At 38.5% G+C, this 288,358-nt stretch overlaps 1 protein-coding gene and 3 pseudogenes across 6 annotated transcripts; 3 read left to right on the forward strand and 1 right to left on the reverse strand.

Moving 5' to 3' along the window:
• Nucleotides 1-86,763: 86,763 nt before the first annotated feature.
• Nucleotides 86,764-216,350, reverse strand: HACE1 (HECT domain and ankyrin repeat containing E3 ubiquitin protein ligase 1). Of its 6 annotated transcripts, none has more exons than XM_053591532.1 (24): nt 216,013-216,350; nt 207,739-207,793; nt 206,640-206,729; nt 205,752-205,856; nt 184,016-184,091; nt 176,180-176,311; nt 162,887-162,969; nt 157,316-157,412; nt 157,039-157,140; nt 156,304-156,410; nt 150,174-150,324; nt 142,370-142,704; nt 141,802-141,870; nt 141,475-141,562; nt 133,901-134,012; nt 133,708-133,805; nt 133,293-133,380; nt 129,235-129,384; nt 128,131-128,327; nt 103,413-103,544; nt 91,981-92,079; nt 91,627-91,697; nt 87,786-87,899; nt 86,764-87,255 (listed from the first exon to the last, which is right to left on the reverse strand). In XM_053591532.1, the coding sequence occupies exons 1-24, from the start codon at nt 216,086-216,088 to the stop codon at nt 87,153-87,155; spliced, it is 2,730 nt and encodes a 909-aa protein (XP_053447507.1). In that variant the 5' UTR covers nt 216,089-216,350; the 3' UTR covers nt 86,764-87,152. The 6 variants fall into 6 exon arrangements, 5 of the variants coding, with proteins under 5 accessions (XP_053447507.1, XP_053447506.1, XP_053447505.1 ...); XM_053591531.1 differs by having other exon boundaries at nt 150,165-150,324; XM_053591530.1 differs by having other exon boundaries at nt 150,078-150,324.
• Nucleotides 136,989-138,930, forward strand: LOC128586024 (V-type proton ATPase subunit C 2-like; annotated as a pseudogene).
• Nucleotides 216,351-240,065: 23,715 nt separating the features above from the next.
• On the forward strand, nt 240,066-241,090 carry LOC128586474 (CDK2-associated and cullin domain-containing protein 1-like; annotated as a pseudogene).
• Nucleotides 241,091-271,235: 30,145 nt separating this feature from the next.
• Nucleotides 271,236-279,939, forward strand: LOC128586232 (selenoprotein K-like; annotated as a pseudogene).
• Nucleotides 279,940-288,358: the final 8,419 nt, after the last annotated feature.

Genomic DNA, 288,358 nt, shown 5'->3' on the forward strand with positions numbered 1-288,358 from the left:
CTTGCTTCTTATCAGTGACAGAACACGTGTAAAGTAGAATTAGATGAGCATAAGTGATATTTTATCATAACAATATAGTTTTTATAAACATTTGTTATTCCCATATTTGTAGAGTTGCTAGCACTTCTCTCCTGCCTTAATATTTCCCGCTTATTTTTCACTTAAACCTTAGAGTAAATAACACCCATTATGGGAAGACTTTCTGAAAACTTCCCACTCTCCTGCCTCCCTGCAACTTACCATCTCAGATGAGATTGAGCCTCTATTACATTCTCTCAATATACACTAGATTTGTATGCTATACCACTGTCACAACAGTAGCTAAATTACTACTAGCATAATACTCTGTTTAATGTCTCTCTATCTGAATAAGCTATAACTTCCTTGGGACAAACATATACCTGTCTATTTCATCTTTGCTCCCCATGGTACAAAGATGGAATCTGGCCTAGAAAAGATAACTCCATGAATAATATTAAATAAATTAATGAATGAAGCCTTTAGTTGCTGCAAGTAGAAATATCAGGAGTTAAGTTTTCAGCTGTAGTTAAAATAACCTGAAACTCAAGGGACCAGTTAGAATCAAATTGTAGTTACTATGTAATTCAGTAAACATGCATGCAATATATGTCAAGGAACCACTTTACAACTTTCAGAAAATATCCACACCAAAGTAAGCAAAGTTTGGCTGCCATTTCATGGAAGGTATGTGTGTTATCAAAGAATATTTAGACTACAAAGTTCACGGCAGACGGTGCTTTCTAAATCTAGATATGCATAGGCTACTGCCTTGGCGAGTGTTCTTTTTTTTTTCTTATACAATTCACTGTGAGAATTGATGGATTGTCTAATTTCAAACAGGGACTATTTCTGATAGTTATCAGAAAGATCAGATGGAATACAAAGCATGAACAAAATTGAAATCAGAAGAATATAAGTATGTTTGGAAAGAATATAAAATAGAAATTTCTCTAGTGAATCAAAGTTAGATCTCCACAGTTACCTTAAACCCCATAACAATACACAAGCCAAAAAAAAAAAAAAAACAATACACAAGCCAGATATCAACAAGATCAGTTTTATGGAGCACAGTGAGTTCTGGGAGCTAATGGAATGTTCATTGTGGCATAGCCCCTAGGTTTATACGTTGCTTTACTATGAGGATAATTCAGATCACTCGGCTCACCTTCTGAAGTCATGATAAACAGCTTCATTCTCAGACAGGAAGTAGGCACGGAGTCAAGTGGGCAGCTTAAGCTCCTGCTGTGCGCTAAACGTTAATAATAAGAAGAGGGAAGTGGGAAGAAAAGCTTTAATCCTCATTATGGCAGGCACTAAACAATTAACAAAAAGCAAAGCCAAAGGTTTTGAGGTGATAAGATAGGCTTTTTCCTGACTTAGTCCAACAAATAATTATAAACTTTCATGCACTAGGCACTGAGCACAGCTCCAGTGAATAAGACAGGTATGGTGCACACCTTTGCTGAATTTGCGAAATGTCTCCTGAGATACTAGTCTACCTCATGGTCACCACTGACTCCCAGTGATAAGTTAGCAACTCAAAGGGTAAAGGCAGAGGAGTCCAAAAAGGATGACACTCAGGTTGGCGGGGTAGCAAGGTTCACATTTCAGAGGTCAGACCCAAAGATGTGTGGGTGACACTAGAGAAGAGGGGAGAGGACCTTGCAGATGTGAGGAAAGACAGGAGGGCAGATGGCGTCCAAGGAAAGGTCACAAGTGAGTTTGACTAAAGCAGAGGGGCCAGTAATGAAGCAAAGAAAGATGGCGTTAGAAAGATAGGCAGATGCCAAATAATCTCCTTCTGTAACACCATAAAGGTTACTTCAGAAGTGAAGGTTGAGGAAATACTTGCATTCAAGACTAATTTTAGAAATGGCTCCTAAAATATGGTTCAAAAAATGAAGCCAGCTGGCTTAATCAGAGTCACCTGCAGCACTGTGAGTACTACAGATCTCAGGTCCCTAATTCCTAGAAATTTTGATTCCTATGTCTAAACAAATAGTCACACGTATATTAATCACTCTACGCACATATATTTATGTGCTTTTTAAACTAGTACCGTGAGTGACTTCCTGCATGATTCTAAAGCACGGGCAAGTTTGGAAGACGCTGATATGGCAGAGGTAATGAAGCCTCTGGCTGAACTGGTTTAGGGGAAGGGAGGAGGGCCAGGCCCAGGGAGTTTGGATTGGCCTGACCTGAAAGGCAGGCAGGCTGCTGAGGTCAAAACTGTAAGATTCAACTGACATCTGAAAATCTTTGTAGAAACTTGTAACCCCTAGAAGTGCATTATTCTTACATTGCTGTGCTCAATGTTTAGGGAAAAGGTTTATTGTGCCAGGGCCCTGAATAAATCCAGCACTACACATCTTGGTTCCATCTGTTTTCCGCTGCACCCATCCCATGAGGAACAGTCAAGTTCCTCAAAGGCAGAGAACGTGCTCCGTGCTATATCCCAGCCTATAATGGTGTCAGCAGAGACTAGGCAAGTAGTCTTCTTGTTTTTTATTTTTTTGTTAATGAATGAATAAAAACCAGTCTTTTTGATCACTGGGAAAAGCAGCTGGCATTTATAGATCTAAATTCCCATTACCCAGGTGATAACCAGCAGAATTCAGTTATGTCCACCAGAGATTCTGATTGCTTTTGTAGCCTCTGGAGGGTTCCGAAATAGAGAGGCTATCTGGGAGAAACTTTAAAGAAAACAATGAGGTAAAACACAAAGGCAACAAGAATAGCAAATCTTTGCGGTGGCCTGATTCAACCAGATTGCGGAGCGCCTGCCAGCTGTCAACATCATGCCCTTCCAGGGGCTTTTTACCCCCAAAGTCTGCAAGAGAATTTTTGGGTCATAATAGAATTCCTTCTCTTCTCATTGAAGACTTCTAGAAATGTTAAAGACTATCTTCAAATGCCCAGAGTCCAATATTTGAGTGTTATTTTTCTCAAATGCATTTATTTTTCTTAAAATAGACAAGGCTATATATAAGTGCTATATAATTAATTATTATTTCTTTAATCTGGATTTTTTTTTTTTTTTTGAGACAGAATCTCAGTATGTTACCCTCCGTAGAGTGCTGTGGAGTCACGGCTCACAGCAACCTCAAACTCCTGGGCTTAACCGATTATCTTGCCACAGCCTCCCAAGTAGCTGGGACTACAGGCACCGGCCACAACGCCCGACTACTTTTTTGTTGTTGTAGTTGTAGTTGTCATTGTTGTTTAACAGGCCTGGACCGGGTTCGAACCTGCCAGCCCTGGTGTATGTGGCCAGCCCCTAAAAATCCTCTTAATTTGGCATAATCAGTTGAATTGACCATATTGTTAAGGAATCTGGGTAGTTCCTTATTAATGTTTAATCAGACTGACTTGAAAAGCAGGAGACTGAGACCCAGAGGTCTAATGCCAGGCCGCAAGCCACACAGTCAGTTTCGGACCCACCACTATAACTGACATCTTTGCATTCAAGAGTAAATCATACTATATGATGCTGCCTCTTTCAAAACAAAGAAAAGCTTAGGATTTAATATGTTTTAAGCTTTTTATCACAGTGCTTTTTATCACACAGATATTTTTTCCTCCAATCCTACGCTTAGTTTCTCCAACGCGGGTTTCTGTGAGATAGCCATTGGAGAGGGGGCCAGCTGCCCCCGCGACAGGAGTATTTTTATTACTGGCGTTGTTTGGAATCTCTGGAGCATGACAATGATAAAAAGCAGACCAACCTGGTTTTAGTATTGTTTTTAAGTTCTCTGCAGACAACGCACCCCTAACTGGCTGTACCTGAGGCCAATGGCGCCCAGCACCACCCGTGGTGGACCAGCTCAGAGAGCTAGGATATGAGCAGTTCTTAGAAATAATGCAATGACACAAATCACAGGCACAGATAATGTCACGGGGAAAGTGGAGAAGCACAGGAAAACATACGGGATCTTAGTAAAGGGTAGGTACAGACACGGGTAACAGTGAACTAAAAGCAGTTCAAAGTACATCTGGGTGACATGGTTGGGTGAGGAGGCCCTGAGTACATGGCACACGAGAGTTCCACAGCCTGAAGGGAAGATTGCCCTGGGGGCCTCACCCTCCTCAGAACAAAGGAACTGGCCTTCCGTCTCTCTGTGAGGATCAAGCCCCGCTTCCTCATCATCATCCATTCATTGATACGATAATCATTAATTCATAGGTGAATATGAAAAAAAAAGATAGTGAACATAAATACTACAGAATAAATTCCAAGAAACTGAACAAACATCTCAAACTGTAACACGGAGGAAGCGTCCCCTTGCCGTCACCCACCTCTGTGTGTGCTGTTCAGAGCACCCGTCTATCTCACCCACCCTACTATACACAAGGAAAACCCAGTGATTCCAAATGAAGGGGCTCCCTGACCCAGTGCAGCAGGCAAGTATCCCTCTTCTCACTGACAGTTCAAATTCTAACCCACACCTGAGGGAGACAATAACGTTCACAAATAGAGAAACTGATTTTGGACAATACATCCTTCATCCTATTGTCAAGGATTCCACTGCCCAGGGTTTTATGTTCAAAACATTAAGGGCAATTCCAAGTACAATACCTTCTTCAGATAGTCAAGATGCTTCTTAGTCATATCAGAGGCTGTATGTTAAAAAAAAGTTTACCTCTACTTACCAGGTGATTTTATAATATCAGTTTTTCCTATTAGTAGCAATATACTGGGGGGCCAGCATTCTGCATTCAGATCCAAGTGGGGTCAGGGAATCCACTTTCCTCTTAACCATATCATCGAAATAGACCAGCCCGATGTAACAGCAAGTTCATAAGATTTGGTTGTGTGATTAAAGAAATGACTTGAATAAAGACCAGTTTAAATGAGGCCAAACTTGAAGGTAGAAACTTTTGTCTTATGGCTGGTATGCGTGTATATGCTAAATTTAATAACAGAGGGCAAGGTTATAATATTTGCTTGGTTAGATGTACTGCACATTCACATAGATACACAAAGCCTTTGAATATTCAATCATTTCTCATCTTCCCCTCCCCCCCAAGAATTCTCTTCTTCTGGTTATAAAAGTATCAAAAGTTTAAAAAGTTAAGTTTTATTTTAATCCTCAGTTTAAGTCAGCGAGAGCTATCTATTGTATTTGGATTTAGAGTATCTCCACTTTTTTTAAAAAAATCATTTAATGGTAAGCTTTAAAGTTTTGGAAACGTATGGGCATCAATTTAATTAGTGTGCCATTTAACATATTTCTAACCACCTGTTGTTCTAACACTACATTTAGTCAAAGTTAGTCAATAGTCCAAGGCCAATTAAGTTTTTTCACCGGAGAAGGGTGTGGGAGGTGATAGATGATTGTTGCCATGTAAGGAGAAAGTTGTACACTCATTACTATCAATTCACACCTGGCACTTCTAATTTTCTTTTTTTTCTTTTTTTTTTTTTAATATTCATTTCTTTACCCTTTAAAACAACCTCCTTTAGAGGACATTCTCCCCTTGGGGGCTATTAGCTCCAAGACACCCTGAGTCAGATGTCATTAACTGATATGACATTCACCTTCTTTCAAGTCTAGAAAAATCACCAAATAATGATTAGAGACAGAGGGTTTTTAGATATCCTAACCATATATCTCAATTCAATATTGATTTAGGTGATTAATTTTTCTATGATGGTACAGCATCCTAGCCAATCAAATATAATTTTACAGAGTGCATTAATCATGGTTTACAGTTTTCTTACCGATATAATGGATAGTGAACATTTTATGAATCAATAAACTGGCAAAAAAAAAGAACATTTAGGACTAGAAATATGGGAGTAGATACACAACCAGCTCCATTTCCATATGTTCTTAAAATTCCAGAAGTCTTTTTTAATTATAAACTCTATTTTAGTTTATGTTTAAGGATTTCTTTTATCTTGGTTTTCACTCCTATGAAACAGTAGAAAATAAGTTCAAAACTTGGGGCTTTTCTGTACTTTAATGTGGTGTCAGCCTGCAAGTGTGACTTATCTAGAGAAAACAATATTTTAAGTAGAACTGTACAAATGATCTCTATATGTTTTATTTCCCTGGAGAACAGCCAAGATTTAAAGATGAAACCTAAAGTACAGTAGAAAGAAATAGATCAAGATTCTGCTAAGCAGACCAGAGGTTCTGTGACAATAAGGGTTTCCTCTCACAATTCCAAATTGTCCTGTTTCTTTTTGTTGTTTTCTGGTCTTCAGCCTAATTCATGCATTCATACCATTATCTTAAGGATAACTGATTGATCTGATGTCATTTTGCTTTTTGCCTTTTCCTACACTTCATTTCCATTTTATTTATCCTTCCTATTGGATCCCAGGAATTATTTAACATGTACGATCAATTGCAGAAGATCTTCCAGAGTCTCAGCTTACCCCTGTTTTTCACATGAGAAAATTACCTACGTTGTTCCAATGGCTGCTCCTTCCCTGGAGCAAATTTTCCAAAGGCAGAATTTCCAGCAGCAGTCCCTAGAACGTGCTGGAATGGAGCTTCTAAATGTGCGCTGTCTGGAGAGAGGATCTCAAGGTAAGTACAGGATCACATTGTCTGTGTTCCTGCACCCTGTGGACAGCACGGCTGCAAAGAAGCATAATAATATGAGAATGAACACAAAGACAAAGGGTGATGTATGACCAGTGTCATCGTCAGGACATACGCGCAGCTCCTGAGCTCCACGCAGCCCATGCTGATCTGCCCACTGGAGCCAGGAGGGAAACAGCATTCACTGCGCATCCACACTCAGCACCGTCCTCAACGTGCTATCTAGTATCCAAAAACCAATCCCTAGACAGAGTGCTTCATCTTAGGAAATAGACTCTCAGAAATTTATCTGAATTCTAAATATTACTTTTCTGAGCTGTGCATTTAATTAGCTTCCTTTCCAAATGTTACACAGGAGATGCTTCAGCTTACTCAGAAGACAACACAGTGCCCGAGAAAGAAGAATCAGAAAACTCTTTGAGGCTCCCAGTGACATTCTAAATGCAGAGTTCATTTATAAAAGCATCTTTCGGGATACAGGATTAATATCAGAGAAGGCAAATCAGAAACACTATTTAATGGCACCACCTTCTCGTTTCTTCATTTAACAGACACAACTCTAAGGCTTTTCATGGAATTTGCTTCCCACTGAGCACTGAGAAAAGTATAAGGCACAGTTCCTGCTATCGAGGAGCCTCAAGGCCAGGGGGGAGGAGTAGATAAAAAAACAAATACTTAGGAATATACGTCATAAATTCTGTGACCCCAGAAATAACTATAAACTGTAAATGTTTATGGTCCAAGCAACTATTAGCCTGAAGAAGTCAGCAAAGGCCCTGCAGAGGAAGGGAATTGAGACAGGGTGCTAAAGAATTTTAAGTTTTTCCAGAGAAGAGGAAATATATTCTAAAAAGAAGGAAGAGGACAGAACTTGGACAGAACCTGCAAGAACCTGGATATCTTCGGACAGTTTGTTTAAAGGCCCTGAAAACAGTCACGTGGAATGTTTGAAGATGAACATGCTGGCAGGGAATGAAAGTGAAGGGCAGGAAGGAGAAGTGAAGCCTCTTACCTAAACGTATGCCATCCACCCATCCTGAATTATTTTTCTTTTAATTTCAAGTTAATGTGCAGGTACAAAGAATTAAGTTACAATGTGTGCATTTGTTAGGTAGAGTCCCTGTTGTTGTGTCCCAACCCCCAGCATGGAGCTGAAACACATTCTTCTTAGTAAGTATCACAAGAATGGTAATGCAAGTACCCAGTGTGCTCAACACTAACATGAAGCCCTTAATTCTTTAGAGGAAGCACTTCCCAGCTTCTCCTACTTGGGGAGGCTGTTCGCACCCTGATTGCAGGTCTAGCTGTGGACAAGTGAGACAGGCTTGGCCAATCTGAGAGCTCCACACACCTGGATCATGTGATGGGATTAAGGACTGATGCTTGACTCAACTGGGACAATGAGAATCCCTGTCCAGGTTGTCAGCAAGTCCTGCTTTGTGCGTGTGACCTGCAAAGTTCCTGTGCTGAGAAGGGTCCTGCACGTGGTTTAGGCTGTGCTGTTGCCATTTTGAAATCCTTTCTAATTTCAGCTTTGGTCTTGTGTTCCGCACGTCAAGTCCGATGAAACGATAAGGTACACAGTGAGCGGAGGAAATAGCTACTCACCTGGGACATAGCATTTGTGATGCCCCATGCACACAGATTCCAGGACACCCACTCTGCATGACAGTTTTGTAAAATTTACAGCGAGTACAAGTAAGTGTTTTGCTCTCAAAATTGAATGATTAGGGCACTGGCAGCCCCCAAAGGCCCTGCCTTCCGTTTAAACCGGAACTTGATCCAGTACCGAAAGCAAGCAATGGCATTTGAAGAAACAAGACCAAGTAACTTAGTCATATTCTTTCCTACTTGTGTTTCATCCCTTTATTAGATAAATTCACTGAAAATGATGACAAAGGGAAAAAGGCAGGGCAACCCCTCCCTTTTGTTCCTTCCATACTCATCAATACGTACACGGAAGAGTGTGGACAGAATGGAAGTGCTTCGAGAAGTGAAATGTAAACAGCTGCTGCTTTAGCACAGACTTCCACTGTTCCCGTAAGAACAAAATACGTATGCACACGAGAAATAGAAATTGTGTCATGTCAGTGATACGAATTAAAGGCCCTTATATTTGCATTGACGACTGGCACTGCACAATATAAACAGTAAGATTTGTGTTCATAATTTAAAATTTTAATTTTCTTTACTTAGACATTCAAAAGGAAATGTTTTACTTTTTTCCCAATATTCTCAACATAATATTTAATGTGTGAGTTTTTTTTTTTTTTCCAGGGTGGGTGATGGGGTTGGATTGTAGCTCTCAGTAGGATCTGCAGAAGACAGGGGTTCACTCTGGATGACACAGCCTTTTTCCTCAGTTATCCTATAGCCCAGGATCAGGTACCGGGTTATGGTGTCAGCAAATTTTTGTCTCCAAAAGGATTTTTTGATGTGATCTGCCTTGGATCCCAACGACTCCATTAAGTATGTCTTTTCTTGGTTCTCCTGATCAGGGGCAGTGGCTCTCGGTATAACCTTAGTGTCTCCTGGCCAGTGTTTATCCCATGATGAGACAGACGTAGATAAGCCTCTCCCTGCATTGGAAGGCACCAAATTTGTTCCTGCAGCTTTCTAGTTCTGAAGAAATGAAGATCAGGGTCTTCTGCCACATACAATCTATTTCCTCAGCTTCACAGAGGTCTGTCAGAAATGGCAAGGTCACAGTCACCATGCTGTATAGAATGTCTTCAGTTGCCACATGTCCACCACAGGACATCATAGTGACTGATGACAGCAGGACAAGGAGCAGGCCCTGAGCTGGGAGGACCCGCGACCCGCCTTCAGACAGGAAGCCCCTGCTCCTCAGTATGGGTGAACCGGGGCTGGAAGCAGGCGGGGAGAGGGACACAGAAGCCAGCGGGTGTGGAGGATGTGAGCAGGCAAATCGGGGCAGGCGCACAGAGGACACAGGGGCGGCCCTAACCCTCAGGCAAAACAGCAGCGCCCACCAGGGACTGGGAGCGTGGGCCAGGTTTCCTAATAGGCCCCTATCATGTGACTTCAACCTGGCCAATCAGCAGAGCGCATCTTCCCTGGCCACAGTGATTGGCTCAGGTCTGAGCATGTGACTCATCAGGGCCCAACGCCTGGGTTGGAACCTTAGGTGAAAACAGGATCTATTTCTGTTAGGAGGCTGGGGCTGTCCGTGCCATCTTGTCACCTTCAAGGAAAGCCCGCTTGGCAATGTTTCCTACACGGAGAGAAGATATCAGACCCAGAATCTGGGTGAGTGGCTCCTGGTGACACCTGGTGCAGCCGAAGTGAGCAACACGGCAGTAAAGATCATCCCTGAATGTCTCTGAGCAACTCCAACCATGTTCCTTAGTATTCGTAGTTAGCACAGTTGGCGTTGTTAGTATTCCTGGTTAGGGCAACCAGGACATCACCATGCCAAGGGGTCTGCAGCCACGTCTGCTGATGAGGAGTAATAAGGACAAGCTCCTTAGGGCCGTCAGGCAGAGCAGCTTCACCCAGGTGAACTTGGTCCAGCATATCCTCACTGCGGCCTAGGTTGGCAGAGCTCGTCCACTCGTAGCCGTAACCTGAAAGCTGAAGTGATAAAGGACATGAGTCTCCCCAGCGTCCCTAAGCGCTTTCAAGTGATGGACACCATCTAAGGACTTGCTGTCCTTAGTCCTGGAGCATGCCAGCTGCAGAGAGCTATTTTACTGTGTCCCTGAACGTGGGTCCACCAAGGAGTCTAAGACCTGAGGCATGTTCCAGCGAATACTATCTGCCCTACACCACTGTCACCAAGAAAAATTGCCACCAGGACCTGAGACCCTGGAATATCCCTCTAGAGACTAATTATAAAAATAGCTGATTTGTTCTTGAGCACCAGATTTACCGCAGGTCAGAACCTGGATAGCCCTTGGTGCCACTCTGACTCAACACTACCCCAGCAAATTCTAGTACCAAAAATATGAGGAAATGTTTTAAATACCATGACAAGTTGAAAGAGAATACAGAAGAAAAAGAAAAATGTTCCATGTTAGTACCTTTAGTACCTAATTATTTCTTTTTTTTTTTTCTGCTTTTTAAACAAGGGGCCCCACAACTTATGTTGCCAGCCTTGGCTATCAGGAAAGATGCTATCTTTTCTTCTAGGACATGTGACCTGGAATTGCAAATGACTATTTCACCGGCCGGATGAAGTCAACTGTAGTAAGAGAAACCAAAGCCAACATGCAAAGAGACACACAGCTGAGAGAGAAAAGGAGAGAAGTGATCGCCGGTGGGGTCTGAGCTCCTGAGTGTGGCCAGACTCAAAATTAAGGGCGCACCTGTCCCTCTGGGTTATGTAAGTCAACAACCTCTTTTTCTTTGGGGTGGGGGAGAGTTTGGATAAATAATTTCTATTTTTTGTTTTTTTTGCTTATTTCTGATTAATATGAGGGTATAATTAGGTCACAATGTTTGTGTTTATTAGGTGAGTTCCCTGTTGTAGTTGTGTCCTGTACCTAGGAGATGTGCCATATACCCTTACATTGTACACATTGGATGGGAGATGTGCCATATACCCTTACATTGTACACATTGTACACACCAATCCCCCTCCCTCTTCCCTCATTCTTCTCCCACCACTTGAATTTAATTGTGTTTTTCTCTTGTGGGGGCTTGTAATTGTTCATTTTGTGGCTTAATATTAGTATTAAGCATTGGACACTTGCTTTTCCATTCTTGTGATGCTTTGACTAAAGAGAATGTTCTCTAACTCTGTCCAGGTTGATACAAAAGATGTAAAGCCTCCGTCTTTTTATGGCTGAATAGTATTCCATCATATACATATACCACAGTTTATTAATCCATTCATGGGTTGATGGGCACTTGGGTTGTTTCCACATCTTAATGATCATAAATTGAGCTGCAATGAACAATCTAGCACATGGATAAATAATTTGAATTGGATTTCTGTCACCTGCAACCAGAGTACTGGTTAACATAGGTTCATATGCTATGCATTTATGAATTAATAATTGAGTTTTTAAATTTGTAATTCTAAAAGTTGGTAAGCACAGGCTTCAGAGAGCCAAGAAGAAAGGTAATCTGAATTATTTCTTAAACTATTTTTATAATTTCAAATTATAAAGTATTTTATTTTACTTTAAAATATTTATAAAAGCTACAAACATTCATAAAGATATAATGTCAAGAAAATGAACGTATGTACTTACTACCTAATTTAAAAATATCTTCCAGGGATGGCCCATAAGACATTCCGCACACCCCACCTCTGCACATTCCTACCCATATACCCAAAGGTAGCCACTATCCTGAATGCAATGATTAGCCTTCCCTGGATTTTCCATTTAATTCCAGTTTTTTTCCGGTGACTGCAGATGAGGATCTGGAGGCCAATGTGGAGGCCAGCACGCCAGCCAGGAAACAGCATATTCTGGGTCTGGCTGATCACCATTAATGAATACTTTGTGCAGCCATCAGGTCATGTTTCACCAAATAAAATTTAGGCAACACGTACATTTATAAAATGACTTTTTTTCATAAGTAAAAAAAAAAAATCTTAGCCTTTTTATTTTTAAATCACAGGCAAGAATCAAAAGCCTCCCCAACATGAGCTCTGGACTTGGGCTAGAAGATGCAAAGGACAATAGACGTGCTATCTGGCTCCCCAGTACAGCCAGAAGGGAAGGAGCAGAGTGGGAAGAGGGAAGAAAAGAAAAAGGCAAACAAGTCCGTATCTCACGCTACGCCCTCCTCTCGCCTGACACACAGCACGGTGCTTCTCCCTTTCTGCATGGCTGCGTCTCTCCTTCCATCAAGCTCATGGTGAATAAATCACTGCATATTAGATATTAACCTCTAATTCTAAAACTTTGTGCAATATGGCACTTAGTTGGAGGTGCGTAAGAGTTGAGTTTCCTGGTGTTTAAGTGGAACCATGCTTTCAGATCCTCACATTCTTTCTAAGAACTTCTGTACGTACAGAAAGATTGCACAGCCATCGTGAGTCTCTGGATCCTACTCTCTGGCTTCCAGCAGGAAGAGCAGTGGTTCTGTGTACTGTGCCGAGAGCCTGACATCCAATGTCCGATTGCTCTGTAGGGGGAATGGGTTCACACCTGCCATCCACTGGTTCGATTGCTCTGCAGGGGGATGGGTTCACACCTGCATCCACTGGTCTGATTGCTCTGTGGGGGGGGATGGGTTCACACCTGCCATCCGTGAGTGGGTTCTTACTTGGGTTCTCTGAGCTCAGTGGGTGTGGTTGGGCCCACTCCTTCAGGAAGATGGCTAAGGAAATATCACTCTGCACATCCAACCCTCCTCCTGTGGAGGTCCCACCAACTAATTTTGGTCCCACATCAAAGCCACAATCTACAGTTTCATTCATAATAAAATTGCTAGGTCTATGTCTGTATTCTATTCTCAGCATCTAATTCCTGTGTCTGTTTCTTGACTGGTTCAGAACTCAGGGTGGAAATGACATCCCGTCATCCAGCATCCCTCAAATTATTATAATTTAGTTAACTGAGACTGCCTTGTCAGTCATAGAATGATCTCCCTCCTTAGGAAGAAAATCAAGTGGTACAGTTTTATAACACAAGTCTAAAGAGAAGAAAAAAATAGATCTGTAAACTCTTACTATGAAAATCAATTTTGCCCCTAACTCATACACTCTTTGATAAAACAGCATGATTTTTGACCCTTCTGTTTTTCCATAAGCCATAGCCTTTTCAAATACACACTTCGGATTTGTAATGCTCTCCAGACTCCATGTAGCAATTTCCAAGTACTTAAATCAGCAAAACAAATTTACCCATGAGCAACCCTAGCACTGCCAGCATCAATTAAAAATAAGCAGTGTAAAACAAATTGAGGAAGGATAATTCTGATGCAACACCATTTCGGCTTATATAATGTCCTTCATCTCTAAAAATAAGCAGAACTGAATAACAAAAAAAAATTCTATAAGAAACAGACATTTGTTCCATTCAATAAAAACAAATTGCTTTTATGTTATCTGAAAGGGTTCTGTCAAATGCAAATATTGCTGTTGAACCACAACATTTGAATATTTTGGCAAAAATGCTTTTAAACCATTCCTTTACGTGATTTAATAAAAATGGTGCTAACGTTGAAAACATGAAACCGAAAACTTTGTAACATCCAACTGAGTGATAGTTAAGCTTCATTATACAATTAATGGTTTAACATGAGGTTTATTCCTTAATGGCCTTAGAGTTATATATTTGAAAGATTATTTTTAAAATATTCATAACATTGGGCGGTGCCTGTGAGTCAGTGAGTAGGGCTCCAGCCCCATATACCAAGGGTGGTGGGTTCGAACCCAGCCCTGGCCAAACTGTAACAAAAAATAGCCAGGTGTTGTGGCAGGCACCTGTAGACCCAGCTACTTGGGAGACTGAGGTAAGAGACTCGCCTAAGCCCACGAGCTGGAGGTTGCTGTGAGCTGTGACACTACAGCACTCTACTGAGGGTGACAAAGTGAGACTGTCTCAAAAAAAAGAAATTAATTACATAAAAAAATTAATAACATAACATGACTTCAAAAGCCACGAAATACAGTAGAACCTCTGTAATTTGACCACCCAAGGGACTGTAACAAACTGGTCAACACACAAGGTGCTCAACTTAAGGGACCAGAGCTACAGTACTGATACATACATGTGGTGCCTACCCAGTCTATGAAAATTAGGGCAACTTGCAAAGGTGGACAATGGAGGGAGGTGGTCAACTATGGAGGTTCTACTATATAATTTTCTATTTTAAAACTATCATCTCCAAATAAGAAAGAGCTGCTTCTAAATACGTCATCAGAAATCCTGACTTTCTCAATACTCCCCAAGGCCACTCCACCTGAGCTTGCTTTACTGATGTTAACAGACTCTCACTTCCCTCCTCTCTTTCCCAGCATCTCTCTCTCCACGCATCTTGTCTGCCTTCCCATTTCTGTGCCCTTCCTATTCCAGACTGCCCCAGAGAGTCCTTTCCTTTATTTCATCTTCCCCTCTGTCTGCTCCCTCCTGCTACAAAGGCGATCAGGACTTTCCCTTTCTCTGACAAACCACCTAACATATTTGGATCAAATAAAAGTCCCCAAAGCACTTGCCCACGGAAGCCAGGGAGGCCATCATGTGAATGAGAGGAGTGAGCTGGGTGGAAAGGGTGACTACTGGGCACAGCACCTGTGTGCCGAATGGAGCAAGAATACATCATTCCCCGGGGGGACAAACAATTGTTGCCAAGAGAGAGCCTCATACTGGTGTTTGCCAGAACTCCCAGTTTTTCAAGAAAAGTCAAAATTTGTGTTTTATACAAGACGTCTCATTTCTTTTTTTTTTGTAGAGACAGAGTCTCACTGTACCGCCCTCGGGTAGAGTGCCGTGGCCTCACACGGCTCACAGCAACCTCTAACTCTTGGACTTACACGATTCTCTTGCCTCAGCCTCCGGAGCAGCTGGGACTACGGGCGCCCGCCACAACGCCCGGCTATTTTTTTTGTTGCAGTTTGGCCGGGGCTGGGTTTGAACCCGCCACCCTCGGCATATGGGGCCGGCACCCTACTCACTGAGCCACAGGTGCCGCCCAAAACGTCCCATCTTTTAAATGTTGAAAATAATTTTATTTTAAATCTTCAAACACAGCTGGGGCGATACTCATGCCTGTAATCCTAGCACTCTGGGTGGATAGCTTGAGCTCGGGAGTTCAAATCCAGCCTGAGCAAGAGTGAGATCCCATCTTTACTAAAAAGCTAGCAGAGCATTGTGGCAAGATACCTGCAGTCCCAGCCACTTGAGAGGCTGAGGCAAGAGAATCGCTTGAGCCCAAGAGTTTGAGGTTCCTGTGAGCTGTGATTCCATGACACTCTACCCAGGGTGACGAGGGAGGGAGACTCTGCCTCAAAAATAAAGCAATGTTTAAAATATATAAATATAAACCTTTGAACACTGTGTGGGACAACAAAGCGTAGGTCAATCAAAGGACACTTGTGAGGCAGGCGGGCAGCCAGTCTGCCTGTCCTTGCCACCACCACACTGACACTCAGTGAAAGGCTCTCAGGCTGCTTCTTGGTCGTCACCAGCCACGGCATTTGGTTTCAGTGACTGCCACGCCTGCAGGTCCCCTGGCTCGGAGCCTGTGGATGGTGTTTGCCTGTTTGTTTGGCTCTTCCTTCCCTGTTCCTGTCCCTCCTCTCCACCCCCCTGCTGAGGCTGCCATTCACACATGTGGGAGGCTGAGATGGTGACGAGGGCAGGACAGCAAACTCGACCAGGACAGCTTTCCAGAGGACAAGATTGTTTGAGGTAAGCACGGACTGCACTTGGAATGCACAGGGGAGGCTGGGGAGTGCGGCAGCTCCTCGGCTGCACATTGAAATCACCTGAGGGTGGGATTTAATTGGTCTGAGTTACAGCCTCACGCAGGCGTTCGCAAAGCCCCCCAGGTGATTCTAATGTGCAGCCACGTGGATACGGCTGGGCTAGATGGTGGCTGAGTAAGCGACTCCTCAAAATTGATGGGTTCCACCTAATGCAAATTGCTTCTTTCAGAGTCCGCCGGCCAGTGCAGCTCCGGTGTCTGAGCGTTGTGCAAAAGCCAGGACAGCTCGCTGAACAGCCGCTCTCACCTTGTTTCTGGTATAATCTGAATAAACTTCTCCGTGAAAGTAAAGAGTTTGTTTCCTTGTTGTGCAATTTGAAGAAGCTTCTATTACACCAAGGCTTTTCTTTTGGCGTCTCCGCGGAGCTTTGCAAATCTCCATCTCCCCAGCTCTGCATGCCCTTACAAACGTCACGTCTGCACTTCCGACTGCCCAGATCTCCCGGCCTCTCGATTTTCATTACTGTGTACTGTTTCCATTCTCTCACCCACTGAAGTGTGAACTCTGGACACAATTCCTGACTCCTCCTCCTGGCTTCTTGACAGGCTGTACTTAGTTGTCGCCCACTCCATTTCTGCCAATGCCACCACCCAACTTAAGACATTGCTATGTGCTGCTGGTCCCATGGCAGAGGTCCTCGGAGTCCCCCTGCTCCCAGCCTCTTTCTGGGTCAGTTTCTGTGCTCTATGACCCTGTGCTTCCTCCTTTTTAACTCTTCTTGCACCCTGCAGAAATAGACTTGGTCTGCTGAAGTACCCCACTCTATCACCCAGCCTCTTGAGTAAAGACTCAGGGTGTACTGGGCTTGTTTTTTTGATTTGTTTTGATTTTCTTGAGATAGGGTCCCCCTCTGCTACCCAGGCTACAATGCAGAGGCATCATCAAAGCTCACTGAAGCCTCCAACTCCTGGACTCAAGCAATCCCCCAGGCTCAGCCTTCCCAGTAGCTACCAAGCCCAGCTAGTTTTTCTACTTTTAGCAGAGACTAGGGTCTCGCTATTGCCCCAGGCTAGTCTCAAACCCCTGAGCTCAAGTGATCCTCCCAGCCCTGCCTCCAAAGTGCTAGGGTGACAAGATGAGCCGCAATGCCTGGCCCTGAGCTTACTTTGCAATAGTCTCTTGCACCTGATGAGCAGGTAGGTCAAAGCCAGAATCTTCTGTGCAATCAGGCTACTGGCCAGGAGGCTATAAAGTCCTTTGAGAATGCAAAGGTAACCTCTGCGTCCTGGCTGAGTCTTCACCCACAGAAGCAGATTCAGCAACAGTAGTACCCTCTTTAAGAACTTTAAGGGACCCATGTCTCAGGCTGCTGCTTTATGTGGTTACAGTCCGCCCTCTATATTCTGGGATCCAGAACCCACAATCCAGCCAACATCACATAAAATAATGATAATTTTTAAAAATTAAAATAATACAATTAAAAACATACACATTTAATTTTAAAATAGAATATAAAACCATTTGCATAGCATTTACATTGTGTTAGATATTAAGTAATCTTATGATTTAAAGTATACGAGAGAATGTGAGGATGTGAAGTAAGTTATGTACAAATACATATATACCATTTTGTACAGGGGACTTAAATATCTGCAGATTTTAGTATCTACAGGGTCTGGAACAAATCCCCCTCAGATATTGAGGGGTGACCGTACTTTCAAATGGGTACATTTATGGATCCTTTGTCAATGAAGAACTTTTTACCCTCTGGTCACATCTGCTGGCATCTTTCCATTCCACATCACCCTCCCAGAGTGACAGCTCCACAGGCCTCCAATACCCCCAACAGCTCAGATCCAGGCCCCTTCGGGCAGGCACTGCCCAGCCTGGCCTTGTCTCCCCTCACATCTGTACACCTACCCTGGGCCCACATCCCAGGGCTCTGCTCACAACATTTATTGAGGCCAGAAGAATCTGAATCACTGAGATGCCCCATCCAAACAAGTGGATGGCCTTTCATATTTTCCACTTACTGAATTATGAAAACACAACATTTACAAAGCTAAAAACTGCAACATGATTTGCAACATTGGCAGTTATAATGAAAATTACTCTTGTTAAGTTTAATAAGCTGCCCATTTCTCACTTCAACACTATGATTAGAATTTTACATAACACTTGACAGCACTTGACCAAAGTGCTTTGCTTGTTAGTACCTCTTTAATCCACATAACAGTTCTGTACACATTTGCAGATGAGGAAAATGATGCCCGAGGATATTATTTTTACTTTCTCAATGCCCGGTACTATATACAGTAAAAATTAAACCTCTTTCAACTCTTTTACACAGACACAGATGGTTCTAGCCCCAGATCTTCTGATTTTAAAATCCCATTAACACTTTACTATCCAGTCTTGCTTTATTTACTAATGTAAATATTTATATTGTTCCCCAAAACTCACAAACAAAATAAATAAACTACCTATCTTTGAGCATTTTAATGCAAAAGCCATGCCTCCTTGATATTATTATTCTCTTTTCGAGCTATAAAAAGGGGCAAATGCCTCTCTATAGATCAGTGTTATTACAAACCTCATATACTCAAGACGATTTGCAGATGGAGAAATGAAAACTTGTAAAAGGCACTGGCATTGAACAAAGATGACAGCAATGAAAGTACAGGAAGACAACCAGCATTTCAGCAATGACAGTGTTCTGCACAGAAAGCTGCCCATCATCAAATACTGGCCTAAGTTGTCATGCAAAAGTCTAATTGCACTATTTACCTTCCACAGTGTTGAAGGGAGACCAAAAAAGCCAAGAATCATTGCTTTATTATTGTCGCTTGCCATGATTCCAACACTACAAAGAAGGAAAAGAAATTATAAAGCCCTAAGAATCTTCTCTGTTCTAATATTGGTGAAGATAAAGTGTGCCCCCAAAAGCCCTTGGCATTTGGATGGAATGTGGGGCTGGGGAAGCTGGGGTGAATAAGGGGGACACAGGAGGCACCCTAGGGACCATCTCATGGCACATGGCTGGGAGGGCTCAAATGGCTCAATTTAAAAGTACTCAAATTTGAAAACTTTTCATGGCAAAAATCACTCTTTTAAAAAGGAATGCCTCCCAAAGCTTTGACTAAACACACATGCACACGCAGATACACACACATAGTAACTGTAGTTGAGACTGAGGAGGATGGCAGAGGGAATTAACCGTCAGCCAGGAAGAGCTGAAGGAGATTTAATTTGCATTATACCCCTTTGTACATTTGGGATTTTTGTCCAATGAACATGTATTACATGTTCAAGAAATTAACAAATAGAACATGAGTTCAGTTTTTCATCTTAACCCACATTTCAAATATACATGCTCCGTGACTGAGAAACTTCCCTTTTAAATATATTTACAAATAAATACCAAAAAGCCTGTACAAGGATATGTGGTGCAGTAATGTTTGTAATACAAAAGTTTAGGTGGAATCTAATTTCTCATCCATAAATTCTAGCACATCTATTCAATGTAAAACTCTACAACCATAAAAAAGAATAATATATCCACATACAAAATACTCTGCAAGATAAATTATTTACAAAAAAGGCAAAGTGAAAAACAACATGTTATAGGGGTGTCCAACTTTTGTTCTTTTCTGCCACATATTGGAAGAATAAGAGTTGTTGGACCAGCCTGAGTAAGAATAAGACCTCATTTCTAAAAACTAGCCAGGCATTGTGGTGGGTGCCTTTAGTCCCAGTTATTCAGGAAGCTGAGGCAAGAGGATCTCTTGAGCCCAAGAGTTTGAGGTTGCTGTGAGCTATGACAACACGGCACTCTACCCAGGGTGACAAAGTGAGACTCTGGCTCAAAAAAAAAAAAAAAGTCTCAAATAATCTGCATGAAGCCCATAGGCCACAAGTTGGACACACCAGAATTTTGCCATTTTTCGTAAAATGTGTATTTTTTTTTTTTTTTTGAGACAGAGTCTCACTCTGTCACTGTGGGTAGAGTGCTATGGCATCATCCTATCTCACAGCAACCTCAAATTCTTGGGCTCAAATGATCCTCCTGCCTCAGCCTCCCGAGTAGCTGGGACTACAGGCACCTACCATGATGCCTGTCTAGTTTTTACTATATTTAGTAAAGCTGAAGTCTCCGTCTTGCACAGGCTGGTCTTGAACACTTGAGCTCAACCAATCTACCTGCCTATGCCTCCCAGAGCACTAGAATTACAAGTGTGAGCCACCAGGCCTGGCCTAAAATGTGTATGTTTAGATAGATGAGTAGGTAGGTAGGTCACTAGGCAGACAGGAACATACATATTTCTGTAACTACTACAGATATTCTAGAAGAAAACAAAGGAAACTAATAGGAGTGGTTGACAGTTGATAGGGTTTCTAAGACATTGGTGACTTGGGGTTAGAAAAAAATTTACTGTTTATTATATATATTTTTTTGCTTTTAGATTTTTAGTTTGGGCATGCATTAATTTTTTAATTAAAAAAAATTTTTAAAAAATCAGTGCCTCATCACAATGACTGACACCTTCATGGTATCTGAGGAACATCAATAATCCAAAAGAGAGGGACCAAGATGAACAAAGAAAGTAATTTACAAACTATGAAAGAAAGTTCTTTATATTCCCAGAAATATTTGAGAGTACATAGATGATATTCCACCCTCCAAAAAAAGTAAAGAAACAGAAAGCAAAATGTTGTTGTAAACTAAAAATATGATCAGTAAATAAAAAGTGATCACACATCATAGAATCAAAAATATATAGAAAATATGAAAGAGAAGTTCATACATAGGGTATAAATCTTCAAGAACACACATTCATCTAATAAAAGCTCCAGAAAGAAAGAACAAAAAAATAAATAAAGATAAAATAGTAAAATAAAAAATTGAAAAAAAAATCTCCCAGAACTGGAAAAGAAACATGAGTCCACACACTGAGAATCCCACTGAGAACCACACTGAAGACATGGACCAATCCTCATAAAATTCAAAAACCCCTAAGACAAAAGGGAAGTTCCAAAAAGTTTTCCTGGAGATAAAACAAACCAACAAAAAGTAGGTTTCTCACCCAGGAATGAGAGCCACAAGGACATCAAATTTACCATCTGACACACTAAAGCACAGCATCTCTGGCGCTAGAAGGCAGCAAAACGATGGCCTCAAATTTGGAGGAAAGAATTTTAAACTTGGAATTTAATACTGAGGAACTCCATCACATGTGGGAATACAGATATTTTCAGATGAAAAAGCACTGAAAAGTGTATGCACTTTGTACTCTCGTATGTACCTAAATGATTAGTCTATAATAAAGAAATATTAGTATTAACCAGCTGGACAACCTTAAGATAGGACGCCTTTCTTCTACAAAAAGGAAAAACAGTTGGAAATACCAGGAGAAACAAACAAAAGCAGAGAAGTATGTGGTCCCCATGAACTGTGGCATAATTTTGAAAGATTGGTAGAGGTTTTAAAAAAAACTAAAATCCATTTCAGCTTTCTGCTTAAAATGTTCTTTTTTATAATTTTTATTTCAAAATATTAGGCGGTACAAGTGTTCTTGTTACACAGAAAAATGTATAATGGTGAAGTCAGGGCTTTGAGGGTGCCCACCACATACATTATACCAAACAGGTACGTTTTTATCCCTCATTCCCCTCCCAAGCCCCCCCTTCTCTGTTTCCAGTGTCCTTTACACCACTTTATGACCACATGTACCCATTGTCTAACTCCCACTTATTAATGAGAACATGTGGTGTTTGTGTTTCCCTTCCCGAGATACTTCACTTAGGATAACGGTCTCCAGTTCCATCCAAGTTGCTGCAAATGACATTAAAATATAATTACCAGACTGAATGTAAATATGGCATTTCTTGACACTATAAAAGTAATAACATAAAGATTATAGTTGGGACTTGGCTGTAGAGGAAGGGGAATTGGAAAGAAATGGTACTAATTTCCTCACATTACAGTAGGGAGCCAGGATTTTGCCTAATATTTGACAGATGAAGAAACTGATCACATACATAAGAAATTAGTTCATGTTTTATGCCTGTATCAGAACATCACATGTACCCTATAAAGTTATACAACTGTCTATATACTCTATAAAGGACATTGATCTAGCCAAGGACTTCTTGAGTAATACCCCCAAAGCATAGGCAATCAAAGCAAAATTGGACAAATTTGTGTACAACTGTCTGTATATCTTTACAGGGTACATGTGATGTTTTGATACAGGCATATAATGTGAACTAATCAAATTAGAGTAATGGGGGTTTCCATCAACTCAGGCATTTAACATTTCTTTGTGGGGGGAATATTCCAATTCTACCCTTTTAGGCACAACTTATTTTTGATTTTAGTCACTTCGTTGTACTATCTAATATTGTTCATTCTAACTCTCTAACATTTTTGCACGCATTAACTGTCCTCACTTTATTCCCCCTTCACAGTACCCTTCCCAGTCTCTCTGGTAATCGTTATTCTACTCTCCGTCTCTATGAGAACAATTGTATGTAATATTCAGCTCCCACTTATGAGTGGGAAAATACCAGGTTAATCTTTTTGGGCTCAGTTTATTTCACTTAATACAAGGTTCTCCTCTTCCATCCATGTTGTTTCCAATGGCAGGATTTCATTCTTTTGTGGCTATATAATATTCCCTAGTGTGTATGTAGCACAATTTATCCACTGATGGAAACTTAGGTTGATTCCATGTCTTGGCTACTGTGAACAGTGCTGCAATAAACATGGGAGTGCAGCTGTCTTTTCAATACACTGAATTCTTGCCCTTTGAATATATATCCAGAAGTGGGATGGCTGGTCACATGGTAGTTCTGTTTTCTGTTTTGTGAGGAACAACAATACTGCTCTCCATAGTGGTGGCAGTAATTTACATTCCCATCAACAATGGACAAGAATTCCCCTTTCTCCACATTCTTGCCAGCATTCATTATTGCCTGTCTTTGTGATAAAAACCTTTTGAACTGAGGTGAGATGATATCCCATTATTGTTTTGATTTGCTCTGATGACTAAGGATGCTGAGCATTTTTCCATATACTTTTGTGTATCTTCTTTCGAGAAATGTCTATTCAGGTCCTTTGCCCATTTTTTAATCAGATCTTTTAATTTTCCCTATTGGGTTGATAGAGCTCCTTCTTATTCTCGTTTTTAATCCCTTGTCAGACGGGTAGTTGCAAATATTTTCTTCCATTCTGTGGATTGTCTCTTCACTCTTTTGATCGTTTTCTTTGCTGTGCAAAAGCTTTTTGGCTTGATGTGATCCCATTTGTCCAATTTTGCTTTGATTGCCTATGCTTTGAGAGTATTACTCAAGAAGTCTTGGCCAGACCAATGTCCTTAAATGTTTCCCCAATGTTTTCTCTCAGTAGTTTCATAGTTTCAGATCTTAGATTTCAATCTTTAATTCACTTTGATTTGATTTTTGTTTGTGGTGAGATATAAACTCTAGTTTCATTTTTCTTTTTTCATATGGGCATCCAGTTTTCCCAACACTATTTATTAAAGAGACTGTCCTTTCCCCCACTGTATGCTCTTGGAAGCTTTGATAAAGATAAGTTCACTACAGATGGGCAGATTTATTTCTGGGTTCTCTATTCTGTTCCATTGTCTCTGTGTCTGTTTTTATGCCAGTACCATGCTGTTTTTGTTACTACAGCTCTGTAGTATAATTTGAAGTCAGGTAATTGTGATTCCTTCCGTTTTGTTCTTTTTCCTCATGATGGCTTTTGCTATTCTGGGTCTTTTGTGGTTCTACATAAATTTTATGAATTTTTTTTTCTAACTCTATGAAGAATGCCATTGGCATTTTGATGGGAATTGCATTGAATCTGTAGATGGCTTTGGGTAGAATAGACATTTTAATGATATTGATTTTTCTAATCCAGGAGCATGGAATATATTTCCTTTTTTGTGTCCTCTTCTTTCATCAATGTTTTATAGTTTTCATCGTAGAGATCTTTTACTGCTTTAGGTTTATTTCTAAGGTTTTGTTTGTTTGTTTAGGGCTATTTAAAATAGTATTACTTTCTTGTATGTATATAACTTAAAGTTATAAAAGTAATCAATAGAAAAATTAAATACAATAACCCAAATGGGTATGGATGGGATAGAAAGAAAATAGGTGAGTAGGCTACATCCACCAACTTTTATGGCATGTAATCAACTGACACTTTAAAGTTGACAAATCATCTTAAGAGGTTGGGAAATACTTTACACAAAAATTAATTTTAAAAGATTTTTCAGTGGTTTCCTCTGGGAAATGAGGTTAAAGTTGTGGGGTAACAAAGTCTTTTTATTTTATTCACTTTTATACTATAAATTTCCACTTTAATATTTTTATGCATGTTTTCAGAATTTAAAGGGAAATTGCTTTTTGTATAAGTAGACTGCTATACAAACTCTTATCAAGATATTTATATAATTAATGTTATTGTTAATGGCTAAATTTTACTGAAAGCTTTTTATGTACTAAAGTCTTAATGAGACCTCCTATTGAATTGTCAGAGCTACTATGATGGAGATACTATGAGCTCCTACATTTTTCTTTTTTTTTGAGACAGAGTCACACTCTGTTGCCCAGGCTAGCATGCCATGGCATCGGCCTTGCTCACAGCAACCTCAAATTCCTGGACTCATGAGATCTTCCTGCCTCAGCCTCCCTAGCTGGGACTACAGGCGCATGCTACCACACCTAGTTAACTTTTCTATTTTAGTAGAGACTGGGGTCTCCCTCTTGTCCAGGCTGGTCTCAAACTCCTAGCCTCAAGGGATCCTCCTACTTAGCCTCCCAAAGTGCTAGGATTACAGGCGTGAGCCACCTCACCTAAGTGAGCTCCTACATTTTATACATGAGGAAAAAACTTAGAGATCAGTAATTTCCCAAGGTAACAACACACATAGTAAGAAGAGGGGCACTAAGGGCGATGCCTGTGGCTCAGTGAGTAGGGCGCCGGCCCCATATACCATAGGTGGCGGGTTCAAACCCGGTCCCGGCCAAACTGCAACAACAAAAAATCAATAGCTGGGTGTTGTGGCCAGGGCACCTATAATCCCAGCTACTCACGAGGCTGAGGCAAGAGAATTGCCTAAGCCCAAGAGCTGGAGGTTGCTGTGAGCTATGATGCCACAGCACTCTACCAAGGGCAACAAAGTGAGACTCTGTCTCAAAAAAAAAAAAAAAAAAAAGAAGAGGGGCACTAATAAGGCCCGAACCCAGGTCTGTCTGCAAAGTTCTCCTATGCCTCCCTCACCATCATTATTTTGAATTTTCATAATTATTTTCTCATTGGAAAAACAAAACTTCAAGCCCTATACACACTCCTCCCCTTCAAAGACATTGCTGTCCCAAGCCCATCCTATATAAATATCCAGAAACCATCATTAGAGCTTAGACAGATGGGTAATTGACCAAAATTATATCTTTCATTACACATATATGAGTGGTGAGGTAAGGGGTTCTAAATGTTAGATTAGTTATGTTATTGTTATATTAAGTGGAGAACAAGAAACTGTGGGCCAAGCCATTCAACATATTACCAAAGTAAAGAATAAGAGGCATCGATCACATTTCTTGTCTTCAGTATACTTTGATAAGTAATTAACTGTATTTTTCTTTTTTTTTTGGTTTTTGGCCGGGGCTGGGTTTGAACCCATCGCCTCCGGCATATGGGACCGGCGCCCTACTCCTTGAGCCACAGGCGCCGCCCTACTTTCTTTTTTTTTTTTTTTTGGTTTTAGTAATTAACTGTATTTTTACATCTCAAACATATTTAAAATTCCCACATTTTTCATACAGGCATGAAATCTCTTGAAAATACATGCTTCTATTTACCAACTTCAAAAGTACCTCAGGAGAGTACATATTGTTAAAGACCAAACACATTATTTTTTCTGAATCCTTTTCATAAACTCCATGGCTAGATATTTTGCAGAAGGCTCTGCAGCTTCTTCCACAGATAGCTAAAGAAAGATTTGAGATGAGCAAGGTTAACTGGTCTTTTGTGGGTCACAGCACTGATGTGCTTCAGCCTCAGAGCACAGCTAAACTTTTAAAAATCATGGACTGAATCAGTTCACATTTCTTTCTTTCCTTAGATGTCTTTACACTGAGTTCATTTGAGCACATTATTAAGTCATGATGCATATATGGAAAATCCATTTGATAGTTCCTCCCAATCCCTTCACACTAAATATTTAACTCATGATGGGAAAAAGAAGCTACTCAGAGGAGAAGAGATACTGTTGCCGGCCCCATATCCAGCTCTCTCTTTCTCCTTGTAGTTTGGGTGTCCCCTCTCCTCTGTATATCCCAGTGCTCAGAACAGGGCCCACTTCCCATCTCCTGGTTTCCTGTTCCCATTGCCACAGACTCATTTGGACAGGGGTATATGATGTTAGTATCATTTTGATAACTGTGATGTATGGGAAATGTGAAGAAAACTCTTCTTTTTTTTTTTTTGTGACAGAGCCTCAAGCTGTCGCCCTGGGTAGAGTGCAGTGGCATCACAGCTCACAGCAACCTCTAACTGCTGGTCTTACGTGATTCTCTTGCCTCAGCCTCCCAGATAGCTGGGACTACAGGTGCTCACCACAATGCCCGGCTATTTTTTGGTTGTAGTTGTCATTGTTGTTTGGCAGGCCCAGGCTGGATTCAAACCCACCAGCTCTGGTGTATGTGGCTGGTGCATTAGCCGCTTGAGCTACAGGCACTGAACCGGGAAAACTCTTCTTACTGACAGGAAAAAAAGGATGATTGGGGATAAACATCCCCTATTGCTGGATGTCATTGTGCCATGTTGATTCCTGGAGCTGTGGCAGACATTTTGCAACCATGTGGGAGAACTAAGTTGACAGATCTAAAACGGCAATATGGAAAAGTGCAAAGAATTCAGGAATCTGCCATTGTTGAGCAACTGAATCAACCAATCTGGAAGCTGCTCCACATTCAGACTTCCTTTTGTGTCAGATAATAAATCTTCCTCATTGTTTAAGCCATTCCAAGTCAGAGTTTCCTGTCACTGAGCTAACCACTTCCACACTGGTCCATGTGGATTAGTTCTCTTCTACCCAGCCAACATCTTAAAAAACTCTTGACATGATTTAATTGATATTAATGCATTTTCATGGGTAGACTTTAGCTGTCTTCTGTGATACATTTAAGTTTATTGTTATTGTCTATATTTTACCTTGGCAATCAACTTTTAAAAAGTGATCTTAGCTATCAAAGCTATAGGGTTACTATACCTACTGGGCACCAATTATATTCTGAAGATCAAGGAAATAGCTGTACGAGACTACAATATGTTTTTGATAGCCAAAATACCTATTTTGACCAAAGATCTTTTCCCCTATTTAAGAAAAAAAAAAAAAAAGAAGAAGAAGAAAAATGTGAATTATATGTGGAAGCTTTCTAATTCTTACCTCAATTTTCTTTTCATAAACTTTCATTACAGCAATTCCTTGAAGCCTGACTATTTGGCTTTCACAGTTTAATTTCTTAGCTTTGAGTTAACATTATTCCCTTAATCTCACTAATCCTCTAAGGAAGACGAACATCATGGTAAACTTCATATGAAAATATTCTATTAAATTTAGAAATGATTAAATTGTATACATAAAAATAAAATATAAATCGCCATTGGATTTATATAACTTCCTGCCCAAATTCCTGAATTTTAAGCCATCTTTTCATCAGTCCCACTTCCAAATGTCTATGTGCCCTTTGAAGACAAGTGTCGGAATTCATAAAATCAACCAGAGTAACTGAAAAGCCCACGTTAATTATAAATCATAACACAAGTCAAGGTTAATTACAATTAGATTTTAAATGTTTTGCTTGAGGATGCTAAGCTTACTTAGTCTGAACATATTAAAGTAACAATGAAATGCTTATATATGAAAGATGTATACCACAGTTGCAGGGAAGAGGTACTGCCCAGCACTATTTAAACAGTACATATTCTTCTCAAAAGTAACAAAAAGGAGCAGTTTGAATGTAATTTATTTTAGCTCTTAAAGGGAAGAGTAAAGGCCATAATCTCTTAAGCACCCTGGGTGATAACAATTTTTAAAATTTCAAACTGGAAAGAAGCTAAGATGGCAACATTCATTTCTGGAGTTTGCAGCCAATTTTGCAATTCAGTGCTTTATTCATACTTTTTTCTCCCTGTTTCATGTTCTAAGAAGAGTTCTCCAGAACAAAACCTTAAGCTTAAATCAAAGGAAAATTTAGAACCCACCCTACCATATTTTTAATGTCTCTCCAACTCCTTATAAGGAAAAATATTGAAGATTAGAACTTTTAGGGTGGTGCCTGGAGCTCAGTGGGTAGGGTGCCGGCCACATACACCAAGGCTGCTGGGTCCAAACCCGACCCAGGCCAGCTAAACAACGACAACAGCAACATTTTGGCGGGCGTCTGTAGTCCCAGCTACTTGGGAGACTGAGGCAAGAGAATCATTTAAGCCCAAGACTTTGAGTTTGCTGTGAGCTGTGACACCACAGCACTCTACCAAGGGCGACAGCTTGAAACTCTGTCTTAAAAAAAAAAAAAGAAAAAAAAAGGATTAGAACTTTTAGAGATAACTACATGGATATGACAGACAACAGTCTTACCCAGGCTGGAAAGTGGGCACAAGACTTTTAAAGTCCAAGATTAGTGGACAGTCTAATATTAAAATGAATGAAGATATTCCTTAAGTTAAAAAGAAAACAGTTTTCCTTAAGGAAAATTTGATAATTATACTTCAGCTATGCAAAATGTAAACAACTAGGGGATCTGGATTGAGGGTACCTAGGATTTTTTTTTTAATTTTTCTAATATCTAAAATGATCACAAAATGAAAAGTGCTTTAAATATTTTAATGTTTAAAAATTATTACTATTTTGGCAGGATACATTAATTCAATTGCCTAAAGGTTTTTAATTTCTCAGTGGGGGATCAGAGTAGTTAAAAAGGAGCTGGGAAAAGCTTCAGTAAGTGGCCTGTGGCCCCAGTTCTCTTCTCAGTTCCCTGTGGTGTTCAAAGACAGCAATCTCCATAAATAGATAGATTTTTATTTTCATACAACTGAGTTCTATAAAGAAGAAATACAGGGTGGCGCCTGTGGCTCAAGGAGTAGGGCGCCAGTCCCATATGCCAGAGGTGGTGGGTTCAAACCCAGCCCCGGCCAAAAAAGAAATACAAAACCACTCCACAACATACACCTGAGCTTGGTTAGTAGTGGAAATCTGCCTTCAGTACATTGCTCTCTTATTTGACGGTGTATCACTCCCTGTCAAATTATTGCATAATATTTCTACCTTTGTAGTCCCTTAAACATATATCCAAAATTATAAAACTAAAATAGACTATTATCATAGACTTGGAGGCCCTCAGAACTCAAAATGATATCAAAGATCATCCCACACACCAGGAATATGAGGGACTTACCCAGAGCCATACAGTACAACCAAAACATCACATCGTACAACACAACACACCTGCCAGTTGCAACTCAGGGATTGTAAAAAAAGACATCCTTGTGACAATTAAGCAAACTTAACTATGAAATGTCTACTAAACTAGTTACTATTAATTTCTTAAATGTAATAAAGTATTTCCATTGTATTTACTCTTAGATGATACTTGTTGAAATATTTAAAACTTCACTACTCATTACTAATTCTCACAAGGTACAACACATGTGTATATGCATTCATATCAATATACTGAGAAATATTTAAAAATATGATAAGATGTTAACAATTACTTTATGTTGATAGAAGACACATGATTATTCAAATTTTCTACATGTTTGAGGATACGCCATAGCACTCTACTTCTCCAAAAGCCACAATACTTCTTATATTGTACTAAGAGTTTTGTTTAGAGCCTTACTGACTCTTTTTATGCATACAGTTCTAAAGGAAGTGTATCTGTTTTTCTAGAGTACAACAAATTAGAGTAGAGAATTAAGAGAGAAGTAGATATTAGAGACAGTCATGATTCCTTCCACATTTATAAAGAATCTACAAGACTTAGGAAACATCAACAGCCAAGTTACAATCCTTCACCGTCAAATGATGATCCTGGTCTTAAAGGAGCCCACGAACCAGCTAGTGACAGAGACACGCAGACAAATAAACATCATGATAACTGAAACACCCAACCCAGAGAAAAAAGAATAAGCAGTAGATACAACTGTATTAATATTACTGCAAGAAAGCTTACAAAGATGACCCTGAATCATGAGGAAAAGGTCAGATTTTATTGCTTAAGCTTTTAAAAAGTTAGGGAAATGAACATTATATTTTATAAATAAATTTTATAAATATATAGTTAAAATATTTAATATGTAAAGGTTTAAAGCTCACAGAGAAATCTTTTTACATATTAAAAAATTTACCTCTCCAGATAAGATGGCTAAACATTGTGAAAATTTTAGTTCTTCCCAATTTAATCTACAGATTCAGCAAGTTATTTTGTGTATTGACAAAGATATAAACTAATACAAAATATTATAAAAATAAAAACTCGTAATAGAAACACCATACTGAAGAAGGACAAAGTCAGAGGACTGACACTGCCAGACTGTGAAACTTACTCTAAAGCTACAATAACCAAAACAGTGTAGCATTGGTGCCACGACAAACAAATTGGTCAATGAAATGGAGCAGAGAGCCCCAAAATAGACCTACACCAATAGATTCTATTTGATAACTGAAAAAATAGCAAAAAGTAATTCAATGGAGAAAGGACTACAGGTAGACTTTACACCCTCACAAAGATTAACTCCCAATGGATCATAGACCTACAAGTAAAATGCAAAACCATAAAACTCCTAGAAGATAAAAGAAAATCTACACAACCTTTGGCATGATGATGACTTATTTATTTATTTATTGAGACAGTCTCACTGTATTGCCTTTGATAGAGTGCCATGACATCACAGCTCACAGCTCAAACTCTTGGGCTTCAGCAATTCTCTTGCCTCAGCCTCCCAAATAGCTGAGACTACAGGCACCCTGCCACAGTGCCTGGCTATTTTTCTGTTATCGTTGTCATTGTTGTTTAGCAGGTGCTGGCAGGGTTCGAATCCACCAGCCCTGATGCATGGCTGGCCCCCTAATCACTAAGCTATGGGCACAGAGCCAATGATGACTTTTTAGATAACAACAAAAGAACAATCAATAAAAGAAGAAAAAATTGCTAAGTTGGGCTTTATAAAAAATTAAATACTGTTCTGCAAAAGAAAACGTTAATAGAATTAAAAGACAAGCCACTGAGAAAAAATATTTGCAAAGCATATCTAATAAAAGACCTGTATCCAAAATATACAAAGAATTATTAATGCTCATTAAGAAAACAACCAAATTACAAAATGGACAAAAGATCTAAACAGACACCTCACTAAACCAGGTATAAAAATGGCAAATAAGCAAATGAGATGATGTTCAACATAAGTCATTAGAGAATTGCAAATAACACTATGTACCCATCAAAATGGTCCACGTCAAAAAACTAACAATATCAGATCCTGGCATGTATGTGGAACAAAGGAACTCTCATTCATTGCTGGTAGGAATGCAAAGTGGTACAGCCCACTTTGGAAGACCAGCAGTTTCTTATAAAGCTTAAACATTCTCTCACCATACAATTTAGCAAAGGAACTCCTAGGTATTTCAACATAAGTTGAAAAATTATGTCCAAGCAAAAACCTGCCATGAATGTTCTTAGCACCTTTTCATAATTGAAAAAACTGGAAACATAATTGAAAAAAAACTGGAAACAACCAATACGTCAAAAGGCAATGAAGGCTCAATGCCAGTAGCTCAGTGGTTAGGACACCAGGCACAAACACTGGGGCTGGCAGGTTCAAACCCAGCCCAAGCCTGCTAAACAACAATGACAACTATAAAAAAAAAAAAATAGCCAGGCATTGTGGTGGGCACCTGTAGTCCCCCCTACTTGGGAGGCTGAGGCAAGAGAATCACTTAAGCCCAAGAGCTGGAGGTTGCTGTGAGCTATGTCGCCAAGGGCGACATAGTGAGACTCTGTCTCAAAGAAAAAAAAAATAAAACAGAGGCGAATGAATAAACAAACCATGGAATATCCATATTATTCGGTAATAAAAAGAAATGGCCTATCAAACCAATAAGAGACACAAAGGAATCCTCACTGCATATCCCTTAGTGAAAAGAATCAATCCCAAAAGGCAACATTCTATCATGATTGCAACTATATGACACTCTGGAAAAGCCAAAACTACAGTGACAATAAAAAGATCAGTCATTGTCAAAGGTTTGGGCTAGTAAGGAAATGAAGAGTAAGAGGAGCACAGGGCGCGTACAGAGCAGTGAAACTCCTCTGTAGGACACCATGGATGCAGAAAACCCATAGAACATACAATTCAAAGAGTGAGACCGTCTATAAACCAGGGACTTCACCTGATAATAATGTGTCACTAATGGCTCAACTGTAACAAATGACCCACAGTAATGCAAGACGCTATTGGGAAGAAACCAAGAGGTGGGGAAGAGAAAATGTACGGGAACTCTCTGTATTATCTGTTCAATCCTCCATAAACCTAAAACTGCTCTAAAAAAATAAAGTAGTAATTTTTTTTTTTTTTTTTTTTTTATTGTTGGGGATTCATTGAGGGTACAATAAGCCAGTTACACTGATTGCAATTGTTAGGTAAAGTCCCTCTTACAATCATGTCTTGTAGTAATTTTTTTAAAAAATTCATTTTAAGTATAATGCTCATGTTTGCCAAACGCCAAATAATAAGGCTCTTTTGGAACAAGAGTCTGTTTTCACAGGTAGGTCTTTATCTACACTAAACTGGCTTTTTATGAATTGTCAGTCACCTTTAGATTTGCTCAAATAATGAGCACATAAATTATGCGTAGCCTCCGAGCAGAGTTTTGAAAAGTGTGGTCCTCAAACCACCTGCACCAAAATCATGCGGGTGCTTGTTAAAAATCATATCCCCACTAAATCAGAACCTTGAGGGCATGATCCATTTGCATTTTTAACAAGTTCCCAGGGGATGGTGATGCAGGACAAGTGTGAGCAGCCTGCACTAACAGCGTATAAGTGTACTTAAGGAATACTCCTTTTATTTTACTGCTTATAAAAAAGCAAACAATTAAAACATAACAGCTGCCCAGTAATTAGAAACAGGTTTTTCTTCATCTCTTTCCCACAAAAAGACAATCAGTGACTTATTTTGCAATTTCAACAATTTCAGCCATAAGGACTAAAGTCTCCAGAAGCACTTTTATTATCTAACACTGTGTTAAAGAAATGCTGGCGTTTCAAGAAAGAAATAACTAGAAGACTTATGATAAAGACTAGAATTATGCTTATGGCCCTTTTGTATTTCTTTTAATTGAAAAGCCTTATAAATCAAAGGTTTAATAAAAGATTAAAGAAGACCGTTTGGATGCATTATCATTTATTATTCCCCAAATTGAATAAACTACTTTTTTCTCAATAAAATGTTCACATGATATTGACAATTTCTTTTTTACCCTGAGAAAATTAATTTCTATGAAATAATTTTGATCTTGACCTTTTCAGGAAGATATGATTTTACAGCCAGAGAAGGTCACCGGGTCAGAACACAGGGCAAACTCGTGACCATGCCCTAGAACAATCATAGAGTGGGCCTGATCAATCCTACTTGTCACTTGGTCTTTTAGACTCTCTGCTCTGCCCTTTGTGATCATGACAATTCACCTTGACGCAGTGTATTGTTGCTATTACCTGAATTTATCCAATGATCAAACATACAAACTGTTCAGAACACAACAGAGGCATGTGTCTTTCCAGTCCCAGTCTTTACATTCCTGTTTCCTTTGCCTCCACCATCACAGCATTTATAGTCCTTCCTTAGTAGAAATGATCTGGTATTAGTCATTTATGCTATCATCCAAGACACAACTGCTCAAATTTGAGTGTCCATCGAAATCTGCCAGGAGGGTGTGTTAAAACCCAGATTGTTGGGCCCAGCCCTAGAGTTTCTGATTCAAGTGATCTGAAGAAGGGGCCTGAGAATTGGCATCTTTAATACACTGCCAGCTGATCATGCCACTTCTAACCCAGGAACCACACGTTAAGAACTGATACAGGTAATCTGCCACCTTTCCTCTGGTACCTGTTCCAGATAATGTTGTGACAGGTGCTAATTTATACGAATTGCTCCAAGACTCATCAGAATGAGAATCCTAATGAACAACCCCTAGATGGTGTATTAGAGATAATGCAAATTGACAACTCCTTTTGACATTGGGCAAGGCAGCCCTACAATTATTGTTCTATTTTCCCAGAGAAGGCTATGCAACAAAAATCTCAATTTAGCGTGTGAGAACACTGGACTTCTATCTATTAACCAAATCTTAACTAGTCAAGCCACGCGTCTGTCCCAGGCTTAAGCACTTCCGCTCTCTTTCTACTTGCCTGCCTCGTAGTCTTGGCTGATCTGTGGGCCCGAACCCATCGGTGAAGACTTGCCTCTTCCCATCAGGAGCCGGCACCCCCGCCGCACCTGCAGAAGCCCGCCTGCCTGTCTGCTGTCCAGCCCTGGGTCCTCTCCATCTTGGCTCCCTGACGAATTCCATCCCAGTCCCTCCCCTCCAGGGCTCCCAGGTGTGCAATAAATCTTGTTTTCTTGGCTGCTTCCCCTGGTGTGTTTTGGAGAAGAATGTTTACCCTCTTTCCAAGGGAATGAGGATGCCAGAGCTGAGGGAAGGCCAAGTTCACACTGGGGATTGAGTAAGTGCGGGGTGGGGGGGTGGGAGGCCTCAGTAGTAGAAAGGGACCTTTCACACATCGGGCTGTAGTGTGCCAGAAATGTCAGATCCTACTATCTTTGATTTTCTCGGACATTTTCTTTAAGCAAAGTGCCAACCAGAGTAGTTTGTTACCTTCCTAAGTGGGTGGCACGCTCTGCTGAAAGATGCTATACCAAGAAGATAGAGACAAAAGGCGGGAGGAAACCAGGCGACAGGAGGGGCAGGCGGCCGCCAGCAGAGGGCGCCAGACCGCAGCCGAGGGCGCTTCCCGGAAGGGGCGCACTGTCCTGGCGGCCAGGGCGCTAAAAAGTGCAGGACAAGAAAAAAGCATGGGCCTTGCAGTCTGAAAAGCCGGATTCCAACATTCCCTAGCTGTTTAACTCAGCCAGCAACTCAAAGCCTCCATTTTCTTATATGTGAAAGGGAGTAAAAAGAAAAATACCAATAGCAATCGCACGTGGCTCATCACCTTCACAAGTTTGCTGCAGAAGCTGATGAGTGAAAGGGGAAAAGCTATATGCACAAACCTTTGTTATTTCCCCCAAAAGAGAGCAGTTGATTAGTCCCAGAGGCCGCCTCAGCTCCTCCTGCAGCAGGGCAGGACGCCCAAGAATTCTTGAACCTTAACACGTACTACTGCAAGAAGAGATGTTGGGCTCCAGCCTGAAAGACATCAAGGGGGTTTCTGGAGCAGGCACCACATCCCACAGGGTAATTAATGCTACCGGCCACTCCACCCGCATCCAAGTACTTAAGTGAGGTTTACACCTTCCAATTTTACAAGCCAGGACCCACAGTGCGGAGACTCAAGGGGAAAAGATTTAACAGAAAAACCAATCTAGGGCTGTCTTTCCAAAACAATTACTGGAAAATTGCACAACCAGTCCGCCCCAGGAAATCTCAGGGAATATATTGCTTGATTGTGTGATTGCATCTTTCACAGAGCAGGCAAGAGCACTGGGGCACTGCTGGGCAAAAGCTAAGAGCCCTGGAGTTATAGTATGCTTTTCTGGGATTGCTATGCTCAGCTATGTTGAAAGAAGCACAAAATTAAAATGCCAGAGTTAAAAATCACAAATTCAAGACTAAACTGCAGGACAGAGTTCCAGATGATTTCATTCTATTTTTATGTGACAGGCTATTAATTGCAATCACTGCACAGAATTTTTATTTTAGGACAGCTAAGGTTTCTCCTGCCTTCAAGCCCTAACCAACATTGTCCTCTTTGCTGGAAAAATTTCTGTAACCAATCTTCTTGTCATTTGCCTCACGGGCTTGTTCAAACTGACACCTGCGAGTTAATTTACACCTTCCAATTTTACAAAAACAATCCAGAAGAAGGTACCAAGTGATCTATTTGAATTAAAAATCTAAATTCCAGTTTCCAGTCTGTCCTATGAATTATACAAGTGGGAGCACATGAAAGCAAAGCTCAGATGTAGTTGGATAATTTTTGTATCCTTTAAATTATTTTTTCAACATATTTATATCACTTATTTTTTAGTCTACCCCATCTCTTCTTTGAAATCCAGCTAACAAATCATTATAAACAGTGCCTTTTTTTAATTTTTATTTTTTATAATTAAATCATAGCTATGTACATTAATGCAATCATGGGGCACCATACACTGGTTTTATAGACCGTTTGACACATTTTCATCACACTGGTTAACATAGCCTTCCTGGCATTTTCTTAGTTATTGTGTTAAGACATTTATATTCTACATTTAGTAAGTTTCACATGTACCCTTGTAAGATGCACAGCAGGTGTAATCCCACCAATCACCCTCCCTCCACCCATCCTCCCTCTCCCTCCCCTCCCTCTCCCCCTTCCCCCTATTCTTAGGTTGTAACTGGGTTATAGCTTTCATGTGAAAGGCATAAATTCGTTTCATAGTAGGGCTAAGTACATTGGATACTTTTTCTTCCATTCTTGAGATACTTTACTAAGAAGAATATGTTCCCGCTCCATCCTATGTAAACATGAAATAGGTAAAGTCTCCATCTTTCTTTCTTTCATAATATTCCATGGTGTACATATACCACAATTTATTAATCCATTTGTGGATCGATGGACACTTGGGCTTTTTCCATGACTTAGCAATTATGAATTGGGCTGCAATAAACATTCTGGTACAAATATCTTTGTTATAATGTGTTTTTGGTCTTCTGGGTATATACCTAGTAGAGGAATTATAGGATTGAATGGCAGATCTATTTTTAGATCTCTAAGTGTTCTCCAAACATCTTTCCAAAAGGAATGTATTAACTTGCATTCCCACCAGCAGTGTAGAAGTGTTCTCTTTTCTCCACATCCACGCCAACACCTCTGGTCTGCTTCAATTACCCGGGGGGGTCCTCCTCATAAAATACTCGCCCAGACTGATTTCTTCAAGGGTTTTCCCAGCACTCTGATCTAGTATTTTTATAGTTTCATGTCTTAAGTTGAAATCTTTAATCCAGTGAGAGTCTATCTTAGTTAATGGTGAAAGGTGTGGGTCCGGTTTCAGTCTTCTGCAGACAGTGCCTTTTTAGGAAAAGAAAAGATATCACGTCTGAATTCTTCTACAAAGAAGTTGTTAATGCAGGTAACTAAGTTAGTACAATTATCTGGAACAGTCTTGTTTTTTCTGGACCTTAGAAACATCTCTAGGAAACTTTTTAAATTATAACCATTATATATTCAATTTTTTAAGCTAGCATATAGTATTTACTTTATTAATAAGATCAGCACAGCTTTCTTTTAAATGCATCTTGCTGTCCACTGACTTTGCATGTTTCCTGCCTTTTGAGCACATGTTGGTACCACACCCGCCCCTGTGAAGTGAAGTATGGCAAGGCCAGGCCAGCTGCTTTAGACAATGAAATGACAGAGGACGTGCATCTTTTCTGGTCAGAAGGCTTTAGGAGCCAATGCCAAGTTGGCCCTATTCCTTCCCCCCATCAAAAGGTCCTCAATGTATTATAACATATGATGGACACTCCAACAGCCCAGCCCTGAGTGGGGAAATCATGAATCGGAGTCACCTCTGGAGTGAACATGTGTTTCACACGACTATTTTAAGCCACTGAAATATGATGGCATAATCCAACTTTCCCAGACTGATGACATGTCAGAAAAGTGCACAGGCCTCTGCACCTTATGAAGGCCAGGGAAGGCACTGGGGCAGAGCTGTAAAGGATTAGAATTCTTGAACGATGCTGGGGAATTGTTGTCAAGAGAACCAGACTTTCAGAGTCAACACAGACCAGGTATCAAAACCTGGCTCTGGTACTACCCTTTTATTGTTTGGGTTTTTGCTTGTGTGTGTGTTTGTTTGTTGACACAGAGTTTCACTCTGTCACTCTGGATAGAGTGCTGTGGCATCAAGACTCACAGCAACCTCGAACTCTAGGGCTTGAACAATCCTCTTTCCTCAGCCTCTCATGTAGATGGGACTACAGGCATGCACCACAACACCCAGCTAGTTTTTCTATTTTTAGTAGAGACAGAGTCTTGCTCTTGCTCAGACTGGTCTTGAATTCCAGAGCTCAAGCGATTCACCTGCCTTGGCCTCCCAGAGCGCTAGGATTACAGGTGTGAGCCACTACTCCTGACCTGATACTACCCTTGATTACACAGGCAAGTCCCTTAAACTCTTCCAGTCTCAGTTTCTTCCATCATAAAATAAGGTTGATGATACCTTTCTTAAATGAGAATCTACACACAGAATATCTTTCACATAATAAATTCTCAAATTGTGGCTGCTGTTGTTATCACCTCTTCTTATAAAAGAGAATCTGACAATGGGCATTGCAAGAGCAGAATAAATATTTTCACTTGTTCATCTTTGAAAAATGTTATGCTACCCATTGCTACTTATAATTTTTAGTAAAACAAGCAGTGCTTTTTGTACACGAAAAACAAATTTTATTAACAGCAGTCCTGGCATCTTAGGGATACAGAAAGTAATGAATATATAGATGTTAAGTACGCAGAAATTAAGTGGTAGAGGATTTATTTACTTAATCTATGAAGTTGTGACCTTGAACCTCTTATGCAGAAAACCCATTAATCCCAATTTGTAAAGTACATGAAACTAGCAGCAGCAATGGTAATATAGATAAAGGACAACACAAGAAGAATTAGAATGGCTTTTAAAGCAACATTGGTCTGATCTCCTTCTTATTAAGCCTGTTTTAAAAGGTGAGGTATATGCCTGACCCTAAAAATTTAAATTCCTCACCCCGATCATTTTGGTTTTATACATTGAGATATATTGCCTTTCTCCACAAACTCTAAAAGATTTTATAAACCCTGGGGTAACACTAAAGATGAGTTTCTTAATAAAAATTCAATTTGTAGGGTTTAGATATTATTTTCCTCTTTGATTAGAGAGTAATTTGCAAGCCTTACCCAACATGGCTACATAACTCCTTCCTCTGGCAATAGTAGCAAAATCGATTGGATCTTTTCACAGAATAACATGAGTTGGTCCAAATATTTTTTTCCCTCTTAAGTTTCACACATCACCTTGCTATTTACTTTCTGTCAAAATAATCCTGACATGCCAGCTACCAGGCAAAACATAGATATTTATCTAAGATTTTTTTTTTATCCTTGTTTAAAAAATAACTCTGTGAGTGACAAATTCCTTCTTCTCACCAAATCCATATAAAAGAATTTTAAAGACGTAACTCAGACTTGTTTGTTTCACCTTTGCTAAAAATTTCTTGATAGAGTCTTGGTTTTCATTTGCACTAAAGACTGTTTATTTTATACTTCCAGAGCTATTCTTTATAGGAATTGCTGAGGATTTAATTAGACCCTCAGCGCCAAAAGAGATACACCAGCCACATCGTGTGACTACCTGCTAAACGGGCCAGTTGGGGACACTGGCTCTTGGATTCAGCCCTATTTCATGGAGCATTGGCAAGATAAGACAGTCCATATGGACACGGAACACAGGACTTTCAGATCCCACTGTGTTCTCTCTGACTTTTTCAGTTTGGGCCATAAGGACTTGGCAAGAGCTCCTCTTTCCGGTGAGGGAGTCACTCTGGGAGGGAGAAGCACAAACCCATGTGGGTCTGCAGTGGAATTCCCCAGTCAGTCGTGCCTCCTGAATGGCCACTCTGACCAACTGTTAATCATTCAGCCAAACTTTGTTTGGAGGAGAAAATCATGATAATAAAATTAAAACACTCAAATCTCACAGCACATTGTAGGGTAATTTCAAGCAGCACTCACAAGCCCTATAACATGGAGAGGATATTTCAAAGTTGAAAGCTGCCTCTAGTTCTGTCTGGGGACAGGACAAGAGGACACAGCAAAGGAGACATCTGATTGAAACTTCCCAGAAGCCCCTGTGCTGCAGGCTGGCAGCCACCAACCCCCGTGTGAAAACTGGCTAGTGGGCCGCATGCTGGGAATCTGGTTGTAATCACAGCTGTTATTGATCAGAACTAAACGTTGGTTGATGGCGGGTAAAGTGGTGTAATGATATGAGCTCTGGTGCCCAGGCACACAGTTCAATGACTTTGCTTCATGGTGCTCATCAAAATGGTTTAGGAGCTGCCCCCGGAAGGAACATCCATCTAAAACAGTCAGTTACAAGACAAGGCAGGGAGATCACAGCCAGAGAAAAGGATCCCCAAAGGACAGATGTTTGGCTGTTATAAGTTCAGAGAAAATGAGAACCAGAAGCATAGAGACGAGGTTAGAAGGGCCTCTCTCCCCAGACCCTGGCTCACAAAGCAGCCACTCAGAAAGCACAAATGGCCATAAAGGTGCCTTCTAAGGAGACAATCAACAAGAAGGCTTTACCCAAAGTATAAAAGACCAGAGCTGTGAGCATCTCGGGTCCCAGCCTGGGAGACCCAGCTTAGAAGCCTCTGGTAAGAAATAATAAAAGTTTTCCATCACATGCAATCCAAATAAAATCGTGCCACCTCCCACTTCAGGACAAGCTGCATCACAGAGCTGTTTTTAAACACAAAACCCTAACTCCGAATCATTCCAGAACATTGTCAGGACCCGGGAGCTGGCGGGGGAGCAGCCGAGGTATAAATTAACAGCACACAGTAAAACTTTCTAAAATCCTCCTTACTTATCCCTGCCCCCCTCCCCTAGAGTCCTCCTCCTCGGCACAGCTGCCCCCCCCCCTCTGTCTCTGAAAACATCCTGCCATCACTTGGCTCAGCCTCTCACTAATCCGTCTGCATCCTTCCTTTATGCCTCAGATAGTTTCTGGCTCTTTCTTACGTACAGTCCTCTGTGGCTTCTTCCGTTTTTAAATTCAACCATTTCTTCACCTGGAGATAGTAGCTCTCTAAGGCAGAATCCCAGCTCCTGACAAGACAGACAAGGAAAAACACTTCTTTAAATTGCTCTTTGAAAATTAGTTTTCCTTTGTACACACGTAGACACTCATACACCGTAGTCAAAGGCTATACGGAGAAGCCAAAGTCATTAAAATATTCAATAATGTGCCTGTTACTGGAATTTCTTTCTGCAGTAGGTCCTTGGTCTCAGAGATTCGAAGAATGAACCCATGGACCACAGATAAGTGGTAAGATAGGATTTTATTAGACAGAAAGGAATATAGAAGAGTAAAAAGCACCAGAACTTCTAGACAGGACTAAAAAGCACTACAGCTTCTGGACAAAAGGACTAAAAAGCACCAAAGCTTCTGGCAGAGAGAAAAGCCCAAGTGGGGAGACTCCACCTGGGTCCTTTGTCTAGGGCTATAAATTCTTAAGAATTACATTTTGCCAGGACTTGGGAGATGGAAACACTTTTTCAATGTTAATGAGCATTATCAACAAATGAATGAATGCAATCCCTCCAGCTTGGGGCAAAAGGTCAGGGCGTTCCCTTCATGAAATTGTACAGGCCTAGGAAAACTGAGGTCCCCTGTCCAGCCTTGAATGGGGGGACCCTGTATCACTCTGAATCTGGCTACCTCACATGTCTGTGACTTCTGTTTACTCCCTTGTTTTCATCAGAATTTTGGACAGTATTTAGCTATATAAGTTTCATATTGCTGCTGAGACAAATTACTATAAACAGTAGTTCAAAGCAACACAAATGCATTCTCTTCCAGTTCTGGAGGTCAGAAATCTGAAATGAGTCTAAGGGGCTTAAGATCAAGTTATTGGCAGAACTTGTTCTTTCTGGAAGTTCCTTGGAGGGAGAATCTGTTCACTGTCACTTCTAACTTCTACAGACAGAGGACTTTCCTTGGCTGGTGGCTGCACCTGTCCAATCTCTTGCTTCCAACATTATATTCACTTTGATCTTCTACCTCCTCTTATAAAGACCACTGTGATTACATCAGACCCCACTGAATAATCTAGGATGAGATCCTTAACTTAATCATAATTGAAAATTCCTTTTTGTAATATAAGGTGACATTCATAAGACCTAGGAATTAGGACAAGGACTGACTGGGTGTCCATTATTAAGTCTACCACACTGGCTCTCAGATGTCACAAACTGTCTTTAAAAAATTGGTAAGCAGTGCCCATAGCTCAGTGGGTAGGGTGCCAGCCACGCACACCGAGGCTGGCATGTTCAAATCCAGCCCGAACCAGCTAAAACAACAATGACAACTGCAACAACAATAACAACAGCAAAAATAGCCTGGCATTATGGCGGGCACCTCTACCACTCCCAGCTACTTGGGAGACTGAGGCAAGAGAATTGCTTAAGCTCAAGAGTTTGAGGTTGCTATGAGCTGTGATGCCACGACACTGTACCCAGGGTGACAGTTTGAGATTCTGTCTCAAAATAAATAATAAATAAATAAATATTAAAAATTGGTGGTGGAGGCAAGATAGCTGACTGAAGCCAGCTTTCCACACAGGCTCCCATCCAGAAGGAGAGTTAAAGGACAAAAGTTTAGCAAGTAACCTGGTGGATTAGAGCTGAGCCAAGAAAGAAGGTTGAAGAATGCACATTAACCCTGCTGAGGCAAGCTGCGACCCCAAGGATACAAACAAAAGGTACAAAATTCATCAACAAACGGATGGGAGTCCCCTCCCCCATGAGAAGGGCTCACAGTACTCCATACAAACAAGCAAGCAGAGTTCAAAAGTCCTCCCATTTTATCCCTCGGGAGAGTCCCTCTAAAAACTGGACCTACTTCCCCTACTAGGGTGCCATGGCATTCTCCTGCCAGGCATAAAACCATATAAAACTGTATATATTCTGTACCTGCAATTCTGAACCCCCAGCACTCCCCTCCGCTCTTACTCTGAGGTCTGGAGGCCTGTCCCCCAGAAGTCCAGATTCTTGGGTATTTTCTAGGGAGATGTGGACAGGGCATGGACTGCTGCTGGTCAGTGCTGACTTGGCAGCACAAGAGTGAGGAGAGGATAGTCAGCTGAGAGGGAACCCTACAGGAACGGCAGTGCCCCGAGGCACACAGCAGCAGCAGTTTTTGGCAACAATAGGGATCACCCCTGGATATTCCAGAGTCACACCCCTGTCTCTCTGGGCAACCAGAGGAGGCCAGGCATCTTCTCTGGTGGCAGCCACTGGCAGAACAGATCTGGGAGGGAAATGCAGGCCCCCTGAGTAAAGGGATTGCCTGAGGCAGTACCGGCCTGGGCAGAGCACAGGGACTAGAATACACACATGAGCAGAGACCGTAGACTCTCAGGGTGGGGCTGACCCAGGGGACTGCTTTACTGAGCCTAACACACCCGGCCATCAGGGGATCATAGCTGAAGCAAAGGAAGGCAGGTAGAGACTGGAACTGACAGCTAACTGTGCCATCCCAATACAAACTGCAGCCGAGACTGGGCAGAGGCACAGACTGGGCCTGAGTCGCACTTTCGGTGAACTCAAACAGCGTCTGAACTCCAGGGGAACATAGCCGGGACAGAAACAAATTTTGCAAAGTTGTTCTGTTCTGTCAGCAACATCAATCACGGTGGGACTAGAACTGAGTGAACCACCCCAGTCTCCATTAAGCACCCAAGGTTATCAGGCCTTACCTCTCGCTACCAGATAGTGGCAGAGAGCAGTGGCCTGGCTGAGGAGACATAGATCTCCCTGTGATTCAGGCAGGTGCAAACCCCTGGAGTATCTGCTCATTTGAGGGAACTGGATCACAGCCCTGTGGGGTTATCAGTGACTTGGTGTGACAGAGGTACAAGGTAAGGAAGGAGGCATCAACCTTCCCAAACTAATTATTTGCTGGGTGGGTCCTCCTGACCTCACAGAGCACTAGAGGGAGTCATACTTGAGTTGCTAGCAGACCCCTGCAATCTAGTTGCTGGAGACCCTTTCAACTCTCCCACCTGAGACAGGTGCTGACTGAGACAATTGATTTGGACCTTTCGAACTGGGCCAATCACCCGAGGACTATCCAAGTGGTACCCTGGTGTGTGGTTGTGGGAAGGTTTGATTTTCCTTTTCCAATTGTTGCCTGTGGGGAGTGGGGTACCTTAATTGCTGGTATTTCTCCACAGCTGAGACTTCAACCCAGAGTAACTCATTCACTAGGGTAGGACAGAGACCAGCTGAAAACAAGACAAAGCCACTTAGACCTACCACACGAAGCAGGTCCCCAGTTTCTCAGGCCATAGCACTGTACGGGTCCTTGGCAAAGCCCTAGAGGAAAAAGTGCAGACACCAGTCCCAGATTTTGGGCAAAGGGATGGTTAAGAACTATTCATGGAGTCCCCAACCTAACTTGTCTTGATCAGCTCATCTAGTCAAACGGTGTAAAATAATCATGGGGCAGAATGAGTGGAAAAACTCTGGTAACATGAATAACCAGAGTAGATCAACCCCCCACCCCAAGGAAGGATATAGCAGACACAACTGAAGATCCCATTCATAAACAGATAGCAGAGATGTCAGAAGTCAAATTCAGAATTTGGGTTGCAAACAAGATTAATAGAATAGAGGAAAAGTTAGAATTAGAAATTCCAGGAGCATTTCAAAATTTGTCTTAAGAATTCAAGGAATTTAAAGACAAAATCATCAAAGATTTTGACACATTGAGAAAAGAATTTGCAGCCCTTAAAGATCTGAAAAATATAGTGGAATCCCTCAGTAACAGAATGGAGCAAGCAGAAGAAAGGATTTCTCACATTGAAAACAAAGCTTACAATGCTTCCAAACTGTCAAGGAGGAAGAGAAAAGGAGAGCAAAAATGGATCATTCTCTCAGAGAGCTCTGGAATAATTCAAAGAAAACTAATATTTCCCTATAGGAATCCCTGAAAGTGACAAAGTGGCTTCACAAGGCACAGAGGCTCTTCTTCATGAAATTATGAAAGAAAATTTTCCAGACATGCCAAGATATTCTGAAATTCAGATAGCAGACAGTTTCAGAACCCCCAGCACGACTCAAACTGAATAGGACATTCCCCAGGTACATTATAATGAGCTTCACTAAAGTTAATATGAAGGAGAAAATTCTGAAAGCAGCCAGATATAAGAAAACCATAAACAACAAAGGGAAGAATGTTAGAATGACTGCAAATCTCTCTGCTGAAACCTTTCAAGCCACAGGGGGGTGGTCATTGACATTTAATCTCCTAAAACAAAATAACTTTCAAGCCAGGATCCTGTATCCAGCTAAACTGAGTTTTATTTATGATGGAGAAATTAAATACTTTAATGACATTCACATGTTGAAGAAATTTGCCAAACTAAACCAGCTCTCCAGGATCTTCTCAGACCAATCTCCATAGTGACCAAAACAATCCTCTACCACAAAAGTAAACTCACTCAGAAACCTTTGATCAAACTCCAACTTCCACAGTGGTGAAAGGATTAAAAATGTCCACTGGACTTTCAAAAAACTCGATGCCCAAAATTCTACCAGGCTTATCAATATTCTTCATTAATGTAAATGGCTCAAATTGTCTTCTAAAGAGGCACAGGTTGGCTGACTAGATACAAAAATTCAGGACAGTGTCTTCTAAAGAGGCACAGGTAGGGTGACTACCCTATTTCCCAGAAAATAAGACAGTGTCTTATATTAATTTTTGCTCCCAAAGATGCTCTAGGTCTTATTTTCAGGGGATGTCTTATTTTTCCATGAAGAAGAATATGGTACACATTTATTGTTCGCCGCAACCCATCCACTCTGATCCTCCTGTTCTTTTACACGCATCTGCAAAAGTCTCCTCCTCTCTCCTGCCCCGCGCTCACCGCTCACTCCGACCTCCGCTCTGCCTCCACACAGCAGTGACGTCAGGACTCTGCGTAATGTCACTGGTTGCTAGACTCCAGCTGGGGCGGCCCTAGCAACCAGTTTACAGTAAATTAATTTTCATTCCAAGACAGAGCCTTGGGGGGCCTTTATTCAGGGGGATGCCTTATATTTCACCCAGAAGGAAACCTGTAAGTAGGTCTTATTTTCAGAGGATGTTTTATTTTCAGGAAAACACAGTAGATACAAAAATTCAGGTCAGATATCTGCTCCATACAAGAATCTCATCTTACGTTAAAAGATAAATATAGACTCAGGGTTAGGAGTTGGTCATCTATATTTCAGGCAAATGGAAATCAGAAAAAAGCAGGTGTTGCAATTCTATTTGCACAATAGCCTTTAAACCAACAAAAGTAAAGAAGGGTAAGAATGGTCACTTCATATTTTTTAAGGGTAATACTCAATATGTTGAGATTTCAATTATTAATACTTATGTACCCAACCAGAATGTGCCTCAATTTATAAGAGAAACTCTAAAAGACATGAGCAACTTGATTTTCTCCACCTCCATAATAGTTTGAGATTTTAACACTCCTTTGGCAGTGGTGGATCGATCCTCCAATAAGAAGCTGAACAAAGAAATTATAGATTTAAACTTAATCATTCAACATGTGGATTTAACAGACATCTACAGAACATTTCATCCCAAAAAAACTGAATACACATACTTCTCATCAGCCCATGGAACATACTCCAAAATCAATCACATCTTAGGTCACAAGTCTAACCTCAGTAAATTTAAAGGAATAGAAATTATTCCTTGCATCTTCTTGGACCACCATTGAATAAAAGTTGAACTCAGTAACAACAGGAATCTGCATACTCATACAAAAACATGGAAGTTAACTCACCTTATGCTGAATGATAGCTGGGTCAGAAATGAGATTAAGAAGGAAATTGCCGGGTGGTGCCTGTGGCTCAAGGAGTAGGGCACGGGTCCCACATGCCAGAGGTGGCGGGTTCAAACCCAGCCCCAGCCAAAAACCATAAAAAAAAAAAAAAAAAAAAAGAAGGAAATTGCCAAAATTTTGAACAAAACGGCAATGAAGACATGAATTATCAGAACCTCTGGGATACCACAAAGGTAGTTCTAAGAGGAATATTTATAGCACTGCAAGCCTTCCTCAAGAGAACGGAAAGAGAGGAAGTTAACAACTTAATGGGACATCTCAAGCAACTGGAAAAGGAAGAACATTCCAACCCCAAACCCAGTAGAAGAAAAGAAATAATCAAAATTAGAGAAGAATTAAATGAAATTGGAAACAAAAGGTTATACAACAGATCAATAAATCAAAACGTTGGTTCTTTTGAAAAAGTCAATAAAATAGATAAACCTTTGGCTAACCAAACCAGGAAAAAAAGAGTAAAATCTCTAATTTCCTCATTCAGAAATGACAAAGACGAAATAACAACAGACTCCTCAGAAATTAAAAAAATCCTTAATGAATATTACAAGAAACTTTATTCTCAGAAATATGAAAATCTGAAGGAAATTGACCAATACTTAGAAGCATGCCACCTTCCAAGACTAAGCCAGAATCAAGTGGAAATGTTGAACAGGCCTATATCAAGTTCTGAAATAGCATCAACCATACAAAATCTCCCTAAAAAGAAAAGCCTGGGACCAGATGGCTTCACGTCAGAATTCTACCAAACCTTTAAAGTGGAACTAGTACCTATATTACTCAACCTGTTCCAAAATATAGAAAAAGAAAGAATACTACCCGACACATTCTATGAGCCAAACATCACCTTGATCCCCAAACCAAGAAAAGAAAATTCTAGACCAATATCACTAATGAATATTGATGAAGAAATATTCAACAAGATCCTAAGAAACAGAATCCAGCAACACATCAAACAAATTATACATCATGACCAAGTCGGTTTTATCCCAGGGTCTCAAGACTGATTCAATATACGCAAATCTATAATATAATTCAGCATATAAACAAATTAAAAAACAAAGACCATATGATTCTCTCAATTGATAAAAAAAAACTTTTGATAATATCCAGCATCCCTTCATGATCACAGCACTTAAGAAAATTGGTACAAAAGGGACATTTCTTAAACTAATAGAGGCCATCTACGGCAAACCCACAGCCAATATCGTATTGAATGGAGTTAAATTGAAATCATTTCCACTCAGATCAGGAACCAGTCAAAGCTGCCCATTGTCTCCACTGCTCTTTAACTTTGTAATGGAAGTTTTATCCATCGCAATTAGGGAAGAAAAAGCAATCAAGGGTATCCATATAGGGTCAGAAGAGATCAAACTTTCACTCTTCACAGATGATTTGATTGTATATCTCAAAAACACCAGGGATTCTATTACAAAACTCTTAGAAGTGATCAAGGAATACAGCAGCATCTCAGGTTACAAAATCAACATTCATAAATCGGTAGCCTTTAAACATACCAACAATTGTCAAGTTGAGAAAACAGTCAAGGACTCTATTCCTTTCACAGTAGTGCCAAAGAAGATGAAATATTTGGGAGTTTATCTAACAAAGGACGTGAAAGATCTCTATAAAGAGAACTATGAAACTCTAAGAAAAGACATAGCTGAAAATGTTAACAAATGAAAAAAGATACCATGCTCATGGCTGGGAAGAATCAACACTGTTAAAATGTCCATACTACCCAAAGCAATATACAATTTTAATGCAATCCCTATTAAAGCTCCACTGTCATACTTTAAAGACCTTGAAAAAATAATACTTCATTTTATATGGAATCAGAAAAAACCTCAAATAGCCAAGACCTTACTCAGAAATAAAAACATAGCAGGAGGCATCATGCTACCAGACCTTGGACTATACTATAAATTGATAGTGAACAAAATAGCATGGTACTGGTACAAAAACAGAGAGGTAGATGTATGGAACAGAATAGAGACCAAGAGATGAACCCAGCTACTTACTGTTATTTGATCTTTGACAAACCAATTAAAAACATTCAGTGGGGAAAGATTCCCTACTTAACACATGGTGCTGGGTGAACTGGCTGGCAACCTGTAGAAGACTGAAACTGGACCCACACCTTTCACCATTAACTAAGATAGACTCTGACTGGATTAAAGATTTAAACTTAAGACATGAAACTATAAAAATACTAGAAGAAAGTTTAGAGATAACTCTTGGAGAAATCAGCCTGGGTGAATATTTTATGAGGAGGATCTCCCGGACAATTGAAGCAGCTTCAAAAATAACACTACTGGGACTTGATTAAACTAAAAGTCTTCTGCACAGCCAAGAACACAGTAAGTAAAGCAAGCAGACATCCCTCAAAATGGGAGAAGATATTTGCAGGTTATGTCTCTGACAAAGGTTTAATAACCAGAATCGACAGAGAACTCAAACGTATTAGCAAGAAAAGAACAAGTGATCCCATCTCAGGGTGGGCAAGGGACTTGAAGAGAAAATTCTCTGAAGAAGACAGGCACACAGACTATAGACATATGAAAAAGTGCAAATCAAAACTACTTTGAGATATCATCTAACTCCAGTAAGATTAGCCCATATCACAACATTCTAAGATCAGAGATGTTGGCGTGGATGTGGAGAAAAGAGAACACTTCTCCACTGCTGGTGGGAATGCAAACTAATATGTCTTTTTTGGAAAGATGTTTGGAGAACACTTAGAGATCTAAAAATAGACCTACCATTTGATTCTACAATTCCTCTACCCAGAAGACCAAAAATCACATTATAACAAAGATATTTGTACCAGAATGTTTATTGCAGCCCAATTCATAATTGCTAAGTCATGGAAGAAGCCCAGATGCCCATCCATCCACAAATGGATTAATAAACTGTGGTATATGTACACCAGGGAATATTATGCAGCCTTAAAGAAAGATGGAGACTTTACTTCTTTCATGTTTACATGGATGGAGCTGGAACATATTCTTCTTAGCAAAGTATCTCAAGAATGGAAGAAAAAGTGTCCAATGTACTCAGCCCTACTATGAAACTAATTTAAAGCTTTCCTATGAAAGCTATAACCCAATAATACTCTAAGAATATAGGGAAAGGGGAAAAGGAGGGGAGGTGAGGAGGGAGGATAGGTGGAGGGAGGGTAATTGGTGGGACCACACCTATGGTGCATCTTACAAGGGTACATGTGAAAGTTACTAAATATAAATGTCTCAATACAATAACTAAGAAAATGCCAGGAAGGCTATGTTAACCAGTGTGATGAAAATATGTCAAATGGTATGTGAATCCAGTGTATGGTGCCCCATGATTGCATTAATGTACATAGCTATGATTAAAAAAAAAAATAGGTACAAATTCAAGGAAGGACAACTGCAAAGTGAAATTGCCAAATTCGCAAAAGATGAATGAATTCATAAAGTCACCAAAAGTTATGATTGAAAACTGCTGGAATTATAAGCAAAACCACTGACAAATAAAGATCTTGCAGAGACAGAATTCCTACAATGGAAACAAACAAAAAATTATCAGAGAAAAATAACCTCAAATGAAAACTGAAAAAAAAAAAAAAAAAAATCTGCAAATAGTACTGAGGGCCCTAATAAAATCATCCCTTTTTCCTTTAGGACCCTGAGGATACCCAACTCCACAGATGCTCCAGTTGCTGGTCTAAAATAGCATAATGTTTGCATATAACCTACACACATTCTCCTGTATACTGGAATCATCTCTAGATGACTTATGATAGCTAAAACAATGTAAATGCTATGTAAATAGATGCTATACTTTATTGTTTTTTATTTCTATTGTTCTTACTGTTATATTATTTTCTGAAATTTATTGTCCAAGTATTTTTTAGTTTGCAGTTAGTTGAATCCAAGCATGGAACCCACAGATGCAGAGGGCTGACTGTATAAGGAGGGGATAAGCTACATGAAGCAAGAATTTATGTAAAACAGAGAATGATAAGCAGAACATAGAAAAGTAAAAGAAAGGAGGCATCACAGCAAACTGGAGCATTGATACTCCTGTCATCAAAGCATGGCATGTCTCCAGACGATTGACATTAATGATCGTCAGACACAGACATGGGGCCCTCTGTGAAGAACCCCATACTTGGTTTAAAGCTTTACTCTTGCTGTCTTGAAATTGCTGGAAATGCTTGAAGAAGGGACTCACATTTTCCCTTTGCATTGGGTCCGCACAGTACGTAGTCAGTCCTACTTCAGAGCTGGTTTGTAAAAGACAGTGCAGCTTCCTCCTGGGTCTCTGGAACGAGCAGGCCAGAGCTCTAAGCCACCACGTGAGCACTCTGAATTACCTGGAGTCCACCGTGCCATGGGGAAATCGGACTATCCATTTAAAGAGGGCATGTGGAGGAGTACTGAGACTGCATGAAGGGCACCCAGCTGCTCCTGGCCCCTAGCTGCTCCTGGCCCCTGATGCATGGACTTCACAGGTTGGGGGTTTATTTTTATGACAGATGTTATGATAAAACTTCAGTGAATTTATTTTGTGCCTCAAAGGGGCTCGCATCAGAGAAGTGCTCCACTGAGACCATGGCAAGAGCAGAGGATGTGGTCGTGATCAGGCAAAAGCTCTCTGAACTTCTGTGAACATACGGGCTCACCTTGACCCTACTTGCATAAAATGTTTCTATGTGTCTGCAGACCTGACCATCATTTGATTCTCCTTCAATAAGTCAAGGCAGGCAGTTAGCTGTCCAGTCAGGGCTGAGCCCTGTCTCCATTTTGAGGGTGATGTGGATCAAAACACAACCTTAGCTTTTCATGGGTTTTGGCTTATATTCACAAGGGGTTTTGTTTTGTTTTGTTTTTACAACTTTCATAGCTAATTTTGCTGGCAATTCCTAAGGTTAGGGACATCACCCCTATCAGACACTTCTTTCCCAGCCCCTAGATGGGATCTCATACCATCCATTCCCAATCATGTTTTCTCGACGATTGTGTAAATTGCATTCATCACTCTAAAAAGACTTGAAATACCTTGACTGCTTTCTTTTATGTGGAACTTGAAATGCATTGATTTCTGTTGCTATAGCTCTAGCGATATGTTTATTATCTGTCAGTTCTGGTTTACTTAGAGGTTGCCTGTACAGAACCCAGCAGTCTAAAACTAGCTCACAAAAAAAAAGGGGGGGGATCAAAAGCCACAGCTCAGCCACATGCTGACACTTCCCATCCACCTTGCAGCCCTACTCTACGTTTCCCTCCTGGTGAGGCCCCAGGCACCTGAGGGCTCTATCTCCTTCAGTGGCTGGGAGAGAATACAATTGTCACTTCTTGTAATCAAATTCAGAACATCCTGTTACTGCTGCTACCGTCAGGAATGTATGTCACAGAGCAAAGTTATGTGAGCTGAATTCCTAGGAATCTCATAAAATCAGGAATGTGCTTATCCCTAAGTTAGGTCCTAGGGAACTAACTCAGAGACACAAAGTTTAGGGGGCAAAGAGCAGGCTTTCGAGCCTGATGGATGTGGTGTTGGAAAAGTCATTTCACTTCTCTTTACAGTACTTGGCTTCTCTGTAAGTAGTGATGATAATGTCTGAAAAAAGTTTGTCTTCACACTTAACAGGGAGAAGGTCCTCAGTAAACAGTAACTATTATTGTTATAAAAAAAATAAAACCGATATAGTAGTTTTCTTTAAAATACTTTATTTTTAACAGTTACACGAGCATGTATTTTAAATGGTCTAGTGAGGCTATCAGTCTTTACAAAAACACTACTCCTTCTTACTTTAGGCCTATTTTCCACCCCACAGGCAATTCGGAAAAACTATTTTCCAAATTGTTTGGCTCTATTTACATTCCCCTGGTCCTTGGTCTCTTGGGATTCTGATAACTCTTTTTTTTCCTAGACAGAATCCCATCCTGTTGCCCGGGCTAGAGTGCAGTGGCATCAGCCTGGCTCACAGCAACCTCAAATTCCTGGGCTCAAGGGATCCTTAGCCTCCTGAGGAGCTGGGACTACACTCGCCCACCACATCGCCCAGCGCCGAGCTCGTTTTTCTGTTAGTAGAGACAGAGTCTCAATCTTATTCAGGCTGGTCTCAAATACCTGAGCTCAGTCTACCCGCCTCGGCCTCCCAGAGTGCTAGGATTACAACATGAGCCACCACACCCAGCCTGAATTCTGAAAACTTAAAATCCAGGATATATTAAAAATTGGGGGGAGGCTGATTTCATTAACTTTGTCTTCCTTCCTGTGTGGAAACTAAATCTGAATATTGATTGTGTTCTCAGCTAACACTAAACCTGGATTCTCCCCAGACTGGCAAAAGATGCATAAATTCGTGTCCTTCTCACAAAAGGAAGAAGAGGGAGGGAGGAAGAGGAAAGGGAGGAGGAGGAGGAGGCCTAGCACCACTACCTGGGAATGAAATCGGAGTGAGTGGGTCAAGTCCATGGCTTCCCAGCTTAGAACTGCTTCTGACGGTGACAGCACAAGAGCTGTATTGCAGAAGGCAGCAATTATGCCCCGGGACCCCTGTTTCAAGGTTAGATATTAATGTTGCTCAACATTCTATTTTCCCGTAGCCTATTACACAGCAGCAGTTAATGGACTTACCTAACGCGTTTTTGAGTAATTCTCTGTATTCGGCAGGTATAAACTCTTGGAAAACGTAGGCTCCACAAGTTCAGGTTTGAGTTATGTCTTGTTTACTTTTCTAGACATCATGTCTTAAATATCAGAGAAAGCTCCTAGTGGTGTTAGATTTAATTCAACAAACTTTATCATTCACTTCCTACACACATAATACTGTATTAATAAAGAATGTTTAAAAATCCTAATATTTATGGTTTAAACTATAATAAAATACAAACAACTCTAAAATATATTTTCAGTGATTCAGAGGGCACTCAGGATCTTGCAACACCCCAGAATAATCACACTGAACATCAGTTCCTTTCTATACGAACATGCTTGCTAAGGAAAGGCCGGGTAAAGTCTGAGATGTGAGACATTAGCAGAAGACCGGCCTGCTCTCTTGTCTGTGTCCCCACCGCACTCTGTTCCCCGTGGAACTTGAAGGCTGATGTTGCAGTAACGGGCAGACAGAAGACTCTCCAGGTGCTTCCTGTCCACCTTTGCACCTCGGGATCTAAAATCAGGACAGGCAGGCAATGTAACCTAAATAAAGGTGGAGAGTTGAATGGCTGGATGGGTATCTATTTCAGGCTTTTCCTTTCCATGCATTGCCCTTGAAAATCTACAGTGGTAAATATCAATATCAAAGACACTGTATTTGCACATTAAACCTGAGCATCAGCACTGCACATAGTGACGCCACCATTGCCACAGCAGCATGTGTGAGGGTGAACAAAGGGTTAACATCAGGCCTCTGCTGAGGCAGGCCTGCTTGAGAATGACCTCAGTGCCCCATGGCCCTGTTTCCTTGGAAACAGTAGAGTTGAGATAAATGGGGAACAGCTGTCTCTCTCTCTCCTTATTGTGTGAAACAAAAACCTGGGGTGGGGGGATCTGGGAGCTGGCGTGCAGACCTCTGGGCTTGATGAAAACCATAAACTAGACTGGTGGGGAAAAGGGACTGGCCTTTCTGTAACAAGGTTACTCACACACCTGGGCTCTCACACCTCAGCCATGTATGGGTATGGGTGTAAAAAAAGCTGTCACTGGGGGAGCTGTTGGTTCTTCCCATGATTTGATGACCCTATATCTTTATGCTGTGTCGCCTGCCTTATTTCCTTCCAGAAAGCTAACTAAAAGCAGTATTAGATTTATTAAAGCCTGCTGGGTCTCCTGAGTCTGACTTGCCAACTTGAACTCAAAGCTGAGGCTCAGTTGTCACAGTGGGTAATATTCAGACTTGGTTCTCTTGCTCCCAAATGTCACTCTCAGCACAGAGACAAAGAAGTTAAAAAAGAAAAATGAATGAGATTAAAATCAGCACTGCCAGCATTCCCAAGGATGGCAAATGAAATGTTTGTAAATATTTGGGGATGCTTATGAGCCTCTGGCAAAACCAAATGGCTCCCAGGAGAGCAGTGCACTTGACAGTCACTCCCAACAAAGTCAGAACGGAGGGATTAAAAGTAATCCAACTAGGCACTGCACAATTTAAACTGCATCAACAAAGAAAGGCCATTTGGGAAAGGAAGTGCAAAAAAGAAAAAGCAGAATGAGGGTAATTGCATGACTAGGAAAAGGTCAAAGGGGCATATTCGCTGAGGGGTCCCCTGGATCGGTAAAGAAAAGCATATGCATGTTCATTGAAATTACAAACGCTTTATGTTGTCCTCTGCTAAATTCTGTGGCTTGAAATGATTTTAAACTTCTGAAGGTAACCCCTTCCCTTTTGAGTGCATATTTAGCCACGTTGCTATATTTTACCTGGGACTTTGGTGCGAGCCTTAAGCCAGGAAGAGTTTTAACAAGGCCTCTGTTCCCCGCAGGCTTATGTGCTTTCTCAAGCACCAAACAAGCAGAATGGACAAGTTAGCAAAGCCTAAGATGCCCACGGCTGACATCAGACAAAGCGTTACCCCAGAGGGCGTGGTTCAGAGTCCTCAGGTACTCAGATCCACTAGGCGGTCACCTTCACTATCGGCCCATCATAACCAGTCCTTTCCTTCATGTATCGAGAACCCACAGTAGCCAAATCAAATGGATCCTGCATACCCCTCACTTCAGTTATTCCATGTGTTTAGTTACGAACAGAAATTTTTTTTAAATGTAAACAACCTTTGGTGATCAATCCCAAGAAATAATGGTGGTCTCAGTTACAGCACCCTAAACGTAAGGTAGAGGTCCGTGAAATTATGCATCTTCCCCCAAGAAAATCCTCAATGTGTGATATTTAAAGTCATCTGTATATGCTCATAATATTTTAAGTAAAACTGCTTGGATTTCTGTAACCCTTTACTTATCTAAATATGTTGCATAATCATCTCATCGACGTTCTCAAAACCCTGTTAAATGGTAAAACGGATATTATTATTACTACGTGGTGCTCTTGGAAACAGAAAGTGGTTTAAAAATGATCAGAAGAACACAGAAAGTTGTTAAGTGACCCTGACCTACAACCCAGATATTTTCACTTCTGGCAAAATACTATAGTACTTAATAAACTTAATGCAAAAAATATTTTTCAGCTCATTTATACAAAATTTCAAAGTTAAGAAAAACAAGTGAAAATCATTACACATATCTCTTTTCCTCAATACTAAGGTAACTAAGTAATTCGTCTCTAAACTATTACTTCAAACATTCCAGCTTCAGAAAAACACATGGCCATTAATGTGAAGCCACCAGGTGAGGAACGTATTCTTTCTTTTTTATTTTCCAGGATGAATTATTAGACAAAAATCAAGTTTAAAAATTCACATAGTTCAAGAGCAAGTTCAAAAAAATTAATCTGACCAATATCAATAATTTTCCGGGAATCAGAATCAAAATTTGGACCCACTCCCTTTAGCATTTATTTCACTAATGTATTATTAGTGAATCTATTTCATATATTTTAGTTCTCTAAGCTCCACATCTTGTTTCCAAACACATTGTGGGCATTTTGACCTATTGAGGCAATCTTCGGATTTTCCTTAAGTTCTTCTGAAGATTCACACTTTCCTGGGGAAAGGAAATTAATGACTCTGTAAAGGGTAGAAAAAATATTTATAATGGGACTTAGGGGCAGAAGCTTTGCAATTAAAAATACTGTTTAAACATTTTACCTAAATCCAACGAAACCGGAGTGTCAGCGCAATTCTATTCGTTGATTTTGTCATGATTTACTGAATATAATCCCCTTAAGTCAGAAACTGACCTCCACAGCATTCATGCTTCCTGTGGGATCAAAAGGAATAATAAGAAACATGTTACTACTGTAAAGTAGGCAAGACTGCCGGCGTGTGCTGGGTTGTTCCTGCGCTGTGAAATAGACAAGCGTGCAGCCAACTCTCGGCAATAACAAAATAAATGTCCGGAGACCTTTTTGCAGGCGACAAGCAGACAACTCAGCAACTTCAAACAGATTTTTTTCTTTGGGGGCCAATACACTTGCACTGTAGGCTGATAAAGCAGTATTAATCTCCTGCTTTAAATCAAGTTTCTGTCACTGGGCTCCATTAATCTCCCCCCTGTTATCAAGTGTCTCTGTGGCAGGAAATTATATTTCTAAATTGAATTTTGTTCTGTTTCGATGTAGTAAGAAATATTTTCCAGACTACTAATAGAATGCATAAAGATTGTAACTCTGACAATACAGTTAGATAAATAATAGCTATAAATTAAAAACACCTTCATTCACTAGCTAGCATAATAGCAAAATAGAAAACATTGATTACCTAGAAAGAGTAATCAAATAAAAGATTTTAAATGAAAAGTGAGGTAGCAGATGGTTAACTTTTTAATTTACCTTTTTATAGCAATTGGCCATAAATGTAAAAAGAAAAAAAATCAATCCAATGAGTCTCTTGGTGCTAATAAAACACATATTGATTCTTAGTGCATATGCTTACTCTACAAAATGCTCAAACTCGGTTCTACCACAGGTAATGGAAGCAGATACTGTTTACGAGCACTTCAGTGGAGACAAATTTACAGTAAAGAAATGTCTCTGGGCTAGATTTATTAAGAAAGAACAAAAACTTAAAACCACAGGCAACAAAGGATTTCATTTTATGGGCAGAGATCCACTCACAGTGAGGCCAGGACAATTCAGCCAAATGGCAGCTCAGTCTCTAGAAAAAGCTTTCAAAATTTCTTTTCAAACAGTCTGTCTTTTTATTGGTGAACAATACAGTGATTTTGATAAAGCTTAGATTAGTGGGGTTTTTTTTTTTTCATAGATATGGTGGGGGTTTTTTTTGTCATAGATATAAATTGCTTTGTCCTCCCTCCCTTAACATAGGTTCTCTTTGGATTTTTGTTTGTTTTGTTTTGTTTTGTTTTTTAAGACAGGTCTCCCTCTGTTGCCTGGGCTAGAGTGGCATGCAACCTCAAACTCCTGGATTCAAGCAATCCTCCTTCCTCAGCCTCCCAAGTAGCTGGGACTACAGCTATAGCACCCAACTAATTTTTTTTTCTTTAGTAGAGACCGGGTCTTGATCTTGCTCAAGCTGGTCTCGAACTCCTGAGCTTAAATGATCTTCCTGCCTCAGCCTTTCAGAGCGCTAGGATTACAGGCATGACCACCACACTGGCCAATATAAGGTTCTCTTTGACAGCAGCAATTTGGGGAAAGTTTCCTCAAAATGTTATTGAAGATGTGGTCCCAAATGTCCATTTAAAAGTTTCCATGTTTGTCCTTGTTAGTATAGTGGTTAGTAAAAACAAAAAAAAAGTTTCCATGTTTAAAGAAACAGAGCATGAGAGAAGCTTTTCATTGTGCTTCAATATAAGAAGCCTGTAGAACACGTGATTAATGTTACCAACCTACCAAGATGTTCTAAGGATCAGCAGGATTTGACAAATGTATAAAGGAATTAGGGGAGAAGCTTTCCAGCCAGAAGAGGAGTGAATAAACACCTGTATCCCTTTCCCACTTTAACCTATAGATTTTGGCCCGAAGAGGTAAGATGTGTGGATCGAATCATGACATTCTACCTAACTTCACATTCGCAACATTTTAAATTTAGAATGACCACATGGACCTAAACTGTTACCCATACTGTTTTCATCAATTTAATTATTTTGAAGCCCCAGTAGATTAAACACTTAAAAGGTATTAATAATGGATGAATGAGTAATAATTTGAAGCCACATATATTAAAGTTACAGAAGCAAAAGCTAAGAATCTTATGGGTAATTATAAAGTAGACCTTCAAAATAATAAAAATATATTAACCAGAACACCAAAGCAAAATGAAATGGGATAAGTTACTTTCAGAAGAGGAAAAAATACAACATGTTCTTTGATGTAAATGAAAGCAAATGGTAAAGGGAAGTCGGCATTTGAAAAACATACTTCTTCCTCCTTGACCCCTTGAGCCACACTTAGTATGTGTGTAATAAGAACCAAACTGCAGTCCACCAAAGTGGAGGTGGAAGTCCCGTTTTAAAGAGCAACCAATTGACAAGTTTGGAAAACTGTGACGCTTATTTTTTATTATTATTGTTTAACATAATTCTGACAGGAGAGCCGACAATAATATGCTCCTGGGAGGAATGGTAGCAGAAGAGAATAACAATTATTATTTTTCTATAAGCTGCAGTTTGACAATGTATTTTGCATACACACCACCAACAGATGACTAGCCTCTGGATTCACTTTTTATTAGAAAAGCTATCTCATCAAGTTTTTTTACACCATGCTCTGTTTAATGCCTAAAGGTTTGGTGAGGTTCCACATAAAATTAATCTGTGATTCTGAAATGGGTACTATTCAGGACAGTCTCAACTTTAAGCTGAGTCCATCTGCTAAAATGTTGCTTCATCTGTGAAATGTACTTGCTGGCAGCTAATTTTTGAAAGCATCTCATAGTAATCTACTGGCATATAAAATGAATACAACCCAGTTGCTATTCATTAAGAAGAGGAAAATATCAACATTGCCTAAATGGTATAAAAACAGAAGTCACAAACAAGGGTGTGAAAGCGCTCCAGTCTTTCAGATCCATATGCTGCCCTGATTGGATTTCTTCTGAATCAGTCATTCCCCAGGCTGAACTTTCAAGATTTGCATTTTCACCATAACTTGGTTCTTGTTTAAACAGATCATTTTATTTGGCAAAACACATTTACACACCCAGATGTGCTGGTTCAAAGTCTTCTAGTTCCGAATGTCTACAAGGAAAAAGAAACGTTTTAGGAGCTAACTTTGCCTCACCTTTTCCTGAGATCAGAAAAAGGCTGCCCAACCACACCCAAGAACATCAGGATGTGGTTAGAGGCTTCATTCCTCCCCTGTAAGACAAAGGTTCCTCAGGAAGGAAATCTTAAGATAAATATCGGGACACTGAGGTCCATGCCAGTCATCTAAAGAGCTCAAAATATTAATATCTTAGAGAGAAAAATGTTCAAACAAGCTCTTTATTTGAATAGAGAAATCAAATCCTTAGATTAGCCAAGAAGAAAGAGAAAAATTGCAAAGGATATTCTATATCTCCAAAACAAAAAGCACTCATGCCCAAGTTTTAAAATGTGAGTTATCTTTAGTCACTTCCAAGCATGGCTTTAAATATACTGAGAACTTTGCTTCGAATAACGGTGCTGGATTCACCACCGGCAGGTACCCAAGGCCATTCTCCTTGAATATCTTGTGTCCAGGTTGCTTCTGAGAACCTCACTTCCAGAAGACAGCAATCCTTACAACTTGAGCCAAATAGAAGAGATGTTTGATTTTAATGTGTCTTCTCAATTTCTAGCTGAGTAGAAGGGACAACTTCCAGGGTTACCATAAAGTGTCTTTGAAGATCCAACTTTATACATCAGGCATAAAAGCTTAAGGACATTAGAAAGTTCACTGACATGGCTTCTTAATACCCATCTGGTTCCAAATAGTCTGCATTTATATTAAAAAAGCTGAAGATCAAGATTTAAAAAGCTCAAGATCTAGCAACACCTACAATCTCCAGAATTCCTTTGGTGAAATTCCTTGGCACTGTCTATCACCAATCCACACAGCATACTGAGGACAAATCAGGATATAAATGAACGAAAAGGCCATTAACCTTAACAGAGTTATAAGAGTTTTGAATTCATTGTTGTTATTTAAAGGTTTGGAGCTTACCCACAAATATGCAGATTTCTATTTGTTTTGTTTCTTTCATTTTTTTTTTTTTTTTTGAGACAGAGTCTCACTTTGTCACCCTCAGTAGAGTGCCCTGGTGTCATAGCTCATAGCAACCTCAAACTCCTGGGCTCAAGTGATTCTCTTTTCTCAGCCTCCCCAGTAGCTGGGACTCCAAGTGCCCGCCACAATGCCTGGCTATTTTTTTGAGGTCGCGCTGTGGTTCAGGCTGGTCTCCAACTCCAGAGCTCAGGCAATCCACCCTCCTTGTCCTCCCAGAGTGCTAGGATTATAGGCATGAGCCACCTCCCGGCCTGTTATTCTTAGTTTCTTATTGGAAGATCCAACCACACTGGGTCCTCATTCCCATCTGGCAATACCCGATTGACGCTGAGCGGCTGCTGCTTAATCCTGGGTCAGATAACCTCCAACGTCCTTCCGGGAACAATTTCTGAGTGTCTAAATATGACTGTAGCAAGTCTGTTGTTAAACTCTGAATTCAAAAATAGAATTAACAAAAAGAATTCCTGAGCGTGACCCTCAGAAGACTTCTCAAAAATAAAGTGAATTCCTGAATTGTGATTAAGTTAATAAAGCAGAGTCAGCAGTGTTACAAATGATGGGGCAAAGATACCAAAGGAACACACCCAGACACTGAAACTGCTTCTCTGGACCCCTTGCTTGGGTTTTAGAATGAGAGGGAGAAACTATTCACTGAAGGACACAGAGAAAAAATGGGCATAACTGAGGGAGGGATAAAAGGAAGGAGGGAACAATTCTTATACAAGTGGTGGAGAAGAAGGAATAAGTTACATCTTAGGAAGGCCAAGAAATAAGTGAAAGTGTTAATTAATTTGCTTGATATGAGCAGGGCAGAAGAAGGAGATAGTTGGGCTATTTCGGATTGTTTGGGGTCAATTAAGGGCTCTTCTTATGGGAATGAGGTTGATTAAGACCTTGCAGGTTGGGCAGTGCCTGTGGCTCAAAGGAGTAGGGAGCCAGCCCCATATGCTGGAGGTGGAAGGTTCAAACCCAGCCCCAGCCAGAAACTGCAAAAAAACCCAAAAAGACCTTGCAGGTAGGCTGAGAACAGAGTTAGTTAAGACTTCCCAGAAATAGCTGACACTCCTCAAAGTTATGTGTGAAACACAAAACTGTGCTTTCCACGGAGTCTGCAGTCACTAGAACAAGGCCTAGCTTGCTGTGCCAGTCCTTAATAAATTTCTTCTTCTTGCTAAAACTTTATTTGCTCTTTCCAATTATTTCAGCAACTATCTTGACTGGCCACACCACTCTGCCAAAAGCATTTTCAGGTAATTTTGTTTAATTCCTCTATTTAAGCAAGCTCTACACACAGAAGTCCTATAGATAAAATACTATTGTAACCTTTATGTAGACTGGCCAATTAAAAAAAGACTCAAAATCAGGAATAAAAAGGGGAACATCACCACCAATCTTACAGAAATAAAAAGAATTACAAAGGATCACTCCTGCAATCCTAGCACTCTGGGAATCCTGAACTCTGGTCGGGCCTTTGGAAAAACCTGGCAGTTGCTTAAGAAGTTAAACATAGAATGACCACATGACCAGCAATCACATTCTTAGGTATATACTCAAGAGAAATAAAAATGTGTATATGGCTGTTTGTTGCACCATTATTCATAATAGCTGAAGAGTGAAAACAACATAAATGTCCGTCTCTAAAAACAGCCAAGTGTTGTGGAGAGTGCCCGTAGTCCCAGCTACTTGGGAGGCTAAGGCAAGAGAACTGCTTAAACCCAAGAGTTTGAGGTTGCTGTGAGCTGTGATGCATCAGCACTTTATTGAGGTGACAAAGTGAGACTCTGTCTCAAAAATAAATAAACAAATAATAAAAATAAATGTCTATCAGCTAATGATAATAAAGTGTGCTATATCCATACATTGGATATAATAATTATTCAACAACAAAAAGGAAAAAAGTATTGCTAAATACTACAATGTAGACAAATCATGAACACGTTAAGCTAAGTAAAAGAAGTATCAAAAGATCACATATTAAATGATTTCACTCATACAAAATATATAAAATAAGCAAATATATAGAGGCAGAAAGGAGATTAGTGGTTGCCTAGGTACTTGGGGCATGGAGGGGAGTGGCTGCTAATGGGCAACTGGGTTTCTTTACATGATAAAAATATTCTCAGCTTAGATCATCATGATGGCTGTGTAACTCCATGAATATACCAATGGATGGACATGGTAACAATGCTCTTTGTCATGGGGGGACAGACACCAAATTCACTACAACGAAAACTCTGTGTAACCAATGCTTTCTGTAGCCTTGGCCCATGCACAGATTATGCATTCAGAGCATCATACTCCCCAGAGAGGAGAAGAGCCCATCAAGTCAGGCTTTTCCTCTTCTCCAATCTGAACATCCCAGTCAGCCTCCACATTCAAGGACATCAAGGAACCTAAATACAAAAGAAAGCAGTGATCGAAGTAAGGCTGTGTACAGAACCTTCCCCGGCTCACCCCAGTCTCAGGACTCTCTTTATATGCTGACCCACCATAGACAGACTGGATGTCAGTTTAATGTCATCTCAGCTTTCATTTCATCTACATCTCAGGCAGGTTAGGAATGTAATGTCAGGTATTAGATTTATTATATTTCACTTAAATCAGATGTTCTACTCAGTTGTTTAAACCAGGATGCAGATTTGAGCAGGCTGTTGTTTCATTCCTTTTGATGCTATTGTTTCTTCTACCAAAATCCTGGGTTTATTCAGCAATGGGTAAGAGATGCCTATATTCCAAAACACCTTTCATAGCTCAGCCCAGAAGACAAATCTTTTCTATGCCAATCCTGCAGGCGGTCAATGTTATATGAATGTGGAGCAGAGTGTTGGTTCAAACATCGTTACGGACTTAACAGTACACTGGGCACAGATCAAAGTGCTATTAAAAGCAGTGTAGTCCTGCCTCCCTCACACATGTCTGGGGTCACTTCTGTTTGGCATTTACGCTCCCTCGTGTTATTACAAAACCATACCCTGGAGTCTTGCTAACTCAGTTTTCTCTTTGCTGCTTTCGATGTAATTTTCACATCAAGGTGTTTCTATAGACTAGACAGAGTTAAGAGTTCAGTTTCTTCTAGCCAGAGTGTTTAAATTTGACTAGACAGCAGCAATTGCTTTTTAATCTAAGCAAACTGATCTGTCAAAGACAATCAATTCAGGGAAGTTATTCCAGGAGGATCCTAATACTCCTCATGAATCACACTGCCCTGTGTGAAACTTAGCCACTGAACTCTTGACATAGCATGTCACAAGTACTTAGAGGAATAAGTACATACAGCTGAACTCTGTGTTGACACACACACTCTAGCCTCTTGTGCGTAAGTTAATAATCACTGCATTTAGCCTGGTGGAGGACTCTGCTGTGTGTGGTGATGCCAGTTCATGTATGAGGATGTTATGGCGACAGGCTTCATGTTGTATAACTCACTATCCTCAAGAGCACTGATCAACAGTATGCTTCAGTCCTCTAGATATAAATGAAGGGTTGTTTCATGTTTATTTTTTTTAATTACTTTTTATTTTTTAGACAGAGTCTCACTTTGTCACCCTTGATAGAGTGCCCTGGAGTCACAGCTCACAGCAACCTTCAGCTCTTGGGCTTAGGCGATTCTCTTGCCTCAGCCTCCCGAGTAGCAGAGACTACAGGCACCCGCCACAACGCCTGGTTATTATGTTGTTGTTGCAGTTTGGCCAGGGCTGGGTTTGAACCCACCACCCTCAGTATATAGAGCCTGCACCCTACTCACTGAGCCACAGGCACCGCCCAACCTCTTATTTTTAGAACAAGGGTCTCCAACTTTTTAATGATACCTGTACCAATATCAGAGCTTTAAGGTACCAAGAACTTTCAGAACTTTGGCTTGCTTAATTATCACAAGGACACTGAGAGGTCAGCAGTTGGTAAAGTCATTCACATCACTAGTAAGTCACTGAACTGAGACTCAAACCTAGATCTGATGGTTTCAGTTTTTTTGTTTTGTTTTTTTAGACAGTCTCACTATGTCACCCTTGGTAGAGTGCCTTGGCATCACTGCTCACAGAACCTCAAACTCTTGGGCTTAAGTGATTCTCTTGCCTCAGCCTCCCAAGTAGCTGGGACTACAGGCACCTGCCACAGTGCCCAGCTATTTTTTTTTGTTGTTGTTGTTATTGTTTGGCAGGCCCAGGCCAGGTTTAAACCCGCCAGCTCAGGCACATGTGGCTGGTGCCCTAGCTGCTGAGCTACAGGCTTTGAGCCTGGTTTTAGCTTTTTAAGGTCTTCTTGATGCTTTAAATCACGTTATTGGAGCTTTTGTTCTGTTGTTAAGGTTACTGGGTGCTACGGTTTGAATGTTTGTCCTTCCTGGGACATGTGTTGGAAACTTAAATCATCAATGCTACAGTGTTGAGAGATGGGGCATAGTGGGGGGGGGGTGTTTAAGTCACAAGGGCTCATAAGTAGATTAATGCCACAATAAAAGGGCTTTTAAGAGTGGGCTTGTTCTTCCTCCATGTAAGGAACAGCTTCTCTGCTCCACCCCACCCCCAAGGATGCAGCACTCAAGGTGTCATCATAGAAGCAGAGATGAGGACTTCACCAGACCCCAAACGAGCTGGCATCTCCAGCTTGGACATCCCAGTCTCCAGAACTGTGAGAAATAAATGTCTGTTTTTTATGAATTACCCAGCCTCAGCTATTGTTATAGCAGTACAAAGCAGACCAAGACAATGAGGTAGGTGACAGGGCAGGGGAGAGACAGGGTGGAGTAGCTGTGTGGAGAGCCCTGTCCCTGAGTGGGGTCATGCTGCTGGGGTCTCTCTGCTCCCAGGTAGAACCTTACCAAACTTTAGATAAGGAAATGAAGAAACCAGGTGAGGAAGCAGCCATAATGAGTAGGAGCAGGCTCAGGTTCTGTTTAGGAATGACCTCCTCTCCTCTCTTTAACAGCTGGAGGACAGTTATAAGAGAAAGAATGGCATTCACTCAGCTCAAAGGGCAATGAAAGAATAGATTGGCTTAGAAGGTAAGTTTGAAAGAATAATGATAGTAATTGTTAATAGCTAATGTAATTGAGCACTTAATATTTCCCACTAGTCTTAGTACTTTACGTATATTAAATTCACTAAATTCCCATTACAACCCTATTAAGTGGGTACTATTGTTCTGAGGCAATGAGGGCTTGGTTAACTTACCTATGACGGCACAGTTAGTAAATGTTAGAACTAAGATCCCAACCTTGGCAAACTAACTCTTCAAATTGGGGTCTCATTATGGTATTATGAATTTCAGGTTTCTTGAATTATGAGGAATTTCATTAGTTTTCTGACTTAAAAACAATAAGTATTTTCATTCCAGGCAGTATTACAACCTAGATTGTCTGTATCAACTTTGGTTGTCTATAATCTAGTTATCAATATCAAGATGGAGGATGGGTGCCGTGGTTCACACTCTGGGAGGCCGAGGTGGGTGGATCCCTTGAGCTCAGCAAGACCATCCTGAGCAAGAGCAAGATCTTGTCTCTACTAAACATAGAGAAACTAGCCAGATATTGTGGTGGGCGCCTTTAGTCCCAGCTACTGGGGAGGCTGAAATAAAAGGATTCCTTAAGCCCAGGAGTTTGAGGTTGCTGTGAGCTATGATGATGCCACTGCACTCTAGCAGGGGCGACAAAGTGAGACTTTGTCTCCAATACATATATCAAGATGGAATCACTTGTGTCAAACCCAAACCAAATAGGAAGTTAAGCGGGAGGGCCATAGAGTCTTCATGCACAAAGCCTATGATAAGAACTATTACAAAGACTTTCTAAAGGGCTCTTCTGTGCATATGTCTGAAACAAAAACTTTTGTCAATGACTTTCAAAATTGCAGCTTGCTATATAGATCACTAAGACAGTCAGCCAAATATACAAGAACATTTGCCTAACACACTGTCTCCACTAATGAACTGACTTGAACTCCTGAGATAAACCCCTATAACCAATGTTCTCTTTGTTTGAAAACGAGTTAGGTGTACTTCTCTCATTTGCCTTTAAAAGCTTCCCCTTGCCTTAACTTCTTTGGATATGCCTATGGTCCCCATAGTCTGCATGTCTCAAATTTGCAAATGTCTTGGCATTCTCAAATAAACTCATTATCTTTGTGGAATTTGTTATTTATGTTGATAGATGGCTGGCAGAATCAAAAGCAAACCCACAGATGAATTACCAAAGGCTAAAGCTCAGAGCAGAGTATCACAGAGGATGACAGGTATAACGTGGTAGTGCAGGGCACTTATTTCTCTTTCCCTGAGTTCCTCTGGTATCAGGAGGCCTTGAGAAATCAATGAGGCACTTACACACACATAATCTGGAAGTACAAGGAAACTGTCATCCTTAGGGCAACCTTTGACCAAGGATGTATGAAAGTCCATGAATAAGTGTTCCCATCTTTCACTCCTTTAGTGGACAATTCTGAGATGCCAGCTCTCCAAAGGGTGTTGGTGGAATGAAGCCCCAGTGGCCCACAGTGGAAATCGATCTATTACTACAAGGCACTCTTGTATTGCCTTTCTCTTCCTCTTTGCTTTATTTTCTCTAGTCCCCCACTTCCCTTCCCTGAGGTTTATGTCCCACTGTTACCTGCAAGTGATCATCCTTGGTCCTTGTGTCCTATAACAAAGAATTGAAATCAAACGCCAAAGTAGCAAAGCATAGGCAGAAAATTTTATTTAGCAAACCCGCTCCCAAAGGCAAGCAGGGGATAGTACACTCCAAAGGGGTTGGAGAAGGCACACATCCAATCAGACAGTAGCCCGGGAGTCTAGTTAGCTTTCTCCATTTCTTCCCTCTTTCCTAAACTGTCATCACCCAGGTCGACGAGAACGTAACCACCTCCCATTCATTGGGCAGGGGAGTATTTTCCTATATTTTTCAGACTGGATGTGTCATGTATACATTAAATGTGTATAGTTTTTTACATGTCAATCATCCCTCAATAAGTTGATTGCTTAAAATTTATGATATCCAGAAGACCAAAAATCACTTTATAACAAAGATATTTGCACCAGAATGTTTACTGCAGCCCAATTCATAATTGCTAAGTCATGGAAGAAGCCCAATGCCCATCAACTAACGAATGGATTAATAAATTGTGGTATATGTACACCATGGAATATTATGTAGCCTTAAAAAAGATGGGTACTTTACTTCTTTTATGTTTACCTGGATGGAGCTGGAACATATTATTCTTAGTAAAGTATCTCAAGAATGGAAGAAAAAATATCCAATGTACCCCAGTTCTACTATGAAACCAATACATTTATCAACCACACTTCCATATGAGAGCTATAACCCAACTACGGCCCAAGATGAAAGGGGAAAAGGGGGGTGGGGGAGGGGAGGGGGAAGAACGGGTGGAAGAAGGGTAATTAGTCGGACCACATTTATGGTGCATTTTACAAGGGTACTAGTCAAATCTACTAAGTGTAGAGTATAAATGTCACGACACAATAATTAAGAAAATGCAGTGAAGGCTATGTTAACCAGTTCGTTGTTAAGTATTTCAAATTGTATATAAAACCAGCACATTGTACCCCATAAATGCATTAATGTACACAGCTATGATTTAACAACAAAAAAGTTATGTTTATACTATACTGTAATCTATAAGTGTTCAAAAGCATTGTTTCTAAAACAATGTACAAACCTTAAATAAACAAAAATGTATTGCTAAAAAATAAAATTTATGCCTTTAACCACAAAGATTAATAAATTGGACAATATTAAACTATAAATTCAGATTACCAAAAAACACCATTTACAGAGTGAAAAGGTAAGATGTAAGCTGGAACACAATGAAGGATTTCTATGTATAAAATACTAAGTCCTTCAAACTGTCAAGTAAAACAATCTCTTTAAGAAATAAGACCTACTCACAAGTGTGATGAATTGGTGTTCAATAAAGACTGCAAGGTAATTCAGTAAGAAAGAGAAGTATTCTCAAAAAAATGCTGCAACACTCAAGAAATGGAAGCAAGCTAAGTGTCAATCAGTGGATGAATGAATAAAGGAAATGTGCTATATATACACAAAAAAGCTCAATTCCAGGAATCTGCCTAAGATAATTTAAAGCATATGTCCACACAAGTGCATGTAATCAAGGGTCCATAGCAGCTTTATTCATAATAGCCAAAAAACCTCCAAAGTCCATCACCAGTAAATAGATGAACAAATACTGGTACACTCATATTCAGTTGAACTTTGAACAACCCAAGTCTGAACTGCATGGGTCCACTTATATGCAGATTTTTTTCAATAAACACAGTTGGCCCTCCGTATCAACGGGTTCTGCAAACACAAACAAATGTGGATCAAAAATACAGTATTCTTGGGATACCTGCATAGAAGGAGGGTCCACCTTCCATATCCACAAGTTTCACAGGGCCCACTACAAGACTTGAGTATTCATAGATTTTGGTATAGTCTGGAATCCTGGAGCCAACCCCTCCCCACCACATACTAAGGTACAACTGTAACAGAATACCATCCAGCCATAAAAAGATAAAGGCAACACCAGCAAAGAATCTTAAAAGCAAGGCACAAATGACCACATACCATATGACATTCTAGAATAGGCAAATGTTAGGAGGGAGCACTTGAACTGCAAAAAAAACATAGGGAACTATTTAGTGTGATAAAAATGTTTTTTATCTTGACTGTAGCATTGGTCACATGGCTATACTTGTAAAAAGACATCCAGTTGAACTTTAAGAACGTAAACTTTATATAAATTATGTTGGAACAAAAAGAAAAACAGAAAATCAATCAGCTCAGTTCACAGAAAAAAAATTCACAGAAAAAGACTGGACGTTCTGTTAGTACACATATCTCATTATTAAATAATAACTGGTTTTAAGGAATGGAATAATTCCTGTTTTGCTGTATTCAACAACTTTCTTTCAAGAATACCACAGATTCCATGGTACCTTCGTTCTAATTGTGTTTTTTAAACTCATTGTTTAAAACACATTTAAGATAAATCAGTTCCAAAGTATAACATTTTACTCAAAGGGTGCAGCATATGTCATTAATTATTAAGGTAATGAAAGTGGCTGCTCATGAACATAAATCATCCTAAAGAGAAAATACTTCCTTTATTAATTTTTGTATCTCTTACTATATGTAACATCATCAGATTGTTGACACCCTGAAGGGCAGCCAGCACAGTGTTTTAGTGAGGATGTGGTTCACATCTTAGCTCTAGGCTTCCTTTTCCCCCCAAGATGGCAGACTAGGGTCTTCCTGAGGTAGCCTCTTCCACTTGGAAATAGCAAACCAGTGTAGAGGTTAACACCCAGAACTTTTATTTAAGATGTACAACAACACACTGAGAAAGCAAAGGAGATACCATATCCCAGGGAAGAGAAGATGGTGGCCCTGACTGAGGAGAGTGAGTGAAACCGCAGTACGTGAGAAAGGCAGTCTTCTTCTGTGACTTACCTTTCCATCGGGGACCCTTGCAACCCAGGCAACAGCAGAGCACTGTGTTTCTCCAGAGTGCCGGAGCTAGAGGCTGGGAAGACTATGAAAGGGTTAGATACCTACAGTGAGTTTCCCAGACACAGGACCAACCAGAGGATGCCATTCTCAACAGGGGCTCATACCCAGCTGGTCAGTGTCTGGCAACATGACTGCTGCAACTGCTGAAAGCATTTGAGTTTTGGGCCAGAGATTCGAGTACCTGATCTGGGGGAGAAGGTCCCCCACAACCAGAATCAAGTGGTAAGCATGGGGTGAATTCCACCCATAGTGCTAAAACTGGGTTTTTTCCCCTGGTGTGGGAGGAGATGTGCTGAAGCCACAGACCTGCAGAAAGGGATGGCTTAGTGACCTGGGCCTAGTCTGTCTATGACACTGCTGGGCCCCCCAGCTGGCTTCTTGATCATTCAGGGGATTGAGCCTTTAGAGTGGTGTTCCTAAGGGGAAGCAGAGTATATCACACTACTGGGGCACCCCTTGGGACACAGGGGGCAGAGTACAGACTTACTTTGTGCATGAGAGCCCAGCTCAGTCAGGGGGGAGGATGGTCCCATCCCACTGGCCAGGTGACCTCAGCACTCCAGAATGGATGTGGAGAGTGGGACTTCTCCACCCTCTGTTCATTGCCATGGACACAGCCATGGCTGCTGCCATGGGAGATCTGTACTAGTGTACCAAACGATGGCCATTCTAGCATCTTTGAGTGTGGCACCCTCTCTTCCCAATAAAGTCAGCCCTTGGTGCATTTTGGTAGGAGCTCATTCTACCACCCCTCATGGTTGGTACCTGGTGCCTAACAAAAGTTTCCAAAGACAGGCTAAGTGGGTCAGCTCTGCCTAGCTTTGCTCCCCACCTCAGGGGCTAAGCAGGGGAATTCAGACACTATACATTCCAAAGACCAGACCACAGGAGGAAAGTAATGAAGAGCTTCTAGTAAACAGAGAACAAGTATGCACCCACCTGCTTCTGATGCAGATGGCTCTTACCCACAAATGCCACCTACTGACCTAGAATTTGAACTAAACAAACCAGTACAAAACTTTCTGATACAAGTATACAGCACTGGGGAAGGAGACTAGCCTCCTGAGATCCAGGTCATCACACATCCACAGGAGGCAGTGGGCCTCCTCAAATACCAGAACATGATTACTAGAGCCAGCATTTGGGAAAGCTAGCTACCACACAAAGGCTATAACTAAGAAACTCATACATAGGCTTTGTCACTGAAAATACCAAGGACTAAAGATAAATGACCCTATACAACATACAATATAATTACATCTTCAAGGGGGAAAATACCATCCAAACATAAATAAATTCATATATAAGAAAAGACAGTTCATAGAGATGAGAAGGCAGCACAGAAGTAATTCCAAGAATATTATTGTAAACAGAGTATTCCATCACTCTCAAAGGATCACACTAACTCTCCAGAAATGGATCCTAATCAAAATAAAATCTCTTGAAATACCAGATAAAGAATTCAAATACTAAAGAAACTCAATGAGGGCCAGGTTCAGTGGCTCACACCTGTAATCCCAGTGCTTAGGGCCACCAAGGCAGGAAGGTAACTTGAGGCCAAGAGTTTGAGACCAGCCTAGGCAACACAGCAAACCTTATCTCAACACAAAACATAATAAAACTAGCTGAATGTAGCGGTACATATTTGCAGCCCCAGCTATTCAGGAGACGTAAGAGCACTGCTTGAGTTAGAGGCTGCAGTGAACTATAATAATGCTACTACCCTCCAGTCTGGGCAACATATTAAGACCCTGTTAAAATATTAAAAAGAAACAAAGAAAGAAATTCATTTACAGAACATTCTACCCAATAACTGGTGAATATACATTCTTCTCATCAGCACAGAGAACATTTTCCAAAATACGCCACATATTAAGCCATAAAACAAGTCTCAATAAATTTTAAAAAATCAAAATTGCAGGAAGTATCCTCTTGGGTCACAGTGGAATGAAAGTAGAAATCAATTCCAAGAGGAACTATCAAAATGGATGGAATGAATGCATGAAAATTAAACAACCTACTATAAAATGATCTTTCAGTCAATGACAAAATCAAGATGGAAAATTAAAAACTTTTTTGAAATTAAAAAAAAGTAGAGATACAACGTAGCAAATCTACTGGATATTGCAAACCCAATGCTAAGAGGGAAGCTTATAGTATCAAATGCTTACATCAAAAGGAGAGAAAGATCACAAAACCTAATGTAGCAAGAGCCAACCAAGCCCAAAGCTAGAAAAAAAGAAATAACAAAGATCAGAGCACAACTAAAGAGAATTGAGACAAAAGAAAATAATAATAATAATACAATGAAATGAAAAGTTGGTTCTTTGAAAAGGTAAATATGATAGACCACTAGCTAAGCAAATGGAGACATTACAACTATATCACAGAAATACAAAAGATCATCCAAGACTATTCTAAACATCTCTATGCCCACTAAGTAGGAAAACTCAAGGAAATTGATAAATTCTTGGAAATACACAATCTCTCACTACCAATATATCCATGTAACAAATCCTCATATGTACCCCACAAATCCATAAAAGTAATTTTTTAAAAACAAAATTTAACTCTGCCTCTAATGTGTAAAATCAGCCAATTGACTTAATCACTCTGTGCCTCAATTTTTCATCTATAAAATAGGTATATAAAGTCATCAATAATAAATGTATTTCAAGACTATACTCGGTTGTAACAGTGCACTCCTCGCACACGCATGCAGACGCACACACAAACACAAATTTGTCCACATCCTAACCCCTGGAATCTATGAATTGTGACATTAAATGACAAAGATAAATTAAGGTTGGATACAGAATTAAGGCTGCTTATCAACTGACCTTGAGATGAGGACATTTTACTAAATTATCTAAAGTGGGGAAGAGTCATAGGAGTCAGCGTCAGAGTAATGACATGTGAGACTCAACTGGCCATTGTCAGCTTTAAAGATGTAAGAGAGCCAGGCCAGGGATGCAGAAGTCTCTAGAAGCAGCTACTAAAGACAAAGAATAGATCCTTCCTGTAAAAAGGAAGAGAGTCTGTTGATAGTTTAGGCCACTGACAACCATTTCATACTTCTAGCCCCCAAAACTGTTAAATGTGTGTTTTTTCAAGTCACAAAATTTGTGGTAATCTGTTATAGCAGCAATAGGCAAGTAATACATATGTAATTATTTTACATCTCCTTACATCTCCATTATAATTGTGGCAAAGAGGTTAAGAAATTTACACAAAGGTAAACTCTGACTCCTGAGTGATAAAGCCTAAGAGTGATTTTTCAGGCCTAGCTATAGACAACTACAAAGGCTTTCCCTGGAGTCCTCACAGGGGAAAACTGCCCCAGTAGTTTCCTGTGTTGGACGTGATGCACAGTGCAATCGTTGAAGACAGTGGCAGTCGAAGACTCAGATTTGCTTTCCTGGTCCAGGTGCCTTCATTTCTAGATCTCTTTATCTGAAGCCTTGGGCAGAGGTTGTCTTTGGGCAAGACTCTGCCAAAGCCTCCTTATGGCAAATAGGAACGGGAAATCTTGAAAACACTTTTTCCTACTTTGACCCTGGTACTTTCCCCCTCTCATCCCTTCCTGTTCATTCCTTCCTTCATCCCCTAACCCAACCTCAAGGTCCATAAAACTGAAGAGCCTCCCTCAACAATCAGATAACTCCTCCCCCCAAGTCTGTGCTAAACTATTGAACACTTAACACTTCCCCCAGTGATTTCCTGGGGGAAATCGGACAGGAGGAAGTGTCCTCTCCAGTTTTAGCCTCTTGTTGATACCATCACAGTAAGGGATCAGAGGCTTAACTCATTTTTGGCTTGTTTTAATAGGCTACTCTGAAACCTGACAGCTTATCACTCTCACCAAGCTCAGCTGAGCTCTGAAAACAGCTGGAATTCAAATCCAAACAGTCTATATTCTCAGTCTGTACTACTAGCAGTGATCTCTATTGACCTCTTTTGTATTAAGACTATTATAGTCCAAAGATCTGATGGTGGCAGCCTGGACAAGGGCAACAAAAATCAACCAATTTATATATACTGGACCGGTAAATTCAAAAAGAGTTGGTGATGGGTTGAATGTACTAGATGAGAGAAAAGGAAAAATAATCTCAGCTTTTGGCTAAAGCAATTAGGTGGTGCCCATCTGCTGAGACGGGGTAGCAGGTGACAGCTGACCAAAGGGAAATAAGAGCTCCTCTCTGGACATGTTTAAAGTTTGAGATTCCAAATAAACATGTGAATGATGTCAAGTAGACCACTGTCTATGGAATTTTGGAATCAGAGTATCAATTTATTTTGTTCTCTATTCCTAGATATCAGGAAGAAAAATACTATATAAAGGAATACCACAGAAAACGTCATTGCTCCCCACTCCTACAAACATCAATACCACAGAAAACATCACTCCTCCCCACTCCTACAATAAGCTGCTTTCAAAAAAGAAATCGGATATTGCCACTCCGCTGAGAAAACAGTGCAGTCCTGTCCAAATATGATTGTTGAATGGATGCATAAAAGCCTCCAAATAGTGAAAACTACCAGGATATGAGAATTCTCAAAGTATGTCCAAAACCTAGAACTGAGCAAGCTAATAATTCACTAATCAAAAATCTGAAACTTAAGGATTTTCCCGTATTAGTCTTATTTTACCACAAGTTTATTCATTTTTTTCTTTTTCAGTTATTTGCTCATTCAACAGGCTGATCAACTTATTTGTCTCCCAATCTGGAGAACAATTTAACAACTCAGATCAGGTATCTGAAGCTTCCATGGATGAGGAGTTTACATCAAACCCTTCTTTATCTGCAATATCTGTATTTGGTTTTTTCACTTACGTGTGTGCCATACCACACAATTTTAAATCCTCTTTCAAATATGCCTTGATTTGCCCAAATTAATTTTACTTCCTTTGAGAATAGGGACTGGATCACAGTCCCTAACCCAGGGTTGAGTTCATAGGAGGCATTAAGTGGAATTCGTTGAGTTGACTTGAAAAATTTTCCCCACAACCTATTTATCCAACTAGTACCCACTTAGGACTGTTTTCCCTCCACTCAGCCACTAGACTCAATTCACTCAAAGTACTATATATAATAATAGTCATTAGATTCTGTTTGTAGTTTCAACGGTTTTGCAACATTAGCAGCACAACATATTTCGAAGCACCAAGTATGCTTGAAATTGAACATTTTTATAAAGATAATAAAAGTTAATGACTACCCATGATCTATGTTATGACAGTACATCTGTTCTTTCTCATTTTGAGATGATAAAATGCCCACCCTAGCTTGTTGTGGCACAGTGGGAGAGAGGAAATATAGTCCTATTAATCACTTTTAACTATCAGCTTATTAAGTTATAGTTTCTCAACAGGCTTGTCATACATGACTATTAATAGGCTGCAGGTGTTTTTCTGAAAGTCTTTTTATAAGGTAGTTATGTCATAAATAGCATGAAGTAACAGAACCTACTGAACTAAGAATCAGAAAATCTAGGTTTTAAATTCTAGGTTGGTTAACAAGTAGCCCTGATACCTTGATGAGTCACTATCTCTCAGGTCTGTAACTTTCTCATCTGTAAAGTGAAGGGACATTAAAAATCGAATAAATAGGGGCAGCGCCTGTGGCTCAGTCGGTAAGGCGCCGGCCCCATATACCGAGGGTTGTGGGTTCAAACCCAGCCCCGGCCAAACTGCAACCAAAAAATAGCCGGGCATTGTGGCGGGTGCCTGTAGTCCCAGCTACTCGGGAGGCTGAGGCAAGAGAATCGCTTAAGCCCAGGAGTTGGAGGTTGCTGTGAGCTGTGTGAGGCCACGGCACTCTACCGAGGGCCATAAAGTGAGACTCTGTCTCTACAAAAAAAAAATAAAAAATCGAATAAATAATTTTGTGCCAGTTTTCACTATACCAGTAAGTATGTAACAATAATTTAGAAGATAGAACCTAAGACTTTTGCAAAAGACATTCTAACAGAAATCTTCCCATGTTAAAATACTTAAACCAAACCACAAAATTGGTATTTGTATTGCTATTCTTAGTATCATCAGTGAATTTTTCTATTTTTAGTAGAGACGGGGTCTCACTCTTACTCAGGCTGGTCTCTAACTTCTGAGCTCAATACTGGCATTTCTTTTTTAAAAATATGAGCTCAATACTGGCATTTCTTTTTTAAAAATATGAGTTGGTTGTTTACTTATTTTATTTTTTTTGATTTGGCATTCTTTATTACTATACAGTGTTAAATTAAAATGGACTTGTTTTTAATAAAGAAGTAAAAATTAAAAGATGACACTAGTGCGTCAAATACTGCTTCATCCAATGTATTGGCAACTAAATTAAAAAAGCTACCTGCCAATATACTGAAAATTACGTAGTAAAGGAAATCCACTTAGTCCCACATGCATAAATTGTGGTGAAACATTAGTGAAGGTAGCTATGGTTCCTGGCGAATTAAAAAGACATTCACAATCCAGACATTCCCCCTTACCTAAAAAGCCGGTGGAATATTTCAAAGAACTTGCACTGAGTAATAATAAAGAAGCAAAAATACAGACCAACTATGCAACAATATCAGATGAAGAACAAGAAGCGAGTTATGCAGTTGCAGAAATCGCAGCTAGGAAAATGAAATCTCCTACGATTGCAGAATCCATGATTTTATCAACCTGCTGTACAATTATAAAAACAATGTTTGGAGAAGAATACGAAAAGGAAATTTTTTTAATTCTGCTTTCAGGATACAATTTCTTGGCGTGTTAAGGATTTCTCTGGAAATAGATAACTTCAAGTAATATCTCACCTTAAAGAAGCAAAAATGTTTGCAACTCAGTTGGATGAATCTATTGATATCAGTGGTAAACCCCAACCTTTAGCATGCAGTAGGTTTGTCTATAAAGAAAAAATCGTAGAACAGTTTTTATTTTATCAATCACTCTAAACAACAACAAAGAGCCAAGATATTTTCAATGTGATTGATAATTACTTTCATTCTAATAACTTGTCTTGGGATTCCTGCATAAGTATTTGTACAGATATGTCCGTCTACACCTGGAGGTGTAAAAGGATTTGTTACACTTGTGCAAAAAAGAACCCCAAATTATTTGTATACACTATTTTTTACACAGATAAGTGCTAGCATCAAAATCATTAGTGTCTGAATTACGAAAGGTCATAGTTTACACTACAAAAAATTTTAATTATATAAAAAGCAGGCCATTGCAATCAAGATTATTTGCAGAATTATATTTCTCAAAGAATGCTTCCCATATGCAGCTCTTATGGCATATGGAAGTAAGATAGTTATCTCGACAAAGAGTTCTATCAAGACTTTATGAACTGAATAAGTTATCAACCTTATAAAAAGTGCAACATTCTAAATTAGTTGATTTACTTTGTGATGAGGTTTGATGTAATAAAGTTGCATTTCTTGCAGATTAATTTTAGTGTTTGATTTTAATAAGAATATGCAAGAAAACTATGAAAGTATTCTCACATCTACAGATAAAATTAATGTTTTTAGAGAAAAATTACTGCTCTGGAAGGAAAGGACTAAAAGGGAAAAAGCAGTAGAAATATTTGAAGTAGTGAAAAGATATAACTACACAGAAATATTACTGAACAAATTTTACAAACTTTAGATTTATTGTACACAAATTTTGCAAAATTTGTTCCTGCACCTACACATAACATAAGATCTCTGGATTTGGTGAGAAATCCCTTTAAGTATGTGTACATCAGCAAATTGAAATATTACAGAAGAGGAAGAGTTAACAGAAGTAAGAAATGACAGAGGATTGCAATTAAAATATTCAACAACACTTCTCTAAAGAAGAAAGACAAATGGCTAACAAACATGAAAAAATGCTCATCATCCCTAATCATAAAAGAAATGCAAATCAAAACTACCCTGAGGTATCACCTAACCCCAGTGAGAATGGCCCACATCACAAAGTCTCAAAGCTGCAGATGTTGGCACAGAGGTGGAGAGAGGGGAACACTTTTACCCTGCTGGTGGAACCGCAAACTAATACAACCTTTTTGGAAGGAAGTATGGAGAATCCTCAAAGAACTCAAATTAGACCTCCATTTGATCCTATAATCCCATTACTAGGCATCTACCCAGAAGAAAAAAAATCCTTTTATCATAAGGACACTTGCACTAGACTGCTTATCCCAGCTCTATTTACAAATGCCCAAATGTGTAAACAGCCTAAATGCCCATCAACCCAGGAATGGATTAACAAGCTGTGGTATATATATACCGTGGAATGCTATTCAGCCATTAAAAAAGGTGGAGACTTTATATCTTTTGTATTAACCTGGATGGAGGTAGAACACATTCTTCTTAGTAAAGCATCACAAATATGGAGAAGCAAGAATCCAATACACTAAATTCTAATATGAAGGCAGTAGATGAGCTAATGCAAGGTGGGGGTGGGGGCGCAGAGAAATGAGGGAGCAGGAAGAAGGGAGGAGGGAGCAGGATGGGGGTCATCGTGTATGGTATCCCTCCTGGGGGTAGGACACAATTATAAGAGGGAGTTTATCTAACAAATGCAAGCAGTGTAACCTAATTCTTTGCACCCTCAATGAATAACAATAAAAAAAATGCTACATTAAAAAACAAATAAACTTCTGTAGCACACTTGTATTATGTTGATCCCAAAAAAAAAAGAGTAAAGAAAAGAATATAAAAAATATTCAACAACATATATATTATAACCTTTTGGTTATCTTTCAAGGGTGAATTTCCAAATGTTATCAAAAAACCAACAGAAATACTATTTCCATAACCAACGTCATTTTTGTCTAAAGTGAGCTTTTCTGCGATGAATAATATTTTAAAAAATCAATCATGGCTAAAATCCTTGGAAGAAGATTTAAGAGTATACCTGTCCAAAATTTGACCTTGCAAAGAAAATATTCTTAAAAAAGTCAAGCTCAGATATCTCATTAAATATTAAATTACAATAAACAGAAAAATAAATATAAGTTTTTAAAAAAATTTTAATTATATTTTTATTAAAAATTATAATCAATGGTTTTATTTTTTGGCTGTAATGGCACATTTTGTTTATGTTAATAAACAAATCAAAAAAGGTGTATTTTCTTTTTGCTCTTTTTTTTGGTCAACATAATTTAAGTGTACCATGGAAGTTTAACTACAGGTTCCATGTGCTGTGAGAGCAAAAAAAAAAAGTTGAAAAACACTGCCCTAAACAGAAGGCCCACGTAGGCTACCCACTCAGGTCCCCACTTTGCTGTAGCAGACATTTCCTTATCTATCTTCTCTTTTCTCTCTACCGATAAAATCTGTCCTTTCTCTTACTAGCAGTGGTCCATGGATTCATTCTTCAAATCTCTGAGACCAAGGACCCCACAGAGAGAGAGATTCTAGCTGCACCACCATTCTACAAAATGTTCATAAGCAAATTGTAATGACATAAAAACTGTTTAAAATAAAATGTTAAGTAAATAAAAAAGATACTAAGTGCTACACTCTACGAACTCAAGTATAGAAAAAAATGTATTGCAAAAGATTAGAGGGAAATACAGTTGTTGGGTAATAGGATTGTAATTTATTGCTTTTTCCTAGTTAGTACACTAACATGTGATCTCCAGATTTTCCCATATCAATTAAGTCCTAATTCAAGTAAATCTCTAACTAGTACAATTTTAGAGCTATAAAAATTATATCTGGAGGGCGGCGCCTGTGGCTCAGTCGGTGGGCGCCGACCCCATATACCGAGGGTGGCGGGTTCAAACCCGGCCCAGGCCAAACTGCAACCAAAAATAGCCAGGCGTTGTGGTGGGCGCCTGTAGTCCCAGCTACTTGGGAGGCTGAGGCAAGAGAGTCGCTTAAGCCCAGGAGTTGGAGGTTGCTGTGAGCTGTGTGAGGCCACCACACTCTACCAAGGGCCATAAAGTGAGACTCTTGTCTCTACAAAAAAAAAAATTATACCTGGAATTATTAGGCAGGCTGAAACAGACCTTTGTGGGCAAGAGAGTGACAGAGTCAATGTGGGGACCCCACCCAAGTAGAACCAACCCACCCAGGAAGAAATGAATACGTGAATGTCCCACCCAGGAAAGAGTAACTATGCCAATCTTTGCCCCTCCAACCCTGTACCTTCCCATCCACCTTAACCCATATGCTGACTTCCTTCTCAAACTCAGCTCCCTCACACGCGGGTGCAAATAAAGGCCGCTTTGCCCACACAGAACCTGGACTCCCATTTCCTTTCTTTCATGTTTCGGAATAATTTTTTATTTTCAGTCCTTGACCTCTCGTTTGGACGCCAAGAATCTGGGACAGGGAGAATCCCCCTTGGGGGGCTGAGATATACCCCATCGGACACAACTAGACAGACTAATTTTGGGCAAGGGGGCGGGGGTTTCTGACTAGACGAAGGGCAACAGGGAGAACCCTCTGACCCTTGCCCAAAATTCATCAATTTAATGGTCAGGTGAGTATTTGTCTAGAACCCTTCTTTTTGAGACAGACTCTTACTATGTCACTCTAGGCAGAGTGCTGCAGCATCACAGCTCAAAGCAACCCCCAGCTCTTCGGTTTAAGCAATTCTCTTGCCTCAGCCTCCCAAGTAGTTGGGACTACAAGCGCCCACCACAACACCTGGCTGGCCCAAGCTGGGTTCAAACCCGCCAGCCTCGGTGTATGTGGCTGGCACTGTAACCACTGTGCTACCGGAGCTGAGCCCTTTCTGAACTTTTTAACTTTTCTTTCTTTTTCCCCACTCCAACTCCTCTTTCCCTCTCCCTCCATCTCTGGACCTCTTAAGCAGTCACATAGAGCCCCTCTCTGAACTATTTTTTTTTAACTTCGCTTCCCTTTCCTCACTCTCAGCCAAAAAATTCCAGTGGTCTATGCCTCCAAAATCTGGAGTAACCCCAGCAAGGACTAACTCCAGCAAGTCAGACTCACCCGTCCAGTGCCTCATGTGTGGGGACACCCTCCCATGGCTGGGCTACTCTTCTAGCTGGTTAAAGTCACACATGGAGGCCTGGTAATCTCCCCAACCCCAGCCTCGGCCACTCTTTTCTTCTCTGGCTGGTTAAGGGTCACATGCAGAGGCCTGGTAACCTCCCTAAGCCCAGTCTCAGCCATCTCCTTCCTCTTCTTCCTTACAAGTTCTTTTTACAACCTCACCTTAGCCTTTTTTTTTTTTTTTTACCTCCAATTTCCGATATGGGGACCACTGAGTCACAGATTCTCCCTTCTTCACCTTTAAGCTGCCTTTCAACTCACTTCAAGCCTCTATGGCTCTATCCTGACCTTAAACCTAAATGCCTCATCTTTTTCTGTAATACTGCTTGGCCTATGTAAAAACTACACAATGGCACACAATGGCCTATGTCGAAAGGCACCTCTGACCTCTCAGTCCTCACTGATCTTAGTAATACTGTGGGAGATTATGCAAATGGTCAGAGATTCCCTACATCCAGGCTTTTCTCCTCCTCTGAAACATTCCTTCTTTGTGTTCATCTTGTGAACCCTCTCAGATTTTCCTTGCACAGGAAGGAAAATCAAACCCCCAACCCACCCATCTGAATCTCCACTGTCTTCTTTCGACCTGGGAGACAACCCTCCCCTTTCTGCCCCTCCACAGCCCTCCTTCCCTTAGCCTCATTCCTATCCACAGAATTCCACCTCATCCCCCATCTCTCCACTGTCTTCTTTCGACCTGGGAGACAACCCTCCCCTTTCTGCCCCTCCACAGCCCTCCTTCCCTTAGCCTCATTCCTAGCCACAGAATTCCACCTCATCCCCCATCTCTCCACTGCCCCCAAGCTGCCTTCCTCCGCACGTAGTAGAGAGAGAAAAGATGGTGGAACCAGGAGAGAACACAAACACGGCAAACCCAATTTCCCCACCCCATACCAGGTATGACCACACCTTTGGGTCTTCCATTTCCAGACCACCACAGCCTCTATACCCTCTCTGAGGTTGAAGCAACAGAAGGCATTGTCAGCATTCATGTACCTTTTTCTCTCTCAGACCCGTCTCACATAAGTCAGAGACTAAATTCATTTTCTACAGAGCCCACAAAATACTCTCAAGAATTGAGATATCTAACGCAACCATATGATCTAACCTGGCATGATTTATATGTCATCCTCACCTCCACCCTCACATCAGAGGAGAGGGAGCAGGTCTGGACCCAGGCCCAGATTCACAGAAGACCTACGCTGGACAGACCAGACGCTGCCAGAGGGCACTAGCACCAACCCCAGGAGGACCCCAATTGGAATTACCAAACTGACCTTCCTGGGTTCCACCTCCATAAGCACATGGTCCAGTGTCTCTTAAAAAAAGACTAAAAAAAAAACTGCCCATAAGGCCAGCAATTATGATAAATTAAAAGGAATAACCCAGAAGTGGGATGAAAATCCTGTCCATTTTTTAGCCCATCTTAACATAGGTCTCCATCTCAATACCACCCTATTGCCAGAGAGCGAGGGTAGACTCGTTATTAACGTGCATTTTATCTCTCAGTCTGCACCTGATATCTGAAAAAAACTCCAAAAATCCACCCAGGACCCTCCAACCCCCCAGAGATCTCATTGACCTGGCATTCAAGGTCTTTAATAACCAAGAGGCCTCTAAACAACAGTGCCTCTCAGAACTCCAGTTATCAGCTTCTGCCGTTAGACATAACCTGGGTACTACTCCCCACCCCACCCCCTGCTACTTCTTGAAACTCCTCTGGGTAGTCCGAATAAAGAAAATCTTCCCCAGGACCGTGTTTTAAATGCAGTAGGCCTGGCTTGGTGCCTGTAGTTCAGTGGTTAGGGCGCTGGCCACATACACCAGGACTGGTGGGTTTAAACCTAGCCCGGGCCTGCTAAACAACGACAGCTACAACAACAACAACAAAAAATAGCCAAGCTTTGTGGAGAGCGCCTGTAGTCCCAGCTACTTGGGAAGCTGAGGTAAGAAAATCACTCTTATAAATAAGCCTTAACTGTGAGTTGACCTTTCAGTGAACTTTCGGGGGGGAAAGGTAAGTTTTGCCATAAACCCTACAACACAGTAAGTATATTCTTTTTTTTTTTTTTTTTAATGCTTTTTTGTTTGGTCAACCTAAATCTAAGTGTATCACAAATATTTAACTATAGGTTCAAGTATGCTGTGAGATTAAAACAGTTAAAAACACTGGTATAAATCAAGGGCCCGGGGAGGCAGGAGGAGGAAATAACATTTATAAGATTTAGAGAAACAGGAAAAAAAGGTTATGCACTCAAAAGTCCATCCCATACATAATACAGCTCTTTCCCAAATGTAGTAAGAGTATCTTGCCCATCTCTGAGAAAGTTTTCTTGCACATAACCCCATACACATACTTCATACTAATCACTCTTCTATATTCCTCTATTATTTCACTTAACATACTTTAGAGACATTTACACATCAGCATATATTGATCCATTTCATTCTTTTAAGTACTAATTAATTTTGTATTCTATGGTTGTAACACATTAGTCAGCCCCCTACTAATAAAACACTGACATTATTTGTAGTTTTCCTCTGTCACCAACAAGGCTTCAGTAAACATTCCTGTACAAGTATCTTTATGTACATGAATAAGTGAATCTGTAAAACAAATTATAAGAAATAGAATTGTTCGGTCAAAGACAATGTGTACATTTTAAAAATCTGGTACCATCAAATTGCCTTCCAAAGAATTTGTACCAATTTATACTCCAGGGAAACATTTCTGAGCAACAAAGGTTCTTAAGTCACTCTCCAATATTTCCAAAGGCTGGGAGGGTAACTGAAATTAGTGAAGTGGGCTGGGGTATGAAAATGGCAAACTGGAGAGTGCTTTCAGTCATTGAAAGCAGCAGCTTTTACTCATCCAACATATTAATAATGTTTTGCAGGAATCTGTACTCAATATTTTCAGATTGTCTTCTTTCTCAAAAGAAGCCAAAACTCTAGAACTTCTGCATGAATCTACAGATTTTTTAAAAATGTTGATAACTCGTTCAAAATTCCATAATTAGCACAACAAACAAATCACACACATGAGTAGAAATCATCTTTTGGTCCTTCAATTTATAAACTATTGCTTTAAACAAAGCTTGTGTCCACCCTCACCACCCAACCATACTACCCCCCCACCCCCCCCCACCCCCCCCCCCCCACACACACGCCAGATGATCTATTCAATAGTAGGGGCCTGTGTTCAGCAAAATGTTTCAACGCCAAGATTTGAAACATTCCATTTTGTTTGGGGATTATTCATAGAAAGGATTTTATTAATTATGTGATCACTGTTCCCTCAAGTTATCACTACTGGGATAACTTAATCTGTTCTTGCCCAAATCTTTTCATTACTTTCCTATAATGTTCCCTTGCCTTATATTTTCATTCCTTTAGAGTGGTATTTTTTTGTTTTCTTCTTTAAACTCTCATATTTTAAGAGTTGTATCACTTCCCTACTAAGATATAATCATCTTTTACCCAAAGAGAAATAAATCTTTTTAATCATTTTTCTATACTACCTTGTATTCAATATATCCATCTACTTATAGAAGAAATTGTGGGAATGGAATAAATTAAAAGGACTTGCTACTTCTAGTTTAAACAGTATTTTTAATCCATATAAAATTTTCTTCCATTAACTGAATTCTTATAAAAATAAAAACTATGAAGGAATAAACTCTGAAATTGCCAGATCTATATTGAAAAACATTCAAATTCATTTCTTTTACATATTTGTAAAAGAATGAAGCTGACAAAGCCAATGTATTTTATAATTATAAATAAAAACGGATGTCTGCAAACATTAAAATTATAAGCAATGTAATACGAAATTAGTCAATTACTTATTTGAAAACTCAAAAGGCAATGACTTTTTTGCAATTAAACTTCAAAAAAATCAAAACTTAAAACACTATTAGCTTCAGTTAATATAAATAAAACATTCAATATTAATTTTAGAGCTAACAGTAATTTTTAAAGAATTCCTAAATTTCATGTAATCTGTTGAAATATATTTTCTTAATATAAAAAAAAAAAAAAAGTTAACAAAAGAGAACCAAAACCAAAGCATTAGAGTTTTCAATGTATGTCTGTCAATTAAACACCACTCACAAATATACTGGCTCCTCATGAGAAAAACTGCGTATGTCACTCTGGCAACAGTAATGTCACTGAATATTCTATTTTTAGTTTCCAGAGGCAAGATCCAAATCATCATAAACCCCTGATTAGCATTTCTACCTAGGAGTGCCTACCTCCCATTCAAATGTATGCTGAAAGTACTCCAAAGTTATCTTTTCAAAAGAAAATCAATCAGGCCACTCGAAAATTCAAAAACCCTGTATTAGGCATGTATCACTTGAACTTGACATTTTAATCACAAAACCAAATTTAAGAAGTAAAATAATACATATTTAAATTGTAATCTGCACATAAGATTACTTCTTCAGATGTGCCCTCAGAGCTCACAAATAAAAGTAATGAAAAATAATTATGGTAAAATATATTTTAATTTTGCCTTCATTATAAATTAAAATACGGCATAAGCGGAAGTTTAAGACCACAATATACATATGGAAAACTAACCACTGAAAAGATGCAAATAATTCATACAATATAGTGTAAGCTATAATATATAAATTAGATGTCATTTTATCAGCATTTGTCACACCCAAAATTCTATATTACATATTAAAATATTAAAAGGCTAAAAAAAAACATTGCAATATAGAATACAGTGTGGGAAAATACATATTTGTGGCTTTATATGCAATCTAAATTAATCTAGTCTATACAAAAGTTTTCCAAATATAAATGGTACTTTACATGCAATAAAATGTGAACCAAAATAAAATCTTAAGGCTCCTTCCCAGCAGCTGCTGAATGGACTTCCCCTTGGCCAAGGGAATCCCCAAAAACTGAGTTAACTGCCATGAGAAAGGAGATCAGACATGTCTCTTCATGTCCCCCTGCCTTCTTGGAGATGTCCTTCGTTGATTCATTAACAGGCCTAACTAAGGCTATGTAAGACATACCTTCAGGTTCTCAATATACATACCAAAACCTTGGGTGTGGGCATGTGTCTGGTAGTTTTTGTCTCTGATTAAGGGACCCTTATCTTTGCATTCCTTTTCACTGACTCCTGGTCTATTAGACAAAGCCTAACTCTTTCAGTCAATTGTCAGCTAAGGAATCCTTAAATCAATGGTTCTCAACCTTCCTAATGCTGCAGCCCTTTAATACAGTTCCTGTGGGTCGCAACCCACAGATTGAGAACCTCTGCCTTAAACCCATCTATGACCTATAAGCCCCCCAACTTCAAGATGCAACCCCCTGACCTTTTCAGGCCCAACCAATGTATGCCTTCCATGTATTTACCTATAATTCCTGTCTCCCTGAAATACATAAAACCAAACTGTAACACCACCACCACAAATCCACTTGCTCAAGGATTTTTGGGTGTGGCTCCCGACCATGGTCCTCAACTTTGGCTCAGAATAAACCCCTTTAAATTATTTTATAGAGTATGGCTTCTTTTCTGTTGACAAAAACAACATACCAGCAGCTGGATGTCCTCATATAATTTACTATATAGAAAAATAAAGAGAAAATACACTTTTAACAAGACAGTTACATAGCAGAAGTGGAATGTAGAAGCAGATTTTGCCTTAACACAACATCAAATGAAATTAAATATGAAAAAAAGGAGTTTCTACTACTTTCAATTAGCATTTTAAAAAAATAAAGCCTATTGTGATTTCGTATTTTCTAATTGTATCACAGAGAAAAACATGGAAGAGAGAGAAAAAAAAAAAGAAAACCTGATCCTTTATGAACTTTAAACATCAGCCTGTGTATAGGTTGAATTTAGGCTGCTTTTCTGTTGACAGTTTCCTAAATTACTTCTGCCACTCTGAATTGTGCATCAGTAGTCGGATGAGTTTTCTAGACTTCATTATGCCATTGTGTAACCATAGCTGCCACAATGTAGTGCCACAAGAAGTCTGTCCTTGAGTATTTCTTTACTTGGGTATTCAGGTAACTTGAGCATGTTGATGCTTTAAAAGAAAAATATGCCACCATTAAACAGGAAATCTATGCAATTTCTGATTGTTTTGTCTAGCGGTGAAAACACAACTCATAATTAACATAAAACCATCCTCTCAAATTTGCATTCAAATTGAAAAACCCAGAAGTAGTATTTAAAAAGAAGAAAAAAACTGCTGCAATGTAGTTTCTTTTAGCATGCAAATGTAGTGGAAGAAAATAAGTTCCTTTCAGCTTAAAATAAATAAGCAATAGGGCAATTTAGTTTAACAAGATGGTGTAACTCAGTGATAACTTATGTCAGTGTAACTTTAGTGATGCTTGCACCATATTCAATTAAACTATAGGTATTAAGTTTCCCCAAACATTTACACTACCAAAAATAGGGAAGCAAAGGACTAAGGATAACTGACTCCCAAATGCTGAGTAGAGATCACAGCTGAAGTCTTCCTCTCAATGCAACAACATAGTTAGATCTCCAATCATTCAAAATTAATCAAAACAATTTGTTATACATTTAACGAAAACCAATTTAACATACCATGTGCTTGAAGTTGGCAAAAGATTTGGAGTATACGGCACAGCAGCGATTGTGAAGTTTTGCAGTCCACTTCCACCCATAATGTTAGCAAACCCACCATGAGGGACCCTGGAACTAAAGAGTTTAAATCTCATATTGTAATCATGAAAGAAAAAATCTTTACGACAGATATATTTCAAGTTCTAAGTTAGGGTAAAGAATATATTCAACTCCAGGACAAGGACGACATGACATTTTAAATCTACAGAACTCTTTGTGATAAGTCAGCAAGCTTCCACAGAAATACTCCTTCGCATTTCCATAAGCTATGCTATGCTTTCAACTGGCTGTAACACATACTTCTACTATTACATTTAGCATGCTCCATCCACAACTATTTGCTCTCATGTGTCTCCCTACTAAACTGGGGGCCCAAACATGTCATATCTATATCTATATCCCTGGAGTTAGCAAAATGTATGGCATCTAACAAATACTCACTAAATGGATTTGCTAAATCAATGTTTGATTAATTCAAGCAATAAAGGCTCTGACATAATCCAAGTGACTTCCCTATTTGTGAACAATATTTATATGCCCAAAGGAGTTTCTATTCTGTTTTGATTAGAAAAACCAGATAATTCTTTACATTTCTCTTTCCAGATATTCAGTATATCAAACTTATTTTTTCAAATATCACCTAATATAATGAGATCGTAAGAAGGCTAACATTTAATGTGTAACACATCACTAAAAAGTTTAATCTTAGGTATATGGCAGTAATGACTACTTCTTAAGTTCTATACATTTGAAAGAAAATTAGTATCACAAATTAGGCTGTGTATATATCATGATTAAACAAATTGATCCTGGAAAAATTGTTGCTTTTAAAATGAAATGGTATAGTGCCTTTCTGATAACTTGGAATGATGGCAAAAAAAAAAAAATTAGTGTGTAAGTATTAAATGCATACTCAAAGATAGAAATCTTGGGAGGCCAAGGCAGTTGGATTGCCTAAGCTCTGGAGTTTGAGAACAGCTGGAGCAAGAATGAGACCCCATCTCTAAAAATAGGTGGGCATCGTGGGAGGCACCTGTATTACCAGCTACTTGGGAAGCTGAGGTAAGAGAATCACTTGAGCCAAGGAGTTTGAGGTTGCTATGAGCTATGACAGCCATAGCACTCTACCCCAAGGAGACTGAGTGAAGCTCTGTCTCATAAATGAATGAATGAGCCAGCCAGCCACCCAGCCTGCCTACCTGCCTTCCTGCCTCTTGCTAATAAATTGAAAGCACAATTAGAGCAAGAGACTGAAGAAGAGCTGGATATGTCTATTTTGTAAACTGAAATAAATTTCAGTATTGATCTATGTACTTAACTTTTGCCTAAAAAAATTAACAAGATGACCACAACTGACAAAGGGAAAAAAAAAAAAAAAAAAAAACCGCACCAGGATTTTCTATTTGAAATCACTGATATGTATACATTCACAGGGAAAAAACTCATCTCACAATTCAATATAAAAGAATCCCTAACTTGATGTTTGCATGAATTTGGCTACCCCAGGAACCTCATATAAAACATATTAAAATACTGTAGACATATAGAAAAATATCTCAATATCTAAAAGTCAGGCTGTTCTGAATTTCTTACAGAGGGAGAATTTAAAACTAAATTAACCACTTTATCAGGACAAGATGAAAAAATAAACTTTGATACTGACTCTCACACAAATTACACAATATCAATATCAGGATCACAATTTCAATATCAGAATAATAACCTAATTATATCCTTCACATAACTAAATTTTGCAGAATAAGTTTTAAATTGAAGTTCTGGCCAGGTGCAGTGGATCATGCCTGTAAGCCTAGCACTCTGCGAGGCCAAGGCAGGTGGATTGCCTGAGCTCACGGGTGAGCCTGAGCCAGAGCAAGACCTCACCTCTAAAATAGCTGAGCATTGTGGCAGGTGTCTATAGTCCCAGCTATTCCGGAGGCTAAGGCAAGAGAATCGCTTAAGCTCAAGAGTTTGAGGTTGCTGTGAGCTGTGACGGTGACATAATAAGACTCTTTCTCAAAAAAATAAAATAAAATAAAATAAAAGTTCCTCCAGTTTTAACATCTAAATTGTAAGTATTCTGGCCAGGCCTGGTGACTCATGCCTGTAATCCTAGCACTCTGTGAGACCAGGTGGGTAGATAGCTTGAGCTCACAAGTTCAAGACCAGCCTGAGCAAGAGCAAGACGCTGTCTCCACTAAAATAGAAAAACTGGGGAAAAAAAAAAATAGAAAAACTGACGCAAGAGGATTACTTGAAGCCAAGAGGTGGAGGTTGCTGTGAGCTATGACACCACAGAACTCTACCGAGGGCAACAGCTTAAGACTCTGTCTCAAAAAGAGAGAGAGGGTATAAGGAGGCAAGTCCCATCTCCCTAAAAATAAAATAAAATAAATTGAAATTTTTCTATATGCTAATATTCACGAACCATTCGTGAAGGCTTTTTCCTCTTCCTCTATACTATAAACAAATATGGCTGGGCTCCATACTTAATACATATAATCAGTTGTTCTAATGCTAAGATCATGATTTATCAGGCATAAGCATGTATGAAAAAAAATAAATGAAAGTCTTCGGCTGAATATCATGATACCTACATTATACAGTATAAAATTACAGTAAATAAAAATGGCATAATTCTATTTTATTCACAAAGAAATCACCAAACATTTAAGATTAGTCTTATAGACTAACAAAACATTAATGTCAATATCATAAAAATACTTAAAAATTATTATTTTTTTAATTTATTATTTTTATTGTTAAATCATAGCTGTGTACATTAGTGCAATCAAGGGGTACAATGTGTGGGTTTCATATACAATCTGAAATATTCTCATCAAATAAAAATTACTTTTTATATTAACTGTTGATTCTACAATTGGAACACATTTTTTTTTAGTTCAGTTACATTATAAGACTGTAGACATATAGAAAAATATCTCAATATCTAAATATAAACAAACAGATGATCTGCCTGAATTTTCCTAAAATTCCTAAAGAAAAAGTACACACTTTTGGTTGAGAATGGCAACTACTACACCTATACTATTGGCTAGGAGTCTAATGTCAAAGAAAAATTAAAGTTTAAAAAAACATAAGACTTTCTCAGTTTGAACTCTTAATTAGACTAAATGTTGACATGTAGATTCTTCAGCCTGAGGGTGAAAGTTAGATGTAGCTTCCTCAGCTATTCTTTACCCACATCCTTCACCTCCATTCACGTGAACATGGCGTATTTCATGGCCAGTTAACTAATAAACAGTGCAGTTCTTTCCAGCACTTCTAACAACAACTATACTATTTAAATGGGAGGAACACTATATATTACTAATTCCACCATTTTTTTTTACTTTATGAGAGCAGCAGTTTAACAGACATTTAACTATAAAGAACTTGAATAACTATTTTCTATATCATAAAGACTCATACTGACCAAATCATGGGGGAAATATAGTAACATTAAATAGTGTTGAGATTTAACCATTTAGAAAAATAGTAAAAGTTACATAGAAATCTGTAGATTTAACTTAATAAAGTTAAAAGGCAAATGATACATTGGGGGAAATATTTGCAGAATTAATATCCCTAATATATGGAGAACACTTAAAACTGAATTTTTTTTAATGACTGTGGAATACCAGAAAAGAATAAAGACAGGCATGCATACTATACCAAAAAATGATACACATGATAAAAATCATTATACTGTGTAATAAAAATAAAAGAGATAAGTTCTTTCATTCCTTGTTGATGTCACTATATTAAATTCTTTCTATATTATCATAAAAACACTTCTTACCTGCCAGTAACAAACTGCAAGAGAAGAACTCTCTCCTCTTGAGTAATATCTTCCACAACTTCCCAGAACCACTAACAACAACAACAACAAAAAAAAAAACTTAGCTCACTTAGAGCAACTGTAGATTTAATACCAGAGAAATATGCAATATTCATAAAGCACATTTTATTCTATGAAACTCATTTATCAAAAATGATTTCATACAGAATATTCATATACAATATTCCCACAAGAATAATTTAGGAAAATACTTTGCTTTGTTAATTAATGTAGGTTTTCCTCCGATAGTGCTGAAAAGCTTACAAAATTAAATGGCAAAACTTAACTTGATTCTAAGCTCTAGAGAAATTTTACCTGAATAACTGGATCTTCTCTTTCATAGCCACTTGTGTATTCTGTATTTTTTATCCAATCACTCACATCAATTTCTGGCATGCCAGAAAGCAGCAGCTCCTTCGGGGAAAAAGGAAAATGTTTCAATAATCTTCTTTGGGAAAAAAAGTTATTACATTTAAATGGTAAATATGCCTTCATTAGAAACTAATCCCATATAAAACTGATATATTTTTGTGACAGTTCCTGTATGCCATCAATAACAAGTACTACTTAAGAGAGAATCCTCGATACTGATAATCTCAAATATCATGAGATGAAAAGACATTTCCACATTCAGACAATTTAATTAAAACACAGAAGAGATTGTAATATGTACGTTTATATATAAAAATGTACAAAAATTTTATGAATATTACCTTTGGTTATATTATGTTCATTTCTATTTTTTTTTTACAAATTTGTTAAATTCAGTAAGGAGACAGTACTCTCAATATGAAAGTGATAACAAAGACCTCAATAAATGTCAGATTAAACAGGGAAAGTTAAGAAATCCTTATCACTAAGAAAAAGGAGGTAATATAAAAATAGTTACTATTTTTAAAAAGCAAAAAAAATCCTTTAAAGTCAATTTTCCCCACGGTCAGAAAACAAATGCATGTTTTCTAATGACTCAATAGGTTTCTTTGTTCCAAGAAGATTATCTAACACACACAACAAAATCTCAATCATATAATTAAAAATGAAATTAAGAATGGCAAAATATTTACCATTATGCTTTCCAGGGGAAAAAAAGAACACAAAAAGAGCTTAGTCACATCTCTAAATTAGTCCATATTTCACAGTTGATATACAGTCAGGTGAGACAATGATTGACCTACCCTTACTTACACTGGCAAACTAAAACATTATGGTCATTACAGAAATGTAAATATAATGTGATTCAAAATCATGTTTCCTATAGCAACTACTCATAACATACCTAATTTTGTGCCCTTAAAAAGATTAATATAAAGCAATGTTTTGAAAACTCTTGGGAATTTCTAAGATCTCTTCAGTAGGTCTGTGAAGTTCTCCCTTTTCCAACTTATTTACAGGAGGTTGAATTCTTCCTGTACTTCAATCAAACAATACATCACAATAGATATGCAGAAGCAGTTACAAGAACCCATTTGCCTTCTATTAAGTCAGATATTAAATAACTTGCAAAAATGTAAAACAATGCGAATCTTCCCACTATGTTTGTTTTGTTCTGGGAAATGCAGTTTTCATTTTTTAAGAGTGCTATTTTTGTTAGTATGTAATGGATTATTCTTACATGAATAAAATATTTTACATTTCTGTTTTAATTTCAAGTGCAGCAAATACCTATTGATAAAACCCCACATAAACAAAAGTGCTTTTGTTGCGAGAGCATCTAACACCGAAAAGTTTCAGAATTGCTAATATAGGGTTTAGTTTAGTCCTCCTTGCTGTAGTCCTATAAAATACTCCCGCTGGATGATGTAGTCAGTTTCCATTTACCAGACCCAAACACATTCTCCAACCGCTTGTGCACTGCAAACTAGCTCTCCTACCTGCTGGCTCCCTTGCTTCTTGGCTTTGGACTGGTTTTGGCCCCAAGGAAACACAGGCAATAGGTAATCTGAGGGGAGGGCATTTCTGTTCCCTCCCTGCCTTTAGCACTTCATCGTTCCAATGGCTCTTCAACTTTGGCTACCACCAATTGACCTCTCCTTGCAGTTCAGGCTCTAACAAGGCTTTTCACAGTAATTCCTCCACCTGTCTTGTCAGTCCTAGGTTGATAAAGGCTTTCCACCATGGCCTGACTTGGATGTTTCACCAGACCTTATTTAGTCTTAACATTGCCCACATCTCTGTAATGGTCTTTTTGTTAAAGTTTCCTTATTTGAAGCATCTGGGGAAATTCTTTTCCCTGACAGGACCTTAATACTGGTCTGTCAAAAGGGAGCAGGGACAAATTTGAACGTTTCTTACAATTCATGAGTTTAATCTTTTTCCCTTCTCACCTAAAGATAAACTTTCCGTAATATTAAGTATGCTTTCATTGTTAATATGTATAACTAAAAATGACTAAGACTATATTCTTTCAAGAAATTTGAAGCATTTCACGAACATCATTTTTCTTTTTTTGTGTGTGTAAAATGGAAGAAAATTATTATCCCGTTCAACTGGTCAAAAAAAGTTCTTAAATTGATGATATGATAATGATATGAAAACAAACAGATGATATGGTAATTTCACAATGAAAAATACATATAACAAACATATTATAAACAAAAATATTTTAAGTCTGGACCAATAATTTACTTGCTTTTTTTAAAACATAACAAAATAACCGAATCCATCTGTTGGAAATGGGTGGAATAGATAGAATCGGTACTAAAGGTCAGAAATGAAATCATACAAGTATTTATACCCATCAGCGTAAAGTCACACAAAGGTTCTAAAACCCTGTGCCACTTATTACACCATCAAGAGGCAGGCTGGCAGTATGAATGAAGAGACAAAGCTCTGAGGTCAGAGAACATGGGTTCACAGACTGGCTCTAACACATACTCTGCGACTAGAAGCAAATTCCATACCTTCTTTGGCATCTGTAAAATGAGGATAATAACACTTACCTCAAAGGTTTGTTATGAAGACTGTAAAAGTTAATACATATAAACTGCCTGACTAATACTAAAGGATTAGTAATAATTATTGTCACTCTATAAATCAAGGCCATGTCTATAATACTGCTCTTCCCAAAATAATCCCAAGATATGAACCAGCTCAACCTAGTAAAGCCAGCGTACAAGACAAGCTAGGAACCCTGACCTAACTTCTAATATAAGAACCACAATTAAAAACTTACCAGTAGCAGACCTAAATGTAAAAAATAAAGGAATAAAACATTTAGAAAAAAACATGGCAAAATACTTTCATGACTTGGGAATAAGAAACAGTTCCTTAAGCAGGACACAAAAAGGTCCATCCATTAAAAAAATGAAAATGAAAAAACCCTGATAAAATGAACTGTGTTAAAACTAAAAACTTTTATTCCCCAAAAGACAAAAGACACCAGAGTAGAAGATATTCACAATACATATATCTGACAAAAAATTCATATAAAGAATAAAGAAGCCTATAAATCAGTAACAAAATCAGAGAAAAAACAATAGAAAAGTGGACAAATAACCTAGACCCTTCAGAAACAGAGTTCACAAATGGCGACAAACATAAAAAGTATGCAACTTCATTAGTCATCAAGGAAACAAATTTTCTTCTACTGATACATATATACACTACAATGTTTGTAACAGCACTACTTGAAACAGCTCTAAACTGAGAAGTACCAGTAAATGTTCAACAAGAGTACAAAAGACAAAAGGAAATTGATACAATAAAATACTGCACAGCAATTAAAATGAATAAATTTTGTAACAATATGTATGACTCTAACAAACAAAAATCTGAGCTAAAAAGGAGATACATTCTTTTTTTTTTTTTTTGTAGAGACAGAGTCTCACTTTATGGCCCTCAGTAGAGTGCCATGGCCTCACACAGCTCACAGCAACCTCCAACTCCTGGGCTTAAGCGATTCTCTTGCCTCGGCCTCCCAAGTAGCTGGGACTACAGGCGCCCACCACAACGCCCAGCTATTTTTTGGTTGCAGTTCAGCTGGGGCCGGGTTTGAACCCGCCACCCTCAGTATATGGGGCCGGCACCTTACCGACTGAGCCACAGGCACCGCCCAGGAGATACATTCTATTTGCTTAGTTCTAAAATAGGCAAACCTAATCTATAATTTTAGAAGTCAACAGAGTGGTTACTCTTGAGGAGGAGGGATTAGAAAGGGATATATAAGGTGTCAGGATTTCTGTTTCTTAATCTGGGTGTAGGCTTCATAGATTAATTTGGTTTGTTAAAACTCATCAAGCTGTACATTTATGATGTATATACTTTTCTGTGGGGATAATCCAATAAAAGTTTTATAAACTTACTGTCAGTAAATCATACAGTGGAGGTTTCATCATTTTTTGTTGTTCTTATGTTTTTTTACATACACATAGGTTTAGAAAAAAATGTAATTCTGTTTTGTACTTCAAAAGGCTAATTTAATCCAAGTACGGTATAGAAAGTCAGCTTTCAGTCATGCCTAATTATAGCTCATAAGAGTCCTTCATTTTCAAATGCTAAAAATAACATATTGTTACATAAAAACTAGATAAATCCATGCTAATTGAGGACATTACTCTTCAAGAACACAACAAAAACATCAAAATTTTAATTCAATGAAACTAAGTCACAATGAACTTCAAAATTAATTAGAAAATTTTATTTCCTACTATACTAAGATATACTGTGAGTGATAAATTGTAAGTACTGATACATGAGTGAAATTAAAGGTATATAATAGTGTCCTTACTCATATATTAAAATAAAAGGCATAGGGGTAAAACTGGATTTTATGAGACAGAATAAAAACCAAAGAATACTTTTCCATTAATCTGGTTATTTACTATTCCAAATTATAATTTCTAAATAATAGCTGTGCTTTATTAAAAATACTATGTTTTATTGACATTAAGGATTTAAACAACTCAACAAGTTTGAAAATTATTTATTATCAAAAATAAAAGAGAAAAAGAAAATGTGACTTGGCACCTGATGTTCAGCAGCTGGGGCGCTGCCCACATACACCTGGGCTGATGGGTTCGAACCCAGGCCGGGCCTGCCAAACAATAGTAACAACTACAACCAAAAAATAGCCGGGCACTGTGGCAGGTGCCTGTAGTCCCAGCAACTTGGGAGGCTGAGGCAAGAGAATCGTTTAAGCCTAGGAGTTTGAGGTTGCTGTGCGCTGTGACAGCACAGCACTCTATCAAGGGCAACGTAATAAGACTTTGTCTCAAGCACTCTATCAAGGGCAACGTAATAAGACTTTGTCTCAAAAAAAAAAAAAGAGAGAGAGAGAAAGAAAATGGAGAAAAATAAAAACATAAATTACATAAAATTAGAAATCCTGTTACATTATAGTATAAGGCAAATGAAACAAACAAAACATTCCTTAGGTACTAGAAGAGAGCAAAACAGTGGACTATACGTAAGTTTGAAATAGATAATTATAAAACTACACATATGGCGAAATAAGAAGCTGGGGAAGGTAACACAAAGACAAGAAGAAAAACTCTCAAACCTTTTGGAAGTACAAGAAGTTAGCATCAGTATTTTTTTTTTTTTTAAAGACAGAGTCTCACTTTTTCACCCTCGGTAGAATGCCGTAGCATCACAGCTCACAGCAACCTCCAACTCTTAGGTTGAAGCCATTCTCTTGCCTCAGCCTCCTGAGTAGCCGGAATTACAGGCACCCACCCCAATGCCTGACTTTTTTTGTTTTTTTAAGAGACAGGGCCTCACTATTGCTCAGGCTGGTCTCCCAACTCCAGAGCTCAGGCAATCCACCTGCCTCGGCCTCCCAGAGTGCTAGGATTACAGGCATGAGCCACTATGCCCAGCCAGTATCAATATTCTTTATATGGTCAAATACAAATTCAGAAGTAATGTGGACTACTGCTTGTGGGAAGACGAGTTTTCAACATCATCCGTGTAGAAGATATAGAAATATATTCCATTTTTGTTTATTACCACCTCTCCCTATTTCACATTAAGGAATCGCTAATCTAGTTACTAAGCTCAAAAGAAATACAATCACCGATTGAGCTGATGCAGTCAGAAAGCGTGCTTGAAGAATAAAGTTAATGCGATTTTCTTTTTCGTAAGAAGTGCCTAAGAAATGCCTTTGACGGAGCTGAACTAGTGATGGCAAATTCCAAATCTGATGCCAACTTCTTGTGTAAAGAGGCTAACTTCTGCCAAGACAGTTGCTGAGTGAAAAGCCGAGGCTACACGTCACCTATTCCCAGCTTTCCGAAGCTACTGGCAGCCACAGCAGATCATCCAGCTTTGGCCGGGGCTGGGTTTGAACCCGCCACCTCCAGCATATGGGGCTGGCGCCCTACTTCTTTGAGCCACAGGCACCGCCCGGATATTTCATTGTCTCTGAATGTGTAAAGGAGCCACTGACCAGACAGAGCTGAATTTTGGCATTCCACAGGCACAAGATCTTAAAGAGCAAGAGGAAGTGAAAGGAAAATTAGGGCAAGGAAACAGATAAAAGAAATCACTCATGAGGAAGAATCAGCAGAAAACTCCAGGCAACATGAAGAACCAGTCCAGAACAACCCCGCCAAGGGACCATGAGGTAGCTACTGCAGAGGATTCCACCTATACAGAAATGTTAGGAATGACAGAAAGGGAATTTAGAATACACATGTTGAAAACAATGAAAGAAATGATGGAAACAATGAAGGAAACTGCTAATAAAGTGGAAAATAACCAAAAGGAAATCCAAAAACAGAATCAAATCAGAGATGAACGATATGAAGAATATAAAAAGGATATAGCAGAGCTGAAGGAAATGAAACAGTCAATCAGGGAACTTAAAGATGCAATGGAAAGTATCAGCAACAGGTTAGACCATGCAGAAGAAAGAATTTCAGAGGTAGAAGACAAAGTTTTTGAGATAACTCAGATAGTAAAAGAGGCAGAAAAGAAGAGAGAGAAAGCAGAACGTTCACTGTCAGAAGTATGGGACTTTATGAAGCGTTCCAACATACGAGTTATAGGAATTCCAGAAGGGGAAGAAGAATGCCCCAGAGGAATGGAAGCCATACTAGAGAATATTATAAAAGAAAATTTCCCAAACATCACCAAAGATTCTGACACACTGCTTTCAGAGGGATATCGGACCCCAGGTCGCCTCAACTCTAACCGAGCTTCTCCAAGACACATTGTGATGAACCTGTCCAAAGTCAAGACAAAAGAAAAGATTCTGCAAGCTGCCAGGAGTAAGCGCCAGTTGACCTACAGGGGCAAATCCATCAGAGTGACCGCAGACTTCTCTAATGAAACTTTCCAAGCAAGAAGACAATGGTCATCTACCTTTAATCTACTTAAACAGAACAATTTTCAGCCCAGAATTCTGTACCCTGCTAAGCTAAGCTTCAAAATTGATGGAGAAATCAAATCATTTATGGATATACAAACATTGAGGAAATTCGCCACAACAAGACCAGCTCTACAGGAAATACTTCAACCTGTTCTGCACACTGACCACCACAATGGATCAGCAACAAAGTAAAAACTCAGAAATCAAAGGACAGAACCTAACCTCCACACTGATGCAAAAGATAAAACTAAGCAATGGACTCTCACCAAATAAGATGAATAGAATACTACCACACTTATCAATTATCTCCATAAATGTTAATGGCTTGAATTCCCCACTGAAGAGACATAGATTGGCTGACTGGATTAAAAAACACAAGCCATCCATTTGCTGTCTGCAAGAAACACACCTGGCTTCAAAAGACAAATTAAAGCTCCAAGTCAAGGGATGGAAGACAATTTTTCAGGCAAATGGAATTCAGAAGAAAAGAGGAGTTGCAATCTTATTTTCAGATACATGTGGATTTAAAGCAACTAAAATCAAAAAAGACAAAGATGGTCACTTTATATTGGTCAAGGGAAAACTACAACAAGAAGACATTTCAATTCTAAATATTTATGCACCCAATTTAAATGCTCCCAGATTCTTGAAGCAGACCTTACTCAGTCTGAGCAATATGATATCTGATAATACCATCATAACAGGGGACTTTAACACACCTCTTACAGAGCTGGACAGATCCTCTAAACAGAAATTAAACAAAGATATAAGAGATTTAAATGAGACCCTAGAACAACTATGCTTGATAGACGCATATAGAACACTCCATCCGAAAGATAAAGAATATACATTCTTCTCATCACCCCATGGAACATTCTCCAAAATTGATCATATCCTGGGACACAAAACAAATATCAACAGAATCAAAAGAATTGAAATTTTACCTTGTATCTTTTCAGACCATAAGGCACTAAAGGTGGAACTCAACTCTAACAAAAATGCTCGACCCCACCCAAAGGCATGGAAATTAAACAATCTTCTGTTGAATAACAGATGGGTGCAGGAAGAAATAAAACAGGAAATCATTAACTTCCTTGAGCATAACAACAATGAAGACACAAGCTACCAAAACCTGTGGGATACTGCAAAAGCAGTTTTGAGAGGAAAATTCATCGCTTTAGATGCCTACATTCGAAAAACAGAAAGAGAGCACATCAACAGTCTCACAAGAGATCTTATGGAATTGGAAAAAGAAGAACAATCTAAGCCTAAACTCAGTAGAAGAAAAGAAATATCCAAAATCAAATCAGAGATCAATGAAATTGAAAACAAAAGAATCATTCAGAAAATTAATGAAACAAGGAGTTGGTTTTTTGAAAAAATAAATAAAATAGATAAACCATTGGCCAGACTTACTAGAAATAGGAAAGTAAAATCTCTAGTAACCTCAATCAGAAACGATAAAGGGGAAATATCAACTGATCCCACAGAGATACAAGAGATCATCTCTGAATACTACCAGAAACTCTATGCCCAGAAATTTGACAATGTGAAGGAAATGGATCAATATTTGGAATCACACCCTCTCCCTAGACTTAGCCAGGAAGAAATAGACCTCCTGAACAGACCAATTTCAAGCACTGAGATCAAAGAAACAATAAAAAAGCTTCCAACTAAAAAATGCCCTGGTCCAGATGGCTTCACTCCAGAATTCTATCAAACCTTCAAGGAAGAGCTTATTCCTGTACTGCAGAAATTATTCCAAAAAACTGAGGAAGAAGGAATCTTCCCCAACACATTCTATGAAGCAAACATCACCCTGATACCAAAACCAGGAAAAGACCCAAACAAAAAGGAGAATTTCAGACCAATCTCACTCATGAATATAGATGGAAAAATTCTCAACAAAATCCTAGCCAATAGATTACAGCTTATCATCAAAAAAGTCATTCATCATGATCAAGTAGGCTTCATCCCAGGGATGCAAGGCTGGTTTAACATACGCAAGTCCATAAACGTTATCCACCATATTAACAGAGGCAAAAATAAAGATCACATGATCCTCTCAATAGATGCAGAAAAAGCATTTGATAAAATCCAGCATCCTTTTCTAATTAGAACACTGAAGAGTATAGGCATAGGTGGCACATTTCTAAAACTTATTGAAGCTATCTATGACAAACCCACAGCCAATATTTTACTGAATGGAGTAAAACTGAAAGCTTTTCCTCTTAGAACTGGAACCAGACAAGGTTGTCCTCTGTCACCTTTACTATTCAACATAGTGCTGGAAGTTCTAGCCAATAGAATTAGGCAAGACAAGGAAATAAAGGGAATCCAAATGGGAGCAGAGGAGGTCAAACTCTCCCTCTTTGCTGACGACATGATCTTATACTTAGAGAACCCCAAAGACTCAACCACAAGACTCCTAGAAGTCATCAAAAAATACAGTAATGTTTCAGGATATAAAATCAATGTCCACAAGTCAGTAGCCTTTGTATACACCAATAACAGTCAAGATGAGAAGCTAATTAAGGACACAATTCCCTTCACCATAGTTTCAAAGAAAATGAAATACCTAGGAATATACCTAACAAAGGAGGTGAAGGACCTCTATAAAGAAAACTATGAACTCCTCAGAAAGGAAATAGCAGAGGATATTAACAAATGGAAGAACATACCATGCTCATGGATGGGAAAAATCAACATTGTTAAAATGTCTATACTTCCCAAAGCGATCTACCTATTCAATGCCATTCCTATCAAAGTACCTACATCGTACTTTCAAAATTTGGAAAAAATGATTCTGCGTTTTGTATGGAACCAGAAAAAACCCCGTATAGCTAAGGCAGTTCTTAGTAACAAAAATAAAGCTGGGGGCATCAGCATACCAGATTTTAGTCTGTACTACAAAGCCATAGTGCTCAAGACAGCATGGTACTGGCACAAAAACAGAGACATAGACACTTGGAATCGAATTGAACACCAAGAAATGAAACTAACATCTTACAACCACCTAATCTTCGATAAACCAAACAAGAACTTACCTTGGGGGAAAGACTCCCTATTCAATAAATGGTGTTGGGAGAACTGGATGTCTACATGTAAAAGACTGAAACTGGACCCACACCTTTCCCCACTCACAAAAATTGATTCAAGATGGATAAAGGACTTCAATTTAAGGCATGAAACAATAAAAATCCTCAAAGAAAGCATAGGCAAAACACTGGAAGATATTGGCCTAGGGGACGACTTCATGAAGAGGACTGCCCTGGCAATTGCAACAACAACAAAAATAAACAAATGGGACTTCATTAAACTGAAAAGCTTCTGTACAGCTAAGGAGACAATAACCAAAGCAAAGAGACAACCCACACAATGGGAAAGGATATTTGCATATTTTCAATCAGACAAAAGCTTGATAACCAGGATCTATAGAGAACTCAAATTAATCCACATGAAAAAAGCCAACAATCCCTTATATCAATGGGCAAGAGACATGAATAGAACTTTCTCTAAAGACGACAGACGAATGGCTAACAAACACATGAAAAAATGTTCATCATCTCTATATATTAGAGAAATGCAAATCAAAACATCCCTGAGATATCATCTAACCCCAGTGAGAATGGCCCATATCAGAAAATCTCAAAACTGCAGATGCTGGCGTGGATGTGGAGAGAAGGGAACACTTTTACACTGCTGGTGGGACTGCAAACTAGTACAACCTTTCTGGAAGGAAGTATGGAGAAACCTCAAAGCACTCAACCTAGACCTCCCATTCGATCCTGCAATCCCATTACTGGGCATCTACCCAGAAGGAAAGAAATCCTTTTATCATAAGGACACTTGTACTAGACTGTTTATTGCAGCTCAATTTACAATCGCCAAAATGTGGAAACAGCCTAAATGCCCACCAACCCAGGAATGGATTAACAAGCTGTGGTATATGTATACCATGGAATACTATTCAGCCATTAAAAAAAATGGAGACTTTACATCCTTCGTATTGACCTGGATGGAAGTGGAAGACATTATTCTTAGTAAAGCATCACAAGAATGGAGAAGCATGAATCCTATGTACTCAATCTTGATATGAGGACAATTAATGACAATTAAAGTCATGGGGGAGAAGCAGAAAGAGGGATGGAGGGAGGGGGGTGGGGCCTTAGTGTGTGTCACACTTTATGGGGGCAAGACATGATTGCAAGAGGGACTTTACCTAACAATTGTAATCAGTGTAACTGGCTTATTGTACCCTCAATGAATCCCCAACAATAAAAAAAAAAAAAAAAAAAAAAAAAGAAATACAATCACCAACAAATCTCTAAAAATGAACAGTAAACCACAATGATTTATTATACATTATTCCATTTGTTACAGTATTCCAAATTTTTTTCTGAATTACATCAACTAAAAAACTGACATTTTTCCTTACCAATTCATATTCATCAAAAAGCTGTATAAGGGAAGGTGGAATGAACATATGAAAGCCTTGTAGAAAAGCATTGATCTGAGGCTGAATGGCTCTTGTCATTCGAAGTTCAGTAACAAGCTGGACATATTCCGCCTGTAAGAAAAAGTGACTTTGTGATGACTTTTTAAAAATTTCCCATATTTAAGATAATGTTGATACAATCATTTCTCATTTAAGAGGTAAATATTTAGAATAAGTTTGGTACCAATATTCATAAATCTTAGCAAACCAGTAAACCATCATTCACTGAACAGTTTAGGCCAAAATCTCAGGAAACAATCATACACGACTGCCCTCACATCTTCCACCAGCTAGTGCTATGAGATTCACCTTTAACAAACAATATCAGTCTGACCTGTCTTACTGTCCGCCCTTCTAGCACTCTTGTCCAAGCTATCAGACTATCTCACCTGGATTACCATAACATCTGGAGTCCCTGTTTCCATTTTTGAACCTGTACTGCTTCTTCTCCATCCCAGAGTTGGAGTTATATATATATATATATATATATATATATTGTAGAGACAGAGTCTCACTGTACGGCCCTTGGGTAGAGTGCCATGGCGTCACACGGCTCACAGCAACCTCTAACTCTTGGGCTTACACGATTCTCTTGCCTCAGCCTCCCGAGCAGCTGGGACTACAGGCGCCCGCCACAACGCCCAGCTATTTTTTGTTGTTGTTGTTGTTGTTGTTGCAGTTTGGCCAGGGCTGGGTTTGAACCCACCACCCTCGGCCTATGGGGCCAGCGCCCAACTCACTGAGCCACAGGTGCCACCCTGGAGTGATATTTAAAAAAAAAAAAAAAAATACATGTGTGCCGGGCGCGGTGGCTCACTCCTGTAATCCCAGCACTGTGGGAGGCTGAGGCGGGAGGATTGCTTGAGCTCAGGAGTTTGAGGTTTGTCTGAGTGAGAGTGAGACCCCAACTCATGAAAAAAATGGAAAAACCCAGCCGGGCGCAGCGGCCAGCGCCTGTAATCCCAGCGGCCCCGGAGTCTGAGGCAGCAGGATGCCCACAGCCGGAGTCCGAGGTTGCAGTGAGCTACGACACCACTGCCCTCTGCTCAGGGCATAGGGTAGAACTCTGCCTCGACCAAAAAAAAAAAAAAAAAACACGTGTGTATGTATAAAATTCAGATCTGATAACTCCACTGCTCAAAATCCTACAATGACTTAGCATGACACTTACGAGTACAATCCAAATTCCTTTGCATATAACACGCGGCCCTTAGGCTCCACGCAGGTTATTTGAAGACTGTTTCACTTATCTGTGGTGCTGGGTATTTCTAGATTCCATTTCTTTTGCTCATCAGTTTTTGTTAGCATTTGTGTACTTACTGTGTGGCCCAAGACAACTCTTCAACAATTCTTCTAATGTGTGGCAAAAAACAGATTGGATACCCCAGCACAATGATCTGGCCTCTACCCTGCTCTCTGGTCTCATTTCCTTTCATTCCTCCCCTCGCTTGCTCTTCCCAAGAGTTTTCGTTTATAATCTTAATTTTACTGTAGTTTCACTGGCCTTCTGGCAATTCCCCAAACACAAGCTTGTTCAGGCCTCAGTGCCTTTATACAATACTTAAAAGTCTCTCCCACTGAACTGCCTCAATAGAATGTACTCTCTCTGCAGGTGGGGTCTTTGTTTTGTTTACCAGTATAAATCCCCAGCTCCTCAAAAATGCCTGCCTCTTTGTAAGTATCCAACAAATACGTAATGAGTGAATGCACGCATTCATCAAATTCACTTAACACATACTTAGGACTTGACACAATGGCTCAATTCAATTCTGAGTTAAGGTAAGCTATTGTACAATTTTATTTTAAAATATATTATCACAGAAAATACTGTCACTTAAAATTTAACAGGTAAGTGGCTTAGATAATAATGAATTATCGTATGTATTATATATACACACAGAGTATATCTATTGAGAGAAACTGTATTAGATATTATCATTCATATATTTTTAAATTACTTCTAAGCAAAATTTTGTGAGCTAAGAACAATATGCTGTATAGGTATACAATATAGTTCTCATCCACTGGGAATGAATAAACACAGAACGGGAAAAAAAAAACTGTTTTAGTTCCCTTCCTTTAATCTTAGCATTATTATTATTATAAATCTGATGCTCAGTTTAAAAAAAAAAAAAAAAAAGACCAAACCAAAACCAAAAAATGGGCACTGTGGCACCAGGTTCTATATAACTCTTGGCTATTAATTCTCCATACCTTTTAAAGTTTTCCCCAAATCTCATGATCCCCCTTGTGCAACTTGGCACAATGAAAGCCACTTTAGCTGCTATCAGGGGTGTCCAGCCTGCGGCCCACAGGCTGTATGCTGATTTGTGAGGACTTCTTTTGCTTCTTTGTGGTGACAGATTATCATGAAAAGTGTGCATGGACTTTTGGGGTTTTTTGGGTTTTTTTCTAACTCATCAGCTTTCATTAGTGTTTTTGTATTTAATATGTGGCCCAAGACAACTCTTTATTTTTCCAGTGTGCACCACCCCTGTCAGCTTTGTAATCTATCCTCCAAACCCAAATTCCACATCCTCCCAACCAATGGTGCATAGGTTTTTCTCCACTACATAGAAATTAATCAGTTACTACAAGTTACATAGTGGTAGTTCCTATAGAGAGGGAGACAGAAACATGTACTAAGCAATCAAACAGAAACAGACTAACCTTCCAGGGTCCGAGCTCAGAAATTATATTGAAAAAAAAAAAAAAAAAGTTTCTAAGTGATGACAGCAGTGATTGCAGGATTACCATATGATTATCTTTTAGTTTATATGTATTTTCTTTTTTTTATTTATTTTTTTATTGTTGGGGAGTCATTGAGGGTACAATAAGCCAGGTCATACTGATTGCATTTGTTAGGTAAAGTCCCTCCTGCAATCCTGTCTTGCCCCCAAAAGGTGCGGCACACACCAAGGCCCCACCCCCCTCCCTCCTTTCCTCTCTCTGCTCTTCCTTTCCCCACCTCTCCCTCCTTCTTTCTCTCCCTGCTCTCCCCTCTCCCCACCCCCACTGTGACCTTAATTGTAGTTAATTGTCCTCATATCAAACTTGAGTACATAGGATTCATGCTTCTCCATTCTTGTGATGCTTTACTAAGAATAATGTCTTCCACGTCCATCCAGGTTAGTATGAAGGATGTAAAGTCTCCATTTTTTTTAATAGCTGAATAGTATTCCATGGTATACATATACCACAGCTTGTTAATCCATTCCTGGGTTGGTGGGCATTTAGGCTGTTTCCACATTTTGGCGACTGTAAATTGAGCTGCAATAAACAGTCTAGTGTACAAGTGTCCTTATGATAAAAGGATTTCTTTCCTTCTGGGTAGATGCCCAGTAATGGGATTGCAGGATCAAACGGGAGGTCTAGCTTGAGTGCTTTGAGATTTCTCCATACTTCCTTCCAAAAGGGTTGTACTAGTTTGCAGTCCCACCAGCAGTGTAAGTGTTCCCTTCTCTCCACATCCACGCCAGCATCTGCAGTTTTGAGATTTTGTGATGTGGGCCATTCTTGCTGGGGTTAGATGGTATCTCAGGGTGGTTTTGATTTGCATTTCTCTAATATATAGAGATGATGAACATTTTTTCATGTTTGTTAGCCATTTGTCTGTCTTCTTTAGAAAAGGTTCTATTCTGGGCGGCGCCTGTGGCTCAAGGAGTAGGGCGCCAGTCCCATATGCTGGAGGTGGCGGGTTCAAACCCAGCCCTGGCCAAAAAAACCCCCCCAAAAAATAAAATAAAATAAAGAAAAGGTTCTATTCATGTCTCTTGCCCATTGATATATGGGATTGTTGGCTTTTTTCATGTGGATTAATTTGAGTTCTCTATAGATCCTAGTTATCAAGCTTTTGTCTGATTCAAAATACACAAATATCCTTTCCCATTGTGTAGGTTGTCTCTGTGCTTTGGTTGTTGTCTCCTTAGCTGTACAGAAGCTTTTCAGTTTAATGAAGTTCCATTTGTTTATTTTTTGTTGTTGTTGCAATTGCCATGGCAGTCTTCTTGATAAAGTCTTTCCCCAGGCCACTATCTTCCAGTGTTTTTCCTATGCTTTGAGAATTTTTATTGTTTCATGCCTTAAATTTAAGTTCTTTATCCATCTTGAATCAATTTTTGTGAGTGGAGAAAGGTGTGGGTCCAGTTTCAGTGTTTTACATGTGGATATCCAGTTCTCCCAACACCATTTATTGAACAAGGAGTATTTCCCCCGAGGTATGTTCTTCTTTGGTTTATTAAAGATTAGGTGGTTGTAAGATGTTAGTTTCATTTCCTGGTTTTCTATTGGATTCCAAGTGTCCATGTCTCTATTTTTGTGCCAGTACCATGCTGTCTTGACCACTATGGCTTTGTAGTACAGACTAAAATCTGGTATGGTAATGCCCCCAGCTTTATTTTTATTACTAAGAATTGACTTAGCTACACGGGGTTTTTTCTGGTTCCATACAAAACGCAGAATCATTTTTTTCAAATCTTAAAAGTACGATGTTGGTATTTTAATAGGAATGGCATGAATAGATTGCTTTGGGAACTACAGACATCTTAACAATGTTGATTCTTCCCATCCATGAGCATGGTGTGTTATTCCATTTGTTAATATCCTCTGCTATTTCCTTTCTGAGGATTTCATAATTTTCTTTATAGAGGTCCTTTACCTCCTTCATTAGGTATATTCCTAGGTATTTCATTTTCTTTGAAACTATGGTGAAGGGAGTTGTGTCCTTAATTAGCTTCTCATATTGACTGTTAATTGGCGTATACAAAGGCTACTGACTTGTGGACATTGATTTTATATCCTGAAACATTACTGTATTTTTTGATGACTTCTAGGAGTCTTGTGGTTGAGTCTTTGAGGTTCTCTAAGTATAAGATCATGTCGTCAGCAAAGAGGGAGAGTTTGACCTCCTCTGCTCCCATTTGGATTCCCTTTATTTCCGTGTCTTACCTAATTGTATTGGCTAGAAATTCCAGCACTATGTTGAATAGTAAAGGTGACAGAGGACAACCTTGTCTGGTTCCAGTTCTAAGAGGAAAAGCTTTCAGTTTTACTCGATTCCCTAAAATATTAGCTGTGGGTTTGTACTAGATAGCTTCAATCAGTTTTAGAAATGTTCCACCTATGCCTATACTCTTCAGTGTTCTAATTAGAAAAGGATGCTGGATTTTATCAAATGCTTTTTCTGCATCTCTTGAGAGGATCATATGATCTTTATTTTTGCCTCTGTTAATACGGTGGATAACATTTATGGACGTAACGTATGTTAAAACAGCCTTGCATCCCTGGGATGAAACCTACTTGATCATAATATATGACTTTTTTGATGATAAGCTGTAATCTATTGGCTAGTATTTTAGTGAGAATTTTTGGATCTATATTCATGAGTGAAAATGGTCTGAAATTCTCCTGTTTGTTGGGTCTTTTCCTGGTTTTGGTATCAGGGTGATGTTTGCTTCAGAGAACGTGTTGGGGAAGAGTCCTTGCTCCTCAATTTTTTGGAATAATTTCTGCAGTATAGGAATAAGCTCTTCCTTGAAAGTTTGATAGAATTCTGGTGTGAAGCCATCAGGACTGGGGCATTTTTTTGTTGGAAGCTTTTTTATTGTTTCTTTAATCTCAGTGCTTGAAACTGGTCTGTTCAGGAGCTCTGTTCCTTCTTGGCTAAGTCTAGGGAGAGGGTGTGATTCCAAATATTGATCCATTTCCTTCACATTGTCAAATTTCTGGGCATAGAGTTTCTGGTAGTATTCAGAGATGATCTCTTGTATCTCTGTGGAATCAGTTGTTATTTCCCCTTTATCATTTCTGATTGAGGTTACTAGAGATTTTACTTTCTATTTCTATTTAATCAGGCCAATGGTTTATCTATTTTATTTATTTTTTCAAAAAACCAACTCCTTGTTTCATTAATTTTCTGAATGACTCTTTTGTTTTCAATTTCACTGACCTCTGATTTGATTTTGGGTATTTCTTATCTTCTACTGGGTTTAGGCTTAGATTGTTCTTCTTTTTCCAAGTCCATTAAGATGGCCTGTGAGTTTGTTGATGCGTTCTCTTTCTGTTTTTCAAATGTAGGCATCTGAAGCGATAAAATTTTCCTCTCAAAACTGCTTTTGCAGTATCCCACAGGTTTTGATAGCTTGTGTCTTCATTGTTGTTATATTCAAGGAAGTTAATGATTTCCTGTTTTATTTCTTCCTGCATCCATCTGTCATTCAACAGAAGGTTGTTTAATTTCCATGCCTTTGTGTGGGGTGGAACGTTTTTGTTAGAGTTGAGTTCCACCTTTAGTGCCTTATGGTCTGAGAAGATACAAGGTAAAATTTCAATTCTTTTTATTCTGTTGATATTTGTTTTGTATCCCGGGATATGATCAATTTTGGAGAATGTTTCCATGGGATGATGAGAAGAATGTATATTCTTTATCTTTGGGATGGAGTGTTCTATATGTGTCTATCAAGCACAGTTGTTCTAGGGTCTCATTTAAACCTCTTATATCTTTTGGAAACAATGAAGGGAACAGCTAACAAAGTGGAAAATAACCAAAAGGAAATCCAAAAACAGAATCAAATAGGGGATGAATGATATGAAGAATATAGAAAGGATATAGCGGAGCTGAAGGAACTGAAGCAGTCATATAGGAAATTTAAAGATGCAATGATAAGTACCAGCAACAGGTTAGACCATGCAGAAGAAAGAATTTCAGAGGTAGAGGACAAAGTTCTTGAAATCACTCAGATAGTAAAACAGGCAGAAAAGAAGAGAGAGAAAGCAGAACGTTCACTGTCAGAATTATGGGACCTTATGAAGCCTTCCAACATACGAGTTATAGAAATTCCAGAAGGGGGAGAAGAATGCCCTACAGGAATGGAAGCCATACTAGATATTATAAAAGAAAATTTCCCAAATATCACCAAAGATTCTGACACACTCCTTTCAGAGGGATATCAGACCCCAGTTCGCCTCAACTCTAACCGAGCTTCTCCAAGACACATTGTGATGAACCTGTCCAAAGTCAAGAGCAAAGAAAAGATTCTGCAAGCTGCCAGGAGTAAGCGCCAGTTGACCTACAGGGGCAAATCCATCAGAGTGACTGCAGACTTCTCTAATGAAACTTTCCAAGAAAGACAATGGTCATCTACCTTTAATCTACTTAAACAGAACAATTTCCAGCCCAGAAAATCATTTACGGATATATAAACATTGAGGAAATTTGCCAAAACAAGACCAGCTCTACAGGAAATACTTCAACCTGTTCTACACACTGACCATCACAATGGATCAGCAGCAAAGTAAAAACTCAGAAATTAAAGGACAGAACCTAACCTCCACACTGATGCAAAAGATAAAACTAAGCAAATGCTCCCAGATTCTTGAAACAGACCCCACTCAGTCTGCGAAGACCCATGCAATCAGATTCCTGTGTGAGTTCACAGATCGCAGTGAGGCTCACACAGGGTAGTGTGAACTGGAAAGGTGGTGGAGGAACCAGCTCTGTAATCGTGCCAGTTCCCGCACCGCACCAGTGTAAGCCTGAGGTAAAAGTGGACTTCCACCAATATGGGCACTGGTGAGGCTGAAATGATGTGAACTGGTAAGACTTCATTGATGGACACTGATCACACTGCATTGATGGGCAGTGCAGTCTGTATTTCTCTGTGTGGGCAAAGTTATTGCTGGTATTTTTTTTTGTAGTGCTGTATATATATATATATTGGTATTTTACTAATAGCCATTTGGAATCCCTAGGAAACAATGATATCAAGAAAGAGAGAAATTGAGTTGGAGTGTAGGGTAGTCAAAAAACAGTGGACTTATGATTACTTTTTCATGCAGTACAAGGAAAGAGCTGTGTGTCTGATATGCCAGCATATAGGGTCTGTGTTCAAAGAATACAATTTGTGTTGACACTATCCAACTCAACATAAATATGACTGGTCGAAGAAGTGAGAAAAGATAAAATATTAAAACTGAAAAATACATAGACAACTCAGCAAAATACTTTTGTGAAGCAGAAGCAGCTAAATATTTCATCACTGTGAGCAATTTTTCAAGTTGCCAAGCTAATAGCATGCTCTGGCAGACCATTCGTAGAGGGATAATTTGTTAAAGAATGCCTTCTGTTGCCAAAGAGATGTGTCCATTGAAGGCCGATTTATTTAGTACAGTGAGTCTTTCAGGACCTACAATGACACAAAGGATTGAAGAAATGGGAGAGAATTTGCATCAGCACTTGCAAAACTCCACAAAAAAACAACTTTCCTATTTTTCCTTGGCACTCGACGAAAGTAATGATGTTCATGATTCTGCACAACTTCTAATTTTTATACATGGGATGAATGACTATTTCGAAGTCACAGAAGAGCTTGCTGCACTGCAAAGCATCAAAGGAACAACTACAGGACAGGATATCCGTGAAAAGGTTTGCCAAACTGTGAATGGTTTGGAGCAGGACTGGGCAAAACTAGCCAGTGTGACAACTGATGGTGCTCCTAGCATGGTGGGGTCTAAGAAAGGAGTAACTGCTTGCATTAACCAAGAGATGAACAAACATAACCATTCTCATCCAACAGCCATACACTGCCTCATCCACCAACAAGCACTGTGTAGTAAATCACTGAAGTGGGATTCTGTTATGAAAACTGTGGTATCTTGTGTTAACTTCATTAGAGCTAATGCACTAAACCACAGACAATATCAGGAATTTCTATCTGAGCTAAATATTGCCTATGAAGATGTTCTGTACCACACACAAGTCTGTTGGCTGAGTTGAGGGAGAGTTTTGAAACATTTCTATGACTTACTTCCACAGATTACAGCTTTTCTGCTGCCAAAAAACAAAAAAGTACCAAAGCTGAATGATGCAGAATGGAAATGGCACCTTGCCTTTCTGACAGATGTAACAGAGCTACTCAACAGTTTCAATGTGCAACTTCAAGGAAAGGGGAAGCTCATCTGTGATATGCAGTCACATATGAAAGCATCTGAAGTAAAATTAGGCCGCCTCATCAAACAAGTAAAGGAGGAAAATTTCTGCCATCTCCCCACAACTCAAAATCTGTTAGCGGAAAAACCACTGGTTGCATTCCCAAATAAAACATGTGTGGATTCACTGGAAAAATTGCAAAAGGAGTTCCAATTTAGATTTAAAGAGCTTGATCTCCATGAACAGGACATACATCACCCATTTTCTATAGACACTGAAAATGCTGATACAATTTATCACATGGAACTGGCTGAACTGCAGAATTGTGACTCTGAAAGATGCATTCAAGTCAAGCAGCCTTCCTAATTTCTATGCATCTCTCCCCTCTGAGACATACCCTAATCTCAGGAACCATGCACTCAAAATAGCAACCATCTTTGGCAGCACTTATGTCTATGAACAGACTTTTTCCAGAATGAAACAACTGAAATCTCCAACCAGATCTAGACTAACTGATGCACACTTGCATCACTTGTTACAACTAGCGGTGACAAATATGGAACCGGACATTGACCATCTCATTAGCCAAAAGCAGGCCCATAATTCCCATTGAAATACTGGTAAGTTTGTTGATTTAACTTTACTTGTTCTTCATTTTAAATATTGTATTTGTTTCCATTTTGTTTTTTTACTTCAAAATAAGATATGTGCAGTGTGCATACGAATTTGTTCAGTTTTCTTTTTTTAAAACTATAGTCTGGCCCTTCAATGGTCTGAGGGACAGTGAACTGGCCCCTGTTTAAAAAGTTTGAGGACTCCTGCCCTAGAGTGTTCCCTAGGTTTCCTTCAAATACTTGTATACTTTCAGGTCTTATATTTTTAAGTCCTTAATCTGTTTGAGTTGATTTTTGTACATGATGAGAGAGCTAGTTTCATTATCCTACATCTATAAAGCCATTTTCCTAGCACTGTTTACTGAAAAGGTTGTACTTGCTCATCATTCTTAATCATCAGAGAAATGCAAATCAAAACTACTTTGAGAGATCATCTAACTCCAGTAAGATTAGCTCATATCACAAAATCTCAAGATCAGATGTTAGCGTGCATGTGGAGAAAAGGGAACACTTCTACACTGCTGGTGGGAATGCAAATTAATATTCCTTTTGGAAAGATGTTTGGAGAACACTTAGAGATCTAAAAATAGATCTGCCATTCAATCCTGTAATTCCTCTAGGTATACCCAGAAGACCAAAAACCACATTATAACAAAGATATTTGTACCAGAATGTTCATTGCAGCCCAATTCATAATTGCTAAATCATGGAAAAAGCCCAAGTGCCCATCGATCGATGAATGGATTAATAAATTGTGGTATATGTACACCATGGAATATTATGCAGCCTTAAAGAAAGATGGAGACTTTACCTCTTTCATGTTTACATGGATGGAGCTGGAACATATTCTTCGTAGTAAAGTATCTCAAGAATGGAAGAAAAAGTATCCAATGTACTCAGCCCTACTATGAAACTAATTTATGGCTTTCATATGAAAGCTATAACCCAGTTACAATCTAAGAATATGGGGAAGGGGGAGAGAGAGAGAGGAATGGGAGAGGATCGGCGGAGGGAGGGTAATTGGTGGGTTTACACCTGCGGTGCATCTTACAAGGGTACATGTGAAACTCAGTAAATGTAGAATATAAATGTCTTAACACAATAACTAAGAAAATGCCAGGAAGGCTATGTTAACCAGTGGGATGAAAATGTGTCAAACGATCTATAAAACCAGTGTATGGTGCCCCATATGTACACAGCAATGATTTAATAATTAAAAAAAAAAAAAGGTTGTACTTTCCCTAGTTTACCTTGTCAACTTTTGTCAAAGATCACCTGGCTATAAATATGTGGCTTTACTTCTGGGTTCTCCATTCTTTTCCATTGATTTATGTGTCTATTTTTGTATCAGTACAATGCTATTTTGGTTACCACAGCCTAGCAGTATAATGTGAAGTCAAGTAATGTTTCTAGCTTTCTTCTTTTTGCTCAGGATTGCTTTGGCGATTCAGGTTCTTTTTTAGTTTCATATGAATTTTAGAATAATTTTCTTCTAATACTGTGAAAAATGACATTGGTATTCTAATAGAAATTGCAGTACATATTCCTTTGGCTAGTATTGTCATTTTTAACAGTATCGATTCCTGTGATCCATGAGCATGGGAAGTTTTTCCATTTGTTTGTATCATCTACAACTTCTTTCAGCAGCGTTTGTAGTTTTCCTTGTGGAGATCTTCTACCTCCTTTGGTAAATATAATCCTATTTATTTGTTTTGCGGTTATTGTAAATGGAGTTGCCGTCTTGATTTGGTTCTTAGGTGTATCATTACTAATGTAGAGAAATGTTACTGATGTGTACATTCATTTGGTACCCTGACATTTTACTCATTTATAAAATCTAATCATTTGGTGGTTTTCAGGGCTTTCTACGTGTCAGATCATCAGCAAACAGGCATACTTTGACTTCCTTTTTTCCAATTTAGATTCCTTTTCTTTCTTTCCTTTGCCTGATTGTTCTGGCTAGACCTTCAGGTACTACACTGAATAGAAGTGATGAAAAGTGGGCATCTTTGTCCTGTTCCAGTTCTTAGAGGAAATGCTTTCAACTTTCCCTCATTCATCATGATGTTAGCTATACGTTTTTGTATATGACCTTTATTGTTGCTATTTTTTTCAAAACAGGGTCTCCCTCTATCACTCAAACTAGACAGTTTGGCTCACTATAACGTCAAACTCCTGGGTCCAAGTAATCCTCCTACCTCAGTCTCCTAATGGGACTATAGGCATGTGCCACCACTCCCAGCTGATTTTTTTTTTGTTTTGTTTTGTTTTGTTTTTGGAGAGACAGTCTTGCTCTTGCTCAGGCTAGTCTCAAATTCCTAGCCATCAAACAATCTCCCACCTAACCTTTATTATTTTGACATATATTCTTTCCATGCCTAATTTGTTGAGGGTTTTTACCACGAAGGGATGCTGAATTTATCAAATGTTTTTTCTGCATTTATTAAGATGACCATACGGTTTTTGCCCTTAATTCTGTTTGTGATATATCACTTTTACTTACTTGTGTATGTGGACCATCCTTGCATCCCTGGCATAAAACTCATTTATTTGATCATGGTATATTATCTTTTTAATGCACATTGGATTCAGTTTGGTATTACTTTCTTGAGAATTTTTTTACATCCATCTGTGATCATTAAGAATACTGATCTGTAGCTTTCTTTTCCTGTTATGTCCTTGTCTGGTTTTGATACTGGGGTGATAATGGCCTTGCGGAATGAATTAAGGTGAACTTCCTCCTTCTCAAACTTTTGGAACAGTTTCAGTAGGATTGGTACCAGTTCTTCTCTATGTATTTGGTATGAGTGGAATTTGGCTTTAAGTCTGTCTGGTTCTGAGTTTTTGTATTTTAGGAGACTTTTTTCCCACTGATTCATTTTGCTCTTTGTTACTGGTCTGTTTAGGTTTTCTATTTCTTTCTGGTTCAATCTTGGGAGGTTGTATGTTTCCAGGAATTTATTTATAAGGTTTTCTAGTTTGTGAATATAGATAGATACTCATAGTAGTCTCTGATCATCTTCTCTGTGTCTGTGGTATTAGTTGTAATGTCTCCTTTTTCATTTCTTGTTTTGTTTCTTTAGATTTTCTTGGTTAGTCTAACTAGTGGTTTATCAATTTTAACTTTTCAAAGAACCAACTTTTTTTTTAATGTTGGGGATTCACTGAGTGTACAAAGAACCAGGTTTACATTGATTGCATTTGATAAAGGCCCTCTTATAATTGTGTCCCTCCCCCAAAAGGTGTATCACACACAGAGACCCCAACCCCCCTCCCTCTTTTCTCTCCCCTTCCCCCACCCCCCACCATGTACTAGGTCATTAATTGTCCTCATATCAGAACTGAGTACATAGGATTCTTGCTTCTCCATTCTTGTGATGCTTTACTAAGAAGAATGTGTTTCAATTCCACCCAGGTTAATACAAAAGATGTAAATTCTACATCTTTTTTAATGGCTGAATAGTATTGCATGGTATACAGATACCACACTTGTTAATCCATTCCTGGGTTGGTGGGCATTTAGGCTGTTTCCATATTTTGGCGATTGTAAATTGAACTGTAATAACAGTCTAGTGCAAGTATCCTTACGGTAAAAGGATTTTTTTCTTCTAGGTAGATGCCTAGCAATGGGATCACAGGATCAAATGGGAGGTCTAGTTTGAGTTCTTTGAGGGTTCTCCGTACTTCCTTCCAAAAAGGTTGTATTAATTTGCAGTCCCACCAGATAGTGGAAAAGTGTTCCCTTCTCTCCACTCCACGTCAGCATCTGCAGTTTCAATATTTTGTGATGTGGGCCATTCTCGCTGGGGTTGGAGGATATGTGGTTTTGACTTGCATTTCTCTAATGATTAGAGATGATGGCTTTTTTCATGTTGATTAATTTGAGTTTTCTATAGATCCTACTTATCAAGCTTTTGCCTGATTCAAAATATGCAAATATATTTTCCTATTGTGTAGGTTGTCTATAGCTTTGGTTGTTATCTCCTGACAGCTTCTGTTAGCTGTACAGAAGCTTTTCAGTTAAATTAAGTCCAGAAGAAAAGAAATACCCAAATTAAATCAAAGATTAATGAAACTGAAAACAAAAGAATCATTCAGAAAATTAACGAAACAAGGAGTTATTTTTTGAAAAAATAAATAAAATAGATAAACTTTTGGCCAGACTAATTAGAAACAAAAAAGAAAAATCTCTATTAACCTCAACAGAAATAATAAAGGGGAAATAACAGATGCCACAGAGATACAAGAGATTATCTCTGAATACTACAAGAAACTCTATGCCCAGAAATTTGACAATGTGAAGGAAATGGATCAATATTTGAAATCATACCCTGTCCCTAGACTTAGCCAGTGTTGTTGTCAATCTTTGAGTACATAAAATTCAGATGATATGGAATCAAATCAGAGAATCAACCATATTAAAAAATATCCCAAACTGTATGTTAATATATGGAAAGTTTTCAACCTAGAAAGCCTCAGCATAGAAAATTTAAAAAACAGCCTTAGCAACTTTTTCCCAGCTCAACCACTGAGCATGACAACTGACATAAAATAGATAAGTAAAAAGTAACTGCCAAGGGAAAAGATTAAAAACACTAAGACTAAGGAGATTCAACAGAAATGTTTCAGTAATCTCCTAGTCTTCTGAATATGTGGACCAAATAGCATCATTCCACAAAAATCTCCTCAACATTTTAATTTCTTTACAGGCTTTAAACCTAAATTATGCCTTCTTATGAAAAATGTTGAGGAGCCTAGGAATTGGCACATTTTCAGAAGCTATTTTCTTTCTTAAAAATCTTTTTTCATATTCCTTGAAAGAGATGATAATCACTTTAATAATAGTTACACAATTTTCAGTAGTGAAAATAAGATGCTGTTTTCTCCCCCTCTATGTAGACTGATATCCTTGGTTGGCCACATTTGTCAAACTGTTTGGAATTTTTTTTTAGCAATTAACAACATAAGTGTCAATATTATTGCAATAATTCGATTCACTGACTATAAACCCTTTTAAGTAACAAAATCTTCCTTCATGGGTTAATCTACTTGTTTATTATTGCTCTGGTATGTTAACAGTTTTTACTGAAAATTCCTCCACTGAGAAGTCAAAAGAATGTCACCTTTCTTTTATAGGAATAAGTAGATAGAAAGGGAGAGGAATATTTTTATGATATACAATTTTTTAATAATTTATTCTTTATCAGATTTTTTTTTTTTTTTGAGATAGGGTCTCACTCTATTGCCCAGGCTAGAGTGCAGTGGCCATCATATAGCTCAATGAAGCCCAGAAGCCCTGGGCCCAAGCAATTCACCCACCTCAGCCTCCCAAGTAGCATGGACTCCAGTTGCACAACACCATGCTCAGCAGACTTTGCTATTTTTTTTGGTAGAGACAGAGTCTCACTATGCTGCTCAGGCTGGTCCTGAACTCCTGGCCTCAAGCAATCCTCCCACATTGGCTTCCCCAAGTGGTAGGATTACAGGCATGAGCCCCTTATTTTTAAGGTCACAAATTAGTAAAAGTATTTATTGTCTGATAAAAATCCTATGACTTCAGTTTCCTTGGAACAAATTTTGTTGAAAACTAATCCTTCAGGTTGCCATTTTATATGTTTGATGATTTTTAAAATGAAGTTTTAGAAAATACCATCTAAAGCACACAGAAAAGTATGTTCTCATTTAATATCAGGAAGATATTAAAAATCACTTAAATCTACCTAATAATACACACACGCACACACACTCAATATAAAGAAACTTAGTAGGTCAGGCGCTCTGGCTCATGCCTATAATCTTACCCCTCTGGGAGGCTAAGGCAGGAGGACTGCTTGAGGTCAGGAGGTTGAGATCAGCCTGAACAAAGAAAGACCCCACCTGTACTAAAATCATAAAAAAATTAGCTGGGTGTAGTCCCAGCTACTCAGGGGGCTGACAGAGGAGGAGCACTTGAGCACAGGAGTTTGAGATTTGGGGGGGGGGTGCGGAACGAGGTAAGAGAAAGAGTAGGAGGAGAAGAAAGAAATTTAGATTTACTATCTGTTTTTTAAATTTTCAGAGTATTAAAACCTTCTTATAGTATAGATTGAGTATCCCTTATCTGAAACGCTTGGGACCAGAAATGTTTTGGATTTCAAAGGTTTTTAGATTCTGGAATACTTACATATTACATATAATACTTACATGAATATATAAATATATTCATAAGTTTTTAGATTTTGGAATATTTATATATACATATAATACTTATATAAATATATTCATAGTGGGATATCCTGGAGAAGGGATTCAAGTCTAAACATAAAATTCATTTATGTTTCTTATATATAACATATGCATAACTTGAAGATATTTTTATACAATATTTTACATAATCTTAAACACTGAAACAAAGTCTATGCACACTGAACCATTCAAAAGCCAAGGTGTGTCTATCCCAGCCACAATGTGGACAATCTATGGTATCACCATCATTCCTGACTCTGAATTTACATGCTATTGGTAAGTCATCATTTTCTTATATTTAGTCACACATAAGTACTTAACACAAGGAAAACATTATGTATTCAGGAATACCCATATTAGCTGTTAAATAGCAATAACACACAACAGCAAGCTATCTCCACCTGCAACACTGTGTTTTGATTAAAAGGTATCATATGATTTATTTTGTGTTCTGATATGAGAAGGAAAATTAGAAGCAGTTGAGGGACCAGAAAGTGAGCCCTCCAGAAATGAGAAGGCATTTTGCAGGATGGCTTGACAGATTCTTCTTAGTAAAGCATCACAGAATGGAGAAGCAAGAATCCTATGTACTGATAGGAGAACAATTGATGACCTAGTACATTACGGAGGGTGGAGAAAGGGGGGGTGCAAGGAGAGGGAAGGAGGGAGGGAGAGTGGGGGTCACAGGGTGTAGCACACCTCTCGGGGATGGGACACAATTACAAGAGGGACTTTACCTAACAAATGCAATCAGTTTAATCTAGTTCTTTGTACCCTCAATTAATCCCAAACAATAAAAATAAATAAAATAATCATACCATTTACCAAAAAAAAAAAAAAAAAGAATATTTATGATGCTGCAGACCTTTGCCACTTCTCTCTCTCTCACCTCTGCTCCTTTCTAAGAGGGACCCACTTCCAACTCTCTTTGGAAGTGCTCTAAACTTTCTCTTCGTTCTTCCTAAATAAAATCTCTGTTACCCTGACCCCCCCAAAAAAAAAGTCCCCTCTGAAGCCATCTGCTTCATTAATAACAGTTTTTGTCTTAGAAGTCTCTCTTTGACTTTATAAACTGACATGATTTCTTATTCTGTTATGAATACATGATGCTCACATCCTTCAATAAGCTCATCACACATTTTCACCATGTTATCTATAGGCACTTTTTCTGCAGTGCTAACAATGTTACCTTCATCATCACTATTGTAACTACTGTCATTCAGAACTATTTTGGCTATTTCATCATTGGCAAATGAATGAACAACTAGAGCCTCATTATCAATATTAAAACTTCAATATACGCTCCTTTCAGGTTACTGATGAACTCTAAAGGTATATTTTTTGCACATGTAAGGAGGTCACACATGTTTTTCTCACTTGACATACAGAATCTTTCAAAGTCATCACTCTGTTCTTCTTCATCATTGAACACAGTCACAGTCCATAGCTATGCCAGGCATGTACAACTAAATCTTTTGTAACTATGTTCCAAGCATTGGCAACAGTATAGACACATGTATAGCATCCTTCACCTTAAACTTCTTTTGAAAATCTTCCACACCCACAACTCACTACTGTGCAAGGAAGTGTTTTTACATTTACTATTCATTGATCTAAGGATACTCTGAATTAATGAAGTCATGTGGCATAAACATGGCATGAACAATTTCTAGTGAGAATTTCAGCTGAACAATTGTCAAAGGATAACAAAATGTTATAGCCATCATCCAGCCCAACTTCCCTGCAGTGAGCGTGCACCAATGGTACAAATGTTTGTAAAACCAATCAGAAAAGATATTCCTGGTGATATATGCCTTTTGTTTGCATCACAATGGACTGCTAAGAAATTCACTCCTTGAAAAGGAGGATGCAAGCTTTTGCCTATCAGAGGTTTACACTTATGCATGCCTGCCACAGTAGCATATCCCAGCATGATTATTCTTTTCCTTGACATCCTTACTTCCCATAGAGGCTGTCTCATCAGCTGTCATCAGTGTCTTTCTAGGGCAATTAACAACAAAACAGTGATGTTTCATTAACATTATTAAACTTCTGGCACCAGATTTTCATCAGCTATAATTTTGGCATATTAGTCAATGAATTTCTCCCCTGCTTTGTGATCAGCAGACGTCTTATCATCACAAATCTTTAAAAATTTAATGCCATGCCGTTTCTTAAATTTCTGCCACCAGCGTATTGAATACTTAACAGTTCCCTTCAATATTCAGCCCATGGTGATAGATCTTTGTGTGTTTCATGATCAGCATACCATTAAAAGACACATGTTCACTGCTATTCAGTGCTGACAAATCCACATTTTCAATACATGATTGAGAACTTCATTTTTAGTTTTATGTGGTGTTTTTCTATTTTTCATTAATTTCTCTTCATCATTTTCTGCATAGAACTTGAACACTTAATCCTTCTGTTTCTTTAGGCTATATAGAGTGGTCATTCAAAGCCAGAAAAATTCTATAAGGCATTTCATACTTACACCATTGTCCAGTTTCTTCAGTGGCTTGGTTTCTTTGCTCTAGATAAATATAAAGGCCTCCTCTTTTTCTTATCACTGCTACTCATAGGGTATTTGCAGGCCTTTTTTGACAGTTTCAATAATATCTTTACATCCAAGAAGAAAGAATAAGCTAAAAAACACAGTTAAGGCCAGGTGCAGTAGCTTACACCTGTAATCCCAGCACTTTCAAAGACCAAAGTGGAAGGATCCTTTAAAGTCAGGAGTTCAAGACTACCCTGGGACACAAAGTGACATCTTGTCTCTACAGAAATTATAAAAATTATCCAGGCCCAGGATTGCTTGAGCCCAGGAGTCCAAAGCTGCAGTGAGCTATGAGCACACCACTGTACTCCAGCCTGGGCAACAGAGGAAGACCCTATCTCAAAAAATAATTGTAATAATTAAATAAAATAAATGAGCAAAAAAAAAAAAAAAAACATATATATATATACACACACACACACACACACACACATATACAGGGCAGGCATAAAGTTTGTGTGCAATTTTAAATTGCACACTTATTTTAAATTGTGCATAAATTTTATGGCCACCCTGTATAAAAACATTTTTTAAGTGAGTGATGCATGTAAGTCTTGGTCCCTTGTGCAGCATCACTGGAAACATACTGTTGGTATATGGTACCTACATGTGTGCAACATTATTACTCTTATGGGCGTGCTGGGAAATCTGGGCATCTATGAAAAAGGTATACCATAGATGAAGGAACCTGAGAGGGTATTTTTTCCTTTGGAGATGCCAAAAATACTGTGTGTTGTAAACCTGTGTTTTCACTGCAACCCACCACAGAAGGTTAGTGAGGATGAATAAAATAGGGTAGCTTTTAAGCTTTTGAGGATTCCACTGGGTGTGGAATCTGCCACTTGTGGCATCATGTCAGTGCTCAAAAATTTTCAGACTTTGGAGTACTTCATATTTTTCAATTATAGATGGTCAACATATAGACTTTTCCAAAAATGCAAATAAGGAATCCAGTTTAAGTCGATAATCTATAGATATAAACCTATATTTTATGCTTGTATGCTCATCAAATAATATATTTTATTATGTGAAATGATAAAGTGAAACTACCAATAAACATTTAACTATATCAAAATGAAGTGGGGAAAACATGTATTTTCTTTCTGTTCATATTTACTGCCTCACTAAAATCAGAGGCCTAGCAGTTATATTGCCATACAGACCTCAAATTCAACTAAAAACACCAATTACTAGTTTTGCGTTATTGGGAAGTTATTTAACTTCTAAAGAAATACAGTGTTGGAGCTTGAAATGCATAGAGATTGCATGGGTTCAATCCTAGCTCTTCCACTTAAGCATGTAATTTTGGAAAAAGTGTAGGATAATATTTAGAAATAAACATATCCTACATCAAGCACACAAAGTGAATTCAGTGTGAGTTTAAAATGACTTGCTTTTCTTCCAGAGGCTTAAGGGACCTGGACACCCCTGGGATACACGCAGAGTTGACTTCCCTGGAGTCATTCCATAAGCCATTTCTCTGAAGCTGTACACCCCGTGAAGCCTGAGATCAAAGGGCATGCCGCCCTTCCTCAGAGATATGGGCCAGATGGTTGACGTATGTTAACAACATATTGTCAGAGGTCTATAGGTGCTCTTCCCTGAGGAAAAGACACAGTCGTTACTTCATACTGAGTAAACTGAGTGAATGCTTGAAGATATTCTTCCATTAACTCTGCTCCCCTGCGGCTACTTTCTTCTTTATGATTTTGTTTACACACCTTCCCAGAGATTAGTCAGTGTTTAGAAGAAGATGTTTACTACAAAAGTGATTGTGTTGATGTGGTAACAGGATATTTCTTTTTTAGTAGATTTCAGATAGGTAAATTGAGGTAATGGTAAAAATAACAGATAATAGATTGTGTATGTGACTAGAAAGGTATAAAATCAAACCCCTAAATAAAGATCTTTGCTACACGCCATCTCATCTCGTGTAGTCTGTTTCTTGACTTAATAATTACAGGAGCGAGTTTACACCCATGGCAAAGCTGCTATTCGTTTGTGTCTCCGGTCTCGCTACTACTTAACCTCTATATGCTTTAGTTTCCTAACCTATAGAAAAGGGTATTTACAACTCACAGCACCCTGGGAGAGTTTTAGTTCAAGTCACTCCAAACAGTCCCTCATATGTTATAAGAACCTAATAAATGTCAGATGTTTTAATATTAAGGCTGCTTTCATATTGAACCAAAAGAAATAACTATCTCGAAAGGCTGCTATAGTAAGAAATGCACAAAGAACATGGCTCAAATACATGAAACATACATAAAGTACTCAATAGGTAGTAGCTATTATAATCACTTAGCATTGAATGGTAAACTACATGGGTTTTAAATGTCAGCATTACATTTACAATAGTGATAATCAAGTTCATCCAGGCTTGGAAGCAAAAAAAATGTGGGTGGGATGGGGCAGGACATCAGGAAATGGGGCAATGGCATGGAAGCTGAATTACAGAGAAAACAGAACTAGTGGTGATGAAGTCAAAGGGTGGCAACACTCAGTCATCAGGTGGCCCTATGCACAAAAGGACAGTCATCCTGAGTCCTTCCTCTTTCTCATCATCCTAAACAAGTATTCACCAAGTTCTATAAATTCTACATCCTCAAAAGCTTAAAAGCTACCCTATTTTATTCATTCTCACTATCACTGCCTTACACAATTCCTCAGGTGTGCTCCCAGAGAGCAGTGCCAGGGCCTATCAATTGCCCTGACTCCAGTTTTACACCATTTCAACCCATTCTTCATACTGCAAGCTGAGCTTGTTTCTTTGGTTTTTTAAAAAACAGAAATGTGACCAAGTCACTCCCCTCTTTAACATCCACAATCATCCCCACAGCCTTCAAATAACTTTTAAATTCATAATTGTAGATGCAAAGGCTTTTAGGATTTGGCCCCTAACTCCCCCACATCTTTTGCCTCTTAACTTGCAGTCTAAGTTAGGCTCCGCATCTCTTTCCTACTTGTGCTTTCCCATACAAGCGATGCTGTTTCACCTCTGTGCATTCCCGTAAGCCCAGAACAGTTCCTTGTTCCCTTCCTTACTCCTATCTGACCAATTAATACTTCTCTCTATAATAAAACTTCCAGATCCCATTCTCTGATATCCTGCCCCATCCCACCCAAATTTTTTTGAACTTGAAGATTAGTATTGTAAATGTAATGCTAACATTTAAAACCCACATAATTTACCATTCAATACTGAGAACTAGAACTGAAGATATTAGCAAAAACTGCCGCACTTGGCTGGGTGTGGTGGCTCACCCCTGTAATCCTAGCAATCTGGAAGGTTAAGACAGGAGGATCCCTTGAGCTCAGGAGTTCAAGACCAGCCTGAGCAAGAGCTAGGCCCCATCTCTACTAGAAATAGAAAAAATTGGCAGGTACTATAGCAGGAACCTATAGTCCCAGCTATTCAGGAGGCTGAGGCAGGAGGATCACTTGAGCCCAGAAGTTTTAGGTTGCAGTGACCCTGACTGATACCACAGCAGTCCAGCCTAGGCAACGGAGTGAGACTCTGTGTCAAAACATAGATATATATAATTTCAGCTTTTGGTCAAGAAAAAATAGTAGAAAAAAAAAAAGCATAACTTTTTTTTAACAGACGAAAAAAGTATTTAGATGTTAAATCTTCCACATTTGGTAACTCAGCCATTTTCAAAACCGAAACCATGGGAGTTTTTCCTAGGTTAAATCACTGATACAAAATTAAATTTAAAAGAGCATATTTCAAATGTGAAATTAATTTATATTCTGCCTACATCATTTGCATTGATATACTGCCTTTTTTTGAAATTTATGTGGTTTCATTACATAATTACTAAAGTCTTTTTTAATAAAACATAGAAAGAAATTACTCCCCCATGTGGAGATCATAAAAACGTGTAAGTTTTTTTAAAAAATAAAATTCCTAAGAAATAGAAAACAAAATTATAAAGTAATATTTTATAAACTGAATGCCTTAATTTTAAGGCAAGTGATCAATTGAAAATGTAATATGTTTCTAAAGACTTTTAAAATTTTATATGAATCATGTTGCTTATTAAGTATTAAATGTTTAAATATTAGCAATTTGATATATAATTACTACACTTGACTCTTACCAGTAATATCAGAAAATGAAGAGGCTCAATTTGTTATGTGAGAAATGTTTACATCAAAAAATGAAAACTGAGAATTGTTAACATATTAATGAATGAGATTCTGCTATTATCACTTATGATCATTAAAAAAGTTAGCCTATAATCAACCAAGCCATTAACTACATTAAAATGTTTTAAACTCAGAAACCAAAGTTTCGACTACTTTAATAGTACAATAGTCTTCTAGTCTCAGATGAGATTCAGCATGAAGGGCTTATATACTCAAGGTGAGCATTTTCTTATTTTTTATTATTCATTCAATATTTTCCTTCTTTCTAGATTTCAAGACACATACATAACAAGGGGCTGTTAAGAAACACAAGTATAAATATAGGTATACATTATGCAAGTGTTAATGGATCTTCCACACGGCCATATAAAATATATCTGAGAATAGTGACCACTCTACTCACCACATACAGCATTCACACGTAAGAATCACGCTTATGGTTCTCTCATCAAAAGCAACCACTTACTTAATAAAGATTATGACTTCTTTATCCTTAGCTGAGGCAGATCTCCATGATAAACAAAATAATGAATGCACTACAAGACTGCTGATCTAACAATGAAATGATTAAAAATATTTCATCTACTGGCAAGTTCATATAAATTTAAAAATTTATGGATTTTACTGTTTTTAACCTAGTCTGCAGCTTAACAGGACTCATCATATTAAAGACCACGTAAGTTCTTCCTTGACATAATTAATTCTGCATGCAGCATGAAAAACATTAGACTTGAAATTAGACATCTTGGGTTTTGGTCCTAGGTTGCCATTAAGTTTTTGGCTTCAGTATCCTCAAGTAAAATGAGAGGGTAGTATAAAAAATTATAAACGTGTAAAAACTTAGCTCCTGATTTTATTTCCAACAATCAAACTTCACTTTTAAACATACATAAAATATTTAAGTTTCAAAAAGTAAAATTATGTAGCTTAGTACATAATTATTATATTCTCTTTACATATCTGAAACAAAGAGCCTATTTTTACAGAATATTCTCCAGTAACAACTAACTTTTGTACTAGCTGTGCTAAGGCAGTTCCTATACTGCTCATTTTACAGATGCCAATAACAATTACGTATGGGAGGTACTATTATCCCAATTCTATAGAAAACTTAGTTCAAAGAGTTGTTAAAACATGGCTGTTTTTAAAATAATCCATATTTTACTAAATCTACAGCCTACAAAATGGTTCAATGGACATTGTTTCTTATAATTACTTGATTCTGAAGCTATCTTGGAATTATAATACAACTAAAGAAAAGGAAAAAGGTTTTAGTCTTGTTTAACCAAAAGTTGCTATTCAGAAGCAACACAACTACAACTTACACCAGATTTTCTGAATCCCAATATCCTAGAAAATACATCAAAACATAAAACTATACGGTATATTACAATCACATTATGATTTCCAACAGGGAAATCTAAAACATATGCCAAATCTGGAGGGCGGGTAATTGGAGGGACCACATCTACGGTGCATCTTACAAGGGTACATGTGAAACTTACTAAATGTAGAATATAAATGTTTTAACACAATAACTAAGAAAAAGCCAAAAAGGCTATGTTAACCAGTGTAATGAAAATATTTCAAATTGTATATAAAACCAGTGTATGGTACCCATGATTGCATTAATGTACACAGCTATGATTTAATAAAAATAAAAATAAAAATAAATAAAACATATGCCAAATTTAAAAAATAGTATTCCAAACATAAGAGATATAATAATGAAAAAAATAATGATCAAGTTATAAAGAAAAAAAATTGAAAGGTTTGACAGATTTACTGGATCTCAAAAGCATTTATAAAGTTCAAATACTAAGATTTCTTTTCTGAATTAAAACTCTTTAATATCATATTTTTAAAGCATGAAATAGCAATTTCACTAATATTATCTTGACTTAAGTTTATAATTCTAATCAAATTTTTCAAATATATCCAATTTAAACAATCAATTTAAGTCTGCTTCAGACTTTTTTAGGAACTGTCTCAGTATAGCTAGTACAATATTGAAATGATCTTTTCTAACCAGAGTTTTATATTTGATGGTTTTATTAATTTAAATGTTTTATCTATTACAAAACTATAACAGGAAAACTTCTTCTAGTAAATGCCAGAAGAACTTAGACTAAAGAGCAAACTACTAGAGCTAAACAATGGCTAAGGTAAAATCTGAGTACTCACTTTGTTATTTTGTGTCACAAGAATACTTCCACCTCCAGGTTTCAAAGGCACTTCTTCCATTGCTCCAAACACATCAGTTTCAACAGAAAAAGTTAGTTCCAGACCTAGATCACTAATATCATTATCTAAAATCCATTGCAAATTTTTGGCATATTCTGGATCAATGGATGCCACATCTTGGTAATTTACAGGAATACCTAAAAAAAAAAAAAAGCACACACAGCCGGTTATAGTTTAAATGTTTCTGTCTTTCCATATCTGTTTAATGGTAAAATACTGCCCTCTACAGATATTCTGAAAAACTGCAAAATATAATACAATTCATAGCATGTTTTAAATGGATTTCAGAATGTCAAAGTCTGTTAAATTAGCCAGCGTCTCTTCCACATTTTAACAATGTAATCTTTCTTTGAAAGTTATTCACAGCCAGGCACAGTCGCTCATGCATATAATTCTGGCACTCTGGGAGGCCAAGGAGGGAGGATCGTTTGAACAACAGTGTAATCCCATCTCACTAAATATGGAAAAAAAAAAATCAGCCACGCATTTTTTTTGGTGGGTGCCTGCCTACATGGGAGGCTGAGGTAGGAGGATCCCTTTAGCCCAGGAGTTTGAGGTTGCTGTGAGTTAGGCTGACGCAATGGCACTCTAACCTAAGCAATAAAGTCAGATTCTGTCTCAAATAAAAAAAATAAAACTATTTAGTAAATTATTATAATCTTCAAAAGTACCAATTATCTTACATATACTCGTAGCAAAATACATTCTTGGCACAAAACATTAAAATGGAAGAAAACTTATAGCAGACAGTATTTAAACACAATGACTATTTCCTTGGGGTGTTTTATTAGGTCAGGACAGGTCAAGAACACACAAGTTACATATGCTTCACAAGACTCTGGATACAACTTACATGGCAGTTAACCTGCTAAAAAATTTTAAAAAGTCCTTTTCCTCCCCCTCAAGTCCTCAAAATGCTTTACACATACACAAATGGTCTTTAATCAAAATAAAAATTATACAAAACAATATCACTTATCTCCTTAGTTTCCCCTAAGATAAACAATATTTAAAAAGTTGACAGAAATAATAACAGAGCCATACCAAGAATGTGCTTGTAGAATGATCGTGTGAAATAAATATTGACCAGCTGCCTATGGTTCAAAGCTAATCCCAAAATCTGCCCAGCAAATCGGAAATAGTTCAAGTGATCAGGATTTACATAGGAGTTGCTATTAGGCTGAAAAGTTGTTCCTATTGAAATAAATCATAAATAAATTAATAATTTATACTTAAGAATCAATATACAAAAGAGAGATTATTTCAATGCAGATAAACTAAGTCACATACAACTTAGGCAAAGATAAGGTTATGTTATATATAAACTTCCAGAGGAATGTTCTTAGTAAATAGCTTAGTAAATGCCAGACATAGAAGATAATCATTAATTCACATGCACTTATCATGGCAAGTCTATGTGCAGAGAAAAAAATTTAGAATACTAAAAGTAGTTGGTAGATCATGAGCAAAACCCTGGAAATAATAAAGTAAAAAATCATACACACGTATGCACACATTTTCCTAAGCAGTGTGGCAGTAACTGCTGGGCTTAAGCTAGGACAGACAATGTTCTATTCACTTATATGTGCCCAGTAAAGTAGGTATTCACTAGCTTTTCCTTCAAGAAAAGAACACTATGACAATAACTAAAAATCTTAAATGTACAACTGTTCTTAAATGATAGACCTAGTCAATGAACTTCATGTGTGTTAACAATGATCAGAAAATCACCTAAATTTACAAGTCAACCAATTTTTCCTAATCACAAATAATCAAGTTTAAACAATTACCACTGAGATCAAAGTAAAAAAGGCAAGAGTTACTGATACTGTCAAAGTCTAGTGCAATGAAATATGATGCACTTTTATGAAGTATCTAGAACAGGTGAATTTGTAGAAATCAAAAGCAGGTTAGTAGTTACCAGAGGCTGAGGAAAGGTAGAACTGAAAGATCCTGCTTACTGGGTACAGAGTTACTGCTTGGGGTCATGAAAAAGTTCTGAAAATAGATAGTGCTGATGGCTGCAGAACAGCCATCTGTACTTAATGCCATTGAATTGTGCATTTCCAAATTATGAAATGGTAAATTTTATGTTATGTATATTTTACCACAATTAAAAGTATCTCAAAAAAATATCATACAATGGAAAAACCTAATGCCAACATCTCAACTTTAACACTCCCTTCCCTATTTTTCTATAATGACTACTAACTTGGGTTACAAATTCACTTACTTGTTCAATAATTATACATAGTGAGCCTCTTTCTGTGTACTACTATTCTAAGGATCTGGGCAAAAGAAAGATTAACTGATAAACCTAATGAGATAGCATCAAAGAAAAAGAGACAGTGAAAAAGTATTAGAAAGTGAAATGTTTGGTCATTTAGCATTGAGGAAGTTTGCCACAACAGGACCAACTATACAGGAAACACATACTTCGACAATAATTCACTTCATGTTTTACTGGTCTTTGATTTATCAGTGCTGCTACTGGATTAAATTGCTATGACCAGTTTATTTAGATATAAGGTACAAATATGGAAGGCTATGGCTCGATGATCTAAATGAGTTACACAAAGCTAGTTATTCTCTGTTAATAATATTCTCTATTATTAGTATCTTCTGAGAATAATTCCCAGTCCTGAGACAAGACTAAAACTGAAAACCAAAGCAAAGCTTTTAGAGATGAAAAAAGACTTCAAGGACAAACATAATCATAGCTTAAAAAATATAATATTCTAAGAATAATCACTAATATTTTATACCTTTTAATGCTTGAGGCTATTGATGAACCAACCAAAATTCTGAATGACTATTTTCCTCCCCCAGCTATGCATGTAATAATTCCTTCTCTAAGTACTTTCTGACAAATCCGGGTTCTTAAAAAGAACAGATAATGAGAAATTGAAAGAAAAAAGGGAAATAAATGAAAGAAACTTTTAGGTGAAAAAGAATTGTTTATAACTTGAAAACTAGCTAAAACAGAATATAACATTTATGTTAAATTTTAAGTTCAAAATAAGCATAGCAAGCTATTTCCATGACCTCAGAAAAATCACGCTGCACAAAAAAATACCATTTTTGCAGAATAATATTAATAACAACAGTATCTGATGTTCATTTCATGCTTTCTATATGCCAGCAATTAGGCTAAGCAGTTTCACATATCAGCTAACTGAATTTTAACTGCATTATAAAACATAGGTTATCATCATTTTGAAATGAGGAAACTGAGGTTCAGAAAAGTTAAGTTTACTGGATCAAGATCATACTAAAAGAATGACAGAGCCAGGATTTATACACAGTGTAACCCCAAAGGCCAAACTCTTAACCACTACATTACTTCTCTACAGTAAACATATAGTAAAAACAAGGTTTTAAAAAATCATTACAGATATTAGGTAAACATTTAGAAATTGTTAATTCCTAGTATGTAATTCCCTTCATATCAACTATATGTAACAACAAGAAAATATTTCACCTAGATTTTAATTCATTAATACTATGACTTATACAAATTACAAAAAGGATAAATAGACTCAGTGCCTGTAGCTCAGCAGCTAGGGCACCAGCCACATACACCAGAACTGGTGGGTTGGAATCCAGCCTGGGCCTGCTAACCAATGAGAACTAGAACCAAAAAATAGCTGGGCGTCTATAGTCCCAGCTACTTGGGAGGCTGAAGCAAGAGACTCGCTTAAGCCCAAGAGTTTGAGGTTGCTGTGAGCTATGACACCTCGGTACTCTACCCAGGGTGACAAAATGAGACTCTGTCTCAAAAAATAAAATAAAATAAAATAAAGGACAAATAATCTTCATGGTGTAAGTGTTTCAACATTTGTTCTGCTATAAATGTGTCGTACATTGAAGAAGTACCTCTGCTAATGATTCCACATCAAATCTGGTTTTTCAGATATGAAATTAAATAAACTCAGAACAAGTAACTATAAAAGTCTAAAACACAATGCTAAAACTAGCTTTAAAGATTAGGCCAAAATAATTAAACTCAGTGCTTCATCAAACCAATCTACAAAGACACCAAATTAATGACAGAGCAAACAACCAAAGTCCCAGAGTTAAAGCAGGCAGTCCCTCCCATATGGCTGGAGGTGCCCAAGAAGCCCATGAACACAGAAGACTGCTGGTGGCTCCTCTGCTTCACTTCAGCCTGCCCATTTGCCTACCCAAAGTCATCCTTCTTATTAGACTTCCTGCTAGTTTGGTTGAAAGCAATCACAAGGTACAATTAATGAGATAAAATAAGATAATTCTCCTTACAAAAGAATGTAAACACTGGGGAAAGAAAAGATTTTCAGACAAAACCAGCAACTGTACAAAGCATTTGAAAACTGAAATCCCAACTTCACATGGAATATGTCTTTATTAAGTTAAAGAGCTCTCAAATATACCTCACACAAATGAGGGTAGCATTTCCATTTAGTCTACAATATAGAATTACACTCGATAGGTTGCAAGCACCATTTCAACAAGAATAGGATTATTTCTATCTTATGATGAAATAAAAGCTTTTTAGTAGCCAGGTTTCTTAAAATGACTGAAAATAAAGTTTACCTAAATGTAGTATACATAAATAGATTTTGAGTTGAGATTTTGCATGAAGATTTCTAGACTTTGATTTTCATGACCAATAAATTTAAAAACTTGGAAACTCAAGTAGGATTAGCAAATTTTTATTTTTCTAAACAAGGACTTTTATTTTTTTAAGCCCATTTACAAGCACTATTATTATTTTATGAAAGGGAATTTTAACTCAAAAAATAGACTAAGGGACAATCTTTAAATTGCATAAATTTAGTTTTATTTCACAAAAGACTGATGAAAACTTCCTCACAGCCAGTCATTGAGACAAGCATCTGAGAACCAACTATTTAGAGGGAAAAATCCTAGAATGACTCAGATTCCGCCACTCATTAACTGTGTGAATGCACACAAAAACTCTGAACTTCAGTTTTCTCTTCTATAAGAACGGGACTATCCCACCCACTTACAGGGCTACTATGGAAATCAAAGATAAGATGTACTCAAGTAGCTTGAAAAACGTGACAAGTCACAGAAAAAGTCATCTAGACCATATAACTTACCATCAGCTGACTGGGTAAACAATGCATAATCGGGATTGACTATCTCATTAGACAGAATATCAAACCACTCACGCACAACACCTTGACCCTGAGTTCAAGAAAATAAAATTAAGCATCAACAGAAATACACTGGGAAATTTTTTTCTAAGTAACAAAATTAAAATCATTTTAAATTTCTTCCCTTATCAACTAAGTTTTAAACTATATCAAACCACTCACACACCACACCTTGACCCCCAAATTCAAGAAAATAAAATTAAGCATCAACAGAAATATATTGGGAAATTTTTTTCTAAATAACAAACTTAAAATCACATTAAATGTCTTCCCTTATCAACTACGTTTTAAACTTTAGTCAAGTACATTTCAATCTTTTGTACACCATGATTTCTATATCACTTATTGTTATACCCACCATGCCTTCTTCTCCATGGAACCGTACAGCAATTCCTTGCTTTAGCTTTGCACAATTTGCTTTTGACACAACTTCACAGCTACTCCTAAAAATAGAATCTAAATATGTAGCATTGGTTAATTTTACATATCAAGATTTACAATAACAAGTACTTTGTGCTTCACACACATACCAATTTGTTTGTTAAACATACCTCTGTGAACCAGCAGGATATCATTTTCATTCACTGGCCTGTGCACCATGTCTGAATCTGGTAGTCCTGAATGCAAATGTTCATAGAACCATTCACAGCGATCTTTAAATGGCTAGCCCAAAAATAACAGTAAAATATGTTAGCAGTATTTCAGTTACCTAATTACCAAATTTGCTAACATGCTAAATGTCCTTTCTACAAATAATCATCCTTAGATCTTTATTTATACATAGTTATTAGATGTTTTAACATTTTAATAACTATTCACAAAAAGGAAGATCTTAGCTGAAATATTTTGACTACCTAGAAAATATATTTTCTGAAACTCCTACATTTTCAACAGAAACAACTTGATAAATTAGGTTGTATCTAAGAACTTAATATCAGATATGTAACTGAACATATTTACTCTCAATTTCTTTTTAATCCAAGGCTTACAAAAATGAACTGTCAAACTCAAAACAATTTCATTGCATGTCCCATTTAATTTTTCATGAAGATAATCTTTTCCACCTTAACTTAATTCTTATTTTTATCCTCTGGAATAGGAAATAGAAAAAGATTGGTGACCCTTTTCTCTTCCCTTCTTCTAACCTAAAAATTGACAAGTAAGATCTCTTGAACAGTGAACTCTACCTTTCATTCATCTACCAGGTAAGCAAATTGCAAGTGATATCAATTGTTATGATGACTCAGAAAGTATTATTAATAATCAGAAAGTGCCTAGTACGTGTCAACACTGCAGCTAACATAAAAGCAGTAAAAACATCTCCATTTCCTTTGTAAAAATTATTTATTACAGTTACAAAGATGAGTCTAACAGAACAATACAATATGTATATCAAGTTCTACACAGTGATGTATGAAGTGTAGACTTACTAAAAAATTAGGAACTATGAAGATGAGTGCAGTACAAAGGCTTCATAGGGAAACGGATTGAGCTAGGACTCAAAGCTCAGTAGGACTTGCTCAAACAGGAAGGAAAGAGAGCACACCAGGATAAAGGAGACAGGGAAAATGGCACAGAAGAGGAACTGTGTGTCCTTGGAAGATGTAGTGAAGGCACTGGCATAACAGGGATTCTACCTACACACTTGTGTAAGTAAACTGAGCATATGACTACAGATCCTGAGAATCAAGTAAAGATACAGGGGCCATGGGGAATATCTCATCAGAGGAGTAACATGATAAATACAGGAATTAAAATGAGTTTGGCACCAGTATAAAGGGAGACCATCCAGACAGTAGTTGCAAATAAACAGGTATGATAAGATCCTGGTTTTTGGTAGAAAAAGGAACAATGAAGTAAATCTGAAAGACAATGCTCTTTTGAATAGACATTAAAAGAGAAGATCTCCAGGGACAGAATTTATTAACAGAAACAACTCGGGAGGTAACAAAACTCCCTACAACTTAATACCCACACTCCTAGAAAGAACAACAGAAAGATAATTAGGTTTTATGTATCCTGAATTTAAAGTTAGTCTAGGGAGTAACTCTTAGGGACCTGGAAATACGTACTGGACTATGCTGCAGCTGAGACACTGGAAATAGAGCATCAACAAAACTGAAGGGACACACGGTCAGGTCCCTTATTCAAGAAATGAAAAACAGAGAACACCAAGAATGAAGAAGTTTATGATAACAGCTCATGGCTGAGAATTTGCTTAGCAAATGATACAGACAGCCAGAAAAGTCAAAGGAGAATCAGGGTTGTGCAATACCACAAAACTAAAGTTTCAAGAGATAAATATGATCAATACTATCCATCACCACAAAAAAGTTATCTTTAACATTGTTTAACCTTTTGAAAATGAACAGTCTCCAACTTAGAGAAAATTCCCAAGAACATTATGTTCCCCTCTGATGTGAGAGTAAGTTGCCAATGTGATGCCCAATCACCCATAAATACTTTAGTGTGTACTCCCTACAAACAAGGGAATTCTCCACAACCATATCACCACCACCAAAATCGGGACATTCACACATAACATTACTACTGCCCCTAATACTCAGATCCCATTTCAAGTTCTGCCAATTTCCCAAAAATGTCCTTTATAGCAAAATGATTCATAAACTGCCTTTGTCTTGTCTCTGTCCATTTCCTTCAATTTTCATAACTTTGATACTTTTAAAGACTGCAGGTTAGTTAATTTTGTAGAATGTCCCTCAAAGACGTTAGTCTGATGATTCCTCATGATTAGATTCAAGGTATGCATCCTTCACAGAAATATCACAGAACAGACGCCACGTTCATCTCAGTATGTCTTAGCTAGCACACCAGTATGCCTGTTCTGACCACTGCCAAGCTTCTCCACTGAAAATCCCCATTTTTCTCTTTGTAATTAGTGAGCATTACACGGAGAGATAATTTAAGACTGTATAAATAAATATACCACCATTAAACCTTCCACTAGTGTTAATTTTTTTATTATAAACTCATGAGTTCTAATTTTATTTATAACAACTTGCCATCACTATTTATTTTGATGTTCAAATTGTTCCAATATGGTAGTGGGCGTTCATTAAAGCTGGCTTCTGAGTCACTTTGACAGAACCTCATCATTCTTTGAATACTTCCTTACTTTCTTGCCCCCCAAAATGTTCCAAGCTCACCCTGTACTTTCTCTGACCCAGCCCTGGAATTAGCCATCTCTCCAATGAGCCATGGTTCATTAAGTGTGGTAGAAACCCAAAGCTTGGTGCCAAGTTTGCTATACCTATCTAAGTAGATTGAAAACTTGTAACTTCACATTGTAACTCCAATTCAAATTCAACAGCATATGTTGTTCTACTTTCCTCCATTCTACAACTTTTCTCCAACAGTGAGAAATCAGGCTGTCATACTTATTTGATCAATTTTCACTTCCCCCCACACCCCATCCCCTCAGTATATAACCAATCCCCTGTCACTGACATGGCCCCTTTACTTCACGGATGCCCTCCACCACTGCACAGGCGCTCTGTCAGACAACTCTGATCACCACCACCACCTCCCAAATGGACATCTCCCTTAGGCCATCTAACTCACACAATGCAAGCTGGGCCCCACTGCTACACCAACACCCTCTTTACCACTGGGCCACCACTACCCATGTGGACATCATCATCATACTAGTCAGTCCGGAAAAAAAACCAAAAAACTCTCTGGGTCAAAAAGGTAGATACCTAATGCAGGTGCTATTTGACCAAATTGTTCAGGAAGTGAAAAGAGAACAGGAGGTAAAAAACAGAGATAGTATTAAAAATAGCAATTTAGGCATCTGTCGCCCACAGCAGCCCCAACAGCACGGCTTGCGCCCTGCTGGCTCCCACTATTCAGTGGTGCTAGAGGCAGCCAGGGAAGGGGAGAAACCTCGGGGGAAGGTGTGAACACACACTCATTCCAGCCAGCAGAGCAACTCCAAAGTAGAGGACCCAGGCCAAAACTACTCTCTAGGCTCACCAAGTAACTGGATAAGAAAAGACTTGAAGCATGTCAGAGTTTTGGTTAATTTCTGCCCCTGCCAATAAGGAAAAAAAATTTTTTCTGAAACAGAGTCTCACTTATTAACCCTTGGTAGAGTGCCATGGCGTAACAGCTTACAGCAACCTCCAAATCCTTGGGCTTAGGCAATTCTCTTGCCTCAGCTTCCCGAGTAGCTGGGACTATAGGCACCCGCCACAACACTCGGCTATTTTTTTGTTGCAGTTTGGCCGGGGACCGTTTGAACCCACCACCCTCGGTATATGGGGCCAGCACCTTACCCACTGAGCCACAGGCGCCACCTGCCAATAAGGAAAATTTACAAGCTCTGGAGAAGATGAATGCTATATGCTATAACCTCCAAGTCTAACCTGTCTTACAATACCAAATTCACTATTCCTGATTTCATGGAGACCTTGGATCTCCAGTGGGCCTCTCACATGAGCTGGGGAGACTCAATACCTTTGCGAAAAGGCTCATAAAAAGGATGGCCCAGAGCATGGCAGAAGACATGAAGGACTCAAAGGGGAAGGTCCAGGAGAATCTTCTGGCCATTGGAGTCTATCTGATGTCCTCTGTGACTTACTGTGAATGGGAGATGGGAAAATAATACCACAAAGCAGCGGCTCATGGTATGGTAGACACACTAGCGAAGCAACTGGCACAGATTAAGACAGACCTGAAGACCCAGATGGCTGCCTACAACACTCTAAGACAACCTTGGAGAACCTGAGAAGAAATCCATGGAGACCTCTTCACCCAGACATTTAGTGACACTGTGAGCAAAGAAGACTTCATGCTGGATTCTGAATATCTTATCACCCTCCTTGTCATTGTCCCCAAACCAAGCTATACACAATGGAAAAAACCTATAAATCCCCCTTGGACATGGTAGCCCCTTGGTCAACCAAACTGATTTTTGAGGACAATGAGGGTGCAATTGTCAGTTGCTTTTCTCTGTTTTGAAAAGCAACTGACAATTTCAAAAGCAAAGCCAAAAAAAACAAGTTCACTGACCATGATTTTTACTACAATGAAAACAAAATTAAAAAGGAAAGGGAGGTGATGACCAGGTTGCTGTCTGATAAAGAAGCTGTAGTTTCAAACTTCCTGTGCTGCCTTTAAAAAGGGATCATCCACCTTCCCAAACCACAAGGTTAAGGTAACCCCACTAGATCACCCTGAGAGGCTTGCTGCGGGGAAGACTGACAAGAGAGTGAGTGAGGGTGAGGGTGAAGGCCTGCTATACTGCTACACTGGGTCAAGGTGAACTTCAGCAAAGCCTTCGCTGCCTGGATCCACATAAAGACCCTATGAGTGTTTGTGGAGTCTGTGCTCAGGTACAGACTGCCAATGAACTTTCGGGCAGTGCTCCTGCAGCTACATTAAGAAGTCATCCACCAAATTGTTGAGGGAAGTTCTGAACTCTGTCTTCACACACTTAGCTAAAGTGGCTGCCCCCAGTATACAGGATGCATCTGTGGAGATCCTTGGTTTACAACTCAATAACCAAGACTATTTTCCTTACGTCCACTTCCATATTGACCTTAGTCTTCTTGACTAGAAAGGTTAGACTGGTACTAATTTCATGTTCATGTAAATGAATACAGATGCCTCTTTCCTCAGCCAGAGACTATTTTTTTTTCTTTTTTTTTTTTTATTGTTGGGGATTCATTGAGGGTACAATAAGCCAGGTTATACTGATTGCAATTGTTAGGTAAAGTCCCTCTTGCAATCATGTCTTGCACTATAGAATTTATATTTTTCACAGAAATTGCTCACGAAAGTTAGTTATAGCTGTTACTTATTTTTATTTTTTTAAGTTACAATAAAATGAATTCAAGTCCTAAAAAAAAAAACCACTTCTCTTTCAAAAACTAAAATCTTTGACCAGGCCCTATGGCTCACACCTACAAGGGCTCACTCTGGGAGGTGGCAGCAGGATTGCGATCAAGGAGGCTGAGACCAGCCTGAGCAAAGGCAGACCCTGTCTCACCTAAAAATAAAAAAATTAGCCAGGCATGGTAGTACACACCTGCTATCTCAAAAACAAAATAAAACAAAAAAACCCCTAAAATATTTTGCCTCTTGCCTTATTTGCCCCAAAAGAAAGTCATATAGAATAGATTAAGCAAATGAACTTAATCACACAGACTTGGGAATTTGTCCCACTTAGTAACTGACTGACTTAAACAAGTTACTTAACATCCTTTCGGCTTAGATAAAAGGGTATCCATTTTTTATCTAAGGTAAAAAGATGATTGTTAATGATTGTTAAGAAATTAAATAATTCGGGCGGCGCCTGTGGCTCAGTCGGTAGGGTGCCGGCCCCATATACCGAGGGTGGTGGGTTCAAGCCCAGCCCCGGCCAAACTGCAACCAAAAAAAAAAAAAAAAAAATAGCCGGACGTTGTGGCGGGCGCCTGTGGTCCCAGCTACTTGGGAGGCTGAGGCAAGAGAATCGCTTAAGCCCAGGAGTTGGGAGGTTGCTGTGAGCTGTGTGATGCCACGGCACTCTACAGAGGGCCATAAAGTGAGACTCTGTCTCTACAAAAAAAAAAAAAAAAATTAAAAAAGAAATTAAATAATTCATGTAAAGCAAATACATGGTAAAATTAGTATTAATGAATGTAAGTTATTATTATTGCCTTCCTTTTTACATTATCATTATTAAACAAGAATCTTTTGATACTCCTAAACACATGTGCATATTTTAAAATGTAGTTCTTAGCTTTTTAAGTTCTGGAAGGGTGAGTGTCCCTAAAGGCATTAAAAACTACCTATGGCAGGGGAAGGGAGGGGTAAAGATTCACCTACAGATACAATGAACACTATGTGGGTAGGTACACTAATAGCCCTGACTTAAGCAATACAAAAGCTATCCATGTAACAAAAACATTTGTACTCCCCTTAATATTTTGAAATTTAAAAAAAACCTACCTATGTTATATGTATTATCTATGACTACTAAGCGAACTATAGCCTCCCGTCTGTCCTACATATATGACAAATTTTCTTCCAGAACTTGGCTAGGATTATGTCATTCTTTTAAAGCAAAGTTATCAGTGGCTTCTAACAGCCTAGAAAACAAAGAAGATTCTTCAATCTGGCGATCAAGGCTCAACAGAAATCTACCTATTCAGAACTGTATCTCACTCCTAAGCTACACAAATTTCTGCTACAACCACTATAGTTTTATATACTACCCCATCCATGTGCCTTGGCCCATATCTCAGCTAGAATGTTTGCCTTCCACCTTTATTCCCATCAAAATTTTGCATGTTTTTCAAGCCTTTAAAATCTACCTTCTCTTTGAATATTCCCTTGATTACAGCAGCCAGAACTAAGCTCTTCTTCCCTAGCCTAAAGAACCAGGTAATATTATAATTTCTATGTCATGTTTATTATTTCTCCTGCTAGACTGAACGAAGATCATCTACAGAAAGGAAACCAAAACCACTATCATTTATTGAACATCTATGCCAGTCATTCTTTAAAGATTAATCTTTATGATAATTCTGGCAGATTGGGGTCATTATCACTATTTTATAGATGAAGAAATCAAGGTTCATAGATATTAAGAAATGTGCCTAAAGTTACATACCTGGTAAGCAGTAAAACAAGCTTACCTTCCCTAGCATGTTTCATGGAACATGAGGTATATGGAATGAACAGGTACAACTCTGGTGGAGGAAAGGTTGTCAAGGAAATTTGAAGGATTAACAAGATTAAATTATTAGTTTTACTAAGAGGCTTCTCAAAGCTGATGTGCTTTATAACTTACAAAAGATGTACATTATTCCCAATCATATTTAGATTTAAAATCCTCTTATCAAGGACCATCAGCCTCATAGGATTAGTGTTCCATGACTTATTTCAGGAAATGTGGCAATGTATTCTGCTATTTTTGCACAGGCCTTTGCATACAATAGATACTTGATACACATTTCTTGAAAAACATTTACTCCTCATATTACAGTAATGGGTAATTTCATTCTTCTTATAGAAGGACGTCTTAAGTATAATGATCAATCCAGTAAATAATATTAAAGAAATTTTAATTAATTTTCTTAGGTACTCTACAAACAAGATGAAGAAAAATTTCTACCTGTGCTTTTATGATATGCATGAATCTTGACATCAACTCAGGACATTCAAGGAGAAAGTGAAAGTGGTCAAATATAATTTTGGGATTTCTAAAAAAAGAAAAAAACATATTCTATTTAAATGGACAGCAAGGAAGAGTAGTATTAAGTGAAATGCAAATTCAAATATATCAATACTCAAAGAGAAGAAAGCACAATAATACATACCTACTTCCACTTATTACTGGCATATTCTGGATAGTAAAAGAAGTAACATTTTTTTCTTTTGAGATGAAACTTTAAGAAAGGAAAGGCTCCCCGGGCAGTCCATGAACCCTGCAAAGACTCACCTGTTAACAAAGCATTTTAAAACTTCATCATGTTTGCAGACAAATTCAATGAAACGGGGTGAAGTCATTCTGTAGGGGGTAAAAAAATAAATCAGAATACATAGACAAAAGTTTCTGCTATAGCAAATTTGATAGATTTGTATTGAATCAAAAAAAAGAATGTGAGTTTGAATCTTCTTAATAAATATAGAAAATTGAGGAATGCCTAGTCAATTTGTAAAATGAAATAATACGTATATTGTTAACTTCTCATCAACAGATATATCGTGACTTTTTAAAAATCTCGAAATTTTGCACATCTCTACTGTATACATTTCAAATACATATTTAAGAGATTTCATACAAGATGACATTCACCATTCTACCTAGTAATAACTCATATATCACTTGCTTAAAATGTAAATATTTTGTACTAGATCTAGATTAGTACAAAGAGTATCCTAAAACAAAAATGAACAGAAGCTAAACTCAATAAATTGTTATTTGTTGTTACTGAAATTACAAAAATATCATTCATTGCTTTTCTCCCTCTATCAGAGAGAAAAATAATAAGCTGAAACTTTCTTACCCTGGAGGCATCTGACAAGAACAGCACATGTAAAAAGCTTGAATGACAGCACTTAGCCGGTTAGCTGTCATAGAAATAACATCCTGACAATCTGCACTGGCTTCCTGTTTCCCTGTAAGAGCATCTGGTTTAGATTCCCCTCTGTCAATGGACAGATTTTCATAGCTCCCAGATCCTGGAGGTTCAAATGGAGGAATAGAAGTAGCATCTTGATCTTGGCCTTTTTGTTTCAGTAAAATAGAAGTGATATCAGTTGAGTTCTTTTTGTTTTTCATCAATTCTGTAGCTATTAAAACTAGCCATTCATCGAGTGAGTGCCAAAGCAATTCCAGAGGCTAAGAGAAAAAGAAAAGTGTTTTCTAATATCAAACTTGGAAAACAACAGATTAAAAAAAACCCACACAACCAAATATAAAAGAGAAAATTTCTATCTTCTCAAGTTAATGCGATAGTAATGCCTAAAAGTAAGTACCAAAATTACAAATTATCATATAAATAATAATTTCTTCACTCACAGAAAAAATTGAGTTTGTATTTTGTTGCTTCTCATTCCTAACACCACTTTGTCAGGGCCTAGGACTGGCCAGGTCTCGGCCCGGCTTAACTAGGTTCCGGACGTGTACCGCTAAGTTACCTTGCTCAGGTCTGTTAGGTGCCTGAGGGCTACCTACTTTAGCTGGAGAGAGAGAGTATCTTAGAGACAGTAAAGCAGTCTTCTTAGAAAGACAGATCTTAGTCTTTAGCAGAGCTTGGTAATCTTCAGCAGAGAGACACCGTGCTGGCGTTCTGCAGGCAGGAGAGGAGGCCGAGTCAGAGTAAGCGAATCCGTGACAGAATGCACATGCTCCTGACTGCCTTCTCCTCCAGCCTAATATAAGGCTGATCTCGTGCCTCTCAACAACACAGGTGTAGAGCTTGCCAGTTCACCACTGCTCTCATCTGCTGAGCTCTCATGCTTGTTTGGGAGAGCTAAATCCGTCTCCATGCCCTTTCCACCAAGGTGTTCCATTATTGAGCTATACAGGTATTTCTTAGAACTCTCACTCCTCCTAGCCATAGACTATATGGGCTGCTACAGTATTTATGTATTCCTTGGAATAAAAAGGTAAAACTAAAAACTAACAAAAAATTCATAAGCAATCTTTCTTCTTTTAATTTTCAAATATTTAGTTTTAAAAGCACACATTACTTTTACATATATAATTACTCTAACTCTTATTATATTTCTTTTTTATTTATTTATTTTTGTTGTTGTAGTTGTCATTGTTGTCCAGCTGGCCCAGGCCGGGTTTGAGCTGCCAGCCTCAGTGCATGTGGCTGGCACCTTAACCACTGTTGGCTATGGGCGCCAAGCCAACCTTTATTGTGTTAATATAGTAAATGTCAATAATTTTCAATTAGGTATGTCTTTTTCAATTAAAAAAATGAGAATCCTAAAAACCTAAAAAAAGTTTAGTTCACTGTGCTCCTTTCTTTACATGCAATTCTTAGAATTTTGATAATTTGTGATGAGACTATAAAACATGGTATATACATGTATACACCTTTGTATAGATACATAAGTATGCACACAATCCATCTCAAATAAATACTAATATTTTATATAAGAAATATAATTCCTAAACTTCTATGAAAATACTAACTAGCAAAATCTTAATTCCAAGTTAACGATTAACAGTTTTAAAAAAAAGGTGAGGGGTGGAGAGTAAACTATTTCTTACCCCTACACAATTTAAAATATTCCTATCAAGAATAATGAAATGTCTTCTGTAAGTAAACAGCAAATGACATTTTGTTTTTTAAATCATACATTATCACAAGTGCTACAACAGCACCAAATGCTAAAGATGAAATATAAATATGACCTCAAATAATTAATAGTTTTTAAAATAAGCAGGAATTCAAATGCCTAACTACACATGTATTAAAGACCTAGTCCAATATCTAAATGAAGATTCACAGTTTAAAAGGAAGGTAAGACACAGCTATGATTTAATAAAAAAAAAAAAACTAAAAAAAATAAATAAATAAAAGCTTCGAAGGTAAGAGTAAAGTGGTCCTTCATCCTATACTATTTTAAATATTCCTATTGAGAATGAATACAAAAGTTAATCTTACTTTTTGAATCTCATACAATCACAGAATGCAACAAACCAAACCAGGTGCATCAGAAAAGCCCACTCTTAAAATATTTCAATGAAGGCAGGGCACATTGGGCTCATGCCTATAATCCTAGAACTCTGGGAAGCCAAGGCAGAAGGATCCCTTGAGCTCTGGAGTTTGAAACCAACCTGAGCAAGAGTGAGACTCATCTCTACTAAAAACAGAAAAATTAGCTGGGCTTGTGGGGGGTGCCTATAATCCCAGCTACTCAGGAGGCTGAGGCAGGAGGATTGCTTAAATCTAGGAGTTTGAGGTTGTTGTGAGTTAGGCTGACATCACTGCACTCTATCCTAAAGCAACTGAGAGACTCTGAAAAACATTTTTTTTAATTTTGAAAAAGGAAAAAATATTTCAACAACAAAAAAATCTTACTTTTATGGAAAGTAAAATAATCTTTACATTATGGAATGAGATTATGCAACCATATCTGGAACCTTAGGAAATGCTTACACAACCTGCTCTGCCACGAAAATTCTTTCCAATTACTATCTAACAAATTCCTCCACTGCTTCTTCAGCCTTTCTTCAGATTTCTACATTCTCTTTTTGAAAATATTTTAATTATTAAATTTGCAAATAATTAAATCACCCTAGGTCTTCATTTACACATTAAACCAAAAGTAAAAAACAAAATAAATAAAACCACCACCACTAGATTCAACAAAAACCTAGTTTCTTCACTCAACAAATAATTAGTGGGCTGGAAGTGGTGGCTCACGCCTGTAGTCCTAGAACTCTGGGAGGCTAAGGCAGATGGATTGCTTGAGCTCAGGAGTTTGGAACCAACCTGAGCAGGAGTGAGACCCCATCTCTACTAAAAATAGAAAAACTGAGGCAAGAGGACCACTTGAGACCAAGAGTTTCAAGTTGTGAGGTATGATGCCACAGCACTCGCCCCAGGGCCACTGAGTGAGATTCTGTCTCAAAAAAAAAACAAAAACATGGGCTTTGTCCCCATAGCTCAGTGGTTACAACACCAGCCACATACACCAAAGTTGGCAGGCTCAAAACCCGGCCAGGGCCAGCTAACCAACAATGACAACGGCAACAAAAAAACAGCTGGGCGTTGTGGCAGGTGCCTCTAGTCCCAGCTACTTGGGAGGCTGAGGCAAGAGAATCACTTGAGCCCAAGAGTTTGAGGTTGCTGTGAGCCGTGACACCACCGCACTCTACCAAGGGCGACAGAGTGAGACTCTGTCTCAAAAAAAAAAAAAAAACACAAAAAATTAGTGAATATAGTCTAGGTAGGCAGGTAAGCACAATGTTTCCCTTTTTAAGAGAAACTAATTGTAGTCTGTTTCAGGTTGAAAGGAGCACCCCTCACAGGCACAAAGAAGGCTTTTCCCTCAGCCAGAAGGAAGGCTTTTTGTGCAGGTGTAAGGGGCCCCAAGCCGCTTAAAGAAAGGCAAGAAGCACCAGCTGCCATAAACCCTGAGGTGATACCGTCACAGAAAAATCTTAAAATTCTAATCATGGCGCAAGTTTGTTGCTAGTTTCTCTTCATAAGCAAAACATTAAATCTGCTATAGAAGATGAAAAAGAACTTTTTATGTCAGCAAAACTATTCAGCTTTATATCAGGAAATGAACTTCCAAAATGGAAAGAACAGGTGGTGATGTGAAAGTGCCTGAAACAAACAAAGGAATAATTGGCCTCTAAAAAAGGAAAAGAAAAAAACCTAGAAAATCCAACTCACTGAATGGAGATGAAGCCTAATGCAAAAAAGGACTCTTGGGATGAGCAAACATGCAGAGGAGCACTGAGTTATTCAGCAACCCTGCTTTCAAATACTGACAATGTGTAAAAACTAAAGGCAAATTTTGAATAATGCAGAAGTAACATAAAAGAAAAACATGAATTTGTGTAAAAATGATGGTGACAAAGATATTGAAAAGCTAGTTTTCCGTAAAAGGAATATAGCAAAGAATTAGAAAAGGAAGGGAAAAAAGGACAGCAAATCACGTTGAGCCTTCCCTTACTTTTCTTTTTTCTCACCTTTTCTTTCTTCAATCACATACATACCAAAACTAAATCTTAACTTCAGTGACTTTACTAAGGAGTTTCCTTTGAAGATCTATTCAGAAAATTCATTCCTCAATCATAAAAAAAAAAATACTGTGAAAATAATTTCTAACTGCAATAGCAGCCACAGACAAAAGGATTAAGACAAACTTTAGAAATTAAAAATAAACCATTGCACACCATATCCAAGATGCTTTCTACATTTATAAACAATGATAAAATACATTAAGTCAGATACGAAACATTGTATACGTCAATTGTTACTGAATGATGAGTCAAATTACTATGGAAAATATCAGCAGGTTTCTTGGCACTGTAAAAATACTGATAATATTTCATATTATCAATAATATGAATGTGACCACAGAATTATATTCTGCTTATAGTAACAATGACATGACAATCACACATGATTTATAAATATTTTAAGTTACATTTCAAAACTATAATACATAATCCCAAACTTGGACAATTTTTACAAATTTCAAGATGCATCGAAGTGAGGGATAAATCTGTCAGGAAAGCATCCACAACTTAAGTTCATTAATAGCACCTTAAAATCTTATTAGTGTGCATTCTCAATCTAAATCATGTCAAATACCACAACACAAAAGGTAAGATCCTAAAGTTAAAAGTTTCAAGATCTTTTTTTACTTCCAAGAATTCCAAATTATAAGTCAATGAAGCTTTAATCCTCACAGTTTACTACTCACAAAAAAAAAAAAAAAGGCACATCAAGATTCAGGAAACCTAAATCTTGTCTTCCTCATGTTCACCCTGATTCAATAATAAAAATGAACTTCTCCTTCAAATACACTGAAGTTCCCAAGGCGCGAGATAAAAATCTCTTAACTTTGAAAGAATAGCTAAGTGTTAAAACTAACTTAAAGAACTTCTAAAATAAATCAAAAAACTAATAACAGGATGTTAAACAATTTCACCTACTAAAAACACATGGCCTATAAACCCATTCATTCTTAATGGAAAACCCATTAGTTAATTCTAACAATTAAAGTGACAAGTTAGAGTACCTAGTTAATGAAATGGAAAGTAGGGATCAATCAACATTTTGCTACCATAGACAAAAATGTGGTAAGAATTAAAACGGTATTTCTAGTCTAACATTGCAGCAATTCAGCAAACAGTAAATATTTTTACAACTGGAATGGCCCCACAATGAACAGGAGACCTTATACAAATGGGTAACAATGTATACTTTCTATTTTTATCCTTTTAAGTAGGAAGACAGATCACTTTGCTATCCCTCAATAATTTTAAATTTAATTCATAAAATTGGACAGAAAGAGACTAATAAACTCCGTAAGAGTTAATACCTATTGTTTTTAAAAATTAGCTGAGTTTTATAATAAGATGTTTCACCATTTTAAAATTTAATAGAAAATAAGTGGCCTGAGGCAAAAGTAGTTTTCACTGATACAGAAAATGATACCTAAAAAAGTGCAGTGCATATAAAGTTACTTGCAAATTAAAGCAAACAAGAAAAAAAGGACTTTATACATTGTATATGTCTTGTATATGAGACAAAACAGACAAACAAAAAGTTCAGATTCTATTTTTTTTTTTTAACCAAAAAGGAAAAATAGCGATAACCTTTTCTCCCCTGTAAAGTGTATACTGACTGCCTTGATAGAAAATTAACATTTATGGGTGATGCTTATGACTCAGTGAGTAGGGTGCCAGCCCCATATACCGAGGGTGGCGGTTTCAAACCCAGTCCTGGCCAAACTGCAAACAAAAAAATAGTCGGGTGTTGTGGTGGGCGCCTGTAGTCCCAGCTACTCAGGAGGCCTGAGGCAAGAGAATCGCCTAAACCCTAGAGCTGGAGGTTGCTGTGAGCTGTGTGATGCCAAGGCACTCCACAGAGGGCAATAAAGTGAGACTCTGTCTCTGCAAAAAAAAGAAAGAAAGAAAGAAAAGTAATATTTAGATCAAGCATTAAATGACTACAGGGGCCGGATGTGGTGGCCATGGCTGTAATTCTAGCACTCTGGGAGGTTGAGACAGGTATGATTGCTTGAGCTCAGGAGTCTGAGACCAGCTAAGAGCAAGACCCTGTTTCTACTGAAAATAGAAAAACTAGCCAGGCATTGTGGTAGGCACCTGTAGTCCCAGCCACTTAGGAGGCTGAAGCAAGAAAGAGTAGAAAAGATCAGTAGAAAGTCAAATCAGGGATAGTTCAGTCACTAACAGAGTGAGCCAAGCCAAAACACATAAAGAACAACATGTGATGTGAATGTCTGAGCAGTAAAACTCACTTAAAACAGCAGTGACAAAAGAGAAGGTCAATAATGGAGATTTTATAAAAACATCTGTTGCTCCTTACTGGTTCAAGGAAGTGCTATGTGAAAAGACAAAATCTGAATTACAAAAAGATGTATAACTTAGTTCTTCCAGGAGGTGGCACAATAAGGAAAAAAAAGAAATACATGTATCTTTTATGGAAGAAAATAATTATTTAGCATAAATCACTGATTTATCTTTGAATTTCATACACAGTAAAGCTGTCAACCCAACTGGTTTTCAAGAAAGTAGCACATAATACTTTTATCACTTTGGACATATGACCTACATTTGTATGTACTAAAGACTGTTTAAGGCAAGCGTGTCCAACCTATTTTTTTTTCTCTGCCACACACTGTAAGAATAAGAGATGACTCAGGCCACACATTAAATACACAAACACTAACAAAAGTTGATTAAAAAAAAAAAAAGGTCCCCGCAAACTTTTCATGATATTTAATGCCACAGATAAGCAAAAATAGTCCTCATAAAATCAGCATCCCGATAGCCAACACTTCTGATTTAAAGAAATATTAAGTCTTCATGAACCTTAAAGCAAATTTTATACTATGAAAAAATTTTTAATTATCTTTAAAAAAAATACTATAAAAAGGTATTAAATTATACATCTTCCCAAAATTTGAGTTATTTAAAAACATAAAGTAACCAAAATCACAATAGCAATCATAACCACAGTCATTTTGTTTACTTCATAAAATTATAATTTAACATGAATTGCAACACCACCCTGGATTTTATATGGAATCATTCTTCCAAGGATTCCACTCATATGTGCAGCTAAAGTAATACAAAATATTTTAATACAGTATCTCAGTGATTCTTGATCCCAAGAATTAACTGTTAGTAAATCTAGTAAGTCAAAGTAACCTTACTTTCAAAACATACACAGCCACTTACCTAACATACAGACATGATAATAAAATCTAAATTGAAACTGTATGTTTCTTTCCTTCCTAATTAGAAATACACATATTTTTTTAAAAAGCACGATGGCTGCATATTACATTAAAAAACTATAATTCAATAAAATTAAACACTGAATATTTATACCCTTAGAATAAAACATTAACAAAATAAAAATCTTATTTTTACAAAATATATATAGAAAGCTCACCAATTAAGACTTGCTGTTGATTAGACAGAATTGAAAGGAAAAAGGTGTGCCTAGTTTAAAAAGTGATATGGGTATAAACCAAACTTACGTCCTGCTCATGAGGTTTCTGATTAATGAATGCATGCTTTGTCAAATTCATCTCTCTTACGTCTATCTTCCTAACAACGTCACATACTTTTCTGACCTTGAACACCTGGCTTCTTGGAGTTTTATTCCCATTGTATCCCATATCGATTCCATTACTGGGAGAGGATGGACCAATTCGAAAGACGTGACAAAATATTCTCACAATCCTTAAAAGACTCTTCATTTGAGCATCATAATTGCTAGAAAGGCTAAAGATAAAAATTAAAATATGAACAGATTAAGCAGGGTAAAACAAATTACACCTTAAAACACTTATTTTAAAACATTTTCCTCCCCCTGGCCATCTGTTTCATAACATTACTAGAGTAGAATTCCTTTCCTATGGTGATAGAAGACAAAATGGTTTAACAGATTACCAAATATACTTTGTTTGATTTATATGAATTACATTGAATTAATAATTTTTAACCATCTAGAACATAACATGATCAAAGCATAAAATATATAAAATAATCCTATAAAATAGTTGGTTTCTTGAGGCAATCCCCAACTTTTACTTCCAAAAGTATTTATGTAAACTAATCTGAGTTTTTAAAACTCTGAATACGGGCAGCGCCTGTAGCTCAAGGAGTAGGGCACTGGCTCCATGTACTGGAGGTGGTGGGTTCAAATGCCCCACCGCCCCCCGGCAAAAAAAAAAAAAAGTAAAAATAAACTCTATTAAAACTCTGAATACTTTTCATAAAGAAGCAACAGTATAAATGATTAGGTTCTTAAGCAATCCACAACTCATCTGTTTTAACTAAATGACTTGAATTAAACACTTGGCTATTAACGTCCCCTTCCTACCCTACAATAGTAACCAACTGTCTACTTAGAGAATATTCATAAACTGAATAATTTTAAAGTTCTTAAGTGCATCAGAGGGGTATTCTTTATATAATGGCTTGTCTTATGACTCTACACATAGAAAATATACGCTACATGAAAAAAAAGTTGACTAAAATTTAATAAAGACTAAATTATAATGAATAGAATATAAACTAACTTTCACAAATCAGTAAGCCCTTCAGAATCCCATAGTACTTTGGCACTGGTCATCATCGTGATTATAACCTTACTCTTCTACAGAGAAACTACAGAACTTACACTACATATGTATTAAATCTAGTAACTTATCTTCAAACAAAAACTGTTGTTGTTGTTCAGGGACGGTTTTGTTTTGAACTGTTGCATAAAGCCAGAGTAAAAACTTGCATAAACCTTTGGACAGAAGGGCATGCTTGTCTTTGTATGAATTTGATTATCAAAAGTTTATTCTCTCTTCTCCGATATATATTTTACCCAGTTCCTTGAAATTTTCCTCTATAACATTTTTAGATATTCCTTAAAATTAAAAAAATAAAGATTACTTTATACAAGTAGTATGTATTCATAATAATTTAAAAGATTTTTAATAAAAAATAAAAATAAATAAGGATTAGTAATGTGGAAATAGCAAGAGCCTACTTCCAAGTATTTCAATTTGGTAAATGCCAAATTAGAGGGCATTTTTAATTCTGGTGACAAGTAAACCAAAATTTTTTGACATTTTTCCTTCAATATTCATGTTGTTTTCTCATTCTAAGAATCATTAAATTATTTTTTAAAAACAGTCCTTAAGGATGGGTGTGGTGGCTTATACCTGTAATTCTAGCATTCTGAAAGGCCAAGATGGATGGATTGCTTGAGCTCAGAAGTTTGAGATCAGTCTGAGCAAGAGTGAGATCCGGGCTCTACTAAAAATAGAAAAATCTAGCTGGGCTCCTGCAGTCTCAGCTACTCAGAAGGCTGAGGCAGGAGTACTGCTTGAGCCTAAGAGTTTGAGGTTGCTGTGAGCTATGACATCATAGGACTTTACCCAGGATGACCCTGTATAAAAAAAAAAAAAAAAAAAGAAAGAAAAAGAAACAGTCCTTAAAAATTAGCTGTCATTAAAGCTGCATAATATTCCATGGTATACATGTACCACAATTTGCTAGTCCATTCGTGGGTCAATGGACACTTGGGCTTCTTCCATGACTTAGAAATTATGAATTGGGCTGCAATAAACATTCTGGTACAGATGTCTTTGTTATATTGTGACTTTTGGTCTTCTGGGTACAAACCTAGTAAAGGAATTATAGGATCGAATGGCAGGTCTATTTTTAAGTCTCTAAGTATTCTCCAAACATCCTTCCAGAAGGAACATATTAGTGTGCATTCCCACCAGCAGTGCAGAAGTGTGCCCTTTTCTCCACATCTACGCCAACATCTCTGGTTTTGGGATTTTGTTATGTGGGCTACTCTTACTGGGGTTAGATGATTATCTCAAAGTAGTTTTGATTTGCATTTCTCTGATGATTAAGGATGATGAGCTTTTTTTCATGTGTTTGTAGATTGTGCATCTGTACTTTTTTCATGTTTACATGGATGGAGCTGGAACATATTCTTCTTAGCGAAGTATCTCAGGAATGGAAGAAAAAGTATCCAATGTATTTAGCTCTACTATGAAGCTAAATTATAGCTTTCACATGAAGGCTATAACCCAACTATAGCACAAGACTATAGGGAAAGGGCCAAGGAAGGGGAAGGGAGGGGGGAGGTTTTGGTGGAGGGAGGGTAATGGAGTGGGGCCACACATACGGTGCATCTTAGAATGGGTAAAGGTGAAACTTACTAAATGCAGAATACAAATACCTACATACAGTGACTAAGAAAATGCCACAAAGGCTACGTTGAATAGTTGGATGAGAATAGTTCAGATTGTATATGAAACCCGCATATTGTACCCCTTGATTGCACTAATGTACACAGCTATGATTTAACAATAAAAATAAATAAATTTAAAAAAATTAGCTGTCATTTACCAGTGTTACTAAACTTTAATAACTATTACTATTCAGTACTTTTGAATCAAATGTGTACAGAATCATTAATTTAGCTTATACTGATTTTTACATATTTGTCTTTAGGAAATGTGTCTAATGTTGTATCATAAGATTGCTAACACTAACAAATAGAAATGCAATTTACTTGTAAATATTTCCCTTTTACTGTGGTGCAGCTTTTAGAAAAGTTAATTACAATGACTTTCAAATTTTATGAGCAAAGTGTAAATTTGATTTCCCTCTGCAAAATTACCACATAAACAAAAATTTACTTTAAACATCTGATCTAGGGCTATACTTAAAGAGTTATGTTGCTTAAGGTAAGTATTTTCTTAAGCAATGAATTTTAAATAACATTATTAATTAATAAGTGTCTAATAGCATTATTTTACTTTATCCAGTTCAATCTTCTAAGATTAATCAATTGGTCTAAAAAGCGTCATTTTCTTACTTTCCAACTCGTGAAATGTCTCTTTCATATTATGTAAAAGATCATAAAATTCAAACTTCATTATACCCTTCTCTAGTTGATTAAGAAATGATTATTTCTTCAAAGCTCCCATGTCTCAATATAAAAGTTTAAAAACTGAATTTCCTAACTCAAAGATTTATCAATGTACTGATCTTTGGTTTATATAAAAATATATTTTATAAATGTCTTAACACAATAATTAAGTAAACAAGATGAGGTATATATTAATCAGTGTGATGTAAGCGTTCCTAATTCTATATGAAATCAGCACATTGTACCCCATAAATGCATTAATGTATACATGATCTATGTGTTTATGATTTAATAAATATGTAAATAAAAGAAAATATATATTTTTTTTATTCAGTCTCTTACTTAGCATATAGCTGTGATTTCTCTGTTCAACTGCACATGGACACCATCTATCATTGCCTCCAATCAAATATATGGAAAGGAAGATAAACTCTCATTTCAATACAAACACTATATGCAAAAGGACCCTTAGTAAATATTTATTATCTTTAGAACCACTTTTCCCAACAGTATCTGAATAACATCTTAGTCAAATTAATATATAGTTAGAATTTTTTCTTTATTAAAATAGATGGCAAAAATTACCCCATATTTTGAAGTAAGAAATAATTCACAAGTAAGCAAATCTGCAAAAATATCATTATTTTTGTTTATAAAGTAACAGGGAAAAATAATTTGTATTTAAGATCCTCCTAAGAATTTAGCAGGGTAACAATAAAACAAATTCTAACATAATACTAATAACTGATATTCATCACAAATCCCAACAAAGAGATAATTTACAGGCCAAAAATGGCAATAGTTACAGATTCTATAAAGCATTTGAAAGGTAGTATCATAAGTGGTGAAACAGTACAGTTTAGCAGAGCAGTTTTAAAACATTTTGGCCATGAATCCCTTTCTCCTACCCTATTTCTTTCGTTCCACAAATTTTATTATATTTAGGAATAGATCAGAAGTTAGAATCTGCTCTTTATTAGTGAGGATATGAATCCTGACTTATTTACTAGCGTGGAAAATCATTTAACTTCAATTTTTTTAATGTAAAATAGAGGTAACATCTAAATCACAAAATTATTGTGAGTTTTAAATGAAATAATGTATTTGAATGTTCCCTAGCTTAGTACCTGCTTAATAGTTGATAAAGGTATACTTAAAAAAAAAAGATATAATAAAATATAAATTGTTTGCAAATACCATGAAAGTGCAGACAACAGATCCAAGATGTAAGAAGAAAAAACAAGTCTTCTAATGTAGAAAAACAGGTTAATTGATATTATAAGATTATTTAAAATAATCATCATCTCCATCTTTTTCCACTTACATAACCATCATTACCTTGCAATGATGTGTCCAGGCACTTTGCTTGGCATTTTATAGCATCTTTTTTTATTCTCACAACAACTAATTAAGATACTATTATTTGCCAATAAAATGGAACAAAAATCCAATAAAAACCTGATTATACTGTAAATTTAACATAGGAAGAGATCATGTCTGTTTTATTCACAAACACCATAGGGATGGCCTGGTGGATAGCAAGCAATCAAAAATACATATTAGATGGACAAGTGGATGATGAAGGGAAACGCCAGTCAGTTCCTAAGATCACACAGTAAATGATGTCTGGATTTAAGCCTGAGTCTGGCTGACTCCAGAGCCCATGCTTTTAATTAGCATGTCTGAATCTTAGAAAGGCTTCATCAAGTAAAAGGATTACTGAGAATGACTAAATAAAAGCAAAGCATTATGGAAAGCTGGAATTCAATGAACCTTTTAAGACAAAGTCTAGAAGTAGTCTCAAAAGTAAAAATAAAGTTTTAAAGGAGCAAATGAAATACAGAATTGCTGAAAACAGACTAAATGGTTAAAAGAACACAAGAAGGTGCTCTTGGTGCCATGAAATGTAAGGGACCTAGCAAAGGGCCTTTTAAGTAGTACAGAATGTGATTCTGAAATATACAAGTCCCTAAACAAAGGGTTAACGTTACAAATTTGATAATGCAGGGAATTGACAAAAGTACTATGGTGCTGGAAGGAAAAAGTTCAGCTGCAACTACAAAGATGGGAAAAGATCATGACCTGCCAATGTATTAAGAAAAGAAGTGATTAGTAAAAAGAATAATACAAAAGGGAAATCATCCATATTAGAAAGGGGTCAAATCTGTAAGCTAAAAAGTAACAATACATTAACCATTTCTCAATGGCTGCTTACTCCTAAGTTGGAGTGACTAATCACACAGAAAGAAATATAGCTGCAAGAAAATGCAATATATTAAAACTCAAGTAATGTAAAACTTCCTTTAACTTAATGGAAGGAATTAACTTTACATTTACTTAACATTTACATTAACTTAACATTAATTTTAATGATAAGCCATTAAAACCAGAGAATCTTTTGGAAAGAATAAACAACTGAAGGGAGGGGGACAGGTCAGGGAGAAAATGTATTGAATCACGAGGATATACTGAACAGGTAAACATCAACTTATACCTAGATTTTTAAATAAGTGATCAAGATTCCTGAACTTCCTTGATTCTTCTGCATGTACATTTACTTAATGTGATTAGTCTAAACAGTCATTTCATAAAATTCTAGGCACATATGCCCAAATTCATTTAGAGTATACCCTATTTTTAGCCTCTTTACAGAGATTAAAGTCTCCTTTTAAACAAAATAAACCAGGGAAAGTCAGCAAATTTTTATAACATCTTAACCACTGACAAAAAGCATCCCACAGAACGAACTTTTCAGGAGATGAAGCTGAAAGATAATGCTACCTATTGATTTGCTTTTATTCTGAAACACTTACCTAAGCAGTTTATGACCATTTGTTGTAGCAACTTCAGCAAGGCTTGTTAGAATCTTTAGGTATTGGCTCTCACTTTGCTGTGACAAATGTTCCAGAACTTGCCGTAACTAAATTTTTCACCAGGGGAAAAAAAAAGATTACAAAGTAATCCATTAAATTTTAACCAGACATTAAGTACCAAAGTTTAATAAGAATCTTGAAGCCAATTAGCTGAAGTCCTTTACAGTTATTCTGCCTTGCATAAATTTAAAAACTAATATATTGATGAATTAAATCTTTGCTCAAAATCACCCAGTAAAAAATGAAACATACAGACAGAATAAAAAAAAAAAAAAAAACACCAAGTATTTATGGAAATATAATTCCAAACTTATAAAACTGATCAGAATTTTAAATTCTAATTTTTTAAGGGTAAAGCTGTTATGAATACAGAGCTCAGTAAACTAGTGATTACCAATCATAACATGGTACTGATCCTCAGATTCTCTTCCTCTTTCCCTGGGGAATATTCCAGTTATATTAAAGAGAGATCAAAGACTCAGAGAACAAAACATTCATAGGGCCAAATATCAGCGCAAAGTTTATATAACTCATACTGATCCTATAATGCAGATAAGCAAATTCAAATTACTAAAATATTTATAATAATAAATGGAATCACTGAGCACATTTGTAAAACATCGTATATACTAAGCATGAATAAAGTTTATTCATTTATAAGCCACTCGCCATTACCATGTTTTCTCGGAGGTCTTCATTCTGTGTCATTTGAATAATAGTCTGGAAAAGCCTAGGGTGATACTGAATTAATACTTCACATGTCTCTCCATATCCACCCTAAAAACAAGACTTAAAGTTATCCAGGTTTAAAAACAAAGTCTCTTTTAAAAGTCCTATTAGTCACAGAATAAAAATCTCTGCACCTACCCTTTCATTGAAAAACAAAATAATTTTACCATTCTCAGTTTCTATTATAAAGATAAAGGGTTCAGAATATGTATATTAAAAATACCTGTACACATAAATCCAGAGGGGTTACTCCATTTTTATCTGGCAAATATTTGGCTCCTCGTAACAGAAGAATCTGTGCTGTATCTCTCTGACCATGACTATATAGAAATAGAAACAAATTAAAAATATAATCTTTCTAATTTATGGTCTTTCTCTATGAATTATGGATGGTTAATATGAATCACTGGAAGGTCAACAATTCAAATAATTAAGTAATTAGGAAGATCTAAACTACATCCTCAACAATCAGGAAAATTTTCTCAATGTTAAGTGATATTTTCAGCATGTGGATAAGAAAGTGACCTATTAAACCTTGAACTGAACTTGGGTCACATTATTCATAATAAGTCACAATATTTTAGGATAAGTAACTACCACTCAGGCTTCTGCTTTATGTTTTCCTTCCACTCACTTCCTAATCCCTTTCTCAACTCTAGCCTGTCCTTCCTACCACACAACAGATTAGGACCATCCTATTTCAGACTGCTCAGAGTGTTTGTTGCAAAAAGGATTTTTCAGTTCAAATAACTGCAAAAACATACTCAATAAATTATCATTCTTTACAACTGAAGCTATTTTTATATTGATTGTAGTAATACTCTCTTCAATAAAATGCCAATGTATTTTATGGAAACTAAGATACTGGCAAAGATTTAATATACAAGAAACTTGTAGTGGCTTCTAAAGCACTTAGAACTAATTTCTCAAATATTTGTAGCCTCCTAACTTTGGGATCTTTCAGCCTTATGAATCTGAGAACTTCACCAAAGTACATAAAGTTGCAATATTTTTTTGAACTGCTTATGAAACAGACCATATTTTCTAAAACACTTTACTTACTCTTTAAAAGTTGACAATTTTGAGTTTAAGGGCTGTTTTACACTTTATACAGCACTTTGGTGTTGAGTTCTCTAACTGAAAGGAGTTGCTTGGCAGTAGCCACAAATCCATGTTTTGAATCTCAGCCCTTTCTGACTCTGTTAGAAACCTCTAAAAAGTCCATAAACATCTCACTAGTTTACTGTATGTGTACAACCCCACTAAACCCTTGGTTTTCCTAACGGAATAAAAGTTATTTACAGTTACAGAAGTATCTGAAAATCATTATACATCCAAATCTTTATTTGAAGAGCCCAGTTGAGGAAGCGGACAGCATTATGACTGAATATAAAACAAATCAATAATTTTAAGGATCTGAAGAATTTGTAGCAGCCATATTAAAAAACCTAAAAATAAAAGGTATACGAAGATGGCAGGGTAAAAAAGAATAAATGCATGCCTTTTTCTTTTTACATCAACAAAAACCATGAGTCTGGGAGTTACATGATTTATAATGTCCTGTCCAAAGTACTCAAAGAAGAAAAGTGACTGGAAAACACTTTCTGTCATAATTTTAGGTCAAAATCAGTCTGAAAATGACTCATTCACAAAAGCACTGTATTATTAAACAGTGCTCAGAATTAGAAAAGAAGTAATACAAAAAGAAAACATCTGCACAATACATAAATCATGTTTCTTAGGGAAAAAAACCTGCAGAAATAAAGAAATGAAATGAGGACAATACAACTTTATGCTTCACTGAGGAAAAGACAAGTGTGCTAGAGCTTAATGAGAGCAGTTACAAACTACTAAGTACCAAGTCCCCTGCAGGCTGCTTTACCTAAGCCATCTCATACATTCTCAGTAAAGTCCCACATGGGAGATATAAGCATTTCCATTTCACAAAAAAAGCTTCAGAGGTCAAGATACCTGACTGAAGTTCCACAGCTTTGCCAGGTGTGCTCAAGCCTATAATCCCAGCACGCTGGGAGGCCAACACAGGTGGATCACTTGAGCTCAGGAGGTCAAGACCAGCATAAGCAAGAGCGACACCCCTTCTCTACTAAAACAGAAAAACTTAGCTGGGCATTGTTGCAGGTGCCTATAGTCCCAGCAACTTGGGAAGCTGAGGCATGAGGATCTCTTGCGCCAAAGAGTTTGAGATTGCTCCAAGTTATGATGGTGCCACAGGACTTAACCTCAGGGTGACAGACCAAGACTCTGTCTCAAAACAAAATGAAACAAAAAAATTAAAAAAGAAAAGTTCCACAGCTTTGGTAGTGGGATTAACCCTGCCTCTAAAATCTAGACTCTTGGCTCGGCACCCGTAGCTCAGTGGTTAGGGTGCCAGCCACATACACCGGGGCTGGCAGGTTCAAGCCCAGCCCAGGCCTGCTAAACAACAATGACAACTGCAACCAAAAAATAGCTGGGTGTTGTGGTGGGTGCCTGTAGTCCCAGCTACTTGGGAGACTGAGGCAAGAGAACCACTTAAGCCCAAAGAGTTTGAGATTGCTGTGATCTGTGACTCCCAGCACTCTACCAAGGGAGACATAGTGAGACTCTCTCAAAAAATAAAATAACATAACATAAAATCAAATCTAGACTCTTTCCCCTATATCTCAATATCATTTAAATTTAATTGTAAAATTCAAATAAAAAGAAAATAGTTTCAGTAGCTGATATATGATTTATCGAGTAATATTTCTCAATAAAAACTTATATTTCAATTTAGCCTTTTAGCTTAGAACTCTGTAATTTATCTGTAGGGTTAACTTGGTCTATTTCCCACATTCCTTTCCTTTTTGTTTATCAGAGACAATACATTTGAAATAGTTTATATTTTTATTTTATACCTATGTCTAGAAATCACAAGCAGAATTAAAAATCTGCCTACAGATGAACCATATTCCATATTTACCATCTTTCTAACAATGATAAATTTATCTTCTGAAGGCCAGGAACAATGGCTCATGTCTGTAATCCCAGCACTCTGGAAGGCCAAGCAGGGATGGATTGCTCAGGAGTTTGAGACCAGCCTGAGCAAGAGTGAGACTCCATCTGTAAAAATAGCTGGGCATTATGGTAGATGCCTATAGTCACACCTACTTGGGAGGCTGAGGCAAGAGGATTGCTTGAGCCCAAGAGACTGAAGTTGCTCTGAACTATGATGCCATGGCACTCTACCCAGGGCAATAAAGTGAGACTCTGTTGCAAAAAATTATTTTCTGGTTTCATGTCTCATCACAGATTTGCTTAATCATATTTGTTGAAAAAAATATAATGTTTGCTAATTAAAAACTAAATGACAGGAATACAGTACTAGCAGAAAGTACTTCTAAAATGTCCTTTTACCACATCCCTATGCTCAGATTAACTATAGGAATATTCCAGTTCTATACAACACTAGCACACCTATATTTTTAAAATTATTACAATTGGCATTGTTTTACATAAGGTATTTTTCATATTGACTCGTTCACTCAAAAACATCTCCGAAGGCTGGGCTCCCATAGCTTAGTGATTAGGGCGCCAGCCACATGCACCGGGGCTGGTGGGTTCAAACCCAGCGTGGGCCTGCTGAACAAACAAACAAAAAATAGCCGGACACTGTGGTAAGCGCCTGCAGTCCCAGCAACTCAGGAGGCTAAGGCAAGAGAATCACTTGAGCCCAAGAGTTTGAGGCTGCTGTGAGCCGTGATGCCACAGCCATGTACCGAAGGTGAAAAAGTGAGACTCTGACTCAATAAAAAATAATAATAAAATAAATAAATAAAACATCTACACTGTACTACACTATGGACAATAAAAAACAAATTTTGCTTTCAGTCACTATAGGAAAGGCAGACTATAACCAAGTAAATAAACAATTACAAAATACAAAATGCTAAGAAGGGAATTACTGTAATGCTGTGATAGAAAACATAGAGACAAGACTAGTCAATTGGTCAGGAATTACCTTCCTAAAAAGCAGTAACATGAAGAATAGAAAGGAGTCAGCATGTAAAAAACCTAAGGAAGAGCATTTCAGTCAAAACAAACATAAGTAGAAATGTCTGCTGGAAAGATATTGGTTGCACCTAGGGAATTCGTGGAGAACTAATATGGGAAAAGCACAGTGAGCTGAGCAGGAGTCAGACCTCGCATATCTCACAGGCCAAGGCAGACTTTGGATTATATCTGAAATGTAACGAAGAGGCACTGAAAATTTTTAAATACAGGTTTTAAACACAAAGTGACAAGAGCTAACTCATTTTTTAAAAAGGATCACTTTGCTAAGGAAAGAACTGATTGCAGGGAAGCAACAGAGGAAATGAAGGGGACTAGCTGAGGGTTACTGCCGTGCTCTAGGCAAACTCTAAGGTGGTTTCAGTGAGTTGGAGAGAAGCAAAGGTTCAGACCATATTGTAAAGGTGGAATTTATGCAACTCGCTAATAAATTCCAAGTTGAGAGCCAGAGAGAGAGAGAAAACAATCTGGTTTCTACTTTAAAATGGAGGGGGTAAGGGCTCCATTGATTAAAGTGAGAAAAATTAGAAGAAAGGTTGGATGAGGAAAATCTGAAGCTGTATTTTAGACCTGTTAATACCTGAAAACTTAACGATACTTCTAAGTGATGATGCAAATCATGCAGACAGACATTCATATATGGAACTTCAAGGAAAGCTCTGATCTGAAGATAACCCCTCAAGACAGAATGACTTCAATGATATTATTTATAAATTCAGGACACTATGGAAAAAACTGCTTTTCTAATCAAGCAACCAAATCCTAAGCATTAATATAAGAAAATGACTAGATTCAGATATGATCCAGAACTAAAGATCCAAAAGTCCTTAATATTCTAATATAAGGTTGTTCAATAGATGTATGAATTGGTCTCATCAAAATAATATCAGAGACCCCAAATGAGAAGCTAAAGAAGAAAAACGGTCTTTCAGTATAAAACAAACTTCAGAAAAAATTATATAAAACAAAAAAAAGAAAAACTTTCTAGAAAGCTCTATACCTGCATATAAAAGCCTAAACAAATATTACAATTCATATAATTTAAACCAAAAGAAGCAATCATTATAGTATTTTCTGAACTGCAAACTACATTTATGTAACATATGATACATGGGTGCAAGCGTGACTGCATGTGTACAATTAAACTGTTAGCTCCTTAGGGCCTGAGGTTTCTTTATTACTGTATCACTAATGCCTGTAACAATGTATGGTACTCATTGAGCACTAACTAAATATTTGCTAATTATATGAACATTATGTATTCTTCAAGAAAATGAACCAAGACACAAGTACAAAAATAACTTAATGCATAACTTATCTAAAAAGACTGATTCAATAATTTTTTTAAGTTATAGATGCAGAGAAAGCAAAGATATGGCTCTGGACCAAGACATATTTCAACAGTCTATTCCACTGGAACTAGCCTGGTTACTTAGTAAAGTGAACTATGGGAATTAGTAGATTATTGCTTCATCTTTTATTAATAAGTAATCAGTCTAAAATGGAAATAACCAAGTAAATCTAAAGTTCTCACCTGTAACATAAACACATTGATAATTAAATGAAATAGAAAATACTTTTCTTCATGCAGTTAAGTAACAGAATCATGAATGCTATATATTTCACCTTAAAAGAGAGCACAGTATTCAGAGCTTTAGAAAGTATACAGAAATGTTTGTGTCTGGAAATACAGTGGATATACAATATTCTTTAATGGGAGCACTGGAAACATATAATATCATACCTGCAAGCAAAGTACAGTGGAGTGGCTCCTGATACATTTGGTCTGTTAATATCAGCACCACTGTCTAGCAAGCATTGCACTGTCTGAGGAAAAAGAAACAATTAAAAGTAGAGTCAGAGAAGTCAAGCAGAAGACACAGTTAACACAAATTTTAATTCACATAAGAAAAGTTCTTCCTACAACTTAAAGCTTTAAATAGGAACTGAGTGGGCACTGGACAATTACGACGGCAGAACACATTCAACTTTCTGGTAAGCTTGCTAAGCCTCTCAGGTACTACACAACACATATGAAATTATCAAGGTATAATAAATTCTGTTAATCTGAGAAGGCTTTAGAGCAACACTATATCACAGGCTATCAGTGTTCACATGTGGTTACTGAGCACTTGAAATGTGGTTAGTACAACTGAGGAACTGAATTTTTTATTTCATTAAATTATAATTAGTTTTAATCTAAACAGACATATATATGGCTATCTCATGAACTGGTTAGTTGAATTTAAAAACTAGAAGTTTTTTTACCTTTAAAACAAAAATAAAGTACCAGAGCTGTAACTTTCCCAAAGTTAAAAGGATAATTATTAAAGTATAAGATATTAAAAGTCTAAGAAGCCCTTTTGCTAATAACAGTAAACAATATTGGCTCAGCTTCTCTGATAGTCATTCATATATATTTTCCCCCCTCTATTCCTCCAATCATTTGACTTATACTAAGAGAAAATAAGCTAAGATAAAATCTTAAAACTATATATCTAATGACTAGGGATAGGAAAGGACCCAACTGAAAACCTTAAAAAAAGATCTGTTATCATTTCTATGATCCTCCTTTGAGTTTCTCCTACAAAAAGAAAACACATGTAAAATATATATTAGTTTTTAGAATTGTACTGTTTAATATTACTTCTGGATTAAACACACCTGTTCATCTTCATGGCTGCTCTAAAACATAGTGCATCATCAGCAAAATGTAGGACTATATACACACACACACACACACACGAAGAATAGTAAGAAAGAAGACAACGGTATAGTAGATAAAGTCACAAACTTTTGGAAAGATGACAAACAAATAGAAACTGAAGTCTAAGTGCCTGCAAATGCAGATTCCAAAAATAAGCAACAAAATTCTCACTACAGAAACCCACGTGTGGGCACAAACGCACACATGATATGAAATGGTCTGATTAAAGAAACTTCAGAGACCCCAATGAGAAGCTAAACAAGAAGACAGACAGGGATGGTTATACAGAATTAAAAACAGGAGGAATAGTAGAAAGCCTAAAAATGAAATAAACCCTCCTCTAGGATCCTTTCTTCTATCCCATACAGTTAGTCACTATTCCTCTCTCTATGTCTCAAAAAATAGAAGATGTTTAATCTCAAAGTGAACATGGAGGCTCTGGACTTGCAGACAAAAAAAAACACAGGGTAAGAACAAGGATGAGGAGTCATTAAGTGAAAACGCCAGCTGCATATTCTACTAGTCTCCCAGAAACTCAACAGCCAGGCCACTCTAGAGGCTGCACCAGAGAAGTGTCCTGTAGATACAGCATTACAGAGCCCCCTAGCCCAGTTCAAGACAATGGGTCAACAGCAGTATTTCTCAATCAAGAGCAAGAGACAGTGTTGAGGAACTCTACAAAAAAGAAAGAATGAAAAGACAAAGAAGTAGAAAGCAGGGAAGAAGATAAAATTAGTGCATCAATCCAGGGAGACATATTGTAGAAAATGAGACAAAGAAAATCACGCTGAGAGACCAAAGGGGAAAAACCAAGAAAAATACCAAAAAAAATTTCCCAGCACTAAAGGCTCATCAAGTGCCCCGTCTAATAAATTAAAAGACCTTCAATAAGAGAAACATCAAAGGGAAATTTCATCATACCAAGGATATAAGATTTCAGGGATAAACAAAAATCAGGTTGGCATTAAACTTCTCAACAGCAACAGTGAAAACTAAAAAGTGAAAAGCTGGCCAGATGCAGTAGCTCAGGCCTGTAATCCTAACACTCCAGGAGAATGAGGTAGGTAGACTGCTTAAGCTCACCAATTCAAAACCAGTCTGACCAAGAGCAACACCTTGTCTCTACTAAAACAAAAATTAGTCATGGTGGGCACCTGCAGTCCAGCTACTAGGAAGACTGAGGCAAGGGGATCTCTTGAACCCAAGAGACTGAGGTTGCCGTGAGCTATGATGATGCCACAGCACTCCACCCAGGGCGATAGAGTAAAACTCTATCTCAAAAAACACAGTAATAATAAAGGGGAAATTAAAAAAATAAAATAAAGGGAAAAGTCAAAACTGTCGGGCAAATGATTTCAAATGTAGAATTCTATAGGCAGCCACATCATTATGGTAAATTAAAAACATGTTTAACTGCATAATATTTCAGAAAAAATGCACTTCCAATCATCGAGAAGCTATTTAAGGATATCTCCTCCGAAATGAGAGAATAAACCAAAATAGAAGATGTGGAATCCACAATACTGAAAATTGAACACAGAAGAGACACTAAGAAATTCCCAGGTTTACAGGGGGAAAAAAATGGACCTGACAGATTATTTCACAAGTTTGTCTTTGTAGAAAATGCTGAAAGATTTTTTTCTTTTTTCTTTTTAGAGATGGGATCTTGCTATACTGCCCAAGCTGATCTTGAACTGTGCTCAAGCAATTCTCCCACCTCAACCTCCCAAGGAGACTACAGGCACACACCACTGCACTCAGCTATACTAAGAGATATTTCATAGGTACATAGAGAAAGAACTGCTAATTCATACAAGGAAAACTGAGCAAAGCCAATTATTAACTTTAAGAAAAATAGTCATCTTAGAAAGAAAATATTATTATAGATTACTGCTTGAGCAGAAAGAAGATTTTACTTAAGCATATATACAAATAATACTGTCTAACTAAAGCTTATACACATAAATCCTCACTTACCGAGAAATGATTAAGTTACATGTAAATGTCATAAATTGAGAATGAGCCAGAGAAGCTCATTATCTGAAAATACATACCAGAGTAAAAGTTAAAAATCGGTGCCTCTGATGATTATGACTTGACAAAGAACAATAATGGTTTAAGGAACTACCATTTCTTCCATGATGTGTGACACACCTCTTGGGGATGGGACACTATTAACAGAGGGACTTCACCCAACAAACACAAGCTCCCTGTATCCTCAATGATTCCCCAATAAAAAAAGAAAAAACAAAGATTTTGATAAAAATAAAATATTCTAAGTATAGCATTCATATTATTACTACTTGAATTTACTTTTTTGCAATATGAATTCTAAAATCAATACAATAGAAATTTTGTTCTATAAAACTATATTATTAGCTATCATTCTTTTGAACTGAAGACAAGTGGTGAAGTACAGTTTTCAAATACAAAAACAATAAGCATTTAGGTGCCTATTTTATAAGAAAAGGCCTATTAGGACCTTTAAATTATGGCTTTCCTCTGATTTTATTTTATTTTTTGAGACAGAGTCTTACTTTTTTTTTCTTTTTGAGACAGAGTCTTACTATGTCGCCCTCGGTAGAGTGCTGTGGAGTCACAGCTCACAGCAACCTCAAATTCTTGGGCTTAAGTGATTCTCCTGCCTCAGCCTCCCTAGTAGCTGGGACCACAGGCACCCACCACAACACCCAGCTATATTTTTGTTGCAGTTCTCATTGTTTACCTGGCTCGGGCCAGGTTCAGTTCTGCCAGCCTCTCTGTATGTGGCCAGCACCCTACCCACTGAGTTACGGGCACCACCCAACAGAGTCTTACTTTGTCACCTCTGGCAGAGTGCTAGGGTATCACACTTAACAGCCACCTCAAATTCTTGGGCTCAAGCGATGCTCCTGCCTCAGCCTTCCAAGTAGCTGGGACTACAGGTGCCCACAACACTCAGCTAGTTGGATTTTTTTTTCTATTTTTTTGTAAGATGGGGTCTCACTCTTGCTGAGGCTGGTCTTGAACTCCTGAACTCAAGGTATCCACCGACCTCAGCCTCCCAGAATGCTAGGTAGGATTACAGGCAAGAGCCACTGTGCCTGGCCCCTTTCTAATTCTTAAGCTGGAAGCTGTGTCCCAAAACAGGAGTGAGATGGATAGTAGCTATAGTATTCGTTACTGTTCCAGAAATTATAGAAAGTAAGTATTCTTCTCTCAAAAGACTCAGGAAAAATGAAGGCAAACACACCGAAAATATATATTAACATGCAATTAAAATTTAGCAATCCAGAGAGAGCTATAATAAAGTAATTTTTAACAACATATCATGTATTCACATAAACTATATAGTTAATACTAATGATATAAAAATATGAATAACATTAATATGTACCCAGACATTGTGCATTTATCATTTCATTTAATGTTTCCTGTGAAAGGTGATATTCTTTCTCCAATTTTATAAGCAAGAAACTAAGTCTCAAAGAGGTCAAATAATTTGCACCCCACCTAGCAAATAAACAATGAAACAGGAATTAAAACCTAAGCCTATGTTCATAATCACTATTCTATTTATCAAAAAGTAGGCATTCTAATTTTCCTGAATTCAGATTAATTAAATCATACTATAGCTAATCTGACATGACTTCATAAACTACATTAATCAAAAATAATCTAATTCCCTACTAAACAACTATTAAAAACTTATGCTCAAGTGCCTAGACAGTTATTTGTTTAGTTTTTAAATAATGCCATATACTTATTATAGTACTTCTGTATTTTTATTTATACTACAGAGCTTACAATACAGAAACAACTGAGCCATTAGACTAACACATTCCTCTACTGTTCTCAATGAAGTGGTAAGACGAACGTCAAGCTAATAACAAAGAAACCATGATTTACAATGCAAACTGTCAAATGTTCCTGTCATACCCTTGTACATCCTACAAAGACATTAAAAATCATTTCATGAGAGAGAAAAACACTTGATTAAGAAAGTGGAAATAACTTGTTCCAGCATTTTATTTTCCATTCAGAAAGCTTTCTGCTTAGAGCCTCAAAATACGCAACTATTAAAAGAAACATATACTTTTTAAAAGCTTTAAATAGCTTCACTTGCAGATAAAATGTTGCCCAAAGAAAAACAGAAAAATCTAGTACCCTTAGAGTAAGGGTTAAAATGTATAAAGGTTTAGACATTAAGAATAAAAAACTACCTTACAACAAGCACTAAAATGAGTACAAAGACATCAATATTTGTGGTTTAAAAAAAAAAATGTGCTTGCTAGTTTCTTATTATAAAAGCTCTAAAACAGGAAGGGAAAAGATAATGCAGGATTCAGTCAATTATTGATTAAATGGCATAATAGGAGAAGGAGCTAGAAAGTCACAGACAACTTTAATCACAGTGTAAAGAAAAACCTCCAGTCATTTCTCAGGGTGGGGGGGGGCAAGTAAAGATGATTCAAGGACAGAAAGAACCTAAGAAGTACTCACCTCGACAATTAGCAGACTGCATGGTGATGAATGGTAAGGAAAATAAACCAGGTCTGCCTGGTATTGGACCAGAGGCACGAAGGCTGAAACACTTATCCAACCCACACCACCTTTCTGGCAGTTCCCATTGAGCCCTCCTGGGTCCCTTACTACACTCTCAATTGGACATAGGCAAAAAGGATTCACGCTCCTAGATAATCCAGAGTAATAATATTTCAAAGGTAAAGCAAAGGTCTAATCTCTTGCTAACAATATACATATGTTGTCAATGTGAAATACCATGAAGGATTAACAGCTTTATCAAACTGTAATGAGGTATTTATTGCCTGGCCTTAACAACTAGAGTTTTAACAACAGAGTTTCAAGACTCAGTATACACTCTTCAAAAGCACTCACAGAAAAACAAGTGTTTTCAACTATGTAAAAACTGCTTATGGTATACAAAGGGAAAAACTCATGTGGAGGAAAAACATTGCTCCACATAAGCTCTTGAAGAAACAACACTACTTCAGGATTTTAGATTATAACAAAACATGAAGAACAACATAATTAAAGAGAAAAAAATTCTGGATTCAACTTTTAGAATCTCTAAAAATTCTCAAAAGTAGAGATTTTCAGCAATAGATACAAACAAATTAGGTACAACCTTTTATATGAATCAGCACTATCAATACACACTCCAACTAAAGTTACAAAGGAAAAAAGGGACATTGAAAAATGCAACAGAAACTGCAGGAAATAGCAGTCAAAATGACACTGCCTTTGAGGGGGTGCATTCCACCTTTTAACAAAAATTTCACGTCTACTATGTGCTAAACGCTACTAGAGCTACAACAATGAATAAAACAGACAAAAACACTTGCCTTCACAGTGTGCATTACAATGGAAATGGAAGACCAAAAGGCAAAATATAAACAAAATATGCAATATACTTAGATAGTAATCAGTGCTGTGTAGAAAAATAAACAAGGAATTCTCTATGATTTGGATTCCATTTATTTTAGCAAATTTCTTACCCCTAAAACCCTATACACAAATAACATCTGTGCATGAACAATATGTGCAAAACTTATGCATTAACAATAAACAGTGAAGTCCAAACAGCATAACTGTGATTTGCACTGATGATAATTTCTCCTGTTTGCAAAATTTTAAGGCTTCTCATTCACTTGCAAAAATTAAGCCCAGTTGCTTACAATGTATTAAATGTTAACATGTGAAAGTATAGCAACATAAATATCTATGACTAGTAACTGATTACCTATTTTTTAATTAATATTACATAAAGGGCTGACCTGAAACCGTTCTGTGCCTAAAATTAGATCAGCAAATACCCGTTTTGAAAAATATAAATTTCAAATTCCTTGTCCAACTACTCTCTCCATCACCATAAAAAAATAAAAACTATTCTACTAGTCCTTGATTGTATAGAATGTGGCTCCTTCCTCCTTATGGAATAAGAAATTGCTGAGGAGGAACCTAGAAAGAAAAGCACAGGGGATTTGCACATGGCCTTTAAGAGACCTTTAAGAAGAAACAACACATTTGAGACTTGGTAACCTTTCAAGTGATAAAACAATATCCTGGATGGAAAACTAATGTACAACAAAGTCATTTAATTGAAGGCAGTGACTAACCAAGACCACCTGTGCCCAATACACTGATAAATTACAAAGAAAGAAATCCAAGGCTCTACTTTATCAATGTCAACTCTTAAATCAACACTGATCAAAATAAAAAGGAATAGGGGTAATGCCTGTGGCTCAGTGAGTAGGGTGCTGGCCCCACATACTGAGGGTGGTGAGTTCAAACCCAATCCTGGCCAAACTGCAACAATAAAAAAATAAAAATAAAAATAAAAAGGAATAGATATTCAATAATAAAAGTACAAGTAAAAGTCAAAGCTGTGGTATGTAATCATTTGCTAAAAGGAGACCAAACAATAAAAAAGGATACTTATTTTAATTTTTATTAAAAATAATTTTGATGACATAACTTACGGCAATGCCCAAACAATTTATTCACCTGAGAAAAACTACCAACTCACTAATCCAGTGACCAGTTTACACAGCTCTTCTCTAGAAGCCTGTCCACCTTAACCAATTGAGACTTTGAACCCTTAAGCAGTATCTAGCAAAAACCATTATTATCCACTGGTGTTAGAGAAAGAACAGTGAGAAGAAAACTTTCTATTATTTGCTCCAATTTCCCATAAGTGATTAAAGCAGAATTCCAGCATAAAAATAAATAAAATTACTCTGAACCTAAAAATACATTCTGAAATGTTATTCTACCTACCTTGGTGCCTCAAGGCTGAATCCGATTAATGTTTTGCAAAAGCTTTCAATTAAATTTGCAAGGCTGTCCGGTAACACTCTGGATGAAAAGCTTGGAAGCTGGCTAAAGATATCAAGAGAGCTGACTGAATGTGGGTGAGCAATGTTCCTTAACAAGTCTACAATTTCAGTAAAAAATGCAGTCAGTTCTATCAAAGATAACCTATTACACCAATGTCAAACAACTGCTTTTAGTTTCAGGAGGTTAAATCTATTCTAACAAGGATTCAACTATCATTTTATACTGTTTGTGAAGCTTCATATTTAATTATATAAATTTAGGAAAGTAAACTTTATTCTGATAAAAATTTCATTTTAAATGAATTACAGATTAGTTCCTAATCTAATCCTGCTATATAATCTAACTTATATAAATTTAGATTGAATTATTTGACATTTCCCTAAGGCTTCTAAATCCAAGTTATCCAAAGAAGATAGTTATCATTTGTGGCAGGCAATTCAACACATTTACATATCTAATAACAAAGAAAAGTTGCCGAAAAGTAAGTTCAATTTATGACCAAAAAAACTTTGAGTCAATTATACTACACAAAATAATGTTAGGCTTTACTACATCGTCTAAAGTTGAAATGAAAAATCAAACATTACACTGGACCTATCTTCTTGCACAAAAGTAAATGAATAATGGGTCCAAATATTGATCTTTATACTTTTACAGAACCACATTATGCATATTAATAACAGTAGTAACAGTATATGTTAGCAATACATATTATTGTCTTCCAAAGAATTCACAACACTTTCTTGATTTTTATCATTACAACATAAAATACAGTTTATGAGACAGATAAGGGCAGGGGAAGAAAAAGTCGCCAAAGACTACATAATAATCTTGCTGAATAACCAAACTCTGAAATGATTTCTTTTAAATCAATATCCAAAGATAAACCATAATTCTGGTATTACACAGCTAATAATATAGTATAATAGCTGATCTAAAGAAACTTATATAAAATAAAATTATTACAGAGTTATGATCATTTCCTTCACCTCATCATTTTTTTTTTTTTTTTGAGACAGCATCTCAGTAAGTTGCCCTTAGTACAGTTCCGTGGCATCACAGCTCACAGCAACCTCCATCTCCTGGGCTGAGGTGATTCTCTTGCCTCAGCCTCCCAAGTAGCTGGAACTACAGGTGCCCACCACAAGGCCTAGCTACTTTTTTTGTTATTGTGGCAGATGTTATTGTTGTTTAGATGGCCAGGCCGGGTTCAAACCCGCCAGCCTTGGTGCATGTGGCTGACGCCATAACCACTGTCCTACAGGTGCCGAGCCCCTTCACCTGATCACTATTAAATAGGAATAAAAGTAGTTTAAAATCATAGTGCTACTGTGATGCAAGGAAAAAAAACAAGCTAGAATGCACTAGTCAACTGCTCAAACCACATCCTTACAAGAGGATGAAAAGACCTTTATCATGTTTACCTCTAATAAACAGCTGCATCTATATGAAATTATGGTAAAGATTACTCAATTTTGTAGTTATGATAAAAATTAATCTTTCTCCTGGGTGGCGCCTGTGGCTCAAGGAGTAGGGCGCTGGCCCCATATACTGGAGGTGGCAAGTTCAAACTCGGCCCTGGCCAAAAACTGTAAAAAAAAATCAATAATAATCTTTCTCCCAAATATTCTATCTTTTAAAAAAGTAATGTAAATGTGAAAAAGCATTTCTTGTCATCAAAGCAAGAATATAGTATTCTTTTTTTTTTTTTTTCCAGAGACAGAGTCTCATTATTTCGCCCTAGGTGGAGTGCCATGGCCTCACAGCTCACAGCAACCTCCAACTCTTGGGCGTAAGCGATTCTCTTGCCTCAGCCTGCCAAGTAGCTGGGACTACAGGTGCCCTCCACGATGCCCTGCTATTTTTTGGTTGTAGTTGTCATTGTTGTTTGGCAGGCCTGGGCTGTCATTGTTGTTTGGCAGAACCTGTCAGCTCTGGTATATGTGGCTGGTACCCTAGCCGCTAAGCTACAGGTGCCAAGCCAAGAATATAGTATTCTTGTATAAATTCTACAGAGCTTTAGGACTCTTGGCCACTTACTCAAAATCTTTTCATGCAATCCTGAGATTTACTCTAAAATGGCAATTTTCAGGATTTCTTTACCATCCCAACTTCGTTGAAAAGAGCTATGTTTTTTAAAATATTCTTTAACAGAGTTTCCTTAAAGTTTTACATTCTGTCTTATAAAATATACAATCAATATGAAAGCTTTTAAATTTAAAAATAAAAATCTTAAAACCTACATGTGCTGATATGTATGTCTACACAGACCAAAGTTCTGAAGACTTTTTATTCAATGTGTACAAGAACTGGCTATGCTGACACAATAAAAAGACTCTTTTGACTTGTCCTTAAAATAAGACACTAGGATATTTGACAAACCACTTTAATTTCAGTGTTCAAAAAGATATAAAGGGGTTAAAAATCAGAAATCTCTATTCTATCTATAATAACATCATATTTCATAGCCCAGTAAATCATAACCAACTCAAGATAAAAGGATATACTCATCCACTGAGATCTGAAACTGTCCCAGAAATGTAAGAGTAATTCTAAAACATAAAAATGTCAACACATCTATCAACACAGATTTTTACAAGTATAATTCAGTATGGAGGCAAAGAGATAGACTAAATGTTTTAAGATTCCTTTTTGCCCTGATTGAAAAGTATCAAAATATATACAATGGTAACGAAAACAGTACTAAGCTTTCCTTTGTTGGTGCATTATCAGTGTATATAACTGTAACTGACCAACTATGACAATGAATCTCACTGACCAATACAATCAACACAAGTCAACATAACTTTTTGTACCCTTCCTCTCCTATAGTAACTGCAAAATCTCACCCTGTGAAACTCATCACTGTAGTGAAGTCAGGCTCCCTATAAATCAAACAATACAATGGTTCAAAGGCATTTACTATGAGGAATTCTCCATTACTTCACCACACCTGCTTTAGGTTGTAAACCATATGGAGTATATTATAGCTATCCAATTTAATCTTCAATAACTTCAGAAGCCAATTCCAAATTTTTAATGCAGCTTGTAATGCACATGTTTTAAACCAAGGTTTTCTTAGTTTTTCTTGCTTCTTTTCTGGTTCAAGACAGCTAAAATTACCTTTTATAGCTCATTTCTAATCTGAATCCTAGTATTTTTCCTACACAAGTTCCTGAGGAACAGGTATGGTTTCCAAGTTCTAGTAAACAACAATGAGCTCATCTATTACAGCACAGAGTGTTTATGTTAAAATAAGCATCTTTCTGTCCTCTGAGCACTAACAGCAAGCAGGACAGAAAGATGCCTATTTTAACACAGACTCTCTCTAATATGTAATAGTGGCTGAAAAAACTGGCTCATTCAGGATTAGGACATTTCAGATCACTTGTTTCATACAGAATACTTTTCAAATTTAATAAAGTTGACTCTGAGAAAATAAGAACTATTGAGAAGGAATACTTGAAAACACTGAGTTAGTTTTCAGATGATAAAAGATAAAAAATACAAATGAACATTTGATTTGTAAAGAAATTCCAGGAGAATGTAAAGGAATCCTATATCCTTTCATTTTTTCAACCAATGTTAAACATAAGACAATGTCGACCTTTGCTTCACTACCTTGAAGAAGTCTAATAATGTTCAGTGAATGATAATGATACATAAAGCATGTAAATATCCAAGATTATACATCCTGAACCCAAGTTAGAAGGAAATTGTTTGAAGAGATAAAAATCCAAGTTCCACTAGGAATTCTCCCAACAAAAGAGAGTTTATACCAAAAATATAAATAAACAAACTAACTTTTTCTCTTTGTGGTTGTTGGTAGTGATTTGTTTTCAGTGGTTTTGCTGTTATTATGGTTAGCAAGAAAATAAATTACATTCTTTTTTTTTTTTTTGAGACAGAGTCTCATTATGTTGCCCTCAGTAGAGTGCCAGGGCCTCACAGCTCACAGCAACCTCAAACTCTTGGGCATAAGCGATTCTCTTGCCTCAGCCTCCTGAGTAGCTGGAACTATAGGCGCCCACCACAACTCCCAGCTATTTTGTTGTTGTTGTTGTTGTTGTTGAAGTTTCATTGTTGTTCAGCTGGCCCAGGCCTGGTTTGAACCCACCAGCTTCAGTGCATATGGCTGGCACCATACCCACTGTGCTATGAGCGCCAAGCCCTTTTTTTTTTTTAAGAGACATAGTCTTGCTATGTCACCTATGCTGGAGTGTACAGACTATTCACAGGCTCTATCTCACTATCAGGACAGGATTTTTCACCTGCTCTATTTCCAACCTGAGCCAACCACTCCTTAGGCAACAGGGTGGTCCTTCACTCCCAGGAGGTGATCATATTAATGCTGAAATTAGCACAGATACTAATCAGCATAGCACATTACAGCCCAAACTCCTGGGCTCAAGGAGGCCTCCTACCTCAGCCTCTTGATACCTGGGACGACAGGTGCTCACCCACTGCACCTGACTAAATTACATTCTATTATGAATGATGTTTAGTATAGGAAAAAGACTAATTGTAAAAAGGATAGGAAATTATAGCAAAACAGAAATTCAATCTAAAAGCTTAAGCTCTCAGCTGGGTACAGTGGCTCAAGCCTATAATCCTAGAACTCTGTAAAGCTGGGGCAGGTGGACTGCATAAGTTCGGGAATTTGAGACCAGCCTGAACAAGAGTGAGACCCCCATCTCTTCTTAAAATAAAAAAACTAGCTGGGCATAGTAGCATACGCCTATAATCCCAGCTACTCAGGAGACTGAGGCAAGAGAATTGCTCAAGCCCAAGTGTTTGAGGTTACTATGAACTATGATAATGCCACAACACTCTCTACGCAGCGTGACAGAGTAAGACTCTGTCTCAAAAAACATAAAAAACTTACGCGCTCTCAATCTCTTAATGATAAAGAAAACTATCAGCAATTTCAAAAGCCAAGTGTTTAGACAAAGGAATAACATGAAGCATTCCCATACAATAAACATGTGATTTTAAAAATCTAAAGAAAGAAAGAAAATAACTGCCACTCTAGTACTTACATTATATACCAAGAAAGTAGAAAAATATGATAATCTGACTTGAACTATTTAAGCAGTGTCAGTCCTCACTTTCCTCACTATCTAATCCCAATAATTTAGGCTTAATGGAAAAATAAAATATGGAAATATGGTAAAACTGAGAGTAAACATTATAATTATTAAAATTATATGTATTAAATTACATTTAAATACATTAAATTTTAAAGTTTACTATATTTAGCTATTAAAATCTACGAAGTGAAAATAAAATGAAAATCAAAATTATAAATATTCTGAATTAATTTAAAAGCAATATTTTCTATTCCTTCGACCCACAAGTATACGTCTATATGACACATAAAATAAGATGCCGTAATGTATCACATTCCCAAATATGCACAGTGAAAAACTTTACATAAATTCAAAACTTTCAAATACACCTGCAACTTAAAGTCCTCATGGCTGAATTTACCGTCTTGTGACCATTCTGGCAGGCCACATGCAGCGCTGTCTGCCCCATTGCGTCCTCAACATCCACATCACTGACATGCTGCACAAGGTCATGAAGGAGTTCTGTCCGCCCATTCACAGCCAGCCAGTGTATCTGTAAAGCCATTTAGTTACTGAGCATTTGTACAAGAGTATTTCATATAAAAACAGCAGATAAATAATGCTATTATTTCTCAACTGAGCATAATTTGCAAATGAATCACGTCCATGAAATATTACAAGGGTACATGTGAAACTTAGTAAATATAGAATATAAATGTCTTAACATAATAACTAAGAAAATGCCAGGAAGGCTATGTTAACCAGTGTGATGAAAATGTGTCAAACGGTCTATAAACCAGTGTATGGTGCCCCATGATCGCATTAATGTACACAGCTATGATTTAAAATATATATATATTTTCCTACTTAAAAATAATTTTTTAAGGGCAGCACCGATAACTGAGTGGGTAGGCGCCAGCCACACACACCAAGGCTGGTGGGTTCGAACCCGGCCCAGGCCAGCTAAAACAACAACGACAACTGCAACAACCAAAAAAAAAAAAAAAATAGCTGGGCATTGTGGGCACCTGGAGTCCCAGCTTAAGCCCAAGAGTTTGCGGTTACTGTGAGCTATGACACCACAGCACTCTACCCAGGACAACAGCTTGAGACCTGTCTCAAAAAGGAAAATAATAATAATAATTTTTTAATAGTATTTTAATTTTTTTAAGAGGCAAGATCTCACTATGTTGTCCAGGCTAGACTCAAGCTTGTGGGCTCAAGCAATTCTATCGCTTCAGCTCAGCCTCTTCACTAGGTGGGGCTAAAGGTGTGGGTTACTGCTCTTGGCTAAATTACATTGTTATCAATAATGTTAAATGTTGCGGGGGTGGGGGGGTGGGGGGGGTTACCTTAATGTAAACAGAATAGGAAATTATAGTCAGGCAGAAATTCAACCTAATATCAATCTTAAATCAAAAGCCCAAGTAAATGACCCTACACTGAAGCCCTCACTCATGCTTACAGCTTTCAAACAGCTTTTTCATGTTCCACCAAACATTTAACAAATGTATCTAATCTGAAAGATAAAATATAAACCAGGGCTCTGGGAGGTGAAGGCTAAGGCCTGTGGATCGCTTGAGCTCAGGAGTTCCAGACCAGCCTGAGTAAGAGGGAGACTCCAACTCTACTAAAAACAGGAAAAACTACATACAGGTGGCAGGCACCTGTAATCTCAGCTACTCAGAAAGCCAAAGCAAGAGGATTCCCTGAGCCCAAGAGTTTGAGGCTGCTGTAAGCTGTGATGCCGTAGCACTCTACCATGGGCAACAGAGTGACATTCTGTCTCAAAAACAAAAAACAAGACAAAACATAAAACAAAAAGAAAAAAGTAGGGGAAAAAAGAACTATGAATATTCAAGGAAAAAAATGTATTTAATCTCTCAGAGAAAGAACATACTAATTACATCCTTGAAAGGAGAACAGAATACTATTTTTTTGAAAAGGATAATGCAAAAAAAAAAAAAAAACCTCTTAACAATTAATAACGTGATGAAGACAGGCAAATGCAAAAGAAGATTTAGAACATAATGTTGATCTCCAGGAAGAACAGAAAAATGAAGAAACAAGAGAAAAGGGAAATTAAAGGGCTAGTCTATGAGGTCTGATATTCAAATAAGAGGAGTTAGCAAAAAAAAAAAAAAAAAGAAAGAAAAAACAGAGTGGAAATCATCAAAGTAATAACCTATAAAAATTTCTCAAGAGTTCCCATTACACGAGTTTCCAGGTTGATAAGGCCTCAATATTATGCGGCCAAATGATGAAAATAAATCCAAACTAAGACACATATTCATAAAATTTTAGATTACTAATGACAAAGAAGATTCTGTAAGTTTCTAGAGACAAAATAAAAACAGGTTTCATACTAAGAATTAGGTATATAGAATCAAAACTGAAAACTAGAAGACAACATAGTAATGCTTTCAAAACTCCAAGGAGGGCGGCACCCGTAGCTCAGTGAGTAGGGCACCAGCCACATGCACCAAGGCTGGCGGGTTCAAACTCAGCCCAGGCCAGGTAAAACAATAAGGACAACTGCAACAAAAAAGAAAAGAATTGCCAGGCCTTGTGATGGGGCCTGTAGTCCCAGCTACTTGGGAGGCTGAGGCAAGAGCATCACTTGAGCACAGGAGTTTGAGGTTGCTGTGAGCTGTGAAGCCATGGCACTCTACCCAGGGCGAGAGCTTGAGACTTTGTCTCAAAAAAAAAACTCCAAGGAAAAATGATGTCCAGCCTAGAATTACACTGTCATCTAAACTGTCAATTACATTATGAGAAAGATTTAAAGATTCAAGTCATACTCAGACATGCAAGGTGGCAACAAATTTACCTTCCATGTATAGTTTCTCAAAACTGCCAGAGATGTGCTCTAAAGTAACAGAAATAAAGACATGCAAATGCAAAAGAAGATTTAGAACATAATGTTGATTTACAGAAAGAACAGAACAGTTATCAGGAAAGAGAGACATGGGACCCATATACCAGAGAACCCAAAGCAAGAGAAAGGCAAAAGGAATCTCTAGGATGATGATGAAGAGAAGACCTGGCAATCAGCACAGGCAGAACAGATGTCTCCACTAAGAGATTTATTCAAGAAATAATCAAAAACATGAAAAGTGGAGGTACCCGTAGCTCAATGAGTAGGGCGCCAGCTATATACACTGGGGCTGGTGGGTTCAAGCCTGGCCTGGGCCTGCTAAAACAACGACAACTGCAACAAAAAAAATAGCTGGGCGTTGTAGCGGGTGCCTGTAGTCCCAGCTACTTGGGAGGCTGAGGCAAGAGAATCACTTAAGCCCAAGAGTCTGAGGTTGCTGTGAGCTGTGACGCCACGGCACTGTACCCAGGGCACGACAGCTTGAGACTCTGTCTCAAAAAAAAAAAAAGAACATGAAAGGTAATAAATACATATTAAGAAGATTTACAAAGCTGGGGGAGGGTCTGGTAATGAATTACTATTAAAGACTTAGTAAACTTTAAAAATAATACGAAAAAACCTGCAATAGGGAAGAATCAGACATAAAAGACATAAAGGCTAGAAAAGAAAAAATAAAATTATCTTTATTTGCAGAGGACATGATTGTCTATGTAGAAAGTCCCAGGGATTTACAAAAAAATTCCTAAAACTATTAAGTGTATTCAGCAAGACCACAGGATACAAGATCAACACACAAAAAGTGATTCCATTTCTATACTAAATGCCAAATGTGCAAGAACTCAAATTTAAAACAATACCATTTACAAATGGTATTTTGTAATACCATTTCTTGCTCCAAAGAAAATTAAATAGTTAAATGCTAACTAACATATGCACAAAATCCTGATGAAATGCTAATAAAAGAAATCAAAGACATAAGTAAGTGGACTGGAAATACAGTCAAGATGTCAGCTCTCTCCAAAATTATTTACTCTAATGCAATTCCAATCAGAATCTCAGCAAGATTTTTTTGCAAAAAGACAAGTTTACTCTAAAATTTATGTGGAAGCCAAAGGAATCAGAAAAGCTAACACAATCTTGACCAAGAAAAATAAATGGGAAGAATTACTTTATCTAATTTACACCTACAGTACTGAAGACAGTGTGGTGGTACTGGCAGAGGGACAAGACACATACATCAGTGGAACAAACAGAAAGCCCAGAAGAAGGCCCATGCAAGTATGTCTAACTGATTTTTGAGAGTGACACAAAACCAAATTTATGCAGGAAGGATGGCCTTTTTTCAGTAAACAGTGCTAGAATAACTGAACATTCGCAGGCAACAAAATAAACTTTGACTTAAACCTCATATCTTATATAAACATTAACTCAAAAGAGATCATAAACTTAAATGTACAAAAAACTTTCAGAAAATCTTCACAATCGGGAGCTAGGTCTCTTTTTTTGAGACAAAGTCTCACTCTGTCACCCCAGTAGAGTGCTATGTGGACCCATAGCTCATAGCAACCTCAAACTCTTCGGCTCAAGGGATTTCATCTTGCTTCAGCCTCCCAAGTAGCTGGGACTACAGGCACCTGTCACCATACTCAGCTGACTTTTTTCTTTTTTATAGAGATGGGGTCTCACTCTTGCTCAGGCTGGGCTCAAACTCCTGAGCTCAAGCAATCCACCCTCCTCAGCCTCCCAGAGTGCTTGGATTACAGGCATGAGCCACCACGCCTGGCCCTCGGCAAAGAATTCTTAAACTTGATACCAAAAGCATCATCCACAGAAGGAAAAGTGATAAATCTGACTCCATTAAAGTTGAAAATTTTTGCTCATTGAAAGACCTGTTCAAAAAAACATACTAAAGATTGGGAGAAAATCTCTGCAAATCACATATCCAACAAAGCACTATTATTTTAAATACATAAAAATTCTCACAACTCAACAACTTAAAAAGAATCCAATTGGAAAATAAAGACACGAATTAACATTTCACTTCACATAAGAAAATTCAGAGTTGGCAAATAAGCCCCCAAAAACATATTCAACATCACTGGCAATTAGGCAAATGCTAATTAAAGCCATAATGAGACATCACTACATACCCATCATAATAGCTAAAATAAAACACAATGGTAACACCAAATGCTGACAAGGAAACAAAAACTGGATCACTGATACATCACTGGTGAAAATATAAAACGGTAAAACTACTCTAGACAACAGTTAGGCAGTGTAATTTAAAACTAAACATGACATTATCACACAACCCTGCAAGTGCATTCCTAGACATTAATCCCAAAGAAATTAAAACTTAAGTTCACACAAAAACTTGTACACTAATGCTTATACAGCAGCTTTATTCTTAATAGCCCAAATTCAGAAATGATCTAGATATCCTTTAACAGATGAAAGGTTCAACAAATACTGAACTTTTCATCTCCCTGGAATACCACTCACATGATAAAGAAACAAACTATTGACAAATGCAACACTCTATCAGGGGTCCTCAAACTTTTTAAACAGGGAGCCAGTTCACTGTCTCTCAGACCGTTGGAGGGCCGGACTATAGTTTAAAGAAAAAACTTGAAAAAATTCCTATGCACACTGCACATATCTTATTTTCAAGTAAAAAAACAAAACGAGAACAAATACAATCACCGCCTCATGTGGCCTGCAGGCCGTAGTTTGAGGACCCCTGCGATAAACCCCCAGGGAATGCAATGCATAAAAACAGCCAGTCCTCAGAGGTTCTATGCAACATAATTCCACCTAAATAATATTATTAAACAACAATATTTTAGACAAAGAAAACAGATATAGTGGTTGCCAAGGATTAGGCATATGGTGCGAAGGAGAAATTGAAAAATATGGTTATGAAGGATCAAAACCAGATGTGATATTGGAAATGTGCAGAATACTGATTATGATGGGGAATATATTAACCTACACAGTAATAAAACTATATAGAACTTAATATACATACACATACATACGCATGAAGTAAAACTAGAAAATCACAGTAAGATAAATCATATTAATACCAACATCAATATCCTGATTGTGGTATTATACTATACTTTTGCAAAATGCTACCATTGAGGAACACAGGGTAAAATGTGCAGGTAATCTTCCCATATTATTTCTTACAATTGCATGTGGATCTGCAATTATCTCAATTTTTTTTTAAAGGCAATCTCTCCTTAAAGAGTGTACAGTATTATATTAGTAATGTATAACAAAATCTGAATTTTTATAGGAATTACAAATTCCATATAATAATCACAAGTGAGCTTACTCTTTAACAAGCCAGTCAAAATTTTAGGGAAGTTGTTTCTCCTTTTTTTTTTTTTTTTGTAGAGACAGTCTTACTTTCTCACCCTCGGTAGAGTGCGGTGGCGTCACACAGCTCACAGCAATCTCTATCTCCTGGGCTTAGGCAATTCTCTTGCCTCAGCCTCCCAAGTAGCTGGGACTACAGGCACCCGCCACAACATCCAGCTATTTTTTTGTTGCAGTTTGCCCGGGGCCAGGTTTGAACCTGCCACCCTCAATATATGGGGCTGGCGCCCTACCCACTGAGGCACAGGCACTGCCCGGAAATTGTTTTTCTATGACCTCATTCCAAACCTTTTAATCATATAGGCCTTGAAAACTGGCATAAGTAAATATTTAATATTAGTCTTTTCTTTTCTTTTTCAATTTTTTTTTTTTAGACAAAGTCTCACTATATTACCCTTGACTCTTGGGCTTAAGCAATTCTCTTATCTCAGCCTCTCAAGCAGCTGGGCCCATAGGTGCCCACCACAACATGTGGCTATTTTTTGGTTGCAATTGTCATTGTTGTTTAGCAGCCTTGGTTTATGTGGCCAGCGCCCTACCCACTGAGCTACGGGCGCTGCCTCAATGTTAGTCTTTATTTACAAATTAAAACCTTCAAAATCTGTTAAGTATTACGAAAGAAAGGTACAATTTTATTTTGTTTTTTATTTCAGAATATTAGGAAGGGCAGAGTACAATTTTAATAAATAAAACTTAACATCATCTGCCCTAACTTGAGAACAACTGTTCAATAGTTACATAATTCTATTTTACCTCTACTTCCTTTTTTTTTTTTTTTTGAGACAGAGTCTCACTCTATGTCCTGGGTAGAGTGCCACAGCATCATAGTTCCCAACAACCTCAAACTCTTAGGCTCAAGCAATCTTCTTTTGCCTCAGCCCCTTGAGTAGGTGGGACTACAGGTGCCTGCCTCAACACCTGGCTAGTTTTTCTATATTTAGTAGAGACAGAGTCTCACTTTTGCTCAAGCTGGTCTCAAACTCCTGAGCTTGGGCAATCCACGCACCTTTGCATCCCAGAGTACTAGAATTACAGGCATGAGCCACCATGCCCAGCCTATCTCTACTTCTAAAATGAATAATGCTCCATAAACAAAGACAATTTGGTTAAAATCTGGGAATTTCAAAAATTTCTTGAGCAATATCCCATACCACTTTCCTATAGTATCTTTTTTTTTTTTTTGAGACAGACTCTCACTTTGTCACCCTCAGTAGAGTGCCATAGCATCATAGCTCACAGCAATCTCAATTTCAAGCAATCCTCTTGCCTCAGCCTCCAGAATAGCTGGGACTACAGGCACCTGCTACCACATGCAGCTAGTTTTAGAGACAGAGTCTCGCTCTTGCTGAGGCTGGTCTTGAACTCCTGAGCTCAGGCATCCACCCACCTAGGCCTCCCAAAGTACTAAGATTATAGATGTGAGCTGCTGTGCCCAACCCCTATATTATCCATGTACAATGAATGTGATACGACAAAACAGATAAAAATATTAGCTATACAAAATATAGTAAGTTTGAAAGTTTACAGGTCAAAATGTTAACAGTAATAATCTGAGTGCAGAGAATATAGGGAATGTTCTTTCCGTGTTACTTTTTTTCTTCCCTTCTACCTAGCCATCCTATTTTCCTACCATATGTATTAAAAGTGTTAAAACAGCATAATGAAAAACAGCTCTCCTTATCGTGAACTCATAAACCTTGGCAGAGATGCTCCTAAGAAGTCCTTTGAAAGTCACTGAAAAAGTTAGGGGAGTAAGACTTCAGAATAAATGAAAGTCATAAATTTTAAAAGGAGAAGCAAAAAACATGGTAAACCACGTAAGTTCTCTTATTGAATACAGCTGAAAACTCTATTTCAAATCGTTCTGCACCTTTTTAATTAGTAGCAAGTAACTTCTAGAAATACTTGTACCACACTTTGCATCACCATAACATTCAATATTATTTTCTAAAACGTATTTTTTAAATCTCAGATAAAATTGATAGCACTTACTGCTGTAAGGCCTTCATTATTACAAATATTAACATCGGCACTGTATTCTAATAATTTACTCATGCATTTCTTCTGCCTGAAAAGAAAAAGAGACAATCATAGAAAACTGGTACTAAAAAAAATATAAGTGACAAATAACTGACATATTAACTACAATCAGCATTAGCTGATAATATGTCTACATCTGTAGGATCGATCTGTATCTAATCAGAGTCTCCTTCCTTTTTAAGGTTCAATAATATTATACATACCATATTTTGCTTATCCACTCATTTATTGATAGACATTTAGGTTGCTTCCACATTTTAGTTATTGTGAATAATTCTGCTTTAAACAAGACTGTACAAATATTTCATCAAGACCTTACTTTCAATTCTTTTGGATACATACTCCATAGTGAAACTGCTAGATCATACAGCAATTTGATTTTTAAGTTTTTGGTAAACCATCATATTGTTTTCCATAGCACCTTTATCACATTACATTCCCACCAACAGTGCACAAAGGCATCCATATCTCTACATCCTCAACAATACCTGTTATTTGGCGGGGGTGGGGGGTTGACAGCAGATATCCTAATGGGTATGAACTGGTATCTCACTATAGTTTTTATTTGCATGTATTTCCCTTAGCAGTGATGTTGAGGATCTCTTCAAGTGCATATTAGCCATCTGCATATCTTCTTTGGAGAAATGTGTATTCAAGCATCCTTTGCCCATCTTTTAATTGTCTATTCACTTCCTTTTGCTCACAAAGTTTCCTCTTAGCATGATCCATTCCTAGTTAATATTCAATACTCATCGTAAGTTCCCCTTCATTAATGAAGCTCGTAGAGGTAGATTCCCGCGAACTCCATGGAACCACATATTCCTCTGAGGATTCACTTTCTATTGCTATCACTCCTATGACGATCAGGTGTAATAAAAACATATGCTTGACTATGCTCAGAACTAAACCAATTAAGAAAATGTAATAGAATCCATGGCCTTAAGGCATTTATGATCCAGTGGAGTAAACAATAATATACATATATGCACACATACATTATGTACAACACACATATTACATAATATATCCAGTATACATATATATACAAAATCTCCACAGTTGTTGGAGTTGTAAGGAGTTGACCATCTCCTTATAATGACTACCTCCTTAATTGTTGACCTAATTTTCATAGACCAGACATGCACCACATGTTCTGAGGCCTAGTTCCTTATGTTCACCACTTCCATGTGTGAGACCCTTGGGTAGCCAACTTATAGATTCTACTGTACAACTATTTGCTCCACTAGATCATAAATGTCTTCATACCATGAATTACATCACATCTTTTACCAACTAAGTTTATGAACTATTAAGTGTTCAAGCTTACAAGGCAATAAATAAAATTCTTACTGACTTACTAAACCTTTTTAAAAAAAGAACTCACAAATTACTTTTCTTGTTTTGATTTTTGTACCTGAAATTAAGTTAAATGTCATTTAAAAATAAGTATTATAGGGGAGGCGGAGCAAGATGGCAGCCGAGTAACAGCTTCCTTGCATCTGGGCACCGTCAGTCTGGGGATATAGGCATCTCTGGCTGGTGGGATCTGCCTATCATCACACCTCAGAGGATAAAAGGAGTCAGCGAGAGACTTCTGGACCCCAAGACGAGGACTAAAACAGTGGAAAACCGGCAAGTGGTCGCGTGTGTTCAATCGGTCTAAACCCGCCCGCAACTGTAAGTTCAGTAGCAGCGAGACTGCAAACCAGAAAGGCCTTACCTGTGAACTGTTTCGGTGTCTTTGGACTTGGCACTCAGCTGAACTGCCTTGGGGAGAGCCTGAGTGGGAGTGCGGAGAACTTTGGCCTTTGTCTAGGGCCCCAGTCTGAGCCGCTGAGCCAGACGGAGCTAATAGTGTTTGGCTCTGGGTCACAGGCAGACATTGTGAGCGATCTGCCCCGGCAAGCTCCGTCCTCAGGGTCACAGAGCTGGAATTGGGTGGGAGCTGGTAACCCAGCGACCAAGTAGCCTAAGGGCGGGGTCTGAGCCGCCTAGCAGCCCTAACCCTCGGGGGCAGAGGGAGACCTGTTTTGACACACAGGGTAAGTGGATAGCCACTTCAGCAGTGATTCCAGCGACAAGCACTTCCCTGAGAAAGCTTCTGCTCAGTAAGTGAACAACTTCAAAGTGCCTTTTAAGTGGGCTGAAGAGAGATTTAGGGTGTCTACCTGCTGGGGTTTGAGAAACTAGCAGCCTCCAGTCGTATCAGAACTGTGATTAACATCTCATACCCCAGAAGACCACGTGTTGCCCAGACAATATTCAATAACATATACATACTGCTTTGTTTTTGGTTGTGGTTTTTTTGTTTTTTTTTTTTGGTTTGGTTGGTTTTTTTTGTTTATTTTGATGTTGTGGACTGTTGTTTTGTTTTTTAAGTTCAACCTTTTCCATACAGATCCTTTTTCTTTCTCAACTTTTCTAGTTTAATTATAATTTCCCATTGCTGCCTATTTCAATAATTAGAACTTCATTTTTGTTAGTGTTTCTACCGCTATTATTTGGTTTTTCCAGCCAATTTTATCCCGTAAGGTTTTCTGTTTGCTTTTTTTGGTTTGATTTATAGCATTTTTGTCTTTCCTCTCTACTTGGTGGAGGTGGGCTACTGTGTCTGATCAGGTTAGCAAAGAGCTGCTGACCTCAAGGAAACCACCCAACTGGGCACCCCCAGAAGGTGTTTTTTTTTTTTTTTAAGGTTCTATCAAAGTACCCTACTGTACACCTATATTGCTCTGTCTCCCTCTTTCTGTGCCTCTCTTCTTTTTGTCAATATTCCTTTTACCCACCCCCTCTCCTTTCTCTATTTTTCTTTTTTTTTCCTTATCACTCGGTCCTCCTTTCTTTCATCCCTTTTTTGCTCTTAAACCTTCTCACCCCTCTGGTCCTGTAACCCGTAGTCCACAGGCACAAGAACTTAAAGAGCAAGAGGAAGTGAAAGGAAAATTAGGGCAAGGAAACAGATAAAAGACATCACCCATGAGGAAGAATCAGCAAAAAACTCCAGGCAACATGAAGAACCAGTCCAGAACAACCCCGCCAAGGGACCATGAGGTAGCTACTGCAGAGGATTCCACCTATACAGAAATGTTAGGAATGACAGAAAGGGAATTTAGAATACACATGTTGAAAACAATGAAAGAAATGATGGAAACACTGAAGGAAACTGCTAATAAAGTGGAAAATAACCAAAAGGAAATCCAAAAACAGAATCAAATCAGAGATGAACGACATGAAGAATATAAAAAGGATATAGCAGAGCTGTGATGAACCTGTCCAAAGTCAAGACAAAAGAAAAGATTCTGCAAGCTGCCAGAATGAAACAGTCAATCAGGTAACTTAAAGATGCAATGGAAAGTATCAGCAACAGGTTAGACCATGCAGAAGAAAGAATTTCAGAGGTAGAAGACAAAGTTTTTGAGATAACTCAGATAGTAAAAGAGGCAGAAAAGAAGAGAAAGAAAGCAGAACGTTCACTGTCAGAATTATGGGACTTTATGAAGCGTTCCAACATACGAGTTATAGGAATTCCAGAAGGGGAAGAAGAATGCCCCAGAGGAATGGAAGCCATACTAGAGAATATTATAAAAGAAAATTTCCCAAATATCACCAAAGATTCTGACACACTGCTTTCAGAGGGCTATCGGACCCCAGATCGCCTCAACTCTAACCGAGCTTCGCCAAGACACATTGTGATGAACCTGTCCAAAGTCAAGACAAAAGAAAAGATTCTGCAAGCTGCCAGGAGTAAGCGCCAGTTGACCTACAGGGGCAAATCCATCAGAGTGACCGCAGACATCTCTAATGAAACTTTCCAAGCAAGAAGACAATGGTCATCTACCTTTAATCTAATTAAACAGAACAATTTCCAGCCCAGAATTCTGTACCCTGCTAAGCTAAGCTTCAAAATTGACGGAGAAATCAAATCATTTATGGATATACAAACATTGAGGAAATTCGCCACAAGACCAGCTCTACAGGAAATACTTCAACCTGTTCTGCACACTGACCACCACAATGGATCAGCAGCAAAGTAAGAACTCAGAAATTAAAGGACAGAACCAAACTTCCACACTGATGCAAAAGATAAAACTAAGCAATAGACTCTCACAAAATAAGACGAATAGAATACTACCACACTTGTCAATTATCTCAATAAATGTTAATGGCTTGAATTCCCCACTGAAGAGACATAGATTGGTTGACTGGATTAAAAAACACAAGCCATCCAATTGCTGTCTGCAAGAAACACACCTGGCTTCAAAAGACAAATTCAAGCTCCGAGCCAAGGGTTGGAAGACAATTTTTCAGGCAAATGGAATTCAGAAGAAAAGAGGAGTTGCAATCTTATTTTCAGATACATGTGGATTTAAAGCAACTAAAGTCAAAAAAGACAAAGATGGTCACTTTATATTGGTCAAGGGAAAAATACAACAAGAAGACATTTCAATTCTAAATATCTATACACCCAATTTAAATGCTCCCAGGTTCTTGAAACAGACCTTACTCAGTCTGAGCAATATGACATCTGATAATACCATAATAACAGGGGACCTTAACACTCCTATTACAGAGCTGGACAGATCCTCTAAACAGAAATTAAACAAGGATATAAGAGACTTAAATGAGACCCTAGAACAACTGTGCTTGATAGACGCATATAGAACACTCCATCCGAAAGATAAAGAATATACATTCTTCTCATCACCCCATGGAACATTCTCCAAAATTGATCATATCCTGGGACACAAAACAAATATCAACAGAATCAAAAGAATTGAAATTTTACCTTGTATCTTCTCAGACCATAAGGCACTAAAGGTGGAACTCAACTCTAACAAAAATGTTCGACCCCACCCAAAGGCATGGAAACTAAACAATCTTCTGTTGAATAACAGATGGCTGAAGGAAGAAATAAAACAGGAAATCATTAACTTCCTTGAGCATAACAACAATGAAGACACAAGCTACCAAAACCTGTAGGATACTGCAAAAGCAGTTTTGAGAGGAAAATTCATCGCTTTAGATGCCTACATTCAAAAAACAGAAAGAGAGCACATCAACAATCTCACAAGAGATCTTATGGAATTGGAAAAAGAAGAACAATCTAAGCCTAAACTCAGTAGAAGAAAAGAAATATCCAAAATCAAATCAGAGATCAATGAAATTGAAAACAAAAGAATCATTCAGAAAATTAATGAAACAAGGAGTTGGCTTTTTGAAAAAATAAATAAAATAGATAAACCATTGGCCAGACTAACGAGGAATAGAAAAGTAAAATCTCTAGTAACCTCAATCAGAAATGATAAAGGGGAAATAACAACTGATCCCACAGAGATACAAGAGATCATCTCTGAATACTACCAGAAACTCTACGCCCAGAAATTTGACAATGTGAAAGAAATGGATCAATATTTGGAATCACACCCTCTCCCTAGACTCAGCCAGGAAGAAATAGAGCTCCTGAACAGACCAATTTCAAGCACTGAGATCAAAGAAACAATAAAAAATCTTCCAACCAAAAAATGCCCTGGTCCAGATGGCTTCACTCCAGAATTCTATCAAACCCTCAAGGAAGAGCTTATTCCTGTACTGCAGAAATTATTCCAAAAAACTGAGGAAGAAGGAATCTTCCCCAACACATTCTATGAAGCAAACATCACCCTGATACCAAAACCAGGAAAAGACCCAAACAAAAAGGAGAATTTCAGACCAATCTCACTCATGAACATAGACGCAAAAATTCTCAACAAAATCCTAGCCAATAGATTACAGCTTATCATCAAAAAAGTCATTCATCATGATCAAGTAGGCTTCATCCCAGGGATGCAAGGCTGGTTTAATATACGCAAGTCTATAAACGTTATCCACCATATTAACAGAGGCAAAAATAAAGATCACATGATCCTCTCAATAGATGCAGAAAAAGCATTTGATAAAATCCAGCATCCCTTTCTAATTAGAACACTGAAGAGTATAGGCATAGGTGGCACATTTCTAAAACTGATTGAAGCTATCTATGACAAACCCACAGCCAATATTTTACTGAATGGAGTAAAGCTGAAAGCTTTTCCTCTTAGAACTGGAACCAGACAAGGTTGTCCTCTGTCACCTTTACTATTCAACACAGTGCTGGAAGTTCTAGCCAATACAATTAGGCAAGACAAGGAAATAAAGGGAATCCAAATGGGAGCAGAGGAGGTCAAACTCTCCCTCTTTGCTGATGACATGATCTTATACTTAGAGAACCCCAAAGACTCAACCACAAGACTCCCAGAAGTCATCAAAAAATACAGTAATGTTTCAGGATATAAAATCAATGTCCACAAGTCAGTAGCCTTTGTGTACACCAATAACAGTCAAGATGAGAAGCTAATTAAGGACACAACTCCCTTCACCATAGTCTCAAAGAAAATGAAATACCTAGGAATATACCTAATGAAGGAGGTGAAGGACCTCTATAAAGAAAACTATGAAATCCTCAGAAAGGAAATAGCAGAGGATATTAACAAATGGAAGAACACACCATGCTCATGGATGGGAAGAATCAACATTGTTAAAATGTCTATACTTCCCAAAGCAATCTACCTATTCAATGCCATCCCTATCAAAATACCAACATCATACTTTCAACATTTGGAAAAAATGATTCTGCGTTTTGTATGGAACCGGAAAAAAACCCGTATAGCTAAGGCAGTTCTCTGTAACAAAAATAAAGCTGGGGGCATCAGCATACCAGATTTTAGTCTGTACTACAAAGCCATAGAGCTCAAGACAGCATGGTACTGGCACAAAAACAGAGACATAGACACTTGGAATTGAATTGAACACCAAGAAATGAAACTAACACTTTACAACCACCTTATCTTTGATAAACCAACCAAGAACATACCTTGGGGGAAAGACTCCCTATGCAATAAATGGTGTTGGGAGAACTGGATGTCTACATGTAAAAGACTGAAACTGGACCCACACCTTTCCCCACTCACAAAAATTGATTCAAGATGGATAAAGGACTTAAACTTAAGGCATGAAACAATAAAAATCCTCCAAGAAAGCATAGGAAAAACAATGGAAGATATTGGCCTGGGGAAAGACTTCATGAAGAAGACTGCCATGGCAATTTCAACAACAACAAAAATAAACCAATGGGACCTCACTAAACTGAAAAGCTTCTGTACAGCTAAGGAGACAATAACCAAAGCAAAGAGACAACCTACACAATGGGAAAGGATATTTGCATATTTTCAATCAGACAAAAGCTTGATAACTAGGATCTATAGAGAACTCAAATTAATCCACATGAAAAAAGCCAACAATCCCTTATATCAATGGGCAAGAGACATGAATAGAACTTTCTCTAAAGACGACAGATGAATGGCTAACAAACACATGAAAAAAAGTTCATCATCTCTATATATTAGAGAAATGCAAATCAAAACAACCCTGAGATATCATCTAACCCCAGTGAGAATGGCCCACATCACAAAATCTCAAAACTGCAGATGCTGGTGTGGATGTGCAGAGAAGGGAACACTTTTACACTGCTGGTGGGACTGCAAACTAGTACAACCTTTCTGGAAGGAAGTATGGAGAAACCTCAAAGCACTCAAGCTAGACCTCCCATTTGATCCTGCAATCCCATTACTGGGCATCTACCCAGAAGGAAAGAAATCCTTTTATCATAAGGACACTTGTACTAGACTGTTTATTGCTGCCCAATTCATAATTGCTAAGTCATGGAAAAAGCCCAAGTGCCCATCGATCCACAAATGGATTAATAAATTGTGGTATATATACACCATGGAATATTATGCAGCCTTAAAGGAAGATGGAGACTTTACCTCTTTCATGTTTACATGGATGGAGCTGGAACATATTCTTCTTAGTAAAGTATCCCAAGAATGGAAGAAAAAATACCCAATGTACACAGCCCTACTATGAAACTAATTTGGGACTCTCACATGAAAGCTATAACCCAGCTACAACTTAACAATAGGGGGAAGTGGGAAAGGGGGGGGTGGGTAGAGGGAGGGGAATCGGTGGGATCACACCTGTGGTGCATATTACAGGGGTATTTGCGAAACTTGGTAAATGTAGAATGTAAATGTTTTGGCACAGTAACTGAGATAACGCCGGAAAGGCTATGTTAACCACTGTGATAAAAATGTGTCAAATGGTTTATGAAGTGAGTGTATGATGCCCCATAATCATATCATTGTATACAGTTATGATTTAATAAAAAAAAAAAAAAATGGAGACTTTACATCCTTCGTATTAACCTGGATGGACGTGGAAGACATTATTCTTAGTAAAGCATCACAAGAATGGAGAAGCATGAATCCTATGTACTCAATTTTGATATGAGGACAATTAATGACAATTATGGTTATGGGGGGGAAACAGAAAGAGGGAAGGAGGGAGGTGGGTGGGGCCTTGGTGTGTGTCACACTTTATGGGGGCAAGACATGATTGCAAGAGGGACTTTACCTAACAATTGCAATCAGTGTAACCTGGCTTATTGTACCCTCAATGAATCCCCAACAAAAAAAATAAATAAATAAATATTATAATAAAAGTGAAAGAAAATAAAGCTCCAAGTAAACGTTTAAGATCAAGCATTTAGAAACCTCCTTCATCTAACATGTTGTTAAGAAAACCTTAAGAAATATGCAATAATCATGAGACAAAAGACCAGAAAATCCTATTAAAATACATTCATTGTGTAAAGTATGTGTGTGTTATGTGTGTCTGTACTGACATGACTGGATTTCTAAAACTTATTCAGAAGCCTATGTAGACTATTGGCCTAGTGCCAAAATAAAGTTCAGTGAAAATGTGCCAGGGAAATAAGACACCAAAAGGTGTGTAACGTAGGGGCTACTAAAGAATAGCAGTAATCCATAATGTTTCCCTCCAAAAATGAATTGTAAAAGGTACAAGGACAATATAGAGAAAAATATAGGGTGTCCCAAAGGTCGCCCCTAGAGTCCCCATAACGAGGAAAAATGGGAAATTGTAGCTAACGAGGTGGCCAACACATATTTTATAAAATTTTGTAATGAATATTTTGTAAATAAAGGTACAGTTAGCTCTAATTTCCCATTTTCCCTCTGTAGGGGTAACCTTTGGGACACCCTGTATGTCTCATTTTTTAAATTTAACAACTATTATTACTACTTTCCAGAATCTGAAAAACCACCCACTAAGTGAGCCGCTATTATTGGTAAGAATTAGAGCTAAAATAGTAACTAACATATGTTTCAAATATGACCAATATGCAGCCTGAAATAAAAAACAAACTGAAGTAGAAGTCATAGGAGAATTCTGCCCATTTTGCTGGCCAATCTTTGTTTTGGGTTAGCCTTTTGTTTTGCTCTCTTAGCTTCTGTCAGATGGGTAGTATATTTCTCTTGATCTGCTTTAACATTTCTCTCTTCACCATTAGTGCTGGATTTCCCTCTTTTCCAATAGCAGATCCATTCAGCTTCCACAGAGCACTTGGGTGATTGGTCCCTGTGTCTGTAGGGTTACCAGAATCTTCTTATAATTGTCATAATATCTGACCAGGAAAGTAATTGCTTCCTTGTATAGGGGGAATCCAGCATTGCTCATGATTATTTCAGAATGTTAAAAGGGAAGACTTAAAAATTATTGCATGTCCTTTTTTTGTGTTGCAGTTTTGGCTGGGGCCGGGTTGGAATACGGCCCTTCAGTATACGGGGCCGGCGCCCTACCCACTGAGCCACAGGCGCTGCCCTATTGTCTTTCAGGTTGCATATTTTATTCTGAAATAAAAAACAAAATAAAATTGTACCTTTCTTTGGTAATACTTAACGGATTTTGAAGGTTTTAATTTGTAAATAAAGACTAACATTGAGGCAGCGCCCCATAGCTCAGTGGGTAGGGCGCTGGCCACATAAACCAAGGCTGCTAAACAACAATGACAACTGCAACCAAAAAATAGCCACATGTTGTGGTGGGCACCTATAGGCCCAGCTACTTGGGAAGCTGAGACAAGAGAATCACTTAAGCCCAAGAGTTTGAGGTTGCTGTGAGCTGTGACACCACAGCACTCTACCGAGGGTGACAAAAAAGTAAGACTCTGTCTCAAAAAAAAAAAAAAAAAAAAGGACTATCTTTCCCTTGACCAACTTTTGATATCACCATGGTTCTTATCTTTTTTGGTCACACTTTAATCCTACATGTCAAATCTGGCCTCAAAATTGCCAAAAACAATTTTAGCTTTATATTCATCTCACTTACAAGTATCTAGAATCCCAGTTCAGAATAGGAAACAAAACTGTCTTCAACAGTAATAAGAATATATGTCCACAGAGTTTTACAGTATTTGAAAAAGGTTTACAAAGGAATTCACATAAGTAAAAACTAAAGTGCACTTTCAGAATTTACACTAACCCACAGTATTTATTATAGAAAATAATGCACAAAGCAATTCAGATAATTTATTTTGTTCTATTTTTCAGAAAAGCAAGAACATTGACTTTTGAACAGGTATAAATTTATATTCAATGGATATTATGAATAGTACTTCAAATTTTTCAAAAGAAATATAGATGTAATTCGATTCTCAAATTACTTAATTTCTGTATTTTAATCACAGATTTTTAAGGAAAATATGTAAGCTCTAGTTTCTCCATAACACCTATTATAGGCCATTTGATATTAGGTGAATATGACTTATGTCAGTTTTTCCTTGAAGATTTATTTTATTTTTTTTTTTTTTTTTTGGCCAGGGCCAGGTTTGAACCCACCACCTCCGGTATATGGGACCTGTGCTACTCCTTTGAGCCACAGGCACAGCCCTTCCTTGAAGGTTTAATGCCAAATCCAAAATACATCAAATCTAAAGAAAAATGAATTGTAAAATAGTGATGTATGTAAGAATACAATATGTATCAGGGCATTTTCCTTCCATATTAAAGTAAAAAAAAAATTTTTTTAATTTTCAGGAAGGGCCAGGTGCAGTGACTCACACCTGTAATCCTAGTGAATGGATTGCTTACACTCAGGAGTTCCAGACCAGCTAAGCAAGAGTGAGACCCCATCTCTACTTTAAAAAAATATATATGTGTGTATATATATGTATGTATATATATATTTTTTTCTATATATATATCTATAGAAAAATTAGACAGGCACTATGGTGTGTGCCTGTGGTTTCAAGCTACTTAGAAAGCTAAGGCAGGAGAATCGCTTAAGCCCAGAAGTTTGAGGTTGCTGTGAGCTACAGTGATACCATGACACTCTACCCGGGTGACACAGTGAGACTTTGTCTCAAAAATAAATAAACAAATTTTCAGGATGAATCATTTCGCCAAGTGCTCCTAGTGTAGGAAAAAAAATGGCGAGTTAAAATCTGAGTAATCTTTATAATGGTATAAAACAGAAGTCTTGAGTATTATTTGGCATGAAAAAGGACATAGAGTCTTAAATGTTATTTGATATGACAAACATATTTTACAGATATCAGGGGAAAATGAAGGTAACTCCTGTTTGAAAGATTGTATATATATATTTTCACATTAATCTTCGCTAACTAGCTCACTTCTAAATTAAATCGTAATTTAAAATCTGAGATTTCTGAGATTACTGTATTAGACAAAAAGTAATGCTTCTTGACTGTTTTTGACTAGAAAGCATATAGTAAATTTTGAAATGTATTATTTAGCCTAAAGGTTAATTTGTATTTATCAATAAAATTAAATGGTTTGACACTGATGTACAATAAATAAACTATTACTGTGCCACCAATATTAAACCAAAAATAAAAATAATTATGAGAATTAGGAAAAGGTTAAAATATATTTTATACACCATCTTTTTTTTTTTTTTTTTTTTTGGTTTTTTGCCAGGGCTGCTGGGTTTGAACTCCCCACCACCGGCATATGGGACCGGCGCCCTACTCCTTGAGCCACAGGCGCTGCCCCAAAGGCATATACACCATCTTTTAAGTTTTTTACTTTTTATAAACACAAAAAATTTTAAACATTATTTAGTTAAAAAAATTGTCATAGTTAAAATGAAAAAGTGTTAACCTGAAGATAAGCTTTCCTAGTACCAAAAAAGCTTACTCTAGAACAGATCATTCTCATAAATACACTGGGTACATTATATTCCCTGTCTGTAATTCTTTTAATAAAATTAACTAAACAAGCAATCTAAGAAATAAGCCATGGAGGCTTGGCGCCTGTAGTTCAGCGGCTAGGGCACCAGGCACATACACTGGAGCTGGCAGGTTCGAATCCAGCCCAGGCTCACCAAACAACGACAACTACAACCAAAAAATAGCCAAGCGTTGTGGTGGGCAGCTATAGTCCCAGCTACTTGGGAGGTTGAGGCAAGAGAATCACTCAAGCCCAAGAGTTTGAAGTTGCTATGAGCTGTACTTAAGCCCAAGAGTTTGTTTAAAGTTCCAATGAGCTATGACACCACGACACTCTACCCAGGGCGATAGTCTGAGACTCTGTCCAAAAAAAAAAAACAAAGGGTGGCACCTGTGGCTCAAAGGAGTAGGGCTCCAGCCCCATATACTGGAGGTGGCGGGTTCAAACCTAGCCCCAGCCAAAAACTGCAAAAAATAAATAAATAAATAAAATCGTTAAAAAAAAAGTAAAGAAATAAGCCATGGAGTTATAAATGACAAAAGATGAACAGGAAAAAGCACATCAGTGGGGTAGGGGAGGTAAGATAGCTGACTGAAGCCAGGTTTCCACAGAGGTTCCCTTCCAGAGGGAGAGATAAGGGACAGAATGAACTCAATGAAGCTGAAGATAAGAAGCTGAACTAAGAAAGAAGACTGAGGAGTGCACATCATCTCTGCTCAGGCAAGCTGCAACTCCACAGAAACAAACTACAGGTACAAAACCCATGACCAAGAGGACAAGAGACCCTTGCCCAAGAGAGTGGCTCTGTGTACTCTTCACAAGTGAGCAGCATTCAGAAGACCTCTTATATTAACCCTAGGAGAGAGCCACTGAACACCTGGCTTCTCCAGAGAGGTCCCACCAGTGAGCCTAGGCATTCTCTTGCCCAGCATAAAGTTGAACAAATATTTTCCCCACATTTCTGAAGTCCCAGTCCACCTCTCCCCCGTCAATTGGCAATCTGAAAGCCTGTACCTTGCAGAGCCCAGAGTGCTTGGCAATTCCTCAAGAGGTCTGGGCATGGCGTGGGCCGCTGCATGACTATGCTGAAACAGTTTCTTGAGGGGTAGTTGGGCGGGGGGGGGGGGGGAAGGGAAAGAGTGACAAGCAGCCCTGCAGAACGTTGACCCCGAGCTCAAGCCCCAGCTTACATTTTGGAGAATCACTTCCCATTTCTGTAGACCACCAGAGGAAGCCAGGCCTCAACCTGGGGGCAACGGGTGCAGATGGCAGAAGAAATACATGCTGCAGTGGTACACAGGCAGTGGTACCCTCTCACTGACTCCCCAGAAGCACTGAAGGGAGCTGGTCTTCAGCTCCATGAGTTTGCCCTGGTGGCTGAGTGCAGGGCAGGGGAAGGTACTGACTCCCCTTTGACTCTGGCAGGTGCATATCCCTGGTGTCTTAGCTCACTAGAGCAAAGCCACAGCCCCATATGGTTACCAGTAGTGAAGCAAGGCTGCGGTATAAGATGAGGAAGGAAGCAACAGCCCCCCTGGATGGACTCTTGGGCTAGGCAGGCCTTTATGACCCCATTGAGCACCAGAGGGAGCCACACTCCAGCCTCTCGGGTTTCAGGGTGAAGCTCCTTGTGGATTCCTGCCATCAGGTTGCTGGACACCATTTGAATTCTCCTAGCTGAGTAGGAGAATTGGTCCCTTCAAGTGTCAGCTGGCAAACATCTGTCCCATAAATCAAAGCACTTACGACTCACCAGGTTTGACAGGTCTACGAGAATTTCATGGAGTCCTTTGGAGAAGACACCACCACAAGCCGCGAAAAGCATTTGAAAAGTTAAAAGCCTCCTTCCCTTGCAAGCACAAAGTGGTCCAGAGAGGCTGGCTCCGCGAGGTCACAGCCTGGGGCAGCCCAGGGAACGCTGGATTCCGTCCCAAGAGGGCAGCTCCTCTGACCCTCTAAGAAAAAGGGGAAAGCATTCACTTCTGAATGCTGCCTGGGACAGTTGGATTGGAACTCTTGACCTGGGCTGTCCACCCGGGGACCCTCCAAGGTTGAGCTATGGTTGTGTTGAAGTGGGAAGGTCTGATTCTCCTCCTGCAATTGTCGCTGGTTGAGGGCAGGGTGTCTCAGTTGCTTATATCTCTCCCCAACTGAAATTTCAGCCTAATTCCACAACTCAGCAGGATTGGATAGAGGCTGGCTGACTACAAGACAGAGCCAGCTAGCCCTATCACACCAATCAGGTCCTGAGAGTCTCTGGCTATAGGTCTGAAAGGGACCTTTGTAAAAATGTAGGGGGAAAGACACAATCACCAGCCCTAGCTCTTTGGTAAATGGCTGGTTAACCACAATTCCTGGAACCCTCAATCCAATCTCACCCAACCAGTTTAATACCCAAACTGCGGAAAATGATCATGGGGTGGAACCAGAGGAAGAACTCTAACAACATGAATAACAAGAGTAAATCAACTCCCCTAAGGAATGACAAGGGAGATATGTCACAAGATGCCATTCATAAACAAACGGCTGAAATGGGCAGAAATAGAATTCAGAACATAGATGGCAAATAAGATGAATAGAATGACAAAAACGATGGAAATAGAAATCCAAAGAGTTGTGCAAAAGTTGTCTCAAGAAATTAATGAATTGAAAAACAAAATCACTAAGGATATAGACATGAGGAAGGAGATAGCAGAGCTCAAGGAAATGAAAAAGTTATTCAAGGAGCTCATAAATACAGTAGAATCCCTCAGTAATAGGGCTGAGCAGGCAGAAGAAAGGATCTTTTCTTGTGAACAATCACAAATGCTCACAGAGGAAGAAAAGTTTAGAGCAAAAACTGATCATTCCCTGAGAAAGTTGTGGGATCACTCCAAAAGAACAAACATTCGCTTTATAGGAATTCCTGAAGAAGACAATGGTCCTAAAGATACAGATGCTCTACTCCAAGATATTATGGAGGAAAATTTCCCAACCATTGCAAGAGATACTGAAATTCAGATAGCAGACAGTTTCAGAACCCCAGCAAGATTCAATCTAAATAAAGCATCTCCAAGACACATTGCAATTAACTTTGCCAAAGTTATTATGAAGGAGAAAATTCTGCAAGCAGACAGACATAAGCATTACCCACAAAGGGAGAAATACCAGAATGACTGCAGATCTCTCAGCTAAAACCTTTCAAGCCAGAGGAGGATGGTCATCAACCTTCAATCCCCTAAAATAAAACAACTTCCAGTGCAGAATCCTGTATTCAGCTAAACTGAGTTTCATTTGTGTGGAGAAATCAAATACTTTACTAACATACACATGTTAAAGAAATTTGCATAACTAAACCAGCTCTCTAGGATATTCTCAGACTCATCCTCAATAATGATAAACACAATGCTCTACCACCAAAGTAAACTCACTCAGAAATTTTTTAACAAAACCTAACTTCCACAGTGGGGAAAGGATTAAAAATATCCACTGGACATTTGAAAAATATGACACCAAAAACACTACCATGCTTAGTAATTCTCTCAATCAATGTGAATGGCTTAAATTGTCCTCTAAAGAGGCACAGGTTGGCTGACTGGATACATAAACTCAGACCAGATATCTGCTGTATACAAGAGTCTCATCTTACCTTAAAGTATAAAAATAGACTCAGGGTGAAGGGAAGGACAGCTATAATACAGGCAAATGGAAATAAGAAAATACTTGCAGATACAATAAGCTTTACACCAAAAAGGTTAAGGAAAGATAAGGATGGTCACTACATATTTGTCAAGGGAAACACTCAACATGAAGAAATTTTGATCATTAATGATAATTAACATTTATGAACCCTGCCAGAATGCTTCTCAATTTATAAAGCAAATCCTAACAGATATGAAGAATTTGATATCTTCCTGCATTATAATAGTTGGAGATTTTAAAACACTTTGGCAGTTTTGGATAGATCCTCCAAAAATAAACTAAATAAATATTGGACTTAAACTTGACTCTACAACAAATGGACTTGACAGACATCTATAGAACATTTCATCCAAATAAAACTGAGTACACATTCTTCTCATCTGCCCATGGATCATCCTCCAAAATTGATCATATCTTAGGACACAAGTCTAACCTCAGCAAATTTAAAAGAATAGAAATTATTCTATGTATTTTCTCGGACCATCACAAAATAACAGTTGAAATCAACAGCAATAGTAATCTTCATACTCAAACAAAGTCATGGAAACTAAATGACCTTATGCTGAATGATAGCTGTCAAAGATGAGATTAAGAAGTCACCAAATTAATGGAACAAAATGATAATAAAGACAAAAATTATCAAAACCTGTGGTATATGGCAAAGGCAGTCCTAAGAAGGAAATTTTTTAAGACTTCATCAAGAAAATAGAAAGATGGGCAGCACGTGTGGCTCCGTGAGTAGGACACCAGCCCCATATACCAAGGGTGGCGAGTTTGAACCTGGCCTGGCCAAACTGCAACAAAAAATAGCTGGCATTGTGGCAGGTGCCTGTACTCCCAGCTACTTGGAAGCAAGAGAATTGTCTAATCCCAAGAGCTGGAGGTTTGAGCTGTGACACCACGGCACTCTATCAAGGGTGACAAAGTGAGACTCTGCTTCTAAAAAAAAAAAGAAGAAGAAAACCAAAAAGAGAAGACGACAGCAACTTAATGGGTCATCTCAAGCAACTATAAAAAGAACAACATTCTGAACCAAAAATAAATTGGTTCAGAAATAAAACCAAAATTAGGGCAGAATTAAATGAAATTGAAAACAAAAGAATCATTCAGATCAACAAAACAAGAAGTTGGGTCTTTGAAAAGATTAATAAAATTGATAGACCTTTGCCTAACCTAACCAGAAACAGAAAAGTAAAATCTCTAATCTCATAATCAGAAATGATAAAAGAGAAATAACAACAGACACCACAGAAATCCAAAAAACATCCTTGATGAGTACAAAAAACTCTATTCTCAGAAATATGAAAATCTGGAGGAAATAGACCAATACCTAGAAACATGCCACCTTCCTAGACTCAACCGAAAGAATTAGAAATTCTGAACAGACCCACATCAAGCACTGAAATACCATCAACTATATGAAATCTCCCAAAAAAGAAAAATGTGGGACCAGATGGCTCCATATCAGAATTCTACCAAACTTTTAAATAGGAACTAGTCCCTATATTACATAACCTTTTCCAAAGCAGAAAAAGAAGGAATACTTCCCAACACATTCTATGAAATAAATATCACCCTGATTCCCAAACCAGGAAAGGACTCAACAAAGAAAGAGAACTATAGACCAACATCATTAATTACTATCAATGCAAAAATACTCAATAAGACCCTAGCAAACAGAATTCAACAACACATCAAAGAAATTATACACCATGATCAAATTGGTTTTATCCCAGGGTTACAAGGTTGGTACAATATACGTTAATCTATAAATATAATACGTCACATAAATAAAATGAAAAACAAAGACCATATGATTCTCTCAATTATGCAGAAGAAGCTTTTGATAATATCCAACATCCTTTCTTGATCAGAACACTTAAGAAAACAGGCTTACAAGGGTCATTTCTTAAAGAGACTGTCTATAGCAAACCCACAGCCAATATCATACTGAATGGAGTAAAACTGCAAACATTCCACTCAGTTCTGGAACCAGGCAAGGATTCCCCTTGTCTCCACCACTATTCAACAATGTAATGGAAGTCTTAGCCATCTCAATCACGCAAGAGAAAGTGATCAAGAGTATCCAAATGGGGTCAGAGGATATCAAACTCTCACTCTTCACAGATGATATGATCCTATACCTGGAGAACCCGAGGAACTCAACTACAAAACTCTTTGAAGTGATAAAGGAATACAGCAGCGTCTCAGGATACAAAATCAATACTTACAAATCATTAGCTTTTATATATGCCAACAATAGTCAAGCTGAAAATATAGTCAAGGACTATTCCTTTTATAGTACTGCCAAAGAAGATGAAATAACTGAGAATTTACCTAACAAAGGACATGAAAGATCTCTATAAAAAGAATTATGAAGCTCTGAGAAAAATAGCTGAAGATGTTAACAAATGGAAAAACATACTATGCTAATGGCTGGGAAGAATCAACATTATTAAAATGTCCACACTACCCAAATCATTCTACCGATTTAAAGCAATCCCTATTAAAGCACCATTGTCATACTTTAAAGAACTTGAAAAAATAGTACTTTGTTTTATATGGAATCAGAAAAACCTCAAACAATACATTACTCAGAAATAAAAATAAATCAGGAGGTTATTACATTACCAGACTTCAGGCTATACTATAAATCTATAGTGATCAAAACAGCCTGGTATTAAATAACACAAAAATAGAGAAGTAGATTTATGGAACAGAATAGAGAACCGAGAGATGAATCCAGCCACTTATCGTCATGTGATATTTGACAAGCCTATCAAAAACACTCATTTGGGGAAAGATCCCCTATTTAACAAATGGTGCTGGGGGAACTGGCTGGCGACCTGTAGAAGACTGAAACTCGACCTTCACCTTTCACCATTAACAAAAATTGATTCCACTGGATGAAAGATTTAAACTTAAGACATGAAAGTATACAAATACTACAACAGAATGCAGAGAAAACTCTCAGAGAAATCAGTCTGGGAGAATATTTTATGAGGAGCACCCCTTGGGCAACTGAAGTAACACCAAAAATGTATTACAGGGATGTGATTAAACTGAAAAGCTTTTGCACATCCAAGAGCACAGTAAGTTTCAAGTGCCTATCAACCCATGAACAAATTAACAAACAAGTTATGGTATACGTATACCATGGAATGCTATGCAGCCATAAAAAAGATGAAGACTTCACATCTTTTCTGTTTACCTGGATGGAGCTGGAATATATGCTTCTTGGTAAAGTATCTCAAGAATGAAAAAAAAGTATCCAATGCACTAAATACTACTATGAAATCAACATATTATCACCTACACATTCATACAAATGGTAAAACTATAACTATAGTCCAAAAAGAAGAACAGAAGAAAATGGAGACAGGAGAGGAGGAGGGAGACCAGGAGGAGGGAGGGCATTTGGTGGGGGACCTCACCTAATGTGCATAATGCAATGGTACATGTCAAAACTATTAAGAATAGAGTATAAATGTCTTACCACAACAAATAAGTAAGCAAGGTGATGGTTATATTCATCAATTCAATGTAAGCATTCCACATTGTATATCAAATCAGTACATATATCAATGTACACAGTTATGATTTAATAAAGGGAAAAAAAAGAACTTGTGGTATATGTATACCATGGAATACTCTGTAGCTATAAAAAAGATGGAGAATTTACATCTTTTATGTTTACCTGGATGGAGCTGGAATATATTCTTCTTAGTAAAATATCACAAGAATGGAAAAAGAAATTATCCATAATGTACTAAATACTATCAAGTATCCAATATATAATCACTTACACATTTTTACAAATGAGAAAACACAAATATAGTCCAGAAAGAAGGAGGGGAGAGCAGGGAAAGGGGAGGGCAGAGGAGAGATAAAGGAGGGAGCAAGTAGAGGAAGGGTATGTGGTAGGATCTAATGTAATATGCAGTGCAAAGGTACATTTCAAAACAACTAAGTATATAATCAATGTATTACCACAAAAAATAGAGGAGAGGTGATGGTTATAGTAATCAGTTTGATTTAAGCATTCCACATTGTATATCAAATCATTACATGATACCCTATAAATGTACACAGTTATGAATTTTTTTTTTTTTTTTTTGAGTTGGAGCCTTTTTGAGACTATCACCCTGGGTAGGGTACCAAGGCATCACGGCTCACAGCAATCTCCAACTCCTGGACTTAAGCAATTCTCTTCCTTCAGCTTCCCGAGCAGCTGGGACTACAGGCGCCCGCCACAATGCCCGGCTATTTTTTGGTTGTAATTGTCATTGTTTGGTAGGCCCGGGTAGGATTCGAACCCGCCAGCTCTTATGTATGTGGCTGGCGCCTTAGCCATTTGAACTACAGGTGCCACCCTATACAGTTATGATTTAATAAAAATTCAGTTAAAAGCTGGGCGTGGTGGCTCACACCTGTGCCCAGCTTTTAATCCTAATCCTAGCACTCTGGGATGCTGAAGTGGGTGGATTGCTTGAGCTCATGGGTTCAAGACCAGCCTGAGCAAAAAGTGAGACCCCATCTCTACTACAAATAGAAAAATTGAGGCAAGAGGATTGCTTGAGTCCATGAGTTGGAGGTTGCTGTGAGCTATGATGTCACAGCACTCTACCCAGGGCAACAGCTTGAGAATCTGTCTCAAAAAAAAAAAAAAAAAATTCATTTAAAAAAGAAAAAGGACACCAAAAACAAGTAAAAATTATGCTTTGTGATATGGGCTAATTTTACTGGAGTTAGATGGTATCTCAAGGTAGTTTTGATTTGCATTTCTCTGATGATTAAAGATGATGAGTATTTTTTCATATGTCTGTAGGCTGTGCGCCTGTCTTCTTCAGAGAAGTTTCTCTTCAAGTCCCTTGCCCAGCCTGCCATGGGATCTTTTGTTCTTTTCTTGCTTATACATTTGAGTTCTCTGTGGATTCTGGTTATTAAACCTTTGTTGGAGACATAACCTGCAAATATCTTCTCCCATTGGATCAATAAATTGTGGTATATGTACACCATGGAATATTACGCAGCTTTAAAGAAAGATGGAGACTTTACCTCTTTCATGTTTACATGGATGGAGCTAGAACATATTCTTCTTAGTAAAGTTATCTCAAGAATGGAAGAAAAGGTATCCAATGTACTCAGTCCTACTATGAAACTAAATTATGGCTTTCATAGGAAAGCTATAACCCAGTTATAACCTAAGACTATGGGGAAGGGGGAGGGTAGGGGAGAGGTTGGGCAGAGGGAGAGTGATTGGTGGGATTACACCTGCGGTACATCTTACAAGGGTACATGTGAAACTTAGTGAATGCAGAATATGATTGTCTTAACACAATAACTAAGAAAATGCCAGGAATGCTATGTTAACCAGTGTGATGAAAATGTGTTGAACTGTTTATAAAACCAGTGCATGGTGCCCCATGATCACATTAATGTACACAGCTATGATCTAATACTAATTAAAAAAAAAAAAAAGAATAAAGTGGGAGAAATCTCTCTTCACAATATTAAGAAAAAAATAATTATGCTTTTCATAAAATGTCATTAGAATACAAGTAAAAATGAACTTCCACAAATATATTTTCAAGAAGAAAAAAATTAGTGAACAATTTAATAAATTATTAAATATGATAGTTTTTTAAAAAGTAAATATAATGACCTAAAGCCCACTTTAAAAAGGAATGGGAATAGGCTTATCAATAATACCCTTGAGAGAAAAAAATTACAGATAATAAAATATACACATCATTTTTCTAATTTTTCCCCTAGAATACTGGGGAAGGAAAAAAATCACCAAATCAAGGTAGAATACTCCAAATACTATTAGTCATAAATGACAATACAACTTAAACTACTGAAAGGAACTAAATATTTACCCATTTCTGGCTGCCAAATGAAGGGGTGTACAGCCTGAAATATCTTGATAGTTAGGATTTGCTCCTTTCTTTAACAGTAGAACCAAGCATTCCACTGATCCACAACTAAAATAATATTAAAAAGACAGTTCAGATACATTCAACAAACAGCCACAGTTAACAAAGCTTAATTAAAAAACAAAAAATTCTATCAAACATGCTATTCTGAAGGTTAACATTTCATCTACAGTTTGATTTAACTTCTGTCACAAATAGTAAATATCCCCTACTTTCAAGATGGTACATTGTACTATGAAAACTGAAAAGTATTTGAGAAATTCAAATAAAGTGTTAGTTCATGGGGAAAAAAACTACACAACACTCAACTTTTTCACCTTCTAGAAGCAAATTAATCATGTACGATTAATTTCAACACACCTACTTAAATTCTAAAAAGAAAGATATTAGTTAACTCATTTATTATACACTGAAAAACTATGGACAAAAATCATTCTCCCACCTCGGTAAAAAATATTAAACCAATGACTTCATACACGGTTAATGTATAAAATCTCCCTGGAATAAAAGGAAAATTTTGCTCAACAAACACTCTGGGGAACATACCCTCTAACTACATCAAGGAGAGAGAATCCCATGCTTAACCTACTGTGATCTGACCTAGAACAAGTTAAGACAATAGGGACATGAATGAAACGTTAAGTCCAATCTCCAGGTTAACAATTTTTCAAGAGATGCAATAAATAGCACACTATGCTCTAAACAGGATAAACAATTACTCACTCTCTGTTCTCATCTCTCCCCATAAATACTATGAGAAAATGCTGATTCAAAGCTTATTGATCCTTGTTCTAGACCAGAGTTTAACCCAAAATATCTTTAGATTCTTACTTTGCTGCTATGTGAAGCAAGCTTCTTTTTACACGTCCAAATGCATAATTGACATCAAATTTTGAATTTGATAGTAGTTCAGAAACAGACCTATGACCCCCCCCAAAAAAAATCAAAAGAGGAATATGTTTAAAAAAAGTTTTTAAAAACATAATAAACAATTTAAATAGTTCTTTAGCTACTATTAGTAATTCTTTTAGACAGATCTGTCACATGCCAACCAAAACGGGGCTGTTTTCTAGCCTGTTTACAATTTTCTAACTGTAGCATGGTAGCCAGCACGGTATCATTCCAAAACCAAATGCCTTGACCAATCAAATAGAACTGAAGGCTTCCTCATATGCTACTTGACCAGCACTACATTACTGCTCTGAGGACACCTAAGAGAGGAAGTTGGCTTCAGCTCTCCCTAGATTCTTAAGAAACAAAGGGTATAGACTTGGCTTTTCCCATTGCCATAATTTGAGCCTACCTGTACTAATACTGTCCAAATAAAGTAAGACAAAAACATTTTTTAATTATACCAGACAGGAAATTTAAAGCAAAAAAAAAAATCGTATTTTTAGCTTGTTTCAAAATACAGTTATCTCTTCACATTATTCTCATTACACCAAAATGCCCAATAGCTAACCACAGGAGAACTGAGTCCTACAAGTATAAAGTCCCTCTCACAAAGATAAATGTTTCTCATACATGCCCCTCTAAAAAGACTGTCAACAGAACATCAAAAAAAAGAACATCAGTGCAGTAGCACGTAAGGGAAATAAGGTACCTCCCAGCCCTGATCGGTAATGTGACCTCTAAAAGAAATCACCCCAATGCCTTTTTCTATTTCAGTGACCCACCAAATACTTGACTTAATATCTGATTCTTCATTTGGAAAATCTCTCACTATAAAATTTTACAGCTGATATGGATCTGAGAAAATCTTATACTTTATTTCACAGACAGAAAATTGTAACTGAGAAGTTAAAAAAATTGCCTCAGGCAACATTTATGTCCAAACTGTGTTTCTCTATGAGTTTGCCTACATATCTGTACATGCAACATTTAGGATTTATACTGCTTAAAAAGGGTAAATTTATAAACAAGCACTCACCTGTGTTGATCAGCCATAACCATTGGCATTAACGTATAAACAGCAGTTTCATTATCTGAGAAAAAAATCCAGAAAAAATGTAATTTATCTCCTACTTTTTGGGTGATACTTACAATTACTTTAGTTTTCTTAATTTTACATAAAACATGAGGAGAGGGAGAAGAGGAAAGAAGAGTGCAGAATACCAGGTGTATTGCAAGATTTGAAATAGTGCAGAATCTTTCATCCCTTCCGCTGCTTATTCCCTCTTGATCATCACAAAAAAACTTAGCTTCTGAATGTAAAAGGAAAATAAAAGACCTAGTATTTTCTGTAGACTTAACAACTGAAATTCTTTTACTTCTAAAGGGGTGTTTACAGACATTATGTTTTATCATGCTTACACGTAGTTTGGGGGAATTTTGAGTATATATGGATATTAAAGATATACAGAAGGTGCCAAAAAAGTATATGCATTTTAAGAAAGGAAAAAATTGTATTAAATTATAACAGTGAACCTATACCAATAACATTTATTGTCTTATATATTGTATCTCTTACAATTGTAGAAGTTAAATGTGACTTGAGTATTATAATTTTTTTTTCTTTGCAATTTTTGGCTAGGACTGGGTTGGAACCCACCACCTCCAGCATATGGGGCCGGTGGCCTACTCCTTGAGCCACAGGCACCACCTGAGTATTACAATTTTAATATAGTTTTTTCTTTTCTTAAAATGTGTGCATATTTTTTGGCACCTTTTGTATATGCTAAAATTATTTTAAAATCTTAAATATACATAATACTTGCTTCTTGACAATTTTGGTATAAAGGAAATCCTTTTCAAAGTTTTCATGAAACAGCATAAAAGTCTTAATTTTACTTATCACTTTATACTACTCACAATGTTTTTATTCATATTAGCTATGGTTTGAATATGTTCCCCTAAGGTTCATGTGTTGGAAACTTGGTTGCCATTGTGATAATGGAAAGAAGTGAGGTCTCTGGGAAGCAAGTGGGCAATCAGGGCTCTACCCTCATGAATCTCATGAATGACTTAATGTTGATTAGTCACCTTGGGAGTTGGGTCTCCTTTTCTTCTCAGGCTTCCTTTCTTGCCCTCTCTCACCCTTCTGCTTTCTGCCATGGAATGACTCTTGACAGATGCTGGCACCATAATCTTAGACTTCCTAGCCTCCAAAACTGTAAAAAATAAATTTCTCTTCTTTATAAATCACCTAGTCTATCTATTATAGCAGGAAAAAACTGGACTAAGACAGTATCTTTAGATAGATACTATTTAAAATGATTTATTTAATAGGATAAACTCAGAAAAACAAGATAAAAAGTTAAAAATCAACATCTATGATGCCATATTATACATATGTACATAGTAGCTAGTGTTCAGATTTTTATATATTACTAATAGTCATTTTTCAATTCAATGCATTTTGGAGATTTATGGGTTTTATTTTGGGGGGGAGATGAAGTCTCACTCTTATTACCCAGGCTGGAGCACAGTGGCCATAGCTCACTGTAATCTTGAGCTCCTTAGGCTCAAGCAATCCTCCTACCTCAGCAGCCCCAAATAGCTGGGACTATAGTTGTATGCCACCACATCAGTTGATTTTTTTTTTTTTTTTTTGAGAGGTAGGTGAGGTCTTGCCATGTTGCCTAGGCTGGTTTCAAACTTCTGGCTTCAAGCAATCTTCACACCTTAGCCTCCCAAAGTGCTAGGATTATAGGCATGAACCACCAAATCCAGCCCAGTTTATGTTTTTTAACAAATTATTTATAGAGAAGTAACGCTGACAACCTCCATGAAGCTCTTTAGAAGTTAATACTGAGACCCTGTCTCTAAATAAATAGTTAATACTTATGCTAAGTTAATGGGTTAAAGTTTGAGAAACAATATTTGCATGGTATCAAGGTACCTGCAAAAAATACTAACTACAAGGGAAAAATAGCAAATTTAAAGTAAAGGGGAACCCTATAGACACAACTTTAATAAGACGGTAATATCACTAGAAATACATATCAATATCTTGCAGCTCCTGATACGACCGAGTGAGAAGAGCACATCACTTCGGCAGTACAGTAGTCCTCCTTATCTGAAGGAAACACATTCCACCCCTGAATGTGGATGCCTGAACATGCATATAGCAGCAAACCCTGAATGTACTATGTTTTTTCCAATATATATACGCACCTACCCATACATACATGCCTATGATAAGGTTTTATTTATAAATTAGCCACAGTAAGTGATCAACAATACAATAATTAGAGTAATATACTATAATAAAAGTTATCTGAATGTGGTGCCTCTCTCTCAAAATATGTTACTGTGCTATTTGTGAGTAACTGAAACTGTGGAAAGTGAAGTTACAGATGAGGGGAGACTGTTCTTGCCAAAAAATGCATAACGTCAATCTAATCATGAGATTTTAGCAGACAAATCCAACTAAAGGGAATTCTACAAAATACCTGACCAGGCCTCTTTAAAGAGTCTCAAGGCATGGGGTAGCACCTGTGGCTCAGTCGGTAAGGCACCGGCCCCATATACTGAGGGTGGCGGGTTCAAACCCGGCCCCGGCCAAAACTGCAACCAAAAAATAGCCGGGCGTTGTGGCGGGCACCTGTAGTCCCAGCTACTCGGGAGGCTGAGGCAAGAGAATCGCTTAAGCCCAGGAGTTGGAAGTTGCTGTGAGCTGTGTGAGGCCACGGCACTCTACGGAGGGCCATAAAGTGAGACTCTGTCTCTACAAAAAAAAAAAAAAAAAAAAAGAGTCTCAAGGCCATTAAATAAAAACAAGGAAAGACTGAAGAACTATCACAGCATGGGGAGGCAAAAGCTATATGTATAACAACTAAATTCAATGTGGCATCCTGGTTTGGATCCTAAAATAGAAAAAGGACATTAGTAGGAAAACTTGTGAAATTCTAATAAAGTCTATAGTATACTTAGAACTATTACACGCATGTTAATTTTTTAGTTTTGGTAACTGTACAAAATGTTAACTTTAGTGAAAGCTGGATGAAGGACATTACTACTTATACAACTTCAAGTCAAACTATTTTTAAAAAAAAAATTTATAAAAGAAGGAACTGTTATAGATTAAAAGAGTCTGAAGAGACAAATCAACCAAGTACAACATGTGCTCCTTATATGAATACTAATTTTAAAAAAAACTGTAAAAGAATATTTTTGAGATAATTTTTGAGTGGGTGAAAAACTAAACATGGACTGGACATTTGAGAATAAAAAAATTGTTAATTGTTTTGGCTTTAATAATGGTATTATGATTATGTTTGAAAAGCATAATTTACATATTTAGAAATATAGACTGAACTATTTTGTAGGGGAAATGGAAAAAAGTTCTTATACCATTTCTTCATATTTTTGTTCATTATTTTACTATTTGTGATTATATATATGAAAAACGATTTAATCCCAACAACTTTCTCGCTATAAAAACAAAATACTAATAAATCTTATTCATAACCAACACTTAGAAACCATTATCTTAAACACGCATCATGTCTTTTATCCTCACAACCACCTTAGGGTTGGGGCTATTATCCCCTCATTTCACAAATGAGAAAACTGACCCACTAAGTAACAAGCTGTATAATGGTAGCATTAAGTGGCTGATTCCAGAGCCTCTGCAATACTACATGTTTAACAGTGCACTCAGTATACATTAAATATAATAGACCTTTTGGTTATTATATATTACAACACTCTTACTATGTGACACATTCTAATTTGTTTTATCCCCTTCTATTTTGTTTAAATGGTAACTGCAACCCACTAAATTATTCTCAATAACTATGAATGAGTCACTAGGAACTGAAAACGCTGCACTAAGCCTCCCTCAGCATGACTACATTCTTTATCTATCCTATAATACACACCCCAATAACCCCAATAAAAATCTAAACCACAACAATTTCAATTAAGTCAATCCATAATAAACAAAGTCATAAATAAGAAATTTACCCTTATTCGTGAATTTAAACTTATAAATCAATATACTACACAATTTTGAAGTGAGCATTAGTGACCATCATAAGGTCCATATTGGTTTTATTTAGATAAAATTTAGATGTGAATCTTATTTTAAAAGACACATGTAACTTGGCCAGGCACAGTGGCTCATGTCTATAATCCTTGCACCCTGGGAGGCCTAGGTGGGTGGATTGCTTGAGCTCCTGAGTCTGAGACCAGCCTGAGCAAGACTGAGAACACTAAATACAGAAAATACTAAAAACAGAAATAAAGAAGCCAGTTGTAGTGACAGACACCCGTAGTCCCAGCTACTTGGAAGGCTGAGGCAGGAGGATCTCTTGGGCCCAAGAGTTTGAGGTTGCTGTGAGCAATGATGTGATAGCACTCAAGTAACTAACCTGGGTAAAAGAGTGAGACTGTCTCAAAAAAAAAAAAAAAAAAAAAAAAGACATACAACATTATTAAAATGTAGGTCATATAAATTAAAAGGGAACTAAAAGGAAAGTATAAAAAATGTATAACCATAACTGTGATCCTAGAAGACTACCCAAGCAATAATACACTAGGAAAAGACAAAATTTGTTGTCAGATGCTTCCTCCTCAGCCCTCATGAAGACACCTTGTGGATTAAGTATATAATTAAAGTTTCCAGAGTGATAAGAAAAGTTTAATCTCTCATTTTATCAGCTGGCCATTTTTTTTTTTAAGAGACAGAGTCTCACTTTATCACCCTTGGTAGAGTGCTATGACATCACAGCTCACAGCAACCTCCAACTCCTGGGTTTAGGTGATTCTCTTGCCTCAGCCTCCCCAGTAGCTGGGACTACAGGCGCCTGGCACAACACCCGGCTATTTTTTTTGTTGCAGTTTGGCCGGGGCTGGGTTTGAACCCACCACCATCAGTATATGGGCCGGCGCCCTGCTCACTGAGCCACAGCACCACCCACAGATGGCCATTTTTTTTTTTTTTTTTGTGGTTTTTTGACCGAGGCTGGGTTTGAACCCACCACCTCCAGCATATGGGACTGGCGCCCTATCCCTTTGAGCCACAGGCGCCGCCCTTTTTTTTTTTTTTTTCAGATGGCCATTTTTATTAATATAGTTTCAGAACTCCACTGGTAAAAAGAAAATCTTAAAAAGAACAGGAGCTCAGATTCACTATACTGCACACAATTTCTCCTCTATCATGAAATAGTGATTTTTAAAAAACTGGTAATTATCCTAACCATTACAGATGCTAAAATAGGCTCAAATTTTAATATTTTATTAAACAAATTACATTCACTATAAATGCAGTACTTTATACTTTTCTCGATGTGGCCGGGTACAGTGGCTCCCACTTGTAATCCTAGCACTCTGGGTGGCTGAGGCAGGTGTACTGCTTGAACTCAGGAGTTTGAAACCAGCCTGCACAAGAGTGAGACACCTGTCTCTACTAAAAAATAGAAAAATCAGCCTGGCGTTGTGGCAGACACCTGTAGTCCCAGCTACTCTGGAAGCTGAAGCAAGCAGATTGCTTGAGCCCAGGAGTTTGAGGTTGCTGTGAGCTATAATACCACAGCACTCTCTACCGAGGGCATCAGAGTGAGACTCTGCCTCAAAAAAATAAAATAAACTTTTCTCCATATATGCAAAGAGTATATACCAACCTTTTAAACTTCACTAAGACTCTGTAACCCTAAAGTAATTTCTTTCCCTTCACCTCTTTGTCTCACAAGAATATTCCTGTGTTAGTCCTGCCTAGGATGACTCAACAACCTCCACTCCATTACTTAGTGGTAATACTCAGGTTTTCACAGTCTAAGGAAAGATAAATGTGTTCCCCTAACATCTAATTCAGTAAATCAAATATCTGCAGTTGTACCCCATATACCAAGTTATTTTTAGAGTAAAAGCTATTAAAAATTTTACAACTTTAATAATTTGTTATTGGCTCGGCGCCCATAGCTCAAGCAGCAAAGGCAGCAGCCACATACACCAGAGCTGGCGGGTTCGAATCCAGACCAGGCCTGCCAAACAATAATGACAACTACAACCAAAAACAAAATAGCCGGGCATTGTGGCGGGCACCTGCAGTCCCAGCTACTTGGGAGGCTGAGGCAAGAGAATTGCTTAAGCCTAGGAGTTGGAGGTTGCTGTGAGCTGTGACACCATGGCACTCTACCCAGGGCAACAGCTTGAGGCTCAGTCTCAAATAAAATAATAATAATTTGTTATTAGATACTCTTATTGATTGCTTAATTCTAACAAGGCAAAAAAAATTCTAATTACTTTTCAAATTTAGAGACACTTGGCAGCCTCTATCAAATGTAAACATAGCAATGTGGATTTTTATAATCTGACTGTATTATATGTGACAAACTTGAAATAGTCAACCTCAAAGAATTCAAAAAGAGTCATCAGAATTTAGGGACAAAGATAAATTCAAGGAACAAAATGAACAAACACATTAGAATCAAAGAAAACCAAATGTAAATAAAATGTCATTTTTGCCTAGCAACATGGGGAAAAGTTTTATTTTGATTTCCAGGTACTATCAGTTAGTTACTGGAACTTTCCAAGGAAAGTTCAGAAACTAACATCTAGAGCCTAAAAGTTGATATAATTAGATCTTCTTCTTTTCTCCTAAGAATTAACCCTAATTTTTAAACACAAAGCTGTTCCTCATAAAATCAGTTAGAAAAACAAAAATTAGATTCAACATTTGTTACATGCATCCTATAAAATAGTGCCAGGTTATTTAGCATATTTAAGGATATTAAAAAACTGAGAATGTTCCCTAACCACAAAATAAAAGACTATATGCAGTGTGATCTTAATTTGTTACAGAAAAAGAGAAAGAAATAACAAATAAAAATAAAAATGCTAAAACTGTTTATTACTGTGTGATGGAATGACAGCGTTCTTTTCCTATTTGTCCTTATTTTTCCAGTTCCTACAATGAAAATATATTACTTTTAAAACTAAGCAACATCACCAAAATCTTCTAAATCATGTTTATGTTGAAAAAATAGCTAGATTCAAACAAAGCAATATAAATTACAATGTCAAAACTGCAATTGCAGTCTTCTTCATCAACCTAAACCAAGAGTTTGACTATGGAAAATAAGTGAGAGCAGCACTTAAGAAATGGATTCAAAGGTGGAAGTTGTTAATGAAATAAAGAAAAAAAACTGAAGCTGGAATCTAGTTACTAAAATTGGGGTTACTTTAAGTCAATTATTTTGCTAGTAAAAAGTAACAAATAAAAAATTATTTTCTAGAAACAGTCACCACAAATCTTCCCTATTCTGAATCCTAAACAAAGACTAGGGAAAATATTTTCAAGAACATTATCCCCAAACTACCCAATCCCACATTTCTTTCGTGACTCTCTATCTCCCAGGGCCTCCTTCCCCGACAAATCTCCCCAGCAATAATTCAAAGTTATGAAAAAAGATAAACTGCCACAATTAAGATAAAGCTATTCACATGCCATAACCCCTTCCTAACACCTCCCTCACTCGACATAAACAGTAGTCAAAAGTCTCTTAAAGACAGTGCTGCCATCTCCCATCACCAGTAAACTTTGTCTGAATTCATGAGGCTGCTGCAAACAAAACGACTCATTTTCTCTCCTTTTTTACTACTAGAATTTTGCCTGTCCTAAAGGAATCTTAGCACACAAAACTAAAAGTCCTGAACTGCACAGACCATGGCTTACTCCTTTTTGTAGATGCGCTCCAGTTCCCATCTAGCCCACTCAATACAAGCCTGACGAATAAATGAAGAATGAAGGCAGTCACGCACATTAAAGAAAAGTGTACGTGTATGTTTACACCCACATTACTTCACGAGTACCTGTCTAATGTCTGACAACCTTTTGTTTGTCTACTGTCAAAACAATGCAACGCCCTACGAAAGAGACGAAGAGAAGAGAAGATTGGAGAAGAGAAGAGAAGCTTAACCCTCCCTCTGCAGCTTAAACACAATCTTTGGAGTATCTATGTCCATCAAGCAGCGTCTGTATAATGTTCCGCAACTGTAATTCTTCTGAATCCAGGTCTTAGCCAACCGGCTGACACTTCTGTCCCTTCGCCCCCAACCGATAATCGAGAGAGACCTCGGTCTCGCTTCTCCAGACAGCAGGACTCGCACACTCCCAGCAGCCTGGGTGGGAAAGGCGGGCCGGGGGGTCTGGAGCCCGGGTCCGCCCCTCCCAGCCCAGGAAAGTAAAAGTGGGCGTATTCTCAGCTTTCGGTTAGTTTTTCCGCCAGACTTGACCCCGGCTCCCAGCTCCGCTCACCCTCGGGCAACTCCACGGTGCGCGCGCGGCGCAGGGAGCGCGTCAGGCGGTTGAGCTGCTCCATCGCTCTCTCCATCCTCGGGGCGCCCTCCGCGCTCCCCTCGCCGCCCCGGCGGCCTCGGCGCCGAGCGCCCTACATCCCGCCCGGGCCTGTCCAGCGGGCGAAAGGGAGGCCGGCGCCGGCCAGAGCCCGGGACTGCAGGGGATGAGGGGCGACAGAGGCTGCGGTGGCAGCCTGGCGTCGCGTCCTGCTTCCGGCGACCCGAGGCTGACTGACAGACCACCGAACGGTCACCCGCCGCCGCCTCCGCTCGCCCTTCCCCTGCCGCTGCCGCTGCCGCCGCTTCCCTCCCGGGCTCGCACAGCCTTCTGGGAACTGTAGTTTGGCGTGGGCGAGGCCGCGCGCCCTGGGCGGAGCCACACTGGGTGCGCCCAGACCCTGCGCCCTGACAACGCGGACGCGGGAGGAGGGCTGAAAGTGCGTAAAGCCACGCCACGTTTGGGCGTGTTATCCAGTCCCGGAGGATTTGCTGGACGGTCGCCGGCACCGCTCCTCCACCCTCCAAAGTCGTACTGGAGCAGCTTCCTTAAACTCTGTCACTGTCCTATAAAGCAGATTGGGATTTGCACAATTGTTCTTAAATCTATCACCACGTTCCTAGTACTGTGTTTGTACTTTTGTTTCCAGATACATAAACTGTTTATCGTATTTTCATTTGTCAAAATTTGAAGACTCATAAAATCAAACAAATGCAAAAGTAAAACATGCCTTTTCCTTCATTGTAAGTAACTTCACAATAGCTTAATTACTTGTCTCTCCCGGGCAACTTCATGAGGGCAGGGACACTGCTCGTCTTGCACTTTGTTGTATCCCTGTACTTACCACAGCACCCAGTAGGAAGTTGAAACTCTGAGGAGTTATAATAGCCTGGAGGAAATTTTTCATTTATTTGGCACAATGCTCAAGTGTCAGTGTAATGACAGATCCCCAAAGAATTTGACTTTGTGAGTACAAAAAAAAGATGCATACTTAAGAAGTGTAGAAGAAATTAATGGAAAGAAAATGAGTGTGGAAAAATTATATGTGTAAGCTCTGCGCAGAAGTTCAGCACAAACCAGGTTAAAAAAGAAAGTTGAGTGGCTGAAATGTTAAAGAGGTAATCCAGTTTGGGGGAAGGGGAGTAAATATGAGCTTGGCTAATACCACTGTGAAAAGCTAAGGAAGAAAAAGTTTCTTCTTGGAACTATTACCACTGCTAAGATGATGCTGAAGTAAGAGAGAAGCAAAGGCTTGTCTTTTTCAGCTCTTCCTCCCTGAGAGGCAATACTGTCCATGCAATGAATGTACATATGTATATTGATAACCTATGTTGGTGATCTGAGAAGAAGAGAGAGTCTCACTACCCAACCAGAATAGGAAGGGGAAGATGGTGGCTGGCCAAGATGTTTCCTGCCAGTGCCATTCTAAATCACTGCCAACCTGTGGCTATGGGCCACCTGTGCCGGTGGTGCCACAGTCTCAGGGCAGACCTTCATAATCTTCACCTACCCAGCTAATTCAAATGAGACCTAAACCACTCTGGTAACAATGTGGAACAGGTCAAAGCTTCAGAAGAATATCAAATATTACAGTTGAATTTAGGCCATGCCCAACCTTTTGCAACCTAGCTTCAACTAGAAATGTTCCAGCCTTGCTTGGCCTCCCTTTACCATTCAAAAAGTTAGTATTCCCACTGCTGTACAAAATTTTATCCCCTCGTCCCTGTTAGTACCATTGCTGCCTAGGCTGTTACTCTGTATAAATCAGTGCCCTATGGTCACCAAGCCTGAAGTATGTGTGCAGGAGCAGGAACTCCTAGTAGTCTCCATGGTGGGCATTGCTCCTTATACTGGTCACTGTCAACCACAGGTGGGCATTGCTCCTTATACTGGTCACTGTCAACCACAGAAGCAGAAGATACTGAAAGAACATTACAGAATGCTGCTGTAGATTGTCAGTTCTAAATTCTGCAGCACGATCCAGTCTCCCAAATAGCTCTGCCCAAAGGTATGTGAAACTGCAACACTACTATAGACTTATTTCCTCCTGTCCAATACATAGGATAGATAGCTTTCTGCAGTGATATACATGTTCCATAATCTACATAGTTAAAGAAAAAATAATAGCCACTAACCAAATGATACTAGGTGCTTGACATATGGCTGGTGCAAGTGAATTTTAAATCTGTATTTAAGTATATTTAATTTCGTTAATTAAGTTAAATACAGTGGAATCTCTATAAGTTGACCACCCAAGGAGCTGTAAAAAACTGGTCAATATTAGGAACCAGGCCTACTGTGCTGATACATATATGTGGTGTATGTCCAGTCTATGAAAATTAGGTCAACTTAAGGAGGTGGTCAATGTAGAGCCATGATCAGCTATGGAGGTTCTCCTGTAGCCACATGTGCCTGACACCTACCATATTAGACAGGGCAGCTATCTCACCAAGAAGAAGGGTGTCCAGAAGGACACCAAAAAAGTCAAATAGCTTTTTATAGATTATGAGCTAAAGAGTCAAAGACATTCTCACTTGTCCTATGGGCGCCAACACCAAGAATATAGAATAGAAGCTTTAAAAGGTCACTTTGTATCATAAGCTCCATTATCAAAAGGATAAAATTTTTCACTTGTAATAATCTAAGTTCTTCTGTGGCCCAGCTAATTTTAATTTTTTTCTAGATCTATTTTTCTCCTTTCTGGAAATTGGTTTTATTAGGGTTACCCAAGCTTAATTTTCTCCATTTGAAAGAAGAAAAAACACCAATTTTTTAAAAGCAGGAAAAGAGGGCGGCGCCTGTGGCTCAGTGAGTGGGGCGTTGGCCCCATATACCGAGGGTGGTGGGTTCAAGCCCAGCCCAGGCCAAACTGCAACAACAACAAAAAAAAAAATAGCCGGGCGTTGTGGCGGGCACCGTAGTCCCAGCTGCTCAGGAGTCTGAGGCAAGAGAATCACATAAGCCCAAGAGCTGGAGGTTGCTGTGAGCTGTGTGATGCCATGGCACTCTACCAAGGGCAGTAAAGTGAGACTCTGTCTCTACAAAAAAAAAAAAAAAAAAAGCAGGAAAAGAGAATTTTAAACAACGAAGACAGCTAATCATAAAAACAAAACACAAGTTGCTAGAAATAAATCTAAGTTCCTCTATAATCACAGGAAATATAAACATAGTAAACAATGGTAAAACACAGAGATCTTAGATTGTATGAGTTAAAGGAAAATAAAAATGGAAACCAAAGATTAAATATGTCCCAGTTCAACTGTTCATAAACATTAACCAAAACTTAAGTCATCTTCATTTTCCCAAAACACCATCTCTAATCATAAACATAAAACAACGTCCTTGTTAACATTATTCAGTGAAAGTAAGCCCATTAGCTATAAACAAATATAAGTATAGAAAAATCAGCCTAAATAGTTGGTTGCCCTAAAATAAAAGTTAATGTGTAACAGCCAATTATGAAAATGGTCAAAGTACTTTCTCCTTTCTACTTTATAAACTGTGCTGTAACTGCAGTAAGGTCAGCCTGGTTCACATACTCCTAGATGGGGGAGTTTTCCTGACAATAAACTTTCAAATTTTTCTTAATTTAATCTGAGTTTTTAATTTATTTTATTTTTAGAAATGAGGTCTCACTATATTGTTCAGGATGGATTTGAACTCCTGTGCTCAAGCAATCCCCCTACCTCAGTCTGCTGAATAGCTGGGACTACAGGCAGGTGCCACCACACCAGGATTCTGATTTTATTTTTGACATATGAAAAAGCAAAAAAAGAAAACTATTTCTAAGAGACCACCATTTCCAAGAGGAAGTGGGCAAAAAAAGATACACCTTAGTAAATATCAACCAAAAAATATGGTGTAATAATGTATCAGTCAGAGTTCTCTAAAGAAATAGAACGAATAGAATGTATATCTAGAGAGAGATTTATTATAAGGAATTGGCTCATGTGATTGTGAAAGCTGGCAAGTCCAAAATCTGCAGTGTGTGCCAGCAAGCTCAAGGAGACTCAATGGTGTAAATCTAGTCAAAGCTGGAGACCCAGAATAGGCAATGGCACAGATCAAGTTTGGTGGCAGTCTGCTAAAAAATCTTTCTTCCTCTAGGACAGCAGTTCTCAACCTGTGGGTCACAACCCCTTTGGGGGTCGAACAACCCTTTCACAGGAGTCGCCTAAGACCATCCTGCATATCAGATATTTACATTACGATTCATAACAGTAGCAAAATTACAGTTATGAAGTAGCAACAAAAATAATTTTATGGTGGGGGTCAGCACAACATGAGGAACTGTATTAAGGTCTTGGCATTAGGAAAGTTGAGAACCACTGCTCTAGAAGGTCAGTGTTTTTTGTTCTATTAAGCCTTCAAGTGATTGAACAAGGCCCACTCACAATCTGCTTTACCCAAATTTCACCAATTTAAATATTTCAAAGTTGACACATAAAATTAACCAACAAAAATAATATTAAAATCAGCAAAATAATTTTTAACACAAAAAACATTATTACACTCAAAGAGAGTCACCAGAAAGTTTATAATAGCCCTAACAATATAACCAAAAACACAGCTACATTTGACAGAGTTCCATGAGTAATCCCACCACAGTGCTAGATTTTGAACACACTGTGCTCTGAAACTGATAGAGCTAGCAAGAAAAGATAGATAAGGACATATACGATTCAAGAAATTCAATTACAAGCCTCACCCGAGGGTATGTGTGAACACTCACTTTACTTGACAAAGAGGGAATACGCTTTCTTTTAAAGCACATGTGGTACAGTTACAAAAAAGCAAAGAGTCATAGTGCCCTTCTTCAGAATAGTGTCGAAGAGGAGGCAACTAGGCAGATCATGACCAAAGACAAGCTATGGTAGGATGAGAACCCCAGGGAATGGAGTGGACAGAGGCAACTAGCAAAGAAAAACAAAGAAGGCTGTGGGTCTGCAAGTAGCTGCAAGGAAGACAGGGAATAGACAAGCCAGTAGAAAGAGCCTAGAGTTGAGCAAGGAATGAGACACTGGCCACTGGTCTCCCTAATCCACACTCTCATCCAGTACCCATGCTGCAGAATTTCTTTTTTTTTTTTTTTTTTGTAGAGACAGAGTCTTACTTTATGGCCCTCGGTAGAGTGCCGTGGCCTCACACAGCTCACAGCAACCTCCAACTCCTGGGCCCAAGCGATTCTCCTGCCTCAGCCTCCAGAGTAGCTGGGACTACAGGTGCCTGCCACAACGCCCGGCTATTTTTTGGTTGCAGTTTGGCCGGGGCTGGGTTTGAACCCGCCACCCTCGGTATATGGGGCCGGCGCCCTACCGACTGAGCCACAGGCACCGCCCATGCTGCAGAATTTCTAAATCTAAGTTCAAGATCCTCCATCCGTCCTGCTGGATTTCATCTGGATTATTAAGTCATTGTTACAACTGAAAAAGATTTTTGTGGGTCCTGCATCTCTTAATCAGGTAGCCTAATTAATCATCTTTTAATCAGGTAACCTTCTGTGCTGTACATACCGTGCAGATTTGACAATCCTTCTCGTAGATAAAAGTGCTGATACATATAGGGCAAAAAACAGAAAAAAAATTGTTGAAATGATCACCTAAAAATTGCTCCAGATTATCTTCAGTTTCCTCAGGGCTTCATTGGGGAGACTCTTTCATCACCTATTAATACGTCTAACTGGCTATGTATCAAAAGCCATTAGAATGTACCTTTTGATCTGTTCACCTCTGGGCCTATAGCCCAAAGAAAAAATCTAAAATAAGGGCAGATTTATAAATAAATACACCCATTTATTCATGCAAAAGTATATATTAAATTCCTTCCATGGTCCAAGCACTATGTTAGTAAACAAAAACACAAGCATACTCCTATTGGGGCAAAGGAGATATGGATATTTCTTAAATAAAAATTTTCAAATAATTATGTTCATGGATATAAAATATACAGTAGGGGTAAGTGTTCTGAAAGGATGGAAACCAGTCTGTGAAAAACAGAATATCTAGAAAGGATTTCCAGAAAAACAAATGCTTAACCTAAGAATCAAAAGGTGAATAGACATTATCGAGGCAAAGGAAATTGGGTGACAAACAATGTTCTCCATGGAGAGAATGCTATTTGCAAAGATCCTGTGGTGCCTAGAATGCTCAAAGAACTAAAGAAAGTTGTCTTTTGGTTATGTCACTGAATGTGAAGGATGAAGGGAGAGAGGGATCAGTGCATGCGGGGCTTTCATGGCCATGACAGGGTCTTTAACATAAGAGCAGGGGGAAGGCATTAAAGCAGGTGTCCTCAAACTTTTTAAACAGGGGGCCAATTCACTGTCCCTCAGACTGTTGGAGGGCTGAACTATAGTTTAAAAAAAAAACAACTATGAACAAATTCCTATGCACACTGCACATATCTTATTTTGAAGTAAAAAAACAAAATGGGAACAAATACAATCACACCGCCTCGTGTGGCCCGCGGGCCGCAGTTTGAGGACCCCTGCATTAAAGGATCTTACAGGAGTGAGAGTAATGTGATCAGATCTGTGTTGGAAAAGACACGTTCACTCCACCTCAAGTACAAAGAATGGCTTCAATTGACAGGTGAATGGGTAAGAAGAGACTTGTTATGGGCTACTAGTTAGAGCAAGTAAGAGATGACTATCTTTTAGCTAGGCCCGGTGGCTCACACCTGTGATCCCAGCAGTCTGTGAGGCCAAGCTGGGTGGATTGCCTAAGCTTAAGAGTTTGAGACCAGCCTGAGCAAGAGCAAGACCCCATCTCTAAAAATAGCCTGTTATTGCAGTGGGCACCTGTAGTCCCAGCTACTTGGGAGGCTGAGGCAAGAGGATCACTTGAGCCCAAGAATTTGAGGTTGCCATGAGCTTTGAGTTCACAGCACTCTACTGAGAACAACAAAGTGAGATTCTGTCTCAAAAAATAAATAAATAAATAGAACAGAGAGATGACTGTCCTTTGGTTTGGACAGCATAGAAGAGAGAACTGGAGCAATCAAGAAATGTCTTTGTGATAAAATCAGTAACACCTGATGATGGATTAGATATGGAAAATTTTAAAGAGATAATGGCTTATGAAATTGCATGTATGATGGTATCATTCCCTGGAACACTGAATAGAACCTGTTTGGAAGAGATCTTGTCATGGAACGTTGGAGGCACCCTTGAGGTACTGACGTGGGCATATCAAGGAGAGGATTGAACAAACACGGATATTCTGGGTTTGAGATATATATTTGGAGATACAACGATAGAGATGGCATTTGAAGCCTGAGGAGAGAGTATAAAGTGGACGAGAAGAAGATCACCTTGTTAGAGATCAGTCCGTGCAGACTGACCTCCCTCGGGGACGTAGTTTTCTAAATGGCTCAACAACGAGGCAGTCGGTCTCAGTAGAATATCGAGGTGTTGGCATGGGCTTTGCAAGAAGGAAGAGCAACAGAGAGGTAGCTAGAGTGGAATAGAGGTTGAGAGAATATTTAGGGGGTGGGGGTTCAAGTGTTTGAGATAATTGAAGAAGTTTTAAATATTCTGGTTGAAGCTAATTGAATGTTTCAGAGAAAGAGAAATAATTGATAGCGTAAGATTTAAATCCCAAGAGCTTTGTAAATAAATAAATAAGAATGGCATAAAAATCCAGCAATAAGAAAATTGCTTAAAAAGCTGTCGTATGTTTAAATATTGCAATATTTTGTAGTCATTAAACATGGTGTATATGAGAAAGGGCAGCTATGGGGATGATAAAAACAAAGTAATAAGGGCAAGGCAGGACGGGGAGACCTAATCACTCTATGTCCTTTCAGAGATTTCTGATTTTTACCTCTGTGAATTCACTGCTTAAATGATTGTAAACAATCAGAAATATGAAATGATAAATATGAAAAGTACTAACAGAGTATAGTCTTTGTGCTGGCCTCCCATTCAGTCTTCTTATTTTTGATGATAATCCCTATTTTCATTTATTTCAGGCGGATGACTTTTTAAATATTATTAAGAAAATTTCTATATAGGAGTAAAGAAAACAGCAACATGAAACCCAGCCAATCTTGTTTCGGTAATATCCTCATTTACTCCCCCCTCTCACACTGGGTTGCTTTACGTAAACCCCAAACAATATAGCATTTCTTCTGTAAACATTTCTTATGTATCCCTGAAAGATAACTCAAAAAATAATCATAGTACTATTATTATTGTAATCATATTACCATATCCAGAGGATGTTCAGATTTTCTCAATTGTCTTAGACCTTCTTTTTTTTTTTTTTTGAGAAAAAGTCTCACTCTGTCACTCTGGGTCAAGTGCCGTGATGTCATAGCTCACAGCAAGCTCAAACTCTTGGGCTCACATAATCCTCTTGCCTCAGCCTCCCAAGTAACTGGGACAGCAGGCACATGCCACCATCCCCACCTAACTTTTTTATTTTTAGTAGAGATTGGGGATGGGGGGGTCTCACTCTTGCTCAGGCTGGTTTTGAACTCCTGAGCTCAAGCAATCCTCCTGCCTTGGCCTCCCAGAGTGCTAGGATTATAGGTGTGAGCCACTGCGGCTGTCTTTGGCACTTTGTAAAGTAATATAAAACTATTAATTGACCACTGTTCACCATTATTTACAATAAAGTAAACAAAACAGAGATAAAATTCTGATTACTATGAAGCTGTTTTTTCATGGCTTCTGCTGAACTAGTGACCCAAATACTGAAAAAATTTACCAAGGAATGACTTGGGGTAAGGAAAAATATGCAAATCAATAGATGACAAAAAAATTGTTCACCCATTTATGTCAGCAGGTCCAAAACTGCCAACATCTCTTATAAGTTTCCATGAGCCAAGACTTAGATAATCCATTAATCAGGATACACATAGGACAAGGATTTCAACTTTTTGTAAGAGAATGGCTCACTAGAAGAATCTTAATGTGCAGTTAACTAAGTCTTGTTAATTAACCTCATTAGAACATACCAAGATTTGTCTAGTTTCCCCATCTCTACTAAAAATAGAAAAATTAGCTGGGTGTGGTGGCATGTACCTGTAGTCTCAGCTACTTGGGAAGCTGAGGCAAAAGAATCACTCGAACCTAGGAGTTAGAAGTTGCTGTGAACTAGGCTGAGATCCTGGCACTCTAGCCTAAGGCAACAGAGTAAGACTGTCTCAAAAAAAAAAAAAAAATCTGGCTGGGTGCCCATCACACAGTGGTTATAGCACCAGCCACATACACCAAGGCTAATGGGTTCAAATCCAACCCAGACCAGCTAAACAACAATGACAACTGCAACAAAAGAAGAATAGCCAGGCATTGTGGTGGGTGCCTGTAGTCCCAGCTACTCAGGAGGCTGAGGCAAAAGATTCACTTAAGCCCAAGAGTTAGAGGTTGCTGTGAGCTGTGACGCCACAGCACTCTACCAAAGGCAACATAGTGAGACTCTGTCTCAAAAAACATATTTTATTTTTGTACCATCTTTTTCTTTATCAGCTTTTTTGAGAATTAAGAAATGCTTCAGGAAGGGCATGCTGGCTCATGCCTATAATCCTAGCACTCTGGGAGGCCAAGGTGAGAGGATCCCTTGAGCTCAGGAGTTCAAGACCATCCTGAGCAAGAGCAAGACCCCCATCTCTACTGAAAATAGAAAAACTGCCTGGACATTGTGGCGCACATCTATAGTCCCAGCCACTACTGAAGCTGAGGCAGAAGGATTGCTTGAACTCAGGAGTTTGCGGTCGCTATGAGCTAGGCTGATGCCATGACACTAGCCTGGGCAACAGAGTGAGACTCTGTCTAAACAAAAAAAAATCATAAATGTGAATACAAGAGCTAAAATCATAAAGCTTCTAAAGAAAAACATAGGACACTCTTTTCATGACCTGGGAGAAGGCAAAGACTTCTTACAAAGCACAGAAAGCAAAAAAGCATAAAAGCAAAAACTCAATGTTGGTCTCTAACAACTTTTTAGACTGACCAATAGCAAGAACCTGCCTCTACAAAAAAATTAAAAATTAGCTGGGTGTTGCAGCTTATATCTGTAATCCCAGCTACTCAGGAGACTGAGGCCGGCTAGCCTGGGCAATGGACTATTTCAAAACAAAAATAAAAACAAAACACAGATACTATTCAGCCATTAAAAAAAATGGAGACTTTACATCCTTCATATTAACCTGGATGGAAGTGGAAGACATTATTCTTAGTAAAGCATCACAAGAATGGAGAAGCATGAATCCTATGTACTCAATCTTGATATGAGGACAATTAATGACAATTAAGGTTATGGGGGGGGGAGTAGAAAGAGGGATGGAGGGAGGGGGGTGGGGCCTTAGTGTGTGTCACACTTTATGGGGGCAAGACATGATTGCAAGAGGGACTTTACCTAACAATTGTAATCAGTGTAACTGGTTTATTGTACCCTCAATGAATCCCCAACAATAAAAAAAAAAAAAAAAATAGAAAAAACAAAACACAGAAAGAACCGGCCAAACTTCTTAGCAAAAGATACTGTTATGAAAATGAATAGACAGATTCTCCAATCAGAGAACATATTCACAAAGCACATGCCTCATAAAGAATTTGTGTATAAAGAACTCCTATCACTCAAAAAAAAAATCTAGTAAATTGAAGATGTTTATGCTACAATACACAAGAAATATGATATAGACCTTGGAACAGAAAGATATTCTAATATCTCTTTGACACACAAAGTTAATAAGGGCATATTTTATCAATGCAAAAAACTTCTTTAAAGTCACAATGAAGTAATTCCAGGGATAGACCAGGTGTGGTGGCTCATGCCTGTAATCCTAGCCAAGGAGCGTGGATCGCTTGAGCTCAGGAGTTTGAGACCAGCCTAAGCAAGGGTGAGACCCTGTCTCTATGAAAAATAGAAAACCTAGCTGGGCGTTGTGGAAGGTGCCTATAGTCCCAGTTACTCAGGAGGCTGAGGTAAGAGAACCGCTTGAGCCCAGGAGTTTGAGGTTGCTGTGAGCTGTGATGCCATCGCACTGTCTCAAGAAAAGAATATATATATACAGGGATGGGATGGAAGATGTTTTCCTTTCCAGAACTCACCAAAATCTCTCTCCAAATATGGGAGATATTTAGTTCTAACTGAACTAAATTATTTTTTTCAATTTTCTTGAGTTCTGAGAAAACACACTACAAATATCGAGGGCATATAAATTAAAAATCTCTATAGAACTCTGAATTCAAAAGCACTACTGATATCATTTCTCTTCCTTGCATATCAACAATAGAAGAAGTACATGCTAACAGCAGCTGCTCCTCGTAGATATAAATGCAAGCCACCAGAACTTTCTCAGGAGTAGATGCAAGCCTGTATGCATGGTAAGCTAGGATTAAAAATGCATTCACACTCAGAAGAAATGTAAATTGTGGAATTTCCATAAATCATAGTCTAAGTTGTGATTGTGTAAAGTAAGAGATTTTAGCTATGCCTAAAATTAGTTTGATTTCTCAAACTTTCATATACTTAGTGCAAAACTTTCATGTTTCATGCTGGTATTAAAAGCAGTACTGCCGTTCAGAGTGAAGCATTACGATATCAATAGACAACATCCAAAATGTAGCTCATCCTGAGATTTAAACATTTTAAGCCATTAGAACATTTGCAAAACTGTGATTTTCACAATAAATAAAATCAGTAATTAGGCCTATAAAAGAGTTTTCTGATTTTGTTGTTGATGAGGCAGATTCTCACTCTGTTGCCCAAACTAGAGTGCTACACGTCATAGCTCACAGCAAGCTCAAACTCTTGGGCTCGAGTGATCCTCTTGCCTCAGCTTCCTGAGTACTTGGGACTACCGGCACCCACCACAATGCCCACTAGTTTTTCTATTTTTAGTAGAGATGGAGGGGTCTCACTGTTGCTCAGCCTCTTCTTGAACTCCTGAACTCAACCAATCGACCCACCTCTGTCTCTCAAATTGCTAGGATTCCAAGTGTGAGCCACTGTGCCTGGCCCAAGAGTTTTCTGAGTTTTGGAGTAAGTTCAATGACTTTTGTGATACACTTGAGAGAGCAGCAGGAAAGATGTTTCCTGTCAAAAAAGTAATACTATCAAGAAATGTATTATAATTCAATGTGTATTTGAAACCATGTTTTATTTGCGTTGAATTTTTTTTTTTTTTACTTTTTCAGTAAAGGGCTTCCTCCTTCAAACTTTTGATTCAGGTTAGAAAAAGGTGTTAGGGAGGAGGCGGAGCAAGATGGCAGCCGAGTAAAGCTTCCTTGCATCTGGGCACCGCGAGTCTGGGGAGATAGGACTCCAGGCATCTATGGCTGGTGGGAACTGCCTATCATCACTCCTATGAGGATACAGGGAGTCAGCGAGAAACTTCTGGACCCCAAGAGGAGGACTAAAACAGTGGAAAACCGGCAAGTGGTCGCGTGTGTTCAATCCATCTAAACCCGCCCACAACTTCCACAGGCACAAGAACTTAAACAGCAAGAGGAAGTGAAAGGAAAATTAGGGCAAGGAAACAGATAAAAGAAATCACTCATGAGGAATAATCAGCAGAAAACTCCAGGCAACATGAAGAACCAGTCCAGAACAACCCCGCCAAGGGACCATGAGGTAGCTACTGCAGAGGAATCCACCTATACAGAAATGTTAGGAATGACAGAAAGGGAATTTAGAATACACATGTTGAAAACAATGAAAGAAATGATGGAAACAATGAAGGAAACTGCTAATAAAGTGGAAAATAACCAAAAGGAAATCCAAAAACAGAATCAAATCAGAGATGAACGATATGAAGAATATAAAAAGGATATAGCAGAGCTGAAGGAAATGAAACAGTCAATCAGGGAACTTAAAGATGCAATGGAAAGTATCAGCAACAGGTTAGACCATGCAGAAGAAAGAATTTCAGAGGTAGAAGACAAAGTTTTTGAGATAACTCAGATAGTAAAAGAGGCAGAAAAGAAGAGAGAGAAAGCAGAACGTTCACTGTCAGAATTATGGGACTTTATGAAGCGTTCCAACATACGAGTTATAGGAATTCCAGAAGGGGAAGAAGAATGCCCCAGAGGAATGGAAGCCATACTAGAGAATATTATAAAAGAAAATTTCCCAAATATCACCAAAGATTCTGACACACTGCTTTCAGAGGGATATCGGACCCCAGGTCGCCTCAACTCTAACCGAGCTTCTCCAAGACACATTGTGATGAACCTGTCCAAAGTCAAGACAAAAGAAAAGATTCTGCAAGCGGCCAGGAGTAAGCGCCAGTTGACCTACAGGGGCAAATCCATCAGAGTGACCGCAGACTTCTCCAATAAAACTTTCCAAGCAAGAAGACAATGGTCATCTACCTTTAATCTACTTAAACAGAACAATTCTCAGCCCAGAATTCTGTACCCTGCTAAGCTAAGCTTCAAAATTGACGGAGAAATCAAATCATTTACGGATATACAAACATTGAGGAAATTCGCCACAACAAGACCAGCTCTACAGGAAATACTTCAACCTGTTCTGCACACTGACCACCACAATGGATCAGCAGCAAAGTAAGAACTCAGAAATCAAAGGACAGAACCTAACCTCCACACTGATGCAAAAGATAAAATTCAGCAATGGACTCTCACCAAATAAGACAAATAGAATACTACCACACTTATCAATTATCTCAATAAATGTTAATGGCTTGAATTCCCCACTGAAGAGACATAGATTGGCTGACTGGATTAAAAAACACAAGCCATCCATTTGCTGTCTGCAAGAAACCCACCTGGCTTCAAAAGACAAATTAAAGCTCTGAGTCAAGGGTTGGAAGACAATTTTTCAGGCAAATGGAATTCAGAAGAAAAGAGGAGTTGCAATCTTATTTTCAGATACATGTGGATTTAAAGCAACTAAAGTCAAAAAAGACAAAGATGGTCACTTTATATTGGTCAAGGGAAAACTACAACAAGAAGACATTTCAATTCTAAATATTTATGCACCCAATTTAAATGCTCCCAGATTCTTGAAACAGACCTTACTCAGTCTGAGCAATATGATATCTGATAATACCATCATAACAGGGGACTTTAACACACCTCTTACAGAGCTGGACAGATCCTCTAAACAGAAATTAAACAAAGATATAAGAGATTTAAATGAGACCCTAGAACAACTATGCTTGATAGACGCATAAAGAACACTCCACCCCAAAGATAAAGAATATACATTCTTCTCATCACCCCATAGAACATTCTCCAAAATTGATCATATCCTGGGACACAAAACAAATATCAACAGAATCAAAAGAATTGAAATTTTACCTTGTATCTTCTCACACCATAAGGCACTAAAGGTGGAACTCAACTCTAACAAAAATGCTTGACCCCACCCAAAGGCATGGAAATGAAACAATCTTCTGTTGAATAACAGATGGGTGCAGGAAGAAATAAAACAGGAAATCATTAACTTCCTTGAGCATAACAACAATGAAGACACAAGCTACCAAAACCTCTGGGATACTGCAAAAGCAGTTTTGAGAGGAAAATTCATCGCTTTAGATGCCTACATTCGAAAAACAGAAAGAGAGCACATCAACAATCTCACAAGAGATCTTATGGAATTGGAAAAAGAAGAACAATCTAAGCCTAAACTCAGTAGAAGAAAAGAAATATCCAAAATCAAATCAGAGATCAATGAAATTGAAAACAAAAGAATCATTCAGAAAATTAATGAAACAAGGAGTTGGTTTTTTGAAAAAATAAATAAAATAGATAAACCATTGACCAGACTAACGAGGAATAGAAAAGTAAAATCTCTAGTTACCTCAATCAGAAATGATAAAGGGGAAATAACAACTGATCCCACAGAGATACAAGAGATCATCTCTGAATACTACCAGAAACTCTATGCCCAGAAATTTGACAATGTGAAGGAAATGGATCAATATTTGGAATCACACCCTCTCCCTAGACTTAGCCAGGAAGAAATAGAGCTCCTGAACAGACCAATTTCAAGCACTGCGATCAAAGAAACAATAAAAAAGCTTCCAACTAAAAAATGCCCTGGTCCAGATGCCTTCACTCCAGAATTCTATCAAACCTTCAAGGAAGAGCTTATTCCTGTACTGCAGAAATTATTCCAAAAAATTGAGGAAGAAGGAATCTTCCCCAACACATTCTATGAAGCAAACATCACCCTGATACCAAAAACAGGAAAAGACCCAACCAAAAAGGAGAATTTCAGACCAATCTCACTCATGAATATAGATGGAAAAATTCTCAACAAAATCCTAGTCAATAGATTACAGCTTATCATCAAAAAAGTCATTCATCATGATCAAGTAGGCTTCATCCCAGGGATGCAAGGCTGGTTTAACATACGAAAGTCCATAAACGTTATCCACCATATTAACAGAGGGAAAAATAAAGATCACATGATCCTTTCAATAGATGCAGAAAAAGCATTTGATAAAATCCAGCATCCTTTTCTAATTAGAACACTGAAGAGTATAGCCATACGTGGCACATTTCTAAAACTGATTGAAGCGATCTATGACAAACCCACAGCCAATATTTTACTGAATGGAGTAAAGCTGAAAGCTTTTCCTCTTAGAACTGGAACCAGACAAGGTTGTCCTCTGTCACCTTTACTATTCAACATAGTGCTGGAAGTTCTAGCCAATACAATCAGGCAAGACAAGGAAATAAAGGGAATCCAAATGGGAGCAGAGGAGGTCAAACTCTCCATCTTTGCTGACGACATGATCTTATACTTAGAGAACCCCAAAGACTCAATCACAAGACTCCTAGAAGTCATCAAAAAATACAGTAATGTTTCAGGATATAAAATCAATGTCCACAAGTCAGTAGCCTTTGTATACACCAATAACAGTCAAGATGAGAAGCTAATTAAGGACACAACTCCCTTCACCATAGTTTCAAAGAAAATGAAATACCTAGGAATATACCTAACGAAGGAGGTGAAGGACCTCTATAAAGAAAACTATGAAATCCTCAGAAAGGAAATAGCAGAGGATATTAACAAATGGAAGAACATACCATGCTCATGGATGGGAAGAATCAACATTGTTAAAATATCTATACTTCCCAAAGCAATCTACCTATTCAATGCCATTCCTATCAAAGTACCTACATCGTACTTTCAAGATTTGGAAGAAATGATTCTGCGTTTTGTATGGAACCGGAATAAACCCCGTATAGCTAAGGCAGTTCTTAGTAATAAAAATAAAGCTGGGGGCATCAGCATACCAGATTTTAGTCTGTACTACAAAGCCATAGTGCTCAAGACAGCATGGTACTGGCACAAAAACAGAGACATAGACACTTGGAATCGAATTGAACACCAAGAAATGAAACTAACATCTTACAACCACCTAATCTTCGATAAACCAAACAAGAACTTACCTTGGGGGAAAGACTCCCTATTCAATAAATGGTGTTGGGAGAACTGGATGTCTACATGTAAAAGATGAAACTGGACCCACACCTTTCCCCACTCACAAAAATTGATTCAAGATGGATAAAGGACTTCAATTTAAGGCATGAAACAATAAAAATCCTCAAAGAAAGCATAGGAAAAACACTGGAAGATATTGGCCTGGGGGAAGACTTCATGAAGAAGACTGCCATGGCAATTGCAACAACAACAAAAATAAACAAATGGGACCTCATTAAACTGAAAAGCTTCTGTACAGGTAAGGAGACAATAACCAAAGCAAAGAGACAACCCACACAATGGGAAAGGATATTTGCATATTTTCAATCAGACAAAAGCTTGATAACCGGGATCTATAGAGAACTCAAATTAATCCACATGAAAAAAGCCAACAATCCCTTATATCAATGGGCAAGAGACATGAATAGAACTTTCTCTAAAGACGACAGACGAATGGCTAACAAACACATGAAAAAATGTTCATCATCTCTATATATTAGAGAAACGCAAATCAAAACATCCCTGAGATATCATCTAACCCCAGTGAGAATGGCCCACATCACAAAATCTCAAAACTGCAGATGCTGGCGTGGATGTGGAGAGAAGGGAACACTTTTACACTGCTGGTGGGACTGCAAACTAGTACAACCTTTCTGGAAGGAAGTATGGAGAAACCTCAAAGCACTCAAGCTAGACCTCCCATTTGATCCTGCAATCCCATTACTGGGCATCTACCCAGAAGGAAAGAAATCCTTTTATCATAAGGACACTTGTACTAGACTGTTTATTGCAGCTCAATTTACAATCGCCAAAATGTGGAAACAGCCTAAATGCCCACCAACCCAGGAATGGATTAACAAGCTGTGGTATATGTATACCATGGAATACTATTCAGCCATTAAAAAAAATGGAGACTTTACATCCTTCGTATTAACCTGGATGGAAGTGGAAGACATTATTCTTAATAAAGCATCACAAGAATGGAGAAGCATGAATCCTATGTACTCAATTTTGATATGAGGACAATTAATGACAATTAAGGTTATGGGGGGGCAAGCAGAAAGAGGGATGGAGGGAGAGGGGTGGGGCCTTAGTGTGTGTCACACTTTATGGGGGCAAGACATGATTGCAAGAGGGACTTTACCTAACAATTGTAATCAGTGTAACTGGCTTATTGTACCCTCAATGAATCCCCACAAATAAATAAATAAATAAATAAATAAATCAAAAAGTAAAAAAAAGAGAAAGGTGTTAGGGTGAGTTAATCTCAAATTCATTGCTTTTTTTTTTTTTTTTAATACAGGGTCTAGCTCTTTCACTCAGACTGGAATAAGATTGTCATCACAGCTCACAACAACCTCAAACTCTTGTGCTCAAGCAATCCTCCTGCTTCAGCCTCCCAAGTAGTTGGGACTACCGGCACATGACACCACACTCAGCTATTTGTGTGTGTGTGTGTGTATTTTTTGTAAAGACGGCATCTCACTCTTGTTCAGGCTGGTCTTGAACTCCCGACTTCAAGCAATCCTCCCATATTAGCTTTCCAAAGTGCTAGGATTACAAGCATGAGCCACCTGTGTGGCCCCATCACACATATAGTATTTATGTGCAAGGTGGAAACATAATAAAGAATAAGACATTTTTCTTATGCTCAAGGAGTTCACTTTCTGGAAAGAACGTTAAGACATGCACAAATACAGTAGGAACCCACAGGAATATGCAGAGTCCTTCGAGTTGTACCAAAATCCCTGGGGATGTGAGTGAGCGAATCATCACTTCAGTGTAGTGAGTGGGCAGAATTAGAGGGATTTTACACCTGAAAGAGGTCACGTTACACATGTGGAATACAAACAAGCTGGACAATCTGATTAACATCAATTAATAACAGTGGTACTTGTTGAGCTTTAATAGCTGATTTAGCTGAGGCTTGTGGGTAATTGGGGAATTAAGGCTAAAGATTTGTCAGATTTGAATTACCGTTGAATGACAGGCGTAGGAGCTTGAAGCCAGTTCCATAAGCAATGAGGAATTACATAATTAGGTGGTAATGGGTGACAGTGGCAACAGCTGAATGAAGTAAGAGGCTACTACAATTATACAGGTAAGTGGAAACAAGACTGTATATTAAGATGGGATAGAAAAAGAAAGATGGATGTGAGTATACTGTGAGTTGAGAGACTGCAGAATCCAGAGACTGGATGTTCAATGGACTACTAGATGAGTTAGAGTTAAAGACAACTGCAAAGTCAGTAGTAGCTTGGAGTAGAATAGTTCTTTTGAGGGAGAAAAGCTAGTTCAAAAGATGTTAAACCCTTTGTGACAAGGCAATTATTTGAAATTCATGTCATCTATTTCTGATAAAATGAGTTTTCAGGCATTCAGATTTAGTATTACATATGTTTGATTCTGTCTTTCCTCCACTTTGCTGAAATGGACTTACATGCTGGGTGTGGGAGCTCACTGTAATCCTAGCACTCTGGGCAGCTGAGACCAGCCTGAGCCAGGGTAAGGTCCTGAAAACAATAGCAAGGCATTGTGGCAGGTGCCTGTAGTCCCAGCTGTCAGGACTGAGGCAAGAGAATCACTTGAGCCCAAGAGTTTGAGGTTGCTGTGAGCTATAACGCCATGGCACTCAATCCCAGGTTGACTTAAGTGAGACTCTGTCCCCCTCCCCCCAACAATAAACTTATCAATGAATGCATGTTATTATATATTTTACTATGTCTGTGCACATACTGTGGTTCTAACTCTAAATCATTAGATTACAGAGTTCTGAGGAGCCCTGTCAAGCCTGGTCCCAGCTAGGGGATAAGGGATGACCCTGTGCTACATCCATTTAATAAATGCATCTGTCCTATGAGTACTGGTTTTCCACATTCATATTAGTATGGATTTAATTTATATAAAAACACTTTCAATTGCCTGTGAAGAGTGGATTTGTTCACTTTTTCTTGAAGAAAAAATAGTGCAGTGAAAAAGTTAGTGCAGTGGGCCTCTTTTCCCAGGGTCGCATGGTTTAGGATTAAGGAGCAGAGATAACAGCATTCTAGTGCTGACCTAGACACCAGAAAACAGATTCATTCAAACACTCTGGTTTTAAGTTTTCTTCTCTGCAAACGGAGATTTATTAATCAGGGCTTTTTCCTTATGTTGTATAAGACATTTATCAATATAGTAAGATTCCAAGGGCAAGTGGCACCATTAGAGCTCTCTGGTGTCTATTAGAATTATCTTCCTAAGAGAAGATAACTTCTCATCTCAGAATCTCTTCAGCCATCCCCTTTCTCCATAATTTAAAATCTACACTCCTAAGAATGCCATTCAAAGCTGACATGATCTGTCCTCAAATAACCTTCTCAGTCTCATTTTAATAATTGCCTGAAATTATTGAATCTTGCTGCCTACCAGTATTGGTTTTAGAGGGAAACAACCTGGATTAGAACTCCTAGTTCTACCCCTACTAACCTTGTACTTTGTAAAATTCTCCTTAACCCCTCGAAGTATCCATTTTCATCACTTGCAAATGTGAATAATAAAAACATCTGTCTTATTTCATTTATTTCATTCTGTATTTCAAGTGATTACATCCATGACCATTCTTGGACCAGGGTGCAAGATCAAGTTTTTTGTTTGTTGTTGTTGAAAGAGAGTCTCACTCTGTCGCCCAGGGTAGAGTGCTGTGGCATCATCATAGCTCACAGCAACTTCGAACTCTTGGGCTCAAGCAATCCTCTTGCCTCAGACTCCTGAGTAGCTAAGACTATAGGTGTCCACCACAATGCCCAGCTAGTTTTTTCTATTTTTAGTACAGATAGGATCTCACTCTTGCTCAGGCTGGTCTCAAACTCCTGAGCTCAAGCAATCCACCTACCTGGTCCTCACAGAGTGCTAGGATTATAGGCATGAGCCACCAAGCCCAGCCAAGATCAAGCTATTTTTTTTTTTTTTAAGACAGAGCCTCAAGCTGTTGCCCTGGGTAGAGTGCTGTAGCATCACAGCTCACAGCAACCTCCAACTCCCGGGCTCAAGCGATTCTCCTGCCTCCGCCTCCCATGTAGCTGGGACTACAGGCGCCCGCCACAACATCTGGCTATTTTTTGGTTGCAGCCATCATTGTTGTTTGGCGGGCCCAGGCTGGATTCGAACCGCCAGCTCAGGTGTATGTGGTTGGCACCTTACCTGCTTGAGCCACAGGAGCTGAGCCAAGATCAAGCTACTTAAATACATAGTTCCTCTCTTGGAAGATGCAGTTCCCCAAACAATGGGAGCCAGACATGTAAAATATATTGGCCAATACAGAGGATTGAATAACATCTAAGAAAAAACATCCATATTTGGCACGTTCTTGACATCTATTCTTTGAAATAGGTATTTTTTGCTTCTTTTGCTTGTCTTCCAGCCTTGCATTTACCTTCCAAATCCTATTTTTAGCACTACCAAACCCAAAGGAAGTCTCAGTTAGTTGAATATCTTAGCACCTGTTGCTTTTAGAAAAAAACAAACTGATTTAACGGAAGATGCTGTCCCCTCTGGCCTTCACAGTAGCCACAGTAGAAGGTTGTTCCTCTTCACAACAGTCATGCCCCAAACTGACCATTTCAGACAGGGTCAAGACTACTTGGTCAGCCTCCCTACTCTGAGCCTTCAAGATGTGAATTTCATGTGATAAAAAGGAGCAATTTCCTTCTAGCTTTATTTTAGATGGACACATATCACAGCTCCAAAGACATTATTTAATTTCAGTTCTTCTTAATTAACCATTGACTTCTGTGCCCCAGCTTGCTCCCTCCCCAATTCACACTTCCATTCAAACCCCAGCATTTCAACATTAGAGCACTCTTTCTTCAAAATTTCATCTGTGAAATAATATCCTTATACCATTCACACATGCAGAGCTCAACTTCCTTCACAAATCCAGGCATAAAGACAATAGAAATGGTCGGATCTCTTTTCTCTATAATTACTACCGCATGTATATCTGGGAATGCAAGTGTACAGATTTAGAGGCAGAATTTAGCCAGTCTTTGCTGCTTAATGGTATTTGGCTAAGCACTAACTCAATTGAAGACCAGTGATTTTTTTCTTTTGTCTTCCTAATCTATACAGAATCTTTTGGTCTCTTTTGCCCTGAATTTCCACACAATAGATCCAGTTACACTTCCTGAGTCACTGTGGGGAGATGTTGGATGAGGTGGAGGACAGAATGGCAGATGAACAAGGAATGCATGTGCTCTAGACTGAAGGATGCTGAAATAGTAGAGGGGATAATCAGCAGCACTCATGTGCTCAGACCTAATGCTGCATGGAAGAGCTTCCTGTGAAAGGATTCTATGACCCTAACTACCCCTTTCTGGAAGAAAACATACTCAGGAGCATTGAGAGTGGGAAGGGATCTGATTCTCACAGAGGGACTCATGCAGCCATGCATGGGTCTGTAGTAATGCTCAAAGAAAAGCTGGTAGGCTGAAAGTTGAGCTTAGGGCAACCGCATGGTTATTCTATTTCTGAACAGCTTTTTATAATCAGGCTGATTATAACTTTAAACATGTTTGGAAGATATCATCAGACTGTGAGACTGAAAGAAATTGGCATCCATCCTTTTGACACATCTTTATTACTCCCAATTCCTATTTCATCATGTATTGGACAGATGGAACAGGTGGAGAGCCTTGCATTTCCTACGGAAAGAGATATTGATAAATAAAAGGTCCTATCTCTGTCCACAAGAAAATAACAAGTGAGAGCTTCTGGAGGAAATGGGAGAGAGGTGAAAGATTTGGAAAAACCAGGTTAAGACACACACGTTTCAATTCAATGAATGAATATTTAGAATGTGTCTTTTTCATTGCTGGCACTGTTCCAGGTAGTGGGAATATAGTGTTAAACTTGACGGACAATATCCCTGGGTTTTTTCTTCTTGTTGTTGTTTGTTTGTTTGTTTATATACTAATAGAGAAAACATAAAACACAAAAATAAAAATAAACAAATTTAGCTAATTAGAAGTACTTCAACTAGTTAAATAAATTGTGGTGTACGATATGTTGCCATGGAGCACAAAAAGAATGATCTTTATCTGATATACAACTCTTTAATGGTATGAAATAATCTCTAAGTATATCATTAAGTGGGAAATAAATTAAGGTGCAGGAGAAAGTTTACAATATTAATACAATGAGAAAATAAAAGACTACCTATGTGCATATATATGCTTGCATATAAACAATCGACTACTGAAATTAGTCACCTCTGGGTTGAAAAACTAGTTAGTTGGAAGACAGAAATACAGTATACTTGTATCCATTGATAACTTCCAAATGTTGAACTTACATAAATTATTACCTAATAATGGTTTTTCTTTGCTTTTCTTCTTTTTTTTTTAAGACAGAGCCTCAAGCTGTCACCCTGGGTACAGTGCCATAGCATCACAGCTCACAGCAACCTTCAACTCTCCAATTCCTGGGCTTAAGCGATTCTCTTGCCTCAGCCGCCCAAGTAGCTGGGACTACAGGCACCCGCCACAATGCCCGGCTGTTTTTTGGTTGTAGTTGTCATTGTTGTTTGGCAATCCTGGGCTGGATTCGAACCCACTAGCTTTGGTATATGTGGCTGGCGCCTTAGCCACTTGAGCTACAGGTGACCTAGCTTTTTTTCTTTTTTTTCTTTTCTTTTCTTTTCAGGCAAAGTCTCACTCTGTGTCCTAATTAGAATGCTATGGCATCCTAGCTCACAGCAACCTCAAACTCTTGGGCTCAAGTGATCCCCTTGCTTCATCAGCCTCCTGAGTAGCTGGTACCACAGGTGCCCACCACCACACCCGCTTCTTTTTCAATTTTTAGTAGAGACAGGGGTTTCACTTTTGCTCAGGCTGGTCTTGAACTCCTGAGCCCAGGCAATCCATCTACCTCAGCCTCCCACAGTGCCAAGATTATAGGTGTAAGCCAACACACCTGACCACCTGATAACTTTTTTTAAAAGACAGCAAGGATGAAAGGTGAAGTAGGGACAGAAAGAATAAATAGTCCTTTCACAATAAGTCTTATTTTAAAGGGGAGCAGAGAAATGAGGGTAACAGCTGGAGCAGGATGTAGGGGACAGATACTTTTTTAAAGTTGGGTGATATAATAACATTCCTGTATACTGATAGAAACAGTAAAGTGTACAGAGGGAAATGGGCAACAGGAGAGAGAGGACTTGCTCTTTGTGGATAGGAAAGTGAGGATGGAACCCAGTGCTTAAGGGAGGCCTCAGCGGCAGGAACACACACCATGTATAACAGGAGAGATGGCAAAATTCATCAGTAAAGAAGCAGACAGTTAGTAATGGTAACGGGATGGTGAGAACATGTGGATGTTTTCTTTTTATTGCATCTATTACATCATTAAATAAATAGCAAGCTGAGAGGGAAGCTCCAATGGTTATTGGAGTTAATGGAGAGAAAAGACACTGTGAGACAACTACTTAGGAGAATAAGAAAAGGGATCAACTAAAGAAGTATACTAGGGGTCTGCTGAGAGGGAGGGACCCGACCGCCATCTCCAGTGCGCGGGCCGGGGATTGAGACGGGCAGCAGGTGCCTGTGAGGCCGGCAGGTGCTGGAGGCCAGCAGGATGGAGGAACGCACGGAAGAGGAGGGCGGCGGCAGTTAGGACGCGAAGATGGACGACCAGAACCACGACAACTGGGAGGCCGCAGTGGACGGCTTCCGGCAGCCCCCATCACCTCCGCCGCCCCCCTCGACGATTCCAGTCTCTGCCGGAGAACCTCCAGGGGGGCAGCTGCTGGCGGTGGCCGCGGTCTCAGTGGACTGGAAGGGACCCAAGGAGGGGCTCCCTATGGGGCTGTTGCCACCACCAGAGGCCAATGGGGTGAGCAGGATGTTGAAGAGTTGTACCTCTGCGGTGGCCAAGGCCGCCCCCACCCCAACTGCCAGCTACACCATCAACATCAACACCTCCACCTCCAAGTTCTTAATGAAGGTTGTAACTATTGAAGATTATAAGAGCACATACTGGCCACAATTGGACGGTGCCATAAATCAACTTTTAACCCAGAATCCTGGTGACTATTTCCCCATATTTTATGAACAGATTTACATTTGTGTATATTAATGTGTATGCCAGCAGCACTGGGAACAGATGTATAGTAATCTGATTAAAAAGATAACTAGTCACTTAGAGAGAGTCTCAAAGGAACTGCAGGCCAGCCCTCCAGATCTCTATATTGAAAGATTTAATACAGCTCGTGGGCAGTACATGGGAGCATTGCAGAGCATTGTGCCTCTTTTCATATATATGAATAAGTTTTACATGGAAACCAAGCTTAACAGAGACTGAAAAGATGACCTTATAAAGCTGTTTATGGAGCATGTTGCACAAAGGCATATTTACAGCCTAATGCCTTTACTTATAGAAGCCCAGTCAACACCATTTCAGGTCACACCTTCAACTATGGCAAATATTGTGAAAGGCCTGTATGCTCTCAGACCAGAGTGGGTTCATGGCTCCAAATTTATTTTCAAAATTTATTCCAAACATTCTCCCTCCGGCCATGAAATCTGAACTTTCTGAACATGCTGCTCAAGATCAGAAACTTCAAAGAGAACTTATACGGAATGGTTTTACAAGAGGTGACCAGTCCCGGAAGAGAGCTGGGGATGCAAGTTCCAGGGGATACAGATAGTGAATGTATTGCAAGTGCTTTTCTGAAAAGAGGACATGCTGGAACTGCAGAGACTTTGCACACTGGAACTACGGAGCACAGCGGGGGCCTGCAGACACTCAGGAGCTCTGTCACAAAGCTGTTCTTTGGTCTTGGGATTTTGTGACATGGGCTAATCTTACTGGAGTTAGATGATATCTCAAAGTAGTTTTGATTTGCATTTTTCTGATGATTAAAGATGTTGAGCATTTTTTCATATGTCTGTAGGCCGTGCGCCTGTCTTCTTCAGAGAAGTTACTCTTTAAGTCCCTTGCCCAGCATGAGATGGGATCACTTGTTCTTTTCTTGCTTATACATTTGAGTTGTCTGTGGATTCTGGTTATAAACCCTTGTCAGAGATATAACCTGCAAATATCTTCTCCCATTCTGAGGGCTGTTTGCTTGCTTTACTTACTGTGTTCTTGGCTGTGCAGAAGCTTTTTAGTTTGATCAGATCCCAGTAGTGTATTTTTGAAGCTGCTTCAATTATGTGCAGAGAGAGGGTGATTGGTGGGATTACACCTGTGGTGCATCTTACAAGGGTACATGTGAAACTTAGTAAATGTAGAATATAAATGTCTTAACACGATAACTAAGAAAATGCCAGGAAGGCTATGTTAACCAGTGTGATGAAAATGTGTCAAATGGTCTATAAAACCAGTATATAGTGCCCCATGATAGCATTAATGTACACAGCTATGATTTAATAATAAAAAAAAGAAAGGAAAAGAAAAAAAGAAAAAAAAAATATATATATAAAAGGAAAAAACAAAGCTGTTCTTAGAAGAGGATGTTGGACTTGTTACTTTGCCATGCACTTCAGGAGAAATTATTCAAATGTGATGTTGTGGGGAGCTGTGAAATAAACAGGAATGTTTATGAATAATTTGGAGGTCAAGGACTGGCAAGAGATTTTTTTGCCACCCACCAGCACAGCCAGAGCAAGGATGAAGCAATGAAGTCTAGTCCCCTGGTGGTGCTTGTTTGTCAGAAGTCATGGTGAGCTCAGAACAGGGTGTTCTGTACATCAACTCTTTTATTAATAAAAAAAATGGTGGATGAAAATCTTATTAACCTGGGATATAAAGCCACTGACTTTGGCTCTTGACCTTTAACTCTTAGGGGATTTTGAATCATTCTTTCTGTATTAGGGTATGTGTTATCACTCTAAAACATTGTGGTCAATGAAATAAATCTTGTATAGAAAAAAAAAGAAGTATACTAGTTCTGTTGGGCCATACAGTCAAAGTCAAGACCAACTCCCACAGTCCCTCACACTCTTTTCAAGTTGGGCCTGGAAGAATGACTCCCACAAAAAAGGGCAGCATGAAGAAGTAGAGCCATTCTGCCATCAACAAAGTGGTGACCCAGGAATACACTATCAACATTCACAAGCACATCCATGGAGTGGGCTTCAAGAAGAGTGCCCCTTGGATATTCCAAGAGATCTGGAAATTTTCCATGAAGGAGATGTGTGGCGAGTAGGCTGTGGGCAGCAAGGCCTCCACAGCCTGGGAAATGCTCAGGGAAAGACCCCACACACACACACAACCACTTCTCCTTTAATAACATTCTTTCCACCTGCCAGAATTCACAAAGCCCATGCATACTTGCCCTGTTGTCGGGAAGCACACAGTTTTTCCTCTTTAAGGTTGATCTCTACCTCATGTGCCGAGTTTTACCCAACCTTGTTAAGACACTGTATAAATAAAGCTGTTTCCACAGTTCAGGCGCTGGCTGTAGCCTTCAGCTGTGTCAGTCCTCCCAATGCCATCCTATCTCTCATCTCCTGTCTTTCATGGCTTTATTTCTTCATTTCCCACCATTTCCACTCAGGTCAACTCTCCTCCTCATGCCGAGTCACGAGAGAGATGGAGACTCCAGATGTGTACATTGATACCAGGCTCAACAAAGCTGTCTGGGCCAGAGGAATAAGAAATGTTTCATACTGGATCTTTGTGAGATTGTCCAGAAAATGTAATGAGGATGAATATTCACCAAACAAGTTCTATACTTTTGTTACCTATGTACCTGTTACTACTTTCAAAAATATACACAGAGTAAATGTGTATGAGATCTGGAGGTTGTTAGATGCATCAAATAAAGTTATAAAATTGCACACACACCCCGAAAGAAAAGAAAGTTGAGACCAATCAGTACGGATTTGTATTTTTATCCAACCAAATTCAGAGTTTAGATGTAGCATCTGACCAGGTGGAAAGTGCTATTTAATCAAGTCCAGGGCAGAGCCCCTGAGAACAATGAGGAAGAGAAGGACAGAGAAGTTTAGGGTAGGTGGAAGGGATCAATTGGATAAGGAGCATGTTTGAGAAGGGCCCGCCAAACCAACCTTCCCATGGAAAGCTCTGAGAAAAACATAAAATGTACCTACCTAAGGCACTGGAAAGGGGATAAACCAGGCAGAAACGGGAAGGGAGTCAACACTGGGAAGAAGGCACCAAAAGCAAGTTTCCTATTTTTGAAGACTGAGGCAGACTTCAGTTGGCATAAGACAATTAAAACTAAATGTCTTACTAACTCGAAGAACCAGAAAACAGGGTTACAGGCAACCTCATCTGCTAGAAAATTAGTAGGAAAATTCTGGAAAGGATGAGCAGGAGAGCTCCAATCCTGTGTTTGATAGCTGCCCATATCTCTGGCTGATCCATAAAATACATAGAAAGGTCAGAACTCAAGCAAGATTAAGGCTAAAGAGTTCAATTGAAAACAGTTACTTGTGTTGCTCCATGTCCTTTGAAAGCATGAGGTGCCCTCTGAAGTTCTTCACTGCTTACTGTGTGTTTGCACTATCATTAATCGAAGCCATAGTCAGATGAAAAACAGGGCTCGGAGTTTTTCACTGAGTGTCCAATAGTCATATTGACCTAAATGGAATTGCAAAAATCATGCTTGCTCATTAACTTGGATGTTCCTTTCCACCGAATATGCTTTTGTGAGTGGTGTATTCCTCTTCCTCTTTTTTCCCTCCACCATGCTCCCCACATTCATACATACAACATTCAATGTAAGTATTGTGGCTCTTGCATCACAAAAAAGCACCCAATACTTGTTACATGTAGTTATCATCCCCAGCATGAAGAGACCAAAGCATATAATAGAATAAGATTCAGGGCAAAGACAAATTAACTTTGCATTCTTCAAGGTGTCCTTTCAGCTCTCCTATAGCAGTACTTACAGCCTGCCTTACCAGCCTGGACCACAAGAGCATAAATACAAAGTCTGGTGGTTAAGTTCACAAGCTCATCCTAGAAAAAGTGCTACATAACTCATTGCTGAATATCACTACAGTCACCTTTGAAGTACTCCCCTTATCAAGCTATGCACTGATGCCAGTGCCTAGTCCACCCTTCAAAGCAACATCAGAACTCTTTTTCCAGAATGGCCATCAGAGGTATTGTTGTATTACCCTCAGTGTCCTGACTGTTATCAAAATGTCTTTATTTTAATATTTCCTTTATCTTCAAGTAAAGTCAGTGGGGGGGAGGGGCAGATAAGATGGAAAGTGAGGGTGTTCCAATACAATTATTTATTTACTGGCTAAAAACTCCCTCACAGACAGTGCCATGTGAGCTGGTGCATTGTCATGATGCAAGAGCCACTCCTTTCTTAAGATTTTCAGTTAAGATTTTCCTATTTCTCTCTCAATGTTTACTTGATCTGCTATATGTCTCACAGTCAGCTAAAGATTTTAACATACAATTTGATGAATTTTTACAGTGTTTTGTCAGTTCTGTTCATATTAAGCCTCCATGACCTCTTCATCAGTGACACTTTCCCCTTTGAAAAGCATTTAATACATTTGTACACTGCTGTCTTCTTCATAGCATTATCTACATAAACTTGGACTAACATGTCCCTGATTTCCCGTCTACTCTTTCCAAGTTTAACAAGAATTTTAATTTTTGTTTGTTGCTCTAATTCAAGCTCTGACATTCTCACAACAGCACACAAAACCACGCAACAACAATAACAACAACAACATCAACACACAGCTTTGAGACACTGATATACCAAGATTATGAAACCTTACATATTTGTTTGTATGGTACTGCCAATGTAAGTTAAGTGCACAGTGACAAGTTCACACAAGTTACTTGCCAGACCTCCCTGTGCTAAGTGAAAAAGGGAACCCCATTAGCAGACAGCCTGGTTGTTGAGCACAGATCCCATCAGACTCATTCTCTCCTCATTAGACATTAGATGGCATTTAAGTTGCTTTTTTCAGGGCAAAGACAACTACACACAGAGAGCAAGTCTCCCAGCACAGACTGGAGAATAATGATGTTTGAGGAAGCTCAAATCATACCCTTAATATTTTACTTGAAGAGAGGTATCAAACAGTTTGTGAATAAGTGTTATCTTTTTCATTTCCCTAAGCTTTGAGTTGTGATTAACTCTTTGCTCCCTAATGGTGCCGAGGGCTACCACAGTCCTGTCAACATCAACCTCTTCTTGCTCTTCCCCAGATGTTCACATGGCTTACTTTCTCACTTCATGCTTCTAATCAAATGTCTCCTGATCACAGAGGTCTTTTCTTTCTTTTTGTAAAATTGTGGTAAAATTTATATGACATAAAATTTACCACTTTAATGACTCTTAAGTGTGCACTTCAGTGGTAGTAAGCACTTTCACACTCTAGTGCAGCCACCACTACCATTCATCTCCAGAACCTTTTTTATCTTGCAAAATTAAAACTTTGTACCTATTACACACTAACTTCCCATTCCTCCCTACTTCTAGTCCCTGACAACAGTCACTTTACTTTCTCTCTCTATGACAAACAGTTGTTTCTGGACCACTGTCCTGTACAAATTCACATCTATCTGTCTCCTCTTTTCATTTTCTAGATCCTTCATCCTTTTTTATTTTTTCCAATTGTACTTAGCTCTACCTGACACATATAGATGTTCATCTGTCTTCCTCCTGGAATGTATATGTTCATTGAGGCCAGGACCTTTATTCTTATTCATTGCCACATCCTCAGAACCTAACATAGTACCTGGCAAGTGTATGAGCACATGTATTTGTTGGAATGAACAAGAGTCAGGGGGAAAGTGTTCATTCATATTCTATTATACCCTGTTCTTGAGGATGTGTATTCTCTATCTGTTGAGCCTTCAGTTCTTTGCTCTTGTTTCTTTCCAAGTATTAGTCTTCCATCAGTATGACTTAGTGGAACTCTGATCTCATATCTTTTATCACCATTCAGAATTCTTCATCTCTATTTTAGTCAGTTTTATGTTCCCATAACAGAATACTACATATTGAGTACTTTACAAAGAAAATAAATATATTTCTCACAGTCTGGCGGCTGAGAAGTCCAATATCAAGTTGCTGGCATCTTGCAAGGGCTTTCTTGCTGAGTTATCCCATGGCAGAAGGTAGAAAGGCAAGAGAGACAGAATTCCCAGACTCAAGTCTTTATAATTAGCATTAATTAATTCATGAGAGTGGAGCCCTCATGGTTTAAATGCTTCCCATTAGGCCCTACTTTCCCCACACTGTTGCATTGGGGATTAAGTCTGCAACACATGCTTTTCATAGGACAGCTTCAAATCATATCAGTTCCTTGTCCTTCCTCTATAACCTCCTGAAAACTGTTACCTCGGGTCCATTGATATCTCCAAGATACATGAACATACTAACTATATCTTCCTTTCTAGCCATGTTTATTAGTGTTAACTTGAATGAACATATATTGTTTCTGGGGTAAGACAGATTATTATTATTCACATAAAAGCAAATAACAACTCCATTATTCTCCATGCCCTGATTCTTTCTGGTGGGGTGATGCAACAAATCTGATGTTACTCTACAAATACAGGCTTCTGTTGTAGGACAGAAATGCCAAATCAAATCAATTAAAATAAAATAAAATCAATTTAAGCATTTATATAAAAGAGAGAAAGACAGCTGTCTCCTTCCCTACTGAAAATCTCCTTGGAGATAGAATGGAAAGAATCTCAAATTCACACGTAAATAAAACTCTCAGGAGAAAGATAAAATCATTGTCTCTAGCTTTACAACCCAGGGATACCTCATCCTGGCTCTCATCCATGCTTGAACTATAAACACATACCTCTCTGGGTAAATTCTCTCTGGAATTATCTCATTTATTTAATTTGTTTTATATATATATACATAACTTTTCAGGACTTGTTAGGATGAAGTTTTAGTAGTATTTGTTCAAACAGCTCTAGCTGTGCAGAAACATAAAAATATTTTATCTTTAACTCATTCTACCTTCCAAGTTTGCTGCTATCCATCAAAGATCTAACTGTAAGCAACAGAAACCTTCTAATAGCTTTAAGCTGAAGAGAAGTCATTATTAGGGAGACTAGACAGCTAGGTATGGGAACCAGGCAATTCCAAGGGAACCCAGACAGCACTAGGGTCACTCCACAGCAGTAGTTGATAAAACTGATGAGGAAGGCCAGACACCTCAGCCACCCAGCTGTTACCTGCTAAGAGTAACCTGGGATGCCACAGCAGAACTTCCACTGCTGCTACAGTCACCACAAGAATGATTTAGAGGATCTGTCCTTTACGTTGTTGGTTTTCAATTTAAACTCTTGGACTGGAGCATCTGATTGGTTGAGCCTAGGACATATGCTTCTGCTCTAGCTTCACAGAAGGCCAAGAAACTGAGTCTATCTTTTTAGTTTCTATAGTGGGAAATGGGCTATGATGATAGCTAAGACATATATTATGGAGAATAGTCAAGAAAAAGTGGTACTGGGAAGCCACAAAAATAACAAATGTCCATAATTTTGATACTCTACTTGCATTCCTTATCTTAATCTTTATATACATCCATCCAAATGCATAATCCAGAAACCATGGCATCATCTTTGAATTGTTCACTCTTTTATCTAAAAGGTCATATAGTTCTGTTGCTTCCTGCAGCCCCCTCAAGCATTTTTTATATCTATTCTTTTATCTCTGTCCTCATTACCATCATTCATCATTTCCTCCTTGGATAAATTGCCATAGAATCCTTCCCCTGAGCCAGGCTCCATCCCCTGCAATCAGTCTTCCACACTACTATCACACAGTGATATCTGTTCATATTCTTCTGCAGAGTCTGTCATTAATGGTCTTCATCACATTCAGAACAGAATTGACATTATTGGAATGGTATACAATATGACTTTGATCCACCCCTTTTCAGCTTCAACTTCTTTCTTTCTTTCTTTCTTTTTTTTGGAGAGGCAGAGTCTCACTTTATTGCTCTCGGTAGGGTGCCGTGGCATCACACAGCTCACAGCAACCCCCAACTCCTGGGCTTAGGCGATTCTCTTGCCTCAGCCTCCTGAGTAGCTGGGACTACAGGTGCCTGCCACAACGCCTGGCTATTTTTTTGAGCTTCAACTTCTTTCAATATCCTACTACACATATATCCTACTACCCTTCACTACAACAGTGAAAAAGTACTTGTTCCCCAAATGTTCACTTGCAGTACTCTCTCACACTCCTGCTGCCTCTCCCCAGAAGAGAGAGGTCAGAGAATTCTTTTATGATTTACTTCTGGGTGAAAAGGTGGAAAACAGATTAACATTCTTGCTTCTGCAGTTTTCACGATTTCTTTCATCTTAAATACTCAGTATGTCATGGTGTCACCTCTGAGAAGGAACATTATAGTGAGTGACAAAAAGTTAAGGTCATGTGCAGCTCTTCATACCTTACTCATCTCTACATTTGTATATGTCATCTATCTCTGTATTTCTGGTATTCTTTTTAAATCTCAAGTTGTATTAATCTTGCCAATTAAAAAACAACCAGTCTTTTGAGATGGTAGAGCAGGATTTGATCCAGGATAGATAGGATTTTCTATGTCCTTGATGACTGTGTTACTATGACACAATTATATGATAACCATGTTCGCATGGAACAGTCTAAAAGGAACTTTAAAATGTATATGGCACTTTATGTAGTGTAACTTTATTTGTAAGTTATTTGTTCTTAAAAGACTTTTAAAAATGACTTTTGAAACTTATTACAGAGATTTCCAAATATATACAAAAGTAGAGGAATATATATAAGAATCTCTCATGTATCCAGAACCCAGCTCTGGGATTATCAATTTATGGCCACCCTTGCCTGCCTAAAATAAAAACTTTATGTTCTCTATTCATACAACTTCTTCTTTGTAATCATCTTTTTCTGAAGATACAGAATGGACTTTATGGATATCCAGGTTATGATCCACTCACTATTCTTAACAACTTTAACTGTACTCTTTAAAATCCTCTACCAATTAACAACAGGGTTATTTATCAGAGTTTCACAAATATCTGTGCAAATATATTTATTTAAAATATATTTTATTTAAAATATAAATCCTGAGGAATTTGGATTTGAGCCCATTTTCTGACATTTTTCTTCTTTGGCAGCAAAGTAATAAACTTCTCTTTCCTTCTTCTCAAAAAAAAAAAAATCCCCTAAGATTTTTCTGTCCCTGTAACAACTCAAAAATATAAAAATCCTGGGCAAAGAGCTACAAGACAGTTATGTACATAAAGCTTTTAGTATGCCTACTGAAAAACTTGAATAAAATAGAGATTAAAAAAGAAAATTTAGAAAACAGATCTAAAAGTTATATCCATACTTTACATTTTCTTTTAAGTCAAATATCTTTTGTTTTAAATCTCTCTTTTTTTTTTTTTGAGACAGAGTCACACTTTGACACCCTTGGTAGAGTGACGTGGCATCACAACTCACAGCAAACTCCAACTCTTGGGCTTGAGCCATCCTCTTGCCTCTGCCTCCCAAGTAGCTGAGACTACAGGCGCCTGCCATAACACCTGGCTATTTTTCAAGGACAGGGTCTCACTCATGCTCGGGCTGGTCTTGAACTCAAAGCTCAGCCAATCCACCTTCCTTGACCTCCCAGAGTGCTGAGATTACAGGTGTGAGCCACTGCACCTGGCCTATTTTAAGTAGCTTTTGATCAAATGAAAATAATTCAAGTGGCAGAGACAGACCCAGCTCCCTGCTTCAGCGCCTCCACGTAACATCCTCCTGGAGGTGTTTCACAACTTAAAATAATGCTTTTGTCTAATTTGTTGCAGAGTAGAACATAGAAGCCGGTACTGTGGATCAGGCTAGAGAACAAGATGAATGGAGCATGAGCCCATCAGAGAAAACACACACGGTGGTTCAGCACAATGGTGATTCAGAACCGTGGACAGCGACACATGTCCCCCTCATCTCTCTTACAACCCCAAGATGCAGAATTCTCATACTGACTGAGTTTGTTACTGTTCATCAGGAATGCAAGGAGTGAAGGTATAGGCAAGGCTCGGAGGCCAACTGTGGAGGCCAGTCTTACACCCTCTGGCAGAGGAATAATAAAGGGCATAAAATCCAAAAACAGATAGATACCCAGGGATCACACTTAAGGAAAGGCAAAGACAAATCTGAGGACCAAAGGAAGGATGAAGGTACAAACTAAGACTGAACACAGTAGAAAAGTGAACACATTTAGACTTGAGGACTAGAAACAGGGCTTTCAGGTGCAGAATCAAGCAAGCAGGTCCACACAACAATTCAACTAAAGAAGGTCTTCTTGCCTTTTGGATTCAAATCCATAAGCACCAAATGCATACTAATAATAGCAAGATCACCGTTTTAAGCAGTAATTCTGGCATGGGAAGATAACAGCTAAGAGATTTGCAGTACTCACAGGTGTAAACAGGATTGAAGAGATGCTATTGATTACATTTGTAGCCTACCTCTAGAGCCCTCTCTCATGGTGTTGAGACTGGGAAGCAGATACCTTAATTCACTACCATTTCTTTTGCACTAAGAATTTGTGCAAAAGAAGATAAAACATAATGATAAGAAGAGAAAAGTAGTCAGGGAAGGGAGAATTGATGTGTTCTGACGTGATTATTCCCACTGTCACCCTAGGTATTTCACTTTAACTTTTTTTTAATCAATCAAGTAAAAAAATGGCCTAAATGGACCTACTTTAGGGAGAAAACTACACATACATATGTTTATTATGTGTGTGCATGTGCATAGAAGTGGAGAAGAACTTTTGTTTTGATTTCATTTAAATGAATAAAGGGATGCAAAACACTTGGGAGAAAATAGGAAAGTAAGGATAATACATCCAGAAGTCTTTTCTATTCAAGAAGAAAATCTTAGGACAAGAAGAAAATCTTCACATTTTCCTTTTAAATATTTTAAATAAAGGACAGTCTCTTTAAAAGGAAAAAACTGAGTGTACAGTGGGTGAAGTTCTTAATATCAGAGACTCCTTTCTCCAAAATTGACAATTCTGCCAACCTAGTAGGAAGAAACTATAAACCGAAGTTCAAGAGTGTGGCAAATAAGCAAGCAGAAGACCGTTTACCTACTTCATTTTGCTGAATCACTGGCACAATGACCATGGATGCAAATGTCATCTGGCACTAACATAAGTCTCTTCATCAATCTCTATGACGGATTTCACATGACGTGGCTAACAACGCAAATGTCCTTTAACTACTTTGATGTTCCATGTGTATTTTTTTTAATTGATAATTCATAGCTGTGTACATTAGTGCAATCAAGGGGTACAATGTGCTGGTTTCATATACAATCTGAAATATTCTCATAAAACTGTTGAACTTAGCCTTCATGGCATTTTCTTAGTTATTGTATGTAGACATTTGTATTCTGCCTTTAGTAAGTTTCGCATGTACCCATTCTAAGAAGCACCGTAGGTGTGGCCCCACCCACTACCCTCCTTCCACCAAAACCTCCCCCCTCCCTTCCCCTCCCTTAGCCCTTTCCCCATATTCTTGTGCTATAGTTGGGTTATAGCCTTCATATGAAAGCTATAAATTAGCTTCATAGTAGGGCTGAGTACATTGGATGCTTTTTCTTCCATTCTTCAGATACTTTGCTAAGAACAATGTGTTCCAGCTCCATCCATGTAAACATGAAAGAGCTAAAGTCTCCCTCTTTCTTTAAGGCTGCATAATATTCCATGATATACATGTACCACAATTTGCTAGTCCATTCATGGGTCTATGGGCACTTGGGCTTCTTCCATGACTTAGGAATTATGAATTGGGCTGCAATAAACATTCTGGTACAGATGTCTTTGTCATATTGTGATTTTGGGGCTTCTGGGTATAAACCTAGTAAAGGAATTATAGGATCGAATGGCAGGTCTATTTTTAGGTCTTTAAGTATTCTCCAAATATCCTTCCAGAGGAACGTATTAGTGTGCATTCCCACCAATGCACACTAATGTAGAAGTGTGCCCTTTTCTCCAGCAATGGAGAAGTGTGCCCTTTTCTCCACATCCACGCCAACATCTCTGGGATTTTGTTATGTGGGCTACTCTTACTGGGGTTAGGTGATATCTCAAAGTAGTTTTGATTTGCATTTCTCTGATAATTAAGGATGATGAGCTTTTTTTCATGTGTTTGTAGATCGTACGTCTGTCTCCTTTAGAGAAGTTTCTCTTCAAGTCCCTTGCCCACCCTAAGATAGGATCATGTGTTCTTTTCTTGCTAATATGTTTGCGTTCTCTGTGGATTCTGGTTATTTAGACCTTTATTGGAGGGATAAGCTGCAAATTTTTTCTCCCATTCTGAGGGCTGTCTGCTTGCTTTACATACTATGTTCTTGGCTGTGCAGAAGCTTTTTAGTTTGATCAGGTCCCAGTAGAGTATTTTTGATACTGCTTCAATTGCCTGGGGAGTCCTCCTCATAAAATATTCACCCAGGCCAATTCCTTCAAGAGTTTTACCTGCACTTTCTCCAAGTATTTTTATAGTTTCATGTCTTAAGTTTAAATCTTTTATCCCGTGAGAGTCTATCTTACTTAATGGTGAAAGGTGTGGGTCCAGTTTCAATCTTCTACAGGTTGCCAGCCAGTTCACCCAGAACCATTTGTTAAATAGGGAATCTTTTCCCCACTGAATGTTTTTAATTGGCTTGTAAGTGGCTGGATTCATCTCTTGGTTCTCTATTCTGTTCCAGACATCTACTTCTCTGTTTTTGTGCCAATACAATGCTGTTTTGATCACTATCAATTTATAGTACAGTCTCAGGTCTGGTAGCGTGATTCCTCCTGCTGTGTTTTTATTGCTGAGTAATGTTTTGGCTATTCAAGGTTTTTTCTGATTCCATAAAAAAATGAAGTATTATTTTTTCAAGATCTTTAAAATATGACAATAGAGCTTTAATAGGGAATTACATTAAAATTATATATTGCTTTGTGTAGCATAGACATTTTAACAATGTTGATTCTTCCCAGCCATGAGCATGGTATGTTTTTCCATTTGTTAACATCTTCAGCTATTTCTTTTCTTAAAGTTTCATAGTTCTCTTTGTAGAGATCTTTCACATCCTTTGTTAGATATACTCCCAAATATTTCATCTTCTTTTGCACTACTGTGAAAGGCATAGAGTCCTTGACTGTTTTTCCCGGCTTGGTTATTGTTGGTATATATAAAGGCTACAGATTTATGGGTGTTGATATTGCAGCCTGAGACATTGCTGTATTCCTTGATCACTTCTAAAAGTTTTGTAGTAGAATCCCTAGTGTTTTCCAGATATACAATCATAGCATCTACGAAGAGTGAAAGTTTGATCTCTTCTGACCCTATGTGGATATCCTTGGTTGCCTGTTCTTCCCTAATTGCAATGGCTAAAACTTCCATTACAATGTTAAAGAGCAATGGAGGCAATGGGCAACCTTGCCTGGTTCCTGATCTAAGTGGAAATGATTTCAATTTAACTCCATTCAATACGATATTGGCTGTGGGTTTGCTGTAGATGGCCTCTATTAGTTTAAGAAATGTCCCTTCTATACCAATTTTCTTAAGTGTTCTGATCATGAAGGGATGCTGGATATTATCAAAAGCTTTTTCTGCATCAATTGAAAGAATTATATGGTCCTTATTTTTTAGTTTGCTTATGTGCTGAATTACATTTATAAATTTACGTGTATTGAACCAGCCTTGAGACCCTGGGATAAATCTGACTTGGTCGGGGTGTATAATTTTTTTGATGTGTTGTTCGATTCTGTTTGTTAGGGTCTTATTGAGTATTTTAGCATCAATATTCATTAGTGATATTGGTCTATAATTTTCTTTTCTTGTTGGGTCTTTCCCTGGTTTGGGGATCAAGGTGATGTTTGCTTCATACAATGTGTTGGGTAATATTCCTTCTTTTTCTATACTTTGGAAGAGGTTTAGTAGTATAGGTACTAGTTCTTCTTTAAAGGTTTGGTAGAATTCTGACGTAAAGCCATCTGGTCCTGGGCTTTTCTTTTTAGAGAGATTTTGTATAGTTGATGCTATTTCAGAACTTGATATAGGCCTGTTCAACATTTCCACTTCATTCTGGCTAAGTATTGGTAGGTGGCATACTTCCAGGTCTGAGAATATCCTGGAGAGCTGGTTTAGTTATGGCAAATTTCTTCAACATGTGAACGTCATTGAAGTATTTAACTTCTCCATCATAAATGAAACTCAGTTTAACTGGGTACAGGATCCTGGGTTGAAACTTATTTTAGGAGATTAAAAGTTGATGACCATCCTCTTCTAGCTTGAAGGTTTCAGCAGAAAGATCTGCAGTTATTCTAATATTCTTGCCCTTGTAGGTGATGGTTTTCTTTCATCTGGCTGCATTCAGAATTTTCTCCTTCATACTAACTTTAGTAAAATCGATTATGATGTGCCTGGGGGACGTCTTATTTGGGTTGAGTCATGCTGGAGTTCTGAAACTGTCTGCTATCTGAATTTCAGAATCTTTTGGCATGTCTGGAATGTTCTCCTTCATAATCTCATGGAAAAGAGACTCTGTGCCTTGTGAAGCCACTTTGTCGCTTTCAGGGATCCCTATAAGATGAATATTGGTTTTCTTTGAATTATCCCAGAGCTCTCTGAGAGCGTGATCTGTTTTTGCCCTCCATTTCTCTTCCTCTTTGAGAGTTCGGGAGTGTTTGAAAGCTTTATCTTCAATGTCAGAAATCCTTTCTTCTGCTTGCTCCATTCTGTTACTGAGGGATTCTACTGTGTTTCTCAGATCTTTGAGGGCTGCAACTTCTTGTCTCAATGTGTCAAAATCTTTGGTCATTTGGTCTTTGAATTCATTGAATTCTTGAGATATCTTTTGGGTTACTGCTTGGAATTCTAATTTTATCTTATTTGCTATCCAGATTCTGAATTCAATTTCTGACATCTCAGCTATTTGTTTGTGCATGGGATCTTGTGCTGTGTCTGCCCCCATTGATCCTTGGGGGAGTTGATCTATTCTGATTATTCATATTGCCAGAGTTTTTCTGTTGATTTTGCCTCATGATTGTTTTTCACCATTGCCTCTGGCCGTCCTCAGAGTTGGGGAGGTGTCTCTGCAAGATTAGACCCCAGCAGGATCACTCTATTGTTGCTGAATCTTTGTAGGGAGTGACCCTGTGTACTTCCTCTGGGGCTGCCCCATCCAGGGAGTTCTGGTTGTGGAAGCAGCTCTGGAGTGTGTCACATCCAGATCCTACAACACGGCAGGAGGTGGTGCACACGCTTCTGGGAGTGCCTGTCACCCAGTGATGTTGGCACAGAGTACCCAAGGCTCCACCAGTCTCTGGCCAGGAGAAGGGCTCTGTGCAGAGGCAGGGGGTGCTCTGGAGGGCACATGGCTACCAGAGTCTCTGGCCAGACGAGTGGGCTGGTGTGGAGGCAGGGAGGGTACAGGAGGGAGGACGCAGGGTTGCGCGGCTCCCGCAGTTCCTGTTCAGGGCATGTGGAGGCCTGGCGGGCGTGGGTTATGGGTCGGGGGTCATGGCACAGCTCTTATGGAGGTCTGGGCGGTGCCAAGCCGAGGAGTTTGAGGTTGCTATGAGCTGTGATGCTATGGCACTCCACCCAGGGCAACAGCCCGAGGCTTCAGAGTGCCAAAACCAGTCTCACTCTGCCCCTGAGGTTTAAGGCTGTAAGGCAGCTCATTCCCTGCCTTTAGGCTTCTCCATCACTAGGTTACTAGCTCCCACCCAATCCTTGCTCTGCGACCCTGACGGTGGAGCTTGCTGGGGCAGTTCTCTCACAGTGGCTCCCTGCATCCCACAGCCAAACACTATTAGCTCCATCCAGCTCAGTGGCTCAATCTGGGTCCCTAGACAATGCCCAAAGTTCTCTGCCCTCCTACTCAAGCTCTCCCCAAGGCAGTTCAACTGAGTTCCAAGTCCAAAAACACCAAAACAGTTCACAGATAAGGCCTTTCTGGTTTGCAGTCTCACTGCTGATTGCACTTATGGCTGCCGGCAGGATTAGATTGATCGAACACACACAACCACTTGCCAGTTTTCCACTGTTTTTGTCCTCCTCTTGTGGTCCAGAAGTCCCTTGCTGACTCCCTGTATCCTCATATGTATGATTATAGGTTCCATGTGTATTTTTCCAAATTTGTGTTTTGTTGGTCATAGGATATCTTCCCAGATACAAGACTCATTCTCTAGTCAGAGATGTGTAGGAAATTATACTTCTGCTAAAAATCACATTCATGGTTTGTTTGTTTTTTATGAGACAGTCTTGCTCCTGTCACCCAGACTGAAGTGCAGTAGCAGGATTATAGCTCACTGCAGCCTCAGACTCCTGGGATCCTGGCTCGGCATCCATTGCTCAGTGGTTAGGGTGCCAGTCACGTGCACCGAGGCTGGAGGGTTTGTACCTGGCCAGGGCCTGCTACACAACAACGATAACAACAAAAACAACAAATAGCCAGGCATTGTGGTGGGCACCTGTAGTCCCAGCTACTTGGGAGGTTGAGGCAAGAGGATCACTTATGCCCAAGAGTTGGAGGTTGCTGTGAGCTATGATGCCATGGCACTCTACCAAGGGTGACAAAGTGAGACTCTGTCTCAATAAATAAAAAAAAATAAAATAAACACAGACCACAAGCCAGATTTGGCCCATGAGGCCTAGTTTGCCAGCTTCTGCAAGGAAAAAAGCTAGGGGAAGATTAGAGTAGCTTGGTCCAAAGAAAGTATTGGGATGAGGGCACATCCCTGAATCAGGGAAATATAAATAACTTTCTAAAGAAAATATGATACTCTTGTTCTCACAAATTGTATGGCCATACCATCTATAGTTTGATTCCATTGACAACTAAAATTATTTTGTTCTTTTGGAAAGTACATGATTTGTCTATTCCATAAGAGCAATATTTGTAGAACTGGGAAGACTGCTGACAAACGCAAGTGAAATATTCACTACCCTCCTCGATTTTCTTCCTCACATCAGAGCTATTAAAGCAACAATCCAGGAGAAGAGAACTTTCCTTCTATATTACGCTGGAAAATAAGTAGGTATCTATGTGTGTGTGTTTGTATATAGAAAACATGTGTGCTTACATAAGTAATCATGATATATAAAATATGTGAATATATAGTAAATATATAAACATATATACAGGGTGGACATAAAGTTCTTGTGAAATTTACTATGTTAAGCTATTTTAAATTGCACAATAACTTTATGTCCACCCTGTATATTTCCTCAAGTTGATATATATCCTCAAGTTGAGTCTCACTTTTGTAGAACATGGTTTTCATAAATAATTTCAAAAGATATACAAGGGTGCTGGATCAGTGCCTGTAGCTCCATTGGCTAAGGACCCAGCCATATACACCAGAGCTAGTGAGTTCAAATCCAGCCTGGGCCTGCCAAACAACAATGACAACTACAACTTTAAAAAAATGATATATAAGGGTGCTAATGTAATAGAATAGATGAGTAGGAATGGTTTGCACAGCCATCTACGTACATGTGTATAAGATACTGGACATAATCGATGATGTAGCCAGGAGATCTCTATGTCATTCTACAGAGCAGATCTCATGCCTGGAGTGAAAAGGCCTCTCCATTTGCCTGACTGCCATCGTCAACGTGCACCTTATCCATTTCCATTAAATCAATCAGTCACTCCTCTTGGGGAGGGAAATTTTTCAAAAGTGCATGTATTTAGATTAATTAAACTCACTGTCAAGGAGGTAACACTGCCTGCTACAAATGGATCCCATATGTGCTAATTACCCTTACAGAACAAAGAAGCTATAGAGAGATTAGGGTGATGACTTGGATGGATGAATAAATAGGTCAGCTAGAGATGAGTGATCTGGTTTATCTAATATTAGAAGTGAGCTCTATAAAACCCCTGACTGGATGAAATCATTCTATTGCTTCCGCAGCTTTAGAAATTCAAGAATGTTTTAAATCTTCAATTTTACATTATTATAGATTTGGAAGTCTTCTGCCTCTAGAAAAGATGTTAAAAAAAAGATGCTCGTTCACAAAACTGCATTCCTAGAGGTGTATAAATTCTCTACCATCCTGTAAAGCTTTTGTGATTTCCCTAATACCTGTTGCAAAAAGGTTCTGAACATGAAAGTACTCATCAATTGCATGGGCTGCAGATGTGAACAAGTGCGAAAATGTTTTAAATGTTTTAAAGATGTTCTACCATGAATTTGTGAATTGAATAGATACTATAAGGCCGTAAGTTAAGCAGTAAAGACAGAGGATTTGCTGATCTAGAAATCAAAGGACATAGACTCTTCGTTCATTTCTGCCTTAAGAGGCTGTGTGAAGTTAAGACATTTAACACATCATTGCCTTGTTTTTCTCCTCTTAAAAAATAGACTTCACATGCCAGTATCTATATTTCTGTTAACACTAAAGTTATCTAAAGGACGGAAAAGAGAGCTTTTTATTTTACATACTGACTGCCTTTCAAATCCACCCTTCTCAATCTTCAACTGAGACTCACAAAAATAAAAATACCAAATTTAATAATAGAATGAGAAAGAATGTGAAGGAAATACATTAGTATACTATTTAAGGAAATAGTTCTAAGGAATTTAAAATTTCTATATAATGAATTTTGTATTTTATCACGGATTGAATAAAAAAGAAAGCTAAGATATTGGGCAATGTGATTTGATTTAGCATTCTTTTTTTTATTTTTTTACTTTTTTAGGCAATCAAATATCATCCCCGTAAGTCCAGCCCAGACTTCTCATCTCTGTGGCAAGAATTAGGTCAAATAGAGTTTTTTTTTTTTTTCATTATTTTTGATTTTCTTTAGAGACAGAGTCTCACTTTATCATCCATGGTAGAGGGCTGTGGTGTCACAGCTCACAGCAAATTCCAACACCTGGGCCTAGGCGATTCTCTTGACTCTGCCTCCCAAGTAGCTGGGACTACAGGTGCCCACCACAACACCTGTCTATTTCGTTTGTTGCAGTTTGGCCGGGGCTGGGTTTGAACCACTCTCGGTATATGGGCCTGGCACCCTACCCACTGAGCCACAGGTCCTGCCCCTCAAATAGAGTTTAAATAAGACTAGTTTTACCACCATAGGAAAAATAGATTACCCAATTGAATCAAAATTGGTTATTCCAGCATTTAGACATGTCTGGACCTAGTTTTTAATTTTTAGTCCCCCCACTTTTACTTTTTAGAGGGAGCCTGGAATTGCCATGATGCAATCTGGAGGAAGAAATGCTGGAATTTGGTAAATCACTTATTTGCACCCACAGACGAGAAAAAACTGAGAAATGCAGCTTACTTGGAGTTCCTGGTTAAAAAAAAATCTCATGCAAATCAAAACCACCCTGAGATACCATCTAACCCCAATGAGAATAGCCCACATCGCAAAATCTCAAAACTGAAGATGCTGGTGCGGATGTGGAGAAAAGGGAACACTTACACTGCTGGTGGGACTGCAAACTAATACAACCTTTTTGGAAGGAAGTATGGAGAACCCTCAAAGAATTCAGGCTAGAGGCAGAGGCAAGATGGCTGACTGAAGCCAGCTTTCCACAGAGGCTCCTGTCTAGAAGAAGAGTTAAAGGACAGAAATTTAACAAGTGATGTGGCAGATTAGAGCTGAGCCAAGAGAGAAGTTTGAAGAACACACATCAACCTTGCTGAGGTGAGCTGCGACCCCAAGGATACAAACAAAAGGTACAAAAGCCATCGCCAAGTGGACGGGAATCCCCTCCCCCATGAGAATGACTCGGCGTACCTCAAAAACAAACGAGCAGAGTTCAAAAGTCCTCCCATTATATCGTACGAGAGACACCCTCTAAAAACTGGACCTACTTCCCTACTAGAGTGTCATGGCGCTCTCCTGCCGGGCATAAAACTATATATATTCTCTACCTGCAATTCTGAGCTCCCAGCACTCCCCTCCACTCTCACTCTGAGCTCTAGAAGCCTGTCCCCCAGGAGTCCAGATTCTTGGGTGTTTTCTCCAGAGGTGTGGACAGGGCATGGACTGCTGCTGGTCAGTGCTGATTCTGTGGCACAGGAGTGAGGAGAGGACAATCCACTGAGAGGGAACCACACAGGAGCAGCGGTGCCCCGAGGCACAGAGCAGCAGCCGTTTTTGGAACAATAGGACTCACCCTTGGATATTCCAGAGTCACACCACCTGTCTCTCTGGGCAACCAGAGGAGGCCAGGCATCTTCTTTTATGGCAGCCACTGGTGGGACAGATCTGGGACCAAAATGCAGGCCCCGTGAGTAAAGGGTTGCCTGAGGTAGTACCAGCCTGGGTGGAGCCGGGGACTAGAAAACACACGTGCAGAGCTGGCAGATTCCCAGGGTGGGGCTGACCCATAGGACCGCTTTACTGAGCCTGGGACGAACCTGGCCCTCAGGGGATCATTAGCCCAGAAAAAGGAAGGCAGCCAGAGGCTGGAACTGAAAGCTAACCATGTGCCACTGGAATACAAATGGCACTGAAACTGGACAACAACACAGACAGGACCTGAGGCGCAGGTTCTGTGAACTCTAACAGCCTCTCTTCTGCAGGGGAAGATAGCCGGGACAGAAACAAATTTTGCGAAGTTGTTCTGTTCTGTCAGTAACATCAATCAAGGGCAGGGCTGGAAATGCATGAACGGCCCCAGCCTCCATCAAGCACTCGAGGCTGTCAGACCCCACCTCCCCCTAGCCGGATAGTGGCAGAGAGCAGTGGCCTTGCTGAGGAGACATAGATCTCCCTGTGATTCAGGCAGGTGCAAACCCCTGGAGTATCTGCTCATTGGAGACAACTGGGTCACAGCCCTGCGGGGTTATCAGTGACTCGGTGTGACAGAGGTCCAAGATGGGGAAGGAGGCATCAACCTTCCCAGACTAATCTAATTGCTGGGTGGGTCCTCCTGACCTCATGGAGCACTAGAGCAAGTCATATTTGAGTGTCAGTAGGCCCCTGAAATCTAGTTGCCAGAGACCTTTTAAACTCTCCCATCTGAGACAGGTGCTGACTGAGACAATTGATTTGGATCTTTTGAACTGGGCCAATTGCCCGAGGACTATCCAAGTGGTACCCTGGCTGTATGGTTGTAGGAAGGTTTGATTTTCCTTTTCCAATTGTTGCCTGTTGGGGAGTGGGGTGACTTAATTGCTTGTATTATCCACAGCTGAGACTTCAACCCAAAGTAACTGATTCACGAGGGTCATACAGACACCAGGTGAAAACAAGACAGAGCCACTAAGTCCCACCACACCAAGCAGGTCCCCAGTTTCTCAGGACGTAGCACTGCACAGGTCCTTGGCATAGCTCCAGGGGAAAAGGTACAGACACCTGTCCGAGCTTTTGGGCAAAGGGCTGGTTAATCACTACTCCTGGAGCCTGGGACCCAACTTTTCTATATCCACTCGTCTAGTCAAATGGTGTAAAATAATGATGGGGTGAAATCAGTGGAAAAACTCTGGTAACACGAATAACCAGAGTAGATCAACCCCCACAAGGAAAGATATGGCAGACGTAACTGAAGATCCCATTCATAAACAGATGTCCGAGATGTCAGAAATTGAATTCAGAATTTGGATTGCAAACAAGATTAATAGAATGGAGGAAAATTTGGAATTAGGAATTTGAGGTGCGATTTAAAAGTTGTCTCAAGAATTCAATGAATTTAAAGACAAAACCACCAAAGATTTTTGACACATTGAAGTGAGAATTCGCAGCCCTCAAAGATCTGAAAAATACAGTAGAATCCCTCAGTAACAGAGTGGACCACGCAGAAGGATTTCTGACATTGAAGACAAAGCTTTTGAATGCTCCCAAACTCTCAAAGAGGAAGAGAAATGGAGAGCAAAAATGGATCATTATCTCAGAGAGCTCTGGGATAATTCGAAGAAGGCCAATATCTGCCTCATAGGACTCCCTGAAAGCGCTGAAGTGGATTTGCAAGGCACAGAGGCTCTTCTCCATGATATTATGAAAGAGAATTTTCCAAACATGTCAAGAGAATCTGAAATTCAGATAGCAGACAGTTTCAGAACCCCCAGCATGACTCAACCTGAATAAGACATCCCCTAGACACATCATAATTAACTTCACTAAAGTTAATATGAAGGAGAAAATTCTGAAAGCAGCCAGATGTAAGAAAACCATAACCTGCAAAGGGAAGAATGTTAGAATGACTGCAGATCTCTCTACTGAAACCTTTCAAGCCAGAGGAGGGTGGTCGTCAACTTTTAATCTCTTAAAGCAAAATAACTTTCAACCCCGGATCCTGTATCCAGCTAAACTGAGTTTCATTTATGATGGAGAAATTAAATACTTTAATGACATTCACACATTGAAGAAATTTGCCATAACCAAACCAGCTCCTCAGAACATTCTCAGACCTATCCTCCATAATGACCAGGACAATCCTCTACCACAAAAGTAAACTCACTCAGAACTTTTGATCAAAATCCAACTTCCACAGTGGCAAAAGGATTAAAAATGTGTCCTGACCCGCGGGACAGCAACGGGGGATGCAGGAACCACCTAAAGGAGAAAAACAAACAAGGGACGCAAGAAAGGGAGACAAGACAGTTTTCTGATCAAGTCTCAAACTTTATTGAAAAACCTGTGCCTTATAAGCATTACGGGGAAGGCGGGTGTGTCTTGTTGGGAGGTTCAGAGGAGTTGTTAACTGGGGATTGGCTAGAGTAAGTAAGATGGGGCATAAGGTGATTGGTTGGCTAGTTGCCGGGTAAAGTTACTGGGAAAAGGTGAAACTGTTTTTTACTTAAAGAGGAAGTAAGGCTGAGCTGTGCCTTATATGGCTTCCGACATCTCCTCCCTTTTTGTTTTAAGGAGGTGGGCATTAACCAAGAGAGGGAGTAGTGACCTGGCTCCTCTCGTGGATTTCCCAGATCCACATTTGTTATTTGCGGTATCTTTTGGAGAGGAGAGGTAAGTGAAATTTTTTATACCGACCTCTATGCAAGCCAGGTTTGCTCTCAGAGAAAAATCAGAGGGGGTCTGATCCTTCATTTGACTTCTCCTTGGGATCAGGAGGTCGAAGGATTGTGGGACCTTCTCTTGCAATGCTTTGCTGTGCACTCAACTCGGTGCCCATACCCTTTTTTCCTTTTATTAGGAATGGGTAAGTGTACCTCTGATCTATAAACTGCCCTCATTATGAGGGGAAGCCATGAGAAAAGGAATAGTTGGCTTCCTGGTCAGATAAAGCTAGGCAATGGTAGTGAATTTGAATTGGTTTTGCTAGTGCAGAGTCTATTTGTTGTTTAATGAAGATGGTGACCTTTTTGAATAGCCAGGGGCCAAAGGAAAGGACTAATAGAAGACCTAACAGGGGGCCTAGGAGTGGGAGGAGATAAGGGAGAAGTCCATTGAGTCCTGTCCAAAGGGGGTTATCACGAAGTTCCTTTCTTCTTTCTTCGAGCTGGTCTTGCAGGGTTTTTATCTTGTCTCGAACAATGCCTGACTTGTTGGCGTAGAAACAGCATTTCTCCTGTAAAGCCAAACAGATACCTCCCTGCTCTGCCATGAGGAGATCTAAGCCTCTACGATTTTGTAGGACTACCTCTGCTAGAGAGTCTATTTGATCTTGAAGATCGTGAATTGTTTCAGAAAGAGCTGAGACATCCTCTATTAGTTGATGAGACAGTTTGTGGTAGGAATGTATAGATATTCCTGTTCCGGTAACTCCTGTGGCTACTGCTGTAGTGATGCCTAGTCCTGCTATTAGTGGGATAAGTTGAATAGCTCTTTTAGAGCGTGAATGTCCAGATATATAATCAAGACTGGGGAGAGGAACAGGTTGATCTCCTAGTATAATAGAGATATCAGGGAGTAGTTGGGCGGTTACACAATAGCCTGTCCAGTTACTTGGTAGGGCCGTATAGGCCAAATTTCCTCCGCATACAAAAACATGTCCGGGAGGGGGGCACCGGTGTGAGGTGTTGTTAGAAATGGAGGAGCAGTTTGTGAAGGTGATGCTTCCTAAGTCTGCATCATAATTATTGTTCTGGGGAGGTTTGTATATACAAGGGGTTTGTGTAAATTCTATAGGTTGGACTCTAAAAGGTAGACTGTCGCTACAGTTTAGATGTGAGTTGTTTAGATGTGAAGTGGAGGTGTTTGTTAGTAGGGCCAGGGGCATAGGTATGCCAAGAGTTAGACATAGCCAGCAGTTTGCCGCGAGGGTTGGGTTGAATTATTTAAAGCTTTGAAAGTGGCTTCTAAAATATCAGAGGTTTGGATGTCGAGATCTATGTCTTGAGATTTAGGTAAAGATAAGGGGTGGTATTGTAGGGGAGTATATTTTTCTTTAATTATTTTTTCAATTTGTTTTTGAACCGCATCGTCTCTTATCCTATCTGATGGCCCACCGCCATCAGATGTGTGAATTGGTGGTTTTAGTGGCCAGCAAACATTTTTGCCAATAGTGCCTAAGCAGGAGGCTTGGGCATATTTGGAGTGGCCCAGATTATGAGTAGAATCAAGCTCACCTCCAAAGGAGCCAGAATAAGTTCTTTGTAAAATGGCTGTTAGATATGTGTTGCCGTTTGTGTGGGTGCACTGCTGGACACTATTGTAGCACATAGAGTGCATTTGATCGGTTATTTCGCACTCCATGGGACAAGGTCCTGGTTCGTTTTGAACTGGGAGTATTATTTTGGGTGCATTAACACACTGCCAGTTTTGCTTATGTCCTTCTCCTATCTGTGACGTGAAAGTTAAATAGGCGGTTTTGCCACTGCAATCAACTTGGCTAGTATGGGAGGTGGGTATTATTGTAGTTGTTCCTCCCTTACAGTCACAAGGTGCCCCATATAATTTTTGGAGTTTTAAGAGCATTGTCGGGGCTGTTTGGGGGTTTAGGGGAAATTGGGGGGTTGTCAGGAATTTCTACCGTGACAGAGGGGCAGGTGGAAGGAGGGCGAGAAGCCTCTTTAAGGACTTCTCCTACTTTGATGACATCTTGAATGTCAAGATCTAGTGAATGAACTTTTAACATGTCATGAATTAAATTCCAGTAGGAAAAGGCTGTAACTGGGACTTTCTCAGGACCAAAGGTGTGTTAAAAGTCCTGCAAGTCATCTCCTACTCGTTCCCAGCGTTTTTGGCTGATTGTTCCCTCTGAAGGGAACCAGGGCCAGGTTTCATGAATAAAATTAAAAAATTCTTTAAGGTCCTTTCTTTTAACCCTTACTCCTCGCACTCTGAGTGATCCCTTGAGTCCGTCAAGGAACATTTCATGTGTACTAAGCGATTTCCCCATTATGTTGGCTGGATGGCTCTCTCAGGATCTCGGTTCACGCAAGTCTCCAGTGGACTCGGAACTTAAGTTTCTCTGTGACCACTCTCTCTGTGCCTTATGATCTCTGCTCGCGTGTCATAGGTCGGCAGGTATAATCCGCCTGCTCGGACCCTCTCAGTCAGGACAGCTGCCTACTGCCCTCAGGCATAGCCTTTGGGAGGCAGCGTCCCTGGGGGTGCCCTTGAGGTGGACGACTGTATAAGACGTAGCGAGCTCAGAGTTTGTTAGAGAGTGTTAGGCAGAAAAACTAGTCCAAGTGTTTTGGAATTCCCACTGCCGAAACAGGTACCTCTCGTCCTTCCCTGCTTTGGCGCTGTGAGCTTGGTAAGTGGATTAGATCCGGGAGAGCCAATAATAACAGCCAAGACGAAGGGGTGAAATGTTTGAAATCTTGTAAGTTATCGTTTGCCTACCTTATCTTCTGATCCATCTCACGGCGGGTGAACCGAGGTGATCTGAATGGGGAGTGCACGCGGGTCCTCGCTGCAGCTCCGAAGGGTGCCCGGCCGGGGCTTCCGTAGGCAAGCGTTCTCCTCCAGGGGGTCCTGATTGCCCCACGTTGGGCGCCAGGATGTCCAGACCTGCGGGACAGAAACAGGGGACGCAGGAACCACCTAAAGGAGAAAAACAAACAAGGGACGCAAGAAAGGGAGACAAGACAGTTTTCTGATCAAGTCTCAAACTTTATTGAAAAACCTGTGCCTTATAAGCATTACGGGGAAGGCGGGTGTGTCTTGTTGGGAGGTTCAGAGGAGTTGTTAACTGGGGATTGGCTAGAGTAAGTAAGATGGGGCATAAGGTGATTGGTTGGCTAGTTGCTGGGTAAAGTTACTGGGAAAAGGTGAAACTGTTTTTTACTTAAAGAGGAAGTAAGGCCGAGCTGTGCCTTACATGGCTTCTGACAAAAATGTCCAATGGACTTTCAAAAAACTCAATACACAAAATTTTACCAGGCTTATCAATATTCTCCATTAATGTGAATGGCTTAAACTGTCCTCTAAAGAGGCACAGGTTGGCTGACCCAGTACAAAATCTCAGGCCAGATATCTGCTGCATACAAGAATCTCATCCTACCTTAAATGATAAATATAGACTCAGGGTGAAAAGATGGTCGTCCATATTTCAGGCAAATGGAAATCAGAAAAAAGCAGGTGTTGCAATTCTATTGGCAGATACAATAGGCTCTAAACCAACAAAAGTAAGGAAGGATAAGAATGGTCACTTCATATGTGTTAAGGGTAATACTCAATATGATGAGATTTCAATTATTATTATTTATGCACCCAACCAAAATGCGTCTCAATTTATAAAAGAAACTCTAACAGACATGAGCAACTTGATTTCCTCCATCTCCATAATAGTTGGAGATTTTAACACTACTTTGGCAGTGTTGGATAGATCCTACAATAAGAAGCTGAGCAAAGAACAGACTCCAGCAACACATCAAACAAATTATACATCATGACCAAGTCAGTTTTATCAGGATCTCAAGGCTGGTTCAGTATATGTAAATCTATAAATACAAGTCAGCACATAAACAAATTAAAAAACAAAGACCATATGATTCTCTCAAATGATGCATAAAAAGATTTTCATAACATCCAGCATTCCTTCATGATCAGAACACATAAGAAAATTGGTATAGAAGGGACATTTCTTAAACGGATAGAGGCCATGTACAGCAAACCCACAGCCAATATCATATTGAATGGAGTTAAACTGAAATTATTTCCACTCAGATCAGGAACCAGGCAAGGTTTCCCATTGTTTCCACTGCTCTTTAACATTGTAATAGAAGTTTTAGCCATCACAATTAGGGAGAAAAGGCGATCTAGGGTATCCATATAGTGTTAGAAGAGATCACACTTTCACTCTTCACAGATGATATGATTGTATATCTGGAAAACACCAGGAATTCTGCTACAAAACTCTTAGAGGTGATCAAGGAATATAGCAGTGTCTCAGGTTATAAAATCAACGTCCATAAATCGGTAGCCTTTATGTATACCAACAATAGTCAAGCTGAAAAAACAGTCAAAGACTCTATTCCATTCACAGTAGTACCAAAGAAGATGAAATATTTGGGAGTTTATCTAACAAAGGATGTGAAAGATCTCTATAAAGAGAACTATGAAACTCTAAGAAAAGAAATAGCTGAAAATGTTAACAAATGGAAAAACATACCATGCTCATGGCTGGAATAATCAACATTGTTAAAATGTCCATACTACCCAAAGCAATATACAATTTTAATGCAATCCCTATTAAAGCTCCACTGTCATACATTAAAGATCTTGAGAAAATACTTCATTTTATATGGAATCAGAAAAAAACTTGAATAGCCAAGACATTACTCAGAGATAAAAACACAGCAGGAGGAATCATGCTACCAGACCTCAGACTATACTATAAATCGATAGTGATCAAAACAGCATGGTACTGGCACAAAAACAGAGAGGTAGATGTATGGAACAGAATAGAGAACCAAGAGATGAAGCCAGCTACTTACTGTAGCTTTGTCAAGCCAATTAAAAACATTCAGTGGGGGAAAAGATTCCCTATTTAACAAATGGTGCTGGGTGCACTGCCTGGTGACCTGTAGAAGACTGAAACTGGACCCACACCTTTCACCATTAACTAGATAGACTCTCACTGGATTAAAGATTTAAACTTCACACATGAAACTATAAAAATACTAGAAGAAAGTGCAGGAAAAGCTCTTGACAAAATCAGCCTTGGTGAATGTTTTATGAGGAGGACCCCCCAGGCAATCGAAGCAGCTTCAAAAATACACTACTGGGACCTGATCAAACTATGAAGCTTCTGCACAGCCAAGGACACAGTAAGTAAAGCAAGCAGAAATCCCTCAGAATGGGAGAAGATATTTGCAGGTTATGTCTCCGACATAGGATTAATAACCAGAATCCACAGAGAACTCAAACATATAAGCAAGAAAAGAACAAGTGATCCCATCGCAGGCTGGGAGAGGGCTTGAAGAGAAACTTCTCTGAAGAAGACAGGTACATGGCCTACAGACATATTCAAAAAATGCTTATCATCCTTAATCATCAGAGAAATGCAAATCAAAACTACTTTGAGATATCATCTAACTCCAGTAAGATTAGCCCATATCACAAAATCCCAAGACCAGAGATGTTGGCGTGGATGTGGAGAAAAGGGAACACTTCTAAACTGCTAGTGGGAATGCAAATTAATACATTCCTTTTGGAAAGATGTTTGGAGAACACTTATAGATTTAAAAATATACCTGCCACTCAATCCTATAATTCCTCTACTAGGTATATACCCAGAAGACCAAAAATCACGTTATAACAAAGATATTTGTACCAGAATGTTTATTGCAGCCCAGTTCATAATTGCTAAGTCATGGAAATAGCCCAAGTGACCGTCTATCCATGAATGGATTAATAAATTGTGGTATATATACACCATGGAATATTATGCAGCCTTAAAGAAAGATGGAGACTTTACCTCTTTCATGTTTACATGGATGGAGCTGGAACATATTCCTCTTAGTAAAGTATCTCAAGAATGGAAGAAAAAGTATCCAATGTACTCAGCCCTACTATGAAAATAATTTATGGCTTTCATATGAAACCTATAACCCAGTTATAACCTAGGAATATAGGAAAGGGGAGAGGGAGGGGAGGGAGGGGGAGGATGGACAGAGGGAGGGTGATTGGTGGGATTACACCTATGGTGCATCTTACAACGGTACATGTGAAACTTAGAAAATGTAGAATATAAATGTCTTAACACAAAAACTAAGAAAATGCCAGGAAGGCTATGTTAACCAGTGTGATGAAAATATGTCAAATGGTATATAAAACCAGTGTATGGTGCCCCATGATTGCATTAATGTACACAGCTATGATTTAATAATAAATAAATAAATAAATAAAAAAAGAACTCAGGCTAGACCTCCCATTTGATACTGCAATCCTATTACTGGGCGTCTACCCAGGAGGAAAAAATCCTTTTACCATAAGGACACTTGCACTAGACTGTTTATTGCAGCTCAATTTACAGTCACCAAAATGTGGACACAGCCTAAATGCCCACCAACCCTGGAATGGATTAACAAGCTATGGTATATGTACACCATGGAATACTATTCACCCATTAAAAAAAATAGAGACTTTACAGCCTTCATATTAACCTGGATGGAAGTGGAAGACATTATTCTTAGTAAAGCATCACAAGAATGGAGAAGCATGAATCCTATGTACTCAATTTTGATATGAGGACAATTGAATCCTATGTACTCAATTTTGATATATGACAATTAAGGACACGGTGGGGGTGGGGGAAGGGGAGAGCAGAGAGAGAAAGAAGGAGGGAGGGGTGAGGAAAGGAAGAGCAGAAAAAGGGAAAGGGGGGGCCTTGGTGTGAGACACACCTTTGTGGGGCAAGACAATTGTAAGTGGGACTTTACCTAACAAATGCAATCAGTGTAACCTGGTTTCTTGTACCCTCAATGAATCCCCAACAATAAAAAAATTAAATTAAAAAAATGAGAATCAGTGGTTAAAATATACATGTTGTTTCTCCAGGCAAATTCCAATTCCTGCAAACTTGTACAAATAAAATAATGGGACTGAAAAAAATCTCAAATATTCTGTCCATGTTGTACGCAAACCAGGGAAATGCATAAATCTCATCTTCTAACTATGAGCCCAATTTTGAAGCAGAAATACAGTTATCCTGTTCATATGTTATAATGTAATCAGGGAGCTGCTGGAAGGAATCCTTGAAAGAATCCTTTCTATTGATTGCTGAAATTCCACCATAAATACATTCCTTTCTGTTAAGCACTACTCTTTGAGACAGATCTGTTCCTTTATCAGGTGAAAAGGAGGTGGAAAGATCATTAAGTGGGCTGTGAAAAAGAGCAAATGAAAGGAACTAATGAAGGAACTGATGCCTTCCCCTCTTGACCAGGGCTGTTCCTCTGGTTGCAGGCAGCAAAGTGACCCCTCCGACTCTGCTCCAGCTTCTGCCTCCCCAGCGTATCTTTAAAGGTTTCCTGGGTATGCCAGTGAGATGAGAGGTACGGTTTCGTGAAAAGATCACTGGACTTAGGAGCAAGACACGTAGCATCAGACCTGTTTCTCTAATAACTAGTACTTGGAGTGGAGGTGGGGAGTGGGTAGAAGTGGCCATGATTTGTAGTATTATTTTGGCTGATTTCTGTGATGTAAATATTCCCACTATGACCTACTTTAAGCTACCAGTATGACATTAGTGATTAAGGAGTTGTGAAGAGATAGAAAGTGGCTCACTATCATATTGCCACCATACAGATACATGTAATTAACCTTGTGAATGTAAATAATAACATAATGTAGTGAAATAATTAGGAAATGAGTTCTCAGTACTTCCTATCTTTCTGTGTGTGGAGGTGAGTGGGAGTGTTCATAACTAAATTTCAAGTCACTCAGAAGCAGGGAAACTGGGCAAGATGGTTTACATCTCGAATGGGCAAATATTGGACAGCCGGAGTTAGTCTCCATGGAGATTATCTGTGATAACAGATTTCTTCTGGGGGATAGCTGAGTTTGTGGTTTTGTTTTTCCCTCTTTTTTTTTTATTGTTGGGGATTCATTTAGGGTACAATGAAAAGCCAGGTTACACTGATTGCAATTGTTAGGTAAAGTCCCTCTTGCAATCATGTCTTGCCCCCATAAAGTGTGACACACACCAAGGCCCCACCCACCTCCCTCCTTTCCTCTTTCTGTTTCTCCCCCCATAACCATAATTCTCATTAATTGTCCTCATATCAAGATTGAGTACATAGGATTCATGCTTCTCCATTCTTGTGATGCTTTACTAAGAATAATGTCTTCCATGTCCATCCAGGTTAATACGAAGGATGTAAAGTCTCCATTTTTTTAAATGGCTGAATAGTATTCCATGGTATACATATACCACAGCTTGTTAATCCATTCCTGGGTTGGTGGGCATTTAGGCTGTTTCCACATTTTGGCGATTGTAAATTGAGCTGCAATAAACAGTCTAGTACAAGTGTCCTTATGATAAAAGGATTTCTTTCCTTCTGGGTAGATGCCCAGTAATGGGATTGCAGGATCAAATGGGAGGTCTAGCTTGAGTGCTTTGAGGTTTCTCCATACTTCCTTCCAGAAAGATTGTACTAGTTTGCAGTCCCACCAGCAGTGTAAAAGTGTTCCCTTCTCTCCACATCCACACCAGCATCTGCAGTTTTGAGATTTTGTGATGTGGGCCATTCTCACTGGGGTTAGATGATATCTCAGGGTTGTTTTGATTTGCATTTCTCTAATATATAGAGATGATGAACATTTTTTCATGTGTTTGTTAGCCATTCGTCTGTCATCTTTAGAGAAAGTTCTATTCATGTCTCTTGCCCATTGATATAAGGGATTGTTGGCTTTTTTCATGTGGATTAATTTGAGTTCTCTATAGATCCTAGTTATCAAGCTTTTGTCTGATTCAAAATATGCAACTATCCTTTCCCATTGTGTAGGTTGTCTCTTTGCTTTGGTTATTGTCTCCTTAGCTGTACAGAAGCTTTTCAGTTTAATGAAGTCCCATTTGTTTATTTTTGTTGTTGTTGCAATTGCCATGGCAGTCTTCTTCATGAAGTCTTTCCCCAGGCCAATATCTTCCATTGTTTTTGCTATGCTTTCTTTGAGGATTTTTATTGTTTCATGCCTTAAATTGAAGTCCTTTATCAATCTTGAATCAATTTTTGTGAGTGGGGAAAGGTGTGGGTCGAGTTTCAGTCTTTTACATGTAGACATCCAGTTCTCCCAACACCATTTATCAAATAGGGAGTCTTTCCCTCAAGGTATGTTCCTGTTTGGTTTATCAAAGATTAGGTGGTTGTAAAATGTTAGTTTCATTTCTTGGTTTTAATTCGATTCCAAGTGTTTATGTCTCTGTTTTTGTGCCAGTACCATGCTGTCTTGAGCACTATGGCTTTGTAGTACAGACTAAAATCTGGTATGCTGATGCCCCCAGCTTTATTTTTGTTACAGAGAACTGCCTTAGCTATACGGGTTTTTTTCTGGTTCCATTCAAAACGCAGAATCATTTTTTCCAAATGTTGAAAGTACGATGTTGGTATTTTGATAGGAATGGCATTGAATAGGTAGATTGCTTTGGGAAGTATAGACATTTTAACAATGTTGATTCTTCCCATCCATGAGCATGGTATGTTCTTCCATTTGTTAATATCCTCTGCTATTTCCTTTCTGAGGATTTCATAGTTTTCTTTACAGAGGTCCTTCACCTCCTTCGTTAGGTATATTCCTAGGTATTTCATTTTCTTTTTTTTTTTTTTATTGTTGGGGATTCATTGAGGGTACAATAAGCCAGTTACACTGATTGCAATTGTTAGGTAAAGTCCCTCTTGCAATCATGTCTTGCCCCCATAAAGTGTGACACACAATAAGGCCCCATCCCCCTCCCTCCATCCCACTTTCTGCTTCCCCCCCCATGACCATAATTGTCATTAATTGTCCTCATATCAAGATTGAGTACATAGGCTTCATGCTTCTCCATTCTTGTGATGCTTTACTAAGAATAATGTCTTCCTCTTCCATCCAGGTTAATACGAAGGATGTAAAGTCTCCATTTTTTTTAATGGCTGAATAGTATTCCATGGCATACATATACCACAGCTTGTTAATCCATTCCTGGGTTGGTGGGCATTTAGGCTGTTTCCACATTTTGGCGATTGTAAATTGAGCTGCAATAAACAGTCTAGTACAAGGGTCCTTACGGTAAAACGATTTCTTTCCTTCCGGGTAGATGCCCAGTAATGGGATTGCAGGATCAAATGGGAGGTCTAGCTTGAGTGCTTTGAGGTTTCTCCATACTTCCTTCCAGAAAGGTTGTACTAGTTTGCAGTCCCACCAGCAGTGTAGAAGTGTTCCCTTCTCTCCACATCCACGCCAGCATCTGCAGTTTTGAGATTTTGTGATGTGGGCCATTCTCACTGGGGTTAGATGATATCTCAGGGTTGTTTTGATTTGCATTTCTCTAATATATAGAGATGATGAACATTTTTTCATGTGTTTGTTAGCCATTCGTCTGTCATCTTTAGAGAAAGTTCTGTTCATGTCTCTTGCCCATTGATCTATGGGATTGTTGGCTTTTTTCATGTGGATTAATTTGAGTTCTCTATAGATCCTAGTTATCAAGCTTTTGTCTGATTGAAAATATGCAAATATCCTTTCCCATTGTGTAGGTTGTCTGTTTGCTTTGGTTATTGTCTCCTTAGCTGTACAGAAGCTTTTCAGTTTAATGAAGTCCCATTTGTTTATTTTTGTTGTTGTTGCAATTGCCATGGCGGTCTTCTTCATGAAGTCTTCCCCCAGGCCAATATCTTCCAGTGTTTTTCCTATGCTTTCTTTGAGGATTTTTATTGTTTCATGCCTTAAATTGAAGTCCTTTATCAATCTTGAATCAATTTTTGTGAGTGGGGAAAGGTGTGGGTCGAGTTTCAGTCTTTTACATGTAGACATCCAGTTCTCCCAACACCATTTATTGAATAGGGAGTCTTTCCCCCAAGGTATGTTCTTGTTTGGTTTATGGAAGATTAGGTGGTTGTAAGATGTTAGTTTCATTTCTTGGTGTTCAATTCGATTCCAAGTGTCTATGTCTCTGTTTTTGTGCCAGTACCATGCTGTCTTGAGCACTATGGCTTTGTAATACAGACTAAAATCTGGTATGCTGATGCCCCCAGCTTTATTTTTATTACTAAGAACTGCCTTAGCTATACGGGGTTTTTTCCAGTTCCATACGAAACGCAGAATCATTTTTCCCAAATCTTGAAGGTACGATGTAGGTATTTTGATAGGAATGGCATTGAATAGGTAGATTGCTTTTGGGAAGTATAGACATTTTAACAATGTTGATTCTTCCCATCCATGAGCATGGTATGTTCTTCCATTTGTTAATATCCTCTGCTATTTCCTTTCTGAGGATTTCATAGTTTTCTTTATAGAGGTCCTTCACCTCCTTCGTTAGGTATATTCCCAGGTATTTCATTTTCTTTGAAACTATGGTAAAGGGAGTTGTGTCCTTAATTAGCTTCTCATCTTGACTGTTATTTGTGTATACAAAGGCTACTGACTTGTGGACATTGATTTTATATCCTGAAACATTACTGTATTTTTTGATGACTTCTAGGAGTCTTGTGGTTGAGTCTTTGGGGTTCTCTAAGTATAAGATCATGTCGTCAGCAAAGAGGGAGAGTTTGACCTCCTCTGCTCCCATTTGGATTCCCTTTATTTCCTTGTCTTGCCTAATTGTATTGGCTAGAACTTCCAGCACTGTGTTGAATAGTAAAGGTGACAGAGGACAACCTTGTCTGGTTGCAGTTCTAAGAGGAAAAGCTTTCAGTTTTACTCCATTCAGTAAAATATTGGCTGTGGGTTTGTCATAGATAGCTTCAATCAGTTTTAGAAATGTGCCACCTATGCCTATACTCTTCAGTGTTCTAATTAGAAAAGGATGCTGGATTTTATCAAATGCTTTTTCTGCATCTATTGAGAGGATCATATGATCTTTATTTTTGCCTCTGTTAATATGGTGGATAATGTTTATAGACTTCCATATGTTAAACCAGCCTTGCATCCCTGGGATGAAGCCTACTTGATCATGATGAATGACTTTTTTGATGATAAGCTGTAATCTATTGACTAGGATTTTGTTGAGAATTTTTGCGTCTATGTTCATGAGTGAGATTGGTCTGAAATTCTCCTTTTTGTTTGGGTCTTTTCCTGGTTTTGGTATCAGGGTGATGTTTGCTTCATAGAATGTATTGGGGAAGATTCCTTCTTCCTCAATTTTTTGGAATAATTTCTGCAGTACAGGAATAAGCTCTTCCTTGAAGGTTTGATAGAATTCTGGAGTGAAGCCATCTGGACCAGGGCATTTTTTGGTTGGAAGATTTTTTATTGTTTCTTTGATCTCAGTGCTTGAAATTGGTCTGTTCAGGAGCTCTATTTCTTCCTGGCTAAGTCTAGGGAGAGGGTGTGATTCCAAATATTGATCCATTTCTTTCACATTGTCAAATTTCTGGGCGTAGAGTTTCTGGTAGTATTCAGAGATGATCTCTTGTATCTCTGTGGGATCAGTTGTTATTTCCCCTTTATCATTTCTGATTGAGGTTACTAGAGATTTTACTTTTCTATTCCTCATTAGTCTGGCCAATGGTTTATCTATTTTATTTATTTTTTCAAAAAACCAACTCCTTGTTTCATTAATTTTCTGAATGATTCTTTTGTTTTCAATTTCATTGATCTCTGATTTGATTTTGGATATTTCTTTTCTTCTACTGAGTTTAGGCTTAGATTGTTCTTCTTTTTCCAATTCCATAAGATCTCTTGTGAGATTGTTGATGTGCTCTCTTTCTGTTGTTCGAATGTAGGCATCTAAAGCGATGAATTTTCCTCTCAAAACTGCTTTTGCAGTATCCCACAGGTTTTGGTAGCTTGTGTCTTCATTGTTGTTATGCTCAAGGAAGTTAATGATTTCCTGTTTTATTTCTTCCTGCACCCATCTGTTATTCAACAGAAGATTGTTTAATTTCCATGCCTTTGGGTGGGGTGGAACATTTTTGTTAGAGTTCAGTTCCACCTTTAGTGCCTTATGTTCTGAAAAGATACAAGGTAAAATTTCAATTCTTGTGATTCTGTTGATATTTGTTTTGTGTCCCAGGATATGATCAATTTTGGAGAATGTTCCATGGGGTGATGAGAAGAATGCATGTTCTTTATTTTTGGGATGGAGTGTTCTATATGCGTCTATCAAGCACAGTTGTTCTAGGGTCTCATTTAAGTCTCTTATATCCTTGTTTAATTTCTGTTTAGAGGATCTGTCCAGCTCTGTAAGAGGAGTGTTAAGGTCCCCTGTTATTATGGTATTATCAGATATCATATTGCTCAGACTGAGTAAGGTCTGTTTCAAGAATCTGGGAGCATTTAAATTGTGTGCATAGATATTTAGAATTGAAATGTCTTCTTGTTGTATTTTTCCCTTGACCAATATAAAGTGACCATCTTTGTCTTTTTTGACTTTAGTTGCTTTAAATCCACATGTGTCTGAAAATAAGATTGCAACTCCTCTTTTCTTCTGAATTCCATTTGCCTGAAAAATTGTCTTCCAACCCTTGGCTCGGAGCTTGAATTTGTCTTTTGAAGCCAGGTGTGTTTCTTGCAGACAGCAAATGGATGGCTTGTGTTTTTTAATCCAGTCAACCAATCTATGTCTCTTCAGTGGGGAATTCAAGCCATTAACATTTATTGAGATAATTGACAAGTGTGGTAGTATTCTATTCGTCTTATTTTGTGAGAGTCCATTGCTTAGTTTTATCTTTTGCATCAGTGTGGAGGTTTGGTTCTGTCCTTTAATTTCTGAGTACTTACTTTGCTGCTGATCCATTGTGGTGGTCAGTGTGCAGAACAGGTTGAAGTATTTCCTGTAGAGCTGGTCTTGTTGTGGCGAATTTCCTCAATGTTTGTATATCCATAAATGATTTGATTTCTCCGTCAATTTTGAAGCTTAGCTTAGCGGGGTACAGAATTCTGGGCTGGAAATTGTTCTGTTTAAGTAGATTAAAGGTAGATGACCATTGTCTTCTTGCTTGGAAAGTTTCATTAGAGAAGTCTGCGGTCACTCTGATGGATTTGCCCCTGTAGGTCAACTGGCGCTTACTCCTGGCAGCTTGCAGAATCTTTTCTTTTGTCTTGACTTTGGACAGGTTCATCACAATGTGTCTTGGAGAAGCTCCGTTAGAGTTGAGGCGACCTGGGGTCCGATATCCCTCTGAAAGCAGTGTGTCAGAATCTTTGGTGATATTTGGGAAATTTTCTTTTATAATATTCTCTAGTATGGCTTCCATTCCTCTGGGGCATTCTTCTTCCCCTTCTGGAATTCCTATAACTCGTATGTTGGAACGCTTCATAAAGTCCCATAATTCTGACAGTGAATGTTCTGCTTTCTCTCTCTTCTTTTCTGCCTCTTTTACTATCTGAGTGATTTCAAGAACTTTGTCCTCTACCTCTGAAATTCGTTCTTCTGCATGGTCTAACCTGTTGCTGATACTTTCCATTGCATCCGTAAGTTCCCTAATTGACTGTTTCAGTTCCTTCAGTTCTGCTATATCCTTTTTATATTCTTCATATCGTTCATCTGTTATTTGATTCTGTTTTTGGATTTCCTTTTGGTTATTTTCCACTTTATTAGCAGTTTCCTTCATTGTTTCCATCATTTCTTTCGTTGTTTTCAACGTGTGTATTCTAAAGTCCCTTTCTGTCATTCCTAACATTTTTTTATAGGTGGAATCCTCTGCAGTAGCTACCTCATAGTCCCTTGGCGGGGTTGTTCTGGACTGGTTCTTCATGTTGCCTGGAGTTTTCTGCTGATTCTTCCTCATGAGTGATTTCTTTTATCTGTTTCCTTGCCCTAATTTTCCTTTCACTTCCTCTTGCTCTTTAAGTTCTCATGCCTGTGGACTAAGGGTTACAGGACCAGAAGTGAGAGAAGGTTGAAGAGCAAAAAAGGGATGAAAGAAAGGAGGACTGAGTGATAAGAAAAACAAAGAAAAATAGAGAAAGGAGAGGGGGTGGGTAAAAGGAATATTGACAAAAAGAAGAGAGGCACAGAAAGAGTGAGACAGAGCAATATAGGTGTACAGTAGGGTACTTTGACACAACCTTAAAAAACCCCACCTTCTGGGGGTGCCCAGTTGGGTGGTTCCCTTGAGGTCAGCAGCTCTTTGCTAGCCTGATCAGACACAGTACCCCACCTCCACCAAGTACAGAGGAAAGACAAAAATGCTATAAATCAATCCAAAACAAGCAAACAGAAAACTTTACAGGATAAAATTGGGTGAAAAACCAAATAATAGCGGTGGAAAGACTAGCAAAAATGAAGTTCTAGTTATTGAAAAAGGCAGCAATGTAAAATTATAATTAAACTGGAAAAATTGAGAAAGAAAAAGGATCTGTATGGAACAGGTTGAAATTAAAAAACAAAACAACATCAGCAACATCAAAATAAACAAAAAAAACCAACCAAACTAAAAAAAAAAAAAAAACACACAACCAAAAACAAAGCAGTATGTATATGTTATTGAATATTGTCTGGGCCACACGTGGTCTTCTGGGGTATGAGATGTTAATCACAGTTCTGATAGGACTGGCGGCTGCTGATTTCTCAGATTTCTCAAACCCCAGCAGGTAGACACCCTAAATCTCTCTTCAGCCCACTTAAAAGGCACTTTTAACTTGTAAACTTGCTGAGCAGAAGCTTTCCCAGCTCTCTCACTGGAATCACTGCTGAAGTGGCTATCCACTTACCCAGTGTGCCAAAACCAGTCTCACTCTGCCCCTGAGGGTTAGGGCTGCAAGGCGGCTCAGACCCCACCCTTAGGCTACTTGGTCGCTGGGTTACCAGCTCCCACCTGATTCTAGCTCTGCGACCCTGAGGGCAGAGCTTGCAGGGGCAGATCACTCACAATGGCTCCCTGTGACCCATAGCCAAACACTATTAGCTCCATCCGGCTCAGCGGCTCAGACTGGGGCCCTAGACAACGGCCAAAGTTCTCCGCACTCCCGCTCAGGCTCTCCCCAAGGTAGTTCAACTGAGTGCCAAGTCCAAAGACACCAAAACAGTTCACAGGTAAGGCCTTTCTGGTTTGCAGTCTCGCTGCTACTGAACTTACAGTTGCGGGCAGGTTTAGACGGATTGAACACACGCGACCACTTGCCGGTTTTCCACTGTTTTAGTCCTCCTCTTGGGGTCCAGAAGTCTCTCGCTGACTCCCTGTATCCTCACAGGGGTGATGATAGGCAGATCCCACCAGCCAGAGATGCCTGGAGTCCTATCTCCCCTGACTGACGGTGCCCAGATGCAAGGAAGCTGTTACTCGGCCGCCATCTTGACCGCCTCCCCATGGTTTTGTTTTTCGAAACTGCTTCAGCAAGATGTGAAGAAAAGAAGAGGCTACGGAAACTCATCTGATTCCAGATATGATGATGGAAGAGGGCCACCAGGAAATCCTCCCCGAAGAATGGGTCGAATCAATCATCTGCAGGGCCCCAGTCCTCCTCCTATGGCTGGTGGATGAGGAAGGTAAATGTCTGCTCTAAGAAGCAGACAAATGGACAAGCACATTCATAACAGAAGGAAACCATCAAAAAGTGAAGGGCTGACCACAGTGGACAAGTAGATGAATGTTTGCTTCTAAACAAGGATTGCTCTGTGTCTTCACAGATGAATGAGGTCAGGCTGGGAATTCTCTCTGTAGGGAACTGGCCTGACTGACATGCAGTTCTATAAATGCACCTTTTGTGTCATCTATTTTGTATAGTTTACTAAAGTATTAATAGTTTTAATAAGTAAATATTTTTATGTTGCAAAAGTGATTCTTCATCTTTATATATTTGAATCACAAGCTCTGAATCTGAAGAAATAAAAAGGTGTGCATTCAATACTGTTAGTGTCACCTTTTTCGATTTCTGAAATACTGTTCATTGTCACTTTGTTCTTCTTTATAAATAAATCACATTGTATTTATTTCAGTACTATGCATATAAAAAAAAACTAAATTTCATTGAATTGCCATGGGTCTCAGTTTGTTTTTCTAAATCAAGTTATGATTGACATATAATAAACAACAAATATTTAAAGCATAGTACAATATGACAAATTTCGACACCTATATCCACCCCCAAAATCCATCAAATCAAGACCCTGAACATATCCATCACCCTCCAAATTTTCCTTGTGCCACTTTGTAATTCTTCCTTCCTGCCTATCCCACTCAATTCCCAGGCAAACACCTAATACCTAACTGCTTTCTTTTCTTTCTTTCTTTCTTTTATTTATTTATTTTTTTGAGACAGAGTCTCACTTTGTCACCCCCAGTAGAGTGCTGTAGCATCATAGCTCACAGCAACCCCTAATCCCTGAGCTCAACCAATTCTCTTGCTTCAGCCTCCCAAGTAGCTGGGACTGCAGGTACCCACCACAACACCCAGCTATTTTTAGAGATGGGGTCTCACTCTAGCTCAGGCTGGTCTCGAACTCATGAGCTCACTCATGAGCAATCCGCCCACTTCGGCCTCCCAAAGTGCTGGGATTACAGGTACAAGCCACTGCGCCCAGCCCTATGCACTTGTTTTATCTTGTTTCTCTCACAGCCTAATTTTTAATATTTTGAGATTTATTCATGTTATCATGCATATCAGTGGTTTATTACTTTTTCCTTTTTTTTTTTTTTTTTCATAGATAGAATCTTGCTCTGTCAACCAGGTTGGAGTGCAGTGGCCTCACCATAGCTCACTGCAACCACAAACTCTTGGGCTCAAGTGATCCTCTTGCTGCAGCCTCCCAAGTAGCTGGAAGTACAGGCATATGATACTGTGCCTGGCTAGTTTTTTTTTATTTTCAGTAGAGAGATCTCACTCTGGTTCAGGTTGGTCTCAAACTCCTGAGCTCAGGTGATTCCTCACCTCAGCCTCCCAGAGCACTAGGTTTATAAGTGTGTCTATCTCTTTGCATTGGTGACTGGCAGTATTCCATTATATGGATTACAATATGTTTATTCACCCATCTATTGATAGTTATTTGGGCTGTTTCCATCCTAAAGTTTGCAGAGGCTCTTTTCATTGGAAAAAATTCCCTTTACTCTTTGGTATTACTATTACTATTACTATTAGCTATTACTATTGCTATGTATTCAAGTTCATCAGACTTCTTTGGCAATGTCTAATCTGCTGTTAATCCAATCTACTGTATTTTTTCATTTCAGACATTGTAGTTCCCATCTTAGAAATTCTATGTGGAGCTTTTTTTTGTTTTTTTTTTTTGTGTGTGTAGAGACAGAGTTTCACTTTATGGCCCTCAGTAGAGTGCCATGGCATCACACAGCTCACAGCAACCTTCAACTCCTGGGCTTAAGCAATTCTCTTGCCTCAGCCTCCCGAGTAGCTGGGACTACAGGCGCCCGCCACAACACCCGGCTATTTTTTTTTGTTGCAGTTCGGCTGGGGCCGGGTTTGAAACCGCCACCCTCGGTATATGGGGCCGGCACCTTACTGACTGAGCCACAGGTGCCACCCTATGTGGAGCTTTTTATATCTTCCATGTTTATAAATAAATGTTGAACACATGGAGTATAGTTAAAATAACTGTTTTACTGTCTTTCTTGCTAATTTTAACCTCTGTCTGTTCTGAGTTAGTTTTAATTGATTGATTTTTCTTCTTATAACTTCTATTTTTCTGCTTCTTTGTATGCCTCACAATTTTAGACTAGATGTGAATTTTACTTGGTTGAATGCTGCATATTTTTGTATTCATATAAACTTTAACAAGCTTTTTTTGAGCTTGAGAAAGTTTATAGGAATACTTTCAAAACGGTTTGTTCTTGGCTGGGCTTGGTAGCTCATGCTTGTAATCCTAGCACTCTGGGAGGCTAAGGAAGGAGAATTGCTTGAGCTCAGGGGTTCCAGACCAGCCTGAGCAAGAGTTAGACCCTGTATCTATTAAAAATAAAAAAATTAGCCAGGCATGGTGGTGGGTGCTTATAGTCCCAGCTACTTGGGAGGCTGAGGCAAGAGGATCACTGTTAGCTATGATGATGCCACAATACTCTACCCAGGGTGACAAAGAGATACTCTGTCTCAAAACAAACAAACAAAAACAGTTTGTTCTATTTGGGTCTTGATTTTAAGATTCTTTTAAAGGTGGGGCCAGAACACCATTTAGTCTGCAGTTAAATGTTCTCCACTAATGAGGGAAGGCCCTTCTGAGTACACTCACATTGTGAGTTTTTTTTCCAGTCTGGCTGGTCGGAACAGGCACTATTTCAGTCCATGTGTAAGCACAGGACCCTACTATTCCTTCTAATCCTTCCAGGTGGTGGTTTTACAAGCCTCCAGCCATTTATTTATATGCATGTGCTGATTGGTGCTCTGCTGAAAACCCCCCTACAGAGTTCTGCGGTTCTCTCTTAAGGCAGGCTTCTTCTCTCTAGGATTTTGTCCTGGGAACTTCAGTCTTGGTCTTCCTAGACTCAGGCTCCATCTCCTCAGCTCAGGGAGTCCTGGACTTGGCCTGGGTCTCCCCCTTTGCTCCAGGGCCTATGCCCTTTCTCAAGGCATTAAGTTTAGGAAATTATCTCTCAGGGGATTTCTTATCTCTCAGGTCACTATCTATTGTTATCAGATATCCAGTGTCTAGAAAACTGTTGCTTTGCACATTTTGCCTGAGTTTTCTGATCTTTTGGTGGGGAGGGGGGCAAGTAAATCCAGTTCTTGTTACTTCAACTTGACTACAAGCAAAAGTGTTTGCCTTTATTTTCAGCACAATTTATTTCAATGTAAATTTATATAAATTAATTTTTAGTGATGGCTGCGTAAATCAATTGACTCAAAAAATTCTTCAAAATGTAACAATTAGTTCTCATAGGCCAGTACAAGCCTCCTCTCGCACATCCCCACGCAAGCTTCTCTTTCTACCTCTGTAGGACAAAGAGACTAGTTCATGTGATGTAGAATTACTTTTAGTTTATCAAGTCTAAATTCTATGGCCTTAGGAAGAACTGTTCTGATCAGATTTATTCAATAATTTTTAAAAACAAAGCAAATAAAATGAAAGTGATAAATCCTTTAGGATTTAGACTCAGGGTTTAACCTTATTGTATTGCTTTCTCTCTCCCTCTCTCTCTCTTTTTTTTTTCTTAATTTGGAGACAGAATCTTACTGTCACCTTTGGTAGAGTGCTGTGGCATCTTTGTAGCTCACAGCAACCTCTATCTCCTAGGCTTAAGTGACCCTCTTGCCTCAGCCTCCCGAGTAGCTGGGACCATAAGCATCCACCACAATGCCCAGCTAATTTTTCAATTTTTAGTAGAGATGGGGTTTCACTCTTGCTTAGGCTGGTCTTGAACTCCTGAGCTCGAGTGATTTTCCTTCCTCAGCCTCCCAGAGTGCTAGAATTACATACATGACCACCATGTCCAGCCTCTCTCCTACATGAATGCACAGTAGGAATATGGCCATTTCAAGCCTTTGCCATATGTAAAATAAGAAATTACTACAACTGGTATTTTTGCTATTAATCTCTTCCCCTTTCATTTCCACCTTCTGTGGCTTTGGAAGAACCAGTTCTCTAAAATCACAGGTTTGATCAGTTCTTTCTCTATTGCCTCCAGAATTTAGTCCAAGCTCCTTAGCTATTGCAATAAATGACATATAACCAAAAAATTACTCCAAAATCTTATTATTCTTTGTAGGGTTATACATCCACACTCATGTCATGACCGTAGGGAGCCACAGAGTGCTTTCCTGTCTCTTGACTTTGAACTTGACCACGTGCTTGCTCTGATCAATGAGACGTTAGGGATATAACATGAGGAGAGGTTTGAAAGGAGCTTGGCATGGTTGGACTTGTGCTTCTGCTATCACCATGAGAAGAACATACTCTATAGTATCTGTCCCTATAGTCTGAGCCCCAAGTGAGTTATGTGGGCTAGGTCCACAACCTTTAGCAGAGTTCCCTAGCCAACTCAAGCCTAGATCAGCTGATCTGCAGTTAGCTTGCACACGAGTGAACATGAAAATGAATGCTATAAAAGTTTTGCTGACCCAGGTGTGCTGATTTGCCCCTGTAGTCCCAACTACCCGGAAAGCTGAAGTAGGAGTATCACTTGAGGCCAGTAGTTTGAGACCAGCCTGGGCAGCATAGCAAAACCCATGTCTACAGGAAAAAAAATTTTTGTGGTTATTCATTATATAGTAAAGGCTAGTGGAAACAATAACTAACATTTTAGTCCTTAATCCACACAGGGAACTTCCATGTCTATTAGCTCCTTTTTTTTTTTTTTGCAGTTTTTGGCCGGGGCTGGGTTTGAACCCACCACCTCCAGCATATGGGGCCGGCGCCCCACCCCTTTGAGCCACAGGCACTGCTCTATTAGCTCTTTTAACTTTCCTAATAATCTGTGTAAGTTCTTGCATTGTTACAGATGGGAAAAATAATATTTAGTAAACATAGGTTATTTAGTTGAACTACCTGACAATTAAATGTGGTTTTGATATGGGATTTGAAAGCAGATTTGTCTTTCCCCCGCTACACATCTTTATTTCCTACTGTTTCCCCATGGTCTTCTATTAGCTGCTCTAGCAATACCATACTCTAAAATACCCATTTTTATCTCTAGCTTATGCATATTCTGTATCCCACTAGACATATGGTAGGTGTTTAAGAAATATTTATTGATGGATAATGAATAAATGGCTGCCTAGAATACCTTTCTTTTCTCACCTAGATATTCATAAACAACCTTCAAATCAGGTTTAGAGATCACTCCTAGGTGAAGTTTTTTCTTCATTTCTCTAATAATTTCCTCCTCCATATTTGTCAGTTCTTTACCATACATGATTCAACTATTCTACTTATCATATTTACCTGTAATTATTTTGTGGCATATTTATTTTTCTAACCTTAAAATATATCAGCAATAAGGTCCGTAAGAATTCATGTGTATCCATCAGGCTAAGCTGGGAATAATGACACATGCTGACACATGCTCATAGTGTATGTTTTCATTCATTCTTTGTGATTATCAAATGGTACTAGATCTAAGCCAGCGATTCTCAACCTGTGGGTCCCGACCCACAGGAACTGTATTAAAGGGTCAGAGCACTAGGAAAGTTGAGAACCACTGATTTAAACTTTCAGGAAATCCCAAAAAATTTAAATATCATGACTATCCAGTGACACTATCTGCTTTCATAAGCAGCATGAAAGCAAAACTTAAAAATAGAAAGGTTGTTTTTTTTTTTTTTGAGACAGAGTCTCACTTTGTCACACTGGGTAGAGTGCTGTAGTGTCATAGCTCACAGTAACCTCAAACTCTTGAGCTCCAGTGATCCTCTTGCCTCAGCTTCCTGAGTAACTGAGACTATAGGTGCCCACCAAAATGCCCAGCTATTTTTTAGAGACAGGGTTTCACTGTTTCTCTGGCTGGTCTCAAACTCCTGAGCTCTGGCAATCCACTGGCCTCAGCCTTCCAGAGTGTTAGGATTACAGACCTGAGCCACCACACCTGGCCAAAATAAAAAGTTTTAAGGGGGTTAGGAAATTTTTTCCCTGTCTCCTAGAACTTCCCACCTCTCTTCCACCATGCCCCTAGTGAAAATCATTGCATGTAGCAGGATGTTATGATAGGAAAGTATTACATTTGTGAAGGGTATACTTGCAGGGAAAAAAATTTGAAAACTCTGTGTTTAATGGCAAAGCTTCAGAAATATTTTTCTAAACTAAAGTATTTCAAATGTATGGAATTTTATAAAGAGAAATAATATAGCCTTAATTTTGAAGTAAATATTTTTAAACCAATATTATAATGATGCCAGAGGAACAGACTACTGGATACTACTTTATCAAAGAATAAGCCACAACCACTAGATGTCAGCACTGTAAATCTGGCCAATGCTCTGATGGTTTCGTTTTTTTTATTTTTAAGATTATGATTTATACTAAAAGAAAACAACATACAAAATGCTTACTTGAAATATGTAAAATAATATATTTAGAAACTAAAAGAGTAAATAGCTATAGTGACAATTCTTATGACAAGAATAAAAATCTCAATTTGCAAGCCCTGGGAGTTCATGAACTGATACTTTGCCAACAAAGGATCAGGACAAAATTCTGTGTACAAGGGAACACCCTACTATCTAAAGAGTCAAATAAGTAGACTTTAAACCTATGTATTCCTTCAGGTCATGACAGCAAGATATTCCTCTTTGCAAAAAAGCCACAAGTTATGGTTCTGTGTGTGCTCTCTATGCGTCTTCTTGCCACCTACCCAACAACTGTCTTGAGTTTCTCCTTTTAGATTTAAGCTGTTGGGATCACTAAATTCCCGAGTACTCCTCTTTTGAAACATAGTCAACAAAACAAATCAAAATCAGTGCACTGACAAACTGCTTAAAATATAATTTTTTCCCCATAAAACACAGAAATCCCTGTTAAGCTGCCTCTGAATCTCAAAACAAAGTAAGATGTACTAAAGCAAGGATCACGCTAAAGGTGGATCCTCTGGGAGGGACCTGTGAGCCTGTGGCTGACAGTCATACATGTCTAACTGTATGCTTACTGCACCTTCAGGAGACGGAGGCTGAGTAAGCAATGTATACATTTGGCTCAGCTGACTGGCATTATTTTGATCAGAGTTTGAAATGAAACAATAGAATATGTGTTAAGTCATGATATGCTTTCATAGGTAACCTCCAAGATTTCTTTCATATCTGAGGTTCAGTAACACCCTGAGGATAAGTAGGCCCCAGTGTCTTGCACTGCCTGAACTTAGTTTTAGAAAATGAAAATGGTGGCCAGATGCAGTGGCTCACGCCTATAATCCTAGCACTTGGGAGGCTAAAGTGAGGATCCCTTGAGCTCAGGAGTTCAAGACCAGCCTGAGCAACAGGGGACCCTGTCTCTAAAAAAATTAGCTGGGTGTGTAATTGGTGGGACCACACCTACGGTGCATCTTACAAGGGTACATGTGAAACTTACTAAATGTAGAATATAAATGTCTTAACACAATAACTAAGAAAATGCCAGGATGGCTATGTTAACCAGTGTGATGAAAATATTTCTAATTATAAAACCCGCACATGGTACCCCATGATTGCATTAATAAAAAAAAAAATTAGCTGGGTGTGGTAGGGCCTGCCTGTAGTCCCAGCTACTAGGCGGGCCAAGACAGGAAGAATCTCTTGGGCCCCAGAGTTTGAGGTTGTTGTGAGCTAGGCTGACGCCACAGCACTCTAGCCACGGGTAACAGAGGGAGACTGTGTCTCAAAAAAAAAAAGAAAGAAAGAAAAAATGTGGTTATTATTCTTACTTAATAATAAAAACACAGTAAAATCACATGACAGAATTAACATTCCTACTGTGTGCGCCTTGAGACAGAAAATAAGGCACTGATGCTGCTTTCCCTTTTCTTCTGCTTTCCAACTTCCAATTTTTGTTTGCGTGCTCTGAGAATTTTGTCCTGGACTATTATAGTTAATAATTATCATAATTCTCCTAATTCTCCTTCAATAATTATAGATGTATAATCTGCTCTTTAATTATAATTATCGGAGTTATAAAAGTTTAATTCTGTGTTTAAGCAGGTCTAAACTGTATCACTAACCCTTTCCTACATAACTTGCCTGTTTAGTTTCACTTATGTCTCTTAAAGAAAAAAATTCTTGAAGTGCTTTTTTTGTTCATTCGTGCTAATAAAGATTATGTGAATAATTAGAGAGAGAGTTAGGGTTATTTGACACTGCCTTTTCTTATTTAGTAGAGCTCATATTTTCTTTAATCTCCATGAAAATCGAAGCAATTATGTAAAATTTTGTTCTTCCAAAGTGTGCTCTTCAGTTATAATTTACATCCTTTTTTCCAGTCTGGTTTTGTTCCAGTATTTCAGTATAGGTCCCATGTGGGTGTTTCTTGCTATTTGTCAAAAAATAGTGTCGATGAAATCATCTTGATGCATTTCCTTACTTATTTGAGGACCATCTGAAT

The sequence above is a fragment of the Nycticebus coucang genome, chromosome 5 (assembly GCF_027406575.1).
Source record: "Nycticebus coucang isolate mNycCou1 chromosome 5, mNycCou1.pri, whole genome shotgun sequence".
Taxonomy (NCBI): domain Eukaryota; kingdom Metazoa; phylum Chordata; class Mammalia; order Primates; family Lorisidae; genus Nycticebus; species Nycticebus coucang.

Bases quoted from the DNA above. Each gene is read 5' to 3' on its own strand.
- HACE1 (XM_053591530.1), bottom strand. From the start codon at position 216,088: ATGGAGAGAGCGATGGAGCAGCTCAACCGCCTGACGCGCTCCCTGCGC. The intron at 176,312-184,015 runs GTAAGTGCTATC...ATGGCTTTACAG, and splicing joins ATAATGAAGGCCTTACAGCA to ATACACTGGCTGGCTGTGAA. The intron at 133,381-133,707 runs GTGGGTATAACA...TCTTGAACTCAG, and splicing joins TCCATGGAGAAGAAGGCATG to GGTCAAGGTGTTGTGCGTGA.